Source organism: Pan troglodytes, chromosome 11 (genome assembly GCF_028858775.2).
Source record: "Pan troglodytes isolate AG18354 chromosome 11, NHGRI_mPanTro3-v2.0_pri, whole genome shotgun sequence".
Lineage (NCBI taxonomy): Eukaryota > Metazoa > Chordata > Mammalia > Primates > Hominidae > Pan > Pan troglodytes.
The window spans coordinates 59,943,351-60,221,454 of NC_072409.2; the positions used below are offsets into that span (position 1 = coordinate 59,943,351).

General features: G+C 40.8%; 1 protein-coding gene across 4 annotated transcripts; it reads right to left on the bottom strand.

Annotated features, from left to right (window-relative positions):
* Positions 1-4,219: 4,219 nt before the first annotated feature.
* On the bottom strand, positions 4,220-243,260 carry APBA1 (amyloid beta precursor protein binding family A member 1). Of its 4 annotated transcripts, none has more exons than XM_009456701.5 (13): positions 243,159-243,260; positions 86,633-87,901; positions 52,725-52,820; positions 48,343-48,382; positions 44,527-44,672; positions 34,830-34,862; positions 33,727-33,813; positions 32,919-33,104; positions 28,782-28,961; positions 26,244-26,456; positions 17,642-17,761; positions 9,192-9,332; positions 4,220-8,070 (listed from the first exon to the last, which is right to left on the bottom strand). In XM_009456701.5, exons 2-13 carry the CDS (start codon positions 87,830-87,832, stop codon positions 7,999-8,001), a joined length of 2,514 nt encoding a protein of 837 aa, XP_009454976.1. In that variant the 5' UTR covers positions 87,833-87,901; positions 243,159-243,260; the 3' UTR covers positions 4,220-7,998. The 4 variants fall into 4 exon arrangements, with proteins under 4 accessions (XP_009454976.1, XP_001138890.1, XP_054514135.1 ...); XM_001138890.7 differs by lacking the exon at positions 243,159-243,260 and adding an exon at positions 242,461-242,683; XM_054658160.2 differs by lacking the exon at positions 243,159-243,260 and adding an exon at positions 224,989-226,008.
* Between the last annotated feature and the right edge of the window lie 34,844 nt (positions 243,261-278,104).

Sequence of the window (278,104 nt, forward strand, 5' to 3'; positions counted from 1 at the left end):
ATAAATAGGGATGTACAAATACCTGTTTGAACTCCTGATTTCAATAATTGTTATTATTATTTTTTGAGACAAGGTCTTAGTCTGTTGCCCAGCCTGGATTGCAGTGGCACAATTTCAACTCACTGAAGCCTTGACCTCCCAAGCCCTAAGCAATCCTCCCAATTCAGCTTCCTGAGTAGCTGGGACTCCAGACTTGCACCACCACGTCCAGTTAATTTTATTTTTTTTTGTGGAGACAGGGTTTTGCTATGTTGCCCAGACTGGTCTGGAACTCCTGAGCTCAAATGATCCTCCTGTCTTGGCCTCCCAAAGTGCTGAGATCACAGGTGTGAGCCATCACACCTGGCCCCTGCTTTCAATTCTTGTTCCATGCTTTTATATTTTATTTTATTTTATTTTATTTATTTTGAGATAGGGTCTCGCTCTGTTGCCCAGGCTGGAGGGCAGTGTCCATGCTTTATTTTTTCTGCAGAGCACTAATTACCAACCAACTGCCCTCCTCCTGCCCACAACTAGAGATGCAAATGATTTCTATTTGGTAGAAAGATAACCCTAAAGGTTATAATTGTATTGCCTTAAGGACATTAGCCAGTTTTGTTTTATTTTATTTTATTGTTGAGATGGAGTCTCGCTCTGTCACCCAGGCTGTAGTGCAGTGGTGCAATCTCAGCTCACTGCAACCTCCGCTTCCTGGGTTCAAGCGATTCTCATGCCTCCGTCTCCCATGTTGCTGGGATTACAGATGCCCACCACTATGCCTGACTAATTTTTGTGTTTTTGGTAGAGGTGGGGTTTCACCACGTTGGCCAGGCTGGTTTCAATCTCCTGACCTCAGATGATCCACCCACCTCGGCTTCCCAAAGTTCTGGGATTACAGGTGTGAGCCACCATGCCCAGTCGCAACCGGTTTTACTTCAAACCTAGTAATTTTATTCTAACATTCTTTTTAAAATGTCTATAAATACTTAGGTCCTCCAAATACTTTTTGGACCAGCTTTACCATCTTACTTGTTTCATCATTAATGATTAATAAATCTCTGATATGTGTTCATTCCATCTTTGTTATGGGAGTTATGTTTTTTAACTTTTAAAAAAGTATGCATTGGCATCTAGAAGTTTTTCCCAGGGGCTAAAATCTGCTTTTGGATAAAATTCAGTACATCAGTAGTTTAGGACTTCGGGTGTTTGGGGGCGACCTGCACTAAGCCATGCAAGTGCGTGCAGAGCCTCTTGAGTTGTGGCTCCCGTTGGTGTACCCAGGGGGTCTGGAAATTCCAGGAAGCTTATGAGGACCTGGATCTGCTGGGCCCCAGGAACGGCCAGTACTTCCTCAGCAACCACTATGCGCCATGCACATTCTGAAAGCTTTCTATGTGTTAGCTTATCCTCACACGGTCTCCCTGAGATAAACACTAGTTTGCAGATGAGGAAACAAGCTCAGAGGGTTTAAGGAACTCTGAGGATCACAGTTTAAGCAAAAATTATAGAAGAAAGACCTAAATAAAGTGGTTCTATGTGCATCAAGGTGGTTAAATGGTTTTTTTCTCTAGTTCTGCAATTTCATCTAAGATCAAAGCCGAGAGGGGGAAGCTAAGGTATAGTCTATGGTAGGAGCAGCCTTGCCCGTGGGGGCAGACCACACCCACACAGGCAGATACCATCCATCAGGGGACTGTGGTCTCCTGTGGGACAGACAGACTTCCAGGGAGCTTGCTGAGAAGTGCCAGTTCAAAGACTAGACCCTCCCACCAGCTGTCTTCCCACCGTCATCCTGGTGATGTGAGAGGGGTGTTGTCATTGGCGGGGGATGGGTGTAGAATTCAGGAAAGGAGCTACTTACTCGCCACTCCACTCTGGGAGGCAAGGGAATATTGACCTCAAGTCGAGGGAGGCAAATCCCAAGAGCATCACTGTGAAGGCTGGGGGCCTGTGCCCTCCACTTGCCTCCCCACACACTGAACTGGGTGCTGGTAACGTCTTATCTACATGTGGCCGAGGGACCGGACCAGCAGAAGGTGTGGCGCTGTGGGTGGTGAGAGAGATAATAGGAAGCAATGGCTCTGCGATGGGCAGGGGAGAGACAGCCAGGGGTGCCCCTCCCTTCCTCTGAGGGTGAGGAGGATGCTTGCTGGATGCTTCAGGAGCTTGCTGGCTGGGGAGATGGTGGCTGCAGGCGGCTGGGGACACAACCTGTGTGGAAGAGGTGTGCACTTTAGAGGTGTGCACAGATTGGTACCAGTCTGTGGCCTGTTAGGAACTGTGCCACACAGCAGGAGGCGAGCAACAAGTGAACAAAGCTTCGTGTGTATTTACAGCCGCTCGCCGTCGCTGGCTCACATTACCACCTGAGCTCCGCCTCCTGTCAGATCTGCGGCAGCATTAGATTCTCATAGGAGTGTGAACCCTATCGTGAACTGTGCATGCGAGGGATCTAGGTTGCAGGCTCCTTATGAGAATCTAATGCCTGATGATCTGTCACTGTCTCCCATCAGCCCTAGAAGGGACCATTGAGTTGCAGGGAAACCAGTTCAGGGCTCCCACTGAATTATACAGTTCACCATAGAATTGTGAACTGTATAATTATACAATTCTATGGTGAATTGTATAATTATTTCATTATATAACAATCAGAGAAATAAAGTGCACAATAAATATAATGTGCTTGAATCATCCCCCTCCGTGGCACCCGGTCTCTGGAAAGACTGTCTTCCATGAAACTGGTCCCTGGTGCCAAAAAAGGTGGAGACTGCTGCTTTAGAGGACTGTGGCTAAGGGGTCAGCTGGAAGATGGGGCCCAGGGCTCAGGGACCCTGAATGCCCAGTTGCTGCCAATTGTTTGTCTTCATTGATCTCCTGGTCAGTGGACCAGATCAGCAGAATGAACCAGCAAGGCGAGGACTGTGACCTTCCCAAGGGCAACTCTTAATGTAGGGGAACCTCTGTGCACCTCCTGCCCATGCCCCTTCCCATAAAGGGACTCAAAGAAGGAGACAGGGACGGAGGGAGGGAGCTGAGAGCAAGTCCCGCTCTCCTAGGCCAGTGCTCAATTCCAGTCTGGGGATGGGGAAGTAGGGCAGACTGATTTGAATAAGAGATGTGGTTTGCAAATCAATGCAAGAAAACCAGGAAGGAAAACATTATAAGAACCAAAAGAGACCCAAAAGTCTAACGCTGAGTTCATCCATGTGCGATGACAAGCCTGTCCCAGGTGGGTGCAGGTGGGAGTTGTTGGAAAGCTGAGCATAAGTGCTTGAACCCTCTGTGCCCGTTTCCTCCTGTATAAAATGGAGACAATGATAATACAGGAAAAGCTTCTACCTCTTAGAGGTGTTGTGGGGAGTTACCAAGTTCATCTCTGTAGGATGCTTGGCACATGGAAGGTACTATAAAGACTAGCTGCCATTCTTCAAATTGTGACTTCCCCAGACACCAGTTCAATGTGCTTTCTTCCCACTTGATTCAATGGCAGCCGTCTCGGTGGTGGGACACTCTGCTTGCTGTGAGGAGGATGGAGGAGAAGGGGCTCCTCAGGGCCAGGCCACAGGACCCTCAGGGTAAGGCCCTACCTCCATGTTCAGGGCTTTCAGCAGCTACGAACCTGAGGGGGCTGCAAAAAGCTTTGCAGGGAAGATGGGGGAGGGGTGTATGCAAAGAAAAAGCTGACAAGCAGTCTGCTTTGAACAGGGCTGGACACTCTGTGTTGGGGAGTCCAGGGCCCCCAGCATGCCCCCGGCAGCAGGGAGGGCATGCCTGGCAACCTTCGAAAAGTGAATTTCCAAAGAGCACCAGGAGGAAACCTTCCAGAACCTTCTCACAGAACCTTTGGATGGGCCTCTCAGGGCACTGTTTTCCACTGTCCACTTAGATCTTAGTCCCTTACAAAAAGGTACCTCCCTTATGGGAGATGACTGAGGTGGGGGAGAATTAATTCCTGTTTTCCTACCCTCATGGAGGACGTCAAGTATGAAATCCAGAGAATTTCTCTTTCTCCAGTTCAGTGTGCTCAAAGGAGACCCACAGGACTGGAGGATCAACTGGGACAGGAGAACAGAGCCTTTCTTGTCTAAAACCAAGTCAGTTCCACAGAAAAAAAGCTCATTTAGAGAACTCCTGGGCTCTGGGCGCCTATAGGGTGGGCAGGAGCTAGTCTGTTAGGGAAAAGACAAACTCATCACATGATCCCAAGCCTTCCCTGCAACAAGAAGACACTTGGCCAGGCCAAGAGGTGAAGTTCTTGTTTATTGTTGCAGCAACTCTTATACAGACATTAGCGTTCAGTTAAATAAAGGAAGATAGCACAGTAAATACATCACAACCCCAAACCGGATGACTGTGGCCACGGGACGGAGGAGGGAGGGAGGGACCAGTGACCAGACTGTCAAGGAAGTACATTCAGTGGGTGTGCGGTGTCCACATTCCAGGCTCACGTGTAGATATATTTTATTTATATATTTATTTATATTTATATATAGATCATTTTGTGTATACAAAGAACGATATTGTTACAAATACAATACTATACTTCTCCTGACGCTTTACAATAAGCTCTATTTCACTCTCTTTACAGAACAATAGTACAAGTTCATACTCTAGGTGCTGTGCTAAGTATGTACAAGAAATGTCATTCCCACACAGTCCTCACACACTGCCTTGATGGAGGGGAAGAAAGATCGAGTTGTGTGCTCAAGTCGACCCAGGCCAGGGAAGGAGACACATGAAACTCAAACCAATGGGTGGCCTGTGAATGCGAGTAAACACATCTAAGGAGGGGCGGCCCCTGGTTGTAAACATTTGTAACGGCTACACCACTGGGTCGAGGGACCCGGGAAGGGCTCTGTAGATGGTTTTCATCCGTGTGTGGGAGGTGTTGGTGCCCACAGGGTGAGGGGGGCAGAGGAGTGATGGGGGAGGTAGTAGGTTACTCTGGGACTCCCTGAAGGCAGTGTTGATGGGCAATGTTCAGAAAGCAAACCCGTGCGCAGGGACCCGGCACCCCTGCGATGCACTCCTAGGAGCCCGCTCTGGCGAGGGAAGGTGTCGCTGGAGAAGTGGGCTCCAGGCATTGGTCTTTGGGGGTTTCTTCCTCTCATGAACCCAAGGCTGATGGTGGCTCCCTGAAATGCTCACATTGGAGAAAAGGCAGATGGGTTCTGGTGCCTCTGCCTGGACCCGGAGGGGGAGGTGAATGTGGGAGTCCAACCTCAAAGCTGAGCCACCAGCATGCCCTGGTGGAGCAGCCACAGCAGCTCTGTGCCCTCACAGCTTTTGGGAAGGCTGCCCTGTACATAGCCTTCCCGTTACAAGGGGTATTCAGATATTTACATGTATAACTATATATACTGGGATGACAGAAGGGAAGACCACCACTTCTCTTGGGACTTTCAAAAAATCTAGCGACTTGCTTTTAAGACTGTGGCTGCTGAGGTGACCATACCTAGGCTCACTCCCTTGCCCCAGTGGTAGTGGGAAAAAGAACCCACTTCAGCTGGGTGGACCTGTACCGAGCTCCAGCAACTTCCACTCACTGGGTGTGAAGACACACCTGGATTAACACAAAAGAATGTGGCGGAGAAATCTTCTCACTCTAATGTTACAATGTCAGTCCTCTAGGAGAGCTTGCAGAATTGGCTTTTTCAGCACCTCTCAAAGTTTACAAGGTTTTTGTGCAATAGGAATAGAAAGTATATTCTCTCCTTGAGGTGAACATACATAACCGTTATGTGCAGGTTGTACAGGGATGCACTACTGGAGTTCTGTCCCCTGGCCAGTCATGGGCGGGCCTCTGTGGCACTGCCCAGGTGCCTAGGGACAGACAGGCATGAGCCCCTACGATGATTTTCCGAGGCTCCTGATGCCTGAAATACCACCAGTAACACTTCATTCCTGTTCTATCCACTCTTATTGGCAGAGGAAAGATGAACTGGCTGATGACTCTTTAGTGTCTCATTGTATCACCAGATACTCTACAGCAAATGGAGAACCCTGGCCATGGTTCCTTCCTGGTCCTCACGTTTGTGATGGGTTGACCTTGAGGCTGGTCTCCCAGAAACATTCTGTAAAGCATCCTTCAAAGAAGTCCTGGGGAGCTTTATGGCCCATCCCAGAGCCCCTGGCCCCACCGGGTGCCACTCTCTGCAGCAGCAGAAGTCCCTTTCCCCCCAGGGCACCTGGACAGCCAGCGGCCTCCCTTCCTCAGGGCTCCTTTGTAACACAGTGAAACTGAGAGTTCCACTGCTCGCTCCTGTCAAGCATTGAGCTTCCCTGATTCTAAGCAGAAAACTCAGAAGATGCAGAGATCTCGGGGAATTGATCACAGAACTCTCTGGTTGAAGTCTCTTGTCCCTAATCTTGTTATAGTCACTTTGCTCCCTCCTTAGAATCCCTCCATTCTCTCTATAAATACATGCTACCCACCATTTGCTCACTGAGTTCCTATTTCCATAGATACAACATAAATATCTCAGATGCAGAGAACAGGGACTATATTAATTACAAAATATAATAGTTTCTCTTCCCCTGTCTCTACTGAGGTCATGAATGAAACAAAACAAAAGCAAAGCCAAGTCACACCTCACATGAAAACAAAATGCTCTTTGGACCAAGTGAAAACTGGCTCAGAATTATAATATTACTAAAACATCTACACTGAACTGAGACGGAAGCATAAATATGAGGCACCTGATGAAAACACGGAACAATTCCACACCAGCCAAAAATGCTCTCAGGCCCACAAGGCAGCAAGAGGGTGTTTATGGACCACATCTGGGGATTCTGAGGCATAACTTGAGGTTGCTACTGTCTCCTTAATTTTGTGGTTTATGTACTATTCTGGCCTTTCCAATATCACATCTGCCTAGTGGCCCTGAGCAGAGAAGAAAGTTGGTCTTGCCTTGGGCCAGGAAACAAGACGCAATTGCACCTGCAGCTTGCCTTCTGGGGAACAGTCCCTCCTTCCCAGACTCCTGGGATGTGTGTTCAGCAGGGAGGGGAGTCCAGGAGAAGGATGCTTTAAGCCAAAGTGGTGCTGGAGGGGCTGGGCCTCAGCGCAGGGAGGGCAGGTCTCTCAGGATGAGGCTGAGCAGCCCCCGCCTGCCTGGCCACCTGCCAGGGAAGGGGCCTTCCAGAGAGGTGGGTTTCCAGGGGATCTGTGTGCCTAATCTTCAGCTTGTCTCACTGGTGGTGGGAGCAGGGAAGGGTGATATGCAAATAGGACTGTGTGTGTGTGTGAGAGAGAGAGAGAAGCAGACAGTACCTGCCTGTGTTTATCTAATGGTTGATAACTTGAGGACAACCTGGTAAAGCTTCAGATGCCCCATGAATTGCCAAGCTCTCTGTGACGCTATGATGTCCTTGCCCAAGGCAGTTATTTCCCCTTTTATCCTGGGGTGAGAAGGCTCGTATTAGAAAACACACATACGTTGAAAGTAGAACTAGCAATAGAAGAGGTTTAAGGTTGGCTCAGAGATTCTGGGAGGAAATAATGTATGGTGCCCCAACTACATGGCAGGCAGTGCATAACCTTAATGACGTGGGCTGGCCCTGGGTACTACCACATTCCCACAGATAAACTCAGAGAGCAGGGATCAGCAACTGGGTTTTAGGCACTGCTGAATCAGCTGCTTTGCTGCCCCGTGAGCTCCTTTTAAGAAGTCTGCACCTCCTGGGAAGGGAGGATTCTCCCTCAGGCAGTGACAGCCTACCCCCTGGACACACCCAGAAAGCCCTCCAGGATGGTCCTGGGTCAGTACCAGGTGGGTGCTGCCTGCTCTCCATCCTCAAGGGAGTGCATACAAAACTTCCCTGGTATTAAAAAAAAAAAAAAAAAAAAAAAAAGCAAATCGGAGAGAGTAAAGAGGTCCTTGTGGATTCTTCTCTTCCTGTGTAAAACCAAATGCTGGGCGCGAGAGGGGAAAGTCTCAGTGGACACAGGGATGCAGCACGAGAAACACAACCACGAAGAGGAGAGTCCTCCATGCATGCCACCGCGTGTGGCCACGGTCAGATGTAAACGGGCTGCTCCTGGGCCGTCAGCAGCCTGTACATCGCGGCTGGCATTGTCTTCATATGAATCTGAGGGTAAAGAACACACTTTAGTGGGGGCTGAGGCTGGGGGCTGGCTGCGTGGGCACTGCCCACGGCTGGCCAGAGAGGCAGTGCCTCTCCCACAGAGGGCTTTGAAGATACCCCCCTACTGCCCAGCCACCACCAGGGACCTGACCCAGGGTGGCCTCCAGGAACAGTGGAATCCACTGACTTTTTCAAAAGCTTAGGGGTGACAGAAATGAACAACAAAAACCAAGCAAGGCTTATTTCTCAGTCAAATGCTCTCGCTCTCACCAGACCCTACCCTTTTAAAAGCAAGAACTCTGAAAATGGAGGAAGGGCTCCAGGCTTCTCAGGGTACCTGCCTCCCTCATCTCTCTTGGCAGATGAGGCAAGGATGACAAATCAGCCCTAGAACAGCAGTGATGATTGATAGCAGTGATGAATGACAGCAGTGATGACTGACAGCAATGAATGACAGCAGTGTTGACTGACAGCAGTGATAAATCAATGACAGCAGTGATGACTGACAGCAGTGGTAACTGACAGCAGTGTTGACTGACAGCAGTGATAAATGAATGACAGCAGTGATAACTGACAGCACTGATGACTGACATCAGTGATGAATGACAGCAGTGATGACTGACAATAGTGATGACTGATAGGAGTGATGAATGGCAACAATGATGACTGATTGACAGCTGTGATGACTGACAGCAGTGATGACATGTCATGCCACACTGCACTGGGGTCACACCTCTGGAAGGCCACTTTGTTAATTTGACTTGAGTCTAAGACTTAAATCTTTTAAAAACATTTGGGGAGATTAACTGGGGAAAATGGAGGCAACTTAGGCGGCCATACAGAAAAGCAACAGAAAGCTGAGTGTTAAAAAGAGAAGGTGAGCACATCAGATGAAAGAGAAGGCTGAGGGTGATCTGATTCCATTTCATGGAGGAGCTCCCAGATAACTGCTTGCTAATGGGTTTGGCATTTGGTCAAGAGACAGGTCTGCTTGTTGGGGAGTGTTCAGGATTGGAAACTCAGGGAGCTTTCCTGGAAGGTCTGCTCAGGGCCACGGTGAGCATATGAGGCAGGGGCACCAGACGCGGCCCTCAGCACCACCCTCAGCCCCGGACCTCTCCTACCTCCCCAACAGCATTGGAGAGAATGTGGACGATCTTCTCGTGGGGGGTGGCCACGACGCTCTGTCCATTGATTTCAATGATCCGGTGCCCCACACGGACGCCTCCTCTCTCAGCTATTCCCCCTCGCATGAGGCTGCAGATCTGCCAGAGTCAAAGGCGGAGTTACCCTCATTGCAGACAGTGCGGTGGGGCTGGAAGGCCGTCTTTCCTGAAAGCCCCCTGCCCCCACACTCTGCTCTTGGAGAAACTGATATGGTTAGGCTTTGGGCATTTAACTCTCTTAGTGTCTTTTCACAAAAAAATAGGTGCCGTCAGCCCACATGGCCACCTTGTTCATGCGGCTTGCACAGAGACTGTAGCACATCACTGGTTTTTATGGCACACTGAATTCTACTTCTCATCCCAGCTGGGGCTGGGTAAAAAGGGCCATTTGGGTCTGTCGCAGAGTCGCCAGTGTTTTCAAACTGTCAGCCTGTGTGACACAGGTTAGTGTTAGTTCCCGTAGTCATGACTGGGACTCAAGCACTGAAGTGTTTAATGCCAGCAGACTGTTTTTAGGGTCACAATTGCCTGAGCCACCATGGGGCTGCAACTCCACTCTGTGTTCCAAAGTGTGGCTGGCTGGAGGGGAGAGACTCCTTCAGAGCTTCCCAATTCAGCGGCCCCTGTTCAAACTCCCTTCCCACAGAAAAGACAGTGAGGCTGGATTTTGTGATGGCACAGCCAGGTACCACAGTGACCCGAGGTTGCAGGCGTGGCTGATGGGCCCTCCACCCTCACCTCACACACACTACAAAATAACTTTTCCCAAAAGAGTAGGTCTGAATTTACTAAGTTGGCTTTTCATTCCAGACCATGCACCTTTATTTAAAAGTGGATGCAGACAAGATTGCAAGTGACATCTTGCAGCAACATGCTGTGTGATTCTGTGAGTGTGTGGCCCAGCTGCTCTCTCAGCTAGTCTGGGGTCAAAACATTCCTTAGGTGTTTTCCCAGTGGACCCACATGTGTTAACAACTCCTTGTTCATATCTGAACTTTTAATACAGTTTAACTATGAACAAAGCAAACAAGTACAAGTACAAACCAATGAAAAGATGATCTCAGAGCTAAACTGTAAAGAGTCACCCTAGATCCTCTCCTAATAGGCAAACTAGGCTACTCAGGTACAAAGAATGCAGGAAGTGGGGCTGGATATTTCAACTCCAAATGGGAAGTTCAAGGGTATTTCTAAACCTTAAAATGTATTTGGAATGATATTTTAATTACCTAGGCCTTTTTTTTTTTTTTTTTTTAAGACAGAGTCTTGCTCTGTCACCTAGGCTGGAGTGCAGTGGCATAATCTCTGCTCACTGCAACCTTTGCCTCCCGGGTTCAGGTGATCCTCCTGCCTCACCCTCCTGAGTAGCTGGGATTACAGGTGCCCGCCACCACACCTGGCTAATTTTTGTATTTTTAGCAGAGACTGGGCTTTGCCATGTTGGCCAAGCTGGTCTCAAACTCCTGGCCTCAAGTGATCTGCCTGGCTTTGCCGGAAGGCCAAGGTTTGAAGGATCACTCAAATACCAAACTGTTTGAGTCCCAGTTGTGACTGTGGGAACTGAGCCGGCCCCTGCACTGTACAGCCCCAGGCTTGGGAGTCAGCTGCTCTGCGGGACTCTGTGCAGCCAGGGTGGACAGTCCAGAGGCAAGGAGGCTCTTGGAGGGTGCATCCCAAACTCTCAAGCTGGCAGCCGGGAGGGCAGTCCTGCATGTCACAGAAACACTGGGTTCTGGGTGGGAATCTCTGCTGAAGGGACTCTGTCCAGAGAGGGAGCTGAGCCTCCTTCATCCACTCATACTCTTTCTTGATGGATTCCTTCAGGGAACAAACTGGCTTTAAAAAAAAAAGTCAAAGGCCCTGTAATACCAGCACTTTGGGAGGCAGAGGCAGGTGGATCACAAGGTCAGGAGTTCAAGACCAGCCTGGCCAGTATGGTGAAACCCCGCCTCTACTAAAAATACAAAAATTAGCCGGGCGTGGTGGTGCGTGCCTGTAGTCCCAGCTACTCAGGAGGCTGAGGCAGGAGAATCCCTTGAACCCAGGAGGTGGAGGTTGCAGTGAGCCGAGATCGTGCCACTGTACTCCATCTTGGATGACAGAGCGAGACTGCATCTCAATTAAAAAAAGAAAAAAAAAAAGGCCATGCTACATTTTTTTAAAGCATTCCAACAGATGTTTATTATTACTAAAATGTCCATTTTAATGTTTTTATTATTATTATTATACTTTAAGTTTTAGGGTACATGTGCACAACGTGCAGGTTTGTTACATATGTATACATGTGCCATGTTGGTGTGCTGCACCCATTAACTCGTCATTTAGCATTAGGTATATCTCCTAATGCTATCCCTCCCCGCTCCCCCAACCCCACAACAGTCCCCAGTGTGTGATGTTCCCCTTCCTGTGTCCATGTGTTCTCATTGTTCAATTCCCACCTAGGAGTGAGAACATGCAGTGTTGGTTTTTTGTCCTTGCCATAGTTTGCTGAGAATGATGGTTTCTAGCTTCATCCATGTCCCTACAAAGGACATGAACTCATCCTTTTTTATGGCTGCATAGTATTCCATGGTGTATATGTGCCACATTTTCTTAATCCAGTCTATCACTGTTGGACATTTGGGTTGGTTCCAAGTCTTTGCTATTGTGAATAGTGCCACAATAAACATACGTGTGCATGTGTCTTTGCAGCAGCATGATTTATAGTCCTTTGGGTATATACCCAGTAATGGGATGGCTGGGTCAAATGGTATTTCTAGTTCTAGATCCCTGAGGAATCGCCACACTGACTTCCACAATGGTTGAACTAGTTTACAGTCCCACCAACAGTGTAAAAGTGTTCCTATTTCTCCACATCCTCTCCAGCACCTGTTGTTTCCTGACTTTTTAATGACTGCCATTCTAACTGGTGTGAGATGGTATCTCATTGTGGTTTTGATTTGCATTTCTCTGATGGCCAGTGATGATGAGCATTTTTTCATGTGTCTTTTGGCTGCATAAATGTCATCTTTTGAGAAGTGCCTGTTCATATCCTTCACCCACTTTTTAATGGGGTTGTTTTTTTCTTGTAAATTTGTTTGAATTTATTGTAGATTCTGAATATTAGCCCTTTGTCAGATGAGTAGGTTGCAAAAATTTTCTCCCTTTCTGTAGGTTGCCTGTTCACTCTGATGGTGGTTTCTTTTGCTGTGCAGAAGCTCTTGAGTTTAATTAGATCCCATTTGTCAATTATGGCTTTTGTTGCCATTGCTTTTGGTGTTTTAGACATGAAGTCCTTGCCCATGCCTATGTCCTGAATGGTATTGCCTAGGGTTTTTATGGTTTTAGGTCTAACATGTAAGTCTTTAATCCATCTTGAATTAATTTTTTATAAGGTGTAAGGAAGGGACCCAGTTTCAGCTTTCTACATATGGCTAGCCAGTTTTCCCAGCACCATTTATTAAATAGGGAATCCTTTCCCCATTGCTTGTTTTTGTCAGGTTTGTCAAAGATCAGACAGTTGTAGATATGTGGCATTATTTCTGAGGTCTCTCTTCTGTTCCATTGGTCTATATCTCTGTTTTGGTACCAGTACCATGCTGTTTTGGTTACTATAGCCTTGTAGTATAGTTTGAAGTCAGGTGGTGTGATGCCTCCAGCTTTGTTCTTTTGGCTTAGGATTGACTTGGCAATACGGGCTCTTTTTTGGTTCCATATGAACTTTAAAGTAGTTTTTTCCAATTCTGTGAAGAAAGTCATTGGTAGCTTGATGGGGATGGCATTGAATCTATAAATTACCTTGGGCAGTATGGCCATTTTCATGATATTGATTCTTCCTACCCATGAGCATGGAATGTTTTTCCATTTGTTTGTATCCTCTTTTATTTCATTGAGCAGTGGTTTGTAGTTCTCCTTGAAGAGGTCCTTCACATCCCTTGTAAGTTGGATTCCTAGGTATTGTATTCTCTTTGAAGCAATTGTGAATAGGAGTTCACTCATGATTTGGCTCTCTGTTATTGGTGTATAAGAATGCTTGTGATTTTTGCACATTGATTTTGTATCCTGAGACTTTGCTGAAGTTGCTTATCAGCTTAAGGAGATTTTTGGGCTGAGACAATGGGGTTTTCTAGATATACAATCATGTCATCTGCAAACAGGGACAATTTGACTTCCTGTTTTCCTAATTGAATGCCCTTTATTTCCTTCTCCTGCCTGATTGCCCTGGCCAGAACTTCCAAAACTATGTTGAATAGGAGTGGTGAGAGAGGGCATCCCTGTCTTGTGTCAGTTTTCAAAGGGAATGCTTCCAGTTTTTGTCCATTCAGTATGATATTGGCTGTGGGTTTGTCATAGATAGCTCTTATTATTTTGAGATACATCCCATCAATATCTAATTTATTGAGAGTTTTTTTAGCATGAAGCGTTGTTGAATTTTGTCAAAGGCCTTTTCTGCATCTATTGAGATAATCATGTGGTTTTTGTCTTTGGTTCTGTTTATATGCTGGATTATGTTTATTGATTTTCGTATGTTGAACCAGCCTTGCATCCCAGGGATGAAGCCCACTTGATCATGGTGGATAAGCTTTTTGATGTGTTGCTGGATTTGGTTTGCCAGTATTTTATGGAGGATTTTTGCATCAATGTTCATCAAGGATATTGGTCTAAAATTCTCTTTTTTTGTTGTGTCTCAGCCAGGCTTTGGTATCAGGATGATGCTGGCCTCATAAAATGAGTTAGGGAGGATTCCCTCTTTTTCTATTGATTGGAATAGTTTCAGAAGGAATGCTACCAGCTCCTCCTTGTACCTCTGGTAGAATTCGGCTGTGAATCCATCTGGTCCTGGACTTTTTTTGGTTGGTAAGCTATTAATTATTGGCTCAATTTCAGAGCCTGTTATTGGTCTATTCAGAGATTCAACTTCTTCCTGGTTTAGTGTTGGGAGAGTATATGTGTCCATGAATTTATCCATTTCTTCTAGATTTTCTAGTTTATTTGTGTAGAGGTGTTTATAGTATTCTCTGATGGTAGTTTGTATTTCTGTGGGATCATTGGTGATATCCCCTTTGTCATTTTTTATTGCGTCTATTTGATTCTTCTCTCTTTTCTTCTTTATTAGTCTTGCTAGTGGTCTATCAATTTTGTTGATCTTTTCAAAAACCAGCTCCTGGATTCACTGATTTTTTTGAAGGGTTTTTTGTGTCTCTATTTCCTTCAGTTCTGCTCTGATCTGAGTGAGTTATTTCTTGCCTTCTGCTAGCTTTTGAATGTGTTTGCTCTTGCTTCTCTAGTTCTTTCAATTGTGATGTTAGGGTGTCAATTTTAGATCTTTCCTGCTTTCTCTTGTGGGCATTTAGTGCTATAAATTTCCCTCTACACACTGCTTTGAATGTGTCCCAGAGATTCTGGTATGTTGTGTCTTTGTTCTCGCTGATTTCAAAGAACATCTTTATTTCTGCCTTCATTTCGTTATGTACCCAGTAGTCATTCAGGAGCAGGTTGTTCAGTTTCCATGTAGTTGAGTGGTTTTGAGTGAGTTTCTTAATCCTGAGTTCTAGTTTGATTGCACTGTGGTCTGAGAGACAGTTATAATTTCTGTTCTTTTACATTTGCTGAGGAGTGCTTTACTTCCAACTATGTGGTCAATTTTGGAATAGGTGTGGTGTGGTGCTAAAAAAAATGTATATTCTGTTGATTTGGGGTGGAGAGTTCTGTAGATGTCTACTAGGTCCGCTTTGTGCAGAGCTGAGTTCAATTCCTGGATATCCTTGTTAACTTTCTGTCTCATTGATCTGTCTAATGTTGACAATGGGGTGTTAAAGTCTCCCATTATTGTTGTGTGGGAGTCTAAGTCTCTTTGCAGGTCACTAAGGACTTGCTTTATGAATCTGGGTGCTCCTGTATTGGGTGCATATATATTTAAGAGAGTTAGTTCTTCTTGTTGAATTGATCCCTTTACCATTATGTAATGGCCTTCTTTGTCTCTTTTGATCTTTGTTGGTTTAAAGTCTGTTTTATCAGAGACTAGGATTGGAACCCCTTCCTTTTTTTGTTTTCCATTTGCTTGGTAGATCTTCCTCCATCCCTTTATTTTGAGCCTATGTGTGTCTCTGCACATGAGATAGGTTTCCTGAATACAGCACATGGATGGGTCTTGACTCTTTATCCAATTTGCCAGTCTGTGCCTTTTAATTGGAGCATTTAGCCCATTTACATTTAAGGTTAGTATTGTTATATGTGTGAATTTGATCCTGTCATTATGATGTTAGCTGGTTATTTTGCTCATTAGTTGATGCAGTTTCTTCCTAGCCTTAATGGTCTTTACAATTTGGCATGTTTTTGCAGTGACTGGTATAGGTTGTTCCTTTCCATGTTTAGTGCTTCCTTCAGGAGATCTTTTAGGGCAGGCCTGGTGGTGACAAAATCTCTCAGCATTTGCTTGTCTGTAATGTATTTTATTTCTCCTTCACTTATGAAGCTTAGTTTGGCTGGATATGAAATTCTTCGTTGAAAATTCTTTAAGATTGTTGAATATTGGCCCCCACTCTCTTCTGGCTTGTAGAGTTTCTGCCAAGATATCAGCTGTTAGTCTGACGGGCTTCCCTTTGTGGGTAACCTGACCTTTCTCTCTGGCTGCCCTTAACGTTTTTTCCTTCATTTCAACTTTGGTGAATCTGACAATTATGTGTCTTGGAGTTGTTCTTCTCAAGGAGTATCTTTGTGGTGGTCTCTGTATTTCCTGAATTTGAATGTTGGCCTGCCTTGCTAGATTGGGGAAGTTCTCCTGGATAATACCCTGCAGAGTGTTTTCCAACTTGGTTCCATTCTCCCGGTCAGTTTCAGGTACACCAATTAGACACAGATTTGGTCTTTTCATATAGTCCCATATTTCTTGGAGGCTTTGTTCCTATCTATCTTTTTATTCTTTTTTCTCTAAACTTCTGTTTAAGCTTCATTTCATTCATTTCATCTTCCATCGCTGATACCCTTTCTTCCAGTTGATCACATCGGTTACTGAGGCTTGTGCATTGAGGCTTGTGCATTTGTCACATTCTCGTAGTGTGGTTTTCAGCTCCATCAGGTCCTTTAAGGACTTCTCTGCATGGGTTATTCTAGTTATCCATTCGTCTAATTTTTTTTTCAAAGTTTTTCACTTCTTTGCCATTGGTTTGAACTTCCTCCTTTAGCTCGGAGTAGTTTGATCTTCTGAAGCCTTCTTCTCTCAACTCGTCAGAGTCATTCTCCATCCAGCTTTGTTCCGTTGCTGGTAAGGAGCTGCGTTCCTTTGCAGGAGGAGAGGTGCTCTGATTTTTAGAGTTATTCCAGTTTTTCTGCTCTGGTTTTTCCCCATCTTTGTGGTTTTATCTACCTTTGGTCTTTGATGATGCTGACGTACAGATGGGTTTTTGGTTTGGATGTCCTTTCTGTTTGTTAGTTTTCCTTCTAACAGGACCCTCAGCTGCAGGTCTGTTGGAGTTTACTGGAGGTCCACTCCAGACCCTGTTTGCCTGGGTATCAGCAGCAGTGGCTGCAGAACAGCGGATATTGGTGAACCGCAAATGCTGCTGCCTGATCATTCCTCTGAAAGTTTTGTCTCAGAGGAGTACCCGGCTGTGTGAGGTGTCAGTCTGCTCCTACTGGGGGGTGCCTCCCAGTTAGGCTACTCAGGGGTCAGGGACACACTTGAGGAGGCAGTCTGCCTGTTCTCAGATCTCAAGCTGTGTGCTGGGAGAACCACTACTCTCTTCAAAGCTGTCAGACAGGGACATTTAAGTCTGCAGAGGTTACTGCTGCCTTTTGTCTGTGCCCTGCCCCCAGAGGTGGAGCCTACAGAGGCAGGCAGGCCTCCTTGAGCTGTAGTGGGCTCCACCCAGTTCGAGCTTCCCTGCTGCTTTGTTTACCTACTCAAGCCTGGGCAATGGCGGGTGCCCCTCCCCCAGCCTCGCTGCTGCCTTGCAGTTTGATCTCAGACTGCTGTGCTAGCAATGAGCGAGGCTCCATGGGCATAGGACCCTCGGAGCCAGGTGTGGGATATAATCTCCTGGTGTGCCATTTGTTATGCCCATTGGAAAAGCACAGTATTAGGGTGGGAGTGACCTGATTTTCCAGGTGCCATCTGTCACCTCTTTCTTTGACTAGGAAAGGGAATTCCCTGACCCCTTGCGCTTCCCGGGTGAGGCGATGCCTTGCCCTGCTTCAGCTCATGCATGGTGCGCTGCACCCACTGTCCTGTACCCACTGACCGGCACTCCCCAGTGAGATGAACCTGGTACCTCAGTTGGAAATGCAGAAATTACCCATCTTCTGTGTCGCTCACGCTGGGAGTTGTAGACTGGAGCTGTTCCTCTTTAGCCATCTTGGCTCCACCCCCCCAGCCATGCTACATTTTTATTTGTCAACATTGTGGAAAAGGGTGTGGAAGGTGTTCTACTTACAATTCCATTCTGGACGCTGAAACCGAGCTGGTAGCGAAGGTCTGGTCTTCTGATTAATACGGTGGTCACCGGAGGACATCTCACGATATTCAGCTTGACTCGGGACTGATTCTTTAAGCCCTTAAACATGAATAAAGTACAGTGGGTATGATGACCACTGAGGCAGACAGAATAAACAAAAGCAGGCAGCACCAAAGGCACAGGAAGCTGCACTGAGTCTTCCGAAGGACCCACTGCCTGCTTGCCTGCAGGCCTCCGGTGCCCGGGCTGGTACAGTCACTGCTCGGCTTCACCTACCCAGGGCTAAGATGCCACATGTTGCAGATGGAGCCCTCTTAGCCCATGCACAGATGGGGTTCCTGTGGGCAATGCCTTCCTTTTGGGAAGTGGGCTGGGTTCAAGGGATCTGATCAAAGTACTTGTGCAACTATGAGGAAGTATCAGATGTCCTTTTTGGCTTCAAAGATGAAGGAGGCACACTATTTCCCCCAGCCAGGAGAAACATGAGTGGGAAACGGACTTTTCTTCTGAAAGGCAAACTCTAGCAATGACTCCTCTTCTAACAAAGGACATCTAACTCACAGCAACTGGCCTGATTCATCACGGCTCTTTTCTCTGGTCTCTGATGCTCCTCTTTCCCCTTCTTTCTGCCAGTTAGAGATTTTATAGCTGTCAACATTCCCACAGCAACCGAGGACTCCAATCAGTGTGTGCCTCCTTGGGAGAATGGGGAGGGTTGTAGGATGGGTGTTGATGGAGAAGGAAGGGGAAGAAATATGACTTGCAGACTGTTGTTTCATGATCCCTGATGACACACCTCTCCCTCTAAATTAAAATGGAGCGTAGAGGGAAAGCTGATCTTCGACTATAAAAAGGAACTAGTTTCAGAGACTATGTAGAAAGCTTCCACCTCCGTGTGGTCTGAGCTGACTTCAGGCTCCTGCTCCTGTCCCCTGATCAGACTCACAGCAGTGACAGAAGCCCTGGTGTGCTCAGAAGCATCTTTAGAAAACCATCACAAGGCTACACTTGCCCTCAGCTGGGTGGTGGGAAGGTTTGCTCCTGCAGGCCTGACCACTGACTTGTCAGCTTCACCCTAGAGGAGGGTGCCAGGCAAAAGGAACTCAGCCCTGAAACAAATGTCCACTTCCAGTCTCCCCAGGGTGCCTGCTGTGCCTCAACAAACTCCTCATTGCCACATGGAGGAGAAGGAATGGCTGATAGCAGGTGCCTTCCCACCCCTTTCAAGTCATGGTATGCAGGAGAATCATGTTTGCATGCTGGGGTAAACAGACCACACTGTTGTAGCTGCAGGCCCTGCAGCCCCTGGCCCTGCTATAAGAGCTGAGGCAGCGGGGGTCAGAGCCCTCAGTGGGAAGCACCTGCCCAACTGGACTCCCATCTATAAGGCCAGCTGCCTGGGAAACCGCTCAAGTTCAGCCCCAGGCCCACTACTCCAAAGGGAACTATGGGGTGGGTGGGAGGAGAGGTGGGTAACTTTTCCTGCAGGAGAGAACAGCTACCAGGGAATGAGGAGGGACTCAGGGAAAAGGCAAGCTCTGTTCTATCCAAGCCCACAGTATCGCCCAGAGATAGCACCTGCTCAGTTCACAAGTGAGTGGGTCCAGTTTGCGCCCTCTACGAGTGAAGTGGAAAGAGGACCTGTAAAGAACAGTGACAAATCCAAGAAAAGCATGCATGAAGGGTGATCGTCTGCCTCTTATTCTATAAATAGAATTCTGTAAATTCCACAGCCACTACTGCTGTCACTCCTTGACCAGTCTACCAAATCTTTTTCAGTGCGAGGTCAGGACTTACATTTCACATTTTAAAGATGAAGACATAGACACAGATTGCTTTGTCCAAGGGCTCTGTGGGGTCAGGACTGGAACTATGGATCCCTGCTCAGGCACCCTGCCTGGCAGAGGCGTGAAACTGGTGTTAGACAACTTCACTGCAAACAGAATCTGTAGCAAGAGTGCTTCTTGGAGTGGCAGAAATGACCTATACCCCTTTTGTATCTGAGTTACAGGATATGCTTTAGATTGAGGGAGAGGGAGGGGCTATTTTGCCTCTGGTTATCCAGCTTTACTATGCTTGGCCAGCAGGTGTACACCAATGGCTCTTAAACCCCACACAGCAGCAGCAGCAGCCCCTGGCCACTTTTTAGAAGTGCAGATTCTGGGCTCTACCCAAGCCCCACTGAATCAGAAAACCTAGGGGTGGGACCCAGGAATCTGTGGGTGACAAATCTCCCAGATGATTCAAGTGCACGCTCGATTTTGCGAACAACTGTTGTGGACTACTACTGCAGAACAATGAATGACCTCATCTGCATCCAGGTGGCTTAATTTCTCCATGGATGATTACACCCAAAGATGTCAATTTACTAGTCACACCTGCAGCCAGTGTGCTCAGTAAGAGCAGGCGCTGGCAAGGGTGGGGTGAGGGTGACATCTTGTGGGAAATTTTGTTTGCCCAGTCACTATACAGCTGACCCCTGTTCAGCCATCTGCATGTCTATGTCATGCAGGAACACCCCTAAGATCACTGCTGCATCAAAACCCACCCTGATGATGAAACTAATTGAACCAAAATGACTGTAACTACCTGTCATTGAACACTCACTGTTATCTGGCATTAACCTGGAAAGGACAGGAGCTGTCTCATTTAATGTGGCCATAATTATTTCTATATTATAGAAGAGGAAACTGAGGCTCAGAGATTTTAAATGACTCACTCACATTCACACACAGCAAGATTCAATCCTAGGTCTGTCCGCATTCAAAACGCACAGTATTTCTACACCATAATGCCCCATATACACAACCAGAGAGGGTGTGTCTTTTGTGAATAAGGCTTGCTCCACAAAGACGACAGGGTCAGCCACAGAACAAATCTGTGTCCCAAAATTCCAGCCTTGAATTGGGGCCATCTTTTTAGTTCATTTTCCTACGTGGGGGTTCCTGGTCCTCATAATCCCCCACCCCCTGGCTTCCCCACTGGCTTCTGGTTCTAGTTTGTGCTCCTAATGTGTGAATTTTGATGGAACTCAATTTCCCCGCCGTCAGCATCTGCTCCCCCCGTGCTCTGAATTCCTCTGCTTTCTGCAGGACTTGAGCCTCCTCAAGTCCTGCAGAGGCCACTTAGCTTGTGGCCTCGATGTACCATGCGACTTGGCATTCACATTCATGTGGCATCTCCTGGTGGTTTTGGAACATCTCCAGGGAACTGCTCTGGTTAGGGAACTGCTCTGGTTAAGGAAATAATTCCAAAGCACAGCAATGGAATGAGTGTGATTCTCCCTGGGGAAATGAACATCTGTGAAGGATCCAGGCCTTCCATATGCAGCAGGTCCCATCGTCCCCATCGACAAAGGGAGATGCTCTGGCCTTCTGCTCCTATCAATAGGACCAGCACAGCCTGGTGAAGAGGACTCTTGCGGTGTCAGAAAACCTGAACTCAAGTTTTGTTTCTGCTACCCCAAGCAGTGGGATCTGAAGCCCTTTGCTCGCCCTTCTCCCACCTCAATTTCCTCATCTTCACAACAAATGGTGAAGCTCACTAATGTCTCTCGCAGTTCTAATTTGAATGATTGCACCCCCTTTAATGTGTTTATTCCTAAATGCCTTTGCCTTTAACACCAAATCTCAACCATTATGTTTAAACCTATTCCTAAAATTTAAAGTGGGCTTCTTTTGCGGGGCTAGGAGGTACAGTGGAGAGCAGCTCAGACATTCATGCAGATATTTTTATCTGCTTTGAGTGCTTCCTCCTTTCCATCCACCTAATCAATAAATATTTACGAATCACTTGTCATGTGCCAAGAAATGTGTTAGGCACTGGAGATTCAGGGAAGCGCACCCTCTCCGGGGCTGGATAAGAGACATTATCAGTACTAAGCACAGGGCTCTGAGCCCAGAGGGGGCTGGAGTCCCTTCACCCTTTTCTCTCTAATCACACACCAGGAGACCAGGAATTTGTGGGAAAGAAGAGAGATGAACGATGAAGACAGGAGCATGTTGTTGGAATCTCAACCCTTCAGGCAAAGCCACCTGCTTTAAATGTTTACGCCTATTAACCACTGAGATTATTTAGGTATGCTTGTGTGATACAGAAAATGTTACCCAACATACCGAAAAGCAAGAGAATGACTCTATTTTCTCAATGTTGCCTAAAAAATTCATATTGCTCTGGTGGGTTCTTTCCTCCTCTGTGAATTGATTTGGGATGCCTGATCTGTCCCTCAGTGAAAGATTTTCTAGATTGGGGAAAATGTGTTGCAAGATGAAGCTTAGAGAAATAGCAATTTGAAATAACGAGACCATGCATTTGCTCTGCTGTTCCTAATCAATGTTTCATGTTGGGTCCCATTAACTTGGATTTGTGAGCTGCCATTTTATTGGAGGTGCCAATTAAATAAAGGGTCATTTGGTCCCCATGACAACAGTGGAACGGTACAGCAAATTAAGAAATCTGGTGGGAGGGGAAGGCCAGAGAAGAGGGGCGAAGAGAGAAAAGAGAAGCCAGAATGGTCTCTATAGCAACGGGAGAGCAGAACCACGATGCTCCTGGGGAAGCAGGGGAAGCTGTGCGCTGTTCTAAAACAGAGCAAAAACCCAGAGGGCAGGAACACAGAGGCAAAGGCACAGAAAGAGGCAGCCTGTAAAATGTTCCACCCACCAATAATTATGCCTTGGGAATTAATTATGACCCAAAAAATAAGGTAGGAAGAGTAAGGCAAGTCAATACCTATAATTCTACTCTAGAAATCGATTTCCTGTAACCTGGGGGGAAAATAGTCAACCAGTATTGAAGTGGCCAGATGCAGAATGCACACTTTGGATCCCTGTTCCTGAAAGTGTGGCCTGCAGACTGGTGATGCCATCCCCGCCGCAAAGCCTGCCAAAAATGCAGAATTCCACCCTATACCTGCTGAATCAGACCTGCAGTCTAACAAGATCCCCAGGTGATTCCAATCAGTTTGAGAAGCACTGATTCATCAGGATGAGAGCTGCTTGTCAAAGTCACTGCAAAGAGCATGGACATACACTGAAACAAATTTGAACACAGCCTTGAAGTGGTCCAGATGCTGCTCTGCAGTGGCCCGAGGGGTGGGGGTAGGCCAGTGTGCACATCTGTCCAGGTGCAGGCAAAAAGGGGTGTGTTTTCTAGAGAATTTTAAAAAGGTGATATGACCCACTGATGTCAGTCTGTATTTGGTACTGGTGATTCTGGCTGTTATCAGTGGTTACACCTCCCACCAGCCAGGGTGGTCCACGGACGGACCATCACATTTCCCCATTCAACAAGCGGTGCACTGTGGCAGGGAGGAAGTTCAGCTGTGCTCTAATCGGGGTCTGCCCTGCTAAGTACTTCTTCACTATGGGTGGCCATGAAAGCACTGCTTTTCTTACTCTTCATCTTCATCAGTTACATCTCTTTCATCACCACTCGGCCTTTTAATTTTCTGGTTCTATAGAGTCTGGTTCTATAGAGATTACATTTATAGACATCAAAGTTCAGCTCCTCAAACAATCCATTTCCCCTTAGGAAACTGTGCAGACAGAGCTCCGTCTGTACTCCAGCAAGCTTTGCTTCCACCTTGATGCTGTGGCAGCTGCAGAGGGAGTCAGGCTGCCCTCATAGCCTCACTGCTTCCCTCCTCTGGTCCCCACGCAGATGAGGAAGGAGGGATTCGCAGGAGGGTGGGGACTCACTGGCCACCTGGGGGCCCTGGGCAAGTCTCCTGTGCCTTTAGAGTCTCTGATGGCCCATCTGTGCACCTAGCATCTGCTGTCCCCCTTGTGGGCTGTCCTGAGGAGGAAAGGAGGTGACTCCAGGCCATGAGCTGGAGTCTTGAGGGCCTCAGGAAGCCCGGCTTGTTCCTGCCCAGGCCCCATCCCCACCTTTACTTAAGTTCTCCCCTTGTCTGAGTCTGTTCTTAGTCTGCCATGACAAAGTACCACAGACTAGGTGGCTTATAAACAACAGGCATTTATCCCTCACAGTTCTGGAGGCTGGAAGTCTGAGCTCAGTGTACCAGCACTGTCAGGTTCTGGCAAGAGCCCCTTCTGAGTTGCAGATGGCCAACTTCTAGCATCTTCACATACCAAAAGAGAGCTTGATGGGGTCCCTTTTTTAAGGGCACTAATCCCAACCATGAGGGCTCCACCCTCCTGCTAATCACTTCCTAAAGGCTCCACCTCCAAATAACATCACATTGGTATTAGGGTTTCAATATGTATTTGGAGGGAACACAAATATTATTCAATACTTTACTTAACCCCCTATCCCCGCTCCTCCTCCCCAACCCTTCTAGACTCAGACTAACTCCCCACAAACCATCCCTAATCAGCTTCCCTCTCTCATCGATTTCTCTCTCTTGCATCTGAACTCCTACACCGCTCAGGCCGAGTTTCTCAACCTCAGCACTACCTACATTTGGGGCTGGATAACTCTGTGCTGTGGGGCTGTCCTGTGCATTGTAGGATGTTTGACAGTATCCCTGGCCTCTACCCACTGGATGCTGGCAGCACCTTCTCCTCCGTGACAACCCAAACAGTCTCCATACATTTTGGGGGATGAAGATCACCCCTGGCTGAGAAGTACTGCCCCATGGTCTGGCCTTGGGCCTAGCATTTCACCTGACACCCTCCCTGGGATGACTCTGTATTGGAGGCTGTATGACCATGGACGATTACATCATCGTGCTGTGCCTCAGCTTCCTAGCTTGTACAATGGGTACAAAATAGTACCTGCCCACAGAATGCTGCCCCGAAGGCTCAGCAAGTCAGTCCACACATATTCTCAGAGCATCCAGAGCACAGACACACAGCACTGAGCACTGCGAGCCATAAGTCCTTTCACTTCTCCTCAAACCGACCAAGCTCCCTGGGGGGCAGGGACTGTGTCCACGGGGCCCCTGGGTCCCACAGCCCCTCAGCAGTTCTCATGCATGCACCCAAGGTGTTTAATAAGCAACTTGCTCACTGGCAGGAGCGACTTGTGGTCCTGCCTCCCTAGCTCCACCCCCCCGCTTGCCTCTCCATGCAATCACAGCAACACCAGACCAGCCGTTCTGGGCCAGGCTCAGACCCCATCTCTCCCTGACTCAACACCGGCCCCTGTCCATCAATTCAAGCAGAAACTTCCAAACGCCACTTCCCTTTCTGCTACCTACCTAGGTTTTATTCCTTCAAGGTCAACTTTAAAATCACATAAAATTGTCCATCTAATCACTTGTAGCCTCTCACCTTTATGTTGGCCGCAGAGCCCTTGCACGTCTCTAATTATCCTGCACACGCACACCGGCAAGCCAGCTTCCTCAGAGCACGGCTCAGTGCCTCACAGAGGCCCAATTAAACCTTTCTGAATGAATATCCATGTTCAAAGTTGATTCTCTAATCTTATCTTTAACGTGTATTAAGCAAGAGGTAGAATTTATTTAAGTATAAGATATAAGAAAAAGAAATTAAAGGAGGCCAAAGAGGACTATTTCTTTCCAGATGTGATTATCTTATGTGAAATTAGAATTTAATCCATTTCATTAAAAACAAAAAGTCACCATCCATGTGTCCTATACACTCACCTTCACCTCCCACCCCCACCCGCTTAGCTGAGGAGGCTGGCTTTGTGATTTTTCTTTTGCTCACAATGACTATTTGCACGAATTAATCCCCTTCCTTCTCCCTCTCTCTCACACATGCACATACGCACACAGCTATGTTCCAGCTAAGTCTTTCAGGAAACCCCTACAGGACCCAAAAAAAGCCTGTGGAATCTCAGTCTAGCTACAGTACCGCAGCACTTGGTGCAGAGCTACTGGGGTCTACAGATGCCGTCATGGAGGAGGAACATCCTGGTCACACTGGCCATGCATTCAGCAAGTCCCAATGTGCTCAAAAAACTCCACATGAATGCTTCATGTCTAAAGAAAATCTCATTTCTTCTCAAGTATTCACATTTAATTTTCCTTTAAGTAGCTCTTCTTAGCTTTATAAGTATCAGTTCAGGTTGAGCAGGAAGTATGCTCAGGTATGAAAAAGCTTCCATGGACTGGAAGAGAGTTTCCTCCTCCTCCTGGCAATGAGCACATGTGAGTTGCTTTACCCGGGGTCTGAGGGAGGACAAACTCACCTGCATCATAGTCAGGGCCACTGGGAAGGAAAAAGCGCTCTCAGATTTGAAGCATTTCTGACATTTTTGACAGGGATGGTAAATCATGCCAAGTGTATCTGGCTGACTATAAGTGACTGTCTGGATTCCCAAGCTGAGGCCATTTCTGTTGAGGCTGAGTCTGGGCTTAGTGGGAGAGTGCTGTGATTGACTAGTGATGCCTGTGATGGACATGCTGCTATCAGAAAGTAGTGTCATGTGAACCAAATACACTTCCCCTGATCTAAATTTATTTCAGGGAAGAATCTGTAAACAGTAACTTGATGGTAAGCTTCCTGAGTGCAAGTCCACGCCTTTTGTGTTTGTGTCTTCCTTGGTGCCTGACACTTTGAATATGTTCATATACATTAATGACTGGATGGGGGTCACACTTCACATCACTTGAGGTTTACCACATCAACTGATTTTTCCCATATTCAGGTACCTTAATAATGCTCTGGCAGGTGGACAGAGGCAGGCCCACCAGGCTGGTGCCATTAATGGACATGATCTGGTCACCGATATTCAGCTTCCCAGATTTTTCCGCAGGGCCACCATGCATCATGTTGGCAATGATCACGGTGGGGAGGATGGATCCCCAGCCAGACTCCACAATCACCACACCTAGGATTTCTCCTTTCTGCTTCTCTATGAAAACCTGGAAGGAGAAAAACATTTAGAAAACCTCCATCAGCGACCATCTGGGGTAGGTAGAAATCAAAGCCTCTCCCCCATTCCTGTCTTGCCTAAAGAAAGACACTTCCCTGGGGACACCAACCCAGATGAGTTCCTGTCTTCTCAGCATTCCGCATATTTGGAGTTTTTAAGAAATGAATTCACACAGGTCTACACTCTTTTGTAATTCACTCGTTTCACATAAGCAAACTTGCCTCAGCACACAACCATGAGGACCACCATTTTTTTTTTTTTTTTTTTAAATTTCTTCAGTCCTGTCCTCAGTGGCAGGGGACGAGGCTCTGTGGGTGGGTGGTGTGTTATGGTTTCTAGAAATATCTTTTCAAATTCCATGCGCAGGTTCCCCCTCCCACAGTGCTTCCCCAATTCGCTCCGACATTTAATTTTCTTGAGTTAAAAATAAATAAACACACAGAAACACTTCTCTGCAAGGAAAAAGTTGAGAAAAAAGAAAAAGTGATGCTGAAGTTATCACAACCAAAAGGTTGGGTGTGCACACAGGGAGTGCATATCCTGGATACACAGACTTTTCACAACCTTCACTGGCAGGGCAGAGAAGACAGGGGTTGATGTTGGATACCTGCACTCTGGGGAGGCCTGCAGATATGCCACTAAAAGGTACCACACCTCTTGGAAGCATCCAACAGAGTGTGTATCTGTATTTTTGGGGGGCTTGACAAAGTCCCCTTCACAGGTTGGTGTCTGCTTCCCCCAGCTGCTGAAGCTTACAGTCAGCCCCTTCCCTGGAGAACTGTCCTTAGCTGAAAGGGAGACACATTCTGTTAAGGTTGAATTGTGTCCCCCCAAAATTTGTATGTTGAATTAGCAACCCCCAGTGCCTTTGACTTAGATTGTGACTTTATTTGGAGATAAGGTCTTAGCAGAGGTAACCAATTTTAAATGAGGTGATTAATATGGACTCTAATCCAATATTACTCATGTCCTTATTTAAGAAGAGGAATGGTTGTCTGTCATGGGTATCAAAAAAAAAAAAAAAGAGGAAATTTGGACATAGGGACATGCATGGAGAAAGGCTGATGTGAAGACACAGCATGAAGACAGCCATCTACAAGCCAGAGAAAGGCTTGGAACAGATTCTTCTCTCACGGCCCTCAGAAGGAACCAATGCTACCAACACCTTGCTTTTGGACTTCTGGCCACAAGGTCTGTGAGACAATGGGTTTGTGTTGTTGAAGTCACCCAGTCCATGGGACTTTGTGACAACAGCCCTAGTAAATTCATATACCCCCTATCCAGCCTTGGCCAATAACCGGCATGGGGTACAAAGGCTTGCCAGCTCCCTCGCTCCAAGGTGAGACAAATCTGTCCTGCAATATGTGCCATGGAGCTTCCCTCTGGACAGAAGGAAGCTCATGTCCAAGGGACCACACCCTTACTTGGTGTCCCACCACTAAGCTTCCCACATCCCTTCTGTTCTGAGGCACTCTCCCAACAAACCTCTGTGACAAGAATCCCTGTCTCAGGCTCTGCTTCTGGGGAATCTGACCTAAGACACCTGACAGACCCCAGTGGATCAAATGATCACTTTCTCATTAGAAGTTCTTTTTACCTATGGGATCAAGTCCAAACCCCTCAGCTGGACTTGCAGGCCCTCCAGTTCTGACCCAGATCTCAGGCCCATCTATCTCCTTTCCTGTGCCTACCTCCTGCTCTAGCCAAACCGTATTTCCTCATTCCCTAGACAAATGTGGAGCTTTCTCATCTCCAGGCTGCCAACCATTCCATAGACCCCACCCTCGGCTTGCCCCTACAATCCCCAGATCGCCAGACCAGCTTGGATAGCCTCATCTTCCTACAGGCATTCCGGAATAGCTCAGTTTGAAGCCACAGGCCATCCCCAGAGAAGCACAGCACCTCTTGTCTGAAACTTGAGATCTTCTCTGTTTGTCCAAGTATAGTTGGTTTTGATTAGTGCCTGTACCTGGCACCATCATTTAACTTTTTCAGTGCCCTTACCTAGATTGCAGTGTTTGTACAAGCAGAGTTCAGGTCCTATCTGCCTCTGGGACCCACCCAAAACTTAGCTCAGGATGACCAGGAGCAGAGGATGTGCTGCCGCCTCTCTGTTTACACCTGTCCACAACAGCATTTCATGACAGGGCCCCACAGCGGGGAGCGAGAGATGGGGGTGAGCGACTTCATGATGTCCTGCCAATACGGCACTCCTCACCATTGATCTCCCTTCACTTCCGTGGCAGGGTGCCCCACTTTCCAAGCCCCTGCCCAGCTGACCCAGCCTGGAGAACAGCTTCAGGTAAGTACCCACATCTTTACAGTTTTCCGACTTGGAGAAGTGGATCAGGTCATCGTTGTACATGTCCTGGGTATTGAGCAGGTCACTATACTCCTTCTGGCTGAGATCTTCGGGGTTAATCCCATTGGCCCTGAGGAATTCCTGGTATGCCACGCTAAATGCCTGTCCGATGGATTGTGCAATCAGCTGAGCCTGGAACAGCAGCCAGAGAGGAAAGATGGTCAGCAGGGCAGTGCACCTGGTGAGCGGCCTGGCGCACTTCCCACCTGAACAATGGCCCTCCTGGAGTCTGAGGAAGCCCTAGACATCACGCCTGCTGGGCCAGTGGTTCTACGTGGGGCTACCAGTGCCCACCAGGGGCAATTTTCAGAAAGACTGGGGATGTTTTTGATTATGACAATGATCATAAGGGAGCTACCGGCATTCAGCAGACAGGAGTCAGAGATGCTGAATATCCTGCCATGCAAAAAACAGCTCGATAACAGTGATGAGTCATTCTATACCCTGCACCATCTTCACAGATCCCTCTGGACATTCATGTGCATGCAATACTTGTTTACAGTTACCTGAGTCCAGGATTCAACTCCAATTTATACATAAACACAAAGACTTTGTATGGCTCTAATACACATCGAACATTTCAAGAATAATACCGTCTGAATTGAGAGATGATGTTATTTTGCTTCATTCAGTATTTCACCAGGAGGAAACTTCATGACTTTGGAAAATCAACATCACTGCTGCTGTGATATCTGTGTTGCTGATAAATCACATCCCTATCAACCTGCACGTGTGCTGTCGTGCATGGTGATTATGCATGTGCTTGTAGATACATACATATTATTTAGCCCTCAATTTGAAATGTCAACTGGAAAGTTTATGATATCCCACTGCACACTGCGTTCTCCTACATCCAAGCTTAATCAAGTAGGTATAAGCATCTCACTATCTCATTATGCCTTTCAGAATGGTTGCGCCAGAGCATTTATTAATACATATTGTAATATGGTTTTATTTTAGTTTGCTTTCCACTTATCTTTCCTTTATATTATATTTATGGCCACAATTTGATTATTCTGTGAAAGATTTTTCAATAGGGGAGGTTATATTAGCTATGAATTTCATTTCAGGATAGTAATGGGTCATTAATAAGATATTTATTGTAGAAAGGGAGTGTTGGGTCTAACAGAGTTGAGAACTCTGACTGGTCCAACCCTGCACTTTCCAGTTGAGGAGATGGAGGCCCAGAGACACAAAGGAACCTCTCAAGTTCACACAGCTTGCAGGAGGTGGCACTGGCTTCTACACTGGGTTTTGATAGCTTTTCCCTGCATTAATTAAGCAACATTATTAATCCAGACAGCCAAGAGCAACTGAGCACTTCTCATGTGGCTATGCTGCAGTAAATGCTATACAAGGTATATGCTATGAAAAGTAAATGCTATACAAGGACCATCACTGAATCTGCATATCGATTCTATGACAGCTATTAGTATGACTGGTCCACAATCCTTCACTTGGAATGCAAGAGGCTCTGCTTCAGAATTCAAAACTTTTCCAATTTTAGAAAGGTAGCAGGGTGCAAATACTGTACATTGTGCCATAACCCCCTGACGGTCTGGGGAAGTACACAGAGCACAGTAACATTGCTGTGGCAAAATCTGTAAGATTCATGGTAAGCTAGACAAATTCTATAAACGGCCTGCCAGCAGGCAAGGCAAGTTTATCAGCCACCTGACTTCAAAAATCCCTTTTGTTTCTCAGAGCTTTCTAGACTTTGGAACTATGGATCTGTATTAGTGTCCCCACTGGGTAGAACAGGATATGGAGGTTGAGGGGTTAAACTGCACACTTCCTGAGAAGGGGCTGGGGGCTGAATCCAGAGCCCATCCTCCTGCCCACCACACCGGAAGGCTTCTCTGTGAAATTCTGATGGGCAGAAAAAGCCAAACCAGAAAATCTCTAGAGCGGTGTTTTAAAAACACAATTCTAACCTCCACTGCTCTTTCCCCACCTTTCCTAAATGTTGGTAAAAGCACCTTATTAACAGCAAAATGGGAACTTTCCGTGTGGCTGGCTATGGGAAAAGAAATATTTAACTTTTCTCACTGTTAGAATCTGATGACTTTACAAATCACATCAAGAACTACCACCATCTACCTATTGTAAAACTGGAAGGAGTAAGGCATTGCTTTTGGCATCAGAGAGGTACATGCAGACAAACTGAAAAATATATACCTGGGAATGTGACCAGTCGACTTCCTGATCATCATTAGTGGATAACCCTGGTGAATACACTGGCTACTGAGATTTATGGACCACTAGCCATGTGCCACACATCAGGCTTTAACTGCAATATCTATGAGAGTGCCACAGCAGCCTGGTGAGGGAGGTACTATCGTCCTGCAGAAGAGGAACTTGAGGCTTAGTGGCTGCACAGCTTGGATGAGGAAGGACTCAAGCTCAGCTTGCCCAGTTCTGCAGCCAGCGCACTCTGGCCCTGCTCTAGTGAAAGCAAAGGGGTAAGATTCTCAGGTCCACTCTTGCCTACCTCTTGCTTCTCCAATCTTTCCTTTCTTCCCTGATGGATCCAAGGGTACCCCAAGGAGAAGAAACCCCTCCCTATGAGCTCCAGCCAGATGGAGGTAGCAGCGGGGCCTACAGGGATCCTCGATCCCTGTAACTTCATCTTTTCGCTGGCCTGCAGGACACAGGAGGCTTAAAAGTCCAAATTTTCACTCTTTTGGAACTTTCTGAGAACCTCCTAAAACTCATTTTCCCCGTTTGCATGTTGGCCTCAGCTTTACAGGAACAGTAGGGAGAATGGCAGGCAGAGGTATTTCAAGCTCTCTGTTCTCCCAGTGACCTTGTCCTGCGGCTGCTTTCTAGAGAACAAGACCAATAAAGGATGGTGACAGTAAGTGTTGGCATCTCCTCCTCTCTGTGCCCACAGCCACGACAGCTCTGGTTCCCCGGAGAAAAAAGCAGGATGGCTGCTGACACCTAACTTCCGAGAGGAAGGCAATTTCTGCAGCTAGACGAATGCTGTACTGGAGAAGAAGGGCCTCTTTGAAAGAACCAAGGCTATCAGACGCCATCTTCTCTTCCCAGATCAGGACTCTGTGCTCCATGTGAGAAACACAGCCTATTCCTCTGTGTCAGGAGGAAAAATGAGCACAGTCAAAAGCAATGGCCCTCAGGGGGTGGGTGAGTTTTCTGCTATTAAAAATTACTATAGGGCTGTGGCCTCCCCTGGGAGGCGGCTTCTGAGGCCTGCTGAGGCCCAGGATGGTGCGGGGAGGTAGGGGAGCACTTGGGAGCAGCTCAGTTCAGGCTGCAGTTTGCAGCCTGGTGGCCTCACTAGCAGCTTGGGTTACAACCCTGAAAGTAGGCCAAATGACAGAATGGCTTCTGTTGTAAACAAATTATCTCTGTTGACTGCATCACCCAGAGAAATGGAGCTTAGGAACCACTGGCTTTGTGCCAGGAAAAGGAGCTGGTTTTCCTAAGGACTGGGGTGGGCAGTGCTCCTGCTGTTTGCTGGGGAGGGACAGGGATGCTAACTTTCCTGTAGCCCAGAGGATGGTCCTGGACCACAAAGAACTGTCCTCCCAAAATGCCCTCATGCTTGGACAGACCTGCTCAAACCCCTACAGGAGGTGCCAAATTCTTCCTACTCTTCACCTCATCCCAAAGTCTCTAATAGCTCGGCCTCCTTTCCCTTCCTCAAAGGGAAACGCAGCTAGCCCCTGCCTCAGGGCCTTCGCATTTGCTCCTTCCTCTTTCTCACTTTATTCAGGTCTCTGCTCCAAGGTCACCTCCTCAAGTGAGGGCTTTGTTGATCACCCTACCTGACATAGCCCCTGTCCCTCCATCCCCTGACCCTGTTTTATTTGTCTGTGGAGCACTCCCCACTACCCAATTTTACATTAAGTATATTTACCTATTGATTTTCTGTCTCCTTTCAGCCCTTGCGATGAGTACCCTGTCTGTTTTACTCAGCCTTGTATCTCTAGTGCTGGAACAGTGCCTGACACACAGTACGTGCACAATAAATACATGCATCATGTGTGATGAATTAGACTGAATCAGGTTCTGAGAAGTCAAGAGAACCTAACCCAAAAGGAGATCAAAGGAAGCAACCCTTACATCCTCAGACTCGAAGACGTGGCAGATCATCTTGTACTGCCTTTTCCCATCCTGGGATGGGTGGGACGCTTCCACGTTCTCCTGGGAGTTGGAGCGAGGCATCCGCCGGCGGGCCATCAGCACAACGATGTTCCCAATGTCCGCAATGTAGGAAATGGTCCTCAGAGGGTGGTCCATCATTGTCTCCTGGAGGCAGGAGGAGAGGGCGGGTAAGTCCAGCTCAGCATCTAATGACCTAAGAAAGCGCCTGCCACCTTACAGCCAGTCAAGTATGGTTCGCATGCAGGGTGGGCTCCAGGGCTCACTGCAAAGCCCATGCTGAGGGATCAACGGATACCCACCCAGGCCTGAGGGCATTTCCCTTAGCTAATCAAGAGCAGGAAATGATCTGTGGCAGGTGAAAAGAAATAAGAAATTCCAAACAGTAGAATCTCTTGTGGAGAAGTTTAAAAAAAAAAAAAAGACAAATCAAAATGGCAGGGCTGTTTCTGTTTTTGTGTGCGTGAATGTAAGAGATTTTAAATAAAATTTCTTAAAAGACAAATTTGTTCACATTAATGAATTCTCTGATTAAAATTTCTGAAAATGCTAAACGTCTTCCATGTCTTAGGGGTGTTTTTGGGCTTTAAGAAAGCAATCCCAAACCCAACCCAGCAGCAGGCACTGTGAACACCACCTTCTAGCTCACTGGGACCCAGAATCTAGGGACAGCTGCTCTACAGACACATGCCTGCTCTACAGACACATGCATCTCTGAGTTACGATGTCACTAAGCTTCACCCTGGGAAAGGTGGAAGCCAGCTGATACCTGTGTGTCGGCGTTCAGCACTTTGATTCTCTGGGTAGAAATGAAGAGATCCACTTCAGTCATTGGCTGAGATTCGCCTTCAGGAGCCTGAGAAGAAAAAATGCACCAAGAGAAAGTTTGACCACACTACCCTGACCCAGATGCAGAAGGAGTAAGGTTAGCTCACACAGAGGCACCAAGACACAGTCACCAGAACAGCAATACAGACTCTAGGGTTAAACTGCCAAAGCTGAAGTTACCACACACAGGATGGACACATGGACAAGAGTTAGCACCTCTAGGTTACAGGGAAAAATGCGGAATCCCCTTTTCTTCTTCCCCTATAGAAGCAGTAACTCACTGCAGTAGATTTCACTCTTTGAACGATGATGGCAAGTGGCCCTCTCTGTAAGGGTTTTGGAGCCCAACAGATTGAAGAAATAGGCCAAAAAGCTCATACCAAAAGACCTTGGGGAAGTCACTTAGAATTTGCCTCTGCTTGAGCTGATAGGAGACAATGTTTATAGCAGCTGCAAATGAAGCCATTTGGATGCAGTTCTGGTAAGAGGGTCTTTATGTTTACATATCACCCAGCAACACAGAAGCAGTCCTGAAGCCACCCCATTAAGAAAGAGCCCCAATGCCTCAACGTCCCAGGAGTAGTAGCTCATAAGCACCTAGAAGCTCCACAACCAAAAAGCGCAGTCTGGTTCATTTAGGGCTTAACTCTGTACATGTGTGGTTATTAGCGAGTTTTCTTTTTTGCATCCAGCAATCTGACAAATCCACAAATCAAGCATAACTATAATCAAACAGACTCAAGTCCCTGCCACATCGATGCTTCTGAATGTTTGGAACTTCCATACTACTATACGATTCATTTAGCATCTCCAATCTGCTCCCTGTCGTTCCTCTGAAGTGAAATGACTAATGAGCAACAGAAAACGGCCACCTTCGGCAACTGAGTTTTGAGAAACGCTGGCTTATGGGGCGGTTCAAAAAGAAATCTGAACAAAAACTTGCTGGATGCAGAAAACAAAAACACGAAAATATAAAAAGGTAAAACAGAAACGAATGAAAAGAACAGGCATAACACCAAGCTGATGAAGTTGTTTGTACTGCACCTTCTTCCTGCTTTTGGCTAATTTCTGGGCCATCTGCTTAGCATGGAACAAACAGAGACAGGAGAATAGTTAGAAAGAATGTGCAGAGACTCAAAGTCAAAAAGGGAATTGACAAACTAATACTGAATAGTGGCATAAAGCGTTTCTGTGGGAGGAGGACTGGCTTTTAAAAATCCCAGTCTAAAGACAATCAATGTCGTAATTCAGAATTTAGTATGTGGGAAGTGGTGAAGTGAGACAAAGGAAATGTGTTGCAGTGCTTCTTATACTTAATTGCAAGTGATCTTTCCAAATAACCAAGTTTTGGTTCTGTTAATTTTCTTTATTGTACGCCTGGTTTTCTATTTCACTGATTTCAGCATAGATCTTTATTTCCTTCTACTTTCTTTGGGTTTAATTTGCTGACTTCTCAGCTTCCTGAGATAAAAACTTAAATTATGGCTTTTCGAACTTTATTCTGATATGCAAAGCTATGAATCTCCCTCTAAGCATTGCTTTGGATGTATTCCATAGATTTTTGTTTCAATTTAATCATTGTTCCGTTAAATTTTTTTTTTCAAATTTCCACTGCAATTTCTTAGAACCTTGGATTATTTGGAATTTTATTATTAATTTTGATCCATTTGGGGATTTTCTAGTTATCTTTTCTTTTTTTTTTTTTTCTGAGATGGAGTTTTGCTCTTGTTGCCCAGGCTGGAGTGCAATGGCATGATCTTGGCTCACCGCAACCTCTGCCTCCCAGGATCAAGAGATTCTCCTGCCTCAGCCTCCCGAGTAGCTGGGATTATAGGCATGCGCCACCACGCCTGGCTAGTTTTTGTATTTTTTAGTAGAGATGGGGTTTCTCCATGTTGGCCAGCCTGGTCTCAAATGATCTCAGGTGATCCGTCTGCCTCAGCCTCCCAAAGTGCTGGGATTACAGGCGCGAGCCACCGCGCCTGGCCTCTAGTTATCTTTTTCTGCTGATTTTGGAATTAATTCCACTGTGGTCAGAGAACACAGTCTGTATGTCAATCTTTTGAAATACGCTGAGGCTTAGCTCTATGGTCCAGCACATGACTGCCTTTGGTGGATGTGTCATGTGCACTTCAAAATATGCATTCCGTAGTTGTTAGGGACAGTGTTCAATCAATGACAATTAGGTCAATTAAGGTGGTTAACAGTATTGTTCAAACCTTCTATATACTTGCTGGTTCTTTAATCTCTTGTTCCATCATTTATTGAGTGTGTTAAAACCTCCAGCTGTTATGTGGATTTGTCTGTGTATCCTGATTCTGTCAATCTTTATCTTACAGCTATGTTATAAGGTGCACACACAGGTAGGATGGTATACCTGCTTGGTAAATTGATCCTTTCATTGTTCTCCCTTTTTATCTCCAGTAATACTTCTTGCCTTAAATTTATGTAATATTAATGTAGTTTACACCTAACTAAAAATGGATGTACCATTCTCCCTTTTGCTCACAATTAAAAGACAGCATAGTTGATAAAAGCAGAGCGTGGGGCTGGATTGTCTAAAACCAAGTCCTGGCTCTGCCACTTACTAGCTGTGTAACTTTGAGACAAGCCACTAAACATCTCTGTGCCTCAGTTTCTTCATCTGTAAAGTGAAGATAAAAATAGTATCTACCTCACAGGGATATTTTGAGGACAAAATGAATACATGCAAAGCTCTTCAAACAGTGCCTCATACATTCTAAGCACTATATTTGTGTTTGCTGTTATATGATTATAATTGACCTAGGTCATGATGCAATTTCTTGCCTTTTGCTAAGACTTGCTATTTATACAGATCTTGTACAAATAATGGCAAGTCAATGGCCAAACTGCAGACGCTATTGTGGTAATGGGATTGGGGTGGAGGAAGAACTGCTCTCTCATATTCCTGGGTACTCACCTGGTAGAAAAGCTCCTCTGCTCTCAGCAGCACATCTCTGTTTCATTAGTGACTAAAATATGTTGCCTATACTACCTCATTGTAGAGAAACTGGATAAGTCACCCATCCAGACACCACATAGTGAGTCTCTGGTACACCCGGGAAACCAGGGCAACCGCACTCCCACACAGATGCCCTGCTGTTCTTACTGGTCACCATGAGTTCACAGTGAATAGTCTGCTCTGAAAAAGTTTGAAGGTAGCAACTCTGTCATCCTGACTGCTGCACATTACAGTGGGAATAGTTCTGCATCTGAGAAGTGACCCTATGCTGATGTTATACCATGCCACACCACGAGGATTCCCGTGTGGAACCCCAGAGTCTGGCCAGGGATGTTCGGACTGGCATCAGTTATAATCTGCATAACTGACAGCTGGGAGATCTTTAATGTTTGTTTTTTACTTCTCCTGAAATGATATGGCAGTAATATAGGAATTTCCATTACTTTGGATCCCAAACCCTAACAGCTGTTGGTCAAAATTCTTCAACTCTAGGGAACCGATTTGAAATAACTCTTTCAAAAGGAAATAGGTTCCACCATCACTGGAGTACCCAAATTCTTTTTTTTTTTTTTTCTGGGACTGGTGTTGAGGAAGAGGATCCAAAAGGCAAACTGAGTTTCATGAAAGGTATTCTGAAACTTTTTTTTTTTTTTTTTTTGAGACAGAGTCTCGCTCTATCACCCAGGCTAGAGTGCAGTGGTGCCAACTCAGCTTACTGCAACCTCCGCCTCCCAGGTTCAAGCAATTCTCGTGCCTCAGCCTCCTGAGCAGCTGGGATTACAGGCATGTGCCACCACACCCAGCTAATTTTTGTATTTTTCAGCAGCGACGGGGTTTCACCATGTTGACCAGGCTGATTTCAAACTCCTGACCTCAGGTCATCCACCCGCCTTGGCCTCCCATAGTGCTGGGATTACAGGCGTGAGCCACTGTGCCTGGCCCAAAACAGTTTTTATGAAGTTAAAAATATTCTGTGGATTTAGAGTAATACCATCTTTAAATCACTCATGATATCCAAGTACCCTGCAACAAATTATAATTTAAAATTAAAATATAACATCACAGAAGATGGGAGAGTTGGAGCCAGAATGAGAAATTAGGGTAGCAGAAAGGGGTCCAAGAGAAACATAAGGCCAGCATGCATTTTAAAGCCAGGAATGACAACATCTATTTAAACCCTCGTGTTTCATGGGATTGATCACGGTTTACCACATGGCGGGGTGTGGTGCAAAGGACAAACTGCAGCACCACCCACCCACTTACTCCATCCACAATGTGTACTGAGTTTCTGCCGTTGTTAACACACTCTAGATTAGTCGTGCCAGGGATGCTCCTGACTGTTCTATCTTTTCTCTCCCCACTGACATTTACTGAGAACTTGCTATGTGCCAGAATCCTTCGAAGTATTTCACATAAATCAGTGTAAAAGCTTATAACACCCCTGTGAGTTACTACCCTGCTAGATGGTAAGCCATGATCAATCCCATGAAACACGAGGTTTAAGTAGATGTTGTCATTTCTGCCTACATTATGTTATCCTCATTTTTCAGAAGAGGGAAATGTGGCACAGAGAGGCTAATTAACTTGCCCCAGGTCACACAGCTGTGAAGTGGCAGAATAGAGATTCAAACTCTGGCAATCTCACTCCATTGTAAACCCCTAGTTGTGCAACTGGGGCAAGCCTGTCATCTGTAAACTTCTCCATTTGTCTATACCTTGGGGTTAACAACACCTACCTCACAATGTTCTCTACCCCATCCACTTTGAGGAGTAAATGAGATTGAGATAATGCATGTGAAGGGCCTAATACTTTACTGATCATAGATTTCTTCAACTAAGCTGGGAAATGCTACAACTTAGGCAAAGCTATAATGATAGACATTTTACTTCTACAATGAAATCATAATTTTGAGAAAATCATAAAAGAATGAAAAAAATCTGATCTTTGGGACAGGCTAGTTAAGATGAATATATGAATATTTGATAATGAATGCAGCTTGCCAAAATGCATGGACCACAAGATACCTATACACCATTTGTAATCTAATCTAATTGCATTAGCTTCACAAACATAGGAAGAATGGAGACACAAACACCACACTCTGGGTGGATGGACATGAAGCAGTCTCTGTGGTTCAGGTAGGGCTCAGCAGGCCACCCTATCTTCTGGTTGAAGAGCAGAGAATGAAGTGGGAATGAGAGTGGAAGGCAAGGTGCAGATGCAGTGGAGAACAAGGAAGACAAATGAGCTCATTGTGCTGGCTTCTAGTCTGGCTTTTTCTAGAAAGGGGGTAGGCATGAGTCCCACGTTGTTAGGGGAGAGATGTGTTTCTATCTACGGCACATTAAAGACTGACAGCACATAGGACAAAGCTCTCTCTAGAAGTTTCTCCCAAAACATGTTCCAGAGAATACTACCAATGACAGGTATCTATCAAATGGTGACAATTGCAGGTATCTATCACATGGTAACAATGTATTCTGTGCTCAAATAAGTATGGGAGCTGCTAGTTAAAGTGAATGAAATCTTCTTAGTGCAGGACTTCTCAGAGCCTTGAAGAGGAAGACACCTGTAGCAAATGTCCAAAAAGGAGATCTATTTTCTTGAGCTTATTTGCCAGTGGAACTCTATTAATGACAAGCACTTAGCCTGACTAGAATGCTGCAGGGCACAGTGGGAGGAAAGATGCTTCATACACTGGCGGGTCCACCTTTCTCTAAGGCAGTGGTTCCCAAACGCTGGTGCAGAGCAGAATCTCCTGGAGGGTTTGTTAAAACACAGACTCCTGGGTGCCACCTTCTGAGTTTCTGACTCAGTAGGTTTGGGGTTGGGCCTGAAAACCTGTACTTCTAAGAAGTTTGTAGGCAATGCTGATGCTACTGGTCCAGGGATCATGCTTTGAGAACCAGGGCTCTAATGCAATCCCCTAAGGTATATGGGGGCTCTCTGGAAGGATATTACTTCTCAAAAATGATGACCAACAAAGGCAGAATGAACACATTAGGGAGGGACCAAAGACCAAAACAAAACAAAAAAATGTTTAATGACAGATGTCTTCTAATTCTGCTATTGTGCTCAGATATGTCATCTCTTAAATTGTGGTAGATGGAAAAGCCTTTAAATTTCAGAGCCCTCAGCTTACCTTGTATTTTTGTTACCTAACATTCTTTTTGGCTTGTTTTTACTGCAAGTTTCTCAAGCTCAAGAACTGTGTATTGGTTAATTTTTATTTCTAAAGGGCCTATCACAGGAGTCTGCACAGCAACAGTTGGCATTTGAGGCCAAATTCCTTTGTTTCTTTTCACATTAAGTAGAAAATACCTGGCCAAACCGCAGCTCCAAATTCTCTCTCCATGTGGCAAAGGAATCTTGTAAATTTTTTGTTAAATTAAGAAAACAGTAATTTTCAAAACCCCAAGTCCAAATCCAATAAGCAATGTTCAATTTTAGTATACAGTTGGTACTACATGAGTGGCAGACACCACAATTGACAAATGGAAGAGAAATTAAAGACTACTTTGAAATGGAAACCTAAGCTTCAAGGTCAGCGTCTGTTCAGAGATAAAGCACCACGAATAACAGGGCGCGTGGTGAGCAGTTCTCATTCACATCCAGCCACGTCCATCTGGTCAAACAAACAATGTAGGGAGAGGAAGAGAGGGACAAAACGGGGGTCCCTGCAGGGAGTGAGGGAAGAAGGAGGAATCAGAAAACAAAGGAGGAAACTACCCCCACCTTTGTTTAGGTGAAAGTGCCAAGCCAGAAATTAATAATCAGATTAGGGTTAAGGACATTGCTAAATGGATTGCAAAATAAATCCACAGAGCTTTTCTTTCTCCTTCCTTCCTGGACGGACGCTATAAAGTCTGCAGCTTTGCTGTGCTCTATGTCCTTTCTGTCAAGGTGGCCTAGAATAACTTGTCCTGAAAGGTCAGTCTCTCTTTAGGAAACAGCGTGGCACCATCTTCCTTACAGAGCAGCGTCTCCCAAGCACATGTGGGCACCCGGTGCAAGCTCCTTCCACTTAAGCCCAGCCCAGCCTGCTCAGGATCAGCACTCTTTGCCCCCAGCTTCCCTTTGCATTGATGAAGTCCGTGTACGCTCCCTGACACAGTCACTTTTTGGAGAGTGCTGACTTAAACAGGTATCTCCATTTACACTTGGAAAAGGCTTCTAGCTGGATATAACGTCAACCAATCTGATAAGCATTTTAATGGATGTAAAAGGAACATGAAGCAGAAAATATTTAATGACAGGCAACAGTTCCTTCCAATGCATAGATGCACATTGTAAAATGATACTTATAAGTTATAAATGAAATGTAACCATTTAATTTTACCACTCTATAATGAATTCCTCATTCCAGAGTAATTTGCTTGTAAAAATAAATCTATGTTTTCCAAATGCCTATTCTGCTCTAGGCAGGTCTAAAATGTATTTATAATCAGAAAGCCTCTATCTTGGTTGTTCTGATCAACAGAGCCATCTAATTTTTGATTCAAATGAACTGTGGAACTTGGGGATACCAATCCTTTGGAAGCTTTGAAGTAAAATCTCTGATTTCTTATGAGGCAGCTGGACTTTAAAGAAGGAATAACAACTCTATAGGACACCACTTTGGAAATAAGAAAATGTAATTCACAATATAATTGGCACTGATGAGCTTTGGTACAGGGATGCTGTGTACCCCGAACATTGCTTTACGTTCAAGTGATGTGCCCCGTGCCTGCTTTTTCCCTGTAAGGCCATCTCAGCACTACCTAAGTGCCATAAGGGGACTGGAAAGGCATAAATGTTCTGTCTGTAGGAGTCCAAAGCTATCGGACGGCTAATAAACAAGGTGTCCCAAATGAAACCTGAACCTTAAAATGTTTGAAACCTTGATGGATAGAACCTAGAAAAAACCTCAAGGCAACGTGCAGTTTTCAACCTCAGAAGTCTTCAGTACTCCTTTGGGGGCAGACTGCTGCTTTATTCTGGAAGATACGCCTGAACGGGCTCTGGTAGCATTCCTTGATAGGGGCTCTTTGGCATTTTGGTAGAGACAAAATCTTTGTTTTGTGGCTCTGCCCTGGATGTTATAGGGTCTTGAGCACACCTGGCTCTGGCCCAGAAAATGCCCCCAGTCATGGTGACAAGCAGAGGTGCCCCCACTCATTTCCAAACACATCTTATGAAGGCAGTCCCTGTCTATCAGAGACCCCAAGTGAGGCACACCAGGCTTTTGTGCTTCCACCAAACCTGGGGAAGCTAACAGCACCATTCACCTGGAAGCCCAGGTGGCATATCTGGTACCCATGGGGCACGTGGAGTCAGAACCATGTCTCTATGTCTCTTTGATTTAAAGTTCTCTGCTTTATACAAAATAGGACGTGACTGTGCCTGAGAAGCAGCTTGCTCTCTCTGAGAGGTTTGTGGGTTGTTGTTTTGAATGCTGTGCCTGGAAGACAACTAAATTAAGATGGAGAAGACCTTGGGGAGACTTGCTGGCACAATGTCACTACTTCGTGGAAATGGGAAGACAGTGAAAGGGAACTAGGCCAAGCTTGGATGGGCAGCTCCCCAAGAACATGGTGATGTTCTATCCGTAGCATTGTTTAGTCTCAAAGTCCCAAAAGGTATGAAGGTCAGACTGTCTCCACGGAGTTGTCCTGTTGGGAGCCATGGGGCAAGACACATCTCTTTGGGTAGGGGGTGGGGCTTCCCCTAAAAGAACTGGACCTTCCCACTGTCCATCATTCTGGGAGAGGCTAATTTTAGAAGAAGACAAACACCACAGAAATGGGCCTTATGGTAGCAGGGCCTCTGAGGCACAGGCAAGGTTTGTGTGCCCCAGATGAAGTGGCTGAGTGGATCCCTGACACACGGAAGGAACTAAAAGGTCCTGTCAGTAATCCTGACCCTAGGTCTGGCCTAGCAGGGTTGTGACAACAGTCACTCTTGAGGCAGTTGCAAATCACTCCTCCCTGGTTTATAAAAACATCGTAGTCATGTCAAAAGTTACGGCATGGGCTTTACTGTCCTAGGAGGAGTTAAGAGAGGGGCCAGCTCTGAGCTTGGGGGAGAAGCATTTCCTCCAAGTACAGAGAGGTGGTCAGATCAGTGGGTGACACACAGAGGCCCCAGCAGCAGGAGCGGCAGTGAGCAGCCTGAGGAGGAAGCCATGAGAGGGACGTGGGGCCATTCACACAGCATCCTGGGAACTGCAGGATAACTGGACAGCTGAGGGTTCAGGCGCATCACATTTACGGTGTTGGTGATGGTATGAGCTATTCACCACATGGCAGAGTCTGGACACGTGACTAACGTAAGAATCAGCTTGGGCATAAGGCCCAAACCAACTGCCTCTCCTCTACAAGCACCTCTTGGAATTGCTGGTCACTTACTGTTCCTTTCTACCTCTCAGGCAGAAGGCAGTGGTCAGAGGTGTTCGCATCTGCAGGCTTCCCCTGCACTCTGGTGGCACTCGGCCTCTGACACTGTCCTCTCCTTGGGCACACCCCACACACTCCCTGGCTTGCTTTGTCATTCCCTCATTCATACTGCTGAGCTTGAGAACAAGGATCTCACTTTATCAGCTACTGTTTTTCCTCCCTGCCAAGACCCTGCACAGCTCTTCATGCCTAAGTGCTCAAGGAATAATTTTTTCTTTGATTGCGAGATTAAGGATTCTCAGTTACTGCGGTCTACCTGTCCCTCTTTCTCCTTCCACATTACCACACAAACACCAGGGTGCAACCTGGGAGTGTGTGAGAGAGAAGGTATGAAATATGGAATGGCTCCTTGAGGGAAGAATCCATTTTGACCAGTTGAAACTGGATAAAACAGACTCTTACAAGTTCTAACCTATTCCAACTTGCTGGAAATACCTGGTCCTGGACTTCTACCATGATGCTGTCCCTAGGGCTCTAGGTGACAGTGGCCTCAAGGCTCGGGGAGGCTGCCCAGTGGTTCCAGGTGCTGGTGGCACAATGGCATGTGGATGACATAAACACACCTTAAGTGTTCCTGGAGTCCTGGTTTGCCCATGATTCTAGGTAGTTTTGGTATCATGGTGGAGATTCTAGAGCTCTGTGTTGCTGCATTTATTCATGGGAATAAACCAGTTCTGGATGGTTCAAACTAGTTGTGAATGACTTAAACCAGATAAGAGTGGTTCCTCCTGGATCAAACAGGCTCGTTCCTTTTATGTCTTGATTAATGAGATTCAAACATGTTATGATTGGCTCAAACTAGTTTAAACTGGATTAGCCTTGCACTGACCTTAGACTAGCCAGGTTAGATTTGATCAAAGGGTTCATTTTCCTTGAAGCAAGCCAGTTCAATCTAGCTTGAACAGGATGGACTGGTTCAAAAGCAACGCCACCTAGTTTGAACCAACTCTGTAACATGAATGTTTGCCACTGACCTCCAGCTGTCAGTGGAAATCCAGTGGTACATGTCTTGCACTTGAGACATAATACTCAAAACGGCATCCTTCCTCATTACATCAACTTTTCAAAGGTTGTGATCATGAGCACTTCTTCTCAAGACTGGCCATTTATAACAACCTAAATAGATCGTGTTTGTATATAAAGACTCCAGTAGATTTTGGAAATTTTTGTTTTGTTAGCAGGCACATGGATAAGCACTGCCTGTGTGATGTCATCTCAAACCACTCTCCTCTAAACTATATGTGGAGTTGTGGCCAGTGCTGTAGACTGCTCCAGTGCCTACACCAGCCCCCTGTCCCTGTTGGAGCACCCAGATGTCCTCACCTTGATCCTGCTTACGGCTTCCTGGGCCTGCATCATGCGCACGTTTTTGGAAGGAGTTTTGTCTGAGAGCAGCTGAGTGGAGCCAAGGTAATTGGCGGCAAAAATGATTCCATCGATCAAGTCTTCAGGGTCGCAGGGTCCCGGAACTGTAACACATAGAGCCACAGTGAGGAAGCCATCCTGGGGTGGGGCCTGCCAACCCCCTCAATGGCACATCACCCCTCTCCCATGCCTCACTGCTGGCACAGGTGAGGCAGAGCCAACCTGCTGGTCTGAGGCATCTCTCTGTGTCTATCTGCACCCACACCTCATTTTCAAATAGAAGGCACAGTTTCTAAAATATTTTGCTTCTCTAAACCATTTACTATGGAAAGTGATGCAAATATTTACTTAAACATGGAACATAAAATTCAGCAATAAAGGATACTGTTTCTCCTGTTAGACTGTGAGCTCTTAGGGGACAAGGACCATGTCACATTCACCTCTGACTCTCTTGTCTTACTGTCACCCAGGTGGTATCAACTAGATATTTGCTGGATAAATGGTTAAGTAACTAGATGGCTGTCTTTTTAGAAAAGCTTTTTACAGCAATTCCTATTACTTGCCCCCCCATTCATATCTCTTCCTCCATTTAATCCATAACGGAAGAAACAAATTTATAGATCAGAAAAATAGGATATCTGTTTCAGAATGTCTGGATTCCTGTAATGGCTTCTGACCTCAATTGTGCAAGACAGATAATGTGACCTAAAGCCACAGTCCCATGCTGTCAATCTTGTTCACTTACAGGTTATAATGTTCTTGGCCTGTGCCCACACATAGACAGATTCCAAGGAAAATCAAATTTTCTGTTCTATTTTACCAGCCTTTTAAGTCAAACCTGTTTTAAATATTTTAATTGGGGGCACCTGTTTCTAACCACAATTACTTGTAAACCCTAACTCGAAATTAAAACATGTCTGTGATTAATATATAACTGTATAACAGTCTACTTAAAAAGGCATTTTAATCTGCAATTGAAACATACGTATTTTATTTTCTTTCTTTCTTTTTTTTTTTGAGACAGGGTCTCACTCTCTCGCTAAGGCTGGAGTACAGTGGTGTGATCTCGGCTCACTGCAACCTCTGCCTCCCAGGTTCAAGGGATCCTCCCACCTCAGCCTCCCAAGTGGCTGAAACTACAGGCACTACCATGCCCAACTAATTTTTGTAGTTTTTGTAGAGATGGGGTTTTGCCATGTTGCCCAGGCTGGTCTTGGACTCCTGGGCTCAAGCAATTTACCTGCCTCAGCCTCCCAAAGTGCTGAGATTACAGGCATGAACCACCATGCCTAGCCTTGTGTATTTTATTTGACTTGACTGGTACATCTGCGGAGACTAAAATATACATTTTAACCCACTGTTAAAACCTCAGGGTCTTAAATTAGATAACTTGTAATGGAAACAATTTGCTTTTTCCTCTTGGAAGGCTAATCTGAAATGCTTTTTATTTTTATCCTTAAACATCAAGCTCATCTTGAGTTTACACAGCTGCTTCCTGTGCTGAACTACTTATCAGAGTACAGATGTAAAATAATCTACTCATTTATCTAAAACTAAGGTGGTGCTTGAAACAAAGAAATTAAAAGTGTTTTAGGAAGGGCTTTCACAAAGCATCTATGTAGTAATTAAATAAGGAAGCCTGTTATTTGTCTTATTCTCCATTTTTATAAGCAAGACTTTGAAGCTAACACTGTGAGTGGTACACAGACAAATCTGCCTCCACTACATACCAGTAATTCACACTCTACTCAACAGCCACAGGGGCCCGCTCTGAATCTTTTATAGATGTGAGATGGATTCGGGCTATATATGATATACAGTTTCAGTTGTATAGCAGGGAAGCATATAAAATAATATATGAACAGGTCTGAATCCACATTACACTTTATATAAAGTAAAAGATTGTCAGTTCTTCTATGATAAGTTCCTGATGATGCATTTATAGTGTTATGGAAACATAATCATTATTGCCAACCAGATATGAAGAAGAACGATCTCATCTGGGATATGAACTTTTAAAAGTCTTCCATCTATTTTTTAAAAATCAATGTTAAAAGAAAACAAAAATTAACTACCTTCTCTACGGGACTTCTAACATCATATATTCTCTGATTTGGCGCTATTCACTGAGAAGGTCCCTTTTTGACTACAGTAAGTGTGGGTATGGGGATATGTTTAAAAGCAATCCAAATTATATTTAAATGACTGTAGAAATGCCAAGCATCCAAGACACACAAATATCAGACCTAAACACCTTTTGAGATATGGTCTTATGTCATTTATCCTTTCAGGAAATTGAATATAATTGAATATCACTGTCATCGCATCACACCCAGAAAAATAAAAGCCCCAATTTCATAAGTTCACTTTGAGCTCAGGGATAGTATATTCTTACAAAGTTAAAAAAAATTAAACCCTTAATGATCCTATGTCAGAGAATTGCAGGTTTTCTTTTGGCCTTTCGGAACATGGTTTCCCTTTAGTGCTGCCTTCGGATTGCTCTGTGGATGACATCCTCATACTCAGGCTAATGCTGAGCCTGAAAAATCTCTAGGCCTGGGGGATGAATATGAAGACGGGAGCTTTCAAACTTCAGAAAACTTCCCAGAATGCTCTCACAGAATTTCAGGGCCTCACAAAAATGATACAAATAATTTACGATGATTCAAGAGAGAAACCTAAGTAACTAAACCAAAACTGTGAGCTTGTCCTGGGCTTTGAGCCCAAGGGTTCATGAAGGTTTATGAGCCCTGGTAACCCTTTCCCAGGCAGTGGAACACAATGACTGTTTATGCACAGGATCCAAAGTCCAGACACACCCTCAGAGAGATGTCTGGGCGTTCTCTGGCCTCCAGAAAAGCCTCCTTCAAGGAAATGGCGATGCACCCAGGTGGACCCTCAGCATCACCTCTAGCCAGAGAGTGAGTGCCTCTTTGTGAATGAGAAATGGTGCCTGATTTGGTGCCCCATTTGGATGGTACAGTCTCCAGCTGGAGTGCAGAGCTTGACTGAACTTTGGCCCCACTTGGCCTTAGAGTAGGTGCCCTTGTGCAGTGAGTAACCTGCACAACCATGTGTGGCAGCCCCACAAAGACACCGATTTCCAGAGAGAAGTATGGTGCCAGCCTGCCAATTCATAGCCTGGGTCTGCACTGCCAACTGTGGGATCTTGGGCAAGTTATCCTCTTGATGCCTCAGTTGTCTCATTATAACATGGGGATAATAATAAAACTCACTTCACAGGATTGAAGTGAGGATTCAATTAGTTATTACATGGGAGGTGCTTAGAACAGAACCTGGCAGAGTAAGCATGCGGTAACTGTTACTATTACTAGCTCATCCACGTAATAGATGAAAATTGCTGGGAAGGTTTTTCTTATTAAAAAAGACCAAAATTTCTGCCTTAGTTAATGTTCATTCCCACTTGAATTTTTCTTTTTGAATGTATGAGGTGCACAGAGACAGAATAAGGAGACTTGGGTTTTGGATCCAGTGTGACCACTGCTAAGCTGCATGACACTGGGTAAAGCCCACAGCTTCGACTCCAATTTCAGAGTCCTCATCCACATAATGAGCAAAGACGTGAGGAGGATTTCTGAGAGGCTCCCAGCTATCATCCTTTGAGTCTAAGATCCTAAGACTGTTAACATTGTGAATAAGTGACTTTGTGGCCTTTCTTCCCTTCCATTGTCTTATATCTCAGTGCTTCATATGCCCCAATGCTAAAAGATTCATGAATGACTCAGTGCTCAGTATTTTCTTTTCAGCTCTTACCTTCAACGTAGGTTGGGAATGAAGCCAAGCTTTTTCTTGACTGTAATAAAGACAAAGAGGTTTCAAAAAGAGCAAAGCATAATGAAATATGCATTAACACAATCATCCATGCAACATGAAAAATAAATACATAATCAGTGGCAGTTACCAGTTATTGATCATTTTTAGTTAGAGAAAGTGAAGTGCAGATAAACATGCATTTATTAGTAAAGGTTACCTAAAACCCAGAATAGTCCATTCATATTTTAGATAATCTAGAAATCTTACATTTCACAATCAGAGAGGTATTTGCCAACTAAAAAACAATCCCACAGACAAGTCTCTAACAACAATAAAAAGGGCACAATTTGTATTCTTAAGGATCTGCATTTCCATGTGAAAAACTGATTAGTGAAAGCACCAATGCTATGATTATAGCTGAAATTAAGAATTCTCTTAGAGAAATTTATTTTACTCTTTGCCACAGTGATCTCTCACTGTGCTAAAAATGTGTGCTAGAGTTTTTAAAAATCTCTTCATCTCCTACTGATTTATTTTAGTTGAAAAACTTCATTATATAAATCATTATTGTGTGTTATCTGAATAAGAACACAACAAAGGAGTAAATTAAAAACCCTGGAATTTCTTTTGCACCTCAGAGCAAAGGTCAGCGTTCTCACAGCACTGTTGGAAGCAGAGATGATGAGCTAGACACCTTTTAGAGCCTGACTAGATGGCAGCTTAACTGCCTGCTATCAGAGGAGCAAAACTCACCATACGTTCCTTTCAGAAGCAGATGTCCTAGATGTAACACTGACTGAGATAAGAGGAAAAAATTCACCCCTGCTTCCACCAGTAGTAGAATTTGTAGCTAGTGTGTCTGGACCAGGGTGACACAAGCATCACAGGAGAGTGGAGAGCTAGTGTTAAAGACAAGTCCCTAAAATGGGCAGAAGGTAAGGTTTGCATGGCCAAGAATTCCATTGCTGAGAACCTACCTGGTTCTTAGGTGATTATTTAAATGCATGACTTTAAGAGGAAAGATATCTGGCACTGAATAGCTGTTGGATAGGCTGACCTGCATAGAGGGAAGACTCTGGGGTGCCTGGCAGGCTGGATGAGGAAAGCGCCCTGGGTGAGTGTTGGGATGTCATGGGGAGCAACTCCCTAACCTAGCACTTGACACAGTGCTCTTTCCTTGGAGGATGGGAATGGCAAAGGGATGATAACTTGGTTAATACTTTGACAACAGTCTAAAAATAGTAGTTTTAATTGTTTTGTGAAAAATTGGGGCAGTTGAAGAAACCTAGTTGTAAGACTCCAGCTCAATTCAGGATAATGACAATTCAACACTAATCACACAATAATACATTGTACAGGGCAGCTTTTCAGTAAACCTGCTGCATGTGTGCTCACTGGGATGAAACGGTTCTGCACACCAAAGTGGGTGGGTTTCTAGTGCATCAGGAATGAAAAGTTACTGGCTAGTAATGCATTTATGAGAAAATGCACACCAAATAAAAGCCAGGATATGTGGAAAGAGAACTCCAGTTTCAGCAGTGCTTTACGTTAATTTTATTTTCCACTTACCTAAGTGAGAAGATAGGCCCAGTTGAGAGCCAGCAGCCAAATCTGTCTAATTCAGGTTGGTTTAAAGAAAAGAAAAAAACCCTCATAACTTCATGGTATGCAGATGAAGCTAGCATCTTCATAGGGGCCTAAAACTTTTAAGTTATTATTTCCCAACCATTTCCCTACCCTTGTCCCAAGTAACTATAGCCTGGGGTAATGAGAGTTTGTTTAATCAGAATTGCTTAGCCTCCAGGTACATCTAAGAAGTCAATTCACATTTTCTTGCTCTATTTTGATACTTTTCTGAATGCTAGACAGTGTCCAGATTTTAGCAGAAGCTACAAAAGAATTACTTTGGTCTATAGCTCTAAAAGCTGCCGTTTTATTAAGAGCTACACCAACATGGCACATGTATACGTATGTAACTAACCTGCACGTTGTGCACATGTACCCTAAAACTTGAAGTATAATAAAAAAATTTAAAAAAAGATAAGTTTGAAAAAATAATTTGGCAAAATAAAGTTTACCATCTTTAAAAAAAAAGCTGCAACAGAGGGCATTTGGTACATTCACTTATTCTCTATGCATGAGCTCATGACTAGCTTTCTTAGTCTCTGGGGTAGTAAATTTTTTTAAAAAGAGTTTTGTGAAATGAAAGAATCTCTAATTATTACACACAAATAGGATTTTCATCATCATTTCTAAGGATATATAGAAACATGAGCCAAGTCTTGTAGGAACTGAGAAACTAACAAATTTGCCTTATTATATCTAATGCATAATCAAATGCTGAATATTTAGATGTCTGGTTAGCCCTTTATTTCACATGTGGACTGAGATGAACATCAGTTGATCCTTAACTTTTAAGAATAAATAAATAAAGTTGCATTTAAAAAGCTAAAGGCTAAGATCTTTGGGGTTTGTGTTTGGGGGTCACACAAATCGACTCGTGCAGAACTTGGAGGCACAATTGGACAACTGGAACAATGACAGACAAGGTACCTTGTCCATGTAGTCTGTGACCTGCAAACACTTTCTACTCCAGCAGTGGCAGATCTTGGCAGTTAAGAGCACGGGTTCCCATGAGTTCTGGATTTGAATCCTGGCTGACCACTTGTGAGCTCTACAATCTCAGGTAAGTTATTCAACCTCTTAGCTTTTTCAACCAGCAAATGAGGACAGTGATACCTACCTCACAGAATTATTTTAAGAATTAAATGAGACACTATCTGTGATTTTTCTCAGCCCAGTTCCTGGAACATTGTCAATGCTCAAGAAACGATAGTGCTCATGACTGTTATCATCAGGGCACCTGTCCTTCTTTTCTTCTTACTATTTGTTCTCACCCAACCATGTGATATAAGAATGAAGCAAACTGTGGAACGGTGGGAACAGCAGAAACTGTGCCCTTGTCACTTGTGCTCCCAATGGCCAAGTGTCTGAGGCTCAAGACCAGAGGAGACCAAAGTATATTTCTAGTCTAAATTCTAATGTTGGTGTCATTTCAGAGAAGGTCTATGTTTGTTTGTTTGGTTTAATATGAACAGATTAATAAAAAATACTTTTCCTTTGTGTAAACATTTAATGGCAAATATATGGTATTCAAGGGTGCCTTAAGGGTAATTTTTAACTAAGACTCCCTTTAAAAGCGATCTGCCACTCAGTTTAAACAGAGATTTTTTTTTTCATTGCATTTAACATAAAATTATCAGCAAAATGAGGGAAAAGGAAACCATTGTTCATCATGTGGTCTACCTCTTTAACACATCTCCTCAGTGTTGATGAGAGAGCAGCTATATTTAGAGTGAGCTGAGCCCACACACAGATTATGGCGCAGACCAACATTTACCTGATGTTGGCTCATTAGCAGGTGTGGGTGGCAGTTCACTAGATGTAAAAGGACCCTGGGTACGGGGGAAGGCAGTGTCTCCCCTCTGGGGCTGCCCTTTCTCAGACCCAGACACCTCAATGGGAGAAAGCAGCATCTTCTCACTGAAATGCTCCACATAAGCAAGGCGACCACAGAATTTGTTGTCCAAAAGGGATATTTTAGAGCTGCACTGTCTGGCAGTCTGCAGCCACACGTGGCTATTTAAGTTAATTAAAATGGGATAAAATGAAAACTTCAGTTCCTCAGTTACACTGGCCACATTTCCAGGGTTTGACAGGCACATGAGGCTAATGACTACCATAGTGGACAGAGCAGAAGTGGAACATTTCCAGCACTGTGGAAAGTTCTCGCAGGCGGCACTGCACCAGCAAGAGAGAAGGGCGCTCATAAGATGGGCTGCCTGGACAACAGGTGTGAACTGGAACCACACCCTAGGTAAACTGGGAATGTATGGCCACTCTATTCTTATGAAAGATATCTCATTTGGGCCTGAAATAAAGGGTATTTAAGAAACTAACACATTTCCCAAAGCACACAGCAACTGCAAGCCCATGGCATCAGCAGGCATGTAACGCCAGGAGGAAAGATGCTGTACGTGGAGTTTTTGGTGTCTGAGGTCAAGTGCTGTTCAACAGAATTTCCTGCAATGATGCAAATGCTCTGTAATCCACCCTGTCTGAGCACTTGAAATGTGGCTACTGTGCTTGAGGAAATAAACTTTTCATTTTATTCATTAATTAGACACCTGCAGCCAGTGGCTATCAAACTGGATGACATGGCTTTAACAGGTGAACTGCACACTGGAGAGGAGAAATCAGGATTGTTCTCACCAGGGTAATGTGGGTCAGGAGCGCTGTAGGATGCTGTATTAGGAAGCACAGAACAGTATTAGAGTAAAGCAAAATGGCCCAATGGCTTTGGTAACAAAACGGCACCCTACCTCTTTATTAGTGGACGCTTCCACAGGGTCACTGGGGTGAAGAGATGTGCTTGATGACTCTGCACCCAAGGGGGAGGAGCTGCCAGGAGACGGAGACTAGAACACAGCAAGAGGAAACACAGTGAGAACTTGAGAGATTCGGCAGACACTTGGCTGGGGGAAAGGGGCTGGGAGAGAGAAGCAAAGCAGAACACAATCGAACAGACACTGCAGTGGGGAGAAAACCTCTTAAAAAGGAGCTGCCAACTGTACATAAAACACTTGTGGTTTTCAAGCTTTCTTTTTCAAGTCCTGCCATGCTTTCAAAGGAGCTTTCATAGCTATGGGCCGTTTTTCCCCTTAGGCCAAATGTTGAAAGAAAATACAGAAAAGGTTGAAATTTAAAAATCCTAAATGAATTGAGCTAAGGATATTACACAAACATGTTTAAAACATTTTTTTCTTACTGACGAAGCCAAATATTTAGGGTACCGAATGTCTTATAAAATTGCCTGCCCCAAATGAAAAAGTAAAAATTAAAACACACATTTTTAAAGAGGTAGCTGGGCCTGATTTTGATGGCTAGAAACCATACCACCTGTATTTTCCTAGTCAATTCAGATTTCAAATATTTTGTCGGATTTAGTCTACAGGCTATTGAAAATTCAGAGAAATTTCAGCATTTTAACATCCAAACACTACCTTGGATGCTCTTAGAACAGTTCAAAAATCCTTTGTCAAACGGTGTATCGGAAAATAAGGCTTAGAAAAATAGGCTCAGGGAGAATGGCCTGGTTGGGTGTAGTATTGCCTGGGCTGATGGGACCCCAGCTCCCTGTGCAGGCAGGCCCTGCTAGACGTGACTAGGAAGCTCCCAGGTCAGTGTACACAGAAGGTGCTCCATAAACATCTTCTGAATGGATGGGCAAATAAAACAAGCAAGCACAGGGATGGGACTGATACAGGCCAGGAAAACACTCCCCAGCCTATAGCCAAACATTGCTGTGTGCTTCTGAAATCTTGGGAGATGAAAGGCATCCTCAGGTGAGCCACAGAGATGCTTAAGAATTCCACAGCAATGGTCCTCTGAGAGGAAGGCTGCGCTGCTTCACAGTCTGTTGGCAATGTTTGACAAAAGGCATAAAATACAGAGAAAAACTAAACAGAGATGTATTCTCTCAGGAAGCGTGGGGATGCGTGGGGAGGTAAGTCCTGGGCAAAGGAAGCAAAATAACCCTATTGCTTGCTTGAACCCATGTCTGATCTCTCGGGACCAGCCCCCTTGGGGGAAGCTGAGGCACAGAAACATCAGTAAAATATTTTCATGGAAAGGGATAATGTTTCACACAGCAATGGTGCTGGTGTTGGGGCTGAGGGGGCACGCTGATAGACAAGGGGGAGCTTGGTGAGCACTGTGTGAAACAAACAAACAAAAAAATCTTTTCCAAAAAGTCTGAATTATGGAAAATATAAAGGGCCACAAATGAACAGAAAGATAATGCAGTGAAATTCATTTTAATTCAGATGAAGAAGTTGTATGATCCCAGCCTAATGCTGTGAGACTTGAATTTGTTTCTTGTGATCCCATACACCTGATTCTAGGCAGGGAGGTCAGGACAACGAACAAACCCCTTAAATATTCACATGCAGACATCAGACACTCTGTGGGGAAGCCAAGAGGGCAGGCCCAGGGTAACAGCTGGCATAAAGAACCCCAGGCCCCACAGCCCCTGGCTGCAATAAAGTAGCCCCGCATGCCTTCAAGAAGAAACACACACAACTTTTATTTGGCACCAAAGAGAGCTAGTGGGTACTTGCTGATTTAGCTCTCTGGCTGACTCCAAATTAATGTAGTAAAGTCTTCATGAGAATTTAATGCCTTTAAATTTCCCCAGTTTTTCAAATCTGAAGAGCTTCTTTGGATATGTACGATTCTATTTTTTCCCCCAAGTAATTTTCTGTCACAAAGATTTTAAGGGTCTGGCCCCCAGGGAACCTGGTGCAGCTGGATTTTCTTTAATTGCATGGTTTGAGGGCTGTATCACACCTTCATTAAAAACAATCCTCCAGAGAGTCTCACATTTCCTATTTCTCAATTGCTCTAAATCTTCTAAAAATAAATTCTTTACAACATTATGGGGACCTGATGATCTTAGGATGATGTAAGAAGACAGGTTATACAGAGAGCAGGGGCATGGAAGAGGGAGCCCGGACCCCACAGTAAAGTGAGGTGACTGCTGCTGAGTACCCATATGGAACAGGGGGAGGAGGCACAAATGAGCCTGCAGTGGGCACTGCCCTTACAGAGGCTCTGGTTGGACCCACACCAACCTCATCAGGGACCACTTCCCTGCAGACCCCGGGTGCTCTTGCCTTTGGCACATGCTTGAGCTCATTCGAGTTTCCTCCTATTTGCATGTGCAATTAATGACCTCCACTTAGAAAGTTCACCCTCATTCTTTCCTACATTCAATGTTCAGCTCAAAAGCACTCATCTTGCTGAAGCTTCCGCAGACCCTATTCACAGTACATTCCTTTTCTCCACAGCCACGTGCCATGCTGTGTAATCATCTGTTCACGTTATGCCCCTTCTCCCCCAAGAGCTCTCAGGAGGTAGGGACCTTGTCTTGTTCATGTTCATCCTCCAACTGCCTCGCCTTGGGTCTTGTAAACAGTAGGCACTCAATAAATGTTTACTGAATAAATGGCTTCAGTTTATTCAGCTTTACAATGTTTTCCAGCTTGCATAGGAAGCAGATACGTTACAGATGCACCCAATGCTTTCTTCATTTTTCAGTGGTCAATGGCAGGCCCTTTTGACACAGCATCCCTCTAGTGTTGTGTGTAGAATATTCAACATGCAGTTTTTTTAAACTGAAAAACTTTTTTTTTTTTTTTTTGTAGAGACAGGGTCTCGCTATGTTGCCCAGGCAGGTCTTGAACTCCTGGGCTCAAGCAATCCTCCTGCCTCAGCCTCCAAAAACACTGGGGTTACAGGTGTGAGCCACTGTGGCTGGCCTCAATTTGCATTTTGAATTAGAGAAATAGTCTTTGCCTTTGATGACTGTCACCTGGGCTCCAAGGACACTCTTTTGATGCAGAAAGCTGTCCCCAAATGAGAGAGGACCCTGTCTAATGGAAGCCTAAAAATCTCCACACCATCACCTAAATGTCAAGGGTGGACAAACAGCTTCAAAACAGACATGGCCGCGTGAAGCCTAAACAATGGTGTTAGTGTTTAACTCATCTCAAATGTCTGCTTTACAAGACCTTTGTCCATTACGTCCAACTTCCACTTTGATATACTCTTAAAAATGGAGAAGAAAACCAGAAATTACATAATACTATTAACTTTCAAAGAATACTTTGGAGGCAAAATTTAGGCAATGAAATATGATAGAAAAAGTAAAATTATTGTCACATATATCTCTGTCTGGAGACTCACGCCTTCTGGGCTACTGGATGGATATCCAATTTTAAGCAAATGAGACCATGTGCTTGTGAGGGTAGGATGCAAATGCAGGGTCAGGAGTTCACAAAGGTAAGTGCTGAACCCGGACATCTATCTAGGACACAGTGTGCAGAGATGACTCACCAACAACTCCCAGTTCTACATAATTACAAGGTCTCCCTTAAGCTAACAACTCATCTTCTGCAGAAAATGTTCTAGCAGATTCTCTATAGCTACCATCTAAGTTTTACCACCACAGCTTTGGGATTCCACAAAGCAAAGCTTTCAGCCTCAAGACCAGGTTCCTGAATCCCAGACAAGAAATGTATCATCCTGTCCATTGGCAATGGAGCCAGAGGTGGGTAAAGGATATAAAAGTATCCAAAGGCAAAGCTGATCATTCATTTTAATTCTTTTTTTTTTTTTTTTGAGACAGATTTTCACTCTTTTTGCCCAGGCTGGAGTGCAGTGGCACGATCTCGGCTCACTGCAACCTCTGCCTCCTGGGTTCAAGTGATTCTCCTGCCTCAGCCTCCCAAGTAGCTGGGACTAGAGGTGCACACCACCACACCCAGCTAATTTTTGTATTTTTGGTAGAGATGGGGTTTCATCGTGTTGGCCAGGCTAGTCTCAAACTCCTGACCTCAAGTGATCCGCCCGCCTTGGCCTCCCAAAGTGCTGGGATTACAGGCATGAACCACTGCCCCCGGCCTCATTTTAATTCTGACTGAACATCTCTTAGGGGCAAAGACAGCACTTCTTGTGGTAGCAGGGAGACATACAAATAGCTCCTGGAACTTTCAGGCTGTTTGAAGGGAAGAGAAGCACCACCACAAGTCATTATTATTTATTTGTTCCTTCGACAGACATCTCAGTGCCTATCTGTGTTCCTAACACTGGGCCAAGAAACAAAGAGGAAGGAGACCTGTTTTCAGAGAATGGGAGGAGGCAGATATGGAAAGGCAGGTCCCCAGCAGGTGGCCAGGATGTTGTTCTGTACAGTGGGGACACAGAGGTAGTGGTCAGTTCTGCAGGAGGGGAGGGGTGTGCATCAGGCAATGCTTTGTGGGGGAGGTGGTGCTTCAGCTGAACCCTGAACACCATGTGGTCTTCACAGAGTAGTATGGGACAGGAAAGCAGAGGAAGATACTGAAAACACAGGCAGGGAGGAGGAACAGCACAGCTCTGGCAGGTGAGAAATGAGGCTGCGGAGCCGGGCTGGGACTAGCAGCTGGAGCCCCATGGAGAATAGCACAGGGTGTTACCAATAGCCACAGCTCAGCTCCTACTCTCTGCCCCAGGAGTAGATATTTTTTTTTTCTTCTTTTCTTTCTTTTTTTCTTTTTTGTGAGTCACTGGCCTGCTCCCCTCATTGAAGAAGCCTAATACTGGCATTCAGAACTATTTCCTGAGTTGAAACAAAACATCTAAAGGAGTGAGAGATTGAGTTACCACTCTCGCCCCTTGGAGATCTGCAGAAAGAAACTTTTACAATTAGGAAAAGTGGATAGGATGATAATAAGAATCCCCCAAAGCTGGAGGTAAAGGGTTCCTGCCTCCTTCCAAATAGATGATGAACAACATTCTATTCTAGAAAGGCCTGAGGACTGAGGCAGGATCTCAGAGAGCAGGGCCATGATGTGATGAGGAATTCAAGGATCCTCACAAAGTTTTGGAGAAATTCTAGTCAAGAGACACACAAAAAGTGAGTTCTATGTGGGCCATTCATTCAACACTGAAATGCTGACAGTGTCCAAATAAACCCAGATCCCTGCCTCCCCACAAAAATGCCTGGTCTTTCAGGGAAGACAAACCTATAAGTTACAAATACAGGGTGACTTCTGTAAACAGTGGTCACTGTCTCAGTCGCTGCAGGAAAACAAAAGTTTTAATGTCACAGAAAGTCACAAATGAGCTGACTACTTGTAATGTGCTAAGTTTGAGTGTGTTCCCTAGAATTCTTGTGTTAGAAACTTGGTCCCCACTGCAGCAGTGTTGAGAGGCAGAACTTTTGGGAGGTGACTGGGTCATGAGAGCTCTACCCTCATGAATGGATTGATGCATTCAAGGATTGATGGATTAATGGGTTATTGAGGGAGTGGGTTAGTTATCGTGAGAGTGGAGCTGTTATACAAGTCAGTTTGGCTGTCCCTCGTGAACCCCCTTGACAGGTGATGTCCTGCACTGCGGATTCCCCACCAGCAAGAAAACCCTTACCAGATGCAGCCCCTCCAACTTGGACTTCCCAGCCTCCAGAATTAAAAGAAAACAGACTAAGACACAACATTAGTGCCTACCTGAACAGTCCTCCACCCCAAACACTAACATCTACTTATCTGGTCCACATCTTTGTCAACTGGTCTTCTGTTGACTGTTGGGACCATCTGGCATTACAAGGCAAAAACTAAACAAAAACAAATAATAGCAAATAAAGTGCAGAGGTGCAAATATTGCAAAAATAAATAGATGGATAGCAGAACTGCATAAAGTTGAAGAGGGCAAAGTTGGAGTCTTTCTCAAACCAGCTGCTGACAATGGAGAAACCGGCGGGGTTGCACTGGTTAGAGAAGAAGTGATGAATGGAAAGAGTGGTAACATTAGAGGTGCTTCCAAAGAGAATGACAGGAATATCAAATAATTAAGAAAGGCCCTTAGGAAAACTGAGTCAGTCCTTAAATCTTTTTAATGAAATGTTTCTCTTCATGATTGAGATGACCCTTTCTGAACATGCTGCAAAAGTCACATGTGATTTGAAGGTTATTTTGTGTGATTCACTGACTTTTTTTGAAAAAAATTATAACTAAGATCAATACTATGTCATATAAAATCAGTACTACTTCTCTGTTCTAAGAATTCGTGTACAGTTTGAACTACAACCTAGATGTTGATAGTCAAAGGGTAAACTAAGGTTATATTTATATTTTTTAGTATTGCTTTCAAGGTAAAGTTCTAACTGAATCACTTCTTACCCATACTTTGAGAATGGTGGTCATCACTTCAAATGAATGAATGTTCAGCAGCTTTTTGAAGGTACACATATGCAGGGATTCCTTAGAGCACCTCCGCTCCAGTGGCTGAAGTGTGGCATGACGGCTGCCAAGACGGGCAAGGGGTGGAGAGGCCACCTACACTGGCTGGGCCAGAAACCCTTCTAGTGGAAGAGACACAGAATCATGTCCTGTCACAGTGCTTGGGACTTGAAAGGCTCTGGAATAAAGCTTGTTAATAATCAACTTCAGCAAAGTCTCAGGATACAAAATCAATGTGCAAAAATCACAAGCATTCTTATACACCAATAACAAACAAACAGAGAGCCAAATCATGAGTGAACTCCCATTCACAATTGCTTCAAAGAGAATAAAATACCTAGGAATCCAACTTACAAGGGATGTGAAAGACCTCTTCAAGGAGAACTACAAACCACTGCTCAATGAAATAAAAGAGGATACAAACAAATGGAAGAACATTCCATGCTGATGGATAGGAAGAATCAATATGGTGAAAATGGCCATACTGCCCAAGGTAATTTATAGATTCAATGCCAACCCCATCAAGCTACCAATGACTTTCTTCACAGAATTGGAAAAAACTACTTTAAAGTTCATATGGAACCAGAAAAGCCCGCATTGCCAAGATAATCCTAAGCCAAAAGAACAAAGCCGGAGGCATCACACTACCTGACTTCAAACTATACTACAAGGCTATAGTAACCAAAACAGCATGGTACTGGTACCAAAACAGAGATATAGACCAATGGAACAGAACAGAGCCCTCAGAAATAATACCACACATTTACAACCATCTGATCTTTGACAAACCTGACAAAAACAAGCAATGGGGAAAGGATTCCCTATTTAATAAATGGTGCTGAAAACTGGCTAGCCATATGTAGAAAGCTGAAACTGGATCCCTTTCTTACACCTTATACAAAAATTAATTCAAGATGGATTAAAGACTTAAATGTTAGACCTAAAACCATAGAAACCCTAGAAGAAGGCAACCTACAAAATGGAGAAAATTTTCGCAACCTACTCATCTGACAAAGGGCTAATATCCAGAATCTACAATGAACTCAAACAAATTTACAAGAAAAAAGCAAACAACCCCATCAAAAAGTGGGTGAAGGACATGAACAGACACTTCTCAAAAGAAGACATTTATGCAGCCAAAAAACACATGAAAAAATGCTCACCATCACTGGCCATCAGAGAAATGCAAATCAAAACCACAATGAGATACCATCTCACACCAGTTAGAATGGCGATCATTAAAAAGTCAGGAAACAACAGGTGCTGGAGAGGATGTGGAGAAATAGGAACACTTTTACACTGTTGGTGGGACTGTAAATTAGTTCAACCCTTGTGGATGTCAGTGTGGCGATTCCTCAGAGATCTAGAACTAGAAATACCATTTGACCCAGCCATCCCATTACTGGGTATATACCCAAAGGACTATAAATCATGCTGCTATAAAGACATATGCACATGTATGTTTATTGCCGCATTATTCACAATAGCAAAGACTGGGAACCAACCCAAATGTCCATCAATGATAGACTGGATTAAGAAAATGTGGCACATATACACCATGGAATACTATGCAGCCATCAAAAAGGATGAGTTCATGTCCTTTGTAGGGACATGGATGAAATTGGAAATCATCATTCTCAGTAAACTATTGCAAGGACAAAAAACCAAACACCGCATATTCTCACTCATAGGTGGGAATTGAACAATGAGAACACATGGACACAGGAAGGGGAACATCACACTCTGGGGACTGTTGTGGGGTCGGGGGAGAGGGGATAGATAGCTTTAGGAGATATACCTAATGCTAAATGAAGAATTAATGGGTGCAGCACACCAGCATGGCACATGTATACATATGTAACTAACCTGCACATCGTGCACATGTACCCTAAAACTTAAAGTATAATAATAATAAAATTAAAAAAAAAGCCCTAGAAGATAACCTAGGCAATACCATTCAGGACATAGGCATGGGCAAAGACTTCATGTCTAAAACACCAAAAGCAATGGCAACAAAAACCAAAATTGACAAATGGGATCTAATTAAACTAAAGAGCTTCTGCACATCAAAAGAAACTACCATCAGAGTGAACAGGCAACCTACAGAATGGGAGAAAATTTTTGCAATCTACTCATCTGACAAAGGGCTAATATCCAGAGTCTACAAAGAACTCAAACAAATTTACAAGAAAAAAGCAAACAACCCCATCAAAAAGTGGATGAAGGATATGAACAGACACGTCTCAAAAGAAGACATTTATGCAGCCAAAAGACACATGAAAAAATGCTCATCATCACTGGCCATCAGAGAAATGCAAATCAAAACCACAATGAGATACCATCTCACACCAGTTAGAATGGCAATCTTTAAAAAGTCAGGAAACAACAGGTGCTAGAGAGGATGTGGAGAAATAGGAACACTCTTACACTGTTGGTGGGACTGTAAACTAGTTCAACCATTGTGGAAGTCAGTGTGGCGATTCCTCAAGGATCTAGAACTAGAAATACCATTTGACCCAGCCATCCGATTACTGGGTATATACCCAAACGATTATAAATCATGCTGCTATAAAGACACATGCACACGTATGTTTATTGTGGCACTGTTCACAATAGCAAAGACTTGGAACCAACCCAAATGTCCAACAATGATAGACTGGATTAAGAAAATGTGGCATATACACCATGGAATACTATGCAGCCATAAAAAAGGATGAGTTCATGTCCTTTGTAGGGACATGGATGAAGCTGGAAACCATCATTCTCAGCAAACTATGGCAAGGACAAAAAACCAAACACCGCATGTTCTCACTCATAGGTAGGAATTGAACAAAGAGAACACTTAGACATAGGAAGGTGAACTTCACACACTGGGGCCTGTCATGGGGTGGGGGGAGGTGGAGGGATAGCATTAGGAGAGATACCTAATGTAAATGATGAGTTAATGGGTGCAGCACACCAACATGGCGCATGTATACATATGTAACAAACCTGCACATTGTGCACATGTACCCTAGAACTTAAAGTATTATTTAAAAAAAAAAAAAGAAAATCAATCAACTCCTAAGACAATGGGTTTAGTCCTCAAAGCCACTATTATCTGCTTTCCTATATTAGGCTCCATTTTGAAAAGCATAGTGTGATTCCAGGGAACACAGTTACATACATAGTTACATTTCATTTATCCCTTGAATTTTCTTTTTTTTTTTTTTGAGATGGAGTCTTGCTTTGTTGCCGAGGCTGGAGTGCAGTGGTGCGATCTCAGTTCACTGCAACCTCCGCCTCCCAGGTTCAAGCGATTCTCCTGCCTCAGCCTCCCGAGTAGCTGGGATTAAAGGCATCCACCACCACACCCAGCCAATTTTTGTATTTTTAGTAGAGATGGGGTTTCATCATGGTGGCCAGGATGGTCTCGAACTCCTGACCTCAAGTGATCCAACTGCCTCAGCCTCCCATAGTGCTGGGATTACAGGCATGAGCCACTGCTGCGCCCAGTGCCTTGAAATGTTTTTAATTTTATATTGTGGCCGAACAAGGTAACTTATGTTTCAGGATAGGGAGGTTATTAAATGCTTAAGGCCCAGTGTCTGGCAGATCAGAGTCTGGCTACCACTGATGGCTCTGAGCCTGGGCACGTCATCCATCCTCTTTGATACTTCCTGAGAAATGGGGAAACAGCTAGCACCCACCTCCCGGGTTGTCATGAGTATTAACTGGTGATAATGCACACTAGTGGTACGTTCAGTGCCTGGGCACCGGCAAAGCATTCAAGTCTTTTTATGATCTGAACAGCTAGAAAAGTTATTTCAGCCCTCTGGGAGAGTGCTCACAAGGACAACAAACGCCCACGGGGATGTTTTCTTCATCTCATTTCCTTCCTTATTAAAATTTTATTCACGGGTAAAATTGAAAAGCAAAAAGGCTCTATAAAATCATACTAAGATTCTACATTAATTCATAAGCTCCAACACTCTTAATGGTCTATTGGTAAGAAGAGCTCATTACTGGCTAAGGCTGGGGGGTATATACAACTGCTGTGTGCAACTTCTGGCATGTCCACTATCTCCCGACCAAGACAGCATTTCCAAATATAAGAGTTGAGGGTGATGCTATTATAGTGATTGATTTACAAAAGAGAATCAGGGCATACATATGCCTGTACTGTTAATTTATAGCATAGCTCACACAGGACTTTGGCACACTGCTGATTAGGACACCTGGTGAAATACCCCAGCAAGCCCTAGCCAACTTTAATGAGTTCCAATACTTGTTGGCCTCTTTCCTCCAACGAAACTCGGCAACAGAAATTCATGGTAATGAAGGGCAGGAGAACATAATTCTTTAAAAATTACACAGTTTTGCCAAATCCATCTGAGACTCAGTTATTCAGTAATTTCACATATGTAGAACGACACAGAGAACCTGAGAATCAGGTGTTGGGTTTTTATTCTTTAAGTGACTAAGCAGCCAATATGCTGCATGAGACTACAGCACCAAGAGCTCATGCACTTCTTCACCAGACACCTGTCATTAAGCACCTATTTACTCTCATTTAAAATGCAGGTTTAACAAGCCCTGCACAAGTCATTCCTCAGTTCAAAAACCTTTAGTCATTCTTTTTTGCTTATAGAACACATTCTAGACTCTACCTTGGCACTTAAGGCACTCCAAGGGTTGGCCTTAATTCTTTTACTATTTTTTTCCCTCTTCTACTTCCTATTCTCTTTCTTCAATCCAAACTGAACTACTTTCTGTTCCCAGCATATCACCTGCGTTTCTGCTCAGCGTCTTTGTTTATGCTCCTGTCTGAACTCCTCACATACAGGAAGCTCCAGCAGTCCATCCCCATTTCAAATAGTACTTTTTTCATACAGCCTTCTTAGATCTCTTAAGGGAAAGGAAAGCCCCTCTTGTAAGAACTGTCTGCATGCATTGTGTTTGTACCATTCTTAAGGTGCCTCACTGTCTCTCTTCTATTTTATAAAAATATAATGCTACAGGACAGTAATCATATTTTAAGTACAATATTTTAATAAGCACCACGAAGGCAGGATTTATCATTAGCTTACGTTTCCTCTCCAAGTGCCTCATACAGAGACCCCATAAAATATATAGTAGGAGTTCAATAAATATGTTGAATAAATGGAAGCATGCATAGACACCCATTTTGTGTCAGAGGAAAAGGAAGCAAAAAATAGGTTTATATACAGAGTGGGTCTGAACACATGCAGCATTACTTCTCAAGGTCCACTGTCCTCAAATAGCTTTGCACTTACGCTTACTGGTTTATCCAGCTTTATCTCTTTTCTCACACCAATGTACATTGTTTCCCTCACTGATCCAAGCTGTTTTAGATTAACCTTATTCCACATTAGAATTGTTTTTAAAAACCCCAAATATATGATTAGTTTTTTTTCTTGCCCCAAGACATGTTTGTGCTTCAAAGAATCGAAACTGGTTAAGAAATCCATAATTATTCAGTCTCAATTTAAACTATATTATCAATGCACATTTGTATTTCTTTAATGTGGTGAAGTAGAAAGTTATCATGGCATTGTAGGGGCATAATTATGTCATTAAAATGATAACAGCCTGGGCTTAATGAACTGTTTTACATATATATTTATAATGGATTCAAGTAATACCAATGAAACATTTTGAGATAACCATCAGCTAAAATATTCTAACCATTTTTGTTCTCTCTTTTCCCACAGGCAAAGCCCTCCTGTTCCCAGCCCCAAGTCGGTTAAACCCATGTTAAATCTATAGGTTGAAGACCTGGATCATTCGAAGCCCAGAGCCTTGCACAGCAGCGATCTGCTCCAACAGAGGGTGATGTCATCATCCGAGGCCACACAAATAATGCATTTCTCACCATCAAAAAGCTTCTGAAGCCATGTTCTCAAAGGCAAAAAATAAATAAATAAATAACCAATTAACTACACCAGTGCAAGGGTGAAACAAGTTCTTATCTGATAAAACTGACTTATAAACACAGGTTATCTCTTCCCCCTTTGAAACAGCCTCACTGTATTTAAATGAAATGCGTTACAATTTGGAAAAATGAGGGAGTCTTTCATTCATTTCCACATTTAAGTCCATCCATTCCTTGATGGTGTTCCCACACTCATTCCCAGACCACTGGCCCTTAGCTCTGTGGGAGAGAAAAACCAAAACCACTTTTAATTAGTATTAAGAGATATAGCTAAGAGCACAAGGGGATTTGCTGTAATAGCACATTACCTGCTAAGAACAGTCATAGTGACCATTTACAGAGGGCTTACTATGTGTGTCAGGCACTGTACAAGGGTACATTATACTCATTACCTCACTGACTAGCAAAGCAGTTCTTACGTGCAAGGCACTAATCTCCACTCATTTTCATTAGCATCACAGAAGCACAAAACACAACACAGAGCATGGAATTGGAGGTACACTGCCCAAAGTGACTCATTTATTAGAATGTGGAGAATCAGAACGCAATGCTGACGGGGAGAAAGCAAGGAGCACAACCCCTTTCCAAGCACCTTTTCTGAGTGGTCGAGCAGCCTTTGCTCTGTCCTTACCATCTTGGACTTCCAAGCCCCAGGCAAACCTGATTCCACTGCCTCCTGTCTGGGGTAATGCACACTCCCCCTCTCTATTCTTGCTGTACTAACTCCTACCGTCAAGGGAAATGCAGAGACCAACTTATAACCTGACAGGATGAGAAAAAGAAAATAAAAAGCAAAACAGCAAATGTGATTTTGAAGCCTAGGATCCACCTACCTCTCCTTCGTGACACTCAAATCGGTACATCCAGAAGTTCTCCATCTTTCCAGGTGCTGTTTGGGCAGCTGGGCCAGCTCTAGTGCCTCCACTTGAGAGCCGAGGCTAAGTCCTGACCTCAGTACTCGTGTGAGTTGTTTCCAGTGTTGTTAGATACCCGAGTCAATCATGCAACTGGTAACAGGAGATGTGACCACCTCCCAGGGTGTCCGACCCTCACATTAACCCCTCGCTGCCTGAATGGTCCAGGCAGTCATGCGTCACTGCTGGGCATCAGCAGCTGATGTTTCTGAGAAGGGGCTGGCCTATCACTTCTGGCAGCAGCACCTACTATTTCTGGAGAAAATAAACTCGGCTCTGAATTGCTACCAGAAACTTTCACACACCCCAAACTCTGCTACGTTTATAGAACCTGTGAAAAAGCATCCAGCTCATGTGGAAGGAATGGGTGGGAGTTGGGGGAAAAGAGGCTCTCTCAGGACCTGCATCAGGATGCACCTGGGCATGTGGTGTGAGCCTGGAGGACACTGAGGCCAGCTAGGGGCCGCACCTCTAGGCACGGGAAGTCTCTTCACCTTTACCGAGGGCCTGAGACAGCCTCATGCTGCAGTCTGAATAAGGGGTATGGCAAGCCGGCGACACCAACACAGAAAAGGGCTGCCTCCAGGGCCAGTACGGTTTGAACCAAACCAACAGATAATCCTACATTGGGCTCAAGAGCTGGACTATATATGCTGGTTCAGACCAGACCAGAGAAAGGTCAAGACAAACATGGCAAAACTAAGCTGGATGGAGGAGCTCTTGGAAACAGAGGCAGCAGTATGGTTCTGAAGGCAGGAGGCAGACAGAGAGACCTCTGCAGAGAGACGCCCCCAGAGCTAATCAGCCTCTCAATGATCTGTGGCGATGGGGAAGGATGTGGATGCATGAAAAGCGCTCATCTGAATAGATGACTTTAGCCTTCTCTCTCATCAAACCCTTTATCAGACATGCTGACAGGTCTCTCTGTGAGCCTACCTGATTGGCTAATGTGCTATGATAGGACCAAAAGGTAGAAAAAAAGAGACACAAAGGGCCTGTGAACAATCCACAACTGGCATATCCTCCCATGCTAGTTGACAGTTTGCTGTGCTGTGGACAAGCTCTGCAGGCCAAAGTGGGAAACGGGGCCAGAGAGAGGGTGTCCTCAGGCACTGCCCTCTCTCTCCTCATTGTTCTGGCATTTCTGACCACTCTTGTTGGCAGTCCGATTGCACCTACTGTAATCCGAATCAGTGGGATGCAAGTCCCATAGCTGCTAGCCGCCATTCTAGAAAGCCCTTTCTAAATGGTGAGCACCGCAGGAGGTATCTCTTCCTACTTTACAGCGCTGGGCATCTCTCAAAACACTTTCTTCCGTCTATTAATTATTTAAAGAGAGAAAATCTTGGGGTGTTGATTCTCAAGAGTCCAGACTGAATATTCCTCATCATTTAACTCTCCCTAGCCCATGGTGCAGCCATTTCCCCCATTATCACTCTTGAAAATTGCACTCGTTTCCATTTATGAACTGCTCAGAACAGGCTGGGTGAAGCTGTTTAGAGTGTTCACTGCTGCTGTGAAAAGCTGCAACTTTTTCAGTTATTACTCAGAAATGACCAGCACACGTAAGACTTAAAATCACTAGTCAGACTCAAATAAAACTGCCAGGCCTTCTGGAAAGTTATAGAAAGCATCTACCCAGTGTCTTATTGGTACAAAAGAACTTAGAATTCTTTCTCTGGCTCTTCTGTTTTCATTCTTTCTTCCCTTTCATGTTCATTCTGCACCTGAAACCTACTTAATTATTCACCACCATCTTCTCCATGACTCATCAATAATGGATAACACCTGCGATGGAAAACTCCCCCAGCAGCGCAAAGGCGGTTGAGATGGAAGCATGAAGAGGAGGATCCACATGCCACACCCAAGGGGGAAACCAAGCACTGAGATGCCAGCCTGTCTCAAGGCCTGCACTCTCCTGCGTGGCTCCCCCACACCACCAAGACCCCTTAACTCTGTGCTTCCCAAACATTTTGCACCATGGCACACAGGGAAATGTTAATATTTGTACAATACACTGGGCCACACAGAGAGGACCTGGAGGCCACGATGAGGCTGCACAAGGGTTGAAGACAACGTGCCCGGTGGCCCAGGTCACTCTCCATCCCCAAAGTCCGAGAGTATCATCAGCACACTGCTTGAAAAGCTCTGCCTTAACTTATGAAAGGGTCTTTACAGCAAATTCTTTTGACAATGGCAGTCCCTTGGGGATAAAGTTAAACTCCTCCTTCTGAGCAATCCACCATGGACCTGCTCTTTCTTCAGGACAACACCTCCTCTTTTCCATTTCCACAGCCTGCCCTAGTCCCAGCTTTTTCTGACATAGCCCCCTGCACCATCTCCGTGCTAGCTCTCACACACCTTCCCTTTTACGCCACTTTGGTTTCATCGTCCATCGGTCACTTCGGGATCTGCAAATCTGCCTCCTCTCAGCCAGACAACAAAACAAATGCAGCCCAGGAGTTCGGAATGGTTGACAAGGTCAGTGGGAGAGGACAAGGTCAGTGGGAGAGGACAAGGCCAGCAGCTGCTCTGCCCTAAATTTGAAGCCCAGTAGCTCTTTGCTGGCATGGAACGATGACAGATACCAAATGTGGAAGGCAGAGTTCTCAGATGGCTCCCAATCATCTCCACCTCCTGGTATTCAGCCTCTTGGGTAATCTCCTCCCTGGGGAGGGAGCACGGCTGAGTGACTTACTCTAAGCAATAAAATACAGCAAAGGTGATAGGATATCACCCTGTGACTGGGTTACAAAAAACCATGACTTCCATCTTGCTACCAGACTCCATGACCTTCTTATCCTGCATACTTTATGAAGCAAGATGCCAAGTGTCAGACAGCCCATGTAGCAGAGAACTGAGGACACCTCTGGCCAACAGTCAACTGGGAACTGAGGCCCTCAGCACCAATGCCCATGAGAAGCTGAGTCCTGCCCCACAAGCATGTGAGCTTGAGATGACTGCAGGCCACCTGACCCCCTGATGGCAGCCTCCAAGAGACCCTAATGGAGAGAAACTGTGAGACAGTCAAGGAAGGTTGTTTTATGCCACTAAATTTTGGGGAAATTTGTTACACAGCAACAGATAATTAAGACACTAAATAAGGATTCAGATGAAAGGCTTAAGAGCAGAGGAGGCTTGAAGGTCTCGCTTGGGGCTTGACAAAGGACTAGCTTAGATTGTACACTCTGCACCAGCAGAGCCTGTGTCTGTGTCAGTCAGAGCCTCTATCTGTCATTGCTGTATCCCTGGGGTCTTGCACAGTGCGTGATCTATAGAAGGATCTAAAAACGTTTATTGAATGAGTGGATGATAAATTGTAAGATGCACTTTCAACTTTTGACCTAGAACAGTAGTCACAAACTCTCTGTAGTTCACTGGCAAAATAAGGAACAGCATAGCTTTGAGGCCATATTTCTTATTCCTTTATGTAGCTGGTGTTCAATGAAACACAAAGGTATCAGCAGAGAAACAGCTATGACAGCTCAGCTTAATCACTTTGCATGGCAGACGGTTGAGAACACATTTATACCTCTGATACCATTCGCTTGTGTAAGAAGTTTCCCATCCTTTTCTGAGGTCTGCCTGGAAAACACACTGGGTTCCATTTCTGCTGTCCCAGCAGCGGGTCCTTTGGTTCTAAGGTTATGCTTCTGAATAAGCTTCTGGGATGTTGACTTAAAGGGTATGCCAGCCCCATTTTTCTAAACAGTCTGGATCATATAAGAAAACAAAGTTGGTTTTAGAGCCAACACTGGAATGTATACTCTTCTGCAGCAGGTAAGGGAAAATCGGAGATAAGGATGCCTGGAGTTTTCTTCCTCTTAACAGCACAAATGGAGACAGACTGGGGCTAACTATCCTAGAACCACCCTTCTTCCCTTCCCTAAGAATACATCACATTCCAGCCAAGAATTGATCCACTTGGGGAAATAGGGCTCCAACTGAACACATATTAATCCTAAATTCTGTCTACTTGATTTCAGACCCCATTTCAACTTCATCCCTTGCTAACCGGATCCTGGAAAAATTGTGTCCGTTCAGAACTCTGCAAGGTGTAATCAGCAAGAGGAAATCTCTCAGTTCAGAATACCTTAACAAGAATCCTTCACAAAAAATGGAATCCTTTGGCAGCAAGACAGTTCTTTTCACTCGCCCTTGTAAGCTTGACAACACAACAGCAAGGTCGACAGGATAAGAGGCTCTAACAAGTCTTAATGAATTAGCATGTGCACTTGACCTTGGTCAGTAGTCTCCTAGCAACAGTCCAAAAAAAAAAAAAAAAAAAATCCATGTCGGTGGCATGCTGAATTCAGGGCATGGAGAGGGTAACATCAAGGCAATCAAGGCCCCAGATGAAGCCATGAAGCTCCTACACCCTCATTGCAACATTTTTCTTGAAATTAAAAAAAAAAAGTGGATGTAAAAGTACACATGATCAGGGCAAGAGTTCACACCAAGCCCTTACTTCCCAGGATTTTGACAATACCTCCATCTCAGCAGGAGAGTGGCTGGTTTCTGATTAAGAAGCATTAGTGCTGAAATGGTTTCCTGCTTCAAAATACTTTCTCCAGTGGTCTCTGGAATCAGGAGTAGAATGCCAATAAAAGGTAAATGTTATCTGGAGGGGCGGTGCATGTTGCCATTATCACTAATTAGCAGTTTAGTTTGATTTAATCAGACCAACCCTGGAAGAAAAGGCTGACGGCATAATGCTGCTTAAGGTGGAAGCTGAGAACTAGGGTCGCCTGAGTGCCTGACCAGGATGGGCAGCCCAGTGGGGGATCTGAGTGCTGAGGACAGCAGAAAGGAAACACTAGCCTAGAGAGGGTGAGGAAGGGCTGGCTACTAAAGGCCAGCCCCCTAATTCAGATCGCCAGTAACCAACCCCAAATGTTAAGTAAGCTTTGACTTCCAAATGTAACTGACACAACAAACTTGTGATTCTTGTTTCACATTTCCATATAGGACTTGATATCTTCAAAACCATTTTCTCTCACAGCTTCCCTGGGACATAAACCTGATTAACTCATTTTACTGATGAGGAAACTGAAGCCTGGGAGGAAAGCAGGTGACAAACTCAAGGTAACTGCAGCAGATCGACTGTGAGCCAAATATTTACATACAATGGACACTCTGAGCAGCGCATCTGTGTGACTTGCTCTGAGAGAGATACAGGAGAAGGATGAGACACCGACAGTGAATTACAGAGGCAACAGGTTAACTCACGCAAGAAAAGTGGAAAATGAGATCCTAAAGAATTGAGTGTTAAACTCTGGTCCACAGCCTAAGCTAGCACTTACCAATTTTGACTGAATCTCATTAACACCCGTGCCAAGACCCAACCTCCAGAGGCTCTAATCAAGAAGTCTGGGGCCTCGAAATCTATGTTTAAAGAGCGAAGCCCTAACTTTATTTAATCGGAATGTGACCTGGATAGAGGCAATATCTGCATGATTACAAGCATGGAGTAGAGGCCAGTCCAGAGAAGCATAAAGACATTTAGCATTTTTCATTTTAAAGATGATCACATTTATAGCCAAATCGCATTTCATAATTCTCCCAGGTCACAAAAAGTCTATTTTCAGCTATTCCTTCCGGGTAAACTGGGGCCAAAATGTTCAGACTGACTCCAATTCTCCTTCAATTCATTACCAGACTTGTTTATTCACTTTTTGGTGTCCCACGGGTAGGGTCTGACCAAGAGGTCAGCCAGGCATGTCAAGCTGAATGTCTGTTGTCTCAATATGAGAAACAACAGGAGAAAAACTGCAAGTGGAACTCTTCAGGGGAGTGAAGTGGCCTGTGTCTAAACAGAAATCCTCCTCTCTTATCGCCGCTCTTAAGAAAGCAGTCAGCGAAGACTGTGTTTCAAAACAAGTGGACTGAGAAACTACATTTTTGGACTGAGAACATGTTGCCAGTTACACTTGTAATGGAAGTATTTTTCATTTTAAAGATGATCATGTTTGTACTCAAATCACATTTCATAACTCCCAGGACAACATGGGCTCCAGGATACAACTGGGTTACATATGAAATTCAATTATCTATGATATATCTGTTCCTCTCCCAGCACCTTCCCTTCTTCTCCAATATGGCCCCAGTACACGTATCACAGAAAATAAGAGTAGCTGGGCATGGTGGCTCATGCCTGTAATATGACACTTTGAGAGGCCAATGCTTGAGGCCAGGAGTTTGAGACCAGCCTGGGCGACATAACAAGACTCTGTCTCTACAAAACACACACACACACACACACACACACACACACACACACACACACACACACTAGCTGGGCATGATGGTATGCACCTGTAGCCCTAGCTAGTAGGTAGGTTGAGGCAGGAGGATTCCTTGAGCCCAGGAGTGTGAGGCTGCAGTGAGCTAGGATTGTATCCTTGCACTCCAGCCTGGGTCACAGAGTGAGATTGTCTCTAAAGAGTGCATAGTTGGGGCAGAGGACACAATTTTTCTAAAGACTACTGGGCAGTTTATTGAGCATACACTTATTCAGCAAGCATGTCAGACACCCGAACTGTGGCCTATGAGCTGCAACTCTGACTAGAAACTGACAACAAAATTCTCTCTCGCTAAATCGTCCATTTATTTCCCTGTTGTTTGTCCCATCACTTCTTGGCACAGTTTCACATATATACTGTCTGGTGAGACAATCCATCAAAAAAGTTGAGAAAGATTCCTCTTGGGAGAGGGGTCAGGCAAAGAGAAAAAAATTGGAGCCCAGAGGGTTAAAAAAGATCAATCTTCTCCATCAGTTTCTTTTATTCCACAGAACATAAAGTAACTGGAGAACGTGCCTTCTGGTGTGCAGATCACCAGACAAGTTTTGCTCTGGTGATTTCTAGATGGTGTTGGTCTGATGTCAGTGGGGGAGACACCTGCCAGGCAACACGTCTTGCCTAGAGCTGAACCGACAGGTGAAACTCTAAAGACAAGCTAAAATAATTGGAGGCAATACTTCCAATCCAGGTGGTGAGATCAAAGCAAACATTCTCCCATCTCTTTTTGTTTTTTTTCCTTGATTGAAATGAATCATTTGTTCTTCAAATGGGATTTCAAGGTGAAGCCTTTTCATTTTAAAGGTGTACCAGTAAAATCATTAAATCTTTAAAAAAATTACTCCAGTTGCATTAGGTTCTCACAGTTCATAGAAAAATGTCTCATTTTGTTGTTGTTGTTATTGACAACTAAGGTCTCCTAGAGCATTATTCTCCACTGACAGAAATGACACTTTACTGCAGATTCTAAGTTGCAGAATGGGCCATTAAATGCACCCTGGTAAAAGAAGACATCTCAAAAACATTTCATTTTTGAAGTAAAGACCATTTACCTACATAAGTATACAAAACTGAGGAGAAATGAACGCATCACACTTCACCTCAGCAAGCATCACTCCCACTGCAGTTAGTATTCTTGCTGCTATCCTTCCCACAAATGTTCTGTGCTTTCCAAACTAAGCACACTATCAAGCCCACAGCTCCTGAACTCTTCAGATTTTTCATTGTCAAGTTGTAAATTCACTTACCAATTAGTGATCTTCACCTTAAGTAGTACAGCCCCCGCCTTGACCTACTTTTTATTTCTTTACTCTTATGTGTGTCACATAAGCCAAATGCAAGTGTGTGTGCTTAACACAAACACCGCAGGAAATGAAAAACTTAGTGCACTCATCTTACCATATAACATAGTTAATAAAGCAGTTGTTTCTTAGAAATTGTGCACAAAATGTACAGAAGTGTTTGCTTTTCTCTGTGTTTCCAGGAAAGCAGTAACAATGAGATGTTTCCTTTGGTCAGTGAGTCATCTCTAAAGGATTCCTACTCTTGCATATTTTTCAATTAAAGCAAAGAAATACATGAATATAATTTTAAAAGTCAAACGATATCATGCAGTTTATGGCAAAAATTGAAGTCTTCCCTGTCCCTCCCATGCCATGGTCCCGCTCTTCTAATGTTTTTCCCTGGAATTTATTTCCATATTCATAAATAGCATGTTTATACTGCCTTACCTTGGTTTTTCAATTTTAGATATTATTTCCTGGCTCTACTATAAAAATAAGATTTACCTCTTTCATGTTACATGCACCCTCATCCTCTCAATATTACAATTTCTGGTTAATCAATATTCAGTGCTTGTGTTCTGAAGACTATACTCTTCCCTGCTGAGCTACAACGCATATTATTATTGCATTTCTTGCCAATATAACAATCGCTTTTACTGAGGTAAATAATGGAATTGTTTTTCCGTTTGCTTAGTCTACTATGGACTGATCAATAATTTATGCCAAGCTCTCCTAAAACCATCTAAAACTCCTGGTGGCACAAATTTATCAGGAAAACTCTCAGTTCCACTCTTTCTAGAGACTGCCTAACTGGAGCCCTCTGAGCGGCAGGCCACATGGGATTGGTGGCTGGACTTCTGCATGGTTGTGATCCTGGGATCTCCTTTCCTATCACCTGGAGATTCTCTCTGCTGCATTCCCAGGTTGGGTCTCCCGTTTCCTGGATCTTGCATCTTTTTTCTTGGTTTATGCTACCATGCAAGAAGAGCAACCCTCCGGTAGTTTCCTGAGAAAGGGTGCATATAAGGTAAATTTTCTGGGACCATGCTTGTCTAAAAACACCTTTATTGTACCTTCAAACTGAATTGAAGATAGACTGGCTGTAGGTCTCCCAGTTTCCAGTATTGCTTGTGAAAAGTCCAACATCATTGTTTCCTGACCATTCTTGTTTTTATTTCTCTGAAGCCTGTAAAATCTTCTCTTTCTCCCTCCTGTTCTGAAACTTCTGTGAGTCTTTTCTATTTCATTATTCTAGATGGGTACCCAGTAGACTCTTTTAATCTGGAAGTTCGTGTGTTCTTTGGCTCCAGGACATGGTCTTTCATAATTTCCCCTTCTGTTTTATCTTTGTTCCTACTACTTTCCACCCTTTTGCCATACTTGTTTTACTGTTTTGAAGAGTTCCTCAATTTTGCTGTCTTGATTTCTCCAAGCGACTTTCCATTTGCTTTATGTCTTTGTCTTTCATGTTAGAGATGTTCTTTAAATGTCTGATGATCCTTGGCTGTTCACTCATATTTAAGAGTAAATCCCCAAAAAGCCTATTGGAAGATCATGTACTTATGATGCAAGAGCCGTCACTATGGGGTGATCAGGTGGAAAGCCAGGTGGTGTACTAGGAAACCCCCAAACATTAGTATCTGTAGTATTTTCTCTTGGGCCTGTTACCTCAGAGAGGAATACACTCATCTGTTGGGGACTAGGGATCCTGAGTGGGTTGGATTCTAAGCCTGACAACTAACAGTTGTAAGGCATTCTCCGGGTCTCACTGCTTAGTGGGCCGTGTGTTCCCCAAGGCACCTTGTTTCCATTTCCAACTCTTGCCATGTCCCCAGTTTCAGCGCTCCTCTGGTTCACCCTTTCCTTACAGAAGCCTCCCATCTTCTGCGGGGAGGAGGAGTCGCCTAGCTTCATGCATTGGAGAAGGCATCACAGGAAGTTTAATGTCTCCTGTGACAGGCTTCCAAATAATCCTCTTCTTTTTCAGCCATACCCCTCATATTTCTGCCACCTGAGGTATCTGTGTCTCTAATTCTTGGGCCTTTGTTTGGGGGCGTCTACCGCACACATCCTCACAAACACTTGGCAGAAGAGAGAAAACAGAAACCTCATCAGTGTGTTAGTCAGGATGGACGAGGCTGTGCGGTGATAACAAACCACCCCAAAAATCTCTGTGGCTTAAAACGATAAAGGTTGATTCCTCTCTCAGAGTACATGTCCCAGGAAGCCCTACCCATTGTGGTTTCAGGAGACCTGTGCTGACAGGCGCACAGCCATCTTGTGAGGCTGCCCCCTTAATAAGGCTTTGGGGTTTGTTTCCACTGGGGAAGAAAGCATTGTCTTAGCTGCTCCCGCTTGGAAGCAACTTCAGGGCTCACGTTTCCCTGGCCACGCTTAACTTCTAGAGGATGAGGAAGTGCAGTCTTCTCCATGTTTGAAAAAATAAGAGAACTGGAAATCCTGGGGCACACTAACTCCTCCATCACAGCCAGTTACCACTTGGGTGTTGCCAAATTTTGTTGTGCTCATCTGTTGCTGTTTCCTCTGTCAGTGTTTGTGCTTTTTATTATTTTACTGCAATTCTAGGAAGGAGCAGAGATAAACGCCATTTCAAGCTGTACACCACACCACTTAAAGTAGCCAAAACCCTCCAAGTTACACTGTGTGCTTGCTAACATCAATCTCCTGAGTCTACTGTGACTCTGTTCTCGAATGATTCTGTTGCCTATAGACAGATCAGTAGGCTGTGGATTTTCAGAACTGGTCTTGAGGCCGGGTGTGGTGGCTCATGCCTGTAATCCCAGTATTTTGGGAGGCTGAAGCAGGTGGATCACCTGAGGTCAGGAGTTCAAGACCAGCCTGGCCAATATGGCAAAACCCCGTCTCTACTAAAAAATACAAAAATTAGATGGGCATGGTGGCATGCGCCTGTAGTCCCAGCTACTTGGGAGGCTGAGACAGGAGAATTGCTTGAGCCTGGGAGGCGGAGGTTGCAGTGAGCCAAGATCGCACCACTGCACTCCAGCCTGGGCAACAGAGCAAGACTCCATCTAAAAAAAAAGAAAAAGAAGAAAAAAAAAAGAAAAGAAGGAGGAGCCAAGATGGCCGAATAGGAACAGCTCCAGTCTACAGCTCCCAGCGAGAGCGACACAGAAGACGGGTGATTTCTGCATTTCCATCTGAGGTACCGGGTTCATCTCACTAGGGAGTGCCAGACAGTGGGCGCAGGTCAGTGGGTGCGTGCACCGTGCGCGAGCCGAAGCAGGGCAAGGCATTGCCTCACTTGGGAAGCGCAAGGGGTCAGGGAGTTCCCTTTCCGAGTCAAAGAAAGGGGTGACGGACGCACCTGGAAAATCAGGTCACTCCCACCCGAATATTGCGCTTTTCAGACTGGCTTAGAAAACGGCGCACCATGAGATTATATCCTGCACCTGGCTCGGAGGGTCCTACGCCCACGGAGTCTCGCTGATTGCTAGCACAGCAGTCTGAGATCAAATTGCAAGGCGGCAGCGAGGCTCGGGGAGGGGCGCCCGCCATTGCCCGGGCTTGCTTAGGTAAACAAAGCAGCCTGGAAGCTCGAACTGGATGGAGCCCACCACAGCTCAAAGAGGCCTGCCTGCCTCTGTAGGCTCCACCTCTGGGGGCAGGGCACAGACAAACAAAAAGACAGTAGTAACCTCTGCAGACTTAAATGTCCCTGTCTGACAGCTTTGAAGAGAGCAGTGGTTCTCCCAGCACGCAGCTGGAGATCTGAGAACCGGCAGACTGCCTCCTCAAGTTGGTCCCTGACCCCTGACCCCCGAGCAGCCTAACTGGGAGGCACCCCCCAGGAGGGGCACACTGACACCTCACACGGCAGGGTATTCCAACAGACCTGCAGCTGAGGGTCCTGTCTGTTAGAAGGAAAACTAACAAACAGAAAGGACATCCACACCAAAAACCCATCTGTACATCACCATTATCAAAGACCAAAAGTAGATAAAACCACAAAGATGGGGAAAAAACAGAACAGAAAAACTGGAAACTCTAAAACGCAGAGCGCCTCTCCTCCTCCAAAGGAACGCAGTTCTTCACCAGCAATGGAACAAAGCTGGATGGAGAATGACTTTGACGAGCTGAGAGAAGAAGGCTTCAGACGATCAAATTACTCTGAGCTACGGGAGGACATTCAAACCAAAGGCAAAGAAGTTGAAAACTTGGAAAAAAATTTAGAAGAATGTATAACTAGAATAACCAATACAGAGAAGTGCTTAAAGGAGCTGATGGAGCTGAAAACCAAGGCTCGAGAACTACGGGAAGAATGCAGAAGCCTCAGGAGCCGATGCGATCAACTGGAAGAAAGGATATCAGCAACGGAAGATGAAATGAATGAAATGAAGCGAGAAGGGAAGGTTAGAGATAAAAGAATAAAAAGAAATGAGCAAAGCCTCCAAGAAGTATGGGACTATGTGAAAAGACCAAATCTACGTCTGATTGGTGTACCTGAAAGTGATGGGGAGAATGGAACCAAGTTGGAAAACACTCTGCAGGATATTATCCAGGAGAACTTCTCCAATCTAGCAAGGCAGGCCAACGTTCAGATTCAGGAAATACAGAGAACGCCACAAAGATACTCCTCGAGAAGAGCAACTCCAAGACACATAATTGTCAGATTCACCAAAGTTGAAATGAAGGAAAAAATGTTAAGGGCAGCCAGAGAGAAAGGTCGGGTTACCCTCAAAGGGAAGCCCATCAGACTAACAGCTGATATCTCGGCAGAAACCCTACAAGCCAGAAGAGAGTGGGGGCCAATATTCAACATTCTTAAAGAAAAGAATTTTCAACCCAGAATTTCATATCCAGCCAAACTAAGCTTCATAAGTGAAGGAGAAATAAAATACTTTACAGACAAGCAAATGCTGAGAGATTTTGTCACCACCAGGCCTGCCCTAAAAGAGCTCCTGAAGGAAGCGCTAAACATGGAAAGGAACAACCGGTACCAGCCGCTGCAAAATCATGCCAAAATGTAAAGACCATCGAGACTAGGAAGAAACTGCATCAACTAACGAGCAAAATCACCAGCTAACATCATAATGACAGGATCAAATTCACACATAACAATATTAACTTTAAATGTAAATGGACTAAATGCTCCAATTAAAAGACACAGACTGGCAAATTGGATAAAGAGTCAAGACCCATCAGTGTGCTCTATTCAGGAAACCCATCTCACATGCAGAGACACACATAGGCTCAAAATAAAAGGATGGAGGAAGATCTACCAAGTAAATGGAAAACAAAAAAAGGCAGGGGTTGCAATCCTAGTCTCTGATAAAACAGACTTTAAACCAACAAGGATCAAAAGAGACAAAGAAGGCCATTACATAATGGTAAAGGGATCAATTCAACAAGAAGAGCTAACTATCCTAAATATATATGCACCCAATACAGGAGCACCCAGATTCATAAAGCAAGTCCTTAGTGACCTACAAAGAGACTTAGACTCCCACATATTAATAATGGGAGACTTTAACACCCCACTGTCAACATTAGACAGATCAATGAGACAGAAAGTCAACAAGGATACCCAGAAATTGAACTCAGCTCTGCACCAAGCGGACCTAATTGACATCTACAGAACTCTCCACCCCAAATCAACAGAATATACATTTTTTTCAGCACCACACCACACCTATTCCAAAATTGACCACATACTTGGAAGTAAAGCTCTCCTCAGCAAATGTAAAAGAACAGACATTATAACAAACTGTCTCTCAGACCACAGTGCAATCAAACTAGAACTCAGGATTAAGAATCTCACTCAAAACCGCTCAACTACATGGAAACTGAACAACCTGCTCCTGAATGACTACTGGGTACATAACGAAATGAAGGCAGAAATAAAGATGTTCTTTGAAACCAACGAGAACAAAGACACAACATACCAGAATCTCTGGGACACATTCAAAGCAGTGTGTAGAGGGAAATTTATAGCACTAAATGCCCACAAGAGAAAGCAGGAAAGATCCAAAATTGACACCCTAACATCACAATTAAAAGAACTAGAAAAGCAAGAGCAAACACATTCAAAAGCTAGCAGAAGGCAAGAAATAACTAAAATCAGAGCAGAACTGAAGGAAATAGAGACACAAAAAACCCTTCAAAAAATTAATGAATCCAGGAGCTGGTTTTTTGAAAGGATCAACAAAATTGATAGACCACTAGCAAGACTAATAAAGAAAAAAAGAGAGAAGAATCAAATAGACACAATAAAAAATGATAAAGGGGATATCACCACCGATCCCACAGAAATACAAACTACCATCAGAGAATACTACAAACACCTCTACGCAAATAAACTAGAAAATCTAGAAGAAATGGATACATTCCTCGACACATACACTCTCCCAAGACTAAACCAGGAAGACGTTAAATCTCTGAATAGACCAATAACAGGAGCTGAAATTGTGGCAATAATCAATAGTTTACCAACCAAAAAGAGTCCAGGACCAGATGGATTCACAGCCGAATTCTATCAGAGGTACAAGGAGGAACTGGTATCATTCCTTCTGAAACTATTCCAATCAATAGAAAAAGAGGGAATCCTCCCTAACTCATTTTATGAGGCCAGCATCATTCTGATACCAAAGCTGGGCAGAGACACAACCAAAAAAGAGAATTTTAGACCAATATCCTTGATGAACATTGATGCAAAAATCCTCCATAAAATACTGGCAAAACGAATCCAGCAGCACATCAAAAAGCTTATCCACCATGATCAAGTGGGCTTCACCCCTGGGATGCAAGGCTGGTTCAATATACGCAAATCAATAAATGTAATCCAGCATATAAACAGAGTCAAAGACAAAAACCACATGATTATCTCAATAGATGCAGAAAAGGCCTTTGACAAAATTCAACAACCCTTCATGCTAAAAACTCTCAATAAATTAGGTATTGATGGGACGTATTTCAAAATAATAAGAGCTATCTATGACAAACCCACAGCCAATATCATACTGAATGGGCAAAAACTGGAAGCATTCCCTTTGAAAACTGGCACAAGACAGGGATGCCCTCTCTCACCACTCCTATTCAACATAGTGTTGGAAGTTCTGGCCAGGGCAATTAGGCAGGAGAAGGAAATAAAGGGTATTCAATTAGGAAAAGAGGAAGTCAAATTGTCCCTGTTTGCAGACAACATGATTGTATATCTAGAAAACCCCATTGTCTCAGCCCCAAATCTCCTTAAGCTGATAAGCAACTTCAGCAAAGTCTCAGGATACAAAATCAATGTGCAGAAATCACAAGCATTCTTATACACCAATAACAGACAAACAGAGAGCCAAATCATGAGTGAACTCCCATTCACAATTGCTTCAAAGAGAATACTATACCTAGGAATCCAACTTACAAGGGATGTGAAGGACCTCTTCAAGGAGAACTACAAACCACTGCTCAAGGAAATAAAAGAGGATACAAACAAATGGAAGAACATTCCATGCTCATGGGTAGGAAGAATCAATATCGTGAAAATGGCCATACTGCCCAAGGTAATTTACAGATTCAATGCCATCCCCATCAAGCTACCAATGACTTTCTTCACAGAATTGGAAAAAACTACTTTAAAGTTCATATGGAACCAAAAAAGAGCCTGCATTGCCAAGGCAATCCTAAGCCAAAAGAACAAAGCTGGAGGCATCACACTACCTGACTTCAAACTATACTACAAGGCTACAGTAACCAAAACAGCACGGTACTGGTACCAAAACAGAGATATAGAGAAATGGAACAGAACAGAGCCCTCAGAAATAACGCCGCATATCTACAACTGTCTGATCTTTGACAAACCTGATAAAAACAAGCAATGGGGAAAGGATTCCCTATTTAATAAATGGTGCTGGGAAAACTGGCTAGCCATATGTACAAAGCTGAAACTGGATCCCTTCCTTACACCTTATACAAAAATCAATTCAAGATGGATTAAAGACTTAAACGTTAGACCTAAAACCATAAAAACCCTAGAAGAAAACCTAGGCATTACCATTCAGGACATAGGCATGGGCAAGGACTTCATGTCCAAAACACCAAAAGCAATGGCAACATAAGCCAAAATGGACAAATGGGATCTAATTAAACTAAAGAGCTTCTGCACAGCAAAAGAAACTACCATCAGAGTGAACAGGCAACCTACAAAATGGGAGAAAATTTTCGCAACCTACTCATCTGACAAAGGGCTAATATCCAGAATCTACAATGAACTCAAACAAATTTACAAGAAAAAAAACAAACAACCCCATCAAAAAGTGGGCGAAGGACATGAACAGACACTTCTCAAAAGAAGACATTTATGCAGCCAAAAAACACATGAAAAAATGCTCATCATCACTGGCCATCAGAGAAATGCAAATCAAAACCACAATGAGATACCATCTCACACCAGTTAGAATGGCAATCATTAAAAAGTCAGGAAACAACAGGTGCTGGAGAGGATGTGGAGAAATAGGAACACTTTTACACTGTTGGTGGGACTGTAAACTAGTTCAACCATTGTGGAAGTCAGTGTGGCGATTCCTCAGGGATCTAGAACTAGAAATACCATTTGACCCAGCCATCCCATTACTGGGTATATACCCAAAGGACTATAAATCATGCTGCTATAAAGACACATGCACACGTATGTTTATTGCGGCATTATTCACAATAGCAAAGACTTGGAACCAACCCAAATGTCCAACAATGATAGACTGGATTAAGAAAATGTGGCACATATACACCATGGAATACTATGCAGCCATAAAAAATGATGAGTTCATGTTCTTTGTAGGGACATGGATGAAATTGGAAATCATCATTCTCAGTAAACTATCGCAAGAACAAAAAACCAAACACCGCATATTCTCATAGGTGGGAATTGAACAATGAGATCACATGGACACAGGAAGGGGAATATCACACTCTGGGGACTGTGGTGGGGTGAGGGGAGGGGGGAGGGATAGCATTGGGAGATATACCTAATGCTAGATGACGAGTTAGTGGGTGCAGCGCACCAGCATGGCACATGTATACATATGTAACAAACCTGCACGTTGTGCACATGTACCCTAAAACTTAAAGTATAATAAATAAATAAATAAATAAATAGGAAAAAGAAAAGAAAAGAAAAAGGACAGGTCTTCATTATCAATATTTTTCAAGAAGGGGATTGGGAGATACTTCTCAGGCATATATTTAGAAAAGTGAAACTCCTTACTAGAAGAAAATCACATAAGTATTTTTTTCAAATGTTTAGAACACAGTTATTTTCTCTCAGTGCTGAGAGAGTGTTCAGTAAACTCTTATGGATTAGCAATCCCATTTTCTCTCTATATACAACTCACCAGCAAACAAATGCCAGTTTGCTCCAAGAAAAAAGCGCTTAAGTTCTGGGGGAATTAAAAGGAGTGTTAAAAGCAGATTTAGCAATTAGCAACGGTGGCTGACAAGTGGCAATACAGGTTTTTTTGTCTCCTTTTATTTGCTTCATTATAGTTTGTGATCTTGCCATTTTGAGAATGCAAATACTCAAAATTCTGCTTTTGTAAGAATGCCATTTCTCCAGGTCTGCTGACCATAATCACAGTGAGATACCTCTTTTTGTTAAAACTTTATCTGTGCTAATAAAAGATTTAGTTAAATCTTATATCCACAGCACTTACATGGGGAAAGTGCCCAGATAATACATTTTTTCCTTTAAATCAGTAGTTCTCAATCTTTCACATGCTTACGAATCTCAGGGAAAGTTTACAAAACAAAATAAAATAAAACGAAACAACCAGATCACTGAGACCCACATCAGGTATTCTGGTTTGGAAACGAAGGGCAGTAACTTGCATTTCTAATAAGTACCACCCAGACAGACTTCAGATCACATGGTTTTAAAACACCTTTCCATTTTCTATAACAGCATACATGGAGAACGAGTGTTCAGTAAATATTTTTTGATGCTGAGATGGAAATCAACAGAATATAATATCATTATATTCTCATTAGACCATTAAAGAGGCAGCAAAGGAAGGTCTTTCCTATAAATATGGCATGACAGATGAAATACAACCCACAAATAGCTTAAAAATGACTGCTGGAATACTTTAAAGCACAGGTTTTCAGTTTCACTTTATATTAACTATTCATAACCCAGTGATCCATATTGATTTCTTAGCATCAAGCTGATTTTCTGACATGGTGGGTTCCTAAAGCATCATACAATGTTCTATAATTAATTTCACCTTTTGAATGAAACAGCATGCAAGAGAATTAAGTTGTTCTCCTAGTTCAAATGAATAAAAGCCAGCCTCTAACCCTACCATAGGCTGTACTGTGGGCTCACTGTGAGGCTGCAGGGGCAATTGGTTAAGCAGGTCATTTCAAGGAGCTGGCGCACTGGAGAAAGCTGAAGGAAGAGGCCAGCATCTGGACCAACTGTGCCTGCAGCTTTTTCCTCTGGTGGCTTTCCAGGTTTCTAAAAGGATACAGAAGCCAGCCTTTTGCCAACTCCCTACTTTTGAAAACCTGCTCTATTTCCACCTCATTTGCAAAATGCTTGCTGCAATCCCTCCTAGCTGGGAGGAATCTGGAGACAGCTGGAGGTCAAGGAGAATTCTACACGTGAGTGCACTTATTTTTCACTAAATCAGAAGCCTAGAAAACAAAGACAGGACATGTCTGAGCTCACTGACCCAATGCTGTCCCCTTGCTGGGGAGAATGAAGTTCCCTTCCCTACTGGTTTCCAACCTTTCCTAATCCGCTAACAGAAAATGCTGACTATTCCTTAAAGAGGAGGTGAATGCTACCGCTCTGACCTGCGTAGCTCTTTATGTGTAAGTAAAATGAACAAATATCTTACAATAATGGTTTCTCACTCCAAAGATATATATTGAGAAACGGCCTGGTGCAATCATAAAATGCAGAATTAAATGAAATTGAATATAAGCTCTTGACCCTTATCTTACTCCAAGATCCATTTTTAAATGAAAGGCTTAAATATTATTCAAGAGTATGGAAAGGGAGAGTAGAAGCAGAGAGAATCTTTATAGCAAACGAGTCAGAGCAAAGGTTAGTCTTCCTGATACATTCTGAACAGATTGTGACACCTAAGCTTGCCATGTTATCACATTTCTTAGGTATTTCAAAAATGGAAAATGTCAACAGTGGCATCAATTACTTTGTGTAGCTCTTCACAATAAAACACAATTTGCTTTAAAATAGAATACATATCTTTTGTGAAGTGGGAAGGATGCCCTGATACCACCAGATGTGAAAAATTAGGCACCTACCACAATGAGGCATAGGGTGGGTGAAAAAACTGCAGAGCCTGGGCGTGGTGTTTCACACCGGTAATCCCAGCACTTTGGGAAGCCAAGGCAGGCAGATCACCTGAGGTTAGGAGTTCAAGCCCAGCCTGGCCAACATGGTGAAACCCCATCCCTACTAAAAATACAAAATTAGTTGGGCATAGTGGATGCACCTGTCATCCCAGCTACTCAGGAGACTGAGGCAGGAAAATCACTTGAACCTGGGAGGCGGAGGTTGCAGTGAGCCGAGATCACACCATTGCACTCCAGCCTGGGCAAAAAGAGTGAAATTCTGTCTCAAAAAACCAAACCAAAACAAAAAAAATTGCAGAAACCGGCCAGGTGCTATGGCTCACATCTGTAATCCCAGCACTTGGGGAGGCCGAGATGAGTGGCTCACTTGAGGCCAGCGGTTCGAGACCAGCCTGGCCAACGTTATGAAACCCCATCTCTACTAAAAATTACAAAAATCAGCTGGACGTGGTGGACACTTGCCTGTAATCCCAGCTACTCGGGAGACTGAGGTAGAATTGCTTGAACCTGGGAGGCGGAGGTTACGGTGAGCAGAGATTGCATAACTGCACTCCAGCCTGGGTGACAGAGCAAGACTCCGTCACAAAACAAAACAAAACAAATAAACAAAACTGCAGAAACCCCTGGCGGAAAAAGGCTAGGAAGGCTATCCTCCAAAGAGGGCACACTACCCATCCCAAATCTTCAAGGGATTGATATAAGGCAGTTCTCAAATTGTCGTCCTGGGACCAGCAGCATCGCATGAGAACTTGTTAGTGACAATGTTGAACTTTACCTGAGAACCAGAGAAACAAAATGAAGAAATACCCCCAACCTTTTGTGTTCTGGGAAACTCCTTCTTTTCTGACACAGAGCAGGGATAGGGATGCTCCTCTTGTTTTCCTATGACAAGGCCAGACGCAGACCCTCCACATTCCCATTCTTTCTTCACAAACGATCAGCTGAACTGCTTGCTAACCCAACTTTGGTTAAGTGTCTCTCCTTCCTCCAGGTGGGTGAACTTTGGCCAGCATACAACCACTCCTGAGAAAACGCTGGTCTCAGGTGGAAACATTCTCTGATCCACAGCACATTCAACTCCCACCCTTTTCATGCCACTTTCACATACCCTATTCTCTCTACTTGGCTACTCCTCCCTATAAAACAACTTCCCCCTTGTACCTAACTCTAGAGACCCTTAAAGATCTTAAGATCAGAGGTTCTCCTATGGCAACAGTCCTTCCTCCCTATAACGAAACAGTATCTTTCTCCCCTTTGCAATAATCCTTTCCAGTGAAGTCTCTCCTTCCTCAAGCATGGCTTGTTTTTTATTTGGCATTAGATATACAAATTCTCGGGCCCCACTCCATACTTTCTGAATCAGAAACTGGGGGGGTGGAGGGCGATGTACCCAATGATGCATTTCTCACAAGGCCTCCAGGCAGTGTGGGAAGCACTGATTTGAAGCCATCCTGCTAAGAATCTGATGACTGCATTCAACACCTTAATTCTCTCCCGCTGGCGTTTGAGAGTTTAGGTGCAAGCTGTTTCTGAGGCTTACGGTGGAAAAGTTCTTAGCGTCCCCACAGACCATTTCCCGTAAAGTCACTACCCAAGGGCACACAAGGCTATGGGGCGCCATCTTCCCTCCCGCCGCGTGGGGCCGAGGAAGCCCAAACCCGCACCTACTTACATCTCCGTCCATCGGCCTCTGGTCGTCACAGTCCCTGGTGGGGCTAATGTCCTGGCGCATGACCCAGATGGGCTCTTTGGGCTCGTCGGGCGTGTAAGGCGAACGGATGGTCCTGGTTTTCACCTCCTCGATGGCCTCCTTGATGTCCTTGATGGCCAGCGAGATGGCATCGCGCTTCTCCTTGCTGTACCGCTGCCCCGCCTCGCCGCCGCCCGCGGGGCCCACCGCCCGCTGCTGCCCCGCCGGCGCCTGCAGCCCGGGGCTGTCGGGGCGACCCCCGGCCGGGGTAGGGGGACGCTCCAGGTCCTGCTCGGCCTCAGGCATGTCCTCGGCTGCCTTGTCGAGGCTCTGCGAGCTCATGCTCTGCTTCACCTCGGCCACTATCTGGTCGATGTCCTCCTCCTGCTCGTAGCTGTCCATGCGCGGGTAGGGCGCGAACTCGGCCTCCTTCTCGGGGCTGTCGGACTCGCCGTCTGAGCGCTCGTCGTAATGGTGCAGCCGCGCGCCCAGGGCCTCCTGGCGGTACGCGGCCGCCTCGTCGCGCTCCTGCTCGTAGAGCCGCAGGCCGTCGCGTGCGTCCAGCTCGGGCGCGTCCCCTATCTCCTCGTACACGTGCTCCTGGAGGCCGCCGTAGTCGGCATAGGGCTCGGCGTAGGGCTCGTCCTCGCCGCGGTGGAAGAGCCGGTGCGTGTAGACGTAGCCTGAGTAGGCCGCATTCATGGCCTCCTCGTGCTCCAGCGAGTGGAAGTGCAGGTGGTTGGGCAGCGCGCGGCGGTGCGTGGCCTCGGCGTGCTCGGCCTCTGCCTGCTCCGTGTACTCCTCGGCCTCGGGCCGGTACTGCACAGCGTAGGCGCTCTCGTCCTCGGGGTCCTGCGCGCGCTCCGCATCGTAGCCGTCGCGGGCCGCGGCGATCACGTCGCCCTCGGCGGTGTCCGTGTGGTTGTGGAAGCCGCTCTCCGTGCTGGCTGAGCGCGCCAGGCATTCCCCGCGCTCCTCTTCCTCCTGGCCGAGCTGGGCGCGGAGGTCCTCGAGGGCTCGCCCGCGCTGGTGGCGGCCCACATAGTGCTGCTGCTGCGGCGGCTGCTGCTGTTCCTCTTCCACCTCGGGGTGCTCCAGGTCGGCCTCCACCGACTCGTTCACCTCCCCACCTGCCGCCTCGTCGGTCACCTCCACCTCCGCAGACCCCTCCAAGTGGTTCATGGTGGGAGTCGGAACGGCTAGGAGAGAAGCTGGACCCGGCTCACTGCGCTCTCATTTTGCTCCACTGGGCTGGAAAAACAAGAAGGGGAGAGGCTGTCACGTGGTGCAAACAGTCGTTATGAGCTGAGTGTTCAGATAACCATAAAAACAACTGCTATTGATTCCTTTTAGTTCTGGGTCAATTAAAAAAAGACTGCAAATTTAAGTTCAATCTGACAGCACATACATAGCACGCATCATAATTTGTAATTACATATCTACTTGTTTAATTGCTTATTGGCTTTCTCCGTTCCCACCCCTCACATTGAGCGCCTCAGGAACGTTTTGTTCTCCACCACGCATACGATTCAGGTCCCATTTCTGATGCATCTGAATAAAGAGTACTACTAAATTGAATGGGCCAACTGACACATTTTCCATCTGCTAACAGATAAATCTCTCCAAAGTAAACTAGGATCCTACAACTTTAGAAATCACTCTTTAAATCAATTTCAAAGAAACATAATCTTGAACACCTTTTGAAGCCATTCTGAGAGAGGCAATCAGCCAGCAGTGGGGTCCCGCCCCGGTTCTGTCATTACTGACTTTGTGACCTCAGGCAAGTGGCTTAATTTTCTGGACCTCCACGGTGTGACTGGACTCATTTCCTACATGCAGGATGTTAACAGCTATTACATAGGGTAAAAAAGACTCCGTGGTCAAGTAAGTTTGGAAAATGCTGAGTTACAGTTGACTTTTCATTGTTAATATCCAGAAGGAGGAAGATACAGGATACAGGGTTTCCCTAACTTGTTTGACCAGGAGACACTTTTTCCTAGAGGCCAATGTTACATAGCAGCTGGTTTCTAATAGTTAGGCTTCCCTATTGCGCACTCAGCATCCAGGATACAACCAACGACGGAAGACAATATTAGGGAAAAAAATCCAACACAATACAACAATAAAAAATAATGCAAGTAAAAATAAAGCATAACAACAATTTATATAGCATTTATATTGTATTAGGTATTATGAGAAATCTAGAGAAGATTTACAGTATATGGGAGGATGTGCATAGATCATATGCAAATACTATACCATTTTATAATGGATTTTTATATCCACTGGGGTCCTGAAACCAACCCCCATGGATACCAAGGGAGGACTATATTCACTTTCCCCATGTAACCTGAATCTAAAATTCTAAGATTTTATGAGTTGCCATTATAGCTAGAACTGGCTAACAGGTGTAATTTTTTAAAAATATGGGTAGGTCTCTTTCTATTTTCAGAGAAACTTGTAGCTCGACAGAAAGATTTGGTTTCAGTCTCTCTCAATTCTTCTTATCACAAAATAGCTTTATGGTATAATCTGTGCAGTATATAGAAATAGACACAAAGAATGTAAACAACCACAACAAAACAGGCAGGACCCCTATGATTTTGAGATCCCTATGGTAAATAGGCTCAACAGTATGTGTAAACTTGCTATTATGTTCTTTTGGAGAGCCTCTCTTACAAATGGACACAATGGATGGGAACTGAACTCTTAAATATAATAGCAGACAACCCCAGGAGGACCAGGGACATCTGATTGACTCTCTAGTAGTGAGATGCATTATATTCTACTCAACTCCCCATCACAACCACAGCAATTTCCTTCAAGCATTGATGACCATCCCAATAGCAAATATCATTTTGGAGCTACCAAGTCCACATTCAAGCAGAAGTATCATGTCTTCCCCATTCTTTGATGGATCCACCCCTGACTGATTCTCGCTAGAAGAAAAAAGAATCACGGTTTACAAGAGATGAACAATCTTTATTGCTTCCCTACTTGACATAAGTCCCACTTGATACAAATTAGACCCAACCTCTTTTGAAAAATTTTGGGCTCCTCCCATTAACTCCTGAGAACAGCGACTGTGGACTAAGTATAAGAAAGTCTCCAAAAGGAAGAATGAATCTCCCTTCAAACCTTGATGGATGGTTAAGGCTGTAAACCAGCAGCAGGGTGGGGTGGGGAATGATTAGAAGCTGTTCCACCTCAGATCATGAGGCATTAGTTAGATTTTCATAAGAGTGCATGACCTAGATCCTTTGCATGTGCAGTTCACAATAGAGTTCATGCTCCAATACTGGTCCATGGCCCAGTGGTTGAGGACCCCTGCTCTAAACAGAAGCAGCAAGTGTTGCTGCTACGGGCCTCCAGTGGATTATAAGAAACACAAAACAAATATTCAACTCAATACAACACATGGACAAGAACAGCATACCCAAGTTTCCTTCATAAGGACTTTCTCAAAAAGACAACAGATAAATCTTCATTAAATCTACATTGGTTTCGTAAGGTACAAATCTAATTCTAATAAACACAAAGTGAGCATTCACAGAAAGGGATAGCAAACATATCACAGACTTTCTTGGGTTCTGTTACCCAGAGGTGTCACAGTTGTATGTGGTCAGCGTAAGAAAAACAGTAACAAAAACCACAGAAAGTACCTGAATGACCAACAATTCATGATAACCATATGTGGAACTGACCAAAATGCTGCCTTCAGGGAAAATGGCTGTTCTTTAGCTTGATGAAAATCTATTGACATATGTATTAAAAAGAAATTTTAGCTTATTCTGGGTTAAAATCGGTGAATGGTGCCCTCTTATAACCCATGTATTGATTCAAAGGAAATGGAACTTCCTTGCGTGTATATACACTAAACTGTGGTAAAGGAAGTTCTCTGGTGGGGCAGGGGGTGGTGGAAGATAGTGTTAATGTAGTTTTGGTACAATAGATCTTTTTGTTCACTAAGTACCTTCTCCTTATACCCCCATCCACAGACCTCACGGGAGTATTTACACATACAGTGTTTGTATTTTACACACCATCATGTTTCCAAGAATATGATTTGGGTTGTGGTATTGCAACATGTTAATGAATAACAGACATTGACTTTGGGGGTTCCCCTAGGACAAAAAGGCATTTGTCAACTTTTAACGAAGGAGCCGAAGTTGATGCTTAGGTTTATCCCTACACACAAGAGGACTGTTCTCCATACGCTGGCAACTTTGGGAGTGGTATTTATAAAAAACATTTAAGCTGCTTTTTAAAAATCCTAGGTTATTGTGGGAGTATATTACTGGTACAAAATTTTTGAAAAGCAATTTGGCAAGATGAATTAAATTCTTCAAAAGGTAACATACCTTTTGCCCCAGTAATTCTACATATAGAAGTCTAAAAGAAAAAACTTGAATGTGGACAAAAATGTTTCTCACAGTATTTTCTTCAAAAGCAAAAATTTTAAACACCAAATATTAAGCGCTAATATTTATTAGGTACTGATAAGTACAATGCTAATCATATTAGGGTTATATTGTGATCAGAAAGATGTGGGGGTTTTCTCTCTGGGAAGCTCCACCTGGAGTTCCCATAACACAACTCAGCCAGCCACAGCTGAAGAAATCACACCTCCTCACCCTCCCTACCCACCCTGGCTCTCAAACTGGGTTCCCTCCTGTATTTCCCATATGGGCAAATGGCACCACCAGCCACCCACTGAATCATCTCCTTCCCTTATCTCCCTCCTCAAACTGATGCCAGAGTCCACTGTCTTAATAACTCTTGGATCAGTCTTGCTGCCACTGCTTTGTCTTGGTCTGTCTTTACCTGGTTGTTTCCTTGACTCTGATTTATCAGCCCCCTCCAGTCCATCCTCCCCACTGCCAGCCTGATGATCTTTATAAAATACAAATCTGAATCCCATAACCCTACTCCTCAAACTCTTCAGTGATTCCCTTCTAGGGCATAGTATAAATGCTTAGCTAACTATGTCCCAGGTACTACTAGGCATTTTCCACATGACGCATTTAACCTTCACACTAGCTAATGAAGAGTACTGCCATTATCAGCTCTTCTGAAAATGAAGAAACAAGTGATTAGAAAGGTTAGGTGATTGTCCCAGGTCACACATCTGGTAAGGGAGGCCCCCTGACATTTGGTCTTTGCACTCTAGCTCTGGGGTCTGGGCTCTTGAGTCCTATTCCTGGCCAACAAAGACCTTGGGATGCTTCACCTCTTTAGTCCATCTCCACACTTCATCCCACACCCTGCATTCTAACAGCCAAAGTCCTGGTGTTGGCCCTAACTGCCCTCCCTATTCATGGCATATTTTAACCTATAACTTTTCTTTGGTGAATCTTTCTTGTCTTCCCCAGGCCATTTTCATACTTGATGAATGTCAATTAGGTGCCAGCCTCCAGGCACATTCGAGCCACTGGGGCAGAACAGTCAGCAAGCCAGAGGAGGCTTCCCTGCTTTCAGGAAGTCCCCATTCTAGTGCACTGGGTGGGGGGGCAGAGGGAAAAAAGGGCAGACAATAATTATGTAAGTAAGTAAACAAGATAACTTCATAGGGAAACATTTTATGAAGCTAATACAAAACAGAGTAACGCCATAGAAAATGACTGAGGAGAGGACATTATGTAGATATTATTCAAAGAATGAGATATTTGAGTTGAGGTCTGAATAATCAAGAAAGAGGTGGCCTTGTGAAGATCTGAGGGCAAGGGCTTTGAGGTGAGAAAGGATCAGCTGTGTTCAAGGACAGAAATAATGTTTGTAGGCAGGTGTGGCGTGAGTAAGGGACAGTGTGATGGGCGATGAGGACAAAGAGATGGAAAGGGGCTGAGTTGGGCAGGGTCTGGTACATCATGGTAAAGGATGTGGATTTTATTTCAAGTGTGGTGGCATGCTACTGGGGAGTTTAAGCAGGTGATTGATAAGGCCCGACTAAGCCTCCCTTTGTGCCCGCTGTGCTTTTTCTCTCTCTCCCTTTCCCTTTCTCTCTCCCTCTCACACATACTCACACCATTTTATATATATATATACACACACACACATATATATAAATTTTATATATATATATGTATGTGTGTATATATATAAAATTTATCATGGCTTCTATCATTCTGAGTGGTAATTCTTTGTAAGTATCAAGTCCTTAAGAAAAAGATGTTTTGTCATGTATCTTTGATTTTCTGATGCCAAGCACAGAGGGTATACAGAAGGTGGTCAAGGAATTTTTAGTAACTGAAAAAGGAAAAATCTTTATCCCCCACCCCTCCCACCCAATAGTTGGGGCCTTATAGACTTCTAGACATTGGCATGATCAGCCTTTGGAGAAGAACTCATTTCTTCTTTCTATCTTAAATCTTTGCTGCCCTTATTCACTCATGCAAACTCCTTCAACTTCTTCTAATGCTTTAAGTGCCTAAAGAATGCAAATGATTCAACATTCTCCTGCATCTGAGTGTGTTAATCCAATGGGCATTTATCAGACATGTACGAGTCACTGTGCAAGGCAAAGGGGATGTAAAAGTTTCTAAACTATGGTTTAGGGCAGACAGCTCTGATAGTTATCATACCTGGTGATAAGTGCAAAATAGAAATATACTCAAGATACAAAAGCAGCCCAGAGTTAAAACAATGACAACAATTGTAACACCTTGTGACTCATATTAAGTGCTGCTGTTCTTATGGGTTCTGGATTTCATGAGCTAGTGAGCATCCTAAGCAAGCTTAGGAAAGAAGTGACATCATCTAATAAACGTTCTTGATGATGACCCATGTGCCTCTGGAGGAAGACAGAGGCAAATAGAGGAAGAGCAGCTGATGGAAGAAAATCTCTCTTCCTCTACAAAAAAAGTTGGATGACCCGGAAGACACATGCAGAATAGTGCCCTCCTCAGGGACACCTGCAAAACATGAAGAAGGGGTGCTGTGGCATCCTGGCTACAGGATGAGGGTCTCCACGTTACCAGTGGTGAAGCACAGATGGCTTTCTGGTCTATGGTTCTAGAATGTTCCACAGCTTGGGTGGAAAAGGTGAACAAAAAGAGGGAATTCCACTTCAGTGCACCATTTAGAAATAGAATAGTTCATGATTCAGCAGTTGAATCCAGGTATCTCATAATGTGTAGCAGAGGCTCATGTTGATTTGGGATTGATAGAAGGGGAGGCTGTAAATTACTTTAGTTGCTCTTTCCTTAAGCAATCATTGATGAGCATTTCCAATAAACTGTCCCTTTTAGCATATTCAGAAGTAGTGTTAGAAGAAGGGTCAGACATAACGCAAATGCAATGTAAAAAAGAGCAAAGGGCATCATACCATCTTAACACAGAGAGAAGTTTGTGTACGTCAGTGATAGAGAACAAAGAAGAGCATTACATAATGATAAAGGGTTCAATTCAACAAGAAAGCTTAGCTATCATATATATATATACACACACACACACACACACACACCCCCAACATTAGAGCACCCAGATTCATAAAACAACTTCTTCAAGACCTGTGAAAAGACTTAGCCATACAATAGTAGTAGGGGACTTCAACACCCCACTAACAGTGTTAGGTCATCAAAGCAAAAAACTAACAAAGAAATTCTGGACTTAAATTCTACATTTGACCAATTGGACCTAAAAGACATCTACGGAATACTTCACCCATTAACCACAGACTATACATTCTTCACAACTGCATGCACATGGAACATACTCCAAGATCAAACACATGCTTGGCCATAAAGCAAGTCTCCATGAATTCAAAAATATCAAAATTAAAATCATACCAGCCATATTCTTGGATCACAATGGAATAAAATAGAAATCAATACCAAGAAGATCTCTCAAAACCACACAATTACACGGAAATTAAGCAACTTGCTCCTAAATGACTTTTGGGTAAATGATGATATTAACTCAGAAATCAAAACATTCTCTGAAATAAATGAAAAGAGAGACACAAGATACCAAAATCTCTGGGATGCAGCAAAAGCATTGTTAAAAGGAGAGTTTATAGTGCTAAATGCCTACCTCAAAAACTTAGAAAGTTCTCAAATTAACAATCTAACATCACACCTAGAGGAACTAGAAAAACAAGAACAAACTAACCCCAAAGCTAGCAGAAAAGAAGAAGTAACTAAAATCAGAGCAAGAATGAAGAAAATTGAGACCCAAAAATCTATACAAATAATCAGTGAAGCCAAAAGTTGGTTATTTGAAAGGATAAACAAGATTAATAGACTGCTACCTAGGTAAACAAAGAAAAAAAGAGAGAAGATCCAAATAAATACAATCAGAAATGACAAAAGTGACATTATAACCAATCACACAGAAATACAAAAGATACTCAGAGACTATTATGAACACCTCTATACACACAAACTAGAAAATCTAGAGGAAATGGATAAATTCCTGGAAACACACACTCTCCAAAAATTGAATTAGAAAGAAATTGAAACCTTGAACAAACCAATATCAAGTTCCAAAACTGAATCAGTAATACAAAAAAAACCAAAAACCTACCAACTGAAAAAAAAACACCCTGTAACAGATGGATTCACAGCTGAATTCTACCAGATATGCAAAGAGCTGGTACCAATTCTACTGAAACTATTACAAAAATTATGGAGGAGGGACTCCCTAACTCATTCCACAAAGCCAGCCATTATCCTGATACCAAAAACCTGGAAAAGACACAGTGGAAAAAGAAAACTAGAGACCAATATCCTTGACAAACATAGACACAAAAATCCTCAACAAAATACCAGCAAACTGAATCCAACAGCACATCAAAAAGTGATCCTTGATCAAGTAGGCTTCATTGCTGGGATGCAAGGTTGGTTCAACATATGCAAATCAATAAATGTGGTTCACCACATAAACAGAATTGAAAACCAAAATTATATGATCATCTCAACAGACATGGAAAAAGCTTTTGATGAAATCCAACATCCCTTCATGATAAAAAGCCCTTAAGAAAGTAGGCATCAAAGGAACATACCTCAAAATAATAAGAGCCATCTATGACAAAACCACAGCCAACATCATACTAAATGGGCAAAAACTGGAAGCATTACCTTTGAGAACTGGAACAAGGCAAGGATGCCCACCATCACCACCTATTCAGCATAGTATTGGAGGTCCTAACCAGAGCAATCAGGCAAGAGAAACGAATTAAAGGCATCAAAATAGGGAAAGAAGAAGTCAAAACTATCTCTTTTCCCTGACAATGTGATTCTATATCTAAAAAACCCTAAAGACTATGCCAAAAGGCTCCTAGAACTGATAAATAACTTCAGCAAACTTTCAGGACATGACATCAATGTACAAAAATCAGTAGCACGTCTATGCACCAATAATGTTCAACCTGAGAGCCAAATCAATAACTCAATTCCGTTTCAAATACCTATGCCCCCCACCCCCCAAAAATCTAGGAATACATCTAAGCAAAGAGAAGAAAAATCTCTACAAGGAGAACTATAAGACACTGCTAAAAGAAATCATAGATGACACAAACAAAGGGTAAAATGGATTGAAAGAATCAATATCATTGAAATGGCCATACTACTCAAAGCAATTTACAGATTCAATGTTATTCCTATCAAACTACCCATGCCATTTTTCACAGAACTAGAGAAAACTATTCTAAAATTTATATGGAACCACAAACGAGCCTGAATAGCAATCCTAAGCAAAAAGAGCAAAGCCAGAGGTATCACATTACCAGACTTCAAACTATACTATAAGGCCACAGGGACCAAAACATCATGGTACTTGTACAAAAACAGACACATAGATGAATGGAACAGAATAGAGAATTGGGAAAGAAAGCTACACACCTACAGCCATCTGATCTTCAGTTGAAGTCAAGAAAAATAAGCAACGGGGAAAGGACTCCTTGTTCAATAAATGGTGCTAGGATAGCTGCCTAGTGATATGCAGAAGAATGAAACCGGACCACTATTTTCCACCATGCAAAAAATTAAGGTGGATTGAAGATAAATGTAAAATACCAATCTATAAGACTTCTAGGAGAAAACCTAGAAAACATCATTTGGTCTTGGGGACACCAACCACATCAGCCTTGGGAAAGAATTTATGATGAAGTCCTCAAAAGCAATAGCAACAAAAACAAAGATTGACAAATGGAACATAATTAAATTAAAGAGCTTCTGCACAGCGAAAGAAACTAACAGATAACCTATAGAAAGAGCGAAAATATTCGCAAACTATACATCTGATAAAGGTCTAAAATCCAGAATCTATAAGGAAGTTAAACAGTTGAACAAGCAAAAACCAAATAACCCCATTAAAACGAGGAAAAGACATGAACAAACACTTCTCAAAAGAAGACATACAAGTGGCCAAGAAACATATGAAAAAATGTTCAATATCACTAATCATCAGAGAATTGCAAGTCAAACCCACAATGAAGTAGCACTTCACCCAATCAGAATGGCTGTTACAAAAACTCAAACAACAACAGATGCCAGTGAGGCTGTGGAGAAAAGGGAACATCTATGCACTGTTGGGTGGAATGTAAATTAGTTTAGCCACTGTGGAAAGCAGTTTGGAGATTTCTTAGAGAACTACAATTCGACCCAGCAATCCCACTGCTGGGTATATATCCAAAAGTCAATTGTTCTCGGTAGAATGTTGTTCTACCAAAAAGGCACATGTACTTGTATGTTCATCACAGCACTATTCACAATAGCACAGACATGGAACCAACCTAGGTGCTCATCAATGGTGGGCTGGATAAAGAAAATGTGGGACATATACGCCATACACCATGGAATACTATGCAGCCATGAAAAAGAATGAAATAATGTCCTTTGTAGCAACATGCATGCAGCTGGAGGCCATTGTCCTAAGCAAAGTAATGCAGGAACAGAAAACCAAACACTACATGTTCTCACTTACAAGTGGGGCTAAACATTGGGTACTCACGGACATAAAGATGGTAACAATAGACAGTGGGGACTACTAGAGTGGGGAAGGACAGAGGAGGGTGTGGGTTGAAAAATTACTGGGTACTATGCTCAGTTTTGAGTGATAGTATCAGTCACATCCCAAACCTTAGCATCATGCAGTATACCCAGATAACAAATCTGTACATGTACCCCCTGAATCTAAAAGTTGACATTTAAAAAAATTGTGAAAAAAATGTTAATATAAATGACTTGAGCACATGGTACATTTATTAATATTATTATTTCCTAAATAAGGCTATGTAGGGTTGGAAAACAAGCAGTTAAGCTACTTTTGATCTATTTTGAAATGAAGCTGGGTATAGATCAATTAATCAAACAACATATCACAAATACTGAACTATGCATAGGCCAATATATGTGGTATTTTACATACTGTATTTCTAGCCCTCACAACAGTCCCAGTGGGAATTATTATCTGCATTTTCTGATTATGAAGCAGAAGCTCAGGCAGCTTAAATAACTTGTCCAAGGTCACTTAGAGCTGAAAGGGGTGGAGGAGGTAGATCTGCCTGGCTCTCACTGTTTGTGCTCTTCCTATTACATTACACTGAGCCCATAAAGTGACACAATTGATTTTTTTAAACAAACATCTAAATTGGTGTAATCCCTTTTAGAATAGTCACCTTGGCTGACTCTATACTTACTCTATACTTACAAGTTCCAAGGGCACTGTGTTTGCTCAAGACAGTTTGGCCACTCCTATATTGGAAGTGATTTCGAAGTTAATTTATGGGCTTTGAAACTACCAGCAAATCACTTTCAATATTCTATAATCATTTTTTGTTATATCTGATTTTTTACCTTAAAGGGTATCATCCAGGTTTATCATGCACCTTATTTAGAAGATTTGGCTGTGAATGCTTTTTGATGTTCTCCAAATATCAAGTATATCCCTAAAAGATGAAGATGTGCATCAAACCAAGATTATTAAAAAGACTCTGGCATAAGCTCTGAAGTTAATTCCAAAAGATGGCTTTAAAAATTGCTTTGGCTAGTGGCCACGTCTTTAATATAAGCCTTCATCCTCACAGAGAAAATAAAAGGACAGAAGCCAATTGGGTGAATATATTTATATTATTGTGTGATGACTACAAAATCAGGTTCATTACTTTTATCCCACCTTGCAATCTGTATAATTTTTGCTAACACTAACCAGGCAGGAAAATTAATTCATCCACTTGGATTAATTCAGTAGTGCCAACCACAAAGCTCTGATCACAGCCCAGCCTTTGATTAAAGAGAAAATTTTGAATTTATGCAGACTTTCTTATTGTCTAGCACTTTAACAATCCAATCATTCATTTATCATTCTGATTCCAATAAAATACATGAAATAAGCTTAAGGCAATCACTGAAACTCAGAGGGGAGATCTTGCAAATTTTACAGAAAACTCAAGAGACAGTCTCTGGAAATTAAAGTCAATTAAAAGTCTATCTGAATTTTTGTGAAATGCCTTGGTATAAAATCAAAAATACCTACATAATTCATAATTTATTGAAGGTTACACAAACTTGGTATTTTTATTCTGTTACAATCCCTTTTTTACGCTCCTACACAACTTCCTTTCTATTGTTATCTCTATTGCTACACTACACTAAGTAGGGGGGAGGGTATTAAATCACCAGGTACAATCAATCTGGACCATTTTCACACACACACACACACACACACAACACTACAGTATTAAGGATAGTAAGTCTCTAAAATCAGTTAAGCTATGTTAGTTTTCAGAGGCTCATTAATTCACACTGCCAAAGGAGATGAAAACAGTGATATCAGGCAAAGAACGAATGGAACAGTAATTCGTTAAAATGTAGTCTTTTTTTTTGAGACCACATCACTTCAAATTTACTGCTATTGTTATGTTTACAGATTATTTGGCTCATTAAAAAGTCAGTTAACTTGCCTGTCTCTATTGCCTCAAGTTTTCTGTAGCTTCTTCTAGCATCTTCCTTCTCCAAATTTATACCAGAATATCAGCTGCAATCCTAATTATGAAGCTTCAAATTGAATTCTTGTTCCTGAGCTTCTTTGTATTCATAGGTCAGGAAAGCAGCAAAGACTATGCTGGTCATAATCCTCAAACATATTTTTGGTTATGCCTCAAATCTGCTATGCTAGGGCTACACTAAATGATTAAAAGCAGCCACATTCAGGAAGGCTCACTTCCTGACAATTCAGCTTCACAACTCCCAAAGAACAAAATCCACTAAGCAACTATTAGGTAGCAACAATGGAGATGCCTTAAATTTGAATTAGATGAGCCAGAAATCCCATAATGATTCAAAGCCTCCCAAGGCAATCAATTCTCTAAGTTCAGTCATGTTAGCAAAAAGTGAACAGGAAAAGAAATATAATGTGGGGAAAGGCAAAAACTATTTTTTCTTAAAAATGACAAGTCAATAATCTGGAAACCCATAGTAGTTCATTGCCCATGTTGATCAGAATGTAAAGAGATATGGTATCTGCATTTATACTCTTCTAGTTCACTAATTTCATTTTGGCTCCCAATAAGGGAAGATCAATAAAATCCAAATGTGGTTTTGAAGATCCACAACCTTTCAGTCACCTCAAGGGAAGACATGAGCTTCCAGAGAAAATTCTTTTTAATTTGCTTTATTAAAAATAATGTTCATCTTCAGATTAAACAGACCACCTATAGAATAGGAGAAAATATTTCCAAATTATGCCTCTGACAAAGGACTAATATCCAGAATCCACAAGGAACTCAAACAACTCAACAAGAAAAAAACAAACAACTCAATTAAAAACTGTGCAAATGACACGAGCAGACATTTCTCAAAAGAAGTACAAGTGGCCAAGAAACACATGAAAAAAATGCTCACATCGTTAATCATCATCTTATACCAATCAGAATGGCTATCATTAAGTCAAAAAACAACACATGTAGGTGTGGATGTGGAGAAAAGCAAACACTTATACACTGTTGGTAGGAATGTAAATTAATTCAATCTATATGGAAAACAGTATGGAGAGTTCTCAAAGAACTAAAAATAGAACTACCATTTGACCCAGCAATCCCATTATTGGAAATCTACTCAAAGAAAAAGAAATCATTATCATATTAAAAAGACACATGCACTTATATGTTCATTGCAGCACTATTCACAATAGCGAAGTCATGGAATCAACCCAAGTGTCTATCAATGGTTGACTGGATTAAGAAAAAAGTTGTGTGTGTGTATATATATACACACACACACACACACACACACACACACGCAACACTGTGGAATACTATGCAGCCATAAAAAAGAATGAAATCACATTCTTTGTAGCAACATGGATAGAGCTATCGTCATTATTCTAAGTGAACTAACTCAGAAACAGAAAACCAAACACCTCATGTTCTCACTTACATGTGGAAGCTAAACAATGGGTACACACGGATATGAAGATGGAAACTATAGATACGAGGGACTCCAAAAGAGGACAGGGTGGTAAAGGTGACGGTTGAAAACCTTACCTATCTGGTACAATGTTCACTATTTGTGTAATGGATACACCAGAAGCCCAGTCCCCACCAGTATGCAGTATACCCATGTAACAACATACACATGTACTCCCTACATCTAAAATATAATTTTTTTAAAGTAGTGTTGATCTTACTGAAGATTTCATAGGGAAGACTGAGGTGGGAGATTATATCACATACCACACCACTTATCCTCCAAAAAAAGTCTGTATTGGTTAAATTTTCCAAAGTCTTTCTTCTCAGTCACCAGCCATAGGGTTGCCCCTCTATCCTACATAGTCGTGAGTCTTAATGGTTCATGTCTCTCCCTTCTGGATCATCACAGTCCAGAAAAAAATGTAATGTGAGTCACATATGTAATTCAAAATTTTCTAGTATGCACATTAAAATTTTTTAAAAAAGAAAATTTTAATATTTTATCTAATATATTCAAAATATTATTTCAACATATGATCAATATAAAAATTATTATTGAGAAAGTCTACATTCTTTTCTTCCTACAAAGTCATCAAAATCCATAGTGTATCTTACACTAGAGCACATATCAATTTGGACTAGCCCCACTTCGAGTTTGACAGTTACACATGGCTAGTGGCTACCATGACAGACAGGACAGTTCTAGTCCTTCCTTCTAAGCCTCCTAAACTCTTTCTTTTCTTTTGCAGAATAATTTGGCTGTGTCAGCTCTTCCAAAAGTGCGTACCATCACCCTCCTTCATCACCCTGTTCAACAAAGAAAAGACCTTTCAATTATCAGAATTTTCTCTCTTAAATAATAGGACATTATGAACCAAGTCCTACACTGCCTGGTCCTCAGTCTCCCAAGGGGCCTGGCTCCATTATTCTTCCATCCCTCATTCCTTACCCCTGTCCTCTAATTTCAGGTCTCAATGGGCCCCTCACTGTCATTGCACCTGCTCCTTCCCCTCTCCAGCACTCCAGCCTTGTCCTCCCTTTTGCCTTATGTGTCCCACAGACAATCCTCAGTTGCATGACCACAGCTCACCCACTGCCCCTGCCCTTCAGCACTCATGGCCTCTGTAGGTAAATCAGTAGGAGAAGTTGCCCAAAGATTTCTTAGACAGGCAATGAGGCTCAGGTGAAGCCAGGGAAAGTAAAAACAGAGAGAACTCTTTTCTCTCACTTGGAGGAGGAGTTGGAAGGGGAAAGAGAACCCTAGGAACTGGGGAATGGAGTAAAAGGCAGGAAAGCATAGTGGTTAAGAATGTACACTGAGTCAGACTTCAGACTGAGGTTCCAATCTCAGTTCCAGCACTCACTAGCTATGTGACCTTGGGCAAGTCACTTAACCTTACTGTGCTTCAGTTTTCTCTTCTCAATCTGGCTCATACTGCAAGAACTAAATAAGCTAATGTAGCTCTAAGAACAAGAATTTAAAAATATACTTGTCAACCCATAGATTGCACAACACAAAGAGTGAACCCTAATGTAAACTATGGACTTCAGGTGATAATGGTTTATCAATAGGTTCATCAATTGTAACAAATGTACCACTCTGGTAAGAGATGTTGATAGCTGGGGAGGTTGTGTGTGTGTAGCAGAGGGGGGAAGGGGGAATATGAGTACTCTGTACTTTCCATTAAATTTTTCTGTAAATCTATGCTGCTATACAAAATAAACTGTATATGTATACATTCCATTAATTAAAATATACAAGTGACACTGCCTCACTTTAACAAAACCAACCTTAACTGAAGCTTAAAAGACATGTAGGTGGGCCACAAGTCGGCCACTGTCCTGTCACTGGCCCAATTCTAAGACCCAATGAGTCCAAGTGTGGGTGTCAGGAACCTGACTGCCATGGGAGGTCGCTTCCCGACCACCTGGCACAAATATCGCCCTGTGACATCTGTGTGTGTTAACTGCTATCTCTGGAGCCTCCTGCCAAGCCCGTCCCCACACTCTGGGCTTCTGGCTCACAAAGTGCCTGCTCATGCATTGATAGCACTAGGCTCACATCTGCTGCTGTGACTTCCCAGCATGCTGCAACCAAGCCTCATTATTTCAGTGTGTGCTTTGGTGAGTTGTTGAGTGGCTCTGCTTGCCCACCTCAGAGCAGCCTGCTTCAGCGTACAATACCAAACCTCTTTGACCTTGTGTTACTCATACCCATCCACATCCAACTCAGGAAAATCACACATCTAAGTAGGCAAGCTGTTTGCAGCCCTTGGTTTGCAATCATTAATTCTTACAACCTTTCTTCCATCTATAAAATTGGTCCATGAAGGGTAATTTGAAAGTATCCATCAAAATTACCACACAGAGGAATTTATGTATATACTCATACTTCATACATAATTGTGTGAAATAACTTAAGTACAAGGCTATTTAAATGACTAATGCACAGTTGGTATTCACAAAAGACCAAAAACAACTAAAATGCCCATCATTAGGCAATTGGTAAAATAAATTATGTTGTGTCCTTGAATAGAATCCTATGATACACAAAGAAGGTGATCTGTATAACAGATATAGAAAGAACTGCCCTGATCCATTAAAGCTCAGATCATCGTGTAATAAATATTGCTGTGTATGTATGATGGAGGGGACAGGATATATATGTATTAAAATCTCTGAAATGATAAGTAAGAAATTAATAACAGTGGCTATTTCTTTTGGAGGCAGGGAAGGAATGAGAACAGTAGATTGGGGACTGGGATAGAGGCTTTTAAGCATATTCCTTTTTGTACATTATGATGTTTGAACCATGAGCCTATTAAAAAAACCAAATACATAATAAAAATAATGACTCATTCTGCCTACTTTATGGGAGTGGTTGTTGCTTTATGAACCGTAAAGTGCCTGAGAAAATTTACCTTCCTGTCTTGCTGAGGAAGGGCTTTGAGGAAGGGCTGATGAGCTGAATCCCTGCAAAACCTTTCTGTTCAGCTGCTGAAGGAATTTTCTCACCACATTTCAGGTTTCTTGCTGCCATGCTGGTACTCAACTTCTGTTTACTTTAAGCCTTGCTATTCAAGAGTGATGTCTCTGTTCACAAATTGCAGGGGTGGGAGTGGTTAAAAGGACTTTAAGAGTTGTTATACTTTTGTTGGAACTTCTAGTCCAGGCTGTGGTCATTCACATCTGCGCTCCAGAAATTCAATACTATCAGTTCACTGATGGATATGATTATAAAGTAACAGAAATATAGAACTGAAAGCGTTGGCAAAGCCCAACAAGTTCTATATTTTACAGAGAAGAAAACCAAGGACTGGAGAGATTGCATGGCTTGTTCAAACTCATGCATGTGTTAACGGAGCACTAGAGAGCTTGTTGCTGGGTCTCTTTCTGCACCTCCTTCCACTGTCCCACCATAATCCCAATGGATTCATTTACAAAGAGGACATGACATCTGATTATAGAAGAAAGATCTACTAAACAAAAGAAAACAATTACAAAAAGATGCTTAGAAAAATAATGTCAAAGCAAGGGAAAGTAATTCAAAATATGCAAACAACACAAAGCAAATCTGATTCGCCCACCTTCTTTTCTACCTAAAGAACACTTGAATTTCCAATGTTCAGCATACACATGCCCTTTCTGAGGAGAGGGCAAGGAGGACCTGCCATTTATATATGGCTATTTGGATACAGAGTGTGGCAGAATTGAGTTCCTGCCCACCAAAAATTGAAGCTCACCCTTCACAATACAGCATTGGAACTACATTTATAAACTCTCCTTGCGTCTAGCTGGGACCATGGTTAGTTCTATTCAAAGAAATAAAAGTGGAAGTGAGGATGTCATTTCTGAGCTGGCTCATCTAACCAATGAGTTTGCTTTTTCCATGTTCTCTTTCACTATAAATGCGGAGGACTCCGAGACCCAAAAGATATCAGAATCTCCAGAAGGAAGTATTCTGGATCCCTGAATCAACCACTTGGAGGAAAACTGTGTTCCAACCAGAAATGACCTGCATTGGATTACCACTGTTAGGAAGTTAAGTTTTAATACAATAAGCCAATAAAATTTTGGAGTTTGTTTATGTTATTCTAAATCTATGCACAGGACCATTTCACTGGGACCTGAAAATGAGCCTAACTCTCAGCTTTAAAAAAGAATCACAAGTATCATGAGAAAAATATCCCCTTTTCACTGTTTCTGTTTCTCTTCTAGGGGCTCTTCTAATTCTTCTAGGGGTTACTTCCATAACTCTATATGATATATCACAATTTATTGACTTAATTTAGGCAATATCTATTGACTTCCTACTGTGAAAGATGAGGATATAGCTCACTTAATTTCTCCTTTTACTTTTCTCTCCCAATGTTTAATAATTATGTTTTTATTCGTTACATTTGTAATTTTAAATACTATTTTTATAATTAGTATATTGACTTCTTTTTCCGTAAATGACACATCATCTGGTCTTTCCACTTTATCTTTCCCCTTCTACCTCCCACCTGCTGTCAACTACAATTTTACTTTTTATATTTGTCAAAATAACATGTATTTTATCATCTGCCACCACAATCAACACTCCGATGCTTTTTTCATAGGTTGATTTGAAACCCTGAAACTCAATAAAGAACCATTACTTGATTATGACTATGTAAATAATGTTCACCTGTGTGCCAAGGAATCACCTGCAGATTTTGTTAAAATGCAGATTCTGGCTGGTGGGTCTTGGGTGGGGCCTGGGATTCTGTATTTCTTCTAAGACTCTAGCTGATGCTCCTGCAGCTGGTCTGAGATCACATGGAAGTAATTTCCAGCATTCGGTGGTGCTAATGATAAGCCTGGTACTAACCTAACTCCTATCCCTTGGTAGTTTTTTCTCTCTGGTAGCTTTCAATATGTTTTTCTTATTCTCAGTGTTTGGAAATTTTTGGAAGATGAATGAAGGTGTTAATCATTGTCCTGTGCACTTGGTAGGCCACTCAATCTGAAGAGCTGTGTCTTTCTTCAGCTTTGGGGAATATTCTATTATTTCTGTGATCGTTGCCTCCCTCTGCCTCCTGCCCTTTTCTCTGGTTTTACTTTGAGACTCCTACTGGTCAGATGTCAGAGCTTCTGGAATGATCCTCTACTTTTCTTATCTTTTCTCTGTTTCTATCTCATTCTCTTTTTGTTGTATGCTCTGTTCTATTTCCTCATCTCATTTTTCCCAAGGCCCCCTCTATTGAATTTTTGGCAAGCCTATGTCTAATCTCTAAAAGATAAAAGCTCTTTCTTTTCCTATTATCTGTTTTTGTATCACTTTTAAATAAATATTATGCCTTTTTAGAGTTCTCTGAACACATTAATGAGAGCTCTTCTTTGTTTGAAGTGTCCTGGTTTGCCTTTGCTTCCTCTGGCTCACTTTTTTCTGTGTATCTTGGTCTCTCTCTTTCATGTCGCTATTTTCCCCCACATATTTGGTGATTCTGTTCCTACTTAAAAATAAAGGATTAGGTAGATGGCGTGCAGTTTTTTGTTTTTGTTTTTTTTTGATGTTGTACAAGTAAGTCTGTTTCTCTTCATTTATTCTGTTTCATAATGTCACAATTCACTATTGCTTACTCATTCTCTTATTCATAATCATTAGGTCATTTCCACATTTTTTCCTATGCAGTGTTTCAATGAACCTCCTCATAGATTATATCCTTATGAGTGAGTACAGTTATTTATATGGAACCCCTAAAACTGACAATGCTAGTTGAAAGCAGTACGCATGAAAAAACAAGTTTTTATTATGGAAAATGTCAAATATATGAGAAACTAGGGAGAATGGTGTAATGATTCTCCTTATTTGCTTGAGAGGATTAAAGACATGATGATGGTCAGTCTTGATTCCTCCACACGCCTGTTCATTTGCCCCATCCTCTTGTATTACGTTGAAGCAAATGTCAGAAATCTAATAATTTCATCCGAACTTGTACACATTTTCTATTGTGGTAAAATATATACAACATAAATTTTACCACTTGAACTACCTTTAAATATACAATTCAGTGGCATTAAGAACATTCACATAGGCTGGGTGCAGTAGCTCATGCCTGTAATCCCAGCACTTTGGGAGGCTGAGGTGGGCAGATTGATGGAGGTCAGGAGTTTGAGAGCAACCTGGCCAACATGAAGAAACCCCATCTCTACTAAAAAAAAAAAAAAAAAAAAAAAAAAAAAAAAAAATTGGGCAGGCGTGTTCGCACACGCCTGTAATCCCAATTATTCAGGAGGCTGAGGCAGAAGAATTGCTTGAATTCAGGAGGCTGAGGTTGCAGTGAACTGAGATCATGCCACTGCACTCCAGTCTGGGTGACAGAGCAAGACTCTGTCTCAAAAAAAAAAAAACCACAAAAAAACAAAAAAAATTTACATAGCCCAAACCCCTCCTTTATGTGATCTATGCATGTAGCCAATCTGCACATCTCTCCTGAATCTAAAAGAAAAAAAGGCAAAAAAGAACACTTATGTTGTTATGCAGTCATCACCACTATGCACTAAGATATATATATGTATATGTATATATATATACATATATGGTGTGACTTCTCCCAAATCTTAGTAATTTCCCCCCATCTCCAAAGAACTTCTATTTCTCTACATGTGACCATCAACATATTTTTCTTTTTTTCTGGGTAGGAAGAGGGCAGGAAACAAACATTCCTCTCTTTCTTTCCCAAGTTCTGAACCAACAAAGAAACATATAGGAGTCACACAAATGTAGATTTTAAAATATCGTCTGAAAAGCTGAATTGGATGATGTGTCTTTAGCTCTGCAATCAAACTGTCTTACGAATACTTCACCTCTGCACTAGGTAGATGATCCCACCTTTTCACTGGGACAGCTGTCAACCATCACAGGTGCACAGCCTGTCTAGGGAAGCCTATAAGGCTAGGAGCACATGGGGATCCATCCTCAATTCAGGCAAGGAGAGCTGGAAAAAGAGGACCCAGATGGCACTGGCCAACAGACCCACTTCCTTTCCCAAATTCTCTCACAATCCTCTTCTGGAAAGGAGGGAAGGAGGGTCGGGGAGAGAAGTCAGGAATATTCTTTCAAAATAAGTCATGAGGCAGGGAAATGGGGCTTCCCTAACAGATGTTATCAATTTATTTAATTGTTGTCAATCTGGTAGGTGATGTTTTAACTTGAATTTCTCTGAAAACCAATAAGGTGGCCCTTTTTCACAAGCTTATTGGTCACTGCATTTCCCTTTCTGTGAACTGCCTGGTTTTCTATTGAGTTTTTTTTTTTTTTAAACACTTGCCAGGAGGCTTTTTAACATTAAGGGTATTAACTTTTTGTCTGTCACATTGTTGCAAATGTTTTCCCCCAGTGTATCATCTGTCTTTTGACTGGCTTTATAGTTTCTCTTTCCATAGAGAAACTTAAAAGTTTTATTTAGTGATGCCACTTAGCAAAGATGAGGACTGTTTTGTTGTGATAAAACACAACAGAATCTTGGGCACCCACGTTTATGGAAAATCCTACAAAAGCCCATTGAAAAAGGCTGGAGCCTTGAAAAAAAATGCACTAAAAGACTTGCTATAATAGTTTTTATCTCTTTCCCTTGGTTGACAAGGGTAACCTCACTGAAACCTATTAGTAGTTCCCCAGTTATCCATGTTTCATCTGGCCATTTGCATGGGCAGGAAATTCTAAAATCAATTTAAGCAATTTGGGGAGTGAATGAGGTCACTTCAAAATGATTTTAATCTACTGTGCTAATTGCACCTAAAATGCCTGCACACATTTCTCCAAATTTAAAATTCTAATTACGGGTTGACATCTTTAAACATCTTGGTGATATACCCTGGAGGGGGTGGAAAATCTGTGCTGATTTTCCCTACTGCATCTGTAGGTGAAAGGATTTGCTGGCATCCCAAATCCATGGAACTTAATAAGGACAGAAAGGTACTTTGTGCTTTCCTGGCCCTAACACCCTACTTATTTAGGAGATGAGAACTCAAGTGGCTATTCCAACTCTCTCTAGGAGCCATCCCCAACTTCCTTTCCTATAGCCTAGTCTGGATCAGTGGTTCGTGTTACTCATCTGTGCCTGGCACACAGTAGGACCTCAAAGAAGTTTGCTGAATGATGAGTTATTTGAGGTTACACACATAGGTAGTGTCAAAACTGTCCTGACTCCTGATTCAAGACTCTAAACTTCTATAAACGGCCCAGACTTTGGAGTAAAAAAGATTCTACTTAGAGTCCTAGCTCTGGCACTTACAAGATGTGTTTTTATCAGCAAGGTTATTAACCCTTCTGGACTGTCCCTTGATTTCTTTGTTCCCTTCTGTTCTGTCTTAAGCCCATTCCAATTGGGCTCCCATCTCTTCTGCTCCACTGAATCAGCTTTTGTCTGGGTCACCAGTGAGTTCCATATTGCAATATCTTGTAGTCATTTTACTTAACTACTGGGCAGCATTTGATACAGCCTATCACACACTTGTTCTCAAAGCACTCTTCTCTCCAGGCTTCCAGGCCACCACTTTCTCCTGTTCCTTCCCCGTCTCATTGGCTGGTTTCTCTTTATCCGTCAGACCTCTCCACACTGGAGGACCCAGGCTCAGTCTTTGGACTCAACTGTTAAGTATCTACACTATCCTCCCAGGTGATCACATGAAGGCTCATGGTTTATCTACCATCTATACAATGGCAATTCTGAAATTTACAATGACAGCTCAAACTGTTCCCCTGAGCTCCTTTAGACATAACTGTGCCTCCTTAATACTTCACCATGGATGTCAAATTATCATGTGTTAAAACAGACTTCTGATTTCTCATTCTAAACCTGTTCTTTCCACTGTCTTCTCATCATCCTTCTTCCAGTTGCTCAGACAAAACCTTGGCATTATCTTTTAATCCTTTTTTTCATACCCTATATCAAGTCTGTCAGCAACTCTTGTTATTTCTACTTTCAAAATGGATCAAGAACCAACCAAACACTTTTTATTCCTTCAATTGCAACCACCAGCATCTTTTCTTACCTGGACCATGTCAACAGCTTCCTAATTTGTCTTGAGATTTCCAAAATCTCGCCAAAGTGTAAGTTAGATCACATATCTCCTTGAATGATTTCTCATCTCACTCTCCCTCGCACCTCTCACCTCAGCGTCTATGCTCCTCCTGTCCTTGTTTTCACAGTCGCGTTAGCCTCCTTGCTACTCCATGAAGTGACAATACCTGCTTTGCACTCTCCTTTCCCTCTGCCTCTACTGATCTTCTCTCAGATAATTCACTGGGCTTATTCCTGTCTCTTCTGCATGTGTCTGCTTATATGTCACCTTATTAGCCGGGGGCAGTGGCTCACACCTGTAATCCCAGCACTTTAGGAGGCTAAGGCTGGCAGATCTACTGAGGTCAGGAGTTCAAGACCAGCCTGGCCAATGTGGTGAAACCCTGTCTCTACTAAAAATACAAAAATATAGCCAGGCATGGTGGTGTGTGCCTGTAATCCCAGCTACTTGGGAGGCTGAGGCAGGAGAATTGCTTGAACTCGGGAGGTGGAGGTTGCAGTGAGCTGAGATCACGCCATTGCATTCCAACCTGGGCAACGGGAGCAAAACTCCATCTCGGCAACAACAACAACAACAACAAAAGTCACCTTATAAGACATGCTTCCTGACAACTTATCTAAAATAGCAATCTCCATCACTATCTGCTTACTTTTTCTTCATAGCACTTTTTACCTGATATATTACATATTTATTTATTGTTTTTCTCTCACCCCCACCATGACTGTGTCCCTAGTGTCTGGAATAGTGTGTGATACTTAAGAAGTGCTCAGTACATTTTTTTTTTTTTAAATTACGGTAAGAACACTTGGCATGACAGATACCCTCTTAATAAATTTGTAACTGTACAATAGAGTACAGTATTGCTAAGTGTAGGCACAATGTTGTATGATGGATCTCTAGAACTTACTCATCTTGCACAACTAAAACTTTATACCTGTTGAATAGAAACTTCCCATTGTCCCCTCCCCTGCAACCCCTGACAACCACTACCTACTCTCTGCTTAGGTACGTTTGACTATTTTATTATTTATTTAGTTATTTTAGAGACAGGGTCTCGCTCTGTCACTCAGGCTGGACTGCACTGGTGCTATCATAGCTCACTGCAGTATTGATCTCCTGGCTCAAGCGGTTCTCCCACTTCAGCCTTCCAAGTAGCTGGTACCACAGGCATGAACTACTGCACCCGGCTAATTTCAAATTTTTTTGTAGAGACTGGGTCTCGCCACATTGCCCAGGTTGGTCTTGAACTTGAACTTTCGGCCTCAAGAAATCCTCCCAACTTGGCTTCCCAAAGTGTTGGGATTACAAGCATGAGCCACAACGCTCAGCCTTTGACTATTTTAGATTCCTCATATAGGTGAATTCATACAGTATTTGTTTTTCTGTGACTAGCTTATTTCACTTAGCATAATGTCCTATAGGTTCACATGTTGTCACATATCACAGGATTTCATTCTTTAAGGCTGAATAACACTCCATGCATGTATATATCACATTTTATTTATACAGTCATCTATTAATGGACATTTAGGTTGTTTCTACACCTTGGCTATTGTGAATAATGCTACGATAAATGTTTTGCAAATATTTCTTTGAGATCTTGATTTCAATTCTTTCGGTGAGTTTGACTGAGATTGCTGGATCATAAGGCAGTTCTATTTTTAATGGTTTTAGGGACCCCCCCCCCATTCTGTTTTCTATATCAGCCGAACCATTTCACATTCCCACCAATAGTATACAGGGGTTCCAATTTCTCCACATCCTTGCCAGGACTTGTTATTTACTGGTTTTGTTTTGTTTTTGTTTTTGATAGCGGCCATCCTAACAGGTATGAGGTGATATCTCATTGTAGTTTTGATTTGCATTTCCTTAATGATTAGTGATGTTAAGCATGTTTTCATATACCCATTGACCATCTGTATGTCCTCTTAAAAGAAATGTCTATTCAAGTTATTTGCTCTCTTTTTTGCATTTTTTTTTTTTTTTTGGTTTCTTGCTGTGGAGTTGTAGGTCAGTAAATACTTTTGAGTGAATGAATGAACAAATCTCTATTTTAAAAGAACTAAATTAAATTAATGTATGTAAAGCACTTAATGGAGCATTAGTACGCTGTGAATTACTCAATAAGTTAGTAATAAAAACCTAGGAAAAAATGAGAGAAACATTTGACAGCAAAGGTTCCCAATAAAAAGAGTAAATACACTATAGAAAAGCAGTTTATTTCCTCCAGAATTAATAAGTAATTTATTACTTTAAAAGTAATTTATTAAAATTTAAAAGTAATTTATTTCCTCTTGAAATAATAAGCATGTTATTTTTTATTTTCTTCTTAGTTTCAATTCAGCATGTGTTTGGGACTAAGGTGAACACCAATTCCCTTGGACCATCTGAGTTAATACCGTTTTTCTTTTAAAAATTTTACTTTTATAAAAATAATTTTTTGAAAATAGTTTTAAAATATGTCTATTTATAAGGAAACTAATAAACATGTCTAAAATTATATAATTTCTAAAAATTAATGACTATGTTCAGAGCAGTTTTACGTTCTCAACAAAACTGAACAAAATGTATGGAGTTCCCATATACATCTCCTCTTCCCTACCCTGCATACACTTGCCTCCCCCACCATTAACATCTCCCACCAGAGTGGTGCATTTGTTGCAGTCAATGAACCAAGACTGGCACATCATTATAAAACAAAGTCCATCATTTACTTGGGAGTTCGCACATGATGTACACTCTATGGGTTTGAACAAATATATAATGACATGTATCCACCATTATTGTTCCATACAGAATAGTTTCACTGCCCTGGTTTCTTTTACTTAGTAATGTGCATTTAAAATTCCTCCATGTCTTTCTCTGCCTTGAGCGCTCATTTCTTTTTAGCACTGAATAATATTTCATTGCATGGATGCTCTACAGTTTATTTATCCATTCACCTATCGAAGGACATCTTGGTTGCTTCAAAGTTTTGGCAATTATGAATAAAGCTGCTATAAACATCCACAAGCAGGTTGTGTGTGGACATAAGTTTTCAACTCATTTGGGTAAATAGCAAGGAGTGTGATTGTTAGATTGTGTGTATGGTAAGGGTATTTTTAGTTTTGTTAAGAAACTGCCAAAATGTTTTCCAAGCAAAATTATAGAATTTTAATTATGTTTAATGCCCCCTTTTATTCTCAAAAGTGTCCAAGTGTGGGTGATAAATGGTCACTGTACTTAAAAAGGATAATTTCTCCTGAATTACAGAAGGACAGTATTTCACCCTAGTTGTATTTCGTTGAACCAAATCACAATGAATCACAAATAGCAATTAATCTTCTGAGGACTACTGGGGAGAGAAGAGAGGGCAAGTGAACCAGTTCTCATTTTCCTTGCAGGAGAAATCAGCACAATGAGGTTAAGAGGCTTCTGCAGGCCCCAGCCAGCCAGCTGCAGAGTAGGAGTGCAATCAAAATCGCTGCAAACTCCATTTACTGTGCCATCCTCTCAAGACCAAAATCTTCCTTTATTGTGCAATTAGTTAGGGTTCCTTAGTTTCTAAGAACAGCACTCAATGGATTTAAAACAGACTGGCAGGCCTGGGAGGGGCCGTGGCCCCTAATTGGAGGGAGGCCCTGGCAGTTCTTTGAGCCTGGACTTCGGGCTGCTGGCAGCTGGCCCTCCACTTCCACTCCCTGCTGTGCTGGGATTTTCCCCACCTGGCCTGTCCTCCACAGCCTGCACTGCACCTGTGGCTCTGCTTGCTGTTTTGGTTCCCTACTCTGGGGCAGAGCAAGGAAACCTGGAAACTATTAGAAAGTAAAGCATTATAGGTCTGAGGAAGTACTTGATTTTGTACCCTGCTACCTTTCCAGACCGCCACTGATCTGGCCCCCTGTACTTAAAGAAGAAATAGCTCTGGGAGCAGTCCCTCAGTTGTGCTGACATACCAAGTGCACAGGCTCTAGGCTGAGAAGGTCATGCCAGTCAAAAGCACTGCAATAGCATTTCATGTTCCTGGGACTCTTCTATGCTCTTAAATATTATTTAACCCTTATAAGAACTCTAGGAACTAGTTGTTATATTACCCACCTTCAATTTAATGAGGAGGAAACCAAGGAACAGAAAGGCTGAGTAACTTTCCCAGGGTCACAAAGCAGATAATTGGTGGGGTTAGGATTTTAACTTGCATCATATGACCTGTTCCAGAATCTGGTCTTAATAATGAAGCCATGCATCTCTCCAATTTGCTAGCAATGTCTGAAATTTCCCTGCTTAACCTAATGGGTTAATTGGATCACTCTGCCATCATTGCTTCCATTCAAAGGAGTATTTTGCACAGTATAAAAACAAATTAATTTGGATCCAAATAATTTGACATAAATTGTAGGCCTCTCAAACTCAATTTCCTTCTGGATTAAACAGGCATAGTTTCAGTATCCACATTTGTTGCAAGAATAAAATTATGTTTATAAAGTGTGGAGTGCTTGTATCAAGAAACTGCGTAGTAATACTACCTTCTACTACTCTTTTTTGTTATTATTATTTTTAGGCTGAATTTAAACTTTCCTTTCTCAATATCTATGAAAAGAGTTTGCAAACAGTACCTGCATATGTAAGGTACCATTAAGGGATATTTTAAAAACACTTCAAAAGCATTTGCTCACATTTCAACAATCAGCATGCAAATTACAAGTCATGCTTAAATATTTCTTATGGCACATTGCAAAGGACCTTCCCCTGTCAGCCCTTTGATGGCTGAGTTTCTGTTACTGAATATAGCTGAAAGTAATACAAAGTCAATTTAAATATTATCTATCATTCAGAATGGCTTTCTACCAATTTATTATACATGCATATAACATACTCCCATGCAGTAAGATGTCTTTAGACAAGTTCATGATAATATAAGAAAATAAGGGAACTAATAAAATAAAATTCATGTGTAGAGCTTTCTGTTGAACATCCCAGCCAATCCTCACTACTCCTACAGACTTTTAGTCCATACCTAACCTTATACACAGGGTCCTTCATTATTTTGCATAATAGGGACTCCTCCCACAAAAGAATAGCCTTACTATTGATATTGAAGACATATGATGACTAAAACATATAACTAATTTGGTAACATATTGAAAGAATTTAAATTGCATGAATTTTAAGAGCTTCTACAACACATATGCTCAAAATATACTATTTATTTTCAGTCTATAGAGAATGCTTGTTATCTAGGTAGATGGTTCCAAGGAAGGATCCCTTCAGTAAATATAAGTCTCCACCCACCCCCCTGCACCTGCCATTCTCTACCCAGGGAGGGCCTTGGCCCACTGGTTAAAATCCAATGTATGGTTCTTCAATGAAGCTAGAAGACACTCTTGGGGGTTCTGTTCAGCTTATCAGAGTTCTACCTTCTCTAGAATTGTTTCTCCACTATCCACATGATCCTAGGACCTGTTTCTTCCCCCTGGCCTTAGCCAATTGACTAGGGGTAGACCCCTCACCCAGAATAGGTCATAGTTCTTTCTACAGAAATTTAGAAATGGGACTAAGAGATTTCAATTCTCTTCTGGGCTGGTTTCATGAATGGAGGAACAAAACTACCTTAGGAGTTGTGACTTAGCCAGACTAAACAAAATGGGCTTGATAGATGATGTGCTAGCCGGCAAAGAAAAATTAAAATGGAGAAAGAAAGGACAGATGAGGGAGACTGGGATAAAAAGCCAAAACCAAAATCAAAACACACAAAAAATAAGAGCTGCCTAGATTCTTGCTGGCTTTCCAGTCCCTCATATGGCCAGGCTGCACCTCTGGTTCTTGGAACCTGTAAGACACTTCCCAATTCTTTATATCTTGTCCCCATTTTCTTTCCTCTTTAAGCTAGCTTGAGTTAGTCTCTACTACTTGAAACCGAAAATTCTAGCCAATATAAACAAGAACACAGGATCACATCAGGCAGGGAGACACCTGCTAACTCACGGAAGATGCTTGCAGATAGTCATAAAGTGTTGCATTTTTTTGTTCTTATTATTTATCACATGTTCAATCTGTCTCTCCCTCTGGATTCTAAACACGTTGATGTCAGAGCCTGAGCCTATTCTGCTACAATTTGTAACTGTCAGGGTGACTTTTAAAATGCACATATGTAGGAAGTCTTCTCTACTATAAAGTCATCACGCATTCATGATGATGATTTTATAATGTCCTGAATCTTCTCATTTTGGCTCAGATGTGAAATGACTTTGAATGCAAAAAGAAAGAGTATTTGAAAACAAGATATTTTTGCCAATTAACTTACAAATGAATGACCTTCAGTATATATGCTTGTAAACATCATGGAAGATACAGGTGGAAGTCACCTCTTCAAAGAAAGAGGGGGTATTTGAAGAGCTACTTCTGCTTTAGCTAGAGGGAAAACACTTCTTTATTTTTCATAAGTTTATAAATTTTCTAAAGTATGACAAACTTTGAAATTATACAAGATAAATTTACTTTAAAAAATTAGGAATTCAGACTGAGAATTCTTCAGTCCTTCAGATTGAGAATGCAATCTGAAAATGGGGTTGTCATTTGTATTTGGGGGGTATCATTTGTATTTTTTGGCCTACATTTTATTTCATCAGCATAAAAATCAGCATTTTGCCTTTCAGGCTAACCCATGAAACTGTGGAAATCTGAAATCCTTCTGATCAGAGCATTCACAACAGTAGCAGAGTGAGTTATTCTGATGCGGAGGTCAGTCTACTTCAGTGCTGGGGAAATAACTGCCAGAGATATGTTGTGGGTTGCTTTTCCTGCCCACAGTTCCATTTCTGTAGGAACTGTTCCCACTCAGGGACTCTGCCTGAGCTGCCATGATTTAATTAGGGAAGACCAAGAAAACTGGAGGGAGTAAGATAACCAAGAGGGCACTGCCCCCTAATGGCTTCCATGGTCACAGATCCATTCCCAGGGTCTGGCCATCCTCATTTCTGAGAGGTCTTTCTATAGGTGTGACCAATTCCTCCTTAACTAGAACTAGCTTAAGTAAGTTGCCCATTTCTGGGGGGAGAGATACTTTGCAAAGATTAATTTTATCATTTTTCCATGTTAAATACACATGGTGGGTAAAAGAAAAAACATCATAAACTATGTTTCTTATAATACATAACATCAGGGAATAAATCTTAAAGTAAGGAGCAGGAGAGAGCAAATGGTTTAGAGTTAAAAGATATAAACAATAACTTAGGATCTTTAAGAGGCTGCTGAAGCTCTTTGTGCCTCAGTTTCCTGAAGTGTCAATGAAGGCAATGCTGATATGCACCCTTCTGACCCACCTACTTTATAGAGTCACTGCGACAATAAAATGAGATCACATATGTGAAAAAGCTATGGCAGTTTAAAAGTGTTACACATACATTTAAAACTACTTCTGTTTTGAAATTATTAGGGCTAAATTTAGTATTAGAAAGTTCCTTTTTCACAGGTTATTTCCTGTTGCTAGAAGACACTTATGAATCTTGTAAGTCTTTAGAGTGAGAATCAATTGTCGGAGTACAGAGACCAGTGAGGAATTAAATTCAGTTTCTTAAGAACAGGGCAACCCCTCTTCTCTCATGCCCTCAATATTGTTCTCTCATACAAAAGAAATCCAGAGGGGGACAGTCCAAGGATGGTATTGGAGTTTTACAATACTGTTACGGAACAACTCAGCTCTTTCCAGCTCTCCAGTCAGCCATCCTTAGAGCTTGACTCCCACATTTCCAAGATGGCAGCCTCAGTGCCTGCCACGTGTCTGTATTCCAGGCAGGCAACAGGGACAGGGCATAGGTAAAGAAGGTGCATTTCAGCAGAGTCAGCTTCTTTTAGAGAGCTTCCCTAGAATCCCCATCTAGTGACTTCCATTTATATCTCCTCAACCAGAAATGTGTCACACTGACCACCCCTAGCTGCAAGGAAAACTTAGAACCAGGGTTGTTGTTTGGCTGGACACCTTGCTACCCCAAATAAAATCTGGGTTCTCTTAGTAATGAAGAAAGGAAGAATGCATATTGAATAGGTCTCTCTTACACTAGCCACTGAAAATGCTGATTACTAGAATTTGAGGCAATTGTATTAATTGTCCATTTTTAAGATAGTTTAATGCTAGACATATTGGTGATACCCTAAAAGAACCAAAGCCCCACTGCCTTGGCCAGTGCCATGACTTCAAGGCTGGAAGAAGATCCAAGCTTTCCCCATTTCAGTCAAGTGCTTTACTCAGCAGTCTACTCCATGTCTGGTTTCCAACACAACCACCACCTGGGGTTCCTACTAACCCAAGAGATGGGTTCAGTGGTGTGGTCAGTGGAAAATGGCCTCCAAAGATGTCCACACCCTGGGTCCCAGAACTTGTACAGATGTTACCTTACATTACAAAGGGATTTTGTAGACCTAATTAAGAGGATGAATCTTAAAATGGGGAGATTATCCTGGATCATCTGGGTGGCCCAACTTAATCATGAGTCCTTAAAAATGGAGAATCTTTTCCAACTGTGTCAGAGAATGGGACCAAAGAAAGAGGAAAGATTCAAAACACGAGGAGGACTTGGCACAATCCCCTCTCCTGCTGCTGACTTGGAAGATGGGAGAAAGGAACATAAACCAAGCAATGCAAGCAGCTGGGAATGACCCTCAGCCCACAGCGGCATGGAAATGGAAACTTCAGTCCTACAACCTCAGGGACCTACATTTTGCCAACCTGAATGAGTAAGAAAATGGATCATCCCTTAGATCCTCCAGAAAGGACAGAGCCCTGCCGACGCTTTGCTTTTAGCTCCATGGGACCTGTGTCAGCTTCCCATCTACAGAACCTTAAGATAATAGGTTTTTGTTGTTTTATGTCACTACGTTTGTGGTAATTTGTTACAGCAACAATAGGAAACTAATATAAGTGGGTTGGCAGAGGCTGCAAGCTCTTCCGAAATATTCTTCATAGCTTTAAGCAAGCTAATAAATGAAATGTCTCCTTACCTGCACAGAAACAGTTTCTGACAAATTAACGGACTGGAGGCCATTAAAGGGTAAAAGGCAATAGGGTGCTCAGGAGGTAAGCAAGAAAAAGGAAAAGATGGGGAAGGACTGAAACCCTGGAAGAGAAAGAACATGGTTGTGTGCTGTTGGAGGCTGCCTGCACCAATGCCGTTTGGTCACACATGCCCTCAGGGCTGGCCATGTTGGACATGCTCTAGATTGAACACTCTGCTAATTAACTGGTTGCAATGCTCCCCTCCTCCCCACAAAGCCCCTTTGTTCTTCTCTTTGAGGCAAACAAGTTCATTTGACTTCGGATCTCATCTGGAGTTGAAGTAGCTGACATCTACTTTGTTACAGAAGCAGCTGCTGAGGCAGCAGGACAGCTGAAGCCCTGAAATGCCCGGGGTGGTGGGAACCAGACCTCTTAGAGTAAGAGCAAAGGCCGGGTAGGGCTAGTCTTCATGATGGGCATGCAGGGAAATCACAGGGACAGACTCAAATGTCTACAGGGCCACACAGATGATGCAAATGAGTGAAGCAAGCCAGGTAGAAGAAAAAGCAATATATAGTGGTTACAGAACAGCACAAGCGCCAACGCCAAACAAATCCAGGGGAAGGCTGTTGCAGGCTCTCACTTTGCAATCTCATCTCTAAAGCAAAGGACAGGGCACATTAGTGGATGTAAAGAGTGGGCTGGCTGTCAGTCACCCTGCTAGATGTGGGTTTGGGGGAGGAGGGGCTGTAGCCTTACTGCCATTCTCCAAACACTAAGCCCATGCCTGGGACACCATGGGTGCTTAGAACACTGTTTAAGAATGTCGTAGAGAGGATACACAGCCAGCGGAGGCCTCTGCACTTTTTGTCTTCTTGCCCTCTGCCCCACTTTCACCCAAAGTTGTCTCAAAACCCACATATTGCACTTTTTGCCACTTTGATCCTATGAGTCACCAACTTCACACTCTATCAGAATCATGACATGGCCCATGAATTTTAACTCTCAAGTTCGTCTACGACTTCTCAAAACCCCTCGGCCTCACTGGCCTGTAGGTGACCTCTCGTGGTGAAAGAGGGTAACTGCGCAGTGAAGAACCTTTTACATCCGAAAAATTCGATTCGTATCAATTCAATCAATAGTTATAAAGTGTCCGAGGAAGAAGAAAAAATAAAAGTAGTGGACTTTTAAAACAAATCGTAACTTTTTCAAAAAAGGAATACTTTGAGGTGGATAGAAACACGGAAAAAAGGCTTACATTGGGACAGAGGAGATATAATTTTCTAATTCATGTTTTTCTAACTTATTTCCCAGGATTGCTGAAAAATTGGAACTGAGTTTTCCAATCATTTAGTACAGGCTTTCGATCCTAAAGATATGGCACAGAATCTGGAGTCTGGTATACATAATATGTGCACATTTGAGGCACATCATTTAAAGTTTCTGAGACTCAGTTTCTACATCTGAAAAATGGGAATAATACCAGTTCCACTTAACTTCTATGATTGTTATGAGGTCTAAATTAGATGAGATATGTACAGTGTTTTCTGTGTTGGACCTTATAATCTTTGGTTCATGATATATTCTCATCAGTCCTCATGCAGCTTGCTTTCATTTATTTAGCTGTTTTATTATAAACTGTACTTTTAACTGTAAAGTGCTGTGCACATATTAACTTAGGGATTCAGTGATAAAAATAATAAACTTGATGGAAAATTATGCAGTTTCTTTCCATGATATAAACATGAGTTAGATTGAGTTCTTCTTCCTCTTTTCCTTTTAAATGCTCTCTGGAATTTTTCTGATCCTCTTTCTCAAATCAATTCAGTCATCCTTTATTTTTTTTTTTTACCTCTTCTGTATTCAGTTTGTTCCCATATCATTTTATAAGTGCCCTTCAATTAATTCATTAATGTAGGTTCTTATTTGAAATAATACAAAGAGAAATCATGTATTATGGTAGAGGGTTGGAGCAAATTACCTTTAAGTCACTCATTCATCCATTCATTCTGTAAATATTTAGTGAGCTTCTATTATATGGCATTGTGATAAGCATGAGGGATATAAAGTGAATAAAATGAACAAGGTCTTTGCCCTCATGGAACTTACCCTGAGGAGTTTACAATAGAAATAATTAAACATATCCTGTGAGCTCTGAGAAGTGCTGTAAAGAGAATAAACACGGGTGAAGATACAGGAGATGGGAGAGTGAGCATGTAGTTATCTGGGGAAAAGCATTCCATACAAAGTGAACAGCAAGTTCTAATGTCCTGAGGTGGGAGCAAAGAGGAGCATCATACAGTCCTCTACCATGTGTAAGTAATTTATTGGACATCTCATGGATGTATGTGTACAGTCTATCAATATGCATACATAGATATGTATAAACATAGATATATGTATAAATATATAAGTAAATATACATAAAATACATACATTATATGAATATCTTAAAACCTTATCAGGAGCAGTGTTAAACCTTAGCTATGAGAAAAAATAGTATTGACATATCCTGCCTTCAGATAAAGTTCATTAAATATATATTTTTGGGACAAGAAAAAATCTGGAAAAGTAATTTAATGGATACTTTTTGGATGGCCTTGGTGACAGATTTCCAGGGATGAGGTCACGGCTGCTTTGTTAACACTGCTATACATTGTCACTTGTAACAGCATATGTAGCTTCACAACTTAACATCAATATTTTAAAAAGTAAAATAATCTGGCTGGGCGCGGTGGCTCATGCCTGTAATCCCAGCACTTTGGGAGGCTGAGGTGGGCGGAACATGAGGTCAGGAGTTCGAGACCAACCTGTCCAACATGGTGAAACCCTGTCTCTACTGAAGATACAAAAAATTAGCTGGGCGTGGTGGCACACGCCTGTAATCCCAGCTACTCGGGAGGCTGGGGCAAGAGAATTGCTTTAACCCGGGAGGCGGAGGTTGCAGTGAGCTGAGATCATGCCACTGCACTCCAGCCTGGGTGACAGGGTGAGACTCCGCCTCAAAAAAAAAAAAAAAGTAAAATAATCTATTTACTTTGTAAACATTAGCTTATAGAATTTCAGGACCAATCTCTTTGTTTTCTGTATTTTTTCTGCCAATATTAAACGATTTTGTTACAAAAGAAGTCCGGGTGAACTTTTTTATTGCTGGAACAAAAATCCTAATTACTCTGTATCACGGAGTTTGAAGGCAAGGAGAAACAAGGCTGTTGAAAGGTTCCATGAAATCTCTATTAGTGCAAAACCTGTGTACCATGAAATGGTAAATCTGCAACATTTCATTTTTTCTTCTAATCTTCGCTGTACAGACAGTTGCAGGCTTTCTCTTTCTCTACTTCCCTTAATTCCATAAAACTCTAATGCCTACTCTGCAGAAGGCATGGCATCTATGGTTTGAGATGGAAAGACACACAGGAGGGGAAGAACTGACTTGTGCTGAGAGGCCAACATGAAACTGTTCAGAGTTTTAAAGACATATCACACAGTTCACTATGGACAGAAACTTGGAGGTGGCAGTTCCTGCAGAAGTGTTGGGAATATGGCTGGAAAGACTGAGAAAAAAGTATCCTGAATGCTTTGAATATGACAATGGAAGAGGCTGTTTACAAAATTTTCAGCCATCATGAGGATTTTAAAAAGGAAAAAATGAAATGATAGCACCAGTGTTTGCCTCCAAGATGATCTTCACAAGTTGGGTGCTTATTACATTTAGGCTGAGCCTAGATATGTCCTCCACCTTGCTTGATTCATTGTGTTTTTCTGTTCAAGTATTAGAAAACACATACCACAGAGCAAATGGAGAGTAATCAGCTAATGTCTCATTATTTATGTATAAAATGAAGATGTCCTGCACAAAAATCAATTCACATTGAGTTCAAACACACACTCACATTCATCTCTAAGTAATTTATTCCCCCACTACCCCCATGGAGGATTTTAACAAACCCAAGCTGGGAAGATGAATTTACAACCCAATTTGTTCTTTTCTCCAAATTGAAATATCAATGCATCCAAAGAGAGATTTAAAATCAATGACACTTCTAAATTCAACACAGATACGCTGTCTAGCATTTCAAGACTAGAACTTATTGTTAAAGTGAGTACTGTTTATACTGTTTATTCTGTTTCAGAGCAAAAGCTATACGTAAAAAAGTTGAGATCCAATTCATTCATGTACAGGAAGCTACCGTGACAAGTTTCATTGGGTTTTAAAATCAGAGTTGAGTGGTCGCTTCAATTTTACAGAAATGGAGTTTATAAAATGTAAACCCTAGAAAGACTGATATTTTTCAGAGTTAATTTCCTTCTACCCTCACCTTGCTCATCTCTGCAAATGAAATGGTGCCCTTTCTTGGGCTTTTTTTTTTTTTTTTGATAGGGTCTTACTCTGTTGCCCAGACTGAAGTGCAGTGGCACAATCTCAGATCATCGCAGCCTCAACCACCAGGGTTGAAGCAATCCTCCCACCTAAGCCTCCTGAGTAGCTGGGAATACAGGCATGTGCCACTACACTCGGCTAATTTTTGTATTGTTTTTGTAGAGACAGGGTTTCTCCATGTTGCCCACGTTAGTGTTGAACTCCTGGGCTCAATTGATCTGCCTGCCTCGGCTTCCCAAAGTGCTGGCATGAGCCACCATGCCCAGCTGGCACTTTTCTTTTAATGGAGGTATAACTTAGATACCATAAATGCACAGATCTTAAATGTACAATTTGATGAATGTGTGTATGTGTGTGTGCGCTTGTGTACACATCCTTGTAAGATATAAACCATTTCCATCACCCTAGAAAATTCCTTTTTGCCCCTTCTCAGCCAATACTTCCCCTTACCCCTATAGGTAACTGCTATTCTCACTTATATCATCAGAGATTAGATGTACTTGTTCTGTTCTTGAACTTCATAAAAATCTAATCTTAGAGTATATACTCTTTTGTGTCTGGCTTTATTAACTCAATATAATGATTTAAAATTCACCCATGTCATTGTATCTATCAGTAACTCAGAATTTTTCACTGTTGAGCAGTATAGCATGGTATGAATATACTTCAATTTGTTCATCCATTATTTTACTGATGCACATTTAGGTCACTTCCAGCACGGACACTGTTTTTGACAGATTTCCACGGATAGATGGACATAGCTAATGATCTGAGAATTCTAAGTTTAGGAGCCACAGATCTTTTCTACAGACTGTTCTACATATTTTACATCACAAGTTCCTGCCACAAATAGAATATACCTTTCTCACACCCTATAAAGTATCTGAATCAAAATGATTAAGCATCCAATTAAATATATTTGGTTCAGCGTGGTGCTAATAAACACACAAGTGTGGACTGAATCTTATATGGTCTTATTGGTTTTTCTGGTGAAAAGGGCTCCATTTCCAGGTCTTAGAAAACAACAGAGACCCCCTTGAGCCATCTCAGCAGGGCATGCAATTGAGCACAAAGGTGACAGAAAGTGTGTGTCACCTGGAAAAACTCATCCAGATTAGAAACTGAGCCCCTAGTATATCATGTTCAACTTGGGTGAAGTGTAAAGACATTGAAAAAAGCAACATATTCAAATACCTACTGTTTACAGTGTCAATAAAATGCTATGGAAATATTAATGGTAATAGCATACATTGATTCTTCCATAGGACACATACTGTCTTTAATCCTCACAACTCTACCAAGTGAGTATTGTTCTTCCCACAGTTCACGTGAAGAAGCAGACTCAGGGGCATTAAGTAAATTAAGAGTAAATTAAGGTCATGTACTTAGTAAGTAACAGACCCAGAACTTGATCCTAGGGTGTCACATTCTAAAGCCCACCCAATTCTCCTTACACTAAGACATCTTTATACAATTAGTAGGCACCATATATTCTATACTTGAAGAAGTTAGATATAGGTACAACTAACTCACTTGTGATCCATTAGTGGTTTTTGATGATGAGAACTGCAAACCTCTAATATCTCCATTCCAAAATGATCAGCACCCAGAGAAACTCTAGAAGTTTCCAGCGGCACACAAGGAGCTTAAATATTATACAACAAAGACCTATGTGCTCATAAGAACAGCTTTCCTCAGTGCCTCCATGATATACCAGTCAAAACATTTCATCAGTTCTAATTTTTCTCTACCTTAAAAATAAGATTATTTTGAATGAGAGATTTTGCTACTGCCTCTCAAATAAGCACACACTTTAAAAATAGCAAAGAACAGTAGATATTTTTAGGGTAAAAAAAAACACACATGGTGATGTCCTCAGATTCCAAAGATAAGTCTTTTTATGAGAGCTTTTTCTATTTATTTTGATTCAGTAGTAAGAACACCTGCAGAAAGATCAGCTCTCTTCACAAGACCATTTCTTAAGCATTCATCGCAGACATAACAGATGATAGCATGGAGACAGACTAAGCTAAGAGAGCCGGAGCACAACTGATGATTCCTACGTCCTGCACGTGTTCTAAGAAGACGATATTCCCATAATTCAGGCATTCAAAACTAAGTGAGGCATGGCAGACAAGAGCATTGCAACATCAGAAAGTCATTTTGCTTGGAGACGGTCCAGGTTTCTTCTAAACAGTAGTAGATTATTTAACTACAGAGATAAGTTTTAATAACATTTGTGCAATCATTTTTCAATGCATGGGAGGAAACAAGCTATAGCATTGGGCTGTTTCACCCAGATTTAAAACATTCCTTAGACTGTGTGGCGAGGGAATAGAAGGAATGGATAACCAGGCTGGTGGTGCTAGATACCACACACCCTTCACCCTCCCTTGTATTCTATTTGACTATGTGAGTTTTGAAGGCTGGGGCAACATAAAATGTCATTTGTCCTTTTTATAAGCATATTTTCTGTGTTATGTAAAATATCCATAAATATAAATTTAATGCCTGCACGTATTATCTCATATGTTGTGCAGTAATTTGTTTAATCATTGGCAAAATTCAAAGAATGAATCATCTCAATATAGAAAAGGGTGCAGAGAACCAGCCATCTATCCTTCTATACTGGCATACTTGGTAGTATATTTGGTATTTAACAAACATTTTGGCAATATATAAAAAAAGTTTTATCAACTTAACAAGATTCATCGAAATATTTAATGCCTTTTTAAAATTAAAATGTCTAGAAATAAGTAACTAAAGTAGAATTTTAGCAATGAGAAAGGATACTTCATGGTTGCTTTAATTTACATCTGTTATTACTAGTGAGTGGAACAGTTTTTCAGATGCATACTAGCCATCTGATTTTCTCTTTAGGAAACTGTCATGTCCTCTGCTCATTTATCCATTGTGGCCTTAGTGTTATTCATAAGAATTATAATAAGCTAGTTATATAATGAGAATATTATCCATTTATCTGTTAAAGTTTGTTTATGACTCAGGTGCCTGTTTTAATCTAAACCTAAAACTGATCAACCCCAAAAGAGGAAGCAGTTAAGTGGCAACAACAAAGAAAAAAAACAAAAACCAAACCACTTTCATATTTCTAGCTCAAAACAAATAGCTACTTAAACACAAAAGCATTTAGATAATTCCCCAACAAGGGACTCACATTCAGTGAATGAAGTCTTTCATAGGAACCCTTAAAGCACAGCAATGATATAAACATAATGAAGAGAAATCTGTTACTATCACATTGACATGCCTCCCCACTTTATATCAAGTGGAAAATATCGAATCAGTTCAAATATATCTGGATCTAAAACAAAATCAAGTTTCCTTTGGTCAGCAAGAACAAGCCACAGCATTTACATCTTTGTTCAGTCCACACTAAAGACTGAAGTCTTGGGGACAAGTATAAGAAGGCAGAGAGATCCTGGACACACCTAGACTGGAGGAAGTCTGTGGTCACACTTGTGCTGGACAGCCTGTCGGAGTTTACACAACTGCAGCCAAAGACAACTTCCACTGCAGTGAGAATTCTGATGCCCAGGGCCAGTTTGTGGCCCAGTGCAGTTGTACTTTATTATTCTTTGCCAAGGAACCAATAGTTAGCACTTTTAGAAAAACACGAGCCTCTGCATTATTTATTCCTTAGAGATAGAGGATGATGCCCAGTCTCAACAGTTGCTTTGGCTCTTTAATTATATTGTAAAATTAACTGTGACAGGTTGTTTTATTTCTTTTGTGTCAACCAAAAGCACCCATGGGATACATAATTTGGTGATCAAAGCCTTAATTTAGGAAAGTTAGGAAAGATTTTAGGAAACAGACTGATATCTAATGTGCAGAGGCAGCGTGGAAAAGGAAATTAGCAAACATTCAGCTAAAATGTTCTCAAGGGCAGGGACTCATAGTAATAATGGAGTCATTTCAAGCTTGAAGGAGGTTACCTATGGGAGACTGCCAGATCGCTTCAGGGATCGCTGCGTTTCATCAGCCTAAAAATGGAGCTGCCTCTAGAATTTCTAGGTCAGCAAAAGATAAAGAGGAGACACTAAAATCTAACAAAATGAGAGGCTGGCATGAAACATTTATAAGGGGTTAAGAATGCTGTAGATGAACAAATTAGGAGGCTATACACCAAATCTAGAATATTGTATCCATGATCATGAATACTATTATTCATAAACCATGGACAAAGGAGGTGAGACAATTTGATATCTAAGTAAAATGCCCATAATCTTCCTGATAAAGCCTGAACTCACGCAACTCCACAAAGAGAATCTATGGCCAAGTCTTCTCAGGGTCACATAGCTCCTTCAGCCATGACAAAGTGTAGGTGCTTATTAAATGGGTTCTAGTAGATAAATAAAGCCTTATCTTCATCCAGGAAGAAAATTATTTGATCCATTTTCAGTATCTTCAAAGAAAGATTTTACACAACTTCACCTAGAGGTGAACTCCTGGCAATGAAGAACAATGAATAACCCAAAATTCATCACAGAATCCATAAACCTAGCCTTAGGCAATAGCTTCTTCCTCCTCACCCGCTCCCTCCTGCTGCCCTGTTGCCTGCCATCAGAAATGTTTATGACTCCAAGATGACTGATAACACCTTTCCCTTCTTTGAACACAGATATCAATGAGTGGTCGAAAGGTGAGAGAGTGGGCAACAAGACGGAAAGGCAGCAGCAGGCATTTGGCTTGGATGGTTTCTGATAATGCAGTCACTTTGAATGTTCAAACCAGAAGCCATAGGCTGCAGAATGGTTTCATTTTGCTTTCGCCTTAAGAAGGTGCATTCTCTCCTGTTTGCCACAAGCCTCAGTGCTCCTGGTTGTCTTCTATTTTGCCTGGTTTACCCTTTACTGATACTCCTTTTCCGGCTGAAGATATAGATTCCATTCTTATAAATGATGTATGTATGTTGTGCTTGAAATGTATATTGTCTAACTTGTGGCAGGAATCTCTATATAGCACAAAGGTCACATTCATTAATAGTGCTGTTCAAATCTTCCACAACTTTGATCATTTCATTTTCTGAGGCATACATGTTAGAATCTCTGATTATAATTATGAATTTGTCTATTTCTCCTTGTCATTCTATTAAATTTTGCTTACTTTGAGAGTTCAAGCTCAAGACTTTAATGGCTTTCTGATGAATTATTCCTTAAAATTATTTGTGCATTAAAGTCTATTTTGCATGGCAGTAATGTGGTTTTTATTGGCTCTCAATTTTTAAACTGTCTTCCTGATTTATCTTTTTCTACCCCTTTGCTTTGTGTTATTTGGCTTTGAAAGTCTCTTATAAATAGCATGGAGGAATCTCCATCTTCTAACAGATGTTAAACATTAAATCTGTTAATAAATTATACTTATATTGTGATTACTAATTTTATTGCACCCATTATTCCATTAGTAATTTCTAATTACTATGTCTTTTCTATGCTCCTGTTTTTCTTCTCTCCTGATTACTGTTAGGTTCAATAACTTCTTATTCTTGTTTTCCAATTAACTGATATGAAAGTTAGACATCATTCTGTTTCTATTGTTCTTGTGACTATCTTAAATTATATATATATACACACACACACATACACATATATATATATACACATTATATGTATAACTTTTATTTTAGGTTCAGGGGTACATGTGCAGGTTTGTTATGTAGGTAAATTCATGTCACAGGGGCTTGTTGTACAGATTATTTCATCACCCAGATGTTATGCCTAGTACTCAATAGTTACTCTTCCTCCTCCCATCCTCCACCCTCACAGACCCCAGTGTCTGTTGTTCCCTTCTTTGCATCCATGAGTTCTCATCATTTAGCTCCCAATTACAAGTGGCAACATACAGTATTTGATTTTCTGTTCCTGCATTAGTTTGCAAGATTACTTTAAATTTTTACAACTGACTCAAAGTTAATATTTCTACCCTCTTTCAGAATAAAAAAAGGATCTTAGAATGCTTTAACTCCAATTACCACCTACCACCTTCCATGATTGTTATCTAGCACCTTAATTCCATCTTGCTTTTTAACCCCCACTCCTCAAAGTCATTATTATTGTAATTAGTCAATATTTGTTTAAATGCAACCACTAATTTACCACTTTCTTTTCTTACTGTTCATTATTAAAACCCACTCCAATCCTCTGAGTTCTATCTCAGTCTTACAGAAATACATCTTGACCAATTCTTTAGTGAGTATTAATAAAAAGCAAATTAAAAAGTCTTTATTACAGTCTCCATCTTTAAAAAATATATTCTTTCTGGGGGGTAGGTTTAAAATACGTACAGTGAGGTGCATAATGTGCATGCATTTAAAGGGTTTGGCTCAATGAATCTTGCATATGTAAGCACCCATGCAAATACCATCCAGATCAAGATGATAACATTTCCATCACACTCTCATGCCCCTTCTTTGTCATTACTCACTCCACTATTCAGACATTTATCCCTATTAATTTAGCCTATTTTTTGAATTTTATATAAATGGAATCCTATGGTGGGTACTCTGTGTCTGGGTTCTTTCACTGAACATGTTTGTGAGACTATTGTTGTTATCACTTTTTTCTTTTCTATCACTGTGTATTCCATGTCATTATCATTCTTAAAATAATACTTTAACAGGGCATAGAATTCTGGGTCGACAGTTATTTTTTCTCAGATTTTGAAGTTGTTATTCCAATGTGTTTTAGGCTTCACTGTTGTTCAGAGAATGCTGCCAGTTGAACTGCTATTCCTTTGATAGCAATTTGACCATTTCCTCTGGTTATTTATTTTTCCCATTTTTGGTTCTATTAAAAATGTTCTATTCATCTTTAGTGTTCTAATACTTCCATAGGTTATATCACAGTGTGGGTTTGATTTTAGCAATGCTAAAAGAATTGATAGAAGTCAATGTGCTTCATCAATCCAACATACATCTTTCCATTGAGACAATCTCCCCCAAGCATCTGCATCACTAGAGTAGATTTGGCCCCCACACCAGTATACCAGGACATGGAAAGAGCTTGATGGGTGGAGTTTCTCAAGTCCCCTTCTTGCGAAAGGGGCAGCCCTTGAGGAGGTCAGCAATATATGGGGATTAAGTTTTAGCTCCCTGCTTGCCCAGGTTTAGTCACATCAACTGCCCCTGCATGCGTGGACATTAACACAAGGGACTCTCCAAATCAAACAGCTGCCAAGGCCATGCCTTCAGCTTTCTTCTCTGGTTCTTTTGAACTGCCACTTCTTTTTTCATACTTTGGTGATTTCTCTTTCTTTCTTTTGATCTTTATTATGACTTTTTAAAAAGTATATTTTAACCAATTTTTCTATTTGAGGTTAAAGGAGACTCTGCATGGACTTTGTCCACCATGTTTCCAGAATCTAAATTTGTTTCACTCCTTATCTGCCAGATGCCCATGCCCACACCACACTTAGTGGCTCTTAACTAACAGCAAGAGCCCTGAAGTTATGGAGACCTGGATTTGAATCACTGCTTCACTACTGGCTGGCTTTTTGAAGCTGGATAGGTTATTTAACTTCTCTGAACCTTGGTTTCTTCATCTCCAAAAAGGGGATGATCAAAATTCTTACCTCACAGCATTGTTGTAAAGATGAAATATGGGAATGCATGTAAAGTACTTGGCACAGTACTTCATTAAGCACTTATCAATAAAATTCATACGGGCTGAGAACCCTTATCTGAAATGCTTGAGACCAGCAGTGTTTGGGATCTTAAATTTTTTCAGATTTTGAATATTTACATTATACTTAACAGTTGAGCATCCCTAATCCAAAAATCCAAAATCTAAAATGCTCCAATGAGCACTTCCTTTGAGCATGACCTCTGAGCATCATGTCAATCCTCAAAAAGTTTTAGATTTTGGAGCATTTCAGATTTAAAATTAGGAATGTTCAACCTGTATTATTAAACATTGCACAACAACTTTATTCAAGTTATAATTCATCTACCTAGGGATCAGATTTATGTACAAGTTGGTGCCACATAGACACAGAAAAATATGTTTCATGAGAAGGAAGTAAACTGAATAATAACTAAATATGACAATAGAGATTCTACACATGTGGAATATATAATGTTGCTCTTTACAAATACCACTTTACAAAAATCCCATGTTCTCATAATTTTCCAGGGTTTGGTGAAAATCCTTGAAAGTCAGAAAGAAAATATTAAAGCAAGAGAAGTGCCAGTGAATAATGAGATAAAGGCTTGCCCCAGAACGTAAATCAATGCATGTGCTTCTTTCATCCAGAAACTTGCTGTAATAAAAAGATGAACTAAATAGTGTGTTCAGCAATGTAGTTGGTTTATATGACAGTGCAAGCATTTTAATTCACTGTAGATCAGGAAAAAACAGCTTACTGACTGGGTGGAGGAACACACTTTGAGTGATACTGCTTTAGGGACATTTTAGCACTATCCTAAAAGTGATACCATTGTTATGTAGGAAGGAAGGTACCTTGGATGCTGGGGGCCTGAGTTAAACAATAACCTCAAGTGGAGAACAAAATAAATCATGCTACATAACCAAAGAAAGTTCATTACAAACCAATCAACATCTGTTAGAGTTCAGAAGTACACTGGAGTCCTGACCGTAGTTGATTTGGGGTATATATGGATCTGCCAAACCTACTCCTTATCTACAGGATTTTTTTTTTTTTTTTCTGAAACAGAGTCTCACTGTGTTGCCCAGGCTGGACTGCAGTGGTGCCATCTCGACTCACTGCAACTTCCACCTTCCAGGTTCAAGCAATTCTCCCTGCCTCAGCCTCTCAAGTAGCTGGGATTACAGGTGCACTGTGCCTGGCTAATTTTTGTATTTTTTAGTAGAGACAGGGTTTCGTCATGTTGGCCAGGCTGGTCTTGAACTCCTGACCTCAGGTGATCTGCCCATCTCGGTTTCCCAAAGTACTGGGATTACAGGCATGAGCCACTGCGCCCTGCTGTCTAGGGGATTTTTTAAGGTGACTGTAATTACCATCATCATAATCATTTCTACTATTTGATTGCTAGCAGTTTTTTTTGATGGGGGGAAGGTGATACATTTTAATTCATTTTTTCATTATTTTTCCAAAGAAGCAGCAGTTGGACTGACTTGGTGTACTCTCAAAGTAGGCCTAATAATATTTTCCATGTACATTCAAAGTGAATTAGCTTAATTATCCTGATTTTATCATTATACAATGTATACGTGTAAAGCATTACACAGTATCCCACAAACATGTATGACTATTATGTGTCAGTTATAATCAACAACAATAACAAAAGATACAAAAGGGATTAGCTTGCTACAGTAAGGCCAAATCAAACATCAGATTTAATTCACAAGAGAATTATACCTTATAGTATAAATATTACTAGTACCTTCATATATCCTAGATTTTCTTTCTTTTCTTTTCTTTTTTTTTTTTTTTTTTTGACATGAAGTCTCCCTCTGTCGCCCAGGCTGGAGTGCAATGGCATGATCTCGGCTCACTGCAACCTCTGCCTCCTGGGTTCAATTGATTCTCCTGCCTCAGCCTCCCCAGTAGCTGGGATTACAGGCACACACCACCAAGCCCAGCTAATTTTTGTATTTTTAGTAGAGACAGGGTTTTGCCATGTTGGCCAGGCTGGTCTTGAACTCCTGACCTCATGTGATCCTCCTGCCTCAGCTTCCCAAAGTGCTGGGATTACAGACGTGAGCCACTGTACCCGGCCTGTATTTCTGCTTTAATCAATACTTTTAAAGGTTAATTTAAGGATTAAAAAAAAGAAGAAGAAACCAACAATACATTATGTATGGTTAGCCTGCTGGAAAGAGAATAAAGATCTGCCCAAATAGAAAATTTTAACTCTGGGCTTAACAATACGATACAATGCTCTTTTAAAATATTGATTTAAAAATAAGGAAGTTAAAAACAATTTGACAAAACAGTATTGGTAGACTTGAAAACTACAGAAAATAATTATTTCAACATTCACTATCACTATCAACTCCAAAGCTATGGTTTACAAAATTTAGCTTGCTTCTTTGGAAATGACTGTTTTTCTAAATCTTGAACAGAATCTAGTCATCTCAAGATGCTTAAAAGCCTTCAGCTAAGATTTGCTCTGGGCTTCTGCAGCCCATTGGCTGGGGTAAACTCGATCCCTTCCACACACGAGTCTCAAGTCTGTCTTATCCCACAAATGTAAAGTGACTTAAATTTGGCAAAGTACTTAAAATCTGAATAATATATTTTCACTTTTTTGGCTATACCATTATTAATAAACTTAAGAAAAAGAATATCCCTAACCAACTTGTCACTTTAAAAATAACTTGCTTTCCTCATCCCTGCAAAATGGACTTAGAAATTAAAAAGATTTTTCTACTAAATTTCTCCTCTACTTTTACCAGCAACAGAGATATCTTCAAAACTTCTCTTCCGAAATGACTACAAATAAAAAGCTGTCCCAGTATGAGCACAACTTTCATCAAGATCCAATTTAAGGTTTACTTTCTAGTCTCTGAAATATAAACCTTCCTTTGAATTCAAAAGTATAAAAGATGCCCATGGGTTAATACACGGGTTGCATGGCTACCAAATCACGGTGGCCATACAACCCATATATTAATCTTTCTACTCCACCTGACTTGTATTGGTAGAGAGTATATTAGCTCATATTATTCTCAATGTACTGCTTACTTGGTTTTAATTTTTTTTTTAATTTGCTAGAGACTTGTCTATCCATCAAGATTCAAATCACTCTAAAGAAACCAACCCTTCTGGCTCAACTGTTTTGCACTTTATGGTTCCTGACACTCAGACAGACAGATGTTTCCAAGATACGTGAGAGAACAGGAGGTCTTTACCTTTGCCAAGACTGATTATTTCCATAGCACTCACTGACTTTTGTCAGTGTAAAGTCTCTGGGATAAAGTGTCAAGAAATACAAGCTACCCACTTTGAAAACAGTGCAGTCTCTCCTCAAGGTCAAGTCTCAGTAAATTGTGCCTGGTGGCCTTCATTTGACAGCAAGAGACCCCTTTTTCCGGTGGTGGTGATCTATTCCCAATGACCACCATAATTACCTCCATAAGGTGCACATAAGATGCAACTCCCCAAACTCCAAATTCGAGAAGCACCTTCCAAAGCATTCTCTCCTGACTTCTGTATTTCTAATAAGCACCTCTCGGTTTCAGGATCACAGGCGTACAGATGACTGATGGAACTCATACCCGAATGCAGTTAATCTGAAGAGCCCTGGAAGAGCAGGGGCAATTTAATCTCTGCAGCAATGCTTTGAAACCCAGTGACAACTGTAATGGCTTTAATACCAAATGACAATCTCCTTTCAAGAGCTTTATGAATATTAATGTAGTGATCACAGAGCAATATTTAAAAACAAAGAGTATGTCTTCATTTTCAACTGGAACATCTCTGAATTATAAAAGGCCCATTTTCGCCTCATTTTCACAGGTTATTTTCACAGGTGCATTTCAATAAGGTAGGCTGGACATTGCTTTTACTTTTGGGGTGGGAGGTCACAAAATGACCTCCGTATGCCTTAACTGACAAAAGTGAAACTCATGCTGTCAATCTGTCAATTTTTAAATAAATCTAGTAAATAACTACCCAATACATGCTCAGAAGGGGCCAGAATTTTGGGGAGTAAAGAAGTAGGAGACATCACTTCACACCCATTAGGATGGCTATTATCTAAAAATCAGAAAATAGCAAGTGTTGGCAAGGCTGTGGAGAAATTGGCACCCTTCCTGCATTGCTGGCAGGAATGTAAAATGATGCAGCCACTTGGAAGACTGTATGGCTGTTTCTCAGAAAAAGTCAACACAGAATTACCATATGATCCAGTAATTCCAGCATGTACCCAAAAGAGTTGACAGCAGGGGCTCAAGCAGATACTTGTATATCAGTGCTCTTAGCAGCATTATTCACAATAGTCAAAAAGTAGAAATGACCCAAATGGGAAAAGCCCATTTTGAATGATAGTACAGTAATCCTTTCGAGGTGTGTGAATTATTTCTAATGTGAATTTAGTGAAAAAGAGGCAGCACAATATGTAAGAAGAAAAGGCACATCTTTCTTTGTTGCTCCTCATATAAGCAAGGGCATAAAGCTAAGAGAAGAAAATGTTCTAAAATACTTTTTCTAATCCTGAAGTAAGAGGCAGAAAACAAGACAGATTATTCACCTGCAAAAACCTCCAAACATCTAAAATGTGAAGTGCTGTCAGGTAGAGTCCTGAGCTCATTTGTTTTCTGGGATGCCACCTTTCCAAGGACCCTCCTGTTAGCCAGGTGCCCATCCGAGCCCAAAAGCCTTGGTATAGGTGCGGACCCCAGCCTCCACATGCCACAGCCAGTGCTGTGCCTCAGCAAAACTGTGATGGACCTGAGATTTACATACACGGCTGGTGAGAGGCCTTAGGCAGTCCTTAAATGCCAGCAGTCTCCAGCGAGCCCATCAGCTCCTATGACCTTAATCATCTATGCACCAGTGCTCCCAACTGTGTCCCTGCATCACACCTCTCCATGGAACTTCATACCCCAATAGGCAGCTGCCTACTGGCAGTCCCACACTGCCCACAAATGAGTTCATAATCTTTTACTCCCATCACATTTCTCTTCCACATTATATTATTTATCCCAAGAAATCCCATTTCCACCATTTCAAAAGCAGTGCCATGGCAGCTGTCAATGGTTCATCCTCCCCTCTCATTCTCCGCGTCCAGTCAATTGTCCAGTCCTGTGGCTCTACATCCTCCATGTCATTCAATCCACCACTCCCCTACATGTCCACAATCTCCACTGTCAGCTAGGCCTTGGCATGAGTCCTTACCGTTCTCCTCCCCTGTCTTTGCTTTTTTCTCAGAATATTCTGCACTCTGCAGCCAGAGTGATCTTTCTAAAATGCAAATGGAATCACGTCCCTCCTCTGTTTAGAATGTTTGATGGCGTCTACCGCTCTCAGAGTGAGGAGCAAGCCCTGACCGTGGCCTCAAGGCCTGCCTGTTCAGGCCCCACCGACCAACCCAGTTTCATCTCTTATCACGTTCCCACCCCTATTCCCAGCTTCAGAACTCCCTGCCCTGCTCCTGCACACATGCAGGGCCCTTGCCTGGCCAGCCTCCGCTCATTTTCCAGAACTCAGCCAAAAAATCTAGAAATCCTTTCCTCAAAGATCCTTCCCTTGACTCTCCCAAACTGAGGTAGGTCTCCGTGCTGCATATCCCCATAGCAACATACACTCCTGTTTTATAGCACAGATTAGGGACATCATCAACAACATTCTCATGTGGAGGATTGCCTCCCATGCCCTGGTCTGGGGTCCCTTTGTCCTGGGTCTGCAGCCCTCCACCACGCTGACCATCATGACATTAACCCAGGGTGCTATAGGTGTCTATTTGTAGGTGGGTTTCTACACCTGATTGCAAGTTTCTTGAAGGCATGTACTGGGTCTTTCATCTGCCACTCCCTGGTATCTGGCGTGGGGCCTAGTGCTTATTGGTGCTTGGTAAATGCTGTTTGAATAAAAGATGATGAAAATGCTCTGATAGTGACTCTTACAAATATAAATCTGATCATGTCACTTTTCTGCTCAATGATTTCGCATCTCAGAATGAAATTCAAAGTCCTTTTCATGGACAATCAAGCTTTGCATGATTTGGCTCCTGGCTTCCTGTCTGATCTCCTCTCCTAAAACTCTCCTTTCTCAAGCACTCCAAGCTCATTCTCATCTCAGAGCCTTTGCACCTGCGGCCCTCTCCACACGAACCCACTGTCCCTGAGGCGTCTTCAATGCTGGCTCCCCAGCTACATGCAGGCCTTTCCTCAGCTGTCCCCTACCTGCCCCACCCCACCCACCATCACGCACAACTCCCCTGCTTGGCTTTATATTTCTTCAGTTATTATCTGGCATTATATACTTGCTGTTTGGTCACAGTCGGCCTCACCCTACTTGTGTGTCAGGGCTGTGAGGGCTGAAACTCTGTTCATGTTGTTTCTTCCTGTATCCCAACTGGCACCAATTAGGTGTGCAACAAATATTTCTTGAATGAATGGAGAAATACTCAAAACTGAATGGTCTATACACTTCAGTACTGTTTGAATTTTTTTTTACAATGATCACTTATTACAACAAAAACCTGTAGATTCTAGAATAGCATTATATATTCATTCAACAAGTATTTGTTGAATTCTGTAGAGCACAGAGAAGTGATCAATCATTTCCACACAGAAGAAACAATGCTAGAGCGAGCTCCTGAAAGATGGGTAGACACCTGCCAGAGAGAGAAGGGTGCTTCCCACAGAGAAAACTGCACCCACAAAGGGGATGGCCAAGGATGGGAGAGGTTCTTCAAATGCTAAGGAAATTCCTGCCACCCCCACCGCCATGCAACACAGAGTCATTCACCTAACTGGAATTCTTTTTTTTCCTTTCTGTGAATTTTTAAAATTTTTTTATTATTATTTTTTATTATACTTTAAGTTCTAGGGTACATGTCCACAACGTGCAGGTTTGTTACATATGTATACATGTGCCATGTTGGTGTGCTGCACCCATTAACTCGTCATTTACATTAGGTATATCTCCTAATGCAATCCCTCCCCACTCCACAACCCTACAACAGGCCCCGGTGTGTGATGTCCCCCTTCCTGTGTCCAAGTGTTCTCATTGTTTAACTTTAAGTTTTCTACATTTCTCATTAACTTTGAATCCCAGGTCTGGGCCTCACGCTCTCATGTCAGTCTGACTAATGCAGGGTTTCCAGCAGAGCTCAGGCCTGTCAGGAGGAGGTGCAGGGCTTCTTCAAACGGCACTGGGGTCCGGGACATCCTGTGGGGGACTCCCCTCCCCTCAGCACCCACCCTCCACCTTGAGCATCTCTGCCTCCAAGCTCGTTCCCCAGGGGTGTAGGAGAGTGTTGCCTCCCACAGGTATGATGAGGTGGGAGAAATGATGAAAACTCTTGGGCTTGTGTTGAGAATCCCAGGAATGTTCCAGACTTCATCCCCAGAAAACTCCCATCACCACTCCCAAAAAGTAGAGTCACACCTTTTGCCAAAAACGCTTAACAAACACAGTAAGTATGAGAAATGACATAGGATAAGGTCAGTCTACACTTCCTTGCAGTATGGACTACTAAACTGCCTGGGTAGGAGACACAGGAACATTTTCCACGTAGAGAAGAGCAACAGAAAGCCACAAGGGCTTCCTGAGAATGTTCCCCATGCCCTATGTAGAATTTCTCATTTCTCAAAGCTCCTAACCAGAGTTGGCCTGTGATCACACTTCAACAAACACAGCAAGGGTTGGGGGCACTTCATGAAAGATCCAGAGTTTTCTCTTCACTTTAGGATGCATCATTCTCTCCTTTGAAAATTTAAATTTGAGAAGAAATAACCTAGCCAGGCATTCTACATTTTATGACTTAATCTGTTATTCAAAATAGAAGAGAATTACATCTTCCATTTAATTACTATAAAAATACAGCCAGAATGCATGCATTATATCACATTTACGCCACCATGAAGAGAACCAACCTTCCCCCAGGCTTTGGTTGCCTCTACTGGAACTTTAAGTATTTCCGTGCTTCTTCCAGCTCCTCTCATTTTCAACCAGCAATGGAAGAGATCATATAAAAAGTGTGAAACTCATTCATATAAATCATTTATGATGTGGTCATCTGAGGGTCTTGATAAGCAAATACACATGTTCAATGGAAGGTAACACAGCACAGTGGTCAAGAAAGGGAACTGCCATTTAACAACTGTGTGTACCCAGTGTTCTACGCCTGGGTCCTCATGTCTCAAACTGTGACATTAATGGTATCTACATGGTAGAATTATTGCAAAGAATAAGAGAAATGATGTGGGGAAAAGGTTTAGGATAGTGACTGGCATGAGAAAGTACTCAAAAACAGTGGCTCTATTACTTCCAGCTAAGCTTTTTAGAGGTATATGTGAGCCAGGATATAAAAACTGGACTTTCCACAAGAGCTGAGTCTTTGCAAGCTGCTAGGTCCCCAAAGTCTGGCAGCAGAAAAGGATGCTCAAAGCAAAAAGAGGTGAAATGTGAAAGAATGAATATTGAACAATTCCTTGTTGCAAGGCTCACTTAGCTATGGAACAGGCATCCGCTAGGGTTTCCGTTTGACCTCCTGTGGTGCTTCTTCCCTGAAAAGGAAAGTTAACTTGGTCACCTTCCTAGGGAGGCTGCATTTTTCATTCAGGTGTGGTTTTTCACACACCAACACACACACCCCACCCCACATCACATCCCTGAACGGAAAAAGTCTTCTAAAAGAAGTGATTTTCACGTAAGTGAAAGCCAAACAGAATTTGCCAAAGCTATTTGAGAGAGCGTGTGAGAATGTCTTGTATGTATTTATTTCCATACATTCTAGTGTACAGGAGGGCTATTTTGCCTCTCCCCTGCACCCTTCCCTTGATATGTGGAGACATTTTTGGTTGTCACGTGTGAGTGTGTGTGTGTGTGTGTGTGTGTTACTGGCATCTAGTAAGTAGAAGCCAGGAATGCTACTAAACATTCTCCAATGTCCCACACACAAAGAATTGTCCAGCCCCAAATGCCAATGGTGCCGAGACTGAGAAACCCTCAAAAAAATATCTCCTTCTCTTATGCATATGGTTGAAGGTGACTGAGGCAACGTTACACATTTCTACTAACATGAAGAAACAGAAAACTTTGTCTGCAAGACTTAACATTCTTCTTGTGAAATAAACTCTGCTATAGGGGTGAATGCCAGGCTTAAAATGGAAAAAAATTTCTTGCTTTCTTCTGCAATAATACTGATTCAAAAATGGCCCAAAAACTTGCTAGAGTTTTTTTTTTCCTGCCTAGGCAGATATGAACAGCCTGAATTAAGCTCCACAAATAATTAAATCAAATTGCCAGGCATGTAATCTTCATTGTGGGTGAGTAACATTGTAAATTCTTGTTCCCATGCCAGGTAGGTCAGAATCTAGGCAGAGATTTTAAATGCATTCCAAGACAGAGAATCAGAGAATATTAATCAGGGATCTAAGAAGCTTGAGAAGGCACTTAACTCATTGCTTCTCCTTCTAGCAAAAGAGAGGTGGTGCAGGAGTCATCTGGAGCAATGAGAACTTGCCCAGAGTTTAGGACCTAAAGGCTACTGAACACATTTTAATAACAGTCACTTGCTTTATGCCATGTAAGTATTTACTTTAATATAAAGTGTACTGAGTGCCGACTCTGTGCCAGGCAGTGATGACATGCATGAGAGTGAGACACAACCTCCAGTGGCTGAGGATGGAGACATGTGCAAGAAAAGAATGACAGTATGATTGCAGAGGCCAGCTGCCCAGTGTTCAAAGATTCCCAGAGAAAATACAAAGAAGTCATAATCTGGGGGAGTTAAGGATCTATTTGGATCCTCATGATCATATAGGATCATATGTGAGACAGCTGATAATATTGTAATATATCCTTTCTCTTGAATTCAAAGTGACTCTCCCAAAATAGTTTGATCCTCTTTAAGCATCTCTGTTTTTCTGGTATTTAGAGATTTATAAACAGATATAACATGATAGAATGATCCTCTGAAAAGGGACTAAGTAAATTATTTTGTAATAGGAAAAAAACCTACCTTCTAATCAGTTTGCAGCTTTTTCAAGGAACTTTTGGAGACACTTTGATAGAATATCCCCCTTTGTCTTTTTTGTGTTACCTCTCACCCAACAAACACATTATATCTTCACTGTTATGGGCTAGATTGTTTATCTCTCTCCCCATATAACATGGTAAGTGCCATATACAAACATGAACAGGCTATAAATTAAATAACATTTCATCCCCACGGCGATTGATCACCAAAGCCTATGATTAGAACTTCCATTTTCCCTCTTGGTTTGTTTGTGACTATGTTCTGAAGAAAGAAATTCAAGTTAATAAATCAACAAGAACAACGTCAGCCTAATAAGACAAGTCTATTCCGGTTTTTATCACTTCTTACATTGACAAAGTAATTCTCCCACTCTCAGATAGGCGTGGATGGTGGATTCTAATCCCAGCTCTCCTTTCCTTCTCTCCAATGTGCATGTTTTCCAAACCCAAGCCTAGGGTGGGATGTCAAACAGAAACACAACTTTTATTATCAACTGCTCACACTGTACACTGCACAATGAAGGAAAAAATGTTACCTGTTGAATGAATGCATAACAAGGGTTGAAAATCTTTAAAAAACTAAATTATAAAAATAACCACATTAGAGAAAAGGAGAAATTGCCCATAACCTCAGCATTAGTCATCTGTTTCCTGTGCCAGTTCTACACAGCTGTATCATAAAAGTCTATCCAGTATTTTTGATCCTGGCCTTTTTATCCATTTAAATAATTATTTACTCTATAAAAATAGCCATTAAAATGTATGTTTTCTGAGAACATTTAATATGCATAGGGAAATGCTTTCAATATAATGTTAAATAACAAATACTAAGTACAAAACTAAATAATATATGACTCTAATTTTTGAGTGTGTATATATTTGCACACACACACATACATACACATAGATGGAAAGATATATACCAAAATATTAACAGTGGTTTCGGATGGTAGGATTACTTTTTAAATTATTACTTTTCTGAATTTTTTGACATTTCTATAACAAATATTTATCATTAGACAATGGAAAAAGTTCTAAATATCATATTAAATTTTTTTCTGTTTCTAGTGTTGATAACTATTATTTTAATGCTCATACAATATTCCATTAAATGGACATCACTTTTTAACTTAATTCTCTCTTGCAAGGAAATGTAGGCCATTTCCCATTTTGGGCTATTATAACTCATGCTTTGAACTTCTCCCTGTCTCCACATCCTAACTGCTTTATGTGGAAAACGAGGCTGTCATTGATTTGACCTCTGCCAACTGCTGCAATCTCAGGGCAGAGCTAAGGGCACAGGCATAGGAGTGGGATGTTCTGATCAGAATCCTGCTTTACCACTGCTTCAATGCACAATCATGAAATAAAACACAACAGTGGATATCGAGCTCCTGCACACTGAGGGCAGTCCAAGATAGTGCTGCTAGTGTTATTATCTCTTTTTAAAATTTGATTTATTTTTTAAGTTCTAGGGTACATGTATAGGATGTGCAGGTTTGTTACATAGGTAAACGTGTGCCATGGTGGTTTACTGCACCTATCAACCCATCACCTAGGTATTAAGCCCAGAATGCATTAGCTATTTTTCCTGATGCTCTCCCAACGTGTGCCGTCCCCCCTGACAGGCCCCAGTGTGTTCCCCTCCGTGTGTCCATGTGTTTTCATTGTTCAGCTCCCACTTCTAAGTGAAAACATGCAGTGTTTGGTTTTCTGTTCCTGCGTTAGTTTGCTGAGGATAATGGCTTCCAGCTGCATCCATGTCCCTGCATCTCCCTCACTCCTACTCCTTCCCCAGTCACCTGAAGCTCCAGTCAGAAGGAATTATTTGAAGCTGACCAAATACTAGCCCCTGCAGCTATCACTGCCTTCATGTGTATTGTTCCCTTTCTAGAAACCCCCTCTCACTTCATCTCTACTGTGGCCAACTCACGCCCACCCAGTTCAAGTACCTATCCTCTTGTGATCTTTCTAGACCTCTTGTCTGGGCTAGGTGCCTGTCTTTGGGAGTCCTGGAGCCCCCAGTACACACCTCCATCTGAGCATTTGCCACATTTTGTTTGCCTGTTTATTTCCCTCTCTCTTCCACTAAACTGAAAACTCCTCCACATGAGAGCTGTGATCTCCATCCTGAATGCTTATTTACCACAGTGTTTCATAAACAGTAGATGCTAAGCTGTTGGGTGCCTGGATGGCTTTTTGCCATGTTATTCATCTTCAAAAAATATGACTTTTGGTGGTTGCATAATATTTCACTGTTATAGGTTTTATGATTTAACTATTTTCTTTCCTATGCAGTCCCTTGTTTTGGGGTGGGGAGAGGTATTTACAGAGACCATCCCAGTACATAAATCTTTTTTAAGAATACAAAAAATTAGCTGGGTGTGGTGGTGCACACCTGTACTCCCAGCTACTCAGGAGGCTGATGCAGGGGAATCGCTTGAACCCAGGAGGTAGAGGTTGCAATGAGCAGAGATCGCACCACCGCACTCCAGCCTCGCGACAGAGCAAGACCATCTCAAAAAAAATAAATAAATAAAGAAGAAGAAGAAGAATACAATTTGGCTGGGCGCAGTGGCTCCTGCTTGTAACCCCAGCACTTTGGGAGACCAAGGTGGGAGGATTGCTTAAGCCCAAGAGTTTGAGACCAGCCTGGGCAACAAGCTAATTTAAAAATTAGCTGGGTGTGGTGGCAGGCACCTGTGGTCCCAGGTACTCGGGAGACTGAGGCAGGAGGATCACCTGAGCCCAGGAGTTCAAGGCTGCAATGAGCCATGATTGTGCTACAACACTCCAGCCTGGGTGACAGAATATGATCCTGTCTCAAAAATAGTAAAATAAAATACAATTTACAGCATTGTTGTATTTACAGAATACAATTCACAAAATTGTTGACTTTGAACATCTTAAGATTTTGATTTTACATTGCCAAAGTGTAGGGTGTGATATCTTTAGATTCTAGTCCCAGTCCTTTGTATTTACTGCTGCGGTACTCTAAATGAACCCACTAAATAGCTAGTATTCATGTCTTCCCCTGCAAAATGGTACTCTTGTGAAGAGCTTCAGCAGTTTCTGACAATTTCCAAGCTGCAGGGCCTGGGTCCCTGGTGATGCACACATATCACTCTTGGAGGGGCTGCCTCTGCTGGGGTCCTGCGGAAAAGGAAGACTCAGCTCCATTTCCTTGGCATTCTGCCTGCAGAGGCCAGACAGCTGGCTGTGAAATGGGAGTTCCTGAAACTCAGCATGATGACTTAGAAACAGCACTTTGATATCATTACATTCCTGTTCAGTGATATTTCCTCTCCTTTAACCCCAGTTATGACACCTTCTTTGAAACTTTGCCTTATTAGGTAATACGAAATTGGTGATACACAAACATTTTTGTCCTACAAAAATAGTAATTTATTTATGTTTGTATATGTGTGTGTACTTATATACATATTTATGTATCTTCAGATAAATGTCTAATTAATAAAACAAGTCCCCTAGATATATTTAAGACAGACAGGAAACTTTTACATGAAGATGGTGAACTTCAAAACATGGTGCATCCCTGGGCTTGCATAGGAATCACCTGGGTCCATACCGCCCTGACGAGCAGGCACAGGGATCTGTATTTTGAAAAAGTTCCCAGAATAGTTCTGAGCATGCCCAAGTTTGTGAACTATTACGACAGAGCCTCATTTTGTCCTATCTCTAATGCAGTGATTGCTTCCCCAACCAGTTTCCCCTCCTTCTGTGGACCTTTCTTTGCAAACAACTTTACTTGCTTCACTCCAGGCTGAAAATTTTGGTCAGCAGAATAGACTGGGATTAATAAATTCACATTAAAAAAATCCTCTCTATATATGTATAGCCTGCCCCATAAAGCAAATGAATGTACTGATCTCTTTTTGGAACTCTGGAGAAAGAGATCCTGTGAGGTTTCTAGGGAACAAATGTTTAAACAGCATAAAGGGTCCTCCTAATTTTTTGTAGTTGGTGTGCTGGTTTTGCTCTTATTTTAGGTAATATAAAAAGCATTCACAAAAACTTTACAAGTAATTTTTTGAAACATGGATCCATTTATTTTCTTTCATAGAAAGCGAAAAAGCAGCAAAACAAGCAAAAATACTGCTTCGTGATAAATAATAAGCCAAAAAGACTATTTGCAATATTATGGATAGTGGTCACCTCTGGAGGCAGGAGGGAAGCCAAGTCAGGGTAGAGCAGCACAGGGAGACTATGAAATGCCCACGGTCTATTCATTACTCTGAGTGTCCAGTGTATAGAACTTTACACAATTATTATTATTGTGACAGGGTTTCACTCTGTCGCCTAGGCTGGAGTGCAGTGGTGCAATCTCAGCTCATTGCAGCCCCTCAACCTCCTGGGCTCAAGTGAGCCTCCCACCTCAGCCTCCCAAGTAGCTCAGACTACAGGTGTGCACCACCTCTCCTGGCTAATTTTTGTGTTTTTTTGTAGCAATAGGGTTTCAACATGTTGCCCAGGCTGGTCGCAAACTCCTGGACTCAAGCAATCCACTGGCCTCAGCCTCCCAAAGTACTGGGATTACAGGTGAGAGCCACTGTACCCGGCCCAATTATTATTATTATTATTTAAGCATAAAATATTATCAATATCGTGAAAATGGCCATACTGCCCAAGGTAATTTATAGATTCAATGCCATCCCCATCAAGCTACCAATGACTTTCTTCACAGAATTGGAAAAAACTACTTTAAAGTTCATATGGAACCAAAAAAGAGCCTACATTGCCAAGTCAATCCTAAGCCAACAGAACAAAGCTGGAGGCGTCATGCTACCTGACTTCAAACTACACTACAAGGCTACAGTAACCAAAACAGCATGGTACTGGTACCAAAACAGAGATATAGACCAATGGAACAGAACAGAGCCCTCAGAAATAATGCTGCATATCTACAACTATCTGCTCTTTGACAAACCTGACAAAAACAAGAAATGGGGAAAGGATTCCCTATTTAATAAATGGTGCTGGGAAAACTGGCTAGCCATATGTAGAAAGCTGAAACTGGATCCCTTCCTTACACCTTAAACAAAAATTAATTCAAGATGAATTAAAGACTTAAATGTTAGACCTAAAACCATAAAAACCCTAGAGGAAAACCTAGGCAATACCATTCAGGACATAAGCATGGGCAAGGACTTCATGTCTAAAACACCAAAAGCAATGGCAACAAAAGACAAAATTGACAAATGGGATCTAATTAAACTAAAGAGCTTCTGCACAGCAAAAGAAATTACCATCAGAGTGAACAGGCAACCTACAGAATAAGAGAAAATTTTTGCAAGCTACTCATCTGACAAAGGGCTAATATCCAGAATCTACAATGAACTCAGACAAATTTACAAGAAAAAAACAAACAATCCCAACAAAAAGTGGGTGAAGGATATGAACAGACACTTCTCAAAAGAAGACATTTATGCAGCCAGAAGACACGTGAAAAAATGCTCAACATCACTGGCCATCAGAAAAATGCAAATCAAAACCACAATGAGATACCATTTCACTCCAGTTAGAATGGCTATCATTAAAATGTCAGGAAACAACAGGTGCTGGAGAGGATGTGGAGAAATAGGAACACTTTTACACTGTTGGTGGGACTGTCAACTAGTTCAACCCTTGTGGAAGTCAGTGTGGCGATTCCTCAGGATCTAGAACTAGAAATACCATTTGACCCAGCCATCCCATTACTGGGTATATACCAAAGGATTACAAAACATGCTGCTATAAAGACACATGCAAACGTATGTTTATTGCGGCACTATTCACAATAGCAAAGACTTGGAACCAACCCAAATGTCTAACAATGATAGACTGGATTAAGAAAATGTGGCACATATACACCATGGAATACTATGCAGCCATAAAAAAGGTTGAGCTCATGTCTTTTGCAGGGACATGGATGAAGCTGGAAACCATCATTCTCAGCAAACTATCGCAAGGACAAAAAACCAAACACTGCATGTTCTCACTCATAGGTGGGAATTGAACAATGAGAACACATGGACACAGGAAGGGGAACATCACACACCGGGGCCTGTTGTGGGGTTGGGGGAGCGGGGAGGGATAGCATTAGGAGATATACCTAATGTTAAATGATAAGTTAATGGGTGCAGCACACCAACATGGCACATGTATACATATGTAACAAACCTGCACGTTGTGCACATGTACCCTAAAACTTAAAGTATAATAAAAAAATTATGCATTATTTGTGTGATAAAATTTACTATAAAATATAAAATATTGTTTAATTATTAAAAATAATTTTCAAATTTTTTTATTTTTGGAGGGATGATAAAAATCTTTTAATTTTTATTTTTTGATTTCACTTTCTAAAAATTGACAATAGTTGCACATATCTATGGGGTACATGGTGATGTTTTGATATTATAAAGTATAGTGATCAGATCAGGGTAATTAGCATATCCATCATCTCAAACATTTATCATTTCTTTGTGTTGGGAAAACAGAATATCCTCCTTCTAGCTATTGGAAACTATATATTATTGTTAACTATGGTCATCCTACAACGGTATAGAAGACTAGAATTTACTCTTCCCTATCTAGCTGTAATTTGTGAATAATTTTATTGAGTAAATAATCAACTCGGTCTATGTGAAGAAAATATTGAGTCATCATGAGTAGACAGGGTGCATAGACATGGCAACAGCTGTGATGGTGACATGAGACTGAGGGAAAACTAGGAAGCTCTGGACTGGACCAGCCCCACATTATGGGAAACCCAGGTGGTCTTCTGATTTTCCACTGGGGACCCACTCCAGTACACCAGCACACAAGGGGAACAGTTTCCCTCAAGACCACCATTGAATAGATGGCCAAGAGAGAAAGCTTTGGAAAGGAGACTGGAGGGTTTACAATTTAGGACCATCTGAACAAGGCAGGTAAAGAGTTGTGGTGGGTCAGCTGTGAGTGAAGAAACCACAGGAGGGAAATGTTACTCAAATAAAATTACTTCAAAAGAAATGCAATCATCACTATAAAAATCTGGTATCATTTCATATAAATGGAATATGACAATGAAAAATAAATACATATATTAGTATATAAAGAGTGCTCATCCTTTAGCCACTTAAAATCATCTGGCTAACCAGTCTTAGAAAACCTTTTTTTAAGAGCCTCATATTTTAGATGATAAAAACAAGGCCCAGAGAGGTGAACGGACTTATCTAAGGTAGCACAGCTGGAATTCACCTGTCTGGACTTCACCACCACAATGCTCCCAGTGTGGCAGCAACCCAGGCAATCACCAGCACTGGCCCAACTGGAGAAAGCCCATCATCCCAAGGGACCCTGCAAACACTTTCTTCTGTACCTCTCAGCTCACCTAAAATGAAGGGCCCTAGATTGGCTGTGTTGAAGGTAACTGTAAAAGGAGCCTAGAGGCAAATTAGAAAACATCAATCTTACTTTCTTCCTCTAAAGTGAGAAGTTAAATCAACCAAGCCAAATTAGGACATCCCAGCTGTAGTGGCAAGGGAGCCCTTGGCAAAGCCCAACACAGCATGAGAAGCAGACTCCAGGACTTTTCTGTGCTCACTGGGCAGCCAGCCCTTTACACTGGAGCACGGATCCAACTGCTAAAGCTGCTTCTATGTCCCCACAGACCCTGCCTCTCCAAGCCACAGCACAGCTGGCCACATGGTGGTTTTCTTTGTGAGCATGTGCTGATAGGTATGGGAAGGCCAGGGCATCTAGGGTCAAGATTTCAATCATCTTTTGAGGCTCAAGTTGCAGAACATCCTCTGCTGGGGGTTCTCTGGGTCTTCTCATCTTCACTCATTTCTCCTTTCTAAATTCCACCCTGAATTTCTGGATAAAAGGGGCTTTGAGGTGGCAATCTGGTTGAAGGTAAGCACTTAAAAACAATGTTTTACAGACTTTAAATTAAAAAATCACGGTTTCTCAAAACACTTTTATTCATACTTTACAAAGATTGAGAAATCAATGATCTATCTTTGGGAATGTCATTATGTAGAAGGGTGGCCAGGGAAGATGTGGCAGATTTTACAGGAGTGGGGAGCCCCCTCCCCTGGCCACCAACTGGTGCCATCTCTGCTGTTCTCCTTCTAGTCTTAACAGTGAGCTTAGCACACAAAATCTGTCTGCAACAATAGTATGTCTGCATTTTAACAATTGCAATTTTATCACAACTTCACAAATTGTAGGGACAGTGACTCCGCCTTTGTGGACACCATCGTACCCAGCACCATGTTAGCACATATTAGGCACTAAACCGTTGTTGAACAGATGGATAAGAAACCTTGGGTTGTCAAAAACTGCACTACAGGAAGCCATTCTTTTACTGAGTAAAAGAGGGTTAGTGAATGCAGTTCCAGCAACAACCAAGTTCTATTTCCTACAGAAATTTCAACGAGATTTTTTCTAAGATAAGTGAGTACAGCTTAAAACAAAAAACCCATACCTCACTGAGACACCTCTGCTTGTTAACGTGTGACTCAATATGAAGGGTCTCCCCAACCTTTAACTCTCCTGCATGGAGCCAGCATCAGCACCCTATACTCTACAAACTGCAGCCCCACTGTGGTGACAATGTGCACAGCCACATGAGGAATGCCCCTGGCCTGCACTGGGAGCAGCATTTTTCTTTTCCCCCTAAGAATGTTGCTAATCCCCGAGCAAGATGGGGTCATTGTCAACAGAGGCTACATAAAGGACATGTTCCTCAAGGTATTGGCTCTCATATATTCATTTGCTTTATGCGGACTTTAACTATAGGAGGAATGTCCGTATTTTTCTGTTTCATTTTTTAACCAGTCCAATTCCTCATTTACAATGAAGGCAGGAGCTACATTTTATATTCATCTATGTGATAGTAAAATGATGCTGTTACCAGCCCCATTTTATTGCTGAGGACTTTGAGGTTATGAGAAATTATGTAATTTGGCCAAGGTCACACAGCTAGTAATGGAAGGGGCTGGGGAATGAAACCCAGGCAGTCTGGATTTTAAGCCAATGTTCTTAAGCATCTCACCAAAACCGTCATGGTGCTCACAAAGTGGTAGGTCACAATAATGCATGTTGCCGGATTCTTGTAAATATGTTATAATTGAAATAAGATGGAAAGAGGAAAACAAGTGGGTCAAGGAAGAGGAAGGAGAGGACAGAAAAGAGAAAAGCCAATTTGGAAATAGAGCTAATTTGATTCTTGCTCATTTTATCCCATTTGTCAAAAGTCACTTAGCCACAGGAGTGGTTTTTATAGCTGTGCACACACCTAACTGTATCAGTCAGCCTTTGACCCAGAGATGCAGTTATCGGCAGCCCCATATGGATATTTTCCTACTTCCTTAAAAAAAATATAGCTACATCTGGCTGTGGATACAATTCTCAAAATGCAAGTTCTAATTTAACAACAGATGTTTACTGGGCAGCAAAGACAGCCAAGAACATGTGAGGAGATGGGAAGCTGTGGTCTGTGTCCTTGAGGAAATCATTTTAAATACCTGGATGGCCCACTGGTGCTGTTTTGCTTGCCAAACCTTATTGATTGATTGCAGCTGCCAGAAGCCTTCTATCGAGGATTCGGAGCCTGAATCTGGGCTTAATGGGTGAGTGCTGTTGTCCATGAGCAGTGTCTGCCAAGGTGGTTTCAGGGTTAACACTGAGTGGGTATTTAAATATTAATTCCTTTACTTCAGATCAAGCCCTAGCAACCTTCATATTGAGCAGAGCTTCACTGCACCAGCTTTTCCTCACCCTGCCTGAACTCAGGACAGAGGACAGACACTGAGAAAGGAAGATGGACTTTGCCTGAAGGGTAAAAATCAATATTCCAATGGTCATGACCAACCCTCCTGGCCCGTGTCAACAAATCCTATTAGCAGTGATTAGTACCCTATTATTCTGGCAAAGCCCTAAATTCCTCCTCATGGTGGTATGACATTATCTGATTGGCTAGGACTCTTAGTGAAGTTCAACCACAGCACAGTTATTTTTTGCTGTAGGAAACTTGCTGACAGGCTTCCTTTGAAAAACCAAAAGCGTGAAATGCTTTTCACTCCACTGAACGGTGTTCCACATGACACATACTGATTGAGCCTACAGAATCCTGTGGCTATATAAAGTACCTTCAGCTCCCCACTACATAAACTTCGCATATCCCTCTCCATGTCACCTTGGCAGCTTGATAGGGTTGTTCTCAAGCAGCTAAAATGAAGACCCATTAGGAGCTAAAGAGCTATCCCTAAACTGAATAGCTGAATTGCTTTTGAAAGCCCCTGATGGGTATTCTGACCTGGATCCATCTTTGCCATGCCTCTGTGAGCCTCTGATATCTTATATCATTTATAGCCAGTCATTTCCTGAGCAGCAGGGGACACAGATCAAAGATGGCCCCAATCAGAGATACCATGGATACACCCCACAAACGGCGTCATCTCCAGACACCCTTTTCTGGCATTGTAATTTACTGGTACATCTGACCTAAATCAAATTCAGGCTCAATATAGGCCACTTAAATGGTATCAGTCAAAGCAAGGGTGTCAAAATGCGTTTTCCCCTCACCCTGCCCTGCAATTTCTTCACCTTGGGATTATATGTTTGCATGGCCACTACTATTATTTCTGTTGCAAGTGAAAAGTAAGAGCAGCCCCTGAGATTCACTGAAAAAACATCCTTGACATTTACCTTAGTGTATTCAGAAATATTAGCTCACTACATTTCTCTGAAGGTAGAAAAAAAAGAAGTTCTGCCTCCTTTGGAAAAGTCACATAGTGCAAGGGGATAAATTATTTTGTGAGGGAAATATACTGCCTTCAGGTGTGTTTGCGGGGGCAGAGAGTTGACTACGTGAATCATTCACACTTCAAGGACTCTCATATTTTGTCTTTTGAACTTTGGCTTCAGGATAAGAAGGCAGAGACATGACTAGCCTAGAACAGTATCGGCACACAGTAGGCACTAAATAACTATTAAATGAGTGAAGGAAGGCCTCTTCAGGAAGAATATTCCCCACTGACAATGCCCTAGGGAATAAGCAGGGCATGGAGGAAGGACTATTGCACTGAGGAAGAGCAGATCTGAATTCAAATCCCACCTCAGTTACCTCCCAGCTATGTGACCCCGGTCAAGTCACCTCAGCTGCTGAGCTGAGTTTTAGTCTCTTTGAGGGTAATTTGAGGATAAGGACAAGGGCCTGGCTTCCCTCTGAGACATTTTGTGAGGGCACACTGTGGAGGCTGAAGGCACTCTGTAAAAGAGTGACCACAGCCCAGTATGGTCTAGTGGGTTGATAGAGTCCCATATCCAAGGCCAATGTGTTAAGTGTCCTCATGGGACTGCAATAGCTTTTCACAGGCAGCTAAACTGTGCTGTTGCTGTGTTGATTCTTCCAAAAGGTCTGAAGACCTTTTTTAGTGATTACCAAGTTATTTACACAAATTTATTTACACAATTTACAATTATTTACTTCTCTTCTGTAAAGAGAAGCTACATTTTCAGTCAATAGATACACCTATTCTAAGTGGCTTTGGGCATCTAACCGAGCACTCAGCACATCAAGGTGAGTCATAATTTGTTTTCTGATTTAAATGATCAGATACAAAGTAAGATAAACAAACAGTGGGAGGCTCGCTCATAAGTAAGTTCCCCTTTTAGGCACTCCAGGAGTCCAAACAAAGAAGTGAAATCTCACACTTTCCTACCTGCTTCTACTGCGGGACGGGTTGCTTTCTCCACCCTGGACAATTAATAATGAGATAGTGATGCAACAGCCTATCAAACCAAACCACAGACAAAGGAATGTGCAAACTGGGTATTCTTGCAGATTTTAGGCAAGTTGTCTGCTACTCTTTCCTCTGGCTCAATATTACTTCCCATTCCACCTCCCCAGTTTCTTCTAGCCTGGTACCTGCTTCTGACTCTCTGTCAAAATGGGGGAAATACCACTGATTTGTCCTGCTCGCCCCTTTGGAATCCTCTCTGCTTCTACCCTACTGGCTTTATCTTCCCATTCAGGCTGTTCCCATTTTGGTCCCACTTCACCAGCCCCACCCACTCGTGGTGGCTCCTTCTTCTAATGGAGACGTATTCTTCCCCATTACTTGCTCATTTCCTGCCTGAGCTTGTTTGCCCAGTTCCTTCCGCTATGAAAGTAAGAGGAGATCCATCAAACTGGAAGCTGTCATGTTCACATAGAACAAATCCTGTGTAGACTCACTATGTATTTGTTGAGTGAGTGGATGAATGAATGAAACAAACGAACGAAGAAAAATACAACCAGCTTTGTAGGGTAAATGCACTTGTCAGCAATCACTTGAGCATACCCTTAGAATGATCCTGTATGGAAGCTGTATCTGAATGTGTGTTCTGAGCTAAGGAATCTGGTATGGCCAACCCAGAGATCTGTTCTTTGTCTATGAGGAACATCTGAGCCCCCAGGCTGTCCTGTGGAACAGGCGCAGTACAGGCGATTGACCCCTGTGATTTGGATTAAATGAATTGCCAGGTGGAGGTCATTAGGGGGAAGGTATTAAGTGGAAATGCTATATAGACTGCATGCTGCTTGCAAGCAGTTGTGGCTTTCCCACCCAGTCCACCACCACTGTTGGTTATCTAGTCCAGCCCACCACCACTGGACTCTGTCCGCTCTATGTGAGCCCCTAAAAAAACCCCAGGTCTCCTTTGCTGGCTCTCGGTCTCTTCTTCAGCCCCTTGAACCTAGTGCCTTCCCTATTGAGGTTAATAGGGGTTCAACACCACAACCCTGTACAGAAATCCTGAGTGTTCATAGCTGTGACAACTGGGACTTATCTGAAATCTAGTACTGAACCACAAAATTACCTGTCAGCAATCAGACACTGTTCTTAAGAATTCTATCTTAAGCTCCTGTATCTCAAATGATTATACTAAAATGAAGTTATTAGAGCTAACTCAAGAAAATTATCCAGCAAATTAATGGGATTTAAAATGTTAAAAATCATCTTAAAAGAGATTTCTAATTATACAATTTTAAATATTACCAGAGTTTCTACCCTAACCATGCCCTGCATTTCATGAGAAGCCTTAGATAGCAGCAGTTTTCATGGCCGACCTCCTCTGCCCCAATTAGGGATCTTGTGATACTGCGGAATCATTAAAAGCTCTGGCTTTGTAGCGTGCATGAGCCAGCTGGGGAACCCCAGGCAAGTACTTAGCCTCCCAGGCTTCTATCTCTTCATCTCTTGAATGTGGATAATGGTACCTAATGTGAAGGCATGAGATGAGGATTCAAGGGCGTAATCCATGTAAAGTGCTTAGCACAATGCCCAGCACATAGTGAGTGCAGAATAAATGCCAGCCGTTTTCTATGTGTAAATGCTTTTCTATCAGGCAACTGAGGAATGGCTAAGATTTGTAATCTCTCCAGCTGTGAGCCACACTCCCTTCTTGTGTGTTTCAAAATAAACTTCATGTCCCTGGCTCCAGCTTTTCTCTCCCAACTTCTGCCAGTGAAAGAAAATATTGATTAATCCCAAATAAAAATATGAGATAGATATGTATGTTTCCATCCATATGTGTACATCTCCGTGTCTGTGTGTGTGTAAAAGTATATTTATCATACTGTCTCCTCTATAAGACTGTGAGTTCCTAGAGGGTGGTAGTGGATGAAAAAGGTTAACATTTGTTCAATGTTTTAAGTGTTTTGGCTGTATTAACTCATTTTATCCTCACATTAAGCCTATGAAGCAGTCAACATATCTATCCTCTATTCACTCAATAAATGAAGACATAAGTGATGTTTACTAATGTACCATTATAGGCTGTGTAGTCTGATGGCTAAGGATGCTCCCATATCCTTTACTTATTAGCAGTATGACCTTAGGCAAGTTACTTAACCTCTCTGTGCTCCAACTTCTCCACAGGCAAAATGGGAAGAAGAATCATGCCACATACAACTATTACAAAGATGAGCTGATACACTTAGAACAGTGCCAAGTACAGAGTAAGCATTCAGTAAATTATAGCAAACTTTAACATAGGTCCATTTTAAAAGGGGGAAATAATGCCCTTTCAATGAAGTGAAATCCATCCCACTGATTATAAATACAAACAAGCAAAGCTTATATTCTTGTAGGAAAATGAGAAGGGTCAAAGTTTGAATGACATAAAAATCCAAATTACTCTTAGAGTAACTAACAAAACAAAGGAATGATCATTTCATTATGTCTAGGATGAATTAGTCATAATTTGTCTACCATATCCAGAGAAAACTTCTGATTACTTAGCACAAACCCATGAATTATCTCATTTGGGTATAATGTGTCTGTGGACAGATTAGAGCCAGCCAAGCCCACAAGAATGGAATGTTGACTTGCTTATTCATTTATTCACATTTGTTCACTCAACAAACATGCTGAGCATCTATTATGTGACAGACACTGTTCTTGGCACTGGGAACCCAGTAGTGAACAAAACAAAGGCCCTGCCCTTGGGGAGCTGACAATCCTTTTAGGTGATATAAACAGCAAAGAAATAAATACATAATATGTCAGGTAGTGAGAATGCTATATCTAATTAGGAAATTTGCATTTGAAAAATTATCTGCTCCTTAAAATACTAAAAGCAGAGGAGAAAGACTTAAAGACTAAAAAAGTTGCTGAACCACAATAATCTGTAAGGTGAGTCAACTTAGCTACTGACCCAAAACCTCTGCCAGGATCCTCTAAATGACAACAGAAGAGATGATAAGAAGAGACTGAGGCTCAAGGAGAGGGGTGTGTGCCCGCTTCCTTCATTCTTGCCAGGGCCAAAGGCTGGCCTAGCCCAATGTGCCCTGGAGAGAAGGGGGATGCCTCATGGGCCAGACAAAGCTGTGGCTTTGAGTCCCAGCTTCTGCATCTCTCCCTTGGCCCAGGGGTACCATCTGACTCCAGCTGTAGGCTCAGGCCACCCAGGTCCCCACAATTCAGTCCTGACCTGCTGCTGGTGGGATTTCTGAAGCTCTGGTCTAACATACAGGGCCCAATGTCCAGATCCCCTTGACTGTTTCTGATCTGTACTCACGGTATGAAAAGTGGACTCTCTCCCTGTTCATAAGACTTATATCCTAAGCAGTGACTCATTTCTGGTGATGGAATTTCTATTTATTCCCTGTACCAAAGCCCATCTGGTCACCTGCTGAGCATTCCTGTACTCCTAGGACTTGGGACCATCTGCCTTTCTCCTGCTTATCTCATCCCCAAAACCCAAATCCAGCCTCTCATATGGCCCTGGGGTGGGCTCTGCTACCTGCTGGCAACCTGTCCTGGCATTTTTAAGTTGAGCCTTATTCTAGACTGCCCACCTATGTATATGTTTGCCTCGTCACTTCATGATGGAACCTGTTGCAATGACCAATTGTCTGGCCCATGGATTTTACTCTGCTGTCATAGAACTCCTGAACCCTTACTGCAGTTGCTCAACAGGATTTCTGCTGGGGCAAGCAGCTAGAGCCATCACTCAACACCCATCCATACATAATAACCACTATAAAAACAGATCAGTATGCTTCTAGGGCTTGGCCTTTACAGCAACTAACTCTACGTGCTGAATGTTGTGTCCGGATTGTCTATTGGCATCTCCTTGCCCCTTACTGTATACAAGCAGCTCAGAATCAGATCTCCCTATATTATGCTGTGATCGTTTGTACATCTCTTATTATCAGAGTTTCTATTTTTGATATGTATTTGATGCTGAACCTAACTGAGGGCTAGCACATCATGGTCTCAACACATATTTGTTGAGTGACCATAACTCAACAACGGGTGGCCTCCAGTTGACTGACCACTGAGGTTTTCCTTGATTCAGCCCATACCTGAGCTGAAATCATGATAACCTGGCTTTTGGGCAGGGGATTTTTAAAGCCAACCTCTTTGTGGAACATTCTTCATTTTCTTTCTCTAGCCACAGTTTGGTGCTCTCATGAGGGCACTGCTTCCCTTGTAAGGGTCTCAAATGGTGGTGGTTTCTTTACACAGCCCTTGTTTTCCTGGACTAGGAGGAACAGTTGGTGTCTTCCTTAATTCTCAATCCTGCTTCCAGATCATCCTCTCCTTGTTGCCTAAAAAATGAGCTATATCTGCATTTTCTAAGAACTCTGTAGAGGTGGGAAATATAAGGGAAGACCTGGCTGCCCATTACAACTAACAACCCCAAATAAGTATTTTTTACTAGAATGAAGCCACTTAGCTCTCTCCTTAGTCAACAAAAAAATTCAGCCTAAAGTATGATGAAGCAAAGAACCAAGAGTTCCATATACTTTAAAAAATAGTTTGGCTGTATGTGCTTCTGGTAGAGACCATTGTTGCTAAAGGTAATTCAAGAAGAAAATATGGTCCATTGATCAGAGTGTTTAGAATTGTATATTGTTGGTTGATAAATCTTATATGCTGTTGTGAACATTTTTGTCCTTTTTTTGCCACTGGCATCCATTCATCCTACTTCCCACAAGAGTTTTTTAAAGCTTCATCCATTCCCAGTCTCAACTCACTATGGTTCAATTGCCTCCCCATCCTCCAAATTCAGTGATGGAGAACACAATAGTGGTCCAAGGTAATCAATGGGTCACATTCCTTTGATCATAGTAATTGGTTCTGTGATGGGCAGGTGCCCCAGAGTCTAGAAGACTTCCACTGGGGCTTCCAGGAAAGAGCCTCATTGTTTATTTGCCACTGTAAGCAAGAGGACAGCCTATCTGAGAATGTGGCCAAACTGAAAGAGAATCCAGAGTTGGAGAGAGAAAAACTGGAGATTGGTGTCATTGGTGTATCTGTAAGCCACACACTTGGACTTTCAGTTACATGAGCTGTGGAAGTCAAAGATGTGTTTGCCACACTGTTTCATCTTCCTGAGCACATGGGAAAACGACATTTTTCGGCATCCCTTGCAAGTAGGTTCGGTTTATGAGACTGAAGTCTGTCCAAGAATTATGAGTAGAAGTGATGTAAACCACTTCCAAGCCCTCTCCAAAAACATCCAATAAGATTCTCCAGTACTTCCCCATGACCCACCTTTGGTAGCAGCCATGGAGATGTTCCAGAAAAAATAAAAGAATGTACTGTGATATTGGCCCGGCGTGGTGGCTCAAGCCTGTAATCCCAGCACTTTGGGAGGCTGAGGTAGCCGGATCATTTGAGGTCAGAAGTTTGCGACCAGTTTGACAAACATGGTGAAACCCCGTCTCTACCAACAATACAAAAAGTTAGCTGGGCATGGTGGTGGGTACCTGTAATCTCAGCTACTCAGGAGGCTGAGGCAGGAGAATTGTTTGAACCCGGGAGGTGGAGGTTGCAGTGAATTGAGATTGTGCCACCGTACTGCAGCCTGGGTGACAGAACAAGACTCCGTCTCAAAAAAAAAAAAAAGAAAGAAAAAGAAAGAAACTGGGTGGTGGGTGAGGTAGGTGAAAGAAGCAGTGTCAGGGAAGACCTCTTTGTGGGAATGACATTTGAACAGATACCTGATATGCAAAGGCAAGCAAATAATGAAGCTACTGGGGAGAAAGAAAGAACGTTCCCATTAGATGAAATATCTAGTGCAAAGGCCCTCAGGTAAGAAAGGGGTTGGCATATTGGAGAAACAGAAAAGGGGGCAATGTCATTAAAAAGCTTATTGACAGTGGGAGAATTAAAGAGCTACAAATGAAACGCAACAGACAATGGTGCCTTGGACCAGAGTGGTAGCAGCAGAGATGGGAGAGAAATAGGCAAGTTCATGATTGTTTTTTTTAAGCAGCAGCAAAGACAAAACTTGTTTGTTGGTTGGAAATCAAGGAAAAGAAAAATGGAGGAAATCAATGATGTCCCCCAAGTCTTTGGTTTTAGCAATAACATGGTGATGCCATTTAATCAGTTGTGAAGATGAGAAAAAAAAACAGTTTGGAGAGGAAAACAATCAGCACTTCCATTTTTTGGACATGTTAAGTTTGATCTGCTTGTTAAAGATCCATGTGGAGATGTCAACATAGACATCAGAGCTTACAAGTCAGAGCTTAGTTCCTCTGCACCACAATGATGATCATGATTATGGCAACTAATATTAACTGAGTACGTATCATATGGCAGGCATTATGCTAGGAGCTTTACATAGATTATCTCATTTAATCTCACCACATCCCTGTAACTAGTGCCCCCAATTTACAGATGAAATTGAAGCTCATACTTCCTTGCCAACATTAACAAGGCTACTAAGTAAATAAGTAGTACAGTTCTACCTTATATAGCATGAGACCTTGCTCTCTATAAGGGGCTTGAGGGGAAGAATAGTATCTTCTCATGCTTTTGTTTTTGTTTGTTTTTGAGACAGGGTCTGGCTCTGTTGCCCAGGTTGGAATGCAGTGGCACAATCTCAGCTCACTGCAACCTCTGCCTCCCAGAATCAAGCCATCCTTCCACCTCAGCCTCCTGAGTAGCTGGAACTACAGGCACACACCACCATGCCCAGCTAATTTTTGTAATTTTTTTAAAATAGAGATGGGGTTTTACCATGTTGCCCAGGCTGGTCTCAAACTCCTGGGCTCAAGCGATCCACCTGCCTTGGCCTCCCAAAGTGCTGGGACTATAGGCATGAGCCACTGCTCCCGGTGCGTCTCATTCTTGATATCCTCAAAGCACTTAGCAAAATGCTTTGTACTTAGAAGATAATCAATCACTGTTGCTTGATTCCATTGCTCATGGGAAAAGACCAAATGACGTGATGCTAGGCCCAGACAGAGAAGGCATCCACTCTAATTCTTCTTTCTCTGCTCTTTCCATGTAACAAGGGGTTTCTGACCCACGGGCTCCCCTTCCCCTCTCACAACCACTTAAAGCACTATACAGAGGGATGTGTGCAGTGTATCATGACAAGATTTGGAGCATGAAATCACCAGAAACAAGGAAGGGTGGGGGTCTCAGTACCCAGCTTTCATTCAGTATCTCATTTAGCCCATGGTTTTCTACTGGGTCTTTCAGGTTATTGGGGTAGTCTTTAGTGTATTAAAGCCAAAACTCATTCCGTGCCCTGCCCCCTCCTCAATTCAGGTAGCTTTCAAAACAAGCTGAAATCATGAACTGGAAGATCTGAGATCCTGATTGAATCAGATTCAAACAATTTAAACTGGGATTGGCTTTTCTATTTCTCTCTGGCCAAACATTTTAGGTCCATCTTCTACTTGATGAAATAGAAAAAGAAAAATCCAAAATACTCACTGTATATTCTACCTGCAATTTTAAGAGAAATGATGTTACTGAATTAAAGGTGAAGCCCCTCCTGCTTCTCTATGGAGGAGCATGAGGACTTGGTTTGGTAGTGGAAGCACAGCAGGTGGGGCTCATGCCGCTCCTCCTCTGAGCTGCTCTTTTCACCCTCCTTCCCAAAACTCACCCTTGCCAGTCCTTTAAGCCTCAGCTCCAATGACACCTGCTTCAGCACTCCTAGGATGGTCCACGTGCTCTTCCTCTGAGTTTCTATCCCTGTGCTCATTCCTCTCTTCATTTTTTAAAAATAACAAGATGTACTATCAATGTTTCTCCCTCCCTCCTAGACTATGAGTTCCTCTTGGGGCGGGAACATGCTTTACCTATTTTAGAAACCCCAGGGCTTAGCCCAGTTCCTGGCAGATCCAGCGAGGTTCAAATAAATAGCTGTTGAATTGAATGGTGAACAGAGTGGCATTGTGTTAGGCGAGGAAACAGTATCCTGTGGACATGGGAGACTTTGGTTCTAGTCCTGGCTTTGGGCCGGCTCCTTATGTGCTGCAGGGTAAGCTCCTTACCCTCCCTGGGTCTATTTGTTCATCAGCCAAAATAATGAGGCTGGACCAGCTCAGCCCTGGAGGCCTCACAGCACTGGCACTGAGCAATCTGTGTGTGCAGATGGGAAAGCAGCTGAGAATAATGCATTCACACGGGCTGGCTCTCGAAGGCCTTCACCATTAATCACAATTCTCCAATCTGACAAAATCCCTCCCCAAATGATCTCAAAAGGATGCTGCACACAATGAAGGAGAAATAATCACCCTCAATTTCCAGAAAGAGAACCGTGCTCTAATGCCCACGAATTGTGTCAGTCTTTTTCTGGCCATGTGCATACACTGTGCTTCCCCTGGCTTCTCACTCCCAGCTTCACCAGGGTGGGGGTGGGCAGGGGACATAGCTGGGTACCCAGCAACAGTGGGTTTCTGCAGACAGCTAAATGGCATAGAGAATATTCTGCATGTTTTAATCTTCAGTTCTGGTTCCAAACTCAACTTGAAAACCAAAGTCCTAAGAGAAAGCTAATGGCTTTCTGCTGAAAGTTTTCTGCCAAGTGCAAATCTGAATAGACCCGTGAAGAAAATCCTTTCCCACTGTTGCCATGACTCCAAGAGGTCCCCCGTACCATGGTCCCAAACTGTGGGAGGAGGTGAAAAACTGCATGTGACGCTTCCCTCCTGAAGCAGAGGCAAGGCAGCCGAGGGAGGAGAGAGGCACTGCCCATGAGGCCCCATTTTTCCAAATGCTTTCAAGGCAGAACTTCCGATATGAGGTCCTGATGATGTCCAGTTAACTGCATTTCCCCCTCTCTCCAGGTGCCTCTTTTCCCCTTCTCTTTAGTTCTCTGTCTTTTCTGAATCTAGCCTTCCCCTGTGGATTCCTGAATCCACAATCAATACAGAGCTCTTCCAGTGGAATAGTAGTTTATACTTTCAAATACAGATGGTTGACAAATATTCCTAAATGTCTTAATGTATAAGATATCCAGTCTCTTCGATTAAGTACACATCTGAAAGCCAAGAACCATGTCTGCCACTTCTTTTGAATGCTCAACATAGAAGCTTGTCAACAATATGAAGGGAACCAAAATTCCCTTCAAAGACAGTTGCTAAGTTAAAGACATTGAAAATGCAGGGTAACACTCTGCCTCAGCCTGTAACCACCTAATGGAAGGGCACGAATCCTTCCTTCCTGGAGATGGCACTTCTCGGCCCAGAGGAGGCACCAAGCCGGCACCAGAGGAATCTGGGAACAGATTTTAGCATCTTCCCTCATTTTCCCGCCTTTTAAAACACCGCAACTGTTCTCTCTTTTGTCTTGTCACTATGTAGGATTTACAGATCCGTTAAAATACTTTTAAAGCAAGGCCCCTAAGCCACTGCCTTGAGAGAGAAATGCTTTTGAACCGAGGCCTTTCCCATGTGATAGGTACAGTGCATGTTAATAAACTTTTGCAGGCTTTTCTTTTGTTAATCTGATTTTTGTTTTCAGAAAAGTGTCTCAGCTAAGAACTTTAAAAAAGGGGAAAAAAAGTCTGTTTTCTCCCCCTAAATATATGTATCCAACATCAACAAACCAGGTCTTCAAGACATGCTCGTTTCCTAAGCTGACTTTGATAGGATGGGTGCTTTTACTCACAAAGATTGGTCCTCTCCTTACTTATCATTGCTGAAATCCATTTAACTGGGTTATTATGTTTTCTTGCTTGTATAATAAAAGTGATTTTTTCTACAGATACACTCATCATTTTCAATAATTAGAAAGTCATTTACCTAAATTACCCTCATTAGAATGCTGAACAGGAAATTGAAGTCCCTCCATATCTTATAGTCATAATATTTTACGATGTCTTCATTCTTATGGATCACAAAGCTCATGGTTTCTGTACCAAAGGAAGTGCTTTCTGGACCAGACAGAAGCAGTGGCTCTGCTTGTGATCCCAGTGCTTTGGGAGCCCAAGGCAGGAGGCTTGCTGAAGGCCAGGAGTTTGAAGCCAGCCCGGGTAACATAGTGAGGCCCTGTCGCTACAAAACATTTAAAAATCAGCAGGTTGTCGTGTTGAGCACCTGTATTCCTAGCAACTTGGGAGGCTTGAGCCAGGAGTTCAAAGTTAAAGTGAGCTATGATCACGCCACTACATTCCAGTCTGGGCAACAGAGCAAGACCCTATCTCTTTAAAAATAAATAAATAAATAAATAAATAGTGGTTTCTGATGAGATCTGATGGTTTTATAAATGACAGTCTTTCCTATGCTCTCACGTGCTCACTCTTCTCTTGTCTGCTACCATGTAAGACATGCTTGCTTCCCCTTCCACCATGATTGTAAGTTTCCTGAGGCTTCCCCAGCCATGCGGAACTCTGAGTCAACTAAACCTCTTTTCTTTATTAAAACAAACAAACAAAAAAAGAAGTAGTTTTTTATGTGAGCTTTCCTTCATATCATTAGGAATAAAATTGTCCTGAACCTGAAAACTGAACTATAAACAAGACTCAATACATTAATAGGAACTGAGGTTTTCTGTATACATAGGAATGTTATATCATTTTACCAAATTAAATGACGTAAAATGATAAAGGCTTCTGCAACAAAACAGTATTATAAAATGCCATATAAGAAACTTGCTAGTCATTCAAATACTGCAGAGTAATTATCACTGTTAGAAGTGGCTTTACAGTGTCTATACCTCATTCTATCATATTTTCCGAAGATAATGCATTTAAAATACAAAGTCAAAAGTTGCATTTCTGTTACATTTTTAAAATCTGCCCTTTGAAAGTCAAACAACAGACTGTATTTCTTTCTTCTTATCAGAATATTTGGAGGCTGATATAAATACACCTGTGCTTATCTGTGTCTAGTTATTTATAATCTCTAGGAAACATGACATTTTTCCTTCTAGAATTGGTTTTTAAATCAGCAACCATACTATCATGCATATATGATATGGGATTGCTTTGACAGGAAAAAGGCAATGTGTCATATTTCATTTGCTTAGACCTCCTCCAATCATAACTGAAAAGATATTCAAAGAATTATAACCATAAGAATTACCAAACAACCGTCAACAAGGGGCCAAAAGAACATGAAGAAGACCCTGAGGGAGTGAGAGCTGAGGTTCATCTGTAAGCAGAAAACAGATGTAATATGTGGCTCAGGAAATTACAGGAGGCTAAAGTTACCAGCACATGCCTGAAGCACAAGTATTATTTTTATGCACCAGTTTAGAAAACAATGAAGCAGAAAACAAAGCTTTGACCATTTGCTGAAAGGAAGTTTCAAATAAGGTCAATTCTTTCACATTCCCATTGATGCCAATGAAAGTCAAAGTAGATAAGAGGTCCAGGATTAAAATAAAATTAAGCAAATACACAAAATCACTTTTCAAAAAGGAAACCTTTTATTAGCGTTTTTCATCCCTGAAAGATTTGTTATTTGTGAAATTTGTTCAGTGAAGCTCTCTTAAATGACTGCCCTTAAATGACTTTTGTGACCGTGATTACTCAACTTTTACTTAACTTTCTATAGATTCCAAGTTGGACTGAATGCATTTTTATTACATTTGCATAACAGCAGAGGCGTTGGATCTTCTGGTGTTAGAATCCGTAGGTCTTCTTGGCTACGGAAAAGTCTTGGCTCTTTCCTCCTCTTGACTTATCATATCGCTGAGTTGGGCCACAGGCTCTGGGTCTTCCTGCTGGTTCTGTCCATCTTTTCCCCTTGTAAACAGGCTCTGGGACCATCTATGTCATATCATGGCTGCAGCAACAGACAAGAGCCATGCTGCTCAAACTTCAATGTGCCTAAAATCACGGGGGTAGGGGGTGTCTTTAAAATGCAGACTATGATGCAGTAGGTTTGGATGGGGCCCAAGAGTCTGCCAAGTGTCGCTGATGCTGCTGTTCTGCACACCTCACTTGAGTGACAAGGAACCAGGGTGTTTAATCAAGTTCTTGGGCCCTAGTCTCCTCTGGTGAGCCAACATGTCAAACCAGCTCTTGGACAAACAGGACTTCTTATCTATCCAGGTTACTATTTCCCATGAAACAGGTGATCAGAGGAAAGGTAAACTAAGGAATGTGAAGAGAATCAGGGAGTGAGGGAAAGGAAGGATGACATAAGATTTGGATGACATTATAGAGGAAGGGAGGTTGTGGTGAATATCATATTCTTGGGTACAACATGATTATATAATTATGATTGGGGATTATAATAATATATAGAAATAACCTGATTGAGGATTCTTGGTAAGAATATGAACAAAACCCTAACAAAAAAGGCACACGTGATTGACTGCCCGAAGAGTTCTGAACTACTTTCCATCCAACATTTGTAGTTCTTTTCTGATGAGTAGACATTACCCAAGCCAATCATATAACACTTTCTGGTGAAGAAGTGGTGGTTAAGAATAATGTTTTGGAGTCTGACAAGAGGTCAGAATCCTCTTGTTACTGTTCCTAGTGTTAGGCAAGTTACCAAAGCTCTCTGGACATAAATTTTCTCGTCTGTCAAATGAGATATTAACAACTACAATGTAGTGGTATGAATTAAATGAGAAATGTGGTATGAAGTACTTAATACAAAGATTGGCACAAAGTAAACCATCAATTCATATAAACTATTATAAATATTATTAAAAACAAAATACAAGTTCTACATACATGTATTGTTACAGTTCATTTTCAAGGTGATGATACTGGCAACAAGGAGATGAAAAACTGAGGCTCAAATAAACTTTATATGAAAGCTGCCCGAGTGCCTGGGTAATATCTGTAATATTGCTGTCTGGTCTGAAGTCTAATGCTAAACACCAAGCAGTCAATAAGTCAAAGAAATACCTGATATTTAATATTTTCAATCTCCTTTGACTTATCTTCTAGTTTAGTTTCCATGGGAATCTGTGCTTAGGGGCAATATCAAAAGCATACTGAAGAAAATCCACCTAGTTCCCAATGTGTGCCTTCCTGCTTATTAATGGAATTGTAGTTAATAGAATGGCACACACCTCTGAGATTGTCTGGTCCTCCCTGCTCTCCATGGCTTCGGACTATGTCACACTTCAAGAAATATTCTAGCGGATCTCTAACTCATAGACCATTTTATATCCATTATTGTCAATCTGGCTCCACATCTCCCATGCAGAAAAGGGTATGATCTTGGTGATAACTGTTTCCTTTTGCATTCAAGGACAGAATATTTTTTATTTGTGGGTTCATAGATGATTTTTCAGATGTTCGAAGTTGCTCAATCTAGCTATATCCACAGTGAGGCTAAATACCCTGGATCTCTTGGGATGGTGGTAAACGATAGTAGCAGGATGTCTAAGGAAACACCCCAAGGGAACTCAACAATTACCCTAATTGCAGTCTGAGGGTAGCTCTTTCAGTATCTAAGCTCTAAGCTCTGAAGAGACCTTCAGATCAGGCACACCGGTTTTCAAACTGTGTTCTACAGCAATTCACGATCAGTGATACTTCAGAGGGGAGGGAAGGCTGAGCCAGTGAGACTCTAGACACCCCCACACAATCAGAGCAACTTCTTTATTGATTGATTGTTTTGTTTTTTTGCATCCCCCCCACCCTTTTTGGGAGACAAGGTCTAGTTCTGTCATCCAGGCTGGTGTGCAGTGGTGTGATCATAGCTCACTGTAATCTTTAACTCTTTGGCTCAAGGGATCCTCCCATTTCAGCCTCCCAAGTAGCTAGTACAACAGGCATGCAGAGCCACACCCTGCTAATTTTTAAATTTTTCTGTAGAGACAGTCTTGGAATGTTGCCCATGCTGGCATTGAACTCCTGGGCTCAAGTAATCCTCCTGCCTTGGTCTCCCAAACCCCTGAGATTATAGGTGTGAGGCACTGTGCCTGGCACGTTTTATCTATTTATATGTTGGGATTCTGCTGATATTTTTCTTTTACCCACTGATGTGGAACTTTTATTCTTTCCAGGCATCTAAATCCTTTCATCTGATTTATCTGTGTATTCATTATGATGAGATTTAGCTACAAGTAACCAAGACACAGGCTCATGGCGAATGAACAAGATATATGTTTGTTTCTCTTTTATATAAAAATCCAGATTATGGCTAGTATAATAGTGCCAGCTATATGAGAGCAGACAGCTTATCCTTGCATCCAAGCTGGAGCTGCAGCCATCACAACCATGTTCCGAGCATGTTATTAATAGAAAGAAGGGTGCACATCATCCTTTAAGAAGACACTCCCTCTCCTCCACAGATGTTGCATTCTGTTTACATTTCATTGACTAGTACTTAGTTGTGTCAACTACATATAGCTGCAAGCAGGTGAAGGGAAATGCAATCTTCCCTATTCTGGTGCCACATGTCCAACTAAATATTGGGAATTCTATACACCGAGAAGCAGAGGGCAGATACTAAAGGACACGATCTATCTTCTGTTGCAATCTATCTTCAGCCCAGTCAACTGGTTGAAGGCTTGGAGTATCTGATTTTCTGCATAGGTCTTCCTAAAACTAGCAGATTAGAAGTGGATGTGAAGACACCTTGAAAAGTGACAGCTGAAATGGTAGTGGCTATTGAATTACATGCAGCAGCTCCCAGCCATTTAGTGGGGGCGCAAATCAATATTTACAGTGCAACACTGACCTTGGTTATGGAGGAAAGGTTAAATTATGTTTGGCACATTCTGCTTGAGGCTGAAGGGACTAATACATTACAGAAAGATTCCCATTGACATGGGTAAAAGTTTTAAAAGACATTTAAAGTTGCATGCTTTATCAACTGAGAAATCTACTTATTTCTCCACATCCTCTCCAGCACCTGTTGTTTCCTGACTTTTTAATGATTGCCATTCTAACTGGTGTGAGATGGTATCTCATTGTGGTTTTGATTTGCATTTCTCTGATGGCCAGTGATGATGAGCATTTTTTCATGTGTCTTTTGGCTGCATAAATGTCTTCTTTTGAGAAGTGTCTGTTCATGTCCTTCGCCCACTTTTTGATGGGGTTGTTTGTTTTTTTCTTGTAAATTTGTTGGAGTTCATTGTAGATTCTGGATATTAGCCCTTTGTCAGATGAGTAGGTTGCGAAAATTGTGTCCCATTTTGTAGGTTGCCTGTTCACTCTGATGGTAGTTTCTTTTGCTGTGCAGAAGCTCTTTAGTTTAATTAGATCCCATTTGTCAATTTTGGCTTTTGTTGCCATTGCTTTTGGTGTTTTGGACATGAAGTCCTTGCCCATGCCTATGTCCTGAATGGTAAAGCCTAGGTTTTCGTCTAGGGTTTTTATAGTTTTAGGTCTAACGTTTAAGTCTTTAATCCATCTTGAATTGATTTTTGTATAAGGTGTAAGGAAGGGATTCAGTTTCAGCTTTCTACATATGGCTAGCCAGTTTTCCCAGCACCATTTATTAAATAGGGAATCCTTTCCCCATTGCTTGTTTTTTTCAGGTTTGTCAAAGATAGGAACACTTTTACACTGTTGGTGGGACTGTAAACTAGTTCAACCATTGTGGAAGTCAGTGTGGCGATTCCTCAGGGATCTAGAACTAGAAATACCATTTGACCCAGCCATCCCATTACTGAGTATATACCCAAAGGACTATAAATCATGCTGCTATAAAGACACATGCACACGTATGTTTATTGCGGCATTATTCACAATAGCAAAGACTTGGAACCAACCCAAATGTCCAACAATGATAGTCTGGATTAAGAAAATGTGGCACATATACACCATGGAATACTATGCAGCCATAAAAAAGGATGAGTTCATGTCCTTTGTAGGGACATGGATGAAATTGGAAATCGTCATTCTCAGTAAACTATCGCAAGAACAAAAAACCAAACACCGCATATTCTCACTCATAGGTGGGAATTGAACAATGAGATCACATGGACACAGGAAGGGGAATATCACACTCTGGGGACTGTGGTGGGGTGGGGGGAGGGGGGAGGGATAGCATTGGGAGATATACCTAATGCTAGATGACGAGTTAGTGGGTGCAGCGCACCAGCATGGCACATGTATACATATGTAACTAACCTGCACAATGTGCACATGTACCCTAAAACTTAAAGTATAATAAAAAAATAAAAAAATAAAAAAAAAAGAGAAATCTACTTGACACAGCACACCTCACTCCAGGTGGGCAGGTAATGACAGGTGTGGTCCTTCTGGGTCCCCAGTAGACTCTTTAAGGTGGGGGTGGTGGTGAAAGGAAGCAGAGGGAAGGTGGCTCTCCTCTAGGTCCCTGCATCTGGAACAGAACCTGTATCTACTGAATGAATAAATAGATGAGGTTGGGGGCTCAAGATCCAGCTCTGCCTAAGGGCCTACGAGAGGACAAGGTTCTTGTAGGAATAGGAAGCAAGATCCACCTGTGGGGAGATGGAAAAGGTATCCACACTAGCCTTGGGCCTGGAATACACCAGGAAATGGGTTTCAAGTTATAGTCCGCCATGAAGGAAGATTCTTGAAAGTCCAAGGATCAAGCTTTCTAACTTGATTTTGTTTTCAAGTGCTTTTTTTAGTTTATATTTCATTCATTGTTAGGGTATTTTTACTGCATTTTATAACTGTCTCAAAGTATCTTCAAAAATTAGTCTAAGCCAGTCACAAAAGGACAAATATTGTATGATTCCACCTATATGAGGAAGCTAGAGTAGTCAAATTCATAGGGCAGAAAGTAGAATTGGTGGTAGCCAGGGGCTGGGAAGAGAGGGAAAGGGGAAGTTGTTTAATGAGTTTGGAGTCTCAAGGTTACAAGATGAAGAGCTCTAAGGTCGGATAGTGCGGATGGCTGCACGACAATGTGAGCTGTGCACTTAATAATGGCTAAAATGGTAAATTTTATATTATATATATTTACTGCAATTTTAAAAACTAGTCTAAATTTTAATTGCATATATTAGAGAACTGCATTTCATTCCAACTGTCAATATTTGAAAAAGTGTTTTACTCATTGCCTTTAACAACTTTGCAAATACTAGAAGTGGTTTTAAGCATTTCTTATTACTCATTCACAATAGTCAGTGTTCCCTCTGGGTCCTCAATGGGACTGAGGAGTTCCCACAATGTTCTAGGTGCTGTTCCTAACTGACTCACCAAACCAATTTCAAATTGTTCGGTAAAACACTCTCACATATTCCCTCCAATGCCAAACCACTCACCAGCACATTTAAACAAGTTTGCCAAAGTTTGGTAATTCAAAAATTAGTAATTCATCAACCTAGTATCTACTGAAGTAGGGATTATAGAACTTTCACCAAAATTCTCTGAAACAGTGGTTCTCAAAGTGTGGCCCCTTGACCAGTAGCACCAGCAGTACCCAGGAATGTGTTGAAAGTGTGAATTCTCAGACACTATGCAGACCTCCTGAATCAGAGCCTCTGGGGGCTGGGCCCAGAGGTCTGTGTTGTCCCAAGTCTTCTAGAGGATTCCGATGCAGACTAAAGTGTGAGAACCACTACTCTAAGGAGTCTATGGCTGCCAAATTGTTAAGAACCAGCACATTCGCTCGAAGGGAGAGGACGATCAGGAGGCCAATGTAAGTTTCTTTCTGGGGCTTCATGCGTTTTTACAAGACTGATCCAAAACAAGTCAAAGGTTCACTTTGCCTGGTAGCGTTTCTGCAAATATCTGATCTGATTACAGCCCTCATCTCACACCCAGAAACATGACCAAAGCTGCCCACACTAACTTGCTGTTTTGTCTAAGGGGAGCAGCTGCTATACTCCCTTCTTTCTAATCTGTTGCCTCCCTGGTAATGACCAGGAAGAGAGGCTATTTCAAAACTGTGCCTCCCATAAAAATTGGGACTCCTGTTAACTCCCCTCTCTCTGCCTTCAAGGAAATGCAAAGAAGGCAGGGAGAGCATAGGCTGTGGCCAAAAACGATTTCTGCTGACTATGGTGATGGCGATTCTGCAGAAACAGCACCATGGTTTAGGACCAGATGACCTTACTTCAAGTCCAGCTTCTGTCTCTTAGTAGCTGTGTGACCCTGAACCTTTGCTTCCTCATCTGTAAAATGGGAGTGGTATGGTTTTTGTGAGAGTTTGAAAAGATGTAAGCAGAAGCTCTTTATGAGAAAGCAGCCCCATGGTGACAGCCCAAGTCTAGCTCGACCACTTATCAGCTACGTGTAATTTTAGGCGAGTCTCTTCATTTTTAAAATAGGGAGGTTGGCTGGGCGTGGTGGCTCACATCTGTAACCTCAGCTTTGGGAGGGAGGTGGGTGGATCACCTGAGGTCAGGAGTTTGAGATCAGCCTGGCCAACATGGTGAAACCCTGTCTCTACTAAAAATAGAAAAATCAGCTGAGTGTGGAGGTACACACCTGTAATCCCAGCTACTTGGGGGGCTGAGGCAGGAGAATCATTTGGACCTGGGAGGTGGAGGTTGCAGTGAGCCAAGATGTGTCACTGCACTCCCGCCTGGGCAACAGAGAAGACTTCGTTTCAAAAAATAATAATAAATAAATAAATAAATAAATAAATAAAATAAAAAATAAATAAAATATAAAAATAAAATAGGGATGTTAACTAATCCTCCACCTGGGAGGCTTAAATGAGATAATATAAATAAACAGCATAACATACTTGCTAACACATAATAAAAAATTCACAAATGTTTAAAGGTAGTAGTAATAAAGCTTATAGCTATATAACTATCAGGTATCCCTAGTATAATTTTAGAATACAAAAAGAAAAGTTGATAATACAAGAGTATGTGCAGCAGATTCACATATTTTAATAACAAACAAGATGCAGGCTATTGAGATCATTTGTTTATTGTGAACAAGATAGAATAATTACTTTCCAGGAAAAGTTTCAAACACAAGAAGTTAATCTATTCCAAAGCCGAAAGAGCCTTAAACTCCCTTTTTGATCAGGAGGTCAGTTTTTTATTTCTCTCAACATAGTTGAGATACAATAAAGATAATATTAATTAGTATTCATGTAATAGCAAACACTCTTTTCAAACTAATTTCATATCTATCATTTGAGAGAAAATACAAGAAAATTGCCTGAAATAGATTAATAGGAGAAGACATATGAATTTATTTAGCATGTATACCCCAGAGCCTTCAGAATGAAGACTCAACTTCCCAGTGAGTTACAGAAACTTACATATCGTCTTGAGGCTATAGAAAGAAGGGGAGCTTGGATCCTGGTAAAACAGGTTATGAGAGTAGGAGAAAAAAATTCTATTGATGGGTAATAAATAATTACTGGGGAGAATGATTGGAGCAGGAAACTTGGAAACAGCTCTCTTTGGAATTTAAATGATCTTTGAAGACTGTCATCATACTCATAAAAAAAATCTGTTCAAGTGTGGTCAAAAAAAAAAAAAAAGAAAGAAAATTGCCTGAAATATAGGAAGATATATTTTTAGAAGTCTACATGAACTTGTGCTAAAGAGGATGTAAAACCATTCCCACCACCATAACCTGCCTTTGCTGACTTGAAGGACCATAAAACTACTTGTTGGCAACTATTAAGTGGGTAAATTACATGAATTCTGACAAATCCTTGCAGATTAGTTGTCATAGTATAGCTAAATGTTTCAAGAGATGGCATTAATCTGTTTTGACAAATTTTGCTCTCTGCAGAGTAACAGATTCATAGGGACTTTAAACTGATTTAACAAGAGCATAGAATGAAAGAGTTGGAAAGATTTGAACTGAGACTGCCTGTGACAGAGGTGTCTCCTCCATATTTAAAAAAATGTTCAAAAAGCATCACATTGCAGTCTCCTTTGGTAGTGCTTGAATCAAACAATCTCAATAGACAGGAACTTACTTGTATTTCTGACTCAGAAACAAAACTACTTTCCCAAAGATACTCTACTACATTTTCCCCTGTATTCCAACTCCTTCTAATACCAAACAATGCTCAGGCTCCATGGGCAACCTCAACTTCCTAAACTCAAAGATTTTTAACCAGATAACTACCAAGCCACACAATGAGTGACACACAGACCATGCCTTGAGAGAAACATTTACTTAGATGATTTGGTATAGAAAAACAACCATTCATTCATTCAAAAGATATATTTTTTAAGCACCAACTATGACAATGGATAAGGCATATAATTTATTAATCCTTTCTTTTTTCATGTATTCTCTTTTTGCAATTTAAAAAAGTGAGATATAATTAACATTCCATCAGATTAAACCTTTTAAAATGTATAATTCAGCGGTTTTTAGTATGATCACATGGTTTTGCAACCATCACCACTATCTCAATCCAGCACATCTTCATCACCTCCAAAAGAAAACACATACCTGGCGGGGCACGGTGGCTCACGCCTGTAATCCCAGCACTTTGGGAGGACGAGGCGGGCGGATCACGAGGTCAGGAGATCGGGACCATCCTGGCTAACACGGTGAAACCCCGTCTCTAATAAAAATACAAAAAATTAGCTGGGCATGGTGGCAGCCGCCTGTAGTCCCAGCTACTTGGGAGGCTGAGTCAGGAGAATGGCATGAACCTGGGAGGTGGAGCTTGCAGTTTGCCAAGATCGCGCCACTGCATTCCAGCCTGGGTGACAGAGCGAGACTCTGTCTCATGAAAAAAAAAGAAGAAGAAGAAGAAGAAAAAAGAAATCACAGACCTATTAGCAGTCACTCTCATTCTTCTATCTTCCACCCCAGCAAAAACTAATCTACTTTCTGTCTCTATAGCATTCTTCATTCTTGTTATTTTTGAGCACCTACTTGGCACCAGGCACCACTTTAGGCCCTGGGGGAGAGATTGGGAAACAAAATAGGCGATGAGTCTCCCCAGTGGAGTTTTTATTCTAGTGACTGCCTACATTTCACAAAATGAAAAACATTACATATTTAGAAATATAGAAATACATGCAAGAAAAAGAATATGCTTAATCTGGCAAACAAAAAAATACATACACACACAGGACCATGAAAATATGCAAAACAGAGTCAATCATCTTTCTTATCAAAAGACTTTTGGCAGCAAACCAACATGTGGAATTTTCCCCTTTCTTTCCTTCTCCTGGTCCTCTGGGAGGGTAGTAAGGATGAAACCAAATAGCTAAAGAGAAAAAGACAAGTGATGCATGGCTGGAACCAGGGGCAAACGGGACAGTTAGCTCCAGAAGAATCAAAAGGTGTCTTCTCATCTTGCATTCACATGCCTTATGCGACAAACCACCATCTGAGCCCAATCACTGGCTGAAGACCTCAGATTTAAAACCAAAATAATAAATTTCTGACAAAGGCAAAACCGTCATCCAAAATAGTAGGTTACAACCAAAACTTCTGAGCCCCAGTCAATGATACCTTTATTTTAGGCAGAACAGGATAATGCAATTTCGCTTTGAATTTTTGGAAGAAAGAATGTGTGTAAATCTTAGAAGCTCACTGTAACAGGCTTTGCAGGCTTTGACCTCTTGGATGTGAAATATCCTGATCAGCTCACACTTCAAAATTTTTGCTGAAGCTCAGACAATCACCGCTCCAAAGTGACCAATCCCTGCTTTTTCTGTTATAAACTTGCTATAATCCCTAAGAGAGACAGTACAAAAAGTACACGGATATTGCCATATCTTTATACATAAATACTTCCCAATTTTATAAATTCAAACATAGGTCTACAGCTAAAAGTAAATGAAGAAAGAGAATTAGTGATTAAAGTGAGTCTGTGAAACAGCTTCTTTGTTTGGCTCTAGTAGGCCATAAGGCCAAAGTGTTTTGTGTAACTAGAGTAACCTTATAATTTATCATCCAAATGAAATACTCTTGAGAGTGAAAGCAGGCATCATTAACAATTATGCTGAGAGAGCAGACATAAACCTGGACAGTGCCAGACAAATGGGAATAGACGGACGGTCACCCTATGAACGAACATCATGCCCTCTCTAACAGAGAACGGCCTCTTCAGTCTGCCCCAGATCCTAGAGTCTAGAGGAGAGATCAGACACTGCAATATTACATAGTAGAAAATGCTAACCATTACAAAAAGAGAATCACTTATGATTGTTGTTTAATATTCCCCGGGTAAGCTCAAGTAAGCTTGAATTCTAAAAGCTTTTTAAAAACAAATCTCGAAACGCTGTACAAAGCAGTGTATAGTGAGGACAAATCTCAAATGAGTAAGTGTGAGTATAATAGGTCAAAAGAAGTTGTTAGACAGCGTTTGTGGGGGTGTGTGCACATGAGTGCGGGCACGCATGCACACACTTGAGGGTAAGTGGAGAGGCACACGGGTGTGGGCACGCATATGAGGGTAAGTGGAGAGGCACACGGGTGTGGGCACGCATGCACACACGTGAGGGTAAGTGGAGAGGCACATGAGTGTGGGCACACATGCACACACTTGAGGGTAAGTGGAGAGGCACATGAGTGTGGGCACACATATGAGAGTAAGTGGAGAGGCAAATGAGTGCGGGCACACATGCACACACATGAGGGTAAGTGGAGAGGCACATGAATGTGGGCACATGCACACATGAGGGTAACAGGAGAGGCACACGAGTGTGGGCACACATGCACACACATGAGGGTAAGTGGAGAGGCACACGGGTGTGGGCACACACATGAGGGTAAGTGGAGAGGCACATGAGTGTGGGCACACATGCACACATGAGGGTAAGAGGAGAGGCATATGAGCATGGGCACACATGCACGCACATGAGGGTAAGAGGAGAGGCACACGGGTATGGACACACATGCACACACGTGAGGATAAGTGGAGAGACACATGAGTGTGGGCACACATGCACACATGAGGGTAAGAGGAGAGACACACCAGTGTGGGCACACATGCACACACATGAGGGTAAGTGGAGAGGCATGACAAAGAAGGAAGAGGTTGGAATAATTTCATTCTTTTACAAGACTTAATGAGAAATTCTTAAACATGCCAATTCGGTTATGACTCACACTAAAACAATAGCTCATGACTACAAAACATAAAACAGAATGATTTGGGGGGTAAAAACAAGAGTTATAACCTTTCTCCTGCCCTTTAAAAATATTTTCAATAAATCAAAGCCATAACTAGTTTTTGCCAAACAGCTCATATTTACATAGAATTTTACCCCTGTAGAGAATTTTTCTCTGGAACAATGTTTCTGCACTTGAACGATGGTACTAACCTCCTTTACAGTAAAAAAAAAAAATTATCTCAGGCCTCCCCAGAGCAAACTAAAAAGAAATTATGCGTAAGATTATAAATACCTTATGTTTCAAGCTCTTATATAGCTATAAAATCAATATAAATTTATAATTGATAATACAAACAAAACCTACAAAGCCAATAATCTGCCATGCAACATATTGTTGAAATTAGCTTTTCACACCATAGCCTGGTTCTTCCAAGAGTGGCCTCCCTAGTCTATGGCATATCGTGTGATGACTCAATGCTCCAGCCACTTTCTTCTATTCAAACTCTACGTGCAACTTTTATTGTCACAAATGTTAGCTTATGTTGTCATTTGGTCTTGGCTGTAAGGCATCATTTATAATTAGACTCACCTGTGCCCTTTGAACTGCTGACTATTAAGGAAAAGCCATTTGATGCCAGGCACTAACAGCCACATGTCACTGTAGACACTGAAACCTCACAGCAGCATTTGTGGTCACCCAGAGAGTCCAGAACACGCTTACATTAAATTTATTTTTAAATCATCAAACTGAATTTCACTAGTTATAAGTTCCATGAGGTCACAGATGTGGGTTTGTTTTATTGACTGTGGTATTCCCAGCACTTAGCAGAGTACCTGTACATAGTAAGCAATCAACATGTATTTATCCAATGAATTAATGATTGAATTAATGCATGGAAAATTCTCAAAGAAAACTCATGTAAACATAAGAAATACATCCCTGGTCCCCAGTCTCCTAGAACCTGAAGGAAGAATACAGGCAGAGTCCTGCCAACAGGCTTAATAAGTGAATATACACACAAAAAGAATCCACTCTCATACTCACTACATTTTATACCCAAATCACTCTAAAAAGAGCACTAGTATGCAAGCAAATACTGTTCTTCCTCAAGAACATCAGTGCAGCCAAAGAGGGCTCCTTGCCCTCTGTCCATTAGCAGAGAATTGCTTTTGATAACCAAACCCAACTATGGCAAATGGTGGTGCAATGGAGCAACAGAGAAGATAGAGGGGCAAGAAGGGAACTAGAATATGTGACATTAGCACCTACTGCAGGCCAGCAGGCGTGGTGATAGGAACTTGATATCTGCTGCCTAGTTTGAACTTCACAAGAACTTTACGAGGTAGGCTTTATTGTATCTCCTACTTTTTTACAGAGAAAGAAACTGATGCTCAGAGAAGTTAAACAAGGTTGACACAGTGAGTGAGGGAGCTAGCTTTTTTCTTTTTTTTTTTTGGAAATGGAGTCTCGCTCTGTCGCTCAGGCTGGAGTGCAGTGGCACGATCTCAGCTCACTGCAAGCTCTGCCTCCCAGGTTCACACCATTCTCCTGCCTCAGCCTCCCGAGTAGCTGGGACTACAGGCGCCCACCACCACGCCTGGCTAATCTTTTTGTATTTTTAGTAGAGACAGGGTTTCACCGTGTTAGCCAGGATGGTCTCAACCTCCTGACCTCGTGATCCGCAAGCCTCGGCCTCCCAAAGTGCTGGGATTACAGGCTTGAGCCACCATGCCTGGCCGGGAGCTGGCTTTTTAACCTTGCCCTGTCCAGTTAAAGTCTGTACACTATTCTCAGGCCATGCTGCTTCCTAAAAGAAGTGACACATGGCAATAACAGGACAAGAAAGCAGGTAACAAAAAGGCAGATGAAGACATTTGCTGTCTTGCAGGTAAATGGATACATTAAAAAATACAATCATATTGTCCCATTTATTTCTAAGAGATACAGCAGAAGTTCTTTTAAAGAAACCCCCATAATTCTGGCCAGAATTGTATTTGCTTCACAAATGAGAAGTTCAGCCTTTAGTTTGTCTGTTATTATCTCTTTGGGTTGAAAGAAGAGAAGCAGCAGTGTATTCGTCTGTTCTCACACTGCCAATAAAGACATACCCAAGACTGGGTAATATATAAAGGAAAGAGGTTTAATTGACTCTCAGCTCACATGGCTGAGAAGGCCTCACGGTCATGGCAGAAGATGAAGGAAGAGCAAAGGGATGTCTTACATGGTGGCAGGCAAGAGAGCTTGTGCAGGGAAACTCCCTTTTATCAAACCATCAGATCTTGTGAGACTTATTCACTATCATGAGAACAGCATGGGAAGGACCCGCCCCCATGATTCAATTACCTCCCACCAGGTCCCTCCCATGACACATGGGAATTATGCGAACTACAATTCAATACGAGATTTGGGTGGGGACATAGACAAACCATATCAAGCAGCATCTACCATTACTGCTAGGACTGGCAGATTAGCACATTTACAGTTTTTTTAATTCAAGCTTCCTCTAACTTTCAAAGCTAAGCTTTACCCTATGCACTTTGAATAACACGCTGTAGTACTCATTCATAAATAAAACCACATATTTTCTTACATTTTTCCCAAATACTTTGTATTAACTTTTGACTTACTAAAGTAAAATATTAATGGGCAAAAACCAGTCCGTTTGGGCCAATAAACGGCTGATGGGAGGTAAGACTAACTAGTGTTTAGATCCAGCTGTGGCTCCAGAGTCAGATTACTTGGGCTGGAATCTCAGGGTTGTCTTACTGGCTGTTGATAGGTTTCTTAGGTTGGTTAAGCCTTAGTTTCCTTATCTATAAAATGGGAGATATTACCAGTACCTCTCTCAGAGGGTCTTTGTGAAATCATGCATGTAAAGCACTTAGCTCAGTGCCTGTCACATAATAACAGCAAAATAAATGCCAGTTATTATTATTAGATTATGCCTAGAAAATATTAGAGCTAACAAGGTGGCACAGGATGGAAACAAGCCACATCTACTATTTTTACATTACTCTGATCACAATAGATTATCATGTTTACTTAATTGGAAGTGCATGATACTGTAAAATATCCTATAGCTAATTCTTTTTATATGCAGTGGTATTCCCCCGAGAACACTTAGTCCCATATTTGGCAAAGAAATCACAGAATCTTCTTAATTACAATGATGAATACTGTTGGCTGCAAACTCAGTCATAACATAAAGAAGTGTTTACTAAGGTGGAAATGGCCACAGTGATAAATTAATGCACCTGTACCAGATTAGGTACATCTTAATCCATCTGGTTTACTATTTATTTGATTGAAAGGAATTTTTGAGTCTATACCATCAACAAATTACTCAAAAGGAAAGGGGGAGTAGGTGAAGCTGCAGACCTATAACCAATACTCACTGTTGTTACCCAGATATGAAAAGGGCTAAAAGGAAAATTCAAAGACAAGAATGATGGTAGACTGAGGAGGGAAGAGGGACCACTGCTTGGATAAGCCTTATTGAAGGCACTTGCTCCCAAAAAAACAGTATTTATGACATGCTACTTCAACATAAAAGAGGGCACAAAGGAACATCTGTAAATACTGTTGCTTTTAAGAGGCCCCCCTTTGAGTCCCCTTCTCCCTCGAAGTGGTGATAAAGTCTTAGAGGGTAATTATATGCAATTATCTAAAGCAAACTGAATTAAAGGGCACCCATACCGAGAAGTTGGTTTTGGTCACATTCCTATCAAGTACACTTTCCCAACTTTGAGCGCTAATTTTCTGATGTTTCCATCAACCTCTGTCCCTCCTCTATAGTAGGTGTGGCTTTTTTCCACCCTGTGCCGTCTTGTTAGCTTTAATATTTTCTAGACATAATCTAATAACCATCACTGGTATTTAATTATCTCATATTATGTGTAAGTAGGTGATATCTAACATGGTACATAATCTGCTTTTAACCTAAAACATCAGTTTAACCAATAACTGTGTGCTGTATATGTGACAGACCGGGCTAGGCACTATAATGACTACAAAACCAAATTAGATGTCAATTCTACTTATTCATTAACACGATTTTTAAATGCTCACACTGATTCCTTCTGGGCATTGTACTTGGGAATGGGGTGGGGAGAAGATGCTAAATAAAAGAATCATAAGATTGTGAAAGTTTTCAGGATCAAAATGGAGTCACTTATGTTTAAGAACCTGACAAATAGAGCCAGGGGAGGACATGAAGGAAGGGTTTTCATGTGCAAATGCCTAATAAAAAGATCTATCATAAAAGACCCTGAAAAAACACAACTTTGCACAAAGGCCATACACAAAATCCTTCTGCAAGGACATCTGCCCAGCAACTTCCCATCAGCCTTGGACTGGTGCTACCTTTGTTACTGATCCTTGTAGCCAAGAATAGTTATCTCAAAACAATTATGTAATTCTCTTACATTTCCTTTAAAAACCTTTATTTTCCTTTACCTCCATGAATATGCACATGGTTTACTATGGCACATGTATTCCCATTGCAATGCCTAATACCAAATAAACATTTTCTTTTAGAGTCCACCTCTCTGCTATTTGGATTGATGAAAATGATATCAGAAATGGGATCAAAGTGAGCTCACTTCAGACAAATGTGCAGCCCCTAGAATTGAGTGCAGTACCACCAGCTAAGCCCTTTGCAATGTCCATTTCTGTGAGTCACCTTTTCTGCCCTGCTGAATCTCCTTTCAGATTCTTGGTCTCCTTCCCTTTGGTGAGTTTTTTGTTGTTGTTGTTGTTTGAGACAGGGTCTCCCTCTGTCACCCAGGCTGGAGTGCAGTGGCACAGTCATAACTCACTGCAACCTCAAATTCCCGGGCTCAAGTTATTCTCCTTCCCTGGTCTCCTAAAGTGCTGAGATTACAGGTATGAGCCACCACATTGGACCTTTGGTGAGTCCTTTTTGACTTAACTTGGGATCTGATCTGATTATAAGGCTACCTTAAATAAAGAAACTTGGGGCCAGGTGCAGTGGCTGATGCATGTAATTCCAGCACTTTGGGAGGCCAAAGCAAGAGGATCACTTGAGGCCAGGAGTTCAAGATCAGCATGAGAAACATAGTGAGACTCTGTCTCTACAAAAATATTTTTTTAATTAGCTAAGTGTGGTGGTCCATGCCTATAGTCCTAGCTGCTTTTGAGGCTGAGGCTGGAGGATTACTTGAGCCCAGGAGTTTGAGTCTACAGTGAGCTAGGATCCTGTTACTGCAGTCCAGCCTGGGTCAGAGTAACATTCTGTCTCTAAAAATAAATAAATAAAGTACGTTGTATCCTTCTTGGGACTATAAAAGTATTTTTGTTGTTGTTGTTGGGGAGTAAGCCCTTTCTGGTATACGAACAATGTCCTTCTGGTTTGAGTATTCTAGGTTCTACAGAATTTACATTTTGTCAGGTTCTGTATGCCTAGTTTAATATTTTGCTTGATCTTCACATCTGAGTTAAAATTTTTGTGGGCACTCTGATTTTGGTTTTGTTTTGGTTTTGTTACATGTCTGTCAATGATCTGACTCATTTTTCCTTTGCTTTTTTCTGAACATCTCTTGAGAGCAAAAAATAAACACTACAAATGGTGGGTGCTACATGGCCAATGAAAAACTACTAAGGCAGTCACCATCATCTAAAACACTGGTCCAAACTCCCTAATAGAAATTATCAGATTTTCTTTGCTCTCAAGAGATTAATAAGAAACAGAATGAGATTCTCAAACATTAAGGCATGCCAGGTTCTCCAGGACTCCTGCCAGCTACAAGGCTTTTCCTCAGGCACATTTTAAAATCAATGGTCATAATGTGGATCATTCAAACTCCCCAAGCTTGTTTTTTCTTAGAACTGAATTTAAAAATGCAATCAACTATACAGTTAAAGGTAGAGCCTTCTAAGTTCTTTTTTTTTCTTTCTACTTTGAATCTGCTGACTTTTCTGCTGGTGTTGAGGTAAACTCACTGCTTATGGGATGCCAGTTGAAGTTTTTTGTTGTTGTTTTAAGTCTGGAAGGGCCTTCAAATTAATGGCTTTACAAATCACAACAGCTTCATGGCAACCAACAATGTAGACACCTTTTGGAAGTGTAAATTCAGGTTTGTCTAACAACTGCTAGACTTTCAGATCAAACAGGTCAAAATCTTGAGCTCAGAGCAGTAATATAAGGTATCTCTGTCCGGGATAAAAATTGCTCTGTCTGACATGCAGGGGCCAGAAAAGGAAAAAAAAAAAAAAAAAAAAAAAAAAAAAAAAAAAAAAAAAACCCAAACCGGCTAAAATGCTTCCCTGCTCACACTGACTAGTCAGGCAAACCAGATTGACAAACAAAATATAGTGTTGTTACTAAAAAATTCAAACCCACTGGGAGACTGTTTTTCTTATGCAATTCAGCCAGTCCTAGCTAAAACACAAATATTTGAATATCTAACCTTAAACTCATTTGAAACTGAAAAAAGGGGGTGGTGGGAAGTTAAAAGATTTTTTAAAAACCAAACTGGTTTATTCAAAATTTTGGTCCGCACTCTTCATTAGATTACCCATTGGAACAAATAAAATTTAGCCATGGGAACACGTTCCATTTTGTCAGAAATATAATTTGGATCCAACTGTCTTATCAACTAATCAGTTTCTATTGCTATGTTTTACTTCCTCATGACTAAAATTCTAAAAGGAAAGCTATAAGGTATTTATTTGTGTGTGGGTATGTGCATTGTGTGTTGACACATGTTGTGTCTACATGGTAAAACCTGGCATAGTTGGCCATAAATCACTTAAGTAATTCTATTCAGATTGGCTTAATGAGTGCTATATTAACTATATAGTAATGAACTGAAATGCTGTTTAGTTCACATTAATTAAGTAAATAATTAATAAATAAACTAGTTTTAAATTTGTTGATAAAATAAAAATTAAAATGTCTTCAGAATTGTTGGCATCCACTTTTGTCTGGGTTTACTAATCAGATGGGATTATATTTGTGTCTCTACATATTTTAAGGTCATAAAACTATAAATCCAACCTAAAAACAGAACAATTTTTGTATAATTCTTTGATAAGTAAGACTAATATTGTTAGTTTAATGAAAACATCTTTATCATCTGATTTACCCACAAAATACCCATATATTTAAGGTTCTTATATAGGTGAACTCTAGATATTCACAGACTATAAAAATGGTTAACAGGGATATAACTTAAAATGATGACTAGTTTTGTATAATATCTCAGTTTTTATAAGTAATCTAGGTATAATTTTTAAAAATAAATTAAGGAAATGTAAGTGGGATAAACATTTATAAATGAACTTTTCCTGTGATCTGAAATCTTAAAGTTATGTTAAACTAAGCGATAGATACTCATTAAATGTCTGGGTAAATTCCTAATAAAATACTAAAACATAAATTGCTGAACATAAATATAGGATTGTTCTTGGATTCTCAAATTTTATACAAAGACTAAATATATTGGGTGTATTAAACATAAAAATTATGTTATAGGAAATGTTGCTAAAAATTATGAAATTGCTCTCATCTTTAAATTGTTGATGAGGTGACAGTTCAAAATGTTTTGCTTCCTAGGTTTTCACTAGAAATTCAGGTTACTAAGAGTTTAAAATTCTAATTAACATAAAATTATGTATACAAAATGTACCAAAAAGATGTGTTTTGGTGGGAAAAATTGTAAGAAAAACTAAGTTCTTTATTGAGAAAAAAGAATAATTTTGTCTAAATTCAGAGGTCATTAAAGGTTACTTCAAAATATGGATTTAGGAAGGAAGAAGAAAGAAGATAGAAATGAACCAGTAAGCAGGAGATACGTGAAGAAAGTTATAAGTATTAAGATGTATTTGTGGTAAAGCAGGTTAAAAAGAAAAGTGAATAATTTTGTATAAGAAAATGTTGTGTGGTAGATTTTTGTCCTAACGTAAAATGACTGGTTATTTAAGAAAGAGAATGTATAGGATAAAACTAAAAGTCTAGCCTGTTGTCGAACATCTGTGTAAGTCATGAAAGGTTTGTGAAGGATGAATTTATGGAAAAAATTTGTGTGTGTGATCAAGTTGGTTACAATTAGAAGGAAATTATTTATGTCTTTCTAAATATTGAGCTTTGATATTAAAAATACACTGCTACATAACTAAAACTTTGATCTCCCTATGTTAGAACAACAAAGTTTTCCTGAAGTACTGATCTGCTCTTAGTAAAAGTGTAAGAAATTTTGATTTTTAATTCTGAAATCTGTTTAACAGCCATCTTCTAAGCTGCAACTTATTCCTGTTTAATAGTTTCTATTCCTGCCATTTTTTTTCCTAAGCCATTTAATTTCCCTGGTTTAAGGCTGGAAATGCTATCTTCTTCATTTAAATTTCTCCAGGTACAGCTTTCCTCATGAAGCTTTTCAGGTTCTTGTCTCGGAAGTTCCACTTTTGCTGTATCTTGCTGCATAAGATTTATAGGTTATACATCATTGCCTTAAGCTTTTTCCCCTTGAGAGGATATATCTTTTGCTTGGCTGAGGTGACAACTCTTTCAACTTTTTAACCAGCTCCTGTAATTTTTTTATCTAGCTCTAACTCTGTTGACATGGCCTGACACTGGGATGTTCCTCCTTGAAGGCCTAGAAAGGCAGTTACCCTCCAATATAATTTGATTTCTACATGGGTCTGAATTGCTCCATGTAACCAGGAAACTTCCCATGCTTTTACTAATAACCACGTATTCCCCTGCTCAAGATATAGTCTTCTTGTTTACATTTCTCTATAATATGGTATACATTCATAATCTTTGGACACACACTCTTCCTGTGTCTGATTAAATTCAAGTATTTTTCATCAGGTTTGACTTCCAGGTTATTTAAACTATCTTCCCGTAAGAAGAAGCAATCACATTGCAGAAGATTTTTTTTTACCTTTTTGTTAACTGACCTAAGACGTAAAGATTTTGAGTTTTATCAAAATAATTTCCTTTGTAGTCTTTATTAGGTTTTTGATTCTTAAAGTGAGCTTTGAAAGGGTTAAGGTTTTTGTTTGTTTGTTTTTTACATCCATGTAACTTTCTGTATAGCTTTTGAAGTTTTTGATTATCACTGTGGTTAAACGAATAACTATTATTTCATGGTGACCTGTGACCCTGCTTTTATCAGGTATTCTAAACCTTTTGGCATCTTTGATGGGCTTCCCCAGCATCAAAATTCTAAATTAAGTCTTTTTTGACCTAGAATTAACTTTGAGACTTTCTAGTCAGGCCCGTGGAGAGTATCAACGGATGCTTCTCTCATCTTGTGGAGATATTAAATAATAAAGCTCTTTGGTAAATTGTATGAGAAACATTGTCAAATGATAAGTGATGCTAGACCTTCCTTAAATTACATTTATGGGTATGTTATAGATACAAATGTTAAAAAGTATGTAAATTCATAGAAGTCTAATATGGTATCAGTCATAATTTTGGTTATTATGTTAAAATCTTATATGCTACAGAAATAATCAAATTCCTTGTCAATTGCAAATTATAATAAACTTCCATCAGATTTTTAACTATAGATATTCTAAGTCTCTGTCATCCACCATTATGATACTTTTCTAAAAGCATTTGCAATCAGATTCATGGAAAAGACTAACAAATATTCTTAAATATAGGTTTAAATAACTTTAAGGTCGATGGACTAAATGAAAATGTTTCAGAGCTCTAATGAAGAAACTGATGAATTCATGAAACTACTAATCAAGATCAAGCAGAACAAAATTAATTACATGAAATTAAGTAACTGATAAAGGTAATGTTTGCATGACTTTTATTTGAAATATTGTTAGTTCTTTAAATGTTTTGTTTTCCAGATTTAAGAAAATTTTCTCTTTTAAGGAAGGCTGGGCTTGTTGGTTCACACCTGTAATCCCAGCACATTGAGGGGCTGAGGCTGGCAGATCACTTGAGGTCAGGAATTCAAAACCAGCCTGGCCAACATGGTGAAACCCCTTCTCTATCAAAAAATACAAAAATTAGCTGGGCGTGGTGGTGTGCACCTGTAGTCCCAGCTACTCGGGAGGCTGAGATGGGAGAATTGCGTGAACCCAGAAAGCAGAGGTTGCAGTGAGCCGAGATCACACCACTGCGTTCCAGCCTGGGCAACAGAGTCAGACCCTGGCTCAAAAAATAAAATAAGAGACAATTTTTCTCTTAAGCCTTCTATAGTTTACAGCAATTTTATAAAGTATATTTTTGTAAACAAATATGGAAGCATTTTCTTTTTTGCCCTACTAATTCCTTCCAAAATTCAGAAGCTATCTGTGAGTGTTCTTATGACAATGCAGTTATTTCCATAAGTTCAATAAGATTTTTCTCTGTCTTTATAACAGGATACAATTGGAAACATTGGTTATACTACCAAGGCTTTGACTGGAATATCATATTTGAGAACGTGCTTAAAATGCCTGGCTTCAAGGGTTCCCAGCCTTAGAGTGAGTGAGTAAAAATGGCCATTTCATGATAGAAACCATAGGTAAAATCTGAAGTATGCCTTGATCTGGCTTCCTAGCCTCAATAGATTTTAAATCTGAGCTTCCTATGTCATCAATGTAAAGATAAAAGGTTATATTTCCAAAGAAATGCTATAATACACCTGTTATTAGAATACAGTCCTGTGCATTGTTTTCAAGTTCTTATTCTCCACCTATAGATTAGACTAGATCCTGAATTCTTCTAGAATCCTCCAATCTAACTCTTCCATAGAATTATTAAAAACAGAAGCTTCTCTGTTCCTGAAGTCCTATAAGCTGAAACTAAATAAATTTTAAGGGACAACTCTCATGCCTGATGTATGGGCCACAGCAAGCGTTCATCAAACTGCTCAATACCATAAACAGAGACATTCGGACTGCAAACCAGGACAAGAAATTGATAACTTTATGCTGTTGGCAGCTTTTCCCTAGATGTCAGAACAAGACCCAATACAATAATGAGACTCTTACCCCCATTAATGCTACCTTCTTCACTTAGCAGGATAATGACGTAATTGCAATTTCACAACCAGTAGCTTCCCCTGGTAACTTAACCACCTGATCTAGGAGATCTTTTAGTCCATGCAGTGAGTGACTGTAGCAACATCCCTAAGGCAACTGTTGATTACTCTCTGCTTTAATTCAACCCAATCATAGAATACCAGATGGAAAAAAAATCACTCTATATTTCTTGTTGCTCTATATTATTGGTTAAATAAGAAAACACCTGTGCTATTGCTAATACCATATGCTGTAACTGGATAAATTCTTCTGGGAAAGTTGAGATCCATATATACAAAATAAGAAAACAGGCCACAGGGTTACAACATGTCTCATCTAATTGCCCATGGTCATTTGATTGATGCAATACCTTTAAGCCTAGGTTCATGGCTCAAAACCATGTGAACTGGGATTGTCATAGTACTATTAATTTTACTTTGTATTTTCCTTTTTAAACTTTGTAGCTGTTACCTGTTAAGTGTCTTCAGAAGTACAACTTCTAACAGGATGATACTGACCCAGCACTTTGAAATGAGAGCTAATGCCTACAGAACAGATAAAATTGAACTTAACAATGAACTCCAGGTAGACCTATCCTGAAAAACACTCCCTCCAAACCTCCCTTGTTGCTCAAATATAGCTAAAAGGATCTTGACACTGACTACTAGTCACCAATCACTTCCCTCTGATGTGGTACCAGATTAGACCACACCAGGACAGGTCCATTGCAGCACTGAGGGACAATCAAAACCTAAGGATGACTGATCAGCAATGCTTTTGGAGAGAGATCTTGGTCAAAAGGGGGGAATGTGAAAGTTATCAGAATCAAAATGGAGTCACATTTTAAGATGTTTAAGACCCTGACAAGTGGAGCTGGGGAAGGCCATGAAGGGAGGGACATGCACAAATGCCTGATAACAAGAACGATCACAAAAGAATCTGAAAACAACGCAACCTTGCACAAGGGCCATTGTAACCTTACACACACACACACACATACACACATAAAAAGACTTCTGTGAGGACATCTGCCCAGCAACTGCCTGTCCAACCTCAGACTGGTGCCATCCTTGTTACTGATTCTTGTAGCCAAGGATAATCATCTCAAAACAACTATATGACCCTCCTCACTTTTCCTTTAAGAATCTTTGTCTTCCTTCACTTCCCTGAATATGCACATAGCTTACTATGGCATGTGTGTTCCCACTGCAATGCCTATTCCCAAATAAATATCATTTTCTTTTAGAGAGTATACCTCTCTGCTTGTTCTTTAGGTTGACAAGATTAATATTGTAGTGGTGACTTACATAAGCTGAATATCACATGGAGGAGAAAATATATATTACCAACATGGCATAGTGTAGAAACTAGGCAACTATATTTATCCTGGATAATCAATAATGGCTAATCTAGTAGCATGTGTGTATCCAGCCTAGATTTGACCATTACCAACACCAACAAATATTTATTGACTATTCCCTGTACACCTCCACCTTAAGAGCCAGAAATTCAGTTTAATAAATTCACCCCAGATCATGATACAGATTTGCTGTAGGCTTAGGAAATTGTTGAGAATATGGGAATGTCATGGGGAAAAAAATGGGAACTACACCTTCATTCTCCCCAGATCTCTACTCATTCCTACTGTTCAGCCAGACAACTGTCAACACCAAATTTTCGAGATTTATATCTCATTTTTAAAAAATTGTGGTAATATATAATATGAAATTTACCAATTTAACCATATTTAGATATACAATGGCATTATGTACACTCACACTGTTGTGCGACTTTCCCTCCTTTTAAATCTTACTTTCTTGCCAATCAGAAGATCAAGTTTGGGTGTTTACGGACATAAAGCTAGCAGTCCTAAAGTTCTGGCCTCCCCGTGCTTCATCATCAAGCTTAAACACACACACACAGCCCTCCTAGGTAGACTAACATAAGAGCAGCAAATACATTTTCTTAAATCTCAACTTTAATTGCTTGGTAATGTATGTCTGGAATACAGTGTAGGAACAGTACCATGACTGAATAGTGTTGTTTGCCTCAGGTGTGGGATGGGATAATGGCGCCATGCAAGTTGCATATTTATCATTTCCGAGCTAGTCATTTTAGTACAGGTCCATAGAAATTGAACACAGCTCAGGCACTCTGGTAAACACACACAATAGACACTAACTTGGTGGAACATCCCCAGGTCTTCTCAGACTCTTCATTGGCTCCCTACAGAAGCCATGCATTGACACCAGTGACTTTTCTAGGAACCACTCAGCTTCTCTTGACTCAATTTAATTCACTCAGCATTTAGTGTGTTTGCGTGATGCGCAAGAGACACTGCTCTAGATGCTGCAATGATTAAAGTGTAAGTAGAATAATTTCCAACCGCCTCAAAGCTCACAATATGGAAGGATGCTAATGAAGGCAAGTACTTGAATAATTGTTCTATGAGGAAGGATATGATACTTTCCATGGAAAGAGACAAATGAAACGGAGGTATGAAGTAAATCAAGATGGCGGCCAGTCATACTCAACCAAGGCTGATGTGGCTATGAAAAATCAGACGGTTATGACAAATAGACAAGGGCACCAGGTAGGGCAGAACTAGATAGAGACAAGGAGCTATGGCTCAGGCCAGAAAAGAACCCAGCCTGAGACTGAATTCACTGAAACAAAGAGAGGTGAGGGCTCAAGATTTGTCATAAGAAATTCTTAGCAATATATTTTCAGCCTCTGTTTTTAAAGATACATTACATAGAGGAAAAGGGTAAAAACTTGTTAGAGGCAGAAGAAATGGATTTACATTGTAACCCTGCCCCCTACTAGCTGGGGTACCTTAGGTAAGTCTCTCACCTTTTCCAAACCTCTTATCTTCAAAATAAGGACAATATCTACCCCATGGGCTGTGTGAAAAGTTAATGGAGATGCAGTCTGCAGAGCAGCTAGTGAAGTATTTGGCATATGGCAGGTACCTAATATATTTTGGTTCTTTTTATTTAAGGGGGTTCTAAGTAGCATTGTGGACTACAAAACCATATCAGTCAACATTTATTGAAACAGAGTATTTGTTATTTTGAGGCAATTGAAAGGAAATTTAAGTCCCCACTCTCAAGGAATTTATCTAGGAGTGGAGAGAAGGAAACAGATATCTTAAAAGCCATAATAAAAGAAATTACATTCATGAAAATGACCCCATAATATACAGATTACTTTGAAAACACACTCTGAGTCATTCATGAAGACTGACAGAACTATAGAAGCAACTGGAAAGGTCTTTGTAAATTAGGGAAGGAAATATGAGACACATAAATACTATAAACACATTTGCTATTTCAGCCCTACTATTTACTAGCTGTGTGACCTTGTGCAAACTGCTTAACCTCTCTGAATCTCTATTCCCTCAGCCATAAAGAACAAATGAATCTCTCTCCTGCTTATCTCACATGGGTGTTTTAAAACTCAAAAGTATGCAGATGGGCTCTGCCAACTATCAAGAGCCATACAAAGGCAGGGCATCATTATTACTATTGTCTCAAAGAGCACACAAAAAATCAGTTATTCAGACACAGGCTCCCTCCCCATCTCACTTGTGCTTGGATTGGGAAAAACAGAGAAGCCAAGTTGAATTTTTCCCTGCTTAAACAATAAAACTTGCCTTATGAGAAAGTTTGAGCATAACACAGAGTCATGTCTTAAATTCTGGAGTTTCATGGATGTGGTCTAAATTAATTATTCGCATTGACAGAGGCATTCAGACTGCCCCCACATATGTAACAGAGATGCACATACACACACATTATGTTCTGCTGAATGACATAAACTGCAACTTTTCCATTCCATGTTTGCACAGCCAGCATTTTCTGATAAAAATAAAAATTTGTATTCTCGGTTTCTATGTGAAAAGTTACCTGAAATCTCTAGAACATGAGGGAAAAAAAGATTCCCAATACTCAAAACAAGCAATTAAATACTGAACTGAAAACAGTCTTCCCTTAACATCTTGGTCTCAAAGCCCTGTCTGTCTTCTGGAAAACTAGGTCCTTGCTCCCAGCATTGCCTCTTCCTCCCTCACCACGTTAGATCTGGCAGTTAGTACTGGGAGCTTCCAATTTCTCCTGAGGACGGTCTAGTCGTTTTCTTTTTTTAATTCTCAAAGCCAGGGCAAAGTCTGAAATAAATTCTAGCCACATTTTCCCCCTGCAAATTGGTATTACCAGTCTTCAGCAAGAAAATGAGAGGATATAAGGTACACACTAAGCTAGGAAAATGGGTTGTGGCCAGCATGCCAGTGAGGTTGAGCTTATCCCTAGAGACTGATGGTCAGAGAGACAGAGTGCCGGCCAGGCATGGTGGCTCACACCTGTAATCCCAGCACTTTGGGAGGCTGAGGCAGGCAGATCATGAGGTCAGGAGTTCAAGACCAGCCTGGCCAGCATGGTGAAACCCTGTCTCTACTAAAATACAAAAATTAGCTGGGCATGGTGGCATGTGCCTGTAGTCCTAGCTACTTGGGAGGCTGAGGCAGGAGAATTGCTTGAACCCGGGAGGCGGAGGTTGCAGTGAGCCGAGATCGTACCACTGCACTCCAGCCTGGGCAACAGAGCGAGACTCCATCTCAAAAAAAACAAAACAAAACTGAGAGACAGAGTGCCACCTCTTCCTTCTACAGATAGCAAGGAGAAACCCAAGGGGTCCGAAAGTGGCTGCAGGGTCCTTTCCCAGTCATTTAAATTCACTCCATCTCTGCATGGAGATGCCATGGAGGGAGGTGTTACAGTGTGCAGGCTCGGGCTGGTGCGGTCACACCAAGGAGCTGCACAGTTGGACGACAGTGAAGCTCCAGAAATGAAGCAGCAGCAGCAAGGCTTGGGTAGCAGCATGCGGCGGTCCTGCATGTGGGCTTAAATCCAAAGGCCCGGGAGCTGAGACTGAACCTGGGCTCTGCCTTGTATTAACTGTAGCATGGTGGGCAAGTTACACAACCTCTCAGTGCTTCAGTTTCCTGATCTGTAAAATGGAGATGGATAGGACTTTTGGTAAAAATCAGAGATTGGCACAAAGTAAGCATTCATAAAATGGTAGCTGTTATTATCACCAGTGAAGGGAATTTAACTAAAAATACCGAAACCTAAAGGTGCTGGCTGCCTGGCCATCTAGTTATCCTGATGCCAGTGGGATTTCTTAAAGTGCTAGATCCACAGGTATCACTTCATGTAAGATTACATGAATTATATTAAATGTAGCACAATAATGACTTCATTACCTTGTTTTCTGGTACTTCAACACCACTGAAATTCCTGCCAAACCTGTGGCCCCTCTGTGGCCCTATGTTGAGTGATGTCCAACCACCTTTCCAGTCAACCAGCCTAGAAATCCAGAGTAAAAGCATAGAAGCCAATGACAACTTCTTATCCATGGAGAGACTGTATGGTGCAGTGGATGAGTGCATGGCTCTTGAGTTAGACTGCTCCGGTTCAAGTCCTGGCCCCATCACTTATTAACTGTGGGTCTATGAGCAAGTTATTTATTCTCTTTGTGCCTCAGTTTCCACATCTGTAAAACATGTATAATAACAGCTTCACAATATTCACAACAGCAGTTGTGGGATCAAATCAATTCATATATATATCAAGTACTTATTAATAGAAGAAGAGTTCCTGGCACAAGGCACTAAGTGGGTATTGGCCATCATTACAACTCTTCTTTATGAATATAACAGAAAAATACAAGCGAGTCAGGCTCAGAAGCCTCCTAAGGCAAATGTTTTGTGATCTTTAATCTGCTTCCTACTAGTGAATAAACCATAGCATTTGGCAGAAATAAAGCAGTTAATTGGAACGCAGTGTTGGCTATGATTAGCAACAAACCATGTTCTCCTGTCCCAGATGGCAAACTGATAAATAGCATAGATGTTGCCTCCCAGTCCATCAGAGCCAGAAGGATCTTAAAGATCACCTGATAGTGGCCACCAGACCTGAGGAGCATCAAAATCAACTGGGGAGCTTTCCAAAAAACACAGATTCCTTAAGCCCAGACTCTGAAATTATCTCAATTGGTCTGGGATGGGCCCCAGGAATCTGGGGATGTCACCCATATGTGAGATCTATGGATTAAATCCATTCTCCTCCTGTCAAAGATGATAAAAATAAGAACCAGCAGAATAAGCCCACTTGCCCTATGTCTCACAGTGTGTAAGAGGCAGAGCAAAGCTCAGGTGTGCCACACATCTCCTCCAGCAAAATCATCTCTAGAAAGTGAAACAAAGAAATGAATCCCACACCAAGGGCTTAATCTCCAAAGGTGATTAAATATGAACATGTCTGTGTCTAGTTCCTTATAGGAGCAGGTAGGTCTGGCTAGGTTTCATGGGTTCTTCCATTAGCAGAGGGAAGTGCTGTTGGAAAATGTTCCTGGTCTTTGAAATCATTCAGTAACAAGAGCATCTAAGGCCAGTGCAAATTAAATCAAAGTCTGTTTTTATACCTTTTTATTCCAAGTAGCTTTTTAATAGAGACCAAGTCATAAGAAAAAAAAAAGAAACAAAGAAAGAAAAGAAAATCTATTGGAGAAGTAGAGGAGGCATTTGGGAATAAAGGGAAATAAGGCCTTATTTGAACCTACAGAGCCACCCTCATGTCATCTATGTCATTGCAGCCTTGGGCCTTGCAATGTATCTGTACTTCTGTACGTCCAAGAACAACTTATTCAGAGCCTGTGAACTAAATTCCTGTCAAGCTAAAGATTTTTCCCTGGAAATTTTGGTAGGGATGATTAGTATAATTTCCCAACTTCTCACGACAAACCCTTCTGATGTTTGGAAAGCAGCTCATTATCAGCTGTGGTTTTGGCAATCACAGCACATAGAAACAGCATGCATTGTCTTCATGATTAGCACAGGCAGCAACAGAATCTGCAAGAATGACTTCATAATTCAAGTGTCCACACCCTTGGCAGAGCTAGGGGTCCTCTCCAAAGACTGTCCAGGGGTCCCACTAGAAAGATAAGGCCCGTGCTTTATCACTAAAGGCCAATGTCTGACATGATCTTTGGCTCAAATAGCAAAATTGTACTTGAAAACTCTGGAAAACAGCAAGTTTAAGAGCAGCTCATAGGCACCCCACCCAAAAACCTACATTATCAATCTACAGTTGTTTTGAAACATGGATCTTGGGGGAGAGTGCTGGAAGTCTACTGCGCTTTCATTTACTCTGGTTTACTGACCTGAGGCTGCAATGAAATAGATAAGGGTGATTCTGCAGGTTCAAGGAGAGCCTCATTTTCCTTTATTCCCAAATGGTGCCTCCTCCACTTCTCCTATAGATTTTCTTTTTTTTTCTTTTTTTTTTTTAAAGACTTGCTCTCTGTTAAAAAGCAGAAAACTTATGGACGAATGGTACTTTTAGCTTTTGCATATCCTCTTCTCAAAGAGGGTTTGATAGAAGACAGCTGGGGACAAGCTTGAAGTCACAGAGGGAAGAAGACGATTTAAAGCAGGAAGTGGATGGGTCAAAGAAAATCCTCCCCAACCTCACAATTTTGCAAGAGCTGGCCCTGACTAGATCTAATTGTTCTTTACACCAATTGTTCTCAATTTTAATGCATATAAAAACCAGCTCGGGAGGGTGTGTAAAAATGCAGATTCCTAAACTCCAAACTTTGGGAGTCTGGTTCGGGAGGCTTGGGGTGGAGTCCAGGAACCCACATTCTAACAGGCTCCCTGGCCATGTGGATGCACATATTTGGCCCCAACACTGGAGAACACAGTTGACACTCTTGAGGATGTTCAAAACAAAACTGGTGGATTGCTTGTTGCTTTTAGCTTTATGACCTTGAGTAGGTCATCTTAACGTCTAATTCTCCCTTTGTGTGTTGTAATACCTCTCTTATGTTGCTGTAATACCTCTCTGACATGGATATACATGAGGTAGGTATAAGTGTATTTTTAGAAATGTAAAAGCAACATAAAATTTAAAACATAAATCATCATAATCCATTTTTTTCCATTTTCATTCATTTTTAACCTATCTTTAGAACGTGCTGGCAAATTGCTTCTGAGGATTCCAAATATGAAATAAAAAGTTCCCAGAGGTTCAGATTATGATACTGTGCAGTTTGGGACAGCTTTCAGTGAAAATCAAACAGTCTCTAAATATAATAAAGAGCAGCACGAATTTACAATACAGTGAGTTTTAAATAGGCAGCCACACTGCATAAGACCAACATAAGGATGGGCAGAAATATGCCTAAGATTAAAACATCCTACACACTTACAGAGCAAGTAATGTTCATTCTTACTGTGCCAGGCAGTTTGCTCAGACCCAAGCAAGATCCCAAATGAAAAACACATTCAATTTTGAAACAAATTTTATAGTTACAAAAATTTAATTTTCTTCTATTATTAATTATTAAAGAAAGTGCCCACAAAACAGCATTTTTATTTGAAAGCATGAGGGGCTATGCTCAGTCCCTGCTGGTATCCTCACTAGGTATTGAATATAGTCACCTCCACCGTGACTCCACAGAGCTTGGGTGAGGTGCCCAGCAGGTCAAAATGACTGGTTTCTCACTCTCACCTGAATTAGACCTGCCTCATTTGAAGACATTCAAATATGTCCTAATTTTAGAGGGCAATCCATTGAAGTCAAGTTTCCAAGAAATTACATCAGTCTTTGCAACAAATTTACAATGGCATGACCAAAACTTGGTTCTTGAGCAAGGGTTTTAAAACAAAGCATGATGATTTACAGTTCAAGTTCTCACAAATGCAGAGAAACCCAGGTGCAAAGGTGAGTTTAGATAGACATCAACAATAAATTAAAAGTGCATCAAATTCTCTTTCTCCACTGTCAAACTGAGACATGTTTTTCCTGGTTTTTCTTCCTATTGAAAAGGAAAAATAGGGCATGATCAGCCTTTGTTACAGATATTTAATTGCTAACAACCAACCCACAGCAACAGCCTGCTAATAGGTTTCTTGCCTCCATAGTTCCTTCATGGAGCTTACATTCCAGAGATCTTTGGATTTTATCTGTGCTTAAAATAAATTCAAATTCCTTCCTCTGTCTTATAGGGCTCTGCACAACATGGTCTTTATTTGGGACCACTTTCCCCATTCCTAGTACATTGGCCACAAAAGCCTGTACCTGTCTTCAAACACATCGAGCTTGCACCACTGTTCCTTCTGGAATGTTTTCCCAGGACTGCTCCTTTTTGACAATGGGATCTTTGTTCAAAGTCTGTATATTTCACTGAGACCTTCTTGTTCCACCCAGTTTAATGTAGCTGTATGATCACTCTTTGTCATGATGCCCTAATTAATTCTCTGCATAGGATTTAACTGCAGCTGATAGTTTTATTGAACATTTACATTTTTGCTCATTATTTTCTTCCTCAAATGAAATACAAGCTTCACAGGAAGAGGGATCTTGTCTGAACTGAGCATTGCAGCATCCCTTGTCCCTAGAACTGTTCCTAGCACATAGGAGGCCCAAAAAGATTTGCTGGCTCGGTGAATATGGAGAACACTGAGGTTGCCTGATTAATGTTCAATCTTGAAGAAATCTTAGGGTTCAAGCATTAATTAGGCTTAGAGATATGCCACTCACAGACTCAATTAGTTTAAATCACTGTCCTCTGCTGGGCTAATTTAGTTAAAATATATCTCAAGCTTTTCATTTGTTCTTTGTAAAATTTAATATTAAGCATATTATTAGAAAAGCATTACTAAAATTTGAAACATATCCCAATGACTTTAAGAGGTTTTGACTCAATGCACAACCATCAACTTGAATATACAAGAGAGCAACATATGTCACTGGGCTTGAGTTCATCACTGCCTAAATTACTCTCTGTTAATAAATTCAGCAGATTAATTCTTAAGCACATTCTTTGGGCAGTATATCCAGTGCTACCCTGATGGTCCAAAAAGGCTTTATCTGAGTTACTTGATAAGGGGATTAACTTGGATACTGGGGGAGACTCAAACATTAACTACCATTTAAATGTCATTCTAGGTTTAGGAAAAAGCAATTTGTTAAGTACAGGTCATGCCAAATTTTTGTTCAAGCCTTTAGATGAGGTTACTATTTTTCTAGAATCAGCTGCTAGATTCTAAATGTGGTTCACAAGCTTATAAGGTCAGTGAAGAGCAGCAAGCATATTGGTGATAGATATGGTTATGCTGAAGACAAACTGAGCTTCAGCCACAAGCATGGACCAAAAAGTAAACAGCAGTGCCTCAGATTTTGGCCACAGGGGTCTTTCTATTGCATGGAAATAAACTGTCTTGTTGTTGTTATTGTTGTTTGTTTTGTTTTTTTTTTTTTTGGCTTTTTTTCCCCCCACAAATGTACATTAGGAACTGTTAGTACTTTTAAAGGATGATATAAAAGCCAACGGGGGAATCCATTAAATAAAATTCAAGTCAGTATTCTCCATTTTAATGTAATCACTCTTCCCATTAAAAATGAAGAGTCACATATTCATCGTGTGTATCGCAATATACAAGAATAAGAAAGAACTGTAAGCTAAACTGCATAAACAAACATCTCCTGAAAAATATGGAATAGAAAAAAACAAAACATGCTGCCCCCTTTATCTGTCAATGAATTTCTGAGAAGCACCTGGCACTTTTGTCCATTTATATAAATTTACTCTTTAAGACTTGGCCAAATCTCTTGGAGAGAATGAAATGGAAACATAAGCTTTCAAACCCTAAGAAAAGAAAGAACAATTATGATTTTATGTTCATGTCCTAAGGCACATTGCTATCCACAAAAGCCAATGGCATCTTGGCCCATATTTATTTACCTACTAATGTCAGCCAGTAAGCCCTCAAACTTATAATCCTGAGGCCAGTGGGAGAAGAGTAGCACCTACAGAAAAAAAAAAAAAACTTGGACAATTTCCGAGTTATTATTTTAAATAATACCTTTACTTTTGCAGATTTCTACCTCAGTAATTTTGGCTGTCAATGCTTAAAAGTGCCTTCCAGTCACTATTCAAAACCCTCATACAATGCTGACCTACTCTTTATTCTGAAACTAATGCACTCTGTGGGCATTTCTTAAGGCACTTCAAAAGCAGGTCATTAGAAAGAATATAAACAGAAACATGCTACATAATAATTTCCAAGAATATGGGCACTCTAAATGTGAGAGAGAAGTTTTTAAATATCCAAAAAATTACACTGTTTTTTCAACTGTGAAGGGTTGCCTTTTTGTTGTTGTTGTCATCTTATTTGATTGTCTTGAGGTTCATTATAGTTCAATGCAGTAAGATTCACCCTAGGGTTTTTATTTCTCCTTCTCTCTCTCAGTCAGATTGTGAAAAATAGTTCTTCCATTAACTAGATCTCTAGAGAATATATCCTCCCCCAGCTGGCTTGCATGGGAAGGCAGACTTTCTAATTTTATAGCAAAAAAGGATAATTTGTGGGTAGGACATGCTCACTGAGTTCATCTGGACCAGTTCCCACCCTGACTGTAGGACTCCTCTGATGGTGTGTGTGTGCCATCTGGGTGTCAATTTGTTGTGATAACCTAAACAACTTTCCTGGGTGACATAACAAGAAACCAAGTGGAAATAGTGTTAATGCCATGAAACAAATATGATGGCTACTCAAAAACTCTAGAATCGAACTTTCCCTTTCTCAAGACCAAATTCTCTGTTTAACTCCATTATCCTCAGGGACTCTCTCCCACACCCAAAGTAACCAAGAGAGATCCCAGAACACAGAAAGAAGCTTGAGAATGAAACACAAATTGGTCCCACAACTAGAAAAAATAAGTCTGAAATTCCTCCCTTTGTAGTCACCATTAACTGTATTAAAAGGTGTGATGCAACGGCTAACAGGCACTGGTGGGGGAATGAGATATCTGAACATGGTAGACACACCCTAAGGTGACCCAGTGACCCTCCCTCCTTCTGTGTATGCTTTTGTGTAATCCCCTTCCTTTGATGGCAGGTGTGACCTGTGACTTGTTTCTAATCAATAGAATAGAACAAAGATGATGGGAAGTCACCTCCATAACTACCATATAAGACATGGTTTGGTGGGTTGGAGTGAGAGGATCTTCTTGCTGGCTTGATGAGGTAAGCAGCCACACAGCAAAGAGCTGTAGGTAGACTCCTGTCTACAATTAGCAGAAAGCTAAGTCCTCAGTCATACAGCCACAAAAAATATAATTTCTACCAACAAATTTAATGAGCATGCAAGTAGCTTCTTCCCCAGCCAAGCCTCAAGATGAGAATGCAGCCCAGGGCAGACACCTTGATTGTGACCCTGACCTGTGCCCAGACTCTTGCCCCATGGAAACTGTGAGATAAAGAATGTGTATTGTTTTAAGCTGCTAAATTTGTGGTGATGTGTTATGCAGAAATAGAAGACTAATACACTATGAGAAGAAATAAAGGTCAAAAGTCTTATTTAAACTGCCCATCCTTAAAGTGAATTGGAGCCAGTCTATGACTGGCTGGAGAGTTCTGGGCTAACCCCGCTCCTCTGAAAATAATCACGGGAAGAAATATTCAGACAGTGACAGGCAGAGTCACCTGAGTGCCATGGCAACCATTCCAAAGAATATCATTAGCTTTCTAGAGGATCTAGGTTCTGCGATGAAAAGCTTATTAACCAGAAGAACTTCTTAAGCAGATAATGAAAAATAATGGGCATAATGACATGTTCTAAAATCTTATTATACTATACAGGAAACTTCTAAGTAGCTTGACTTAAAATTCCTAGGAGTGCAGAACAGTGAGAGACAATCAATTTGTCTTCATCTTCCTATAAATCATGTTTTTACAAATAAGTTTCTATTAAATCTCCATACCTGTGAACTCATGTAATAGTTCTGGAGTAAAAGTGAGTTAAAAAGAAAGAATGCCTAATATGACCTTCTTAAAGGCATTGTTACAGGGCTGTGATATTTCATGTGTTAATCTCCTCTTATATTAACCCACAATTATATTTTTTAGGCTTTTAACGATTTCTTCATATCTTTTTATAGAATGACAATTTCAAAAATTAACCACGTAAGATTCCTTGTAGAAAACTATACAAAAGGTAACTTCAGAATATGTGACCCCTATAATAAGGGAGCTAAAGTCTGAATTGAAACCAATTATAACTTTTAAACATATCCAATAAATGTTCAGGATTCCATCAATCTTCTCCTTAATTTATCCAATGCCAGCATCAAGTATTTAATTAATGACAAGATTAATATTTAGAATATTTAATTCTCAAATTTTAACTTCACATTATGATTAGACAGCTGATGTTAATGTTAACTCATGCCTGATATTAACCATTATATATGCTACAGGCTTAAATACTATCTAAACTTCCTTTTAGCACTAATAGTTCATGATTAACCTCATTTCTGAGCAATATTTATTAAATATCTACAGGCATTAAGAATTCACATGAAGTAAAAACAGGCATATTATCTATGAAATGATGACAACAAGTTGCATAAGATGAAGTCAGAATCCACATTCTGTGTTATGGTAAAATATTGAAGTTCCAGAAATTTCCAGAGGGACAAAGCATGGCAAAGGTCTGGAAACTGACAGTCCAGATTGACAGTCAGCTGTGCTTCAGGCAAGCCAAAGGTCTAGAGCCTGGGAGTTCAGTCGAGTTAGGGGATATAACCATCAGTCACTCAACATATTACATATTCATTGAGCACTGCTATGTATTGACCCAGTTCTAGTGCTGGGGTTACCCCAATAAATGAGACTATCAGGGTCCCTGCTTTCCCTGCTCGCATTCTGTTTAGGGGACAAATAATTAATAAGCAAGCAAACAACTGATTAAGGTAATTTCAGATAGTGGAGAGTTAAGTCAATTCAAACAAACATATTAGTGAGGTCCTACTCCCGGCCACACAGTGTCCAGGTGCTTGAAATACATTAGCGAACAAAGCAGATATAGATTCCCAACATCATGGAGATCACATTCTACTAGGGAAAAGAGATAATATCACAAGTCATAATAAGTATTAACTTATATACCATGTAAAAAAGGTAATATGTGCTATATTAAAAAAAAAGCAGGAAAAAGGCGAGTGGAAGTATGTATGTGAAAGGGCAGTGGGTCACAATTCAAAATGGGGCAGTCAGGGTAGGCACCAGTAAGCAAGTGACATCAGAGCAGACTTGAAGGAGGGAACCACAAATGCAAAGGTGCTAAAGCAAGACTGAGTTCAGCATGGAGGAACAGAAAGAAGAATGACTGGGCATAACGATCAGGGGACGGGGCCAGCAACATGGGCAGGGACCAGATCGCACAGAATTGAGTCAACAGGCCAACTTTGATCCCTAATTGCTCCCCCTCTCTGCTACATTGTTATCCTCTTCCTGTCTATGGACTCTGCTCATCAGTTTCAAACACATTCTAATATCTTCTGTCTTTAGAAAACCATTCCACCCTCCTGGTCGCCACTGAATGTCTACCTTCCTTCTCAGCTACATTTCTCCAAGGAAGGGTCCAGACGTGCTGCCTCTACCTCCTGGCCCTCCTATTTACCCTGAAGTTTACTCCAATTGGATCACTCCCCAACACTTCTCTTGAAGGTCACCAATGATCTCCACATGTCCAAATGCAAAGGACACTTGTCCTTAACTTATCAGGCTCTCTGCTCCTCTGGCACACGGCTCTCTTTCTAGAAACACTCCCCTCTCTCCATGACAATACCACCATCCTCATTTTCTCCTGTATCTGTGGCCTTTCTTCAGCTTCTCTTCTTAGGAGTAACCCATAAACAAACATAGGTGTTCATGTGAAAAAAATACGTGAAGGCTTTGGTTAACTGAAAGCTCATTCATCAGCCCCGATGGCCTTGGCCCAGGGCAAATCACTTAGTCTCCAGGGAACACTACAGTCAGTAAAGAAGATAGAGCCTCAGAACAAGTGAGACCTGCCAGGGCTTATGCTTTTTAACTGAATGACCTTGAGCAAGACACATATCTCCAGGACTCAGTCTTCTCACCTGTAAAATAGGGATTTTTAACAGCAGCCTTGCAAGACTATTATTAAGATTAAACGATTTATCCTTCCCAAGTTCTCTGGCCAATGCCTGGTACTTGGTAGATGCTACTCTGCTGTTAGTGTCCTCCTGAAGCTCAGAAAAAGCACCTTTTGGCTGATATCCAGAATCTACAAAGAACTTAAACAAATTTACAAGAAAAAATCAAACAACCCCATCAAAAAGTGGGCAAACGATATGAACAGACACTTCTCAAAAGAAAACATTTATGCAGCCAACAGACACATGAAAAAATGCTCATCATCACTGGCCATCAGAGAAATGCAAATCAAAACCACAATGAGATACCATCTCACACCAGTTAGAATGGCAATCATTAAAAAGTCAGGAAACAACAGGTGCTGGAGAGGATGTGGAGAAATACGAACACTTTTACACTGTTGGTGGGACTGTAAACTAGTTCAACCATTCTGGAAGACAGTGTGGCGATTCCTCAAGGATCTAGAACTAGAAATACCATTTGACCCAGCCATCCCATTACTGGGTGTATATCCAAAGGATTATAAATCATGCTGCTATAAAGACACATGCATATGCATGTTTATTGCGGCACTATTCACAATAGCAAAGACTTGGAACCAACCCAAATGTCCATCAATGATAGACTGGATTAAGAAAATGTGGCACATATGCACCATGGAATACTATGCAGCCACAAAAAAATGATGAGTTCATGTCCTTTGTAGGAACATGGATGAAGCTGGAAACCATCATTCTCAGCAAACTATCTCAAGGACAGAAAACCAAATGCTGCATGTTCTCACTCATAGGTGGGAATTGAACAATGTGAACACCTGGACACAGGGTGGGGAACATCACACACTGGGACCTGTCGTGGGGTGGGGGAGGGATAGTATTAGGAGATATACCTAATGTAAATGATGAGTTAACGGGTGCAGCAAACCAACATGGCACATGTATACATATGTAACAAACCTGCATGTTGTGCACATGTACCCTAGAACTTAAAGTATAATAAAAAATAAAAATAAAAAATAAATACAATAAAAAAATAGAAAAAAAGAAAAAGCACCTTTTGTCTGAATAACACAGGAAAGAACAATAATATTAAAGGGAAGAGAAAGAAAAGCTATCATTAAACTGTTCTGGGTGGAGTCACTGTTAATGACCCACAAACAAATTAACTTTCTTTGCCTTATAAACCTAAAATTCTTCAGTTGGAAAGAGATTTCAAACACATTAAATCTCTTCAAATATCTAATTATCAACAGGAAGCAAATAGTAATCATTACTGAATGCTCCAACTTCCCTCCCCCAAAGGTGTCTTATTTACTTTTTCCTTTATTGAGAGAGAGTCAGTACAGGGTAGGAGTGTATTCCTACAGCCTGGATTTAAATCCTGCCTCTTCTGCTTCTGAGCTTCGAGACTGTGTATGGAGGACCTAAGCTTCCTGTGCTGCAGTTTCCTCAACTATATAATATGGGACTAATTATAGTACTTATGGGATTGTTTTAAAAACTAAACGAGTTAATATAGATGTAGTGTTTACAACAGTTCCTGGTACAATGTAAGCTCTCAACAAAGATGAAGATCACAACAATAATGACCACTACTATTATTAGTTCAACTACCCTTGGGGTTCTCACTTCACACCCATTCAGTGATTTGGAATCAGATACATGAAGTACTTGTTCATACTTATCATTTTGCTGTATAGAACAATCCACATTTTAAAGGAAATAGATGTTTTTGGGTATTTTCTTTCCATTTGCCTCTCTGGATATACTGCCTCTCAATTCTGTGATCCAAACGAATGATATTCTGTATCATTGGGCTTCCTTGTCCTCTCACTTCTGGTTGGGTTAAGCCAATGGGACACATTGGCAGGAGATAGGAGAGAGGCAGGAAAGTGAGGTCAGAATATCGATTCCTCTAGCTGCCCCCCTGCTGGGTCATCATGGTCATCAGCCTCTCCTACAGGCCACGGCTCCTGCCAGGCTGCCCTCCCTAACAGCTATAGCTACTCTGTCCAGGGTTTGAGAATCTTCCTTCCTTTTTTTTTTTTTCCACCAGTAACTGTGTCTTTTATTTTATTTTATTTTATTTTATTTTTTTATTATTTTTTAAAATCTCTTGGCCCCTTCAGGCCTACATAGGGTTAAAGCTCCCCACTGTTGCAAACCTCAGGATGTCTCACCATCTCTTGTTGTTTTATGTAGTCCTGAACATATCTTTTTAAAGAGTCGCTTCATTAAACTCTTCTAAATTACCTGATTCTTTCCTGCTGGAACCCAGACTGACACATAGGTCATGCTTTTCAACATACAGCCGTGCAAAACATGAAGGAAAGTAGCACCTGGAATACTTTCTATAAGCAGAAAGCAGCAGTTGAGCCAGAAGGCTGAGACTCTCTCCCAAAGCACTCCACTGCAAACTCTTTTGTCATTGGAGCTGGGTAGCTCACATGGAGGGCAAAGTGAGGGACTCTAATCTTCTCAGTATTTGCCATCCCAACTGACCTTTCATTCAGGTAAATGTTATTTCCTCTGACAACTTGAAGGATGAGAGGACTTGCTCCATCTCTCAAGTGATCAAAGTTTCCTCTCCATCTGCATTCAATCCACTGAGATATTTGCTACCATGCCCTTGAGAACAAGTTCAAATACAAGTTTCTCTAATACTACTGCTCCTTTTCTAAGCTGGCCTAGAAGAACCGGAGTTAAAAGGAGCATCCTGAAGTTCTCCCTGTTAGCAACCAGGCCACAGATAATACTCAATGCTCCAAGGCTGCAGCTCTTAATTATAACCAGAAGCTTAATTTTAGAAGGTGACACCAGCATCAGCTTTCAGCTTCACAATCTGAACTAATCATTAATTGCATCTTTAGGTCAAACTCTGTAAGAAAGTTATTCCGTAAATGAGAAGAGGAAGCAGAGCAAGATGGCTGAATAGAAGCCTTCACTGATCATCCTCCCTGCAGGAACACCAAATTCAACAACTATCCACACAATAAAGCACCTTCATAAGAACCAAAAATCAGATGAGCAATCAAAATATCTGGTTATAACTTCATATCAGTGAAAGAGGCACTGAAGAGGGTAGGAAAGACAGTCTTGAATTGGCAACACCACCCCTCCTCCATCCCCTGGCAACGACCGTGTGGTGTGGAGAGAGAATCTGAGCTTAGGAGAGGGAGAACACAGTGACTGAAGAACTTTGCATTGAAACTCAGTGCTGCCTTGTTGCCGCAGAAAGCAATACCAGGCAGAACTCAGCTGGCACCCATGGAGGGAGCATTTAGACCAGCCCTAGCCAGAGGGGAATTGCCCATTCTGGTGGTTGCAACTTGAGTTTCTGCAAGTCTTGCCACTGCGGATTAAAGTGCTCTGAGGTCCTAAATAAACTTGAAGGAATGAAACATGCCTATAAGATCTGGAAAACAAGCTCAGAAAGGCAAATCTAAGAGTAATTGGCTTTAAATAGGAGGTAGAGAGAGAGATAAAGGTAGAAAGTTTATTCAAAGGGATAATAACAGAGAACTTCCCAAACCTAGAGAAAGATATCAAGTATATGAAGGTTATATACAAGTATATATTCAACCTTATATTCAAGTATAAGAAGGTTAAAAAACACCAAGGAGATTTAACCCAAATAAGACTATCTCAAGACATATAATAATCAAACTCCCAAAGGTCAAGAATAAAGAAAGGATCCTAAAAGCAGCACGATAAAAGAAACAAATAACATACAATGGAACTCTAATACATCTGGCAGCAGACTTTTCAGTGGAAACCTCACAGGCCAGGAGAAAGTGGCATAACATATTTAAAGTGCAGAAGGAAAAAAATTATTCTAGAATAGTATATCTGGTGAAAATATCCTTCAAACACGAGGGAGAAATAAAGATGTTCCTAGACAAACAAAAGCTAAGGGATTTCATTAGCACCAGGCCTATCCTATAAGAAATGCTAAAGAAAGTACTTCAGTCTGAAAGAAAAGAATGCTAATGAACAATAAGAAATCCTCTGAAGGCACAAAACTCACTAGTGATAGTAAGTGCACAGAAAAACACAGAATATTATAACATTATAATTGTTGTATATAAGTATATCTTGAGTAGAAAGACTAAAAGATAAACTAGTCAAAAAAACCATAACAACTTTTCAAGACATAGTACAATAAGATATAAACAGAAAAGAAAAAGTTTAAAATCAGAGGATGAAGTTAAAGTATACAGTTGTTATTACTTTTCTCTTTACTTATTTGTTTATGCAATTGGTGTTAAGTTGTGATCAGTTTAAAATAATGAGTGTATTATCTACAAGCCTCATGGTAACCCCCAATCAAAAAACATAAAACATATATACACAAAAAAAGCAAGAAATTAAAACACACCACCAGATAAAAATAACCTTCACTAAAAGGAAGATAGGAAGGAAAGACCACAATACAGCCAGAAAAAAACAACAAAATGGCAGGAGTGAGTTCTTACCTATCAATAATAACATTTAATGTAAATGGACACAACTCAATCAAAAAACTTAGAATGGCTGAATGGATGAAAAAAACAAGACCCAGTGATCTGTTGCCTAAAAGAAACACACTTCACCTATAAAAACACACACAGACTGAAAATAAAGTAATGGAAAAAGATACTCCATGTAAATGGAAACCAAAAAAAAGCAGGAGTAGCTATACTTATATGAGACAACATATATTTCAAGACAAAAACTGTAAGAGGAAACAAAGAAGGTCACTATATAATGATAAAGGGGTCAATTCAGCAAGACAATATAACAACTGTAAATATATATGCACCCAACACTGAAAACTCTCTGGGACATTGGCTAGGCAAAAACTTCTTGAGTAATATTCCACAAGCACAAGAAACCAAAGCAAAAATGGACAAATGTGATCACATCAAGTTAAAAAGCTTCTGTACAGCAAAGGCAACAATCAACAAAGTGAGGAGACAAGCCACAGAATGAGGGAAAATATTTGCAAACTACCCATATGACAACAGATAAATAACCAGAGCTAAAACAACTCTATAGGAAAAATATCTAATAATCTGGTTTAAAAACAGGCAAAGGATCTGACATTTCTCAAAAGAAGACATACAAATGGCAAACAGGTTTATGAAAAGATGCTCAACATCACTGATATCAGATAAATGTAAGTGAAAACTACAATGAGGTAGCATCCCACCCCAGTTAAAATGACTTTTATCCAAAAGACAGGCAATAACAAATGCTGCTGAGGATGTGGACAAATGGGAACCCTTATGTCCTGTTGAGGGGACTGTAAATTAATACAGCCACTATGGAGAACAGTTTGGAGGTTCCTCAAAAAACTAAAAATATACTTACCTTATGATTCAGCAATTCCACTGCTAGGTATATACTCCCAAAAAGGAAATTGGCATATCAAAGAGCTATCTGCACTCCCATGTTTGTTGCAGCACCATTCACAGTAGTCAAGATCTGGAAGCAACTTACATGTCCATCAACAGATGAATGGATAAAGAAAATACATTCTGTAATCACAGCACTTTGGGAGGCTGAGGCAAGCTGATCACTGGAGCCCAGGAATTTGAGACCAGCCTGGGCAACACAGTGAAACCCCATCTCTACAAAAAGTACAAAAATCCTGGACATGGTGGCACGTGTCTGTAGTCCCAACTACCTGGGAGGCTTAGGTGGGAGGATCACCTGAGCCTGGAGAAGTTGAGGCTGCAATGAGCCATGATGGCACCACTGCACCCAAGCCTGGGTGACAGAGTGAGAGCCTGTCTCAAAAAAAGAAAGAGAGAGAGAGAGAGAAAGAAAGAAGGAAGGAAGGAAGGAAGGAAGGAAGGAAGGAAGGAAGGAAGGGGAGAAAGAAAGAAAGAAAGAAAGAAAGAAAGAAAGAAAGAAAGAAAGAAAGAAAGAAAGAAAGAGAAAGAAAGAAAATGTGATACATATACACAGTGGAGTACTATTCAGCCATATAAAAGAATGAGATCCTAAATGAAATCCTGTCATCTGCAACAGCAGGGATGGCACTGGAGGTCTTTACGTTAAGTGAAATAAGCCAGACACAGAAAGATAAACTTCACCTGTTCTCACTTATTTCTGGGAGATAAAAATTAAAACCATGGAATTCACAGAGATAGAGAGTAGAATGATAGCCGCAAGAGGCTGGGAAGGGTTGAGGAGGATGAAGTAGGGATGATTAATGGACACAAAAATATAGTTAGATAGAATAAATAAGATCTAGTGTTTGATAGTACAACAGGGTGACTACAGTCAACAATAATTTATTGTGCCTTTTAAAATAACAAAAACACTATAATTGGATTGTTTGTAACAGAAAGAAAAGATACATGCCTGAGGTGATGGATAGCCCATTTACTGTGATGTAATTATGACTCATTGTATGGCTGCATCAAAATATCTCATGTACCCCATAAATATTTATACCACTATGTACCCTTAAAAATTGAAAATTAAAAATTAAAAAATATAAATCCTTGTAGGCTGCTTTAGGGATAAACCATTGGCCCAAATAAGTAAAACAGATGAAATGTGCTTCCATACCGTGGCACAGCAGACACAGGCTGAGAAGCAGTTTGAATAACAAGCACAACTTCTAATGCAGAGAAGATGTACTCGTCTTGTATAACACTTTCTGCCAGTTTAATGTGGACCTAAAACACATAAAAGTGCTATAAAATAATATCTTCAAAACTGTCATACTTTTTAAAATGACAATTATGAAAAATAAATGTTGAAGTTACATTTTAATAGGAAAGCTGGATCATGCCCAACACTGGGCCAGAGAGGAGAAATTCTACATAGAAAAAAGGAAGGCAGGACATATGAAATAGAGAAAGGAAGAAAAATCATGAATGTGAGATAATGAATTATGTGCTACAACAGCTGACCTCACTGCTCAAATATAGCACATAATTCATGAGTCATGACATTACCATGAATGCCTTCTTGCAGAATTCACAACTGAGCAGCATTGGCAACCTCTGAATATGGTGTTGTTTCTTTCTTTCAAAAGACAACACATCTGATGAACAGTAATTTTATTTACTCAAGAGATATGTTGCTAAAGAGCTGTATACAGATTTTTGTACAGGTACTCATATTTTAAATGCACTAGGGTGTCTAGCTTTATGAATGAAATGCTCAAGTGCATATTTTGTTTTTGTTTTTGTTTTGAGATGGAGTTTTACTCTGTCATCCAGGCTGGATTGCAGTGGCACAACCTCAGCTCACCGCAACATCCGCCTCCTGGGTTCAAGCAATTCTCCTATCTCAGCTTCCCAAGTAGCTGGGATTACAGGCATGCGCCATCATGCCCAGCTAATTTTTGTATTTTTAGTAGAGACGGGGTTTCACCATGTTGGCCAGGCTGGTCTCGAACTCCAGACCTCAGGTGATCTGTCCACCTCGGCCTCCCAAAGTGCTGGGATTACAGGTGTGAGCCATCAAGTGCATACTTTATGAAGTGAATAATACAGCCCTTGCCCTGACCCTCTCTTCATTTATGTGTACAAGATTAAACAGATGGTTTGTGTTTGCATGCAGGTATGTGCATGTTTAAATAGTTTAAAGAACCACTCAGGTATCAAGTCAGCAAATGAATCAGAAGTGATTAAAAATCACATAAAATTTTTACTAAGACAAGACAAAGTTGGTGTCTGTCTAGGCAAGTATATGCAAAATCTTTTTCTTTCGGATGCCTCAGTGCCCATTCAGAAGATTGATGGAAAAAACATATGAGGTGTATGTTTTTGAAATTTTGAATTTTGAAAATTAAATTTTTGAAAATTAAAATTTCAAAGTTAAATTTTGAAAATTAAAAATTAAAAAATATAAATCCATGAAGTCACATGAAAATAACAGAAATATATAGACAGGGACAGAGCTTCTCAAAAAACAGGGTCCACGCCCCATTCTCAGGGTCCCTAAAACTATAAGATAATTTATATAGGTTTTGATTTTTATGATAACCTAATCCTCAGCTCCCATCATGTTCACTAAATTATTATTTAGAAATAGAAAAAATTCTATTTTACAGAGATAGTTTACAGTTAAAAGACATTTTTTCGGCAATATTTTCATCCATCTATTCTCAACTGAGTTCTGTGGCTCACTGAAGTTGTATTAGTCTATGTGAATTTTTCTCTTTTAAAAGGGAGTTGTAATCCTGTTGTACTGAATTTGAATGCGAAGGATCAATATGAACTTGTGATGCATTTTATCTTACTCTGCCCATTAAATTGGACTAGAAATAATGAGCAACCTAGTAGTCCCAATAGATTGAGGTCATTAAATACCATTTCTCACTTAAAGAAACTAAGAGAACCTCTCAGGGGAAGTAGCTGATTCCAGGTCAAAAGTAGAAAATATAAAGGATGAATCTGGAACATCTCATCACACCAGGAGCAAAGGAGCTATCAAAGAGCACAAGGAGTATGTCAAAAGGAATCAGGGCCACCTTTAATAGGCTCCTACTGTCCAAAATGAAATGGATTAAAATATATCAAATGTGCTTAAATTCACAGTACTAAAGTCAATAGTAACAATAAAACTTGCCTTTCTCACTGGTTACCCCCTGGAGGGTGTGAGCAAACCAACTCCTTATTTTGAAAACTGGTAAATAAAAAGAAAGAATCAAACCTTTACTCTGCCTTGCTAGTATAAATTATATGTCAAGTAACCAGAGAGTTGACAAGTGTTTCTCCTTATGGAAGTCCAGCTAATAAATGAGGGAATAGTAAAATCTGAATGTCATCATTTTTAAATCCCAATAAATTAATACACTTAGAAAAAGCACTTATGAAATAATATTGCCAAAAATCATCTAAATGGAGTCCATTGAAGCTTCTACATCTGTCTACTAATTTATATAAAACAGAGAGAACAGAGAGCATATGAAATGACAGCACAGGGGACAATCAGCAAAACCCAGACTACAGAACATCCTACAGGAAAAATCGACCATTTTTTCCTCAACAAATAAATTACTAAGGGAAAAGACAGATAACAGAAAAGATTAATAAAATAAGCGTTATCCAGGTGTAATGCCCATCTGATTTGCATATGTACAGCTCCTAAAGCCATTACTTACACACACGCTCACACATTATATGTGCATATTTAAACAAAAAATGTTGCTTTAAAACTTACTAGGAAACAATGACAGTTTTAGAATACAGTGTCTTGTGATTAGGAAACTATAAAATAGTGTGAGCCCTCACTCCCGGGAAATAAAGCAAATCTGGAAAGCTTAGGACACGAATGCTCATCTGGGGCACAAGTATTCCTTGGGAGAAGTTTAGAATTGCTGGGAGTCATATAATTTGCAAAAGCTTGGTTAATAATACGTTCACATTTGGAAAATTAAAAAAATTAATGTATATAATAATATTACAGAGTCAACATTTTGACTCTGTAATATTAATAATTATCCATATAATAATATTACAGAGTCAACCCACCACCAGAGCCTATGCTGAATGTTATATATATTACATAACAGCCACAGGAAAAGGTATTAGTATCCATATTTCTCAGAAGACAGAAACTGACCTTTCCAAGGCTATATAGCTAGTAAAAATAAACATATACACTCACCATCTCAATACGTTCAGAAAAAGCATTTCACAAAACTCAACTCCCATTCATAATAAAAACTCTCAACAAACTAGAAATAGAAGGAAAGTTGATGAAGAGCATCTGCAAAAAACCTGTAGCTAACACCGCACTTAATGGTGAAAGACCACTTCTCTCACCATTTCAATTATTTCAATTCAATACTGGTGGTCCTAGCCCATGTAATAAGGAAAGAGGAGAGGGGAGAGGGGAGAGGGGAGAGGGGAAAGGAGAGGGAGAAAGAGAAAGAGAGAGAGAGAGAAAGAAAGAGAAAGAGAGAGAGAAATAAAGTTGGTTTCTTCATTTGCAGATGACGTAATCATCTATGTAGAAAATACCAAGGAATATACCAAAATGATAAAACTAATAACTGAGTTTAACAAGGTCACAAGATACAAGGTCAATATATGAAATGTAATGACATTTTAATATACTAGCAATGAACAGCTGGAAGTTGAAATTAAAAAGAAAATACTAAAAACGTGACATACTTAGGAAAAAAAACATTGCTGAGAGAAATTAAGGAAGATCTAAAGAAATGGAAAGATATACCATGTTCATGGGTTGGAAAATTCAGTATTATTAAGGCATCAATTATGCCCCAAATGATCCATAGATTCAACATAATACCAATCAAAATCCCAGCAGACTTCTCTGTAGAAACTGACAAGTAGATTATAAAAGTTATATGGAAATGCTAAAATCTGATTCTAAAATCTACAAGAAAATGCAAAGTTGGAAGACTCATACTACCTGATTACAAAACTTAGTATAAAGCTACAGTAATCAAGACAGTGTGATATTAACACAGGATAGACATATAAATCAAAGAAACAAAATGAAGTCCAGAAACAGACCCACCATATATGGTAAGATGATTTTCAACAAAACTGTTAGATAATTCAATATGGAAATGATAATCTTTTCAAAAAAGGGGTATTAGAACTGAATATTTATATGTGAAAAAAATCAATCGTTCCCTCTCACTATTCACAAAAATTAACTTAAAATGGGCCAGAGACTTAAATTTAAGAGCTAAAGCTATAAAACTTCCAGAAGAAAACATAGCAGAAAAATCTTTGTAACTTTGGGCTAGGTGAAGATTTCCTTTTATTTTTTATTTATTTATTTTTTTGACGGAGTCTCTCACTCTGTCATCCAGGCTGGAGTGCCGTGTCGTGATCTTGGCTCACTGCAACTTCCGCCTCCCGGATTTAACCTATTCTCCTGCTTCAGCCTCCCAAGTAGTTGGGACTACAGGCACATGCCACCACACCTGGCTAATTTTTTGTATTTTAGTAGAGACGGGGTTTCACCATATTGCCCAGGCATGAAGATTTCTTAAACAGGACACAAAAAATGTACAAACTATAAAAGCAGAAGTTAATAATTTGCACATCATCAAAATTAAAAGCTTCCATCCTTTGAAAGACAGTGTTAGGAAAATAAGATGAGTCATTGACTAGAGATAATATTTGCAAAACACCTATGTGATAAAAGACTTATACCTGGAATACATAAACAACCCTTACAACTCAATAAGATGACAAACAAGCCACTGAAAATATAACCAAAAGATTTAAACAGATGCTTTAGTACAGAAAAGATATGATTGGACAATAAGCCCATAAAAAGACACTCAACGTCATTAGTCATCAGGGAAATGCAATGCATTATCTCTACCACTTAACTAGAATACCTAAAACTAAAAAGCCTGAAAATTCCAAGTGTTGACAAGGATGCAGAACAACTGGAAATCTCATAAGTTGCTGGTGGGAAATCAAAATGGAAGAACCACTTTGGAAAACAGTTTGGCAATCTAATGGTTAATTTTATGAATTAAATTGGCAGAGCCACAGTGCCCAGATATTTGGTCAAATATTATTCTATATGTTTTTGTGAAAGAGAGAGAAAGAGATAGAAAGAGATAGAGAGAAATAAAGTTGGTTTCTTCATTTGCAGATGAAAGTATTTTTTGAGGAGATTAACATTTAAATGGTAGACTTTGAGTAAAGCAGATTGCCCACTATAATGTAAGTGGGCTTCATACAATCAGTTGAAGGCATTACGAGAACAGACTGACTACTGCCTGAACAAGAAGGAATTCTCCCAGCAGACTGCCTTTGAATTTGAACTGCAACTCTTCCCTGGGTCTCCAGCCTTCCAGCTTGCTCTGTGGATTTTGGACTTACCAAACCTCCACAATCACACGAACCAATTCCTTCAGCTAAATCAACCAGTTGATCTCTCTATATACATATATGTGTATACACACACACCCCCGCCACAAACACACAAACACACACACACACCCCTCCTCCCCCCTCCACACACAGCCTGTTGGTTCTGTTTCTCTGGAGAACTCTGACTACTAATATAGGCAGTTTTTAAATCAAATTAAACAAATACTCTGCACTTACATTTGATCCAGCAATCCTACTCATAAGTGTTTACCCCCTACAACCCAAAATTGTTTGTGTAGACAAAACAAATATATGTCTACACAAGCTCCCCATGAAGACTTTCTTCACCTGCCGAGTCTCAGTAACTTTGCTGTCCTCAAGGTCAATAACCTCTTTTCCACACCTCTCTCCTGGCATACAATGGGGTCAGAGTCAGTGACAATTTGGTTGAAAGAAATAGGAGTCACTTAGGCTTAAGTATATGTGAATTTGCTAACAAGGACGTGGATAATATATAGAATTCAAGAGCATGAAGTGTAGCTGGGCCTCAGGAAGCTTTGGGACCAAGACCGGCACATCTCTCCTCCTCATGGACCCATGGGCTCTCATTTATGTTTCTTTTCCTCTATGTCTGCCTCATTCCTCTCCCTCCTTCTTGTTTCAGGATACTTCTCTATGCACATGAGCCAAACACGGCCCATGCAGCCCAGCCCTGCCTGGACTCTATCACTTTATAAAGCTTCACATCCAAATTCTCAGGATAAAGAATCCGATGGATTCGTCTTGAGGTCCATTGGCTATGGCTTCAGAGCTGATATCCCAAAGCCCAGTGCAGGACTAGCTTAGGAGACAACTCTATGGGAAAGGAATATGGGGCAGAGAAGAAATGATCAGTCTCCTGGCCTACAAGACCCTACCTGAGCTGATCCCTGACTGCCATCCTTAATACCATTGTAGTACCCACTGTCTCTCAGCTTCTTGCTATTATCCAAGGACTCCAAGCATGCTCTTGCCTCAAGGTCTGTTTTTGTGTTTGCTGTTCCCTTTGCCTAGAAGGCTCTTCCCACAAATATATGCAGGGCTTGCTCCCTCACTTCATCAGGCCTTGGTTCAAATGGCCAGGCCTTCCTTGACCACTACAACCCTATGTCACACTCTTTGCCATTACTCTGCTTTATTTTTCCTCAGAACATTGTAAAAACATGACATGATCATGTATATTTACCTATTAATCTGCTTGCTATCTGTCTTTCCCACTAGAATGTAAAATTCATGAGAATAAGAACTGTTATCTTCTCTACTGTATCACCAGAACTCTTAGTATCAGGTACAGAATAGATGTTCCCTAAATGTTTGTTGGATAAAGTATTAATTTTACATGCCTGTTTTACATGCCTACTAATTGAATGACCACCACCACAGTCCATATATCTCCACTGATAATGTCCCATGGAGGGGCATTTCCTACCATGTTCATGCCAGTATTTTGTACTCTTTCAATGTTGACACTATTTTTCTCATCCCCCAAAATTCTTCTGTTAGTTCTCAATAAGTGATTTAATTAAATTCCTCTTTAGCCCATTCACATTCTGGCAGCTCCATGAATGGCCTTCCCCATTCAAAAAACCTAAATGCTCTCATTACAGAGTCCCATTTGTAAGAAGCCCTACAGAGCCCCAGCAAACCTGTTCTTCTCTTTCCAACTTGGCCATGTCTCAGATGGGACCCCAAGAGCTTAAGCTTCTTTGAATTCACCCACAAATAACTGGTTTGAGTAGAGGGAGTTGGGGATGTCGGTGGAAAACTGTGAACTCATGCTGGATGGAAAGCCAGGGTCCTAATGGTGACACCCCTTGGAAGCAGACTTTATTCTGTGAGTAGTGGGGAGCCACTGATGGTTTCTCAGCAGGAGTAGGTAATAAAAGATGTGCTTCAAGAAGATGTCTGGTAGCAATGGGTAGAATGATAGTGACCTGTGATTATTCAGGGTAGAAGATGATTATGGCCTAGATAGGGCTCTGGAAACAGAGACTGCTGCAGAAAAAAAACATGGTGGGAAGAATCTATAGAATTTGGAAAGTGAGTAGAAGTATGTGTGGGGATGGGAGTGGGGGGCTGGGGGTGGGAGAGGTGTCAGATGCTGCCAAGGTGTCAAGCCAGAAGTCACTGGATAGTTTATTAGGATATCCACGATAATCCTCAAGATGACAGTTTAAGATCGATGTTCGAAGGGAAAGGAGATACTGAGAAATTAGTCGAGGGTTGAATAATTATAACTAGTATGTTTTTTATTACCTCCAAAGCATTTTCATCTTACTTGATCCTTACTGGCTCATGGGATAGGTAAGTAAGAAAGGCTGTAACTTTGTCCAAGCCACAGAGGCCAACAGAATTGAGGTCAATTTCTCTAACATGATTGAACAGGAAGCTGTTCAGTTATTTGAAAACATCAGTTAAGGCAAGATCTCATAACAACATGACACAAGCAAAACATTTTTCTTTCATTTGGCCACTCACTGCCTGAACTGAGTTATGTGTTTGGCAAGTTCACCACTTTGTGAGTCCAGGTTGGGCGAGGCAAGATCGTCTACCTGAAGTGAGAGAAAAAAAGCTAGGGACTTGCTTGCCCAGTTTCCCTTGCAGCTAGAGAAAAGGCTGAGGGAGAAGTGAGCTCTGCCAACCAGGCAGCCTGCACGGAGGCGGACTGGGAGCTTACATTATGAAAGGGAGGGGGGAGCTCGTGCTCTCTTCAGCAGTGGCAGGAGAAGGGTGGCCTTGTAGCTGCACACTCGACACAGAGGTAGCTTTGAGGATGGCAGGGCCAGCAGCTGCGATTAAGGTCCTGGCAGACAGGTCACATGGCATAGAGAGCTCCCTAGAGGTGGCATTTTCTCGTCAGACCAGTTCTGGGGTTTGGCGTTGGGTGCTGCTCCAGGAAGCTCAGCCTTCATTCAGACTCTCCAGTTCTCCCAATTCTCCAGCTGCCCAATCACATCTCTGCTTAGCCAGAGTCATTTTCTGTTGCTAGTGTCTAAGAACTCTGACTGATACACCTTAAAACCATAAATGTTTTGTTTTACTTTAACTATCACATGGATAGACATACTCACCAATCTTACCACCAGTTGAAAGTAAGTCCTGTGACATATAAGCAAAATGAAAATAGGAAAAGTTTTATTTTGATAAGCACCCAGGAGTCATTTTCTAGATTTATTAAAACTCATTTATAATATCAAGTTTTTTTATAGAGGCAGGATACAAAATAGTAAATATGCTGTATTTGTTGCACCCACAAGAAAAGAATATGCCCAAATGTTAACAGCCATTATCTTGGGGTAGTGGGTAATGAGGAATTACTGATTTCCTCCATTCTGCTCATATACAGTTCAGAAATTTTCTGCCATGCATGTGTCATTCTTGTATGATAAAATATTTTTAAAACATATAGAAAACAGGTCTGTTTTCTTCTGTAATTGTGCTGATCATTACTTTTCATCTCTGTTGGAGCATTTTAGGAGCAACTTCCTTGCCTTGGTCTGATGTTCTCAGAAGGGATTTGCAGAGAGTAACACTCCAGGTTTCTCTACTCCCACCCCACTCCCACCCTACTCCTCAACATCCACCCCTTCTGGAGAGCTTAGGAGGAAGTCCTAGACAAGCCTGGCTTCAAGCCTTCCTTGCTCTTTTTCACTTCTGTCTGCCCACAGAAGGGGGCATTCTGGTCTGCTCTCCTGCAGGTAAGTTACCAGGCAAGAACTGTCCCCCTGCGCCAGGGCTGAGAGCATGAGTGACACTAATTCCAGGCAGTCTTTAGTGGCCACACATCTAAGCCACAGTTTCCAACTGGCTTTATTAATAACAGAGCTCCATTTGTCTCTTGCATTTTATTTCTCATTTGGTTCCTAAAATGGGAGGGGAATTGAAGAAGGTAATATAGACACACCCAGGCACCAAAGGAACTGTGGTTAACACTATTTTCTTAGGCCTCTCAGTGCCCTCCATGAATAAGTCCTGGGACACAGGGGAACGCAGGCTGCTGAATGGATTTTCAATTGCCTATAACCCTGGGGAGAAAACGCTCAACCCCCAGTATGCTGCCAATACTGCCTGCATTTTCCCTTTTCACTGCCTTGTTGGGAAGTGCATCATTGCTTAATATTCAGGAACTCCCTACCAGGATTCAGTGCCTTAATAACAGCAATATAAAACCTCGATTATCTAATAAAATATCCCAGACTGGACCCTGAGGTTTCATTAGTGGCAAGATGTTTTAATGGGATTATAGCTTTTTGTTGTTGTTGTTCAGAAAGCAGACACTATTCAAGCCTGGAAAGCTTATTCATTGATGTTAACCTTTTCCTTCACAAAATATATGAAAAGAAAGCAAATCATGGAATCTCAAATCTGCAGTTCTACCTCTGCTATTTTATTATTCCTTACCTCCTTCACATAAAGTGTCTAAGTCTCAGAAGTCATTACTCTTAAATTCAAGCCATAAAAACACACCCATCTTCCTAAGAGTTTATCAGCATTTTGCAAAGTAGCTGGATACAGCAAGTACTTTAAAAGCCACAGTAAAGTAGCAAGCCGACTTCCAAATCTTACACATAATTGCTATCTGACAGCTTTCAGGGTAGACAACAACCAAAGTCAAGTTTCCTGACTATATTTTCCTCTAACTTATTAAGTTATTATTCAAGGTCACAAAACAACAGCTTAGGATATGCATGCCATTAAACAGAAAGCAAACCTCATCAAACACATAACTCTTAAAAGTTGCTTCCTTAGTGCACCAGAATGCATGCTATAGAAATATAAAGACATGAGCACACAAAGACAGAATAATACTATTGAGTATTTAAAAGTCTTCAGCTAAAATGTTTTCAACAGCACTGTTTTCTAGGAAATCAAACAAAAGGTGCTTAATGAACAGTGAAACTGTGATAAGTCCTTTTTAATAAAATAGGCAGACTGTTGACTGGGGTTTTGGTGGGTGGTCTGTGGGGGTTAGGGACATGGGGTTGATAAAGACAGGCCTTAAAGGCAGGACTGCATGACTGGCAAGCTTTGGCTGTTGCTGCCTAGGTTGGGCCATGCTGCAGCCGCCCCCACCACTGCACTCTCTGGATCAGAACTGGAAGGTACCTCGATATCTTTGCTTATAGCATTGGACAGATGAAGGGCTGGTTACCTGTCAGGAAGTGAAGAGCGTGGTTAAGAGTTCTCTACGCTAGGTTCTCACAGTCACCAGCTACTAGACTCTTGGCTACAACATTTCTCACCAAGAGCAGTGTCCTTGGGGGAAAACTAAACAGGGATGAGAAAGGGGTTAGGAATAAAACTCTCTCCTAGAGACCAGGTCAGAATACATAATGGGTTTAACTTCACAATAAAGTGACAAGGTGCACTTGAATAAGCCACCCTGATATATGGAAAGCACTGGGCACAGAAGTAACTTTCCCATTGAATCAGGAGTTGATCCCATAAACCTTACTATTAGCCAAGTTTACATTTATGAACATTTTACACACACTACTCAGTTATATATTAAAGACAAAAATTGATAAAATACTTATACTTTGGTAAGCCATATCTAAAGCCAATTCTCTTTTCAACCTAGTTGTTCATTTCACCAGTGGGCAAAAATCATTATTTTTAAAGGTTTCCAATTTAAGAGCACAGCCCACCCAGCTATTATAGAGCTGTATAGTTTAGACCTCAAAGGTGAGTCCCAGATGCAGTTCAGGGATGGTCTGAACCTTTGAACAAGGGCAAATCCAAGCACTCTAACTCCTGGTTCCCTGCTCTATCCCTCATCCATGCCACCTTTTTTAAGCATCCATATGGATTAGTGAATCTCATTCCCAAATCTATGCTTGGTTAGCATAATCTCTCATCCAGAACTCCCCTTTGAATTTGAGATCCTACATCTAAGGGCCCACCTTCCATTCCTCCCTGCAGGTCTCACAGACACCTTAAAGTCAATGTCTTATCTGTTTCCCTTTCACGCTCTCAAACGAGTCATTGTTCATCTTCCACTCCTTATTTCAGTAACTGGAACTCCATCCCTCCAGAAGCACAAAACAGAACCTGGGAGTCATCCTTGATTCTTGCTATTTCCTCACCTCCCATATCCAACCTATCCCCAAGTCCTGATGACTTTACCTGCTGAATATCTTTCCAGTCTGTCCATTTCTCTCCAGCCTTCTGCCAGCAACATTCCAAACCATCACCTCCCTCTTGAAGCTCTATAATAGCTTCTTAGTGGCTATCACTTTCCATCTTGTAAAATGCACGTAAGTGTGTCTTCTCTTTTGCCCCCTTTCCAATCAAAGATCCTAGAAAAGCACAAATCTGATCATGTCTTTCCTTTATTTGAAATGCAAAAATGGCATCCCATTATTCTCAGAATAAAGAACAAATCCCTAAGGCAGCCTGGAGCTCCTGCCTGACCAGACCCTGGCTCAGTCTCCAGCCAGCTAACCCACACTGTCTGCTTCAGACACACCCTCTCCCTTCTGCCCAGAGTCACTTACCCGCTGGAGTCACTTTCCCACTGGCCCCACAGGACCAGGTCTTCCTGCCACATGCTAGTACCCTCACTTCTCCATGGCACTTATCGGTGGGTGATGACACACATGTGGTTTTGCGCAAGTGCCTGTCTCCTGTGCTTAACTCTAAAGCCCCCTGAAGAGAAGGGCTCCATGTGCTCTGCTCCCATCCACCCCCGGGGCCTTGCATGGGGCTGACACACAGTTGATACAGTGCAAACACATGTAGAATGCACAGCACTCACATCACAGTGAGTAAGGCCCAACTCGGACAGGATCATCCTCTTGCCAAACAAGAGTCAGTTTTTCAGGGCCTCAGAAGGTCTGGAGGAATAACTCATCTCTCCCCTTAACAGATCTCCCCAGGATGATGTCTGGGCTTAAAAGTGGGGGTAGGGTGGGGAAAGTATTCTGTTAATGTGGTTTTTAAAGATAGTGACAGCCGGTTGGCATCCTTTAAACACCTGATTAATGGAATATATTAAAGTAATAATAAAGATTTTAACTGCTACAGCTTTAATCCAAACTGAGAAAATGTCTAAGAAATGAGAAAGCAGGAATGCTCTCTCCCACTGCCTCCTCCCCCATGAATAAACAGGAAGATGAGAGACAGAGTTACAGGGAGTGTGGTATACTGGTTATATGTGCACACACTCTGGACTCTGGCTAGCTGCATTCAAATTCTGGCTCTGTCACCTACTGGCTGTGCTATCTTGGGCAAGTCACTTAACCTCTCTGCTTCAGTGTCCTCATCTGCAAAATGAGGATAACAACAGCATGCCTTATAGTGTTGTTGTGAGGATTAAATGAGTTAATGTAGGTTAAGTGCTTTGAGCAGTGTCTTATGCTGCTTATAGTAAGCAATACACAAACATTTGCCATGTCATTGTTACTTGGTGTTTTAAAGATGTTTAACAGCATTCTGGCTAAAAGTGTTATGTTTTGGTTAGAATGGAACTCAATGTTTAAAATGAAGATGTTAAAATTAAAATGTGTACTGTCTTGTTTTGTTATACACGAAACTATTTTTAATGAAAATACTCTGAATGCTTAACCTTGTTGAACTCAGATAAAACAAACAAAATATCTGTTAGTGAATGGTTCTTGGCTTCTTAACAGAGTGTGACAAAAACCTTCCTCAAATATGCATGAACAACCTGAATTCAGTATACCTGTTCAGTATCCAGTGAATTCAGAAGCATATGCCTCATTTCCCTTTGATAGATAAAGTAACAAAATCACATTCAGTTAACTGAGCTGGACAACAAAATCAGAAGGAAATTAACAAAAATAAATCACTGCATTAAAACAGAGCATGTATACATACATCTATCCTTGAATTGTGAAGAATATATGCTCAGATTACACCAAACAGAAAGGTACTTATTATAAAAACAGTTGACTAAAATGTCTCCAACTAAACACATGCCCATCCCTATGACCAAATAGTTTCACTCCTAAATATATACTGAAGAAATACAAAGACAGAAAGACATATATAACATTGTTCATAGTAGTTTTGTTTATAATAGCCAAAAACTGAAAATAACCCAGATTTCTATCAATAGGAGAATGGATAAACAAATTGTTGTATGTTTATACAACTGAATACCATATAGCAATGAGAATGAACAAACTACTGATACATGTAATAACATGTATGTATCTTACAGATATTTTGTTAAGTCGAAGAATCTGGACCAAAAAAATGTATATATGGTTCTCTTTATATGAAGTTTAAGAATCATCAAAAATGATCAATAATGACAGAAGCAGCAATGGTGGTTACCTCTGGGGAGCACAGGCACAGAATGGGAGGGAGCGTGAGAGGATCTCAGTGAGTGCTGGCAATGTTCTAGATCTTGATCTGGGTGGTGGTTACACAGGTTTATACATATGTAAAATTCATCACGCTGTACACTTAAAGATTTGTGTAGTTTATACACTTTACTATATGTGTTTTACTTCTATTATAAAACAATCTTCCCGACCAGTAATTTAAATAATGACTGACTGTATTTTTTTTTTCTTGAGACAGAGTTTCACTCTTGTTGCCCAGGCTAGAGTGTAATGGTGTGATCTTGGCTCACTGCAACCTCCGCCTCCCGGGTTCAAGCGATTCTCCTGCCTTAGCCTCCCAAGTAGCTGGGATTCCAGGCACCCACCACCATGCCCAGCTAATTTTTGTATTTTTAATAGAGACGGGGTTTCGCCATGTTGGCCAGGCTGGTCTCAAACTCCTGACCTCAGGTGATCCACCTGCCTGGGCCTCCCAAAGCGCTGGGATTACTGGCGTGAGCCACCATGCCTGGTCTCTGACTGTACTTTAACAAAATTGACTGCCAATTGATTACTTTGTGTGTTGTTGAAGAGTTGGCAGAGTGCTCCACCCACATACACACCAAACCAAATATTAAGTCTCCCACAAAAGTCACATGTTGAAGCCCAAACCCCCAATGTGACTGCATTTGAAGACAGGGCCTACAAAGAAGTAATTAAGGTTACATGAACTCATATGGATGGGGCCCTAATCCAACATGACTGGTGTTCTTTTTAGAAGAAGAGACACCAGGGATGCACACACAGAGAAAAGGCCACGTGAGGACACAGCAAGAGGGCAGCCACCTGCCAGCCAAAGAGAAAGGCTTCAGGAGAAACCAGACCTGCTAACACCTTGATCTTGGACTTCTAGCCACCAGAACTGGGAGAAAATAAACGTCTGTTGTTTAAGCCACCCAGTCTATGGTATTTGTTATGGCAGCCTCAACAGACTAATATACCAGGTAAAGAAAGCTCCAAGAGAAACTTCAGGAACTAGACACAGGCCCTCTGATTTTTATGGAACCCAGGTGTTGATATCTGACTCTCGCTGGGAGAAATCTAAGGGCTAGTCAGAGCGAGCAGGGCAAAATAGGGGTACAGGGAGGGGGATATGTTGGGAGCAAAAGGCATGTCTACTGCCAACCGAATAAGTGTGTGTGTGTTTCCTCTGGTCACAATGTGGCTGCACAGAAGCAGCCCGTCTAAGCTGGAGGAAGTGAAGTTTAAAATGAGACAACTGTCACTTAGCCACAAAGACAGTAAAAAAGAAATAAAAGAAGAAATGATCTGCAAAACAACCAGAAAATAAGTAACCAAAGGGCAGTAGTAAATCCTTATCTGTCAATAATAACCTTGAATATAAATTGATTAAATTTTCCAATTAAAAGACATAGAGTGGCTGAATGGATTTCAAAAACAAGACCCTGGCTGGGCGCAGTGGCTCATGCCTGTAATCCCAGCACTTTGGGAGGCCAAGGCGGGTGGATCATAAGGTCAGGAGATGGAGACCATTCTGGCTAACACAGTGAAACCCTGTCTCTACTAAAAATACAAAAAATTAGCTGGGTGTGGTGGTATGCGCACCTGTAGTCCTAGCTACTTGGGAGGCTGAGGGAGGAGAATTGCTAGAACCCAGGAGATGAAGATTGCAGTGAGCTGAGATTGCACCGCTGCACTCCAGCCTGGGTGACAGAGTGAGACTCCATCTCAGGAAAACAAAAACAAGCAAACAAACAAACAAAAAAACAAGACTCTCTGTTGGCTACAAGAAACTCACTTCACCTATAAAGACATGCATATACTGAAAGTGAAGGAATGGAAAAATATATTCCATGCAAATGGAAACTAAAAAAGAGCAGGAGTAGTTATACCTATGTTAGAGAAAGTAGATTATTTTAAAGTTAAGAATGGTTTAAAGACAAAAAAAGGCCATTATATAATGATAAAGTGGCCAGTACAGCAAGAGGATATAACAATTCTAAATATATATGCACTCAACACCAGGGCACCCAAATATATAAAGCAAATATTCATAGACCTAAAGGGAGAGGTTGACTACAATACAATAATAGCAGAAGAGTTCAACACCCCCACTTTCAGCAGTGAACAGATCATCCAGACAGTAAATCAACAGAGAAACATCAGAGTTAAGCTGCACTCTAGGCCAAATGGACCTAACAAACATTTACAGAACGTTCCATCCAACAGCTACAGAATACACATTTTCCTCAACACCACATGAAGTATTTTCCAGGATAGACCACATGTTAAGTCACAAAACAAATCTTAAATTTAAAAAATCAGTCATATCAACAATCTTTTCTGATCACAATGGAATAAAACTAGAAATCAATAACAGAAGGAACCTTGGAAAGTATGCAAAATCATGGAAATTAAACAACATGCTACTGAATAATAAATGAGTCAATGAAGAAACGTAAATAGAAACTTAAAAATTCCTTGAGACAAATGAAAATGGAAATAGAACATACCAAAACCTATGGGATACAGCAAAAGCAGTTCTAAGAGGGAAGTTTAGACCAGGTGTGGTGGCTCACACCTGTAATCCCAGCACTTTGGGAGGCCGAGGCAGGTGGATCACCTGAGGTCAGGAGTTTGAGACCAGCCTGACCAACATGGAGAAACCCTGTCTCTAGTAAAAGCCGGGCATCTCCCGTGTAGCCGGGCGCATGCCTGCATGCCTGTAATCCTGGCTACATGGGAAGCTGAGGCAGGAGAAATACTGGAATCTGGGAAGCAGTTGCGGTGAGCCGAGATCACGCCATTGCACTCCAGCCTCGGCAACGAGAGCAAAACTCCATCTCAAAAAAAAAAAAAAAAAAAAAAAGAGGGAAGTTTATAGTAATAAATGCCTATATCAAAAAAGTAGAAAGATCTCAAATAAGCAAGCCACCTCAAGGAACTAGAAAAATAGGAACTAAACCCAAAATTAGTACAAGAAAAGAAATAACAAATATCCAAGCAGAAATAAACAAGTCCTTAGCTAGACTTACTAAGAAAAAGAGAGAGAAGATCAGGTGTGGTGGCTCATTCCTGTAATCCCGGCACTTTGGGAGGCTGAGGTGGGAGGATCGCTTGAGACCAGGAGTTCAAAGTTTCAGGGAGCTAGGATCACTCCAGGAATACTCCAGTTAGGAGCACTCCAGCCTTGGTGACAGAGCAAGACCCTGTCTCAAAAGAAAGCAAAGAAAGAAAAGAAAAGAATAGAAAACCTGAATGGACCAATAATAAGTAATGAGATTGAAGCAGTAATAAAATGTCCCCCATCAAGAAAAAGCCCAGGAACTGATGGCTCCACCACTAAATTCTACAAAACATTTAAAGAAGAACTAATACCAATTCTTCAAAAACTATTCCAAAACATTGAAGAGAAGGGAATACTTCCAAAATCATTCTACAAGGCCAGTATTACCTTAATACTAAAACCACACAAGGATACAAAGACCAAAAAGAAAACTACAGGCCAATATTCCTAATGAATATAGATGCAATAATCTTCAACCGAACACTAGTAAACCAAATCCAAAAACACATTAAAAAGTTCATTCACCATGATCAAGTGGGATTCATCCCAGGGGTGAAAGGATGGTCCAATATAGGCAAATCAATTAACATGATACGTCACATTAACAGAATCAAGGGTAAAAACCGTATGATCATTTTAATAGATACAGAAGAAGTATTTGATAAAATGTAACATCCTTGATGATAAAAATGCTCAACAAATTAGGTACAGAGGGAATATATTTCAACACAACATGACAAAGGCCACGTATGACAAACCCACAGCTAACATCATGCTGAATGGGAAAATGTTTAAAGCTTCTCCTCTAAGATCTGGAAAAATATAAGAATGTCCATTTTCACCACTCTTATTCAACATCATACTGGAAGTCATAGCCAGAGCAATTAGTCAAAGAAATAAAGGGCATCCACATTGGGAAGGAAGAAGTCATATTGCCCCTACTGGCAGATATGAATATATATACACATATATATGTGTATATATATATATGTATATTCTGAAAGATCCCCCCAAAAACTATTAGAATGAGTAAGTAAATTCAGGAAAGTTGTAGTATACAAAATCAACATGGAAAATTAGTAGCATTTCTATATACCAATAACAAACTATTCGAAAAAAAATCAAGAAAGCAAATCCATTTATAATAGCTACAAAATAACAAATTACCTAGGTCTAAATTTTAGCAAGGATGTAAAAGATCTCTACAATGAAAACTATAAAACACTGATGAAAGAAATAGAAGACACAAATGAATGAAAAGATATCTCATGTTCATAAATTGGAAGAATTAATATCATTAAAATGACTGTATCTACAGATCCAACACAATCCCTATAGAAACACCCATGGCATTCTTCACAGAAATAGAAAAACAATCCTAAAATTCATATGGAACCACAAAAGACTCCAAGTAACCAAAGCGATCTTGAGAAAAAGAACTAAGCTAGAACAAAATTACAGTTAGATAGGAGGAATAAGTTCTGTTACATTAGCAGGGTGATTACAGCTAATAGCAAGGTATTATATATTTTAAGATAAGTAGAAAAGAGGATCTTGAAAGTTATCGCCACAAAGAAATCATAAAAGTTTCAGTGACTGACATGCTAACTACTCTGATTTGATGATTATACAATGTGCACATGTATTAAAGCCTCACACTGTATCCCATACATGTACAATTTTTATGTGTCAATTTTAACAAAATTAATAAAAATAACACAACTCTAACACTACTACACACTTAGCAGAATGCCTCAAGCTAAACAAATGGTAGGAAACCAGGTGCTATCACCAACGTGGAACCAACTACAATTCTCATAAACTGCTGTTGGGAGTATAAATTGGACAAAGTAGTCCCCACTTTGGAAAACTGGCAATATCTCTAAAGCTAAATGTATACCTGTTCTATGACCCCACAATTCCATTCCTGAGTATATACCCTACAGAAATCAGTGTATATGTAAACCAAAATAAACATATAATAATATTCACAGTAAAACAACCCTAATGTCCTTCAACAAAAGAATTGATAAACTCAGTATATTCACACAATGGATTAAACAGCAAAAAAGGAATGAATCATGAATTAATCTCTACAATATTAAACAAGAAGTCAGATGCAAAAGGCTACATACTATATGATTCCACGCAGATGAAGTTAAGAACAGGCAAAACTGCTCTATGGTGACAGAAGTCAGAGTAGTGGTTACCTTTCTGAAAGTGGTTGATATTGACTGACTGAGAAGGCACATGAGGGAGCCTCCCAGGGGCCAGAAAATGTTCTATGTCTTGATTCAAGTGCTAGTTATATAGTTTTTCAGATATGTGAAAATTTAGCAAGCTCTACACTTGATATTTCTGTTTCTTCACTATTCAAGTTACATCGCAATTTAAAAACATCAAATATTAGATGAGAATTTGAGTTATTTATTATCACATTGGATGTATTATGTGACTAGTAGTCAAACTTTTCACCACTTAAGAATAACCAGGAGATCTAAGAGACCTGCCTAAAATTTTATTCCCATGGGGAAGAGAAGACAAGTCTGTTAAGTGGGTAGAAAGAAGCTGTAAGAGAAGAACAAGAGATGATGGCTATTTGCATCCCATTGAGTCCAGCCCATTCAATAAACGTGTTATATATAGAAGGCAGTGGATTTTGCTTGAGATTCCTTGAACAACAAATAGTGTTTTCTGAGCCTGCCAGTTATTACTTAGGTTTCTGTTTACTATTCAGTTCCAAAGATTAACTCTGATGTGATGACATGGGAACCATGGTTCACACTGACATCAGCAGTTTACTGACCTGTGTCTAGTGTTAATATCCAAAAACATTGTGAAAGACAGAAGTCCCCCTGCTTAGCCCAATGAGATCAACATTAGCCACTGGCTGACATTATCCAACTAATGATTACAATAGACTGTAACTATTCATTCTGACTAACATAGCACTTTGCTAGATAATACTTAGATTGGCTAATTACCAACTATTAAGCCTATTTTTTATTAAGTTATAGGAATATAGATACTTACATATATATGCATATGTGTGTATACATATATATTTAAACATTTTACTACTTTAGCTTTACTTTAGATTCTACTCTAGCTTTTATTTTGGGTGACTCCTGGTTTAAGGTGACAAATTTACCACCTTAATACCATCAATTATATATTTTTAATCTTTTCCTCTTAAAGAGTATAAAGGTATACATCAGGTATAAATCCACAGAGAATGGAAGAGAGAATATTCACAAACAAAAGATTCCAACACATTTTTCTTTGAGATGACTGAACTGTAGAACTCCAGGGATGCAGGCCTACCAAAGGATGGGGTGGAGAAGGCTCTGGAAACAGGAGGTTCACTGATCCAGAACAGCGGGATCCCCAGCCCTCTGCTCCACACCACACACACGTATCACTAGGAGCCAGCAGCTACTTCTCAGGAAAAAGACTGGAATGTGGAGATTCCCAGTGGAACAACCTAATAGCTCCCTTGGTTACCCTGTAGAGAGGCCTGCTGATGGACAATGTTGTCCTACTCAAGTCCTTTTTCTCTTTCTTTCTTTCTTTCTCTTTCTTTCTTTCTTTCTTTCTTTCTTTCTTTCTTTCTTTCTTTCTTTCTTTCTGTGTTTCTCTCTTTCTGTCTCTCTTTCTCTCTTTCTTTCTCTCTTTCCCTCTCTCTTTCTTTCTTTCCCTCTCTCTTTCTTTCTTTCTTTCCTTTTTGAAACAGAGACTTGCTTTGTCACCCAGGCTGCCATGATCTTGGCTCACTGCAACCTCCACCTCCTGGGTTCAAGCAATTCTCCTACCTCAGCCTCCTGAGTAGCTGGGATTACAGGTGTGCACCACCATGCCCAGCCAATTTTTTTTTTTTTTTCAGTTAAGACGGGGTTTCACCATGTTGGCCAAGTTGGTCTCAAACTCCTGACCTCAGGTGATCCACCTGCCTTGGCCTCCTAAAATGCTAGGATTACAGGCGTGAGCCACTGCACCTGTCCTCAAGTCCCTACTTTCAATGTGCTTTCCCACCCAACAGCCAGCACCTATGGCTCTTTTTGGGAGGGCTACACTTGCTTCACCCTTTCATGTCAAGAGCCAGAAATACCTGAGAATTTATGTCCCCACCCAACAGACCCCCTCTCTTAACTGAAGACTGACAGGTATGGAGTATGAAACACCAACCCCATAGATTCAGGCAGGGACAACTCTGAGGCTGACTTACACTCCAGAGCTCCCCCACCCCACACAGGATCAGGCTGAAGCCACTCTTTGCAGTATTTTGTTTGAATGAGAACATACCCTTACTTGACTTCTTCCCCTTCCCTTCCCAGTTTTTCCTAGGAGCATCTCCTTAATAGAGCAGCACATATACACACAAACCCTCTTCTTGGTGTCTGCTTCTGAGGATTCTGACCTAAGACATCTGCAAAGCACACCAACTTATACAGACCTTCTGGCCAGCTTCAGTGTCACAGTCTTACATATGAAAAGACAATCAACGATAAGCAGACTGTGCTAAAAACTTCCAGCAGGGAAGGGAGTGATCAGCATAAACAACAAGATGTAAACACTGTAATTCCCCAAGTGGGAGAAGCAGGAGATGTGACAGGAGAGGGAAAAATTAAACTCAGAAAGAGTAAAAGATTCACTGTACAGATATCATAATAAATGACACCTGAATCATCCACTTTCATATGCACATTCTCTCTACTTCATCAAGGGGAGCCACATTCCACATAAGAAGCTGCAGACGGGTGGATAATTGCCTACCCATCACATCACCATGCAGTCCTCTCTAAGCCTGCCCTCTCCACATCACCCCATCGCCTCTGCATCCATCCACTAAAAGTAATTTTGAAAACAGTCTTTGCACTGCCAGTAAGTACCATGTTGTGTTTCACAGGGAGCAGCTTAGACATAATAGCAAACAAAATCCTGAGCCTCTCATCCTCCACTCTTCCCCAAGCAGGTTTCAAATACCTCACATGACTTAAATATATAATAATATGCACTTTTAACACTGGCTTAAAATTCTGTCTTTAGGACTAGACATCATCTACCATAGCAGTAACAATTTATGTCAAGTCAAAGTATACTTTATAATTTATTTTACATGTGTCATGGATCTCTCTTCCAGGTTATGGAAAATTAATATATTTTGGCAGGCTAAAATACTTAAGCACTTAACAGAAAGCTGACTTAATTGTTCCTTTCCTTAACAAATTTTAATAAGGAGTAGATACTGTTAGTGATTTTGGTCCCAAGCTTCTAATATATTTATTTCTTCCCACCCCTTAACTACATACCCATGTGCACACACTTACACACAATCCTTATTATAGAGTAACATATTGATCATAGACTATGTGGAATAACACACACACCCCTGCCATAATTCCAGCATACAGTTTCTGTCCATTTTGAGAAGATGTCAATTTACATATGTTATAATAATTCCACTTCCAAGTCTATACTTATTAAGAAGAAAAACAGGAGGTATGTTCAAGGCTTTGCTCTTAGAGAGATGGGCATGATTCCTCAATACATGGTGGGGAAATACAAAGAAAAAGTACATTCTATGAGGTCCTCTTTATTTATAGTCAAATGCATGGAGTTCTGGCCCCCATGTTAAATTTTGGGGAAAGCATATCACCAAGGGCTGCTGGCAGCTGAGGCACGAAACACTTCAGCCGGTTCAGAGTTCCCTATAGTGGCAGGATACCCAAGGGAGCAAAGCTAAACATCTGGCCACTTTAGTTATCATCTAACAAGCTCTTTTCATGCTGAAATGTTGGTTTTGTTTGTCTGTTTGCTTTTCCTCTCTGTCCTCCCTGACATTCTTTTCCTTTTATGGTTAATAGCAGAGGGGGGAAATACTTTAAGGCAAGAATCTCAAAGCCTTATATTTCATCACAAAATCTTAACTCAATCATTCCCAAAGCTTTACTAGAGAATAGGTGGAATTTCCTTTAAAGATGAAAAAACGAGAAACATACAAAAGCAACAGATTTTTAATCCTGATTTATTCAAGAAATATTTCTTGGGCATATAGAATATACATGTGGGGGGCATACTATACATATGCTATTATCTTTCTCAGTGTTAAGGGAGATGAAAAAATGAGTGTGTGGGTGGGTGCATATTTTGAAAGGACAAGAGAGATGGAAAAGATGAGCATGAGCTGCTGGAATCCAGAGTGGTACAAAGCACTGTGAGAGTTTAGATCAGGGGTCAGTAAACTGAGGTCCGTGGGACGAATCCATCCCACTGCCTGTTTGTGTACTGCCTTGGAGCTGAGAATGTTTTTTATGTTTTTAGATGGTTGCAAAAAGTTAAATGAGAAATCAACATTTTGTGAAGCAAAAATGATATGAAATTTGAATTTTAGCATCCATAAACAAACTTTGAAATACAGTCACACTAATAGGTTTACATATTGTGTACAGTTGCTTTTGCACTACAAGGGCAGAGTGGAGGAGTTGTGGCAGAGACCATATGGCCCACAAAACCTATTTACTACTAGCCCTAAACAGAGAAAGTTTGTCAACTTCTGGTTTAGAGGAAAGAGACACTAGCAATTAGAACTAGGTAGGGAGTCACTTTCATTCAATGTCATGATGAAGGAAGTGAGACATCTACCTTACTTTTCTGTAGCCTTCATATTTTATTTGACCCCAGTGGCCCTGTGCAGGAAGAGATGGGAAGGGCAGGTTTCATCATTTCCCCTTTTGTAGCTGGAGAAGCTGAGGCTCAGACCAACCTGGAGACTTGTTCACTGTTGATGGCTAATTATGGCAGTACTATATTCCAACTCATTCTGAGTCCTTGCCACCCCACAGGGCCAAGAATGGAGAGATGTCGGTGCAACAGTGCTATGGTTTGAATGTGGTTCATCCCCACCAAAATTCATGTTGACATTTAATCCCCAATGTGGCAGTATTGGGAGGTGCATGGGTCATGGGGGGTGAATCTCTTATGAACAGATGAATGTCCTCCTGCAGTGATGAGTGAGTTCTCACTCTTGCAAGGATGGAATAGTTTCCTAGACAGCGGATTGTTAAAAAGAATCTGGCTTCCTTGGTTTTTCTCTCGTTTCCTCTTTCACCATGTTATCTCTTCGCACACATTCGCTGTCTTTCCACTTTCCACTATGAGTGGAAGCAGCATGAGGCCCTTACCAGATGCAGCTGCCTGGTCTTAAACTCTCCAGCCACCAGAATTGTGAGCCAAATAAACTTCTTTTCTTTGTAAGTTACCCAGCCTCAGGTACTCTGTTATAGCAACACTGAATGGACTAAGACAAACAGTAACACACACACACACAAACACACACAGACATCCCAAGTAGGATGAAGGCATCATAAACAAGAGAGTCAAGATGGGGCAGTGGGGATGGGAAGCTACTGCTGGGCCCAGAGGACAGAATAGACTCCAGGACCAGCAACTGTCTGGGCCCATTCCTGTGCCTAGACCTGAGGCAAATCCCCTTTGTCCTGTTTTGTAGCCACTGAGGAACCTCTGAGAACCTCAAAGTCCTATCTGCAATATAAGTTCTCTCCTGATGTGGTTATGAAGAGTAAATTAGGTCATTATGAGAAGTAAATGAGTTAGCTGTGTACAGTACTTAGCGCAATGCCTGACACTTTGTAACTTGTTTTTAGTCACTGGATGGGGAATCTGCTGAGCTTTTAAAAAAGGAATTTATGTGTACTTTGATAGCTAGCCTGCCATAAAGAACACAATCATACCTGAACATAAGATTAGGTTAGGCTTTCATATGACCTAATACTATGGAAACATTTCATCTGTAGAACAAATTCTAGCTCCTTTAGGACAGAACTCTTCCAGGTACTGGCTCAGGGAAAAATGATTCTTATATTTTCAAGTTATTTGGAAGGGAAGTGGGCGTAGAAACTATTTTCACATCTGGGAAGAAATAATATTAGGTTAAAATTTAGAATTAAGTAATTTAACTAAACGTCCAGAACTCTAGAGGCTAAGAGACAGCAGCTAGGAAGAGGGGCAGGAAGAGTGAAGGACAGGAAAGAATCGTGAGGAACCAGCTCAGCAAGGAGGTTGTGGCCCAGTGACTTGACATGGTCCCCACAACCCAAGAAAGCCACAGATCTAAGAACAAATCTATTCTTCTTACTCCACTTTCCCTTTTCCACACTAATGTAATTTCTTCTTTTGGAAACAAAATGTCTACTCAAAAATAAAGTTTCTCTCTGTGATTACTGCATCATTTGTCCATACCACCAAATATCCAAATATGCTAACAATTCAAAAAACGAAAAAACAACTTTTGACATGAAATTATTTCATACTATAAGAAAATAAACACTCTTCTGATAAATGTAATACAATAGAGCAGTGTTTTCTAAACTGCATATTAGGGTTCACCAATGCAGAGATTACTTCAGTGTGTTGGCAAACATACAGAACAGAAGAGAATAGGATAGGAAGCATCAGGGTGGATTACACATAATAAAGGACAAGTATTGTTGAGTGAAACTTGTTTCAGTGATGTATGTGTGTGTGTATATGTGTTTACACACATTCATCTATGTTGCTAGCCTATCATCTAAATTGTGTTCTCACCAGGAATCATGGCCAAAAGTTTGTAAAAGCCACTGCAACAGAATGCAACCCACTTTAGTAAAGTCCAGTATAAAAGTCCAAATTCACTGAATAGCCAATGTAGGGGTTAATTATTCTTGTTAAGTGGAATTTCCTTAAATGACTCTAAGCTCATCCTCTGCTTTTAAAATATGCTACAATTTACAAGAAAAAGGAATTTATACATACTTTGGCAATTATCCTTCTTTAAAATAAAGTGTGCCTGTTAATAAATGCAGAATTGATCTCGAGATACAAAATTTATCAATAGTCAGAAACATAACGATTACATTATTTGGAATGGTGGCCAATTAATTCCATTAGGAAATAAATCATTGCTGTATTTGCTGTATTTTTCACACAAATTGTATGCTAATTAATCCACATGGAACAGAAGAGGAGGCTGAAAAGGAAACTTACTGTGTAGGGATTGGTTTTGCCACCATACCTTGACAACCTCCTGTGATCACTTTACATATACAAAAAGATGAGATTCTGTCCTCCAAAATGTGTATTTCAGAAAAGAGACAGTTGCCTTATGTATAAATGCTTACAAAGTCTCCCATATTGTGGGGTATTCTCTTAATTACCTTCTTCTGAATGCCAAAAACCCTGTTACCTCCAAGATAACAGAAACTGAAAGCCATGTAATTCACTAATGCTGGATGTGACGGCAACTGATTTTAAAGAGAGAAACCATGTCAAAAACATATTACCTGGTAAGACTGCAGATTTCATGAAAAGGAGTTGTGTGTTTCAGAGGTTACTTAAGAACTATTTGGAGAAGATAGCCGGAAATAAACTCAATCAACACAAGATAGGGATACTTCTGAAGGCTATGCAATTGAAATAAGATAAATGACTGAATGAATACAGAGTAAAGGAGGCCATGATTTTTAACACCAATTTAAGTAAATAATCCTGGGGAGAAGCTTTACAATTGCTTGTCTTGGATGTCTTTACACAAGACATACAGAAGTGCTGGGTTGCAGAGATCATAAATATACTCCTTTAGGAAGAAAGGATAAAACAAACATTCTTACATTAAGTGAATGAGCACACAGGGTTTGGAATAAAGTTTGTGGTGGTAGCATCATACAGAAACTCAAGAAGTACTATATCTCAAAAAAGTTAGATAGAAATGAACATGACAAAAGTGGCCTAATCATGACAAAGACTCTAAAGTCAAAAAAGTATGTGAAGTATTTGAATAAATGATTTCATAAAATGTGAGAATGGAAGGATGTCATATTTCTAAATTAATAATTTTATATAATGTGACTTCAATTATATGAAAGTAAACTAATAAATTAAACATAAGTAGATACTTCACTCTTTGCCTATATTCCTAGAATATGCATATTCAAGTTGACATAAAGCCTTTTTATAAACGCTCTTGTTGGAAAACTGAGGGCCACCCTATAACAGAGGGTATCTTACACATGAGCATATATAGTACTCTGCACCTCAGATAACTGAGGGTGGCCAATAGTTGGCTTGTGAGTGAACGAAACTGCAGGCAGTTGTCACAATACATTAAAATCCCTAAATTAAAATAACTGCCATCAAACCAATTATTATCTGTTAAAAATTCTTTATGATACCTCTGTGCTGTGTTAAACAGGGGTCCCATGTCCACTTCTGAGTTCAGCTATAGCTGTATCGACAGTCTCCACATACACTGACAGTTTCCCACTTCCACCTGGCTCTGCCTCTCTGCTTCTCTGCTCAAGAGCTTTCTTTGGTGTCTCTGGAGCTTGCTCAGGCTAATCTTAGCAGCCCTAAAGTATTGAAGATTTAATATCCCTAGGGAAATGGTGGATAAAGACCCCACTTTCTCCACTGCTTGGTGGACAATCCTAATGTGCAGTCTATATAATGCCAGCAGAGCCAAGCCTCAGCTGCCCACCGTGGTAACCTGCTCATTAACTCACCTCTTAATGGGCTTTCTTCCCTCTCCTGTGTCATTTTCTCCATGCTCTCACTTGTGCTTCTTGAGGTTGTCTCTCAGATAAACTATTCTGAACTCAAGTCCTCATCTCAGGGTCTGCATGCATAAACTGCTTTAGCATCATATGGCAATTCTGTGTCCTGTTTGAAAAACAGCTACCTATCTGCAGAAATCAAGGTAAACGAGCTTTACCCTCATTCTTTACACCTGAGTTACTTAAATCTTTGGAAATTTCTCATCAATTCCTCTCCATAAGTATTTGATAAACCCTTACTAATGCAGAGAGTCAGTCTGTGTTATAGAGTATACCCAGATGAACAAAACAAAGTTCTAGCCTCAAGGATCTTATACTTGAGAATGGAACATGAAACAAGGAAGAAGAAAAGAGAGCAATATTTAAAGAAGATTCAGACCACAGAAGAGATGTAAGTTCCAAGGAGCAGAACTACTTCCAGCTGACTAGTATTTCATCACTACCCAGACAGAATCACGCTTTGTTTTCTGACGTGATCTCGGCTCACTGCAACCTCTGCCTCCCAGGTTCAAGCAATTCTCCTGCCTCAGCCTCCCAAATAGCTGGGACTACAAGCATGCGCCACCATGCCCGGCTAATTCTTGTATTTTTAGTAGAGACGGCGTTTCGCCATGTTGGCCAGGCTGCTCTCGAACTCCTGACCTCAAGTGATCTGCCTGCCTCAGCCTCCCAAAGTGCTGGGATTACAGGCATGATTGTTTTCTAACTTAAATACATTTGATTGAGGATATTCATCTTTATATAAACCCAGTACTGATTCATAGGTCAGCCCAAATACAGTAGATGGTAATGCAGCCTTATGGGCAAACAATTGAAAATGAAAGGCAAAGCATTTTATTGTGAATTCCCTAAGTGACTGCTCCAGGTAAACCAAGGAAACCAATAAGGTTTCCCTGCTGTCCCTTGAGGATGCCAAACATGTTCTTATCCAGCCTTTTCATTTTTGATATCCTCTCTGCCTAGAAGACCCTTCCCCCAAATATCTGCAGGGCTTACTACTTCACATCTTCAAGCTCTTTCTGCTTAAGGTCTTCCCTGACCATACTATATAAAATAATGTCACCCCCCACCCACCCACTATCATCAGTCTATTGCTCTCTCTGTTTTATTCTTCGTCATAGCACTTACCACCTGGCATATTATGTAATTACTTATTTATTTATTTTTAATCTCCTTCCACTAAAAGCTCTGTGATATTAAGGACATGCCTCCCCCCACCCCATATTCCTTGCACCTAGAATAGTTTCTGGCCCAGAGAAAGTGTTCAATGAGTGTATGTTGAAGGAATGAATAAATTTCATCATTAAAACCTCAAAATCACCACTCATTACAGTTGAAGTTCCATAAACTCACCTGGAATCATGACATAATCCCATAACTCAAGGATCTAAAGGGTTCACAATCATTTTGTGAAAAATGTGGGGTTTTTAAAAATAAAGCTTCAATGTATATATCAGGTATGAATAAATAGTTTTAATGCTATCATAAACTTGCACAGGCCATAAAAGGCAACTCATTCGATGTCCATTGTGTAAGAATGAAATCCTGAAATTTAAAATTTTAGATACTGTTGCTAGCTTACTTAAAAAAAGTTTATTCATGTATTCATGTGACAAATGTATATTGAATGCATATGATGGGTATGGTGTTGGGCGAGGTGCTATATTTGATTTTTCTTTTGAAAACTGACTTTACATGTACGTCACTGTAAAACCATATTCTACCACTACAGATAGAAAAAGCTCATCCTTTAAAAAAACACTTACATTTTCCCCCATTGTTTTACTATAAACTTCTTAAAATTTAGCTCAGATCTCTGAGAGAGAATATTTACAGGAAATACAAGTGGAGTCTTTTATTTAGATAATTTTAAAGGTAAACATTCTCCTCTTTTTACTGCATTTAAGGGAATGAAGAACCACTGTATTTAGCGAGATTAAATGCTCACTATACAAAAATTACTTAAGTAGTTGTCAAACTCCAATTATATAGCGTTAATTGGTTTCACTACAAATTCATGCTTTTCAAACACATGAGGTCCTCATGGTTGGGTAATGATCTTTTATTCACTCCTAATTGACTCACTGCTCTGTTTCCACAATGCCCACAAGTCTTTGTCATTCTACTCCTGGCTTCAACCTGCCCACCTCTCTTTGACCTCACTTAAAAGACTGTGGCCAAATTCCTTTCTTTCCACCTCAAAATTCCTATGCTTCTGTCTCAAAAGAATCCTTCCTTTGCTTTCATCTAGTATCCTCCCATCTTCTTGAAGACTTAATTCCCTCAATTGAGCCTCTCCCTTACATTTTCAATCTCTTTTTCCCTCAATGGATTGTTCTCCTCAGCTTATAAAGCAGGCTCAAGTCTTCCTATACTAAAAATACCACTTTCCCTCTACTACACCATTGTTGTGATATATCATACTCTCTCTCCTTCTCTTTTATCTCCCAACTTATTGAAAATGAAGTCTGTTCTCACTGCTTTCCATTTCCCTTCCCCCTCGCCTCCCTTCAACCCTTGCCCCTGGCTGCCACTTCCACCTACCACAAAGACAATAAAGGAAATCCAAGAGTCAAATCCAATGGCTTTGCCTTGGTTGCACCGTCACCCATGGGGTGTGCTGTGTGAGTGACAGGGGCTCTCCTCACCCCTTCCAGCTTCCATGACACTGTACCACTTTACTTCCATCATTTTTCTCCAATTGCCCCTTGTTTAACGTGGTTCCTGTCCTCTTCTTTCTCTTTCCCCTCCAACATACAGACATCCCTCAAGGATCCTATCCTTACCTTTGCTTCTTCTTTCTTCATTTTCTTTATCAGTGATTCCTGGGATATGAAAATCGCTCCTAAGTAGATGACTTACAAATCTCCTGGTAGCTCTAACCTCCCTCTGTATTCTAGTCCCTTAACTTGGACAAGCCTGTCATGCTCAAAAAGAAACTTCTCTCCTCTTCCTTATCCTCTGTTATATCTTCTTTCTGAAAATGACCCAACTGCTCTCTCAGCTAAGCCTGACAATGATCTTTGGCCTCCCTTTTCCCTTCCTCACTTTCCAGTGACTGTTCAAGCTCCTCAGATAATTCCCGCACACCACCTCTTAGGTGTGTTCCCTTCTTGCCTCCCACTGCCTCTTTCCATCTTTCCCCTACTTTGACAATAGGGTCTATCTGGTCTCCCTCCTGCCAGCCTTTTCCCATGTCATTCCATCCAACATAATACTACAAAAGTATTGCCCCAAAGCACAGTTCTGATACTGTCAATCTTTCTCCTCACAAATCTTCTATAGTTCCCCAGTCCTTACTGAACAAAATCCACACTCCTTAGCTTGGCGTACAAGTTGCTCCACCACCTTGAACAAACCTCTCTTTCTTGCTTTATCCCTCATTACATCTCTTGGCATTCCTAGCACTGCGGCCAAAGCACACCATTTTTTTGTTTCCTGTGTAGGCATACACCTTCCACTGCCAGGCCTGTGCTACACTGTTCCTCCCCCAAGCATGCCCTTCCTTCTCTGCCAACCCAAATGCCACCTTAATCACAGCTCAAATGCTATATCCCATGTAACCTTCCCTACTTCTTCCATCAGAAGTCACTTTGTACCCTGTGAACTCCCACAGCTCTGCAGGAATACTGCTTTTTCAGCACTTAATCATTTTTCACTATTTTTACAGTTAGTAACATATTTCCTCTTTTCTCCTTCTAGATCATGATCCACCTCTGGCCAGGATCTAAGACTTAGCATTCTTTGAACCTCCAACCCTTCTCAACATTCCCTGTCCCCTATCCAAAGGTACAGTGGATCTGAGATGCGGGAGGCAATTAAAAAATGTTTGCAAATTAATTATTGTAACCCAGAGAGTTAACTTCAGATTTTACGGCTTGAAATTCTCTCAGTTTTAGCAACAATTACTTCTTCTTTGTAGGATAAAAGTCCTATCTCCCCAAGGTACTACAGTTAATTCCTTTTGGCCCCAGAGGTCAATTTTCAAACATCTCTTACCCCTAAGTCTTCCGAAACAAACAAACACAACAACAACAACAAAACAAAACAAAACAACAACAACAAAAAACCTTAAGAGGCTCAATAATGGAAGAGAAAAGCACTGATGCTACTTTAAGTGAAGGAAAGGCATCCATGCACAAAAAATGGCTTGCTGCAGGCCACAGCAAAAGGTACAACCATTTATTAGAGCTGTCTCATTAACCTTATACCAGTCCGATCTTTAGAAAAGCCAGATATTGCATTTTTAAAACTATCAGCCTGGGCAGCATAGCGAGACTCTATCTCTGAAAAAAATAAACAAATATCTGGGTGTGGTGCCATGTGCCTATTGTCCCAGCTACTCAGGAGGCTGAGGCAGGAGGATTGCTTGAGCTAGGAGTTTGAGGCTGCAGTGAGCTATGATCACACTACTGCACTCCAGCCTGGGCGACAGAGGAAGATCCTGTCTCAAAAAGATAAATAAAAATAAAAATGATCACATTTACATTAGAAAAGAACTGATTCCTGAGTCATCGATTTTGCTGCTGTGTAATTCCTCTTTCTCTAAACAGTGTATTTACCTGGTAATTCCTCATATTATTAAACTTTCTTGTGAGACATTTACATCCCTGGTCTTACTTGCAAATATAAAGGATGATGACTTTTTTTTTAAACCAAAATCTCTTAGAATGGCTTTTAAATTCCCTAAGTACTTTTCTCAGAAAGACATTTGGCATAACAAATAAGAGAGTAAAGAACTAAGATTCAAAATTCATTTTTATAAATCTATCCTTAAATCTTGGATGACAGCCAACAACCAATCTCATATTAAAATCTTAGAAGGCTTGACTTGAAGAACATGGGGAAATTTACTTTACATAGACAGCTTCAAGAGCACCTTGTCTATATATCATTAAATAAGATACATGGGAAGAAAAAAAAGCATACGTGGATAGCCCTAGTTTTATTATTTTCACAACGATATCATGCAACCTTTGCCCATAAAAGAAAGCAAAACAAAAATTTTAAAAAAGAAAAATAAATCTCTGGTGCCAACATGTTGTATATTTACTTGTGTAGCCATGACTGCTACGGGCTTTTCGAAGAGAACCGGGCAGCCAGTTTGGATTCCGACAGCAATGCAGTAGAATTTAAGGTGTTATGACTAAAACATGTCCTAAGCAGATTAAGCTAGTCATACAACATTTTAATAAAGAAGTGTCGAGATATTAAGTGTAAAGTGCACTCATTCCTATGAATACCGCAGGAGAAACATAGGTGAGGGGGAATCACACTGCCCTGGATACACATGAATATGCCATCTCCCTGCCTATCTCTACCCAACCCTACCTACACACACCTATCTTTACCACGCAGAGACAATTAAACAGCCATAGACTCTGGATGCATTTCTGTGTCCTTGTTCCCACTGGGTGAGTTGTTGCCAGCCTGACATTTTTCCAAATTCCCTACTAGTGGGCTCTATCAGGTAGGAAAGCAGGGACTTTACTGACCTGGGACCCCATCACTGTGGGTCTCGGGAGATTTCAGTTTCCAAATGATACACGGCACCACCTAGCTATTGTGACAGCTGGGAGAGTGGATGTCACCAGCAGTAGAAATAAAGTATCCTGTTTCCTGAGGAAAACGCCCTGGCTGTGTGATGCTGACCAAGTGGGCACCAAACATTTCTCCGTGTGATATTTTTCTTCTTTTTAAAAGACCGCCCCCCGCCCCACCGCATCTCTCTATACGTATACACTCCAGAGTTCATTCTAAAAGAACCAACACAAAGACCATCCATCCTCTAGCCATAAGGTTTTCAGTGCTTAAATGTGGAAGGAGAAGGTCTAGCTAGCATTGAAAGTTGTGGGGACAGGAAGAGGAATCTGATCATTCAACATCCTTCTCCTTCTGGTCAGACAAGAGAAAAACAATAGAAACTGCACAGTCAGGGAGTACAAGACCCTTATGGAACAGGTGCTAAGGAGAGAAGTAGTATCACAGGATGGAAGGCCCCTTCAAAACCGGGTACACTAGCAAGCCCAGAATGTGTAACGGTTATCCTATTTCCCTGCCATGTGCCTCAAAGCAACATGCTCACTTCCACATCCCCATGTCATGAGGCCAGAGGAAGGGGAAGCGAGAATCCCTACACTGGGCCATCCACACGCAGGAGCAGAACAGACACTGTGCTCAGAGTTGCAGGGTCAAAATAACAAACACTGTCCCACAGTCTTAGCCGGTGACATCAAGTAAGGGCAGCGGCAGATCTCTGGATTTGGGGAGCAGTTTGGGGAACGTGGATGCAACCACACGCGTACACACACATATACAGGATTTTACAAACCGGCCCCTATCCCACTGCCTCCCTCCACGCTTCACACACCAAGTGCATCCTGCCCACCTCACCGTTTCCATCATCACATTCTTTCTCCAGGAGAGTCAGCCGAGAGATGAGGGGGTCCTAGCGGGGATTCCTGGAAATGTCACCCCCCAACACCTCCGTCCGCCACCCCATCCCCTCTGCTGTACCTTTTACACACACACTCTCACACACTCACTCCTGCCATGACTGTCATCAGGCCCGCCTGCTGCGCCCGAAGCCCGGCATCTCAGCGGGCACCGGACCCCAGGCGTCTCGCTCGCAACGCCGCCTTCCCCCGCCTCGCTAGCTGATGGTTCCAGGCACTGCCTCCTGGATGTCGCCTGCTGCCTCCGCTCCTCCGCACTATTGTTCCAGGCAGCCCCTCTCGCGTCCGGGGGCGCCCTTTGGCGAGGACCCGGGATCCGTCGGGGGCCGCATCAGCGCCGGGCACCCCTTCTCACCCACCCCTCCCTGGCTGTGGTACCTTGCCTGACAGCTGGGTCCGCGGGCCCGCGGGAGCAGGCGGCGCTAGTGACAGCGCTGGTGCCAAGCCTGGGAATAAAGCTCCGCTCCAGCCGCTGCTGCCTCCAGCGCCACCATCTTCTCCCGCCTCAGCTGCCGCCGCCGCCGCCGCCGCCGCCGGGACCGCAGCCGCCCTCGCCCAGCTCCGGCTCCGCAGCCGCTGCTCGGACCCCTCCGGTCTCGCGGCCCCACCCCCTTTCCCCACCCTCCCTCCCGCCCTCCAGCTAGCTCGCTGGCCCCTCGTGACGCGCGCTGGGGCCGGGCCGGCCTGCGAGGGAGGGCGCGGGGGAGCGCGCGCGCGCACGCCGCCTGCTAGTAGCGCCCCTGCCTCCCACGCCCACTCGCGTGCGCGCGCGGCCCGCGAGCCCGCGGCGGCGGCGGCACCACTGGTGTCCTCCGTGGGCCGCCGGCTGCAGCGCCCCTGCCCCGGCGCCGGTGGGCGTGCGGCACACCCGCGCCTCTCGCCTTCCCTCGCGTCCGGGTTCCGAAGGGCCCGCCCTGCCCTTCGGAATGGGTTCCACAGCCCCATCCTCTGGCTCCCGGCCGGACGCAAGGAGGGGAAAATGCAGCTGCATCCCCGAGGGGACTGACGGGGGCCTCCACCCTCCTCGGTGGCAACCCAGGGGGTCCCCAGTTTCCTAGCCAGCAGCTGTGGCCAACCTCTGCGCGAAGCAACGGGCCACGCTGCAGGACCACGAAGCCAGGCAGCCGCGTCGACTCCTGCAGGGTGTTCTCTCCGGAGTGACTCCCGAGCTTTCCCGCTTCCCAGGCCCCTTAGATATCGCCTGCGCTTCAAATTCGGAGATTGACGGCGTCTCCGGAATGCGTCGCAGTCCTGCGAGTTCTCCGCCAGGGGGAGAGCCGCGCGGGCTTGGGCCTGAGCGAAGAGAGCCGGGCTGCAGCCCTCCAGGGGAACTGCCGAGTCCCGCCGGGGACAGCGGAGAGCCTGCGGATTGTGAAGCCGAGGAAGGCTCGGCTTGATTTTCCTACCCGCTCCTCAGTTCTGGTTGATCGGAACTTAAGAGTGTCTTTGAGCCTAGCACAGGCCATCCGCCCTAGATATGGCTCCTAACTCGAGAGGCCACCCTTTGCGGCAGAGACCAGGTGGCAAGTGCTGTGCATTAATGAAAAGCTGTGAGCTAGACAGGCCCCGGGAGGCCTGGGCTCTGGCGCCAGCCCCACCTGTAATTGGCAATGCAATAGCTAAATCATTCCCCCTCTTAGAAACACAGATTTTTCCATAACAATGTTATAATGGCAAAAGCCTTGTAGTTTGCAAAGCCCTCTCCGCACATGTATTCTCCTCCAGTAAAATGAAGATAAGCGCTGGTTATCCAGATCCCTTGGGAGATGCATCTTTTACCACACCGTGTTTCCATATTATTTTAAGCACGTCTCTAGAGAAGTCTGGGGGTGTAGCCTAAAGCATTCTGAAAGTCTTGTTTTAGCTTTAAAATTCATATGAATTTTGCATTGTACTTTGTAATTTTTTTTTTGCTTTAATAAAACAATAGCTACCTTCTCAAAAAGATTTTAGTAAAATTTAAAATTATATACTAGGAAGATGTCTGCTTGTCCTGTGACATTACTCATATTTTTTCCGGTGAATACTTATTTGGCATATGGACGAGCCAGACATGGTCCTTTTCCACCAGAGCTCACAGTACGCTGAAGGAAATAGGTATTCAACTATCAGACTGGCCAGGCGCGGTGGCTCACGCCTGTAATCCCAGCACTTTGGGAGGCTGAGTCCGGCAGATCACTTTAGGCCAAAAGTTTGAGATCAGCCTGGTCAACATGGCGAAACCCTGTCTCTACTAAAAACACAAAAATTAGCCGGGCGTGGTGGTGCACGCCCGTAATCCTAGCTACTGGGGAAGCTGAGGCACGAGAATGCTTGAACCGGGAGGCGGAGGTTGCAGTGAGCCGAGATCGCGCTACTGCACTCCAGCCTTGGTGTCTCAAAAAACAAACAAGCAAATAAAACAATCAGACTAAGTGCAACTGTGATAAATTCTAAACTGCAAAGGCGCTAAGGTGCACGGGAAAACCTAATGTGGACTCTGGGACTAGGTAAGGCTTTCTAAGGAAATGACATTTCAGATCCCCCAGGAGAGGCAGCATTGAGACACTTCCAGGTAAAGGGAAGGAAATGTGAAAAGGCCCAAGCAGGTGGGGCCGAAGTGAGATGAGACTGGAGAGGCAGGCAGACTTTGTGGACCGTTTTTAAATAATGATTTTGTCTTATGAGCCTGGAAAGTCAATGAAGGGTTGCCAAGAGTTGGGAGCAGGCAAGCAGGATCACATTTCCGTTCCTGAAAGATGGCTGAGGTGGTTTGTGAGGAACTGATTCGTGGAGGGTCAGGATCCAGGGCGGAGAGAGTCTGAGCTTATCCTACTTAGTGAGTGTTTAGGGTTTTCTGTTTTTGCACTTAACTGCTCTTTTGATTGTTTTTAGTTCTTGCCTCTGCTCTCCTGTGTACGCATCTAGGAGGCTTTCAGAGTGCTTCTCTGTAATAGTTTCTGTTTTGTTACTTTTAATCCACTGCAGTTTTAGGAAGGAAATCAACCCTGTTAGAATTTCAGGTTAAATGAGAGAATATAGGTTCTGAGTGAGAGGCTCTTTTCTGTGCATACACTTATTGCCATTTGGTTTGCTATCTCAGAGATCTTTCCGCTTATTTTCTACTTTTTGTGTTGCCTTTCCAGTTAGACTAGGTTCTTAGATGCATGAATAAGGGTTACATTATTGCTTTAATAATATCCTGGAATCTTACCTCGCAGGATTTTTGTGTAAAGAAAGTTATGTGAAATTTCTCTGCAAAGTATTCAGTGCCATATAAAGAAAGGTAATAATTGTTAGTTATAATGGTAGCTTAGAGACCTCCAAAACTAATTACTTACCAAATGTTCATATGTGGAAATTTCCCTCCCTCCCCCACCCCCATGAAAAACACATATTCCTATTTCTTCTGGATAGCATGAATCATTGTCTTAAGTGCTCTTGTTACTCTGTGCCTTCGCTGGCAGGAAACTCAAAGCCAAATTTTCAGATCATTGTAGGAAATGAGTGGATCCATATGGCATGTAGATCCATGTCTTAATCCCTCCTTTGGTCTTGTTCTATTCTATTTATAGATTTCCTGTGCCTGCTTTATTGATGTTTTTCTTTTTAGTAGATCTCTTATAAGGCACTCCAATCCACCACTCCAATCCACTTTCTCCTGTTAACAGGGTCGAAACTGCTATTCAAGTGTTTCAGGAAGCAGTATATAAAATACTGGCAGCCAGGCATGGTGGCTCATGCCTGTAATCCCAGCACTTTGGGAGGCCAACGTGGGAGGATTGCTGGGGAGTTCAAGACCAGCTTGGGCAACATAGTAAGACCCCCATCTCTCAAAAAAAAAAAAAAATTAATGGGCATGGTGGCGGATTCCTGCAGTCCTAGCTACTTGGGAGGCTGAGATGGGAGGATTGCTTTAATCCAGGAGGTTGAGGCTGCAGTAAGATAAAATTGTGCCACAGCATTTCTGCCTGGGTGATAGAGCAAGACCATGTCACTAAAAATAAAACACTGGCAACCTGCCAACCATTGAAGCAGGTAACAATAGTATAGACACTGTGCCAAGTGACTTGGGTTTAAAGTAAAGCCTTAACCACCACTGCATGTGCACCTAAAGTCTCCGTGCATGCCAGTTTAAAACCTCATATTATTGGCAAACTTAAGTATGTCTCCCAATGGCTCATAGATAATCTCCTTTAGTTTAATCTCTGAGGTCCCAAACTCCATCAGCCTACACTATACCAATACAGACGGTTCCTGTCTTATGATGGTTCGACTTAGAAGTTTTTGACCTTACTTTTGGGCTTATCAGGGTAATTAATTTTTTTTTTTTTTTTTTTTTGTCAGTGTCTCACTCTGTTGCCCAGGCTGGAGTACAGTGGTGCAGTCTTGGGTCACTGCAACCTCTGCCTCCCGGGTTCAAGCGATTCTCCTGCCTCAGCCTCCCTAGTAGCTGGGACTATAGGTGCCCACCACCATTCCCGGCTAATTTTTGTATTTTTAGTAGAGACAGGGTTTCACCATTTTGGCCAGGCTGGTCTCAAACTCCTGACTTCAAGTGATCCACTCGCCCTGGCCTCCCAAAGTGCTGGGATTACAGGCGTGAGCCACTGTGCTTGGCCTTAAATGCATTTTTGACTTATGTAACCCCACCATAAGTCAAGGAGTATCTGTATATATTACCGTCACAAGCACTGTTTGTCACTTGGTAAAAGGACAGAGATTCAAAAACTTTTATTCATTTAGGGTTATTTTTATCAACAAAGACTTAAAGATTCCATGATTCACTACATCCATTCAAACTCTGCAAGAGTGTGACCATATCTTCCAGCTTTTGATATGGTTCTGGATAGCTTAAATTAGACATCCTTCTTCTGACATAAGTTGATACTTTTCCTTGATTTCAAGTTCTTTAGTGATTACCCTCTTTCTGTATCAGTCCTTGAGCTTATGAGCTGAGGTTGTATGTAAGACAAGCATAGAACAACCTTCAGTAATCTGGTTTCTCTTGAAGATTTCAGTTCTGCTAATATTTAATAATCCAGCATAATTCCTAACATACTGTATAGCCTTTTTGGTCACAGGATTTAAAGTGTATGAAAGAAACACACAATTATGAGATGTATGTATCATAAACTTCAATAAATTTGCTTGTATATACAGATGCTTATTTCACCAGCTTTTTCTCTGGGCATGAAATCTGTCCAGAGAAATAATGCCCTTCTTTTCTTTTTTATTCTGCAAACAAGGTCAGGCTCCTTCTCTTTTTCTCCCACTGTGCCCTTTAATGAGTCCAACCAGAATTTTGTACTGTGTTTATCTGATACATTGGAAGACATTCTGGTGCCTCATATGGTAATTCTACCTCTGAAAATGAAGTTTTTGAGTAAATAATGTCATGGGAACATATTGACTTTTAAAAATGGTTGTAATCCCATTCTCTGAACCATACTCCATGGCCAGGGGCTTGGGTTACACTGACTAACTTAAACCAATCAGCTCCCAGTCCTGGAGCTGGGTCAATCCTCCCCAAACCACATGGCTGTTTGAGGATAGAGCAAGGTCTGGTGACTACAAAAAGGGTGAAATGGAAAGAGGGAAACAAAAACACCACCTTCCCTGTTCATCTCAGGCTTATAATAGTGAAAAACTATAAACTTCAATGTAAATGTACCACAATAAGGAAATTGGTATATAGATCAGTATGACTGTACAGTGGAATACTATGCAGCCTTTAAAGATAACCATATGCACAGATTTTTTTTTTTTTTTTTTTTTTTTAGACAGTGTCTTACTCTGTCACCCAGGCTGGAATGCAGTGGCCCCATCTTGGTTCACTGCAACCTCCGCCTCCCAGGTTCAAGCGATTCTCCTACCTCAGCCTCCTGAGTAGCTGGGATTACAGGCACGTGCCACCATGCCCAGCTCTTTTTTGTATTTTTAGTAGAGACGGGGTTTCACCATTTTGGTCAGGCTGGTCTCGAACTCCTGACCTCGTGATCTGCCTGCCTCATCCTCCCAAAGTGCTGGGATTACAGGCATGAGTCACCGCACCTGGCCAGATTTTTTTTAATAACATGGAAAAAGTTAATTTCACATCTTAACTGAAAAAGCCTAGATAAAAAACTCTGTAGATGGATGGCCATAACTTTAAAAAATGCACAGAAAAGAATACATCAAAATGTGAATGGTAGCTCACTCAAGTAATAGGGTTATTTTCTTCTTTCTATGTTTCGGTAGCTTACATTTTTTTTTAAACCAATGTACAGATGACCTTAATTTGAAAAACAATAATACTAAGAATGTGGCTGTAAACATTAATACCCCTTACCACCAGATGCCATAAAAATAATTATTGGGTCACTTTGCATTTCTAAAGCATTTTTTCCAAATTTGATTTATCCTTCAAGGCTTATTTTAAACACCGCATGCTTTAAGAAAATGTTTTTAGACTAATTTACTCTCATTGAAATACCTTATCTTCTGAGCATTTGTTTGTAGCACTAGGAGCCTCACAGCCTTTGTGGAATGTCAGGATAGAAATAGATTTTAAAAATGATTAAATTGGTTGCTCATTCCGTTTAACACTTGCTTATATATTTGGTTGTTTCCAAATTTATTTTGACAGTAAAGTACTCGAATATGATGGTCATCTGGTAGGAACACTATAAAATATTGACATATTTAATTCATCCTACAAACCAGGCACAATTTTACCAGAAGAAATTATGACTATGTGGTTTCTATATAAAATATGCCATTACAAGTATATTTCCTTGAAAATAAGCTGTGAAATTAAGTGCTCAGCAATTTCAGAATTTTTTCTTTTAACGTGTTTGCTACAGATTTATAACTTTTTGCCATCTTATTAGTAAATCAAGCGGTAGTAAATACCAATGACTGAAGGAAGATGCCTAGAATAAGAATATAAAATTGAGAAAATTCCAATAGATATTTTTCTCTTACCAGTTTGTAGACAAAAATTATATATACATGCATGTGTATGTGTATACATATGTTACCATTATTCATTTTTGGCAGGAGTCCCCCTTGGTGCTGTTTCTAGAATGGCACTGACATATGGACACATGATTTAAAATCACTGCTCTCTTCCTGTTTTCTGTTAGGTATTTTGTTCCACGTTGCTGGTATCACCTCTCCAAGTTGTTTATGAACCCTGAAAGATCAGTGAGCAAATGTCAACTACATTCTCTTAGTATTTCCTCCACTAAATACGTAGCATATTACAGAGTACCCAGGAAGAACTCATCAAATATTTGTTGGCTGACTGATTATACAGACACTCCTTGGTGGAGTTACAGTTTCTACTCAATGCCTATAGCTTTCCCACCATTGTAAAGTCAAAAAGTCATAAGTTGAACTATGGTATGTTGGGGACTGTCTGTACTTATTAGCTATCTTTCCAGTTATTCCAGTTAGTGTTCAGGAAGATTATCTAAATAATTTGCCATTAAAACAATTTCCTTTTCATTTGCTGCTATTTTTTATTAGTGTTCAGTAGTGTCCGAAAAAAGTTATAGATGTGTCCACTGACTCAAAAATAAGGAGCCTGGTAAGACTTTAAGAGTATATAAAATCAGTGTCAGCAATTTTATCAGATCTTTAACCCTTCTGTCAGACAAGGAAATTTTTCCCTCTTTCCTCTCTCTCTCTCAACACACACACACACACACACACACATATACTATAAGTGATATCCTGTGAAATTCTATTTCATTAAAGCACTACTTCTTGAGAATTTTTTTCCATATGCTTGCACAATATCAGCATTCGGGATGAGCAGTAACAATATAGTGAACAGTCATGACTATATTTAACATTTCCAGTAGGTAATACTATTTTTAAAAGCTACCAAATAATTAGATCTTCATTCCCCAAACTTTACTAATCTAATATGCGCTAGCTACTGTAGCAGGCATTTGAAAGTTCAAGCCAAATATCACAAGCTCTATCCTCAACAACTTGTCTACTTTAAGAAAAATCAGACAGACCTCTAATCAAATAACTCCAGTGAAGTTTACTGACTGGGATAAAAGACACACAAATGAGGGCCTGACTAAATGGTGTTTTTGTGTTATTTGTTTGCTTTTCTTTTTCTTTTTTTTTTTTAATAGATCCCTCATCCTTTATTGTGTATATTTCATCAAAGAGACATTGCAACAGAGTCTGCTGCTTTCACAGATAAAATGCAAAGGCCTTTCAGGCAAAAATATAAGAATAATTCACTGAAATTTATGAAGTTTTTATGTTTCTAATTTTTTTTATTTTTTTATTTTATTATTATTATACTTTAAGTTTTAAGGTACATGTGCACAATGTGCAGGTTAGTTACATATGTATACATGTGTCATGCTGGTGTGCTGCGCCCATTAACTCATCATTTAGCACTAGGTATATCTCCTAAAGCTATCCCTTCCCCCTCCCCCACCCCACAACAGTCACCAGAGTGTGATGTTCCCCTTCCTGTGTCCATGTGTTCTCATTGTTCAATTCCCACCTATGAGTGAGAATACACAGTGTTTGGTTTTTTGTCCTTGCAATAGTTTACTGAGAATGATGACTTCCAATTTCATCCATGTCCCTACAAAGGACATGAACTCATCATTTTTTGTGGCTGCATAGTATTCCATGGTATATATGTGCCACATTTTCTTAATCCAGTCTATCATTGTTGGACATTTGGGTTGGTTCCAAGTCTTTGCTATTGTGAATAGTGCCGCAATAAACGTACATGTGCATGTGTCTTTATAGCAGCATGATTTATAGTCCTTTGGGTATATACCCAGTAATGGGATGGCTGGGTCAAATGGTATTTCTAGTTCTAGATCCTTGAGGAATCGCCACACTGACTTCTACAAGGGTTGAACTAGTTTACAGTCCCACCAACAGTGTAAAAGTGTTCCTATTTCTCCACATCCTCTCTAGCACCTGTTGTTTCCTGACTTTGTAATGATTGCCATTCTAACTGGTGTGAGATGGTATCTCATTGTGGTTTTGATTTGCATTTCTCTGATGGCCAGTGATGGTGAGCATTTTTTCATGTGTTTTTTGGCTGCATAAATGTCTTCTTTTGAGAAGTGTCTGTTCATGTCCTTCGCCCACTTTTTGATGGGGTTGTTTGTTTTTTTCTTGTAAATTTGTTTGAGTTCATTGTAGATTCTGAATATTAGCCCTTTGTCAGATGAGTAGGTTGTGAAAATTTTCTCCCATTTTGTAGGTTGCCTGTTCACTCTGATGGTAGTTTCTTTTGCTGTGGAGAAGCTCTTTAGTTTAATTAGATCCCATTTGTCAATTTTGTCTTTTGTTGCCATTGCTTTTGGTGTTTTAGACATGAAGTCCTTGCCCATGCCTATGTCCTGAATGGTAATGCCTAGGTTTTCTTCTAGGGTTTTTATGGTTTTAGGTCTAACGTTTAAGTCTTTAATCCATCTTGAATTATTTTTATATAAGGTGTAAGGAAGGGATCCAGTTTCAGCTTTCTGCATATGACTAGCCAGTTTTCCCAGCACCATTTATTAAACAGGGAATCCTTTCCCCATTTCTTGTTTTTCTCAGGTTTGTTAAAGATCAGATAGTTGTAGATATGCAGCATTATTTCTGAGGGCTCTGTTCTGTTCCATTGATCTATATCTCTGTTTTGGTACCAGTACCATGCTGTTTTGGTGACTGTAGCCTTGTAGTATAGTTTGAAGTCAGGTAGCGTGATGCCTCCAGCTTTGTTCTTTTGGCTTAGGATTGACTTGGCGATGTGGGCTCTTTTTTGGTTCCATATGAACTTTAAAGTAGTTTTTTCCAATTCTGTGAAGAAAGTCATTGGTAGCTTGATGGGGATGGCATTGAATGTATAAATTACCTTGGGCAGTGTGGCCATTTTCATGATATTGATTCTTCCTACCCATGAGCACAGAATGTTCTTCCGTTTGTTTGTATCCTCTTTTATTTCATTGAGCAGTGGTTTGTAGTTCTCCTTGAAGAGGTCCTTCACATCCCTTGTAAGTTGGATTCCTAGGTATTTTATTCTCTTTGAAGCAATTGTGAATGTGAGTTCACTCATGATTTGGCTCTCTGTTTGTCTGTTATTGGTGCCAGAATCTCTGGGACACATTCAAAGCAGTGTGTAGAGGGAAATTTATAGCACTAAATGCCCACAAGAGAAAGCAGGAAAGATCCAAAATTGACACCCTAACATCACAATTAAAAGAACTAGAAAAGCAAGAGCAAACACATTCAAAAGCTAGCAGAAGGCAAGAAATAACTAAAATCAGAGCAGAACTGAAGGAAATGGAGACACAAAAAGCCCTTCAAAAAATTAATGAATCCAGGAGCTGGTTTTTTGAAAGGATCAACAAAATTGATAGACTGCTAGCGAGACTAATAAAGAAGAAAAGAGAGAAGAATCAAATAGATGCAATAAAAAATGATAAAGGGGATATCACCACCAATCCCACAGAAATACAAACTACTATCAGAGAATACTACAAACACCTCTACGCAAATAAACTAGAAAATCTAGAAGAAATGGATAAATTCCTCGACACATACACCCTTCCAAGACTAAACCAGGAAGAAGTTGACTCTCTGAATAGACCAATAACAGGCTCTGAAATTGTGGCAATAATCAATAGCTTACCAACCAAAAGGAGTCCAGGACCAGATGGATTCACAGCCGAATTCTACCAGAGGTACAAGGAGGAACTGGTACCATTCCTTCTGAAACTATTCCAATCAATAGAAAAAGAGGGAATCCTCCTTAACTCATTTTATGAGGCCAGCATCATCCTGATACCAAAGCTGGGCAGAGACACAACCAAAAAAGAGATTTTTAGACCAATATCCTTGATGAACATTGATGCAAAACTCCTCAGTAAAATACGGGCAAACCGAATCCAGCAGCACATCAAAAAGCTTATCCACCATGATCAAGTGGGCTTCATCTCTGGGATGCAAGGCTGGTTCAATATATGCAAATCAATAAATGTAATCCAGCATATAAACAGAACCAAAGACAAAAACCACATGATTATCTCAATAGATGCAGAAAAGGCCTTTGACAAAATTCAAGAACGCTTCATGCTAAAAACTCTCAAGAAATTAGGTATTGATGGGACATATCTCAAAATAATAAGAGCTATCTATGACAAACCCACAGCCAATATCATACTGAATGGGCAAAAACTGGAAGCATTCCCTTTGAAAACTGGCACAAGACAGGGATGCCCTCTCTCACCACTCCTATTTAACATAGTGTTGGAAGTTCTGGCCAGGGCAATTAGGCAGAAGGAAATAAAGGGTATTCAATTAGGAAAAGAGGAAGTCAAATTGTCCCTGTTTGCAGATGACATGATTGTATATCTAGAAAACCCCATTGTGTCAGCCCAAAATCTCCTTAAGCTGATAAGCAACTTCAGCAAAGTCTCAGGATACAAAATCAATGTACAAAAATTTGTTTGCTTTTCTAAATACATGTGTTTGAGGAAATTACATCAATTCTCAATCTTCTAGAAGTCAAGTCTGTAGTTAAATGAGCAGGTTTTCTTCCTCAAAAGGAATTTTGTTTCCTAATTGTAAAAAATATTATGATCACCTGGATGTGATGGTTTCCATTTAACTAGAAGGCTTGTGAGTTTCTCCCAGGCAAGAAATTGATGTATTTGAAAACACTATGGGCAGACAAATGTGTCTGCTTCCAAAAAAAGAATAGAGATCATCTTCCTAAATGGATAAAACTTCTGAAAGTTCAAAAGAAATGACTTAGGGTCTTTGACATTTTCTATCAAACAGAAAACTGACTTTTAAAAAGGGACATTAGTCAGTATAAACTGTTAAAAAAAATCCACATTTTCTGCTTTTATTTTATTCCTCAGAGAAACTTATCCTTCTTCTGCCTTCTACCTCAAACTCATATCTTTTTATTAAATCTGACTGTGGAGATGCTTCTAAGTTAGGTCAGTTTTGCTATGGATTGAATTTTGAGAGCACATTTTAATTTCAACATTCACACAGCCGAGCACTGCTAAATTGAATAGGCTGTGGTTATGGGAACTGCAGGAACTGAGATAGAACCAAGAAATCTGTTACCGGAGAAACCTTTTGAGTGTGGATAGATTTTAAGTCATTCTTAATAAGATATGGTAGGTTAAGGAATAACATGTTGTGGGATTCCGGAAAGCAGCTTTTCACCCTTCCTTGCCATTTGGGAATTATTTTCATCCTCTCACCACTGCAAACTTAATCAAGAAAACAGAATTTAAATGGGTCTCAGTGAGCTGTGTAGCATACATCTGAAACTCGTGCAACTATAAAATTCTTTTGCCAAGTGGATAGTTAGGGCTGTATTAGTAGCATGCTTCTCAAAGAGCATCAAGTATGCATTTTAATTCTATTTGCATAGAACAAAGAATAATCCCTTAGGCTTCTGTATACTCTGCTAAAAAAAAAAAGTTGGGGGGCGGTGGGGAGGTTGAGAGATTTCAGCTATAGTTTCTCTTGATCAATTTTGAGTCTTAAATAGGAAGTGATGTTTTTCCCAAGTCTTCCATGGATCACTAGTTCTGGGAGAAGACAGTAGTTATCATGTGGGAAAAAAAGGTTTCAGGATCAAATACATCTGGAGAACTCTGGAGTAAGCTAAATTGTACAGGTTTTTGTTTTTGTTTTTAAATTGCAGGGCTTCTAGGAGACTTTAATTATAAATTTCTAAGAGGGAATGAGAGATGATGGAATTACCAAACTTACAGTGTTCCTTTCGCAAGAAATTTTTTGAGGGACAGGCAAGGGTGTGTTATGACTTCTGTGGGCCCCTTGCTCCACAAGCAAATATTAAAGATTATATTTTATAAATGGGTTGGTATAAAGATGAATATATGAATAGTCTATAATAAAACATTTTATCTGACCTAAAAGTTCATTTTCTTTTTGCTTCCGATTTTAAAGGAAATTAAAACATTTTCGTGGGCCCCTGCAAGTATTGTGCCTAGGCAATGTACCTACTCTGTCTAATAGGTAAGCCGACCCTGGGTCTAGGTATTACACAGGAGGAATGAGTCACTGCAATAAACCTACAAAATGGAATCTAGAAGCACACTATGGCATTTCATCTGAGGTACTGAGATTGTGGCCGCAGGGTCGCTTTTTTTGTTCATGCAATGCTCACTGAAGAAAGAAGTCTAACACACACACACGCACGCACGCACACACACACAGTGGCAAAAAGTAGACTGTGGCAAATCTCCATGTTATTGATTCTATGTGAGCTCTACTCATTCAGTATGTTCCCTTAAGCTAAAATACTACGTCTCTTTTCAGTGTTTTCAATGTAAATCTATATGCGGTTAGATGAACTAGCTGGAAAAGGAGATTCTTAGTTACTCATTTCTACGTATGAATCTAAATATTCATTCATGCTCAGAGCATCTTTGAGAGGAAAAGTTCCACAGCTGAAACTGATGTCACCAATCTTTATTATGGATAAGACTTTCAATTTATGGTTCTATTATTTTGTCACGGTGAACTTACTGGCTAGGGATATTGAGAGATGAACATTATTAATCCTTCTTTGACAAGCAAAGTCTGGGTAAGAAGCTGTGGGTAATGCTCACAGTGGGTTGGACATGATACCAAATTTGACTTTTGGCCATGTTAACCAAATTTCCAAAGACTGATGACTCGTCTTGAAAGATAAATTAGTAAAAGGGAAGTGATATAGTTTGGATATTTGTCCCTGCCCAAATCTTGTGTTGAAATGTAATCTCCAGTGTTGGAGGTGGAGCCTAGTGGGAGGTGTTGGGTCATGGGGGCAGATGCCTCATGGCTTGGTGCTGTCCTCGTGATAGTGAGTTCTCACGAGATCTGGTTGTTTTAAGTGTAGCACCTCCCCTCTCATTCTCTCTCTTGTCTTTACCTTCTGCCATGAGTAAAAGCTTTCTGAGGTTACCCTAGAAGCAGATGCTGGCGCCATGCTTCCTGTACAGCCTGTAGAACTATGAGCCAATTAAACATCTTTTCTTATAAATTACCCGTCTCAGGTATTTATAGCAGTGCAAAAACAGCCTAATACATGAAGTTTTGATATAGTCTAGGGATGTTCAACTCAGAACAGTATTATTTGGTTTCTCTACTGAGAGTACATTTACTAAAAAAAAAAAAAAAAAAAAGTTGCCATTTCCTGGCTCAGCAGTAGAGGTAAATAGATTCTAGTGATATACCAGGTATACAGGAGAATTTAGTACATCATAAATGTGGCATTTAAATTAGTGTAGAAAAGATGGATTATTTAATAAGTGGTATTAGGCCTACTGGACTAGCCATTTGTGAAAAAGTTAGCTGAATCTCCATTTCACCCCTTAGCATCAAATAAGTTCCAAATGCTTCAACAGTAAAAATGTAAAATAATGAAATAATAAAAATACTTGAAGAAAACATAATAATGAACATTATTTACAATCTTGAAGCAGAGAAGGCCTTTCTAAGCATGATATGAACCCAGAATTAGAAAAAAAATTGATAAATATAACTACATTCAAATTAAAAAATTTCTATACAAAAATTGAAATAAAAAGAGTCAAAAGAAGAACCCTTATAAAATTGTGCATATAACACATAATTAAAGGCTACATTCCCTTGTCTAAAAAGAGTTTTTACAAACTAACAAAAAAAGATAATCGACTAGAAATACAGACAAGGGACAATGGCCAGTTCCTAGAAGAAAAACAAATCACCAACAGACCTAGGAAAAGATTTAAACAGTTCTAATAATTATAGAACTACAAAAGAAAACCAGGGCAATATATTTCACCTCTTAGATTGGCCCAAACAAGACAAAACAAAATGTGATAATATACCAGATTGCTGATGATGTGAGGACACAGGCATTCTTATTACAGAGTACTGAGTGTAACAACATTGTAAATGTCTGCTTAGCAATAAGCTTTTTCCCAGAAGTTCCATTTCTAGGAATTTATCATACAGAAATATTTGAGGTATATGTGTTTATTGTAAAATATTCAAACATTTTAGACTTTTTGTTTTTTCTCTTTTTTTGAGACAGAGTCTTGCGCTGTCACCCAGGCTGGAGTGCAGTGGCGCAATCTCGGCTCACTGCAACCTCCACCTCCTGGGTTCAAGTGATTCTCCTGCGTCAGCCTCCCAAGTAGCTGGGACTACAGGTGCCCGCCACCATGCCCAGCTAATTTTTTGTATTTTTAGTAGAGACAGGGTTTCACTATGTTAGCCAGGATGGTCTCGATCTCCTGACCTCGTGATCCACCTGCCTCAGCCTCCCGAAGTGCTGGGATTACAGGCGTGAGCCACCGCACCTGGCCAAACATTTTAGACTTTTTGTTATGCAAATGCACAAAGACATATGTGTATATTCAATGTAGTATTGTTGATAATAATGAGGAATTGCTAACCAAAATGATTATCACTCGGCAATTGATTAAATAAATTTTAGTATACCAAAAAGGAATATTATAAAACATTAAAACAAATGTGAGGAGCCCATGTGTTCATACAAGGGAAATTGTCTACAATATACTGTTTTTTGTTTGTTTTTGGGTGTTTTTGTTTGTTTGTTTTTGAGACGGAGTCTCACTCTGTTGCCCAGGCTGGAATGCAATGGTGTGATCTCGGCTCACTGCAACCTCTACCTCCCAAACTCAAGCGATTCTCCTGCCTCAGCCTTCTGAGTAGCTGGGACTACTCAGGTGTGCGCCACCACGTCTGGCTAATTTTTGTGTTTTTAGTAGATGGGGTGTCGCCATGTTGGCCAGACTGGTCTCAAACTCCTGACCTCAGGTGATCCGCCTGCCTAGGCCTCCCAAAGTGGATTACAGGTGTGAGCCATGGCGCTGGGATATCTGCAATATACTGTTAACTGAAAACTCAGGTTACAAAACAGTATGTTTAGATTGATCCTATTATTATCTTAAAAATATTAAATATTCATCCAAAAAATTTGGAGTAATATATAGCAAACTGTAATAGTAGCACACTCTCCATCATAAATACCTACAACAGTTGAAACTTTTATAATAAGCATTTATTATTCTTGTACTCAGAAAAAAGTCATTTAAAATTTTTTAAAGCGTTTAAAAAAATGACCATTCAGAAATTCTAGTAGAATTATATTTTTCCTAGAAGTTTTCTTTCTCTCTCAGGCCCAATTAAGCACTGGATTTCTTGTGGCATTGAAACATATAGCAAGAGAGTTTGTGGCCCATCAGCTTTTTTTCCATATACCTGTCCTTTCTATGGCTGCTAGTGTCAGATGGAATTGAGATCATTACCACCCTTGGCTTAAAAACTCATCTAGAGTACCTTTATTAAAATCAGAAACCTGAACTCTATCATTAGCATGAGATTTCTCTGCTGCTGTAGACTTAGTAGCAATTGTTAATGAGTCACACTATATAATCATAAAAAAGATTAACAATTCTCCTTATAGAAATTTTGGTAAATATAAAATAATTAAAAGAACAAAATTACTCATAGCTCCTTCGCTCAAAGCAACTACTGTTAGCATGTAACATTTTTAACATTTTAAAAATTCATTTTTCGCCATGTCTCCATTTTTACAAATATGTGATCATATTCGGTAAACAATTTTGCATCTTGCTTTCATTATTTAGCACATTTAATCACATTATTTTAGAAATTTCTCTGTAAACATCATCTTAATTGTTATTTAATATTTAATAATTTATCTAATAACCTTCTGAGAAGCTTGACATTTAAGTAGTTTCCAAGTTTTCATTGATAAAAGAAATTATTAGTGAACATCTTTGTGCATAAAGCTTTTTATTTTCCAGGTTTTCCCATTAGGGAAGTTACTAGAAGTGGTACTGCTATTGAAGAATGCAAGACTCTTGATACAAATGGCGAAACTGCTTATTCTAACTTACACTCCCACCAGTAATGAGAAAGGGTGCCTGTTTCATTATACCCATTATTCATTTGATATTTCAGTAAAAACAAAACCAAAATTTGGTAGGTATAAATTGAAGTCTTTTTTAAAATTTGCATTTCTTTGCTACAGGACTGAATATTTTTCTGCCACATCTGTTACCCACCTTTTTTCCTTTGGTCAGTGTGTGTGTGTGTTTGTGTGTGTACTTTCTGTTCATGTCTTTTACCTATTCATCTACTGGGTAAAAGAGTTTTTACAACTTATCAAGTTGCAAGAATTCTTCACATAGCCAAGGTATTCATAAATATACATACTTTAAATTTTGATATAATCCTAAACTTAAAGAGAAAGTTGTAAGTATAATATAAAAAACTACAAAAATCATTTTTGTCTGCAGCATTTTCTGCAAATGTTGCCGCCAGTTATAGTTTTTCTGTTGTTAGGATTTTGTTTAAAATTTAGCCTGAAAATGTGAGTTTATTGGGCTTTTAAAATCACAATTATTTAATCCTTTCTAAGGTACATAGTCCTCTCCTCTAGGGAAATTCAATATTAAATTATATTTTTGTCAAAATCTTTTTAAGTAATTTGACTTAGTTTATATATCCTTTTAGTCCATTCAAAAATGAAAGATGAGGCTCTACACTGATTTTTTCCAAAATATTTAGGAATAATTGTTTCCCCAAAGTTTTACTGAATAATCTTTTGTTACTGGTTTTTAATGTCCCATGGATCACATATGAAATTCTCCTAGACAGCGATTATTTTGCAGATGTATCTGCCTACTCCCATGTCTATACTATAGTTCTTGAATTATTATAGCTTTAGACGTGGCTATTCTCCACTAATACAGCCACTTATTTATTTTTCCAAACTTTATAATTATGTTGTAAAGAAAATGTGGCTTTCATTGGCATTGAGTTATACAAATAAGAATTTGCTCTCTCATTGAAGAATGTCATATCTCTTCTTTTGTACCTTTCAGCAGTTTTGTGGTTTTCTTTATATAGGTCCTTCATGTTTCCTAGGATATTAGGTTATATTGTGGATGGAATCTCTTCCTCTTGCATTTTATTATGTTTGTAACTAATTTTTGCTACTATATTAAGAAGAAACAAAAATGTTATAGAACAAACAAAAATCATTTACCCTTAAAAAATAGAGAGAATGCCTAGCTTTAATTTATGTTACCTCTAGGTGCACTCACTCTTCAAGGTAACACATGTGTAAAATGTACCTGTGGACAACTGAGTAGGTTAACTTGTGTGGGATTATTACTTTACATTTTGTAAGTATTGGGAAAGCCTTCAATAATTATTAACTTTGTTCCAGAATAACTTGTCCAATACACCTTTATTGTAGCAATAATTAGACAGAAGAGTTAGTTCTCTTTAAAGCCACTCTTGGTTTGAGATAACAAAATCATAGTGTCTACACATAAAATAATGCTTGTCTTGCTTTTTCTTTGGTTTTATCTGTTCTATTCAGCTCATCCCCAAATCGTAAATTTGTTTAAAAACAAGCTAAAAAGCAAACCTGTCTTATTCCTGTTGGAAAATTTAGCTGTCTGCCAAGGGCTCATTTCTTCTGAGTCTAACTCTTGTAGCAGTATAGTGTAGGTAGGTTCAGTATGGTAGTACAGTATAGGTGGGTTGCTCAATGAAGCTAGGCTATGTGCATGCAGCTGGCCTAGAACCAGTTCCCATCTGTAGAATCATAAACCAGAGCACAAAAATCAGTGACATAGTCTAACATCCCTCGAGATTTCTCCTCATGGGAGTAAAGAGTATAATGGAGACCTGAGGTGAACTAGTCATGCCTAAAAGCCATCTGCTTCCTAGGAGGTTCATCAAACTGTCCGGGAGAGCTAGATTTAGAGTTTTGAAGGGTGGCCAGTGGAAGAAAAGATAAGAGTTTTATATTTTCCAATATTTGCTAGAGTTAACATCTGTGCCAATTTAAATCTGTACATTCACCAGGAAAAATCTACCAACCGTGATGAATAAGTATATTTTCTCTTTGTTTTTTTTTTTGTCCATTAGATGAAACTTTACCAAATGTATTGGCAAATTACATTTTTAGAAATATTAAAAACATTCCAATTGGATTTCAGAATCAAATGTTCACTTGGCCAATTTTATAAGACTTTAAGGTTTTAGCAAATATTTTAATAGTTCTCTTAAATCAATTTTCAAGTTTTCCACAGTCCATACTAAAAATTCAACATTTTCTACTATTTAAGACTATATTATGTGGACAAATTTATGTATTATGATGTTAAGTGAAAACAAGCAAAATCAAGTATGTTGTTTTTATATTTATTTTTATGTAGCAAAATGTGTTAAAAATAATGTTACTGCACAAAAATGGTAGTAATTGTTGTTAAGATTGTGGAACTCAAGTGATTTTTTTTTCTGTTTTTCAAATGTTTAAATGTTATGTTACCTCCATAACTAAATAAATGTGACGTTTACATATTTTATCATTGATTTAATTTTAAAAAAAAAGCACTCAGAAAGAAAAATATTTTTATAATCTTTCACTGTACTTACATGTTCAACAGAATTCAAATTAGGGCCACATGATCAAGATAAACAGATCAAGAAGTCACCTTAAAATACTTTCAATTTTATTAATGTTCCCAATTATCACTTGTTCTATTAAGCAAAGATGATATAGTCTTAAATTTAATATAACAATTCCAATGTACTACATAATCACACCTACCTATGTCTGTCAAACACTTATTAAAATAGTAAGCCAAATTATGTTACCCTCTATTAATTAGTCTTTGTATGGTTTGCTTCCCAAGGAAGCTACCACATACTTGATCAGGGGTTACAAACTAGCAGCTGCAGACTGTTTGGAGCTAGGAAGGCAGTTGGATGTTTTGTTACCTCCCACAGTGTTTTTTAATTAATTAATTAGACAAATAAAAATTATATATATTTATCATGTATGGCATATTTTGAAATATTTATACACTATGGTATAGCTAAATCAAGCTGATTAGCATCTGTATTACCTCATGTACTTACCATTTTTGTGTGAAAACACTTAAAATCTACTCTCAGCAATGTTCATGAATACAATACATTGACTATAGTCAGCATGTTGTACAATAGATTTCTTGAACTTAGTACTTCTAGCTAACTGAAATTTTATATCCTTTGACTAACATCTCCCCAACACCTCCCACTCCCCATGCAGCCCCTGATGACTACCATTCTATCCTCTGTTTCTATGAGTTCGACCTTTTTAGATTTCCACATATAAAAGAGATCATACAAACTTTGTCTTTGTGTCTGGCTTATTTCACATAACATAAAGTCCTCCAGGTTACTCCATGTTGTGGTAAATAAAGTATTTCCTTCTTTTTAAAAGGCTGAATAGTATTCCATTCTGTAGATATACAACATTTTATTTAGCCATTCATCCACTGCTGGACATTTAGTTTGCTTCCACATTTTAGTTATTGTAAGTAATTGTAAATAATGCCTCAATGAACATGGGAGTGTAGCTATCCCTCCAACACACTGATTTCATATCCTTTGGATAATTACCCAGAAGTGGGATTGCTGACTCATATGGTAGTTCTAGTTCTAATTTACTGAGAAAGTTCCATACTGTTTTCCATGATGGTTGTACTAATTTACACTCCCCCCAACAATGTGCAAGGATTCCCCTTTCTCCACATCCTCACCAACATTTGTTATCTTTCCTCATTTTGAAAATAGCCTCTCTAACAGGTGTGAGATGATATCTCATTGTAGTTTTAATTTGAATTAACCTGATGATTAGTGATGTTGAGCATTTCTTCATATACCTGCTGTATTTGTCTGTTCTCTCACTGCTTATAAAGGAACACCTGACACTGGGTCATTTATAAAGAAAAGAGGTTTAATTGGCTCATGATTTTGCAGGCTGTACAGGAAGCATGGCAGGATCTGGTAGGCTTCCGCAGAGGCCTCAGGAAGCTTCCAATAATGGCAGAAGGCAAAGGGAAGCAGGCACATCTTACACGGCCAGAGCAGGAGGAAGAGAGAGGGAGGAAGTGCCACACACTTTTAAACCAGCTCTCCCGGGAACTCACTCACTCACTGTCACAAGAACAGAACGGAGGGAATGATACTAGCCCACTCATGAGAACTCTGCCCTCAAGATCAAATCACCTCTCACTAGACCCCACCTCTTAACACTGGGGATTACAATTTGACATGAAATTTGGTGGGGACACAGACCCAAACCATATCACCTGCTGGCCATTTGTATATCTTCTTCTGAGAAATGTTTATTCAGATCCTTTGCCCATTTTTAAAAATGGGATTATATGACTTTTTGCTGTTGAGTTGTTTCAGTTCCTTATATTCTGGATATTAGTCCCTTCTCAAACAAATCGTTTACAATATTTTCTCCCATTCTACAACTTGTCACTTCACTCTGTTGAATGTTTTCTTTGCTGTGCAGAAGTTTTTAACATTGTCTAGTTTGTCTACTTTTCATTATTGCCCTTGCTTTTGAAGTCTTAATCATAAAACTTTGCCTAGATTAATGTCCTGAAGTGTTGTCCCTATGTTTTCTTCTAGTAGTTTTATAGTTTTGGGTGTTATGCTTAATTCTTTAATCCACTTTGAGTTGACTTTTGTATATGGTGAGAGATAGGGGTCTAGTTTCATTCCCCATCCAGTTTCCCCAGCACAATTTATCAAAGAGGATGCTCTTTCCTCAATGTGTGTTCTGGGAACCTTTGTCAAAAATCAGTTGGCTATAAATATGTACATTTATATCTGAGTTCTCTATTCTGCTTCATTGTCCCACATGTCTGTTTTTATACCAATACCATGCTGTTTTAGTTACTATATATATCTTTGTAGTATATTTTGAAGTTGGGTAGTGTGATGCCTCCCGTCAGGTAGTGTGATACCTCAGAATTGCTTTGGCTATTCTGGCTCTTTTTTGGTTACATACAAACATTATAATTTTTTTTCTATTTCTGTGAAGGATGTCACTGGTATTTTGATAGAGATTGCATTGAATCTGTAGATTGCTTTGGTCATTTTAAGAATTTTAATTCTTCTGATCCATGAGCATCGGATATCTTTTCATTTGTTTGTGTCCTCTTCAATTTCTTTAACTCGTGTTTTGTGATTTCCCTTATGTAGATCTGTTACATTTTTGGGTAAATAGATTTTTAGGTATTTTTGTTCTTTGTAGCTAGCTGTTGTAAATTGGAATTGCTTTCTTGATTTCTTTTTCAGATAGTTCATTATTGGTGTGTACAACATTACTGATTTTTGTATCCTGGAACTTTACTGAATTAATTTATCAGTTATAAAAGTTTTTTTGCTGGAGACTTTAGGTTTTTCTATGTATAAGGTCATACTGTCAGCAAAGAGGGATAATTTGACTTCCTATTTTTTAATTAGGATGCCTTTTATTTCTTTCTCTTGCTGAATTTCTCTGGCTAGGACTTCCAATAGTATGTTAAATGAGAGAGGTGCAAGTGTGTATCCTTGACTTGTTTTAGTTCTTAAAGGAAAGGCTTTCATCTTTTCCACATTCAGTTTGATGTCATTTGTGGGCTTGTTGTATATAGTCTTTATTATGTTGAGGTATGTTTCTTCTATGCCTAATTTTTTTAGAGTTTTTAGCATGAAGGGATGTTGGCTTTTATAAAATGCATCTTCAGCATCTATTGAAATGATCATATGGTATTTGTCCTTCATTCTCTTGATGTGATATATCACATATATTGATTTGCATATGTTGAAACATTCTGGCATCCCTGGTATATATCTCACTTGATCATGGTGCATTATCTTTTTGCTATGTTGTTGGATTAGGTTTGCTAGTATTTGGTTGAGGATTTTTGTGTCTCTGTTCATCAGTAATAGTGGCCTATAGTTTTCTTTTTTGCTATGTCCTTGTGTGGTTTTGGTATAACAGTAGTGCTGGCTTTGTAGAATGAGTTAGGAAGAATTTCCTGCTATTCAGGATTTTTTATAATGGTTTGAGAAAAATTCATGTTAGTTCTTCTTTATAAGTTTTGTAGAATTAAGCAGTAAAGTCATCCAGTCTTAGGCATTTCTTTCTTGGGAGACTTTTTATTACTGATTAGCCATTGTTACTCATTATTGTTCTGTTCGGGTTCTCTATTTCTTCCTCGTTCAATCTTGGTAGGTTGTATATGTCCAGGAATTTACCCATTTCCTCTGGGTTTCCAAGTTTGGTAGTGTATAGTTGTTTATAATAGTCTCTTATGATCCTTTGTCTTTCTGTAGTATCAGTTGGAATGACTCCTTTCTCATCTCTGATTTTATTGATTTGATTCTTTGCTCTCTTTTTCTTAGTATAGCTAGAGATTTGTTGATTTTTTAAATCTTTTAAAAAACCCAATTCTTTGTTTTGTTGATCTTTTGTATATTTTAACCTCTATTTTGTTTATTTCTGTCTGATCTTTATTTCTTTCCTTCTACTAATTTTGGATTTAGTTTGTCTTTATCTTACTGGTTTCTTGAGGTGCATCGTTAGGTAGTTTATTTGAAATCTTTATACTTCTTTGATGCAAGTGTTTATTGCTATAAACTTCCATCTTAGCACTGCTTTTGCTGTATCCTATAGGTTTTGGTATGTTGTGTTTCAATTTTCATTACTTTCAAGAATTTTTTTTTCTTAATTTCTTCATTGACTCAGTGGTCATTTAAGGCATGTTGTTTAACTTTTATGTATTTATAGTTTCCAAAGTTCTTCTTGTTACTGATTTCTAGTTTTATTCTACTATAGCCTGAGAAGGTTCTTGATGTGATTTTGATTAAAAAAAACTTTTTTGAGACTTGTTATTGGCCTAACATATGATTTATTCTGATGAAGTTTACATGTGCTGATGAGGCATACAACATATCTGCCACTCTTGAATATGTTCTGTAAATGTCTGTTAGGTTCATTTGGTCTAAAGTGCAATTTAAGTCCAACTTTTCCTGGTTGATTTTCTATCTAGATTATCTGTCCATTGCTAAAACTAGGATGTTGAAGTCCCCAACCATTATTGTATTGAAGTCTATCTCCCGATTTAGATACAATATTTGACTTTCATATCTAGGTGCTCTAGTGTTGGGTGCATATATATTTAAAATTGTTATATATCCTTGCTTAATTGATCCCTTCACCATTATATAATGACCTTCTTTGTCTCTTTTTACTTTTTTTAATTTAAAGTCTCTTTCATCTACGATAAGTATAGCTACTCCTCTTCACTTTTGGTTTCCATTTGCATGGAATATATTTTTCCATCCCTTCACTTTCAGTCTATATGTGATTCTTTGCTGATGAATGAGAGTTTCTTATAGGCAGCCTATAGTCGGGTCTTTTTTTTTTCCCATCTAGGCAGTCCATATCTTTTAAATGAGGAATTTAATCCATTTACATTCAAGGTTATTATTTGATAGATGTGGACTTACACCTGTCATTTTTTAATTGTTTTCTGGTTGGTTTATATATCCTTCATTCCTTTCTTTCTTATTATTATTGCTGTTTGGTGGTTTTCTGTAGTTGTAACATGAGTGCTTCCTCTTTCTTGTGTATCTGCTCTACCAGTGAGTTTTATACTTTTGTGTGTTTTCATGATGGTAGATTTTGTCTTTTCACTTTTAGATGTAGGACTCCCTTAAACATTTATTCTAGGACCAGTCTAGTGCTGATGAATTCCCTCAGCTTTTGCTTATCTTGGAAAAACTTTATTTCTTCATTTCTGAAGGATAGTTTTAGTGAATATTGCATTCTTGGCTGACAGTTTGTTTCTTCTTTTAGCACTTTGAATATATCATCCTATTCTCTCCTGGCCTGTAAGTTTTCTGTGGAGAAATCCACTGTTAGTGTCATGGGGATTCCTTTATATGTGACGTGACACTTTTCTCTTGCACTTTTCAGAATTCTCTATTTTTTTTTTTTTTTGACTTTTGACTCTGACTATACAGTGCCTTGGAGAGGATGTTCTTAAGTTGAATCTATTTAGGGATCTTTGTGTTTCCTGCATCTGGATGTTTATATCGCTTGCAAGACTTGGGAAAGTTTCAATTAATATTTTGTTAATAGGTTTTCTATGCCTTTGCCCATCTCTCATTCTACTAGAACACCCAAAATTCAAATTTTGGTGGCTTCATAGTGACCCATATGTCACAGAGGCCTTATTATTATTAATTTTTTTCTTTTCTGTTTGAGTTATTTCAAAAGATCTGTCTTCTAGTTCTGAAATTCTTTTTCCACTTGATGTAATCTATTGTTGAAGATCTTGATTGTATCCTTTATTTCATTCATTGAATTTTTCAGTTCCAGGATTCCTGTTTAGTTCTTCTTTATGATACGTATCTCTTCATTAAGTTTTTTTTGAGATCATGAATTGTTTTCTAATTTCTTTTTATTGTTTACCTGTGCTCTGTTGTGTCTCACTGAGATTCTTTAATAGCATTCTGAATCATTTTCAGGCATTTCATATATTTCTTTTTTTTCAGAATATGTTGCTGGAGAATTATTGCATTGCTTTGGATGTATCATGTTTTCTTGCTTCTTCACATTTCTTGTATCTTTACATTGATACCTGCACATCTGGTGTAACAGTCACTTCTTTCAATTCTTCTTTCAATAGATTAGCTTTTGTAGGAAAAGACGTTTTCCTGAACATATACCTATAGTGTTAGTGTAGGGTGCTTTGGCTTTGATTCTGGGTGGGCACGGTGTAGTCTCTGTATTATATCTTCAGCTATAAAAAGTGTTAGTCGTGTCTGTGAGTTCCTTAGTAGATTAGGCTGTGGCTATTTAGGGAGGTTTTGCTGGGCACAAGGATTTCAAGTAGTCCAGTCTTCTGGCACTAGTGCTGGTGGTTGTGGACCAAGCATGCCAGTCCTTGGGCCCTGGGTGGCATATGTGAGCACTGGTAATAGTGAGTCTGGGATGGCTGATCCTTGGCCCTCCAGGCAACTTGGCTGGGTGCCAGTAGTGGCAGCAGTGAGGCCACACATCTGAATATCATCATCATGGGAGTTAGGTTTCAACATATGAATTTTGGAGGGACACAAACATTCAGACCATAGTATTCCCATTTCATAAGTTGTCTCTTCACTCTGTTGATGGTTTACTTTGCTGTGCAGAAGCTTTTTAGTTTGATAGAATCCAATTTGTCTATTTTCACTTTTGTTGCCTGTCTTTTCATATCAAAAAAATCATTGCCCAGACCAATGTCATGGAGCTTTTATCCCATGTTTTCTTCTAGCAGCTGTACAATTTAAGACTTTCATCCATTTTGAGTTGATTTTTGTGCGACGGGAGGTAAGCGTCTTAACTTCACTCTTCTGCATGTGAATATCTGGTTCACCAACACCATTTATTGAAGAGACGGTCTTTCCCCATTGTATGTTCTTGGCACCTTTATCAAAAATCAATTTACCATACAAGTGTGGATTAATTTCTGGGTTATTTTAAGCTGATAAGAACTTTTAATTTGATCACATAGAAAAACTCAACACTTTTACTCTCCCCTCAACAAAGTTTATGTTTTAGATGTCACAATTTATATCTCCTTATATTGCATTTCTCTTATCAAATTATTGTAGATATTAATAGTTTTGTCTGTAAACCTTCATACTAAAGATATAAGTAAATTAAACACCACCATTACAATACTAGAGTATACTGATTTTGACAGTGTACTTACTCTGAACCAGTGAGTTTTACAGTTTCATAAGTTTTCATTTTACTAATTAGTGTCCTTTTCTTTCAGCTTGAAGAACTGAAAGACATTTCTTATAAGACAGGCTGGTGTTACAGCTTTTGTCTGTCTGGAAAAGTATTTATCTCTTCTTCATTTCTGAAGGACAGCTTTGTTGGGTAAATTAATCTTATTCGGCAGGTTTTTTTTCCTTTAGCACTACAAATATATCATTCCACTCTATCCTAGCCTGTAAGGTTTATGCTGAGAAATTACTATTAGCCATATTGATATGTGATTTACTTATTTCTTATTATTGCTTTCAGGATCCTCTCTTTTGTCATTGATTTTTAACAATTTGATTAATAATATGTCTTGGCATATTCTTGGTTGAATCTGATTGAAGACTGCTATAGTTTTAATATTTGTCCCCTCTAAAACTCATGTGGAAATTTAATGTGAAATGTGGCCATACTGAGAGGTGGGATCCTTAAAAGGTGTGTGGGTTATTAGAGTTCTCCCTTCATGGATGGATTAATTCATTTATGGATTAATGAATAAATGAGTTAATGGGTTATCATGGGAGGAAAACTAGTGGCTTTATAAGAAGAGAGACCTGAGCTAGCATGTTAACATACTCAGTCCTCTTGCCATGTGATGCCCTGTACCAACTTCAGACTGTAGAGAGTCCCCATTAGCAAGAAGACTCTCACCAGAAGTGTTCCCTCACCCTTGGACTTCTCAGCCTCCATAATTGTAAGACATACATTTCTTCTTATTATAAATTACCCAGTTTCAGACTGTTATGAACAAAATAAAACAGATTAAATAAACTTTGAACTTTCTATACTTGAATATTTTTATATTTCCCAAGATTTGGAATGTTTTCCATGTGGAGGGCAGTCTAGAGCCTAGAGCCACAGGAGCCATCTTGGCCTGGAGGCAAGCCTAGAGCCTGAGTCTGTGGGGCTGGCCTGGTGGTGGGGCAGGCCTGGAGATTAAGTCAACCATGCAAGCCTGGAACCTGGTGCTGCAAGATTCAGCCTGGTGCTGGGGTGGGCCTGGGAGCTCAGTCTGTAGGTACTAGCCTGGGGCCTGGGGCTATGGGGGCCTCTCTGGCACTGGGTTTAACTGAAGAAGGCTAGTGTTGGGGTCTGAGGCAAAGTCCAGTGCTCTCTTTTCCCTCCTTCCCTCAAGCAGAGGGTATGTCTCCTTACACTATGCTGCCTGAGGATGGGGGAGGAGTGACAGAGATAATGTGAAACTGTCCTTCTTATCCTCATGAATGCCTCTTACTTCAGTTCTATACCCAAGTGCTGTAATCTTTCACCTGATTCCCTTAGCTCTTCTGGAGGTATTTTTTGTGCTTGGATTGTTGTTCAAACTGATTTTCTGCTGGCAGGATGAGCACTGTAAAGTCCTATTCTGCCTTCTTGCTTATGTCTGGACGTGGAATTCCAGTACTTTAAAAGACAATATAACTAAGTAAAAATACAAATCAGTTACCATACAAATCAGTTACCATGTAGTTTTACATCTAGTCAGCTTTACAAGTTTACTCTAACTTTGTGCTCCTGTCATCATGTGAGATTGTGACATTGCTCAAGTCTAAGGCCAATACGGAAGATTTAGTGATGGCAATACCTTGATTTAGACGTTTCCTTCTGGTCCACTACTTCAGTTTTGATACATGTTTATTTACACTCCTTTATGTACTTTGGTACAGACTTAAACAACTCAGTAAAATCTGAAAGTGTATTTATTCTCTTTTTATATATTCAACTTGTAATATGGTTCCCCTGTCTAGCCATAATGTTCATTTTTCTCTGTGATATCTAATGTGGATACTTAATGGTCACTGTGAACTTATTTGGGGATATAATCCTATTTGATTTTTCAAGTGACATATCAGCTTTTAATTTGTTAGTGGTAATAAACTCTGTTTGACTGTCTTTGCTTTCATCCTACACTAAAAATTGGGACTGTTTTAAACATTGCTTGAATACATGTTTATTTAAACACACAAAGATCATAGGGATGATAAAATAGAAAAGTAAAGTTTCCCATAATTCCACACCTAGATTATACTTTTAAAAAAGATTTATAGCTATCCTAGTGGATGTGAAGTGGTTATCTCCATGTGGCTTTGATTTGCATTTCCTAATGACTAATGGTGTTGAACAACTTTTCATATGCTTACTGGACATTTTTATATCTTCTGTGGAGAAGTGTCTGTTCAAATCCTTTGCCTATCTTTACATTGGGTCATTTGCTTTTAATCGTTTAGTTGTAAAAGTTATTCATAAATTTTGGAGACTAGTCCCTTATCAGATATATAATTTGCAAATATTTTCTTCTGTGGGGTCGCTTTCCACTTTCTAGATAGTGTCCCTTTAGGTATGAAATATTTTAATATTGAACAAATCAAATTATTGATTTTTTCTCTTGTACTTGTGCTTTTGGTGTCATAACTAGAAAACTTTTGCCTAAAATAAAGGCCATAAAGATTTACACCTGTTTTCTTCTGAGTTTTATGGTTTTAACACTTACATTGAGGTTTTTATCCTTTTTGAATTACTTTTCATATTTAATGTGAAGTAAGGATCCATATTAACTCTTTTGCATTTAGATATCCAGTGTTCCAGAATCATTTGTTGAAAAGACTATTTTTTTTTCTCATTGAATGATGAGGAATGATGAAGAATTTTTACCCTGGTGAAAAATCAGTTAATCATAGATGTGTGGGTTTATTTCTGGACACTAAATTCTGTTCCATTGATCTATATGTTCATCCTTATTCCAGTACCAGACTGCCTTAATAAAGCTTTATTGTAGGTTTTGAAATTGGGAAGTATGAGTCCTCCTACTTTGCTATTTTTTATTAGGATTGTTTTGGCTATTCTTGGTCCTATTCAATTATATATAAATTTTATAATCAACTTGTCAACTTCTAAAAAGAAGTCAGCTGAAATTCTGATAAAAATTGTGCTGAATCTGTAGATCTGTTTGGGGAGAACTGCCATCGTAACGATGTTAGGTCTCCTGATCCATGAACATAGAATGGTTTTCCATCTTAAATTTCTTTCAGCACTGCTTTGTAGTTTTATGCTTATCTTGTTAAATTTTTATTCTTTTTGATGCTATTATACTTTTATTTTATTTTTTGTTTGTTTGTTTTTTAGAGATGGGGTCTTGCTCTGTCACCTAGACTGGAGTGCAGTGGTCTGGTCATATCTCACTGTTGCCTTGAACTTCTGGCCTCAAGCAATCCTCTCATCTCAGCCTCTTAAGTAGCTAGAACTACATGCCCAGCTAATTAAAAATATAATTTGTTCATAGAGATGAGGTCTCACTATGTTGCCCAGACTGGTCTTGAACTCCTGGCTGCAAGCATTCCTCCACCTTGGCCTCCCAGAGTGCTGGGATTATAGGCATGTGCCACTGCAACCAGGCTAATTTTACTTTCTGATTGTTTATTGCAAGTGTATATAAAAAAATACAATTGATTTGTATCCTGCAACCTTGCTGAAATTGTTTAGTTCTAACAACTTTTTAGTGCATTCTTTAGAATTTTCTGTGTAGAAGATCATGACATCTAAGAATAGACATAGTTTCAGTTTTTTCTTTCCCATTTGAATGCATTTTATTTCTTTTTCTTGCCTTATGGCTCTGGCTAGAAACTCTAGTACAATGTTGAATAGAAGTGGCAAGAGCAGATATCATGTTTTGTTCCTAATCTAAGAGGGACAGACTTCAGTTCTTTCACTATTATATTAGCTGTGGGGTCTTATTATTATTATTATTATTATTTTTTCTGAGATGAAGTCTCACTCTGTTGCCCAGGCTGGAGTGCTGTGGTGCAATCTAGGCTCACTGCAACCTCCACCTCCTGGGTTCAAACAATTATCCTGTCTCAGCCTCCTGAGTAGCTAGGATTACAGGCACGCTCCACCATGATGACTAATTTTTGTATTTTTGTAGTAGAGACGGGGTTTCACCATGTTGGTCAGGCTGGTCTTGAACTCCTGACCTCAGGTGATCCGCCCACCTCGGCCTCCCAAAGTGCTGGGATTACAGGTGTGAGCCACCATGCTCAGCTGCTGTAGGCTGTTACAGACACTGTTTATCAGCTTGAGGAAGTTGCCTTCTATTCCTAGTTTGTTAACTTTCTTTTAATCAAGAAAGGGTTTCGGATTTTGTCAAGTGCTTTTTCTGTAGCTATAGAGATGATAATCGGATTCCTCCCCACTTCATTATATTTATGTGGGCTACTGTATTGATAGACTTTTTTATGTTAAATCAACTTTGCATTCCTAGGATAAACCCATATATCATAGCATATAGTCTTTTTTTTATGCACTGCTGAATTCAGTTTGCTTGTATCTTATTGAGGATTTTTGTTCTGTATTCATAAGGGATATTGGTCTGATTTTTTTTCTGAGATATATTGGTCTGGTTTTGATACCAGAATAATTAATTCTGGCCTCTTAGAATGAGTTCCCTCTTCTATTTTTGGAATGTTTTGTGAAGAATTGGTGTTAATTCTTCTTTAAACATTTGGTAGAATTCACCAGTAAATTTATCAGGTGATTGATTTTTCTTTGTGAGAAATATTTTGATGATAAACTCAATCTTATTTATTATAGGTCTATTTAGATTTTCTGTTTCTTCTTGAGTCAGTTTTAGCAGTTTGTGTTTGTTTTTAGGAATTTGTCCATTTCATGTGTCATCTAATTTGTTTACAATATTCTGTATAATGCTTTTAATTTCTGTAAAGTTGGTAGTAACGTCTCCTTTTTCATTCCTGAGATTAGTAATTTGAGTCTTTTTTCTTGGTCTTGTTAAAAGAGTTTTCAATTTTGTTGAAATTTTCAAAGAAACAACTTTTGGTTTCATTAATTTTCCACTATTGTTTTTCTATTCTCTATTTTATCTCCACTGTCATCTTTATAATTTTCTTCTTCCTGCTTGCTTTGGGTTTAATTTACTCTTTTTTTCTAGTTTAGTAGTGTGGAAGTTTAGGCTATTGACTTGAGGTCTTCCTTCTTTTTAAATGTAGGTATTTACACTAAAAATTTCCCCCTGGGCACTGCTTTCGCTACATCCCATAAAGTTTGGTTTTGGTATGTTTTATTTTCATTCACCTCAAAGTATTTTTTATTTTGCCTTGTGATTTTGTCTTTGATCCATTGGTTATTTATGAGTGTGTTGTTTGATTTCCACATATTTATTTCCTCAAATTTCTTCCTGGCATGTTTTCTAATTAATTTGATGTGGTCAGAAAACAGTATTTATATTATTAGAGTGCTTTTACATTCATCAAGATTTATTTTATGGCTTAACATATGGTCTATAAGGGAAAATGTTTCATATTTCCTTAAGAATGTATATTCTGCTGTCTTTGAGTGAAGTGTTCTATAGATGTTTTTAGGTCTAGTTGGTTTACTGTGTTGCTAAAGACTTCTATTTCCTTCCTGATCTTGTCTCATTGTTCTATTATTGAATGTTGAGTACTGTTGACTTGTGTATTTCTCTTCAATTCTATTGGTTTTGCTTCATGTATTTGGGGCTGTTAGGTGCATATGTTTATAACTGCCGTCTTCTTAATGCATTGATCCTTTATCATCAGAAAATATCTGCCTTTGTCTCTAGAAAAAAATTGTTGTCTTGAAATCTATTTTGTCTGGTATTAGTGTAGCCACGCAGCTAGCTCTTTTGGTTAGGGTTTGCATGATATATCGTCTTCCATCGTTTTACTTTCAACCTATATGTATCTGTGAATCTAAAGTATGTAACTTGAAAACAGCATATAGTTGGACCAGTTTTTTTAATCCATTCTTCCAATATCTGCCTTTTACTTAGTTTAATCCATTTATTTTATTGTAATCACTGATAAGATAGGCTTTATGTCTGTTATGTTATTGCTTTCTATATGTCTTTTTTGTTCCTCAATTATTTCATAACTGCCTTCTTTTTGTTAGATATTTTCTAGTGTACAATTTTAATTCCTTTGTCATTTCTTCTTTTATAATATATTTTTGAGTTATTTTCTTAGGGAAAACCATTAGCATCTTAATGTATAACAATCTGATCTGGATTAATACCAGCTTAGTTTTCATACTAGATACAAACTTTGCTCCCTTATAGTTTTGTTACCCACCCCAGTTATGGTGTTTTTGTCACAACCTACATTTTTATATAGCGTGTGCCTATTAACATAGATTTATATTTATTGCTACATGCAGTTGTCTTTTGAATTAGATAGGGAATGAAAGGAGTTACAAATAAAAAATGCATCACACTGTTCCACATGGATTTGACTAACTGTCTAGTGCCCTTTCAGTCTGAAGCATTACCTTTAGTATTTCTTTTTAGGGAAGGTCTGCTAGTAAAAAACTCTCTTTTAGTTGATCTTGGAATTTACTAATTTCTCTTTCATTTTTGAAGGACAATTTTGCCAGATATAGAATTCCTGGTTGAGTTTTACTTTTCAGCAGTTAGAACATGTCTATTGCTGCCCTCTGGTTTCCATAGTTTCTACTGAGAAATCAGATATTAATCTTACCAAGGATCCCATACACATGACAAGTAACTTGTTTTCAAAATTTTCTTTTTCTTTGGTTTTGACAATTTGAGTATGTGTCTGTGTGGGTCCCCTTGAATATATCTTACTCAGAGTTCAGAGTTTCTGGAATTTGTACATTGACGTTTTTCATCAAATTTAGGATGTTTAAAGCAATTATATATTCAAGTTTTCTTTTTAACACTTTCACTATTTTCTCCTACTGTGACTCCCATAATGTGCATGCTGATTGGCTTGATGGTGTGCCACAGATCCCTAAAGCTATTTACTTTTCTTTGCTGTTTTTTCTTTCTGCTCCTCAGTCTGTTTATTGCCAACTAACCTGTCATCAAGTTTGCTGATTCTTCTCCCTAGCCAAATCTGCTATTGAGCCCCTTTAGTGCATTTAGTATACCTTTTCACAGAATCTTTCTTTCCTTTTAAAATCTTTCTTGATATTCTCTATTATATATTACATATATGAGTCATAGTTTTTGTATTTTCTTTTAGTTCTTTGAATATAGTTACTTTACTTCTTTGAACATATTTAAAATAGCTGATTTAAATTCCTTATCTTCTAAGTCTAATGTCTGGTCATCCATAGAGGCCATTTCTATTGTTTGCTTTTATTCCTGGGTATAGGCCATACTTTGTCTCTTTCCATGTCTTGCAATATTTTTGTTGAAAATTGAACATTTTGAATAATATAATGTGCCAATTCTGGAAATCAGATTCTCCACCATTCCCAGGTTTATTGCTACTGTTGTTTGGTGACTTTTCTGAACTAACTTCATAAAAGTCCATATTTTTTTTTGTCACAGGTGGCCACTGAGGTCTCTTCTCAGTAGCATGGTGGTCAGTTAGTAATTGGGACAGGTATTTCCTTAAAGCAACAAATCTCCCATTTATTATTGAGGAGCTCATTGTGCATGCTGGGGCAAGACTTCCACATTCATTTAGGTAGTTTTCAGCTCTGCCTTAGCCTTAAGTTTCTGTTAGCGAATAGCCTTAAAGTAAATAAGGAGTTAGAGTTACAGCCTTCTCAGGTATTTCCTGAGCATGCACACAGCCCTACACATGTGTGGCATACCCTTCTAGATTTGAATTTCTTTTTAATCATGTCCTTATTAGTGCTTTTGGTGTCTTGTCCAATTAAATCTTGCCTACCTCGAGGTCATAAAGATATTTTGTTTTCTAGTGGTTTTATGGATTCTTAGTTTTATGTTTCATTCTATGATTCATTTTGAATTAATTTTTGTGTATTATGTAAAAGTTGGGCCTCTTTTTCATATGGAAAACCTGTTGTTTCAGTATTGTTTATCTTTTTATTTTAAGACAGAGTCTTGCTCTGTCACCCAGGCTGGAGTGCAGTGGTGCAATCTCATCTCACAGCAAGCTCCGCCTCCTGGGTTCATACCATTCTCCTGCCTCAGCCTCCCGAGTAGCTGGGACTACAGGCCTACACCAGCACACCTGGCTAATTTTTTTATTTTTTGTAGAGACAGGATATCTTGCTATGTGCCCCAGGATAGTCTCAAACTCCTGGCCTCAAGCAATCCTCCCAACTTGGCCTCCCAGTGATGGGATTATAGGTGTGAGTCACTTCACCTGGCTGGAAGAATGTTTTATGTGTTATCTAGTCATGAATATGGCACCCTAATTTTTCCAGTGTTTTTCTTCTTTGTGAATATAACTGGAAAAAGACATAGTATGTTATATATACACATATATACATGTGTATATGTGTGTATATACTCATATATATGAGTACACATATGTATGTGTGCAGAACATGTACCCAAGGCAAAGCCAAGAAACAGAACCCTGTCAGCGTCCCACAAGTTCTTCATCTTTTTCCTGTCCCTGGCATGGTTCCACTCCCCAACTAGATGCAACCACTATCCTGATCTTTGCAATAATTTTTTCTTAATGATTATTTTTAAACTTTACATGAATGGACTCATATTGTGTATGTGTACTTTATTCTCATTCACTGAAGAATTTTTTCTGTTTATAATTCTAGATTACCACTGTCTTCTGACTCAATGTTGCTGTCAAGAAGTAAGTTATCAGTTTAATCTTTTGTCTTTAGCTCTTTTTGATTTTTTTTTCTACTGGCATTCTACAGTCTTGGTATGATGTTTTTTAATTTATCTGCTTTGAATAAAATTTTAATATATTTTCCAACATTTTTAGTTGTGTTCAGTATGAAGGTTGGTCCTGCTATGATTAGAAATGGGATTTAAATGAAAAAAAAATAAAGTTAGAATCTTATTTACATACTGCTTTGTAACCTACTTTTAAAAACTAAACTTATTATGAGGCTTTTTCCTTGTAATTATAAGTTCTATTTTTATGAGTGCATAGTATACCTCTACAGGAAAACACTAATTTACTCAATCTATTGTTGCACATTGTAGTTCTTGGTGATTTTCTAGTATAATAAATGCTACACAAGATGATTTTTTTTATTCACATGGAATAACTGAAATTAAGACATATCAATGCCACCAACTAGATGTATCCTCATTTAGTTATAAACAAGAGATAATGTGATTATTTTTGCTCCAAGGGATGTCAGTAGATGGTATGACTACACAACTTACTTGAAAATAAAACAAATGGGGGTGACTGGTGTTGCACCTGTCCCATTGAGTCACTACCTTTCAGTATTTTCTCAACAATATATCTACTGAGGTCACTAGCAATTTTAAAAAATATGAGAATATAAAATATGATAGAGGGTCAATTCAGCCTAGTTAGCTTCCCTACACAGACCTTTCGCTGATCATGCTGCTGTAGTTATTGTGAGAGGTATATGAGAAATCTGATACAAGAGACATTTGTATTATCA

Bases quoted from the DNA above. Each gene is read 5' to 3' on its own strand.
- APBA1 (XM_009456701.5), bottom strand. From the start codon at position 87,832: ATGAACCACTTGGAGGGGTCTGCGGAGGTGGAGGTGACCGACGAGGCG. The intron at 28,962-32,918 runs GTAAGGGTTGCT...CTGCTGTTCCAG, and splicing joins ACGTCTTCGAGTCTGAGGAT to GCTCAGCTGATTGCACAATC. The intron at 9,333-17,641 runs GTAAGTAGAACA...TGACTCTGGCAG, and splicing joins TCAGCGTCCAGAATGGAATT to ATCTGCAGCCTCATGCGAGG.